At 36.8% G+C, this 243,793-nt stretch overlaps 2 protein-coding genes and 1 long non-coding RNA gene across 9 annotated transcripts; 2 read left to right on the forward strand and 1 right to left on the reverse strand.

Annotated features, from left to right (window-relative positions):
- Window positions 1-10,384: 10,384 nt before the first annotated feature.
- On the forward strand, window positions 10,385-177,020 carry RNF17 (ring finger protein 17). The gene is made up of 36 exons (XM_082701632.1): window positions 10,385-10,517; window positions 12,689-12,783; window positions 25,112-25,203; window positions 29,235-29,346; window positions 30,271-30,351; window positions 31,843-31,943; window positions 57,616-57,787; window positions 59,422-59,498; window positions 59,841-59,915; window positions 63,898-64,205; window positions 66,548-66,706; window positions 69,882-70,071; window positions 70,940-71,108; window positions 73,564-73,754; window positions 75,230-75,371; window positions 88,704-88,857; window positions 92,105-92,220; window positions 93,183-93,303; window positions 96,265-96,385; window positions 106,411-106,638; window positions 107,308-107,458; window positions 107,611-107,729; window positions 117,160-117,250; window positions 118,226-118,341; window positions 120,331-120,620; window positions 122,186-122,349; window positions 139,224-139,343; window positions 140,421-140,501; window positions 143,501-143,626; window positions 145,116-145,172; window positions 148,868-148,984; window positions 166,363-166,531; window positions 169,411-169,546; window positions 171,952-172,141; window positions 176,276-176,375; window positions 176,849-177,020. The coding sequence occupies exons 1-35, from the start codon at window positions 10,388-10,390 to the stop codon at window positions 176,372-176,374; spliced, it is 4,860 nt and encodes a 1,619-aa protein (XP_082557758.1). The 5' UTR covers window positions 10,385-10,387; the 3' UTR covers window position 176,375; window positions 176,849-177,020.
- A 1,745-nt stretch (window positions 177,021-178,765) lies between these two features.
- On the reverse strand, window positions 178,766-242,664 carry CPAP (centrosome assembly and centriole elongation protein). 7 transcript variants are annotated; one of them, XM_082701647.1, is made up of 18 exons: window positions 241,162-241,243; window positions 239,192-239,265; window positions 235,330-235,839; window positions 234,661-234,784; window positions 224,582-224,881; window positions 221,968-222,079; window positions 221,036-221,138; window positions 219,278-220,907; window positions 215,844-215,976; window positions 211,808-211,973; window positions 205,114-205,356; window positions 201,078-201,159; window positions 186,438-186,502; window positions 185,853-185,972; window positions 182,095-182,235; window positions 181,931-182,015; window positions 181,688-181,808; window positions 178,766-179,129 (listed from the first exon to the last, which is right to left on the reverse strand). In XM_082701647.1, exons 3-18 carry the CDS (start codon window positions 235,771-235,773, stop codon window positions 178,937-178,939), a joined length of 4,062 nt encoding a protein of 1,353 aa, XP_082557773.1. In that variant the 5' UTR covers window positions 235,774-235,839; window positions 239,192-239,265; window positions 241,162-241,243; the 3' UTR covers window positions 178,766-178,936. The 7 variants fall into 7 exon arrangements, with proteins under 7 accessions (XP_082557773.1, XP_082557774.1, XP_082557771.1 ...); XM_082701648.1 differs by lacking the exons at window positions 239,192-239,265; window positions 241,162-241,243 and adding an exon at window positions 242,506-242,664; XM_082701645.1 differs by lacking the exon at window positions 239,192-239,265 and having other exon boundaries at window positions 241,162-241,265.
- On the forward strand, window positions 241,309-242,458 carry LOC309849279. Its single transcript, XR_014303633.1, has 2 exons — window positions 241,309-241,579; window positions 242,191-242,458. It is a non-coding gene; the product is annotated as an uncharacterized lncRNA (long non-coding RNA).
- Window positions 242,665-243,793: the final 1,129 nt, after the last annotated feature.

Genomic DNA, 243,793 nt, shown 5'->3' on the forward strand with positions numbered 1-243,793 from the left:
TGCTTCAGGGGTACAACTCTGTGAATCGTCAGTCTTACACAATTCACAGCACTCACCATAGCACATACCCTCCCCAATGTCCATAACCCAGCCACCCTATTCCTCCCTCCTACCCCCAGAAACCCTCAGTTTGTTTTCTGAGATTAAGAGTCTCTTATGGTTTGTCTCTCTCCCAATCCCATCTTGAAACAAGATGAAACAAAATGAAACATTTTTTCCCTCCCTTCCCCTCATGACCCCCTGCCCTGCCTCTCAAATTTCTCATATCAGAGAGATCATATGATAATTGTCTTTTCTCTGATTGACTTACTTCACCTAGCATAATACCCTCTAGTTCCATCCACGTCATTTCATAGCAGCATTGTTTATGATAGCTGAATTACGGAAGCAGCCAAAGTGTCTATTGACTGATGAATGCAGAAAGAAGATGTGATATACATGTATGCAATGGGATTGCATATTATTCATATTATATTATTAATATTAATATTATTTTTGCATATTATTCAGCCATAAAAAAGAATGAAATCTTGCCATCTGCAACAACATGGATGGAGCTAGAGAGTATAATGCTAAACAAAATAAATGAGTCAACTAGAGAAAGACAAATAGCATACAGTATCACTCATATGTAGAATTCAGGAAAGAAAACAAATGAGCAAAAGAAAAAAAAGAGAGAGACAAGGTAGGAGACTCTTAATTATAGAGAACAAACTGACGGTTACCAGAGAGGAGGTGGGTGAGGGGATGGGTTAAATACACAATGGGGATTAAGGAGTACACTTGTGATGAGCACCAGGTGATGTATGGAAGTGTTGAATCATATTGTACACCTGAAACTAATATAATAACACTGTACAGAGAACTTGGTGATGGTGGGAATCCATCACCTGGATTCAGCCTTGGTGGGGAATGTCTAAAGGAGGCATTGAGGATTTGAGTGCAGCTTTATGTAAAAACACAATGATGAACTGTGACATTAAATAAACTGTTTTCACTAAAATGAGTTAATCCAGTGACCTGGCCTGTAAAAATGGTTTCCAAAAACTTTTTTCAATTCTAATGTTTTATTTGCCCTTAAGATAAAAGATGAGGGGGATAGAGGAAGTAAAAGGAGGACCTCTGAGAGGAAACCGGAGAATTAAATTTCCTGGCAAGAAAAGACTGATAAATGTGACCATATTGTCTCAGGCTACACCACCACAACTCCTGCCACCATTCCTCGTAATTCTCAAATCCTCCCTTACTACAGTGAGCTTAAACACACCTTCATTTATTCCTTTATCTCTTCTCTGAAGCCATCATTGAAACTGACAGAAGGTATTAGAATCGTACCTAGTGCTGTGAACCACATTAAAGACATATCTAACTTGCATACGGAGAATAAGGATGACATTTAGAACACAAAATGGCAGCCATAAAATACCACAACGAGACCACATGAAGGAGTATCTCTCTTTCTCAAGCTTTGCATGAAATGTTTTTATTCTTTTACAGTATCTGAGAGGAGAGATGGAGAGCCTTCTGTCCATGAGAAATGGACAGGTGAGGGTTTGGAAAGGTGGAGATATGTGCCTACAGATAGGTGCCTACCCACTCCTCTGGCCAGGGTTCCTGAGGAAAGGCTCAAGGGGCAAGACTGACTTAAAGCTAACAGCATAGCATACACAATCAGCAACTATTAAGATTAAGATTCTGAAACAACAGGTCATATTTCTCTACTGAAAGCTATTTGCAAACTCAGTTCCTTTCATCTGCTTCACCACGGAGTAGACACAGAGTCTGAGCTTGGAGTGACTGTCCCTTGGAGATTTTCTAATTTTCTAATTTCTAATTTCTAACTTGCATCAATGTAAACAAACAAAATCTCTGTGAACATGGGTTTTGCTTACCCCTCAGTGTCTATAGCTTTATGTTTCCAAGATGAAAAAAAATAGATGTAGACAGCAAGGAATGGAAGTCTTGGAATGGAAAAAACAAGGGACATGTACACACACTGAGAAGTCAGAAGAAACTTCAGCTTTGTAAGGCAGTCTATCTCTCAGTGAGCTTCACCTATACCTCCTAAATCAGAACCTCTAGGGCTTGAGCTCTACATTCCCATAAGCTCTCCAAGGGATTCTCAAGCACACAAAGGTCTGAGAATTACCAGATAGCTTCTGCTGGCTAAGTTTGGATTAGTGGTGTCTATCCCACACCCAACTCAGTCAGAAAAGCAATCACTTGCTCTGGAAAATGCATTTGGAGAATTCTCCTAATTAATGAGTCTTGAATAGAGCATAGGAGGAACAGTGGCAGATGCTAACACCCTGCTGCCCTATAAGAAGGTTCACAAAGGTCACAAGCTTTCCTCATGCCCTTCAGGTTACTCTCCCAACTTTCAGGACACCAGAATGGGGTTATTTCTGCAATCCCCATCTTGTCCACTAACAGCCAAGTTGAAGTTTGCTGATCCCTACAAAAGATCCTCAAATCTGATCTGGAGCAACAACTGTTATCTCTCCATTAATTCAAAATTTCCTATCCATAAGTCCATCTCTGTCACAATTCCCCAAAGTCTTCTGGAAGTGGTTGTGGAAATGGGTATAGCAAAATATAGGCACATAGTCCAGAAATCAGAACACCAAGACTCTAATACTACCCAAGAAACCCTGAGAGGCTTGGCTTCCCATCCCAAATGAGGAGGGGTCTGCAGCAATTTCTAAAAATCCTTCCAGCTCCACTGCCCTAAAATTTCTAAGAAAAAAGCCAGAGTCACCTCCTGGGAAACCTGGGTATTCTGCCTCCTCCAGACAACATATAGAAGACAACTTATGGGGTGCCTGAGTGGCTCAGTCATTAAGTGTCTGGCTCCGGCTCAGGCCATGATCTCGAGGTTCTGGGATCAAGCCCCACATTGCTCTCCTTGCTCAGCAGGGAGACTGCTCCTCCCTTTCCACCCTGCTTGTGCTCTCTCTATCTCTGTCACTATCTCTGTCTTTTCTCTCTCAAATAAGTAAATAAAGATCTTTAAAAAAAAAAAAGAAGAAGAAGAAGGCAACCATACCTTTTCACTGCACACCTCTGCTAGCAGTGATTTAGGACAGAAAAGTCAGAGGCAACATAGCAGACAACCTGAAAACTACCTCCAAAAAGGAAGGAACCAAATTGCGAATACTGTTTGTTATGGGCCTGGCTCCATCTAGTGCATTTTGAGATTATGTCAAGCTGGTTATTGCTATGTTGGTGTGTTCTACTTACAGCCATCTTGTGTTCTGACACCACAGGAGCATTTACTGCTACTACATTTCTACTGAGCACATACTGTGTATGAGGCTCTGTGAATGTTGTATAATAAATTACTATTTTTTAAAGACTTTATTTATTTGAGAGAGCACGAGCAGGGGGAGACATGGAGGAAAGGGAGAAGTGACTCCCCACTGAACAGGGAACCCAATGCAAGACTTGATCCCAGCACCCTGGGATCATGACCTGAGCTAAAGGTGGATGCCACCCAGGGCCCCCCCACTTTTTTTCCTTGGTGGGCAGCAAAACAAAGTTTCTTGGGCAACAGTAAAGTGATAGGACAAAGCTCCCAAAGAGGGAGGGGGACCTGAGAGTATTGCCTGAATATTTCATAATAAATTATTTTAATGACAACCTGATACTTTCAGAGAGTCTAGAAGAAAAATATTAAATCCAATATTTTATTGAAACAAAAGTAGAATCAAAGTTAAAATATACTTGATAATTTTATAAGTCATAATAAGATGTGGAATATCTATCTCCATATCTGTGTTCTGAGATGGCACTCTATCAATGGTGTATACCTAGAGATACACATGTAAAGAGTTAATCAAGGTTCATGACCCTGTCCATTCAAATTACTGGGATCTCATACTTCCTTTGCACCTCACTTTCTCCCACTCCTGCAAATACCAACAACAACAGAGCTGAATTTTAAAATAGAAGAGAAGGTAATAAAGTTTATGGAAGATAATGAATAAAACAAATGTTTAGTTTGAGGAAAGATTTTTAAAATAATACTCCAAAATTGCATATCTTAATGAACATTTCATAGTAAAACAAAATGTTTTTGGACAATACGTGATATCATAAACAAAGTAAAAACAAAACAAAACAACAACAACAACAAAAACAAGTCATAAACTAGAAAAGGATATTTGTAATGGAATCTAGAATAAAGAATTGCTATAAATCAATTAAGAGACAACCCAAAAGGCAAAAAGAGCATATAAAAGTCTAAATGACCAGTACACATGAAAACTCATTAGTCATTAAAGAAATGTAAATTAAGACCACAAAAATATATGGTACAGCTATTGAATTAGCAAACAAAACAAAACACTGCTAATCCAAGCATTTGCATAGTAGGTTCATACTTTGATGGCCGGAGTGAACAGGTAGGTTAAAAGACAAAGAATTTTGTTTATCTTGTATACCTCTGTGTGGAGAAACTATCTCCCCAGGTTACATAGAATACATATGTGCTTTCAGGTAGGCAAGGGATTAGAAGTATGCTATCAGAAGTATGCTATTAGAAGTATGCTATCAGTAGTCTAGGAAGCCAACACATTAAAGTGGTCTTAAATTCGTCATGCCTTGGGGTGCCTAAAGGAAGCAAAAATTAAATCTGAAGAAATGTATCCTTAATACAGACCTCACAAGAGTCCCACAGATAATAACTTTCAAACATGAACTTAAAATTCAAAATTATAAAACACAGGAGGAAACACAACACCATGAATAAGAACCAGTAAAAATAATAAACTGCATATTTATACCCCTCAAGAATATCAGAGAAAGAATTTTGGGGTTATATAACTCAATAATTGTGCTTAAAATGTTAAAGTAATAAAAGATGGACTAAAAAAAATTAGAAAGGAACACAGTACTATCCAAAAAGATCAGGCATATTTTGAAATTAAAAAAAAAAAGAATAACTAGGATTGAATAAAATAGTGAAAATTTAAAACTTGGCAGTCATGTTAAAATAGCAGATTAGATCCAGATGAAGAGAGAATTGCTTAGCTGAGAGAGATATATGAAAACCATTCCCAGAATGCAGCACAGAGAGATAAAGAAGTGGAAAATAGGAAAGAGAAGTTAAGAAAGGTATAGAATGAAAAGACCCTATTTACTATGTAATAGGAGTTCCAGAAAAAAATAACAAGGAAGAACTAATATACAAAGAGACAAATGGCCAAAAATTTTCCAGACCTGCAAGATAATAATACTCAAACTGAGGAACTGTGATCAATCCCCAGAGTAAATATGTATCTACTTTGATATTATAATAAATATATAAAATATAAATATAAATATATAAATATATTTATAAAATATAAATATATAAAATGCCAGAGGCACCTTGGGAGCTCAGTCAGTTGAGAAGCGAACTCTTGATTTTGACACAGGTCATGATCTCAGGGTTGTGGGATTGAGCCCAGTGTCTGGCTCCATGCTTGGTAGGAGTCAGCATGAAGTTCTCTACCTCAGCACCACACACCCCCATTCCCCTGGCTCGCATGCTGCCTCTTTCTCTCGCTAAAATAAGTGAATAGGTCTTTACTAAAAATAAATAAAAATAAAAATAAATATAGAATGCCAAAGAAAAACAACTTACCCATAAAAAATGAGAGATTTACAGAAAATTCTCAATAGCAACAAGAGAGGTCAGAAATCAGTATGTTATCTCCAAAGTCTGAGAAAAAATAACTGTCAACTTAAGATTTTATGTTACTAAATGATTATTCAAGAATAAAGATGAAATAAAAATACATTTTCATCCAAATAAAAGCTGAAAGCATTTGCCACTAAATATCCCCACTAAAGACATTTCTTCAGGGTGTCCCTGAAGAAGAAAAATTATCCTAGAAGGAAGGTATGAAGAGCAATAATTAATGAATTGATCAACATGAGAATAAATGGCCAAAATAACATAATAAAACTAGATTATCTGGATAAAATTATATTGTTAAAGTGGTTGGAGGATACATGGACATTCATAATTTTCTTCTATATTCCTTTCATGGTACCAAAATATTTTGCAGCAATTTTTTTAATAGTTCCAGGTAAAGGTCCTGTGAGTGGAAAGAGTTTGACCTACTTATAGAAGTGAAAAATGCCAATGTATCTGGGACACAGTGAGGAGAAGTGATAAAAAATGAAGCTAGAGAGGTAAGCAGAAGTCAAATCACAAAGGCCTCAGATACCATGTTAAGGATTTGTCATAGCCAATAGGAAGCCATTAAAAGAATCCAAACAAATGATTTAAACAATATAAATTAAATGTTAAAAAGATAATTCTGCCTGCTGTATTTAAGAGGTCATGGTAAGTATCAAGACCCAAACATATACCATTGTATATCTCACTGGTCCTGATTTGTCCACTGGTCCTGATTTATTCAACTTCTGAGATAATCAAAGGCAAAATTCTCTCCAGCACATCTGGTAACATTCAGAGATAACTACTCTGTATTGTACCATATTAGATTCATTGTATGACCCAATAAGAACCCCTATGCAATGATATCATTTTTCCCATTTCCCCCCATTCAATGAGATCATTTTTATTCAAATTACAGCACAGAATCCTTAGTGGTGTTGGGTCCGTTATCAAAGGAACGAGACTGAGACCAAGTTATGCAAAGCCTTAATCTATGTCAAGCATTAGAAGTTAGACTGACCCGCCAGGGAAATGAGGCTGAGACAAAGTGAAAGTTATGTAAAGCTTTATTCTATGTCAAGCATTAGAAGTCAGACTGACGGGCCAGGGCTGCCTCCGGAGAGAGCGATGCCCCTTGGTCTTACAAACTAGTTTTTATAGGGCACAATCGCAGACATCTGCATATGTGGCTTTGGCTGATTGGATGTCTCCTACCTGTGTGTTTTAGTAACGGCTACCTGGAACCGATGCTAGTAACTGTTGAGGCGTTTATTAAACAACAAAATGGCCTTATTTTAGGTATGTGTTTTAGTAATAGTTACCTGGAACCAATATAAACAAAATGGCCTTGTTTTAGGTGTGTGTTTTAGTAACAGTTCCCTGGAACTGATATCAATAACTGTTGAGGCATTTATTAAACAACAAAATGTCTACCTAGGCAACATGGAGTCACTATGGCTAAGTAGGCCCAGGCGGGCCCTAGGGGGTTAACATGTTTTAATGTGGAATCGACCCCAACAGTGGAAAAGAAGATTGTTGCTACATGCTGGAGTATTATTGAATGCAGGGAGAAATGCAAAGGTTTCAAGAAGAAGCAGGTAGTTCTAAAGATGACTCATGGAGGATAAGGAGACTATAAGACAACAAAAAGGCAGGACTGGGTATTCCAGATGAGGGGGATATGGAATATTTTTCACAAAATTGCATAAGAATCAGCATGTTCTGGGGAACCTGGGTGGCTTAGCACATTGAACGCCTGACTCTTGATTTCCATTCCAGTCATAATCTCAGAATGATCCAGCACCCCCCCCCATTCTCAGTGGGGAGTCTGTTTGAGATTCTCTCCATCTACTTCTGCCCCTCCCTTTGTCTCAGGTGCACATACTCAATCTCTCTCTCAAATAAAATCTTAAAAAAAAAGAATCAGCATGTTTCATGGGAATATTGGGGGGTTTTTTCATTTATTTATTTTCAGCATAACAGTATCATTATTTTTTTCACCACACCCAGTGCTCCATGCAATCCATGCCCTCTATAATACCCACCACTTGGTACCCCAACCTCCCACCCCCCCACCACTTCAAACCCCTCAGATTGTTTTTCAGAGTCCATAGTCTCTCATGATTCACCTCCCCTTCCAATTTACCCCAACCCCTTTCTCTCTAACTCCCCATGTCCTCCATGCTTTCTGTTATGCTCCACAAATAAGTGAAACCATATGATAATTGACTCTCTCTGCTTGACTTATTTCACTCAGCAGAATCTCTTCCAGTCCCGTCCATGTTGCTACAAAAGTTGGGTATTCGTCCTTTCTGATGGAGGCATAATACTCCATAGTGTATATGGACCACATCTTCCTTATCCATTCATCCGTTGAAGGGCATCTTGGTTCTTTCCACAGTTTGGTGACCGTGGCTATTGCTGCTATAAACATTGGGGTACAGATGGCCCTTCTTTTCACTACATCTGTATCTGTGGGGTAAATACCCAGGAGTGCAATGGCAGGGTCATAGGGAAGTTCTATTTTTAATTTCTTGAGGAATCTCCACACTGTTCTCCAAAGAGGCTTCACCAACTTGCATTCCTACCAACAGTGGAAGAGGGTTCCCCTTTCTCCACATCCCCTCCAACACATGTTGTTTCCTGTCTTGTTAATTTTGGCAATTCTAACTGGTGTAAGGTGATATCTCAATGTAGTTTTAATTTGAATCTCCCTGATGGCTAGTGATGACGAACATTTTTTCATGTGTCTGATAGACATTTGTATGTCTTTATTGGAGAAGTGTCCGTCCATATCTTCTGCCCATTTTTTGATATGATTGTCTGTTTTGTGTGTGTTGAGTTTGAGGAGTTCATTATAGATCCTGGACATCAACAAAAATAAAACTGGGGGCATCACGTTACCTGATTTCAAGCTTTACTACAAAGCTGTGATCACCAAGACAGCATGATACTGGCACAAAAACAGACACATAGACCAGTGGAACAGAGTAGAGAGCCCAGATATGTACCCTCAACTCTATGTTCAAATAATCTTTGACAAAACAGGAAAAATATACAGTGGAAAAAAGACAGTCTCTTCAATAAATGGTGCTGGGAAAACTGGGCAGCTATATGTAGAAGAATGAAACTCAACCATCCTCTTACACTGTACACAAAGATAAACTCAAAATGGATAAAAGACCTCAATGTGGACAGAAATCCATCAGAATCCTAGAGGAGAACATAGGCAGCAATCTCTTCAGCCACAGCAACTTCTTTCAAGATATGTCTCCAAAGGCAAAGGAAACAAAAGTGAAGATGAACTTTTGGGACTGCATCAAAATCAAAAGCTTCTGCACAGCAAAGGAAACAGTCAAGAAAACAAAGAGGCAACCCACGGAATGGGTGAAGATATTTGCAAATGGGAATATTGGTTTGATCAGTACTTTAAATTCCGTTATAGAATAGTAGTAGAAACCATTGGATGAATAGCATGTGGAAAGATTAAGAAATTAATATGTTCTCCTGAGGTATAAACATTTTAAGCAGGGATGAGCTTTTGAACATATTTTTATTTTTTTTAATGTAGAGGGAAAATAAGGAATATATTGCAGACTTTTATTCTTAACCTCTTCAAGCATCCTGCCATCCTTAGGTGCTTCCTTCACAACATACCTGCCACATTCCTACCAGATTACAGCAGCCCTTGCCCATACTACTTCACCAGCATTCTACTGCTTAAAGCGTAAAGTCCAAACTCCTTAGTACAACGTTTAGGACTCTCCAAAATTCGACCTCAACATACCTCTCCAAAAAATTTACTTTAAGGAAATTAATGCTCCCACCAAATGGCCGAAAAATAAGTCCTGAAGAGGCCACTGTATCCCACCTACTTTCCTTTGTTTATGCCATTCTTTCTCTCCAGAATGCTGGATTTTCTGTTTACTAGTTAGTCCTATCCAGGTTTTAAGGTCTAAAGCAAACCCCTATGTCCTCTAGGAAGGCTTTTTATACCACTGTAGGATCACACTGACATCATCTCTCGGAATTCTGTAATTGTTTTTGTCTCTAACCCTCCTCTGGTACTGAACACAAGCTACCCTACCAGAAGTTACCGTTTTAGATAGAGGGTTACATACCTCTTAAGCAGGAACAAGTTAGTTTATAAAATTCTTACCATCCCCAACTGCTCCCAGCAGTGCCTTGTACACCATTATGCTCAACAACTGTTAAACATGACCAGGCCTTGATTTGAAATCATAAACGGACTCTCCCCACTGGTAGCTTTTGATAAGTTCTCCAGGAAGGTTACTATTAACCACACCCTCCAACGCCTAGCACACCGGTTTAGGCTTCTGGCCCTGACACACTAAGGGAAGATGGATTACTTCAGTATAAAAGACTCAACAACAGTCAACAACAACGTAAGTAATGATATGAGAAATCTGGATTTCAATGCAGTAAGAGTGCTAAAGTGGTGGGCTTTTAGTAAAGATTTTTAAGTAAAAAGGTTTCCAACTTGTGGTGTCCTTTCTCAGAACAAAGCCGCCCAAAGCAAAACCACAAACAGCCATCCCAGCACCTGGAAAGACGCCCCAGCAAAGCAAGCTGAGGAGGCGGGGTTTCATCACTTTGATTGGCTATCTGGAGACGCCTGCCTCTGGTGATTGGTAGCTGCCGCGAAGGACGCCGGGACTGGCACGTGGTACCGGTCTTCGGTGCCAAAAGGGGGCAGAGATGGCGGCGGAAGCTTCTACAGCTCAATTCACGTTGTCTTCTTATCAACAGATGGGGAGGAAGAGTCGGCCCTGGGGTACTGCTGAGATTCAGTGTACTCAGTGTGGAAGAAGGGTGTCCAGAGTTTCTGGTGAGGACATTGGGGTGGTCCCCTTATGGCCCTGCTCTGCCTTGGCCACGGGCCCTTCCAGGGCTCCATCCCAATCAGGCCGCTGGGTGCGGAGACCTGAAAGCGAGGCCCACCCGGAAGTCTGAAAGCCAAGTGAGCTGCCAATGTAGTGGGGGGCGGGGGGAGGCGGGGCGGTGGGGAATGAGGGGCGACTGTTCAGTTGCCGCAGCAATATGGACCAGGAAAACTGTCTCCGGGCCCACCCTCAGGGCAGCTAAGAAATCCTCTGTGGTCGGTTGTTAGTGGTTCCATTCCTCTCCAGAGCTTCCCCACCCTGCATCTCCGTCTCCCCTTTTTTCACTGATTCTGTTAGGGGATAGTGTGTGAGCTCTCTTAAGCACTATTTCGAAAACTTCCCCAGGTTCACAAGTTCATGGAAGAGTAGATGTAAAAATTTAGCCCATGGTCTCGTGATCTAGAAGTAATGAAATTTAATTTTCCTGTGTAGTTTTTTTTGTAGGAGTAACAGGTAGACCACTTTAAAATTCTCCTGGATTAAAAAAACAGGTGTTTGGGATTGGGAGGGAGGCATTATTGCTCAGTTTGGCTTAAGGCATTGTTTGGGAGAAGATTTGTTCCTGTTGTGAAAAATATACTGTACTCCTATTGATCTGATTTAGAATCTACTCAAGTGAAGACACATTCAATTACTTTAATTTAAAATGCCTTAGAGTGCGGTCTCTGACGGAGAGGAGTTGTTGAATTTCGAACTGCGGCTGCTGAAAATGAAGTCTTATTACCAACCCCATGATTGTTTATACTTTCAAAGTGAAAGTCGTTAATTTTCTCAGTCCTCCAAGATGGACTCTGTTTAAGGGACATGGACCTTTGTAGAGAAAGTTGGTTTTATTTTAGGGTGGAGAGGCAAACTTCTTCAACTCTGTTTTGTTTTTAATCACTGCTGTTACATAGAAAACCTCCAGTGTTTGAAAGAAATAAGTTGTTTGCAACAGGACCTTTTAAAATCACTCGTTCTTCCATATGTTTGTATTGCAATGCCCAGAAATACTCCAGATGGTGTTTACTGCATATAAAATTGTGAATGTGCTTTGTAAGCTGTGATGCAAAACAAATTAGACTTGAACAATATCAGAAAATTTATAAAGATAGAACAGTTAAACAAATTTTATTTCTTTGGTAGTATCTCTGGAATTTAAATAGAACTTTAAATTTAGCTTGGTCATAAGCAAGTTTCATATATTTCACTTGGCTTGAAAACTAAAGAGTTTTTTAGTCAAAAGAATATAATTCTTATAAATCAGCAAGAACACTAATTTTTTTGCCAATAAAAGATGACTGATTTAATCTAATAGTTTTCCTTTTTTCTTGCAAAGTGTTTTTAAAATGACAACTTTTCCAGTTACATAGCTAAAACAAATATGTTTATTATGATAAAGGTCAAATTCTGTTTAGAGCATTAAAATCTTGATATTGGGTTTTCACTCAAGATTATGGTATTTCCCCTCATAAACTCTGGGTTTGTGAGAATGATCTTTATGTGGGTCATGTGGGTGTAACAATAGTAGCATCTGGTTTCTGTCCTTGCCATTATCTTAGATCATTGTAAGAGATGGGTATTTCCAGTGTCTCATCTGCCCTCCTTACTCCCTTCACAGGGTTGGAAATATAAGTTAGTAGAGGCAATAGTATCAAGTAGAAAGAATATTGGACTTGGAAACAGAACTAGGCTGGAGTCTAGATTATACCACTTACTTAGCCAGATCACCAAAATATTTACCGTATTCTAAGTTGAATATAACCTTTCCAAGTCTGCTTAGCTGTGATATTTACAACGATCAAATAAAGTATGTCAGAATATTTTGTATCATTATAAGATATGGCAAATTCAAAGATTATAGGTACCAAAAACTATCTAAATTAGTGCAAACTATATTACATAATACTGCCTGGTTTTTGATCTGGAGGTTTTTTTTTTTTTTTCCCTGACTTAATGTAGTTTCTCCTGAATTTTGTTTAGTAATTCCTACATTTTGAATGAAGTTTGGTATCTTTTCTTGTAAATGAGCATCCTCTTTAACTTTCCCCTCTCATTAATGCATCATTCAATCCATTCAATTCAGTTCATTCAATGCTAACAAATTGCTAAAAGTTTAACAGAATTTCATCAATAGGTCACCACCATGAACTACAATGTGGACATGCTTTTTGTGAACTGTGCTTGTTAATAACTGAAGAATACAGCACAATTATATGCCCTGATTGTGAGGTAAGTTTTATCATCTTTCATCTTTAATACATTACAACCTAATGTTAAAGGTTAAGATGTTACAGAAAACATACTTCTAGTTGGAACCTAAAAACTTGCATTTTTGCTGCTGACTCTTAAAGAAGCTTAACAAAAGATAAAGCCTTTTTGAGTCATTTTATAATTGTTCAGAGTGATCAAAAAGAATACAGAGTTAAAGTTCTGTATTAATCAGCCTACATATTTTTTGACTCTTTGGAGACTTCTGTGGAAAATTGCCTTTTTCTTTATTTTTATTTAAGTGTATTCCTTTCAAATTCCTGCCCTTCTTTACCACACCAATACCACACAATCAAATTTTGCACTCCCCTGGCCCTCAATCTTTGTGTGTCCTCAAATCTACATTTGTAGAGATGCCATAGTTTAAAAAAGAGGAGCAAAATAGTGGCCTCAAGTTAACTTCAGAGACATTAAAAAAAATAGTCACACTATAGACCCATGATAATGAGAACAAATCAGGATTTCAAGTAAAATTTAATGAACATCTTTGCATTTGCTACAAATACAAATGTATTCAATTTATATAGTATGTCCCTAGAAAATTGTCTTAATCTCTAAATTGTTAACGTTCCCCTTGAGATAACCAGATACTAAGGGTTTGTTTGTATCCACTGGGTCAATGAGGAAAAACAATACAGAGACAGGAGACCTGGAATGCAGTTCTAGTTCTATCACACTAAGCCTGAATTTCCTTATTTGTGAGATGGAAATAATACAGGCTTTTCTTTGGATTATAAGAGTCAAATTTGATTATATAGAAGTTTTCTATAGGCTTCAAAACCATTAAAATAACTGTTATAATCGACCCGTGATTATTTAAGTGTGGATTAATTGGCTTGTGGGTTAAACATGGTGAAAATACATACATTTATATAAATTTGTGAAGGTTTTAATTAGAGCAAAAACATTTACATATTAAAAATGTCTATTTAGGAATTACATACTTTACAAATATTGATCTTTATTTTTTTAAGCTATCCTTCTACTGTTTGTTTTTTTTTTGTTTGTTTGGTTGGTTGGTTTTGGTTTTGGTTTTTTTTGGTCAGTGGGCTCCTCACATGTCGTTTGACTACATAGTTAAAGCAAAGGGGAGCCTTGGTTGTAATGGAGGATCCCTGACTAATTCATTCTTGTGATGGGTAAAGAATAAGGAAAGGGGAATAAGCAGGCAGATGGAACTGTCTCTGCTTCTACTCATCCTGTTCTAATATTCAAAAAAACAGGCAAATTTATTAGAACAGTAACTTTTCCCTTTTTTGGCAAATGATTTCATGTTCAATGGCCTTAAATCATTATACTTCTATTAATTTTTCTATTAATTTGTAAACATATATAAATGTTTATGGTATGTTTACAAATATTGGTTTTGGTTTTAGGTTTGTGATAAATCTATTTTATATCATTTTGACTAGGTCTGACTTTGGAAGATCTGTGATTTTTCTTATCCTTCCCTCCTGTCTCCCATTTTCCTTGTGCTGTTAGCCCAGGGAATTGACAAAGGACTATAATTGGATTCTTCAGATGGAATAAAGCTGGTCACTACTTTTTAAAAAAATTGTATTTATTTGCAAGCGAGAGATGGAGAAAGCACGAGTGGATGTGGGGAGGAAGAAGCATCCTCCCTGCTGATCAGGGAGCTCCACTGATGCAGGGCTTGATACCAGGACCCCTGGGATCATGACTTGAGCCCAAAGCAGATGGTTAACCAACTGAACCACCCATGTGCCCCGGCTGATCACTTAAGGGAGTCCCTTCAAGAAACCTTTCTGAAATTGTTACCACTCTTTTATTAGTTTTCAAAATTTGGGATTTTTGCTGATATCTAATACTTACTTGGAAAAAGAAGGAAGAATCTAAATTAGTAAGAATGAATTTATAGAATATTTAAGTACTGTAGATTATTATTTTTGTATTATGTGCACTTTTCTAAAAAGTAAGATTTAGGGGCTCCTGGGTGGCTCAGTATGTTAAGCCTCTACCTTTGGTACAGGTTATGATCCCAGGGCCTTGGGATTAAGACCTGCATCAGGCTACCTGCTCAATCGGGAGCCTGCTTCATCCTCTCTTTCTCCCTGCTGCTCCCCTGTTTGTGCTCTCTCGAATAAATAAACTCTTTAAAAAAAAAAAAAAAGAAAGTAAGATATAAATACCTATATTCACATTAGGCTTGTATTTATAATTTATCTTTAATTTTGAAGACCTACATAATGCTGTCCGTTTCAAATTTAAAACTAAATTGATTCCACTCAGGATAATGGATATACTTTTGTTCTTACTTCTGAGTTTGGGTGAATATGGATTTATCTTTTTATTTCTCATAGTTGAATAGCTTTTGATAACATCTGTTCTGTGCTTTTGATTGATATTAATTGTTAATAATAACCATTCTACATTTTGCACAGCAAGATGGCCGATTTTGTTCAGAGGATCATACTTAGGTATCATCCCAGAAATACTGTATTAATTTCTTGGACCTGAGTCCAAAAATATACTATATGAAGAGATAAGGATAAGTTATCTAATCAAGGCTTTGGCTTGAGGTCTCAGGTCATGAGACCTTCGGCTCAGGTCATGATCTTGGGGTCCTGGGATCGAGTCCTGCATCAGGCTCTCTGCTCAGCAGGGGGCCTGCTTCCCTTCCTCTCTCTGCCTACTTGTGATCTCTCTCTGTCAAATAAATAAATAAAATCTTAAAAAAAAAATCCCATGTGGATTGGAAATGTTAATAATATGCAAATTAAAAATGTAAACTAGAAGAAATATAATTGTATTTTCTTGGGTGGGGAAGCCTTGTTAAACATATCACTGAAATGAGGAACCATAAAATACTGGCTAAATTTACCATACCTTTTCATTTATAGTTAACAAAAACAAACCAAAAAACCGACCAGAAATAAAACTTAGATGACAAGCTGTGGGGGTGGGAAGAGAACCTCTATTTTGTAAATTACATGTTAATCTTTATACAACTTTAACTGAAATATTTTAAGTCAATTGTATTTAATACTTTCTTAAATTATCTGAAAGAGGTTTTCTGTATTAAATCTGTTCATAGTAACATTCATCTCTTACTATGAAATATGAAACCAAAGGGGGATAAATGAGTCGGCATATAGAAATTAAGGATTTAGCTCCCAATTTTGGGGGGTAGCATTCTTTTTTTGGGGGGGTAGCATTCTTAAAAATAGCATTTTGGTTAGTGTGATGGTCAAAAGGAACACTTTACCCCTAAATATCTAATAAAACTTGGATATCTTTAGTATGTTATACCTAAAACCTCGACAGAATATCCTCCCCCTCAACCAAAAAAGTATATGTAAGTGGGAGGCTGTAACATTTAGACGTCTGCTTTATTTTTCTTAGCAACATTAATGTTAACTTATTTTCATGAGAGTCTCCTACAGTTACTTTTTAAAAAGTTTTATGTGTGCAAATTTAAATTAAATCAATAGGAAGTACTATGTAGAAGGAAAGATGCATTTTAACTCAAAATTGAGTTCACATTTAATAATAGCTAATGGATATGCCTAATGTATAGATCTTAGCTTAGTTTTTAAATATTGGCTAATATCCTACAATTACTTTTAATGGCTTCATAATAAACCCTTATACATTAATTTTTTCTTTTTATTAAGATTTTGTTTGAGCGAGAGGGAGTACAAGCTAAGGGGAGAGGGAGAAGCAGCTTCCCACTGAGCAGGGAACCTGACGCAGGGCTATATCCCAGCACTCCAGGATCATAACCTGAGCCCAAGGCAGATGCTTAACCAACTGAACCACCCAGGCACCACTTTAAGCGCTATAATTTTTTTTTAAGATTTTATTTATTTATTTGACAGAGAGAGACAGGGAGAGAGGCAACACAAGCAGGAGCAGTGGGACAGGGAGAAACAGGCTTCCCTCTGAGCAGGGAACCTGACACCCTGGGCTCTATCCCAGGATTCTGGGATAATGATCTGAGCTGAAGGCAGATGCTTAATGACTGAGCCACCAAGGTGCCCCAAAGTGCTATAATTCTTTTTTTTTTTTTAACTTTTTATTTTTTATCAAAGTGCTATAATTCTTAACCAATCCCATTATTATAAACATATAGTTGGTTTTCAAAATTTCTCACTTTGTCTTTATATAATCTCAAAACCACTCCTACAAAAAAAATTCTATGAGAAAATTCTGTGAATTTCTAACTCCCAAACAAATCCATGTCCAAATTTGTCAGATTTATGCTTAATGTTTTGCAATTTGATGGGCAAGAAATAGATCTATCCTTTTTTATCATTATTATGTTAGTCACCACACAGTACATCATTAGTTTTTGATGTAGTGTTCCATGATTCATTGTTTTCATATAACACCCAGTGCTCCATGCAATCCGTGCCCTCCTTAACACCCACCACCAGGCTCACTCATTCCCTAAACCCCCTCTCCTCTAAAACCCTCAGTTTGTTTCTCAGAGTCCATAGTCTGTCATGGTTCACCTCCTACTCTGATTTCTCCCCCTTCATTTTTCCCTTCCTTCTCCTAATGTCCTCCATGCTATTCCTTATGTTCCACAAATAAGTGAAACCATATGATATTTTATGTTCTGTGTTGTCTTATTTCACTCAGCATAATATCCTTCAGTCCCATCCATGTTGATGCAAAAGTTGGGTATTCATCCTTTCTGATGGCTGAGTAATATTCCTTTGTGTATATGGACCACATCTTCTTTATCCATTCTTCTTTTGAAGGGTATCTTGACTCTTTCCACAGTTTGGCTATTGTGAACATTGCTGCTGTGAACACGAGTGCATATGCCCTTCTTTTCACTACATTTGTATCTTTGGGGTAAATACCCAGTAGTTCAGTTGCTAGATCATAGGGTAGTTCTACTTTTAATTTTTTGAGGAACCTCCACACTGTTTTCCAAAGTGGCTTCACCAACTTGCCACCCACTAGGATTCCCACTGACCGTGTAAGAGGATTCCGCTTTCTCCACATCTTTCCAACATATGTTGTTTCTTGCCATGTTGATTTTTGCCATTCTGACTGGTGTAAGGTAGTATCTCAATGAGGTTTTGATTTGAATTTCCCTGATGGCTAATGATGATGAATACTTTTCATGTCTACCAGCCATTGGTATGTCTTCTTTGGAGAAGTGTCTGTTCATGTCCTCTGCCCATTTTTTGATATGATTATCTGTTTTTCAGGTGTTGAGTTTGAGAAGTTCTTTATAGATCTTGAATATCACCCCTTTGTCTGTAGTGTCATTTGGAAATATCTTTTCCCATTCCTTGGGTTTCAACAGTTTTGTTGACTGTTTCTATTGCTCTGCAGAAGATTTTGATCTTGATGAAGTTCCCAAAAGTTCATTTTTGCTTTTGTTTCCTTTGCCTTTGGAGATGTGTCTTGAAAGAAGTTGCTGTGGCCATGTTGAGGAGGTTACTGCCTATGTTCTCTAGGATTTTGATGGATTTGTGTCTCACATCAAGGTCTTTCACCCATTTTGAGTTTATCTTTGTGTATTGTATGAGAATGGTCAACTTTCATTCTTCTATACATAGCTGTTCAATTTTCCCAGCACCATTTATTGAAGAGACTGTCTTTTTCCATTGGATATTTTCCCCTGCTTTGTCAAAGATAAGTTGATCATGGAGTTGAGAGTCCATATCTGGGCTCTCTGTTCTGTTCCATTGGTCTCTTTATCTGTCTTTGTGCCAGTATCATGCTGTCTTGGTGATCACAGCTTTGTAATAAAGCTTGAAGTCAGCAGCGTGATGTCCCAGCTTTGTTTTTCTTTTTCAACATTTCCTTGGAGTTTCAGGTTTTCTGGTTCCATACAAATTTTAGGATTGTTTGTTTCAGCATTTTGAAAAATGCTGGTCAAATTTTGATCCGGATGGCGTTGAACATCTAGATTGCTCTGGGCAATGTAGATATTTTAACAATGTTTATTCTTCCAATTCATGAGCATAGAATGTTTTTCCATCTTTTTGTGTCTTCTTCAGTTTCTTTCACGAGTGTTTTATAGTTCATGGAGTATAGATACTTTATCTCTTTGGTTAGGTTTATTCCCAGGTATCTTATGGTTTTTGGTGCTATTGTGAATGGAATCAATTATCTAATTTCTCTTTCTGCAGTTACTTTGCTAGTGTATAAGAAAGCAACTGATTTCTGTGCATTGATTTTGTAACCTGCCACATTACTGAATTGATGTATGAGTTCTAATAGTTTGGGGGTAGAGTCTTTTGGCTTTTCCACATTTGAGTATCATGTCATCTGGGAAGAGAGTGAGTTTGACTACTTCTTTGCCAATTTGAATACCTTTTCATTTATTTTTGTTGTCTGATTGCTGTTACTAGGGCTTCTAGTACTATGCTGAAAAGTAGTGGTGAGAGTGTGCATCCTTGTGTTCCTGGTCTCAGTGCAAAGGCTTTCAGCTTTTCCCCATTGAGAATGATATTTGTTGTGGATTTTTCATAGATTGATTTTATGAAGTTGAGACATGTTTCCTCTATCCCTGTTCTCTGAGGAGCTTTAATTAAGAAAGGGTGCTGTATTTTGTCAAATGCTTTTTCTGTATCAATTAAGAGGACCATGTGGTTTTTGTCTCTTCTTATTTATGTGTTCTGTCACATTGACTGATTTGCAAAACGTTGAACTACCTTGCTTCCCAGGGATAAATCCTACCTGGTTGTGATGGATAATCCTTTTAATTACTCTTGGATCCTATTAGCTAGGATCTTGCTGAGAATTTTGGCATCCATATTCATCAGGGATATTGGTCTGAAATTCTTTGTGATGGGTTCTTTGCCTGGTTTGGGGATCAGGGTAATGCTGATACTCATAGGAGTCTGGAAATTTTCCTTCTGTTTCTATTTTTTGAAACAGCTTCAGGAGAATAGGTATAATTTCTTCTTTGAATGTTTGGTAGAATTCCCCAGGGAATCCGTCAGGTCCTGGGCTCTTGTTTTGGGGGAGGTTTTTGATGACTGCTTCACTCTTGTTACTGATTATAGGTCTATTCAGGTTATCAATTTCTTCCTGTTTCAGTCTCAGTAGTTTATAGGTTTCCAAGAACGCATCCATTTCTTCCAGGTTGCTTAATTTATTTTCATAGAGATGTCAATAATACTTTCTGATAATTATATTTATTTCCTTGGTGTTAATTGTGATCTCTCCCCTTTCATTCATAATTTTATTAATTTGGATCCTGTCCCTTTTCTTTTGGTAAATCTGGCCAATGGTTTATCGATCTTATTAATTCTTCACAGAACTGGCTTTGAGTTTCATTAATGTGTTCTACTGTATTTTTGGTTTCTAATTCATTGATCTCTGCTCTAATCTTAATTATTTCCATCCTCATGCTGGGTTAGGTTTAATTTGTTGTTCATTCTCCAAATCTTTAAGGTGTAAAGATAGTTTGTGTATTTGGAATTTTTCTGGTTTTTTTTGAGTGAGGCTTGGATAGCTATGTATTTCCCCCTTAGGACCTCCTTTGCCATATCCCATAGGTTTTGGACCGATGTGTCTTTGTTCTCATTGGTGTCCATGAATTGATTAAATTCTTCTTTGATTTCCTGATTGGCCCAAACTTTCTTTTTTTTTTTTTAAAGATTTTATTTATTTATTTGACAGAGGGAGAGAGATCACAAGCAGGCAGAGAGGCAGGCAGGGTGGGGGGCGGGAAGCAGGCTCCCCGCGGAGCAGAGAGCCCAACGTGGGGCTTGATCCCAGGACCCTGAGATCATGACCTGAGCAGAAGGCAGAGGCTTTAACCTACTGAGCCACCCAGGTGTCCTGGCCCAAACTTTCTTAAGCAGGATGGTCTTTAGCTTTCAAGTGTTTGAATTTTTTCCAAACTTTTTCTTGTGATCAAGTTCCAGTTTCAAAGCATTGTAGTCTGAGAATACGCAGGGAATAATCTCAGTCTTTTGGTATTGGTTGAGACCTGATTTGTGACCCAGTATGTGGACTATTCTGGAGAAAGTTCCATTTATGCTTGAGAAGAATGAGTATTCTGCTATTTTAGGGTGAAATGTTCTGTGTATATATATATGAGGTCCATCTGGTCCAGTGAGCTTTTGTTGCTTTGTTGATTTTCTGCTTACTTGATCTGTCTGTTGCTGAGAGTGGAGTGTCAAGGTCTCCTACAATTAATATATTATTATCAATATGTCTATTTTGGTTAACAGTTGGCTTATGTAGTTGGCTGCTCCCATGTTAGGGGCACAGATATTTTACAATTGTTAGATCTTCTTGTTGGATAGAAACTTTAAGAATGATACAGTGTCGTTCTGTATCTCTAACTACAGTCTTTAGCTTAAATCTAATTTTCTGATAATAAGAATTGCTACCCCAGTTTTCTTTTAAGATCCATTGGCATGAAAGATAGTTCTCCATCCCTTCACTTTGTCTGGATGTATTTTAAGGTTCAAAATTAGTCTCTTGTAGACAACGTGTGGATGGGTCCTGTCTTTTTATCCAATCTGCAACCCTGTGCTGTTTTATGGGAACATTTAGGCTGTTCACATTGAGAGTGATTATTGACAGGTAAGATTTGATTGTCATCATGTTGCCTGTGAATTCCTTGTTTCTGTGGATTGTCTCTGTATATTTCTGTTCTATATCACCCTTGGGGTCTTTCTCCTTTTATGGACCCCCTCTTAATATTTATTGCAGGGTTGGCTTAGTGGTCACATATTCTTTCAGTCTCTGATGGTCCTCTAAGCTTCTTATCTTTCCATCCATTCTGAATGACAGCCTTGCCAAGTAAAGAATTCCTGGCTGCATATTCTTCTCATTTAGTACTCTGAGTATGTCTTGGCAGCCCTTTCTGGCTTGCCAGGTCTCTGTGGGTAGGTCTGACATTATTCTGATGTTCCTCCCTCTGTACATAAGGAATCTCTTCCTCCTAACTACCCTTAAAATGGTTTCCTTGGTTCTAAGATTTGCGAGTTTTACTACTACATGCCTGGGTGTTGGTCTGCCCTCACTGATCTTGTGTGTCCTCTTTGCCGCTAGGACACAATTATTTGTTTCATTCCCCAGATTAGGGAAGTTCTCTGCTATGATTTGGTCAGATAAATCTTCAAGTTCTCTGTCTCTGTCTCTGTCTGTCTCTCTCTCTCTCCACCCCACCCCCTCAGGGATCCCAGTAATTATGACATTGGAACATTTCATGGCATCATTTATTTCTCTAATTCTGTTTCCATGGATTTTAAGCTCTTTGTTCCAGACCTCCTCCTGCTCCTTCTTTTCTGTCAGTTTGTCTTCGAGATCACTAATTTGTTTTTCTGATTTATTTACTCTGTTAGAGTACCTAGATTAGAATGTACCTCACTGATAGCATTTTTAAGTTCTACCAATCTGCTCTCACTGCTGCCCTTAATGAATCTATGTGCATTGTCTTCTGCTACCTTGGGGTCTATTTTCTGACAAATGGAGATGCCACTGTCTCTGGGTTTTTTCTTTGTTGAGAGTTCCTCCTCCTAGTCATTCTGTTGTGGTTGGGCAGTGTACAGCCAAATATATCAACCATTATCCAGGCAATGTGTACCCTGGGAAGGTTCAGAGCAATCAGAATCACCAAAAATAAAAATTAAAAAAGCCAAAATGAGCCCCAAGAATAAGATTTATCAAGTATAAAAACAAAAACAAAGAGATCCGGGGGGAAAAAGCAAAATTTTAAAAAGGGGAAAGGTGAGAGGAGGGTGGTTATAATCCCTCAATGTGGGGTGAGTTCTTACTGGGTGTATTTTACCCAGTCCTTACTGGGTGGATTTTATCTTTGTTAGAGAATTCAACTTCCCAGAGATACAGGGAAATGAAAACTGGTGTGTATATATGTCTCTCTCTCTCTCTATATATATATAGAGAGAGAGAGAGAGAATTGAATAGGGAAAGAAGGACTACATTGAAGCTTATATCTATGTATATGTAAGAAAAGAGGAAAAAAATATAGGTATGAAAAAGTTCAAATTAAAAAGTTACTATTGAATATGTTGTATTAAACATCTAGTTGAGGGGCGCCTGGGTGGCTCAGTGGGTTAAACATCTAGTTGAAATGATAAGTAGGTTAAAAAAAAATCATGAGAAAGAATTTAAAAAGAGAGAAATTGTATCTAAGCAATATATAGGCTGTGAGGCACTACACCGTTTTCTCCCTCGTGTTGGGTTTTACGGTTTTATGGGGCCTCTGTGGTGTTTGTCCTCTTGTTCTTTCAGCTTTTCTTTTGGGGGCAGAGCCTGCTGCGTTGTTTTTCAGTCAGTGCTGCTTGGGCGGAGTTGCCCTGTCCCCTATCAGGGATGGGCTCTATGGAAACGGGTTTTTCAGGCTTTTGTTCTCTGGCAACTTTTTGCACCTTTTCTGAGTACCAGAGCAAAGTAAACTGTCCGCACCCAATCTTCACCTCAGAGAGAAGCCACAGTCTGCTTCTCTCTGAATCCTCCAGAACACACAGACTCCACCTCTGCTAGCACAGTTGAATACCACAGCATCCCATAGATGGTACACTCCCCAGGTGACACTCACACTCCCAGTGGTCAATGGAGGCCCCCAATTGTTTCTGCACCCCTGTGCCACCAAAACTGCAAGCAGTACTGGTCTGGATGAGCCTAGCCCCAGCGCCTCAGTGCCTGCATTTCCTGGGACCATGGCCTCCAGTCCAAACCAAGTCCTCTCAGTGAGGTTGGTGGCAGAGGTGGCAGCCAGCCCCAGGGACCAGAGACTCAAGTCCACACCGAGCCCTATTAGGTGCAGGCAGGGGAACAGCTATGGCTGGTCCAGGGACCGTAGGCTTAGATCCTTGCTTACGGATGCCTGACAATTGTCTCTGAAGCCCCTTTGTTCTGTTTGAGCGCTGTTATCAGTCCCTGTCTTGCAGCCACTGGTCTCCAAGCTATTGCTGGTTCCCAAGCACAGGACACATTTGTGCTGGGGTATTACTTTCCAGTGGCTACCTTTGGTGGCTCCCTCCCTCTTCTGTTTATTTTCACGTATCTGTCTTTGCAATCCCAACTCCATCCTGTATGATGATCCTCTGCCCCCATAGAGAGCCAGATGTATATAATCTTATATCTCAGGCTGATTTCATGGATTTTCAAAGTGGCTTTGTAGGTTTCTAGCTAAATTTAGGGAACCAGTTGAGATGGAGTCCCCCACTTCTCCCGAAGTAGGTATATCCTGACTTTACACTTCAATTCCTTGATTATTAGTGAAATTGAGCACTTTTATATGCTGATTTATCAGCTTCTCTCTCTTTAATAGATCCCTTCAAATCCTTTGTACATTTTCCTTTTGAATTGTCTTTTTCCCAACTTGTAAGAATACTTCATATGATGGGATATTCATACTTTGTCCAGTATATCCTATTTTCTCCCAGTCTTTCACTTTTAATTTTATTACATTTAGCCATTCAGAAATGTTTCTTTTAGTCATTTTTCCCCCTCCTTCATGGTTTCTAGGTTTTCTTTGGTTAGGCAGACCTTCCCATCCTAGAGTTATATATGTGTTTTCTGTACTTCTACTGTGTTTAATATATATATACACACAAACACACATATGTAATCTAATTTATATGGTATAACATAGGCATATAACTTTTTTCTTTAGAATGAAGAAATACTGTTTGTTGAATAATCCTATTTCATTGAAATGCCCCCTTGTATTCTGTATTAAGTTTGCATATAAATGTGGCTGTATTAATAAATTCATTTATTATGCTGGTACCCTAGCATTTTAATTACATTAGCTTTATGCTCTGGTGGGATAAATCTCTACTGAATGGTATGTTAAAATTTTTATAATTCTTGGATAGTATATTTTCCATATGAACTGTAGAATTGTGTTAATTTTTTGTGTTTTACATTAGTTATATTTAGGATATTAAATTTTTGTCTAAGAGTTTGAAATGATTTTCCATTTAATCTGTTTTTGTTGTATGATCCCAGTAAATTACTTGGTTTTCTTTTCTTAGAACTTACATTTTTCTTACTAAATTTATTCCTAAGTATTATTTTAGGTTTTGAACATAACTGGAAATGTCATTGTGAAATTTTACAGTAGATTTTTAAAGTCTTTTTACAAGTATATTCTGTAGAATATGGTAGAATGAAGTGTTTTAATGTTCTATTTAAGTAATAACTGCTAGAGTAGATTTCTTAAAAAATTAAAATAGGGTAAAAACATCATACATATATAATTTTTTTCTTTGAATGAGAAGTTTACTATGAATGGCACACTAGTTTGAATTCTGGATAAACAGAATTTATGAATGACTAGTTTTTGTTTTTATTATTATTTTGTCCTAAGATTGCTACAACTATAAATATGAGACAAGGATACTATCCAACAGATGGATGTATCAAAGAAGATTCTTTTATGGAAAAACTGCAGCCTAAAAAGTATGTTTTATGTGTACTTATTTCAGTATTTGAAGTTCAGTGTATTTCTGAAAGGATAATTGTAGCATCACTGATAAAATATCATTTTTAGATAAGTGTTGATAGAGTACGCTTTATAATTTTTTAAAAATATAGTTGACATATTACATTATTTTCAGGTATACAACATAGTGATTCAACTTCTCTATATGTTTTACTATGCTCACCACAAGTGTAGCTACCATCTGTCACCTACACTATTACAGTATCATTGATTACATTCCCTGTGTTGTACTTTTATTCCAGCGACTTTTTCATTCCATCTGGAAGCCTATATCTCCCATTATAGAGTGCTCTTTTATAATTTGTCTTAACTATTAGTGAAATGGAGACTCCAGCTCCTAAAAAAGCATTAGTTTGTCCTTATTTAGTGTGGGGTGGGGGGAGAGTGCAAGAAAAGCTGAGAATGTCATTCTAGCAAAAGTTAGTGGTGCTTGCTGAGAGTTGTGGCTTTCAAAAGGTGTTAATTCTTAAGAGTATCATGAGCATGATATAGTAGAGGACTTTAGAAAGGTGGTTTGAGAGATGATTGATAAAAGAAAGAGTAATAATTTGGGGGTTCTTTTACTCATTTTCCTTTCTTCAATAGGATTTTGTATACATATATATATTAATAAAGTTCTTTATTTTTTATTGCACTTACTTATTTTTTTTAAGATTTTATTTATTTATTTGACAGACAGAGATCACAAGTAGGCAGAGAGGCAGGCAGAGAGAGAGGGGGAAGCAGGATCCCTGCTGAGCAGAGAGCCTGATGCAGGGCTCCATCCTAGGACCCTGCGACCATGACCTGAGCCGAAGGCAGAGGCTTAGCCCACTGAGCCACCCAGGCGCCCCTACACTTACTTATTTATGTCTCTCTCTGCTAGTCTATAAGCCCCTGTAAGGGCATGGACCACATTTTTACTGCTTTCTACATTCCTGCTGCTAGATACAGTAAACATGTAATAAATGTTTGTTAGATGAAATGCCATGATGTTTTGACATTTTTATGGTTTTTCTGAAATCATGTTTCAGTACTAGATAAATTTATATTTAGGGTTGACTATGGGATGGGATGGGATGGATTACAGTGAAAAAATAGTAAAAAGTTTTACTTTATAACTTCATAAGAGTTAAGAGACTTCCAGTTAATTCATGGAGACCCTACTCAGAAGGCAATTATATTTTTGTATAATTTTGACTCTTTAGAGCATATTTAACATAGTAATAAATTACATGGGAAATAAAAGAAACACAGGAAACTTTCAAGGAACAACCTCATTTGAAACCTTTCAATTTTGTTAATGACACCAAGCATCAGTAAATCACCCCATTTCCTCATAACTTCTTCATTTTGCCCCCTGCAGACTGTAATTTTCACAATATCTTTCATATCCATCATTTGTATTTCATTTTTACTATCCTATTTAATTCTTACTCTTTTTGACTACCTCCTTAACACTTCCTTACTCTTCCCTGCTCCATGCTTCTTTATTGCCTACCTAAATAAAACCAAAAATTTTTAGACTACCATTCAGTGGCTTTTCACATTACTGATGCAACTTCTCTGTCTGGACATACATGGGTGCTTAGACAGAAACCAAAATAGTTACAGCTATCTCTTTAGGTAGTAAGCCACTTAGTCTGGCAACTGGTTATTGACAGGACCAGTGGAGTTCAGCCTTACTGAATGCCCAAACCCTATATTTGTATTCCACTGGCCATTTCCTCCATGCATTCTGAATGAAATGATTAGAGTAAATCATTAGGAATCTTTATGGCTCCATGTGAGTCATGGGCCACAACAAATTTGAGTACATACGGCAGTCCAGCAAAGGTAGATTTTAAACAATGAGTGGTATGAATTGTGGGGACAAAGGTTTACCCTCTCCAAAGGAGGTGGCCCCTTTTTAGCTCTAGCTAGTTATCTTTTTTATTTTTTTAATTTTTTTAAAATTAAATTTATTTATTTTCAGCGTAACAGTATTCATTATTTTTTCACCACACCCAGTGCTCCATGCAATCCGTGCCCTCTATAATACCCACCACCTGGTACCCCAACCTCCCACCCCCCTGCCACTTCAAACCCCTCAGATTATTTTTCAGAGTCCATAGTCTCTCATGATTCACCTCCCCTCTAACTCCCCATGTCCTCCATGCTATTTGTTATGCTCCACAAATAAGTGAAACCATATGATAATTGACTCTCTATGCTTGACTTATTTCACTAGCTAGTTATTGCTGTGTGCTAAGACTAAACCAGTGTTGCCAATCTTCCTTTTTATTTCCTCAAGAGAAGGTAGAGATCTGGACTTCTTTGTGAAATTTTCTAATTTTTTAAACCTATACAAGTTAAATCTGATTATATTCCTGTCTAAATATATATAATATCCAGGGTGGTTATAAAGTAAAATTTCACTTTCAGAAATAAATGAATCCATTTTTAAAAACTCAAATTTTTTCCAAATTATGGTTTTTTTTAATTCTCCATGTCAAGTATACTTACATTAGAAACTCCTATTCCCTAATTTCAGTAGAGTTTTATTTAAAATAGTTGTTTATGTGTTGAGGAAGAAGTCTGTTTAAAAATAATGTATTTCCTTCCTGATTTATATTTTAATTTATATTTAATATTTTGAAACAGGGGGATGCCTGAGTGGCTCAGTGGGTTAAGCCCTGCCTTCTGCTTAGGTCATGGTCTCAGGGTCCTGGGACCAAGCCCCGCATCGGGCTCTCTGCTCAGCGGGGATCCTGCTTCCCCCTCTCTCTGCCTGCCTCTCTGCCTACTTGTGATCTCTCTCTCTCTGTGTCAAATAAATAAATAAAATCTTAAAAAAATTTGAAACAGGAATTGAAAAATGTACTCCTAAGGGCTTATGCATTCACATGTTTTCAAGAACATGAATATTCACTTTTCAAAGTAATGAATGTTTAAAAATTAAAGTCTGTTTTTTTCCTCTATAAGGGTAATGGTTAAACGTACTTTCTTCTATAAACTATTACAGGCTTATGATTAAGTTATTTAGCAAACATTTATCAAAAGCTTACTGTGTGTTAGCCAATATGGGAATATAAAGATTAAAAAAAGGCAAAAACTCAGAATGCCTGGGTGGTTCAGTCATTTAAGCATCCACGTTTAGCTCAGGTCATGATCCCAGGGTCCTGGGATCGAGTTCCACACCAGGTTCTTTGCTCAGTGGGGAGTCTGCTTCTCCCTCTGCCTGCTGCTCTCCCTGCTTGTGTACTTAAGCTCTCTCTCTCTGACAAATAAATAAAACCTTAAAATAAGCAAAAACTGTAGCATGTTTAGATAAGAAATGAAACTAATTTTTTCTTTGCAAATTACCTAGTAAATTTATTACCTTTTTGCAAATTATCTAGACCCATAAGCATATTATATTAATAGCAGGCATTGGTGTATAAGTAATTGAGCTTAAAGACAGTTGAATGACTGTAAACTTCTCTACCAAAAAACATCAGCTAAGGAGAGGTAATTAGGAGATGAGGAGAGGTAAATTGCACAGTTTATACTATAGAATTTTATTTTATTTTTTTTAGGGATTTGCTAAGAAGCTGAATTCTTGGTAAAATTAAGTTTTGTTTTTAAAGATAATATTTATTTGACAGAGAGAGAACACAATAAGAGAGGGAACACAAGGAGGGGTAGTGGGAGAGGAAGAAGCAGGCTTCCCACTGAGCAGGGAGCCCAGTGCGGGGTTTCATTCCAGGACCCTGAGTTGGGATCATGACCTGAGCCAAAGGCAGATGCTTAACGACTGAGCCACACAGATGCCCCTTAGTAAAATTAAGTTTTATATGGAAGCATATTTAGCCATGGTTTCCCTCTCTTTGGATGATGACTGAGACATCATGGCTGATGACAGTTCTCAATGACTGAGAACTCATTGTAATTGTTATTAAAAGTTGTCATGTGAATTATTTATGATAGTAACAATCAGAATAGAAGTTTAAAATGTGGTATTTAAAATAATGTACTTGACATTTTTCAGGATAAAGATTTGTTCTCAGGACTTTAAAAAGACTTCTGATCAGCTAACTATTGGTTTAGAACATTCAACACCCACACACAGGACTATTTTGAACTCCTCATCTCTAATAGCGGTATGAAAAAATGTTACTCATGAAGTAAGATTTGGCTTCCAAACATTTTTACTTTGTGTCTGGTAGTTTTACTCTTCTCTCCTCTCAAGGTTGCTATAATTACAGGGGTTTTTTTAGAAGCATAAAGGTGAGGTAAACCTACATTTTTTACTTGAATCTCTTATTCTAAGTATGCTTGAATAATTCTCATTTTTCCTGAGGCAAGCTGTTCTCCCTTTGACCAGTTCTATTAGTGTTCCTAATATTTAACCATATGTAGCTTCTTCCCTTTGAACCTAGTTATTGAATCTAGATAATATGAAACTTGTGTAAAGTACAGGTTTCTAAATTCTCAATGTAATTTTTCCAGTCATTTTAATGGCAGCCAAAACGCCTAGTTAATTCACCGTGTTGATGATGATGTTATTGTTGGAAGACTGAATTTCAACTTTTTCTATAACTTTAAATAATGTATTTAGTTTAAGATCAGAAATAGAACAAATTCCAAAATGCTATTATTAAAGATATCTTTAATGAACTAGGGAAAGGGAGAAATCACTTGATCTTGATATCTTTTAAGTTTTAACATAGCCAAATTATAATCTTCTTTAAGAACATTTTTTAGTGCGTACATTAATTACCATGATACATTTTCCAAGATAGTTTTAAGTTGAAAAAAGATTACACAAAATATACCATTTTCTCAAAAAGTTATCTAAAAAAAAGTCTGAAATACTATAATCTCTAATCAAAATGCTAGTAGTTTTTAAATTTCTGGATATAAGATTAAGTGTCATTTTTGTTACTTGGTTTCTCTCATGGTCTGTGTTACATTTGTATTCAAAATTGTAGCTTGGTATGTTTGCAACTAATATAATGTATATAAGCATCTATTTTTATATTTTTTATTTTATATTTGTATGTGGACCCTCTTCCCCTTCTTAGGAAACTAAAACTGCAGAAGAAATTGATGAAGCATTGAAGATAGCAGGCTATAGTTTTGAGCAATTAAGTGTTGCTGTAAAAGTAAGCATTTTAAATGATTAAATTCTGTAGTGAATTAAGGCATATTCTCTTTAAATGTATATATTTGGGTGTATATTACTGAAGTTAGAGCTTAGCACTAAGTTACCGAGCATGATAATCCAGTAACAGAGAAACATACAAAAGAATAGAAAACTTCCATGGCCTGCTAGGATTGGTCTTTTGGCATTGTTATGTTAGTGGACTGAAATTGGAGCACTATTAAGGAACCATGATTTTTTTTTTTTTTTTTGCTGAATTTTGAGCTGAATTTTGTCTCAGAAGTATTACAGACCATCTTTCCAACATTGCTCATTAGTTGGCTGTATACCCTTACAGAAAGAATCTTATTTTCTTTCCTCCTTTACCCCATCTCCTCCCAAAAGAGACTCACTTGGTGACAAAGAACAAGCTCCTAAGCACCCAGCAACAACAAATTTGCAACAAAGAATATAGCTGAGGGATGCCTGGGTGGCTCAGTCATTAAACATCTGCCTTTGGCTCAGGTCATGATCTCGGGGTCCTGGGATCGAGCCCCACATTGGGTCCCCTGCTTAGTGGGGAGTCTGCTTCTCTCTCTCCCTCCTCCCCTGCTTGTGTTTCCTTTCTCACTGTCTTTGTCAAATAAATAAACAAAATCTTTAAAAAAAATATATATATATATATAATATATATATATATATACATATATCTGATACAGGAGTTAAGACTTCAACATGAGTTGGTGGGGTGGCAAAAAGTAACAGTCTGCTCTCTAACCACCCCCCCAGGTTTGTGTCCTCTAAATGCAAAATATATTCACCTATCTAATCTTAGATCCATCCCAACGTAGTCTTAAATCTATTCTAGCATCAAGTCCAAAATCTCACCTAAATATCTTCTAAATCAGGTATGGCTGAGACTCAGGATATGATTCATTTGGGGGTAAAATTCCTCTCCAACCGTGATCCTGTGAAACTAGATAATTAATCTGCTTCTAATATTTTGGTTGGACAGGTATAGTATACACAGACATTCCTGTTTTAAAAGGGGGGAAATGGAAGGGAAAAAAAAGGATCAGAGATCTCAAGTAACAATTCTTTGTTCAAAAAATGCAAACATGTGGAATATTTAACATTTTATTTCAAGTATGTTTAGTATTATGTATTAAGTTTTTATCATTTAAGGAATCCTACCAGAGAGAAATTCAGCTATCCAGAATGACTCTTCCTATAATGATAAAAAGGATTAAGAAGTTTAGAAAACTTAGTGGATTTTCTAAGTCTTTTTACCAGTTTATCAGTGCACAGTGCCAACAAAGATGTGATCTTGATGACAAGTACAAGGATTTAAAGTCGAACCTTGTAACTTATTCCATTTTTATCACCTAATCTTGTCTTGTATGGCTACTTTGAAAAGTTCAAAAAGTACCTTTTAATTTTAAAATTATTTGAACAGTACAATTTCTATAAAATAAAAATACCAAATTAGATCTTTGTATTATGTTCTTCCCAGATGCTGGAACATATACACAATCAAACAAAAGAGGAAACAGTCAGTCTTATAGAGGTCCTAGAGAAACAGTTTGATCAACTTTTTACTTCTCTTGATTCCAGGTAATAAGTTAAAAATACAGACTCAGTGAAACTGAAGTTTTTAACATGAACTTGTCACTTTGGTTCTTTGTATAGATTGAAGTACTGAGTAACTTTTAAGCAAGTTTGGAAGGTTTGGGCAATCCCTACAGACTGATGTCTACAGCTTGAAAATGAGGAAAAATTAGTACATTTTAAAAAATGTTTGGCCATTTACCATCTGGTCCTATAGCTAACTTTTAAATAAATAAGCCTCTTTCTTAAAGAAGCACAGAAAATTACTTTCAAAATCTGCAAGAATTTCACTTGGGAAAATGCAGTGCTTTTTCTCATTCATCACTCCATTTTCTCATACGTTTATTTGCATCAAAGCAAGTAATACTCTATTACTTTCTGACATTCATTTCTTTTTTTTCTGACATTCATTTCTAAACAAATACCACATAGTTGCATATCTATTACTTTAAAAATTCTTTGATATATATGATCTTTAATAATTTTTAATCTCATTTTTCATTTCAAGAAATAAGAACATAAAAGTTTTGATGTGACAAAAAAAAAAGTATCTTTAATAATGGTGCCTGTCCATTTGACCCTTAGTTCTTTTTCTTTTTCTTTTTAATCCCATCAAGATGCAAAGGACATAGGCTCAATATACTGTCAGTGAATTGGTTAATATTCTTCCCTATTGATGCTATCTCACATATGGTCTTTAATTGTAACATTTAAGTTATAAGTCATGTGCATGTATTTTAAACATTCTTATAGTGGTAAAATGTACATTAAAAGATTACCTTTTTAATCATTTTTTAAGTGTCCAGTTTAGTGGCATATGATAATTTTATGTTTAATTTTTTGAGGCAACATCAGGGTTTTCTAGTGTAGCTATACATTTTACATGCAGTTTCTCATATTCTCACCAACAATGTTTTCTGGAGTTTTGTAGTAATCATATCCTAATGGGTATGAAATAGTATCTTGTGATTTTGATTTGCATTTTATGTTGAGTATTTTTTCATATGCTTATTTATTGCTTATTTACCTATCCTCTTTGAAGAAAAGCCCTTCAAGTCTTTTCTTTTGGGTTGGAATATTTTGTTGCGGGGTTGGAGTTCTACATACACTAGGGATACAGTCCTTTATCAGATATGTCATTTTCAGATATTTTCTCCCATTCTGTGGGTTCTCTTCTCACTCTTTTTTTTTTAATTTTTTATTTTTTATAAACATATATTTTTATCCCCAGGGGTACAGGTCTGTGAATCGCCAGGTTTACACACTTCACAGCACTCACCAAAGCACATACCCTCCCAATGTCCATAATCCCACCCCCTTCTCCCAAACCCCCTCCCACCAGCAACCCTCAGTTTGTTTTGTGAGATTAAGAGTCACTTATGGTTTGTCTCCCTCCCAATCCATCTTGTTTCATTTATTCTTCTCCTACCCCCTTAACCCCCCATGTTGCATCTCCACTTCCTCATATCAGGGAGATCATATGATAGTTGTCTTTCTCCGCTTGACTTATTTCACTAAGCATGATACGCTCTAGTTCCATCCATGTTGTCGCAAATGGCAAGATTTCATTTCTTTTGATGGCTGCATAGTATTCCATTGTGTATATATACCACTTCTTCTTTATTCATTTATCTGTTGATGGACATCTAGGTTCTTTCCATAGTTTGGCTATTGTGGACATTGCTGCTATAAACATTCGGGTGCACGTGCCCCTTTGGATCACTATGTTTGTATCTTTAGGTTAAATACCGAGTAGTGCAATTGCTGGGTCATAGGGCAGTTCTATTTTCAACATTTTGAGGAACCTCCATGCTGTTTTCCAGAGTGGCTGCACCAGCTTGCATTCCCACCAACAGTGGAGGAGAGTTCCCCTTTCTCCGCATCCTCGCCAGCATCTGTCATTTCCTGACTTGTTGATTTTAGCCATTCTGACTGGTGTGAGGTGATATCTCATTGTGGTTTTGATTTATATTTCCCTGATGCCGAGTGATATGGAGCACTTTTTCATGTGTCTGTTGGCCATCTGGATGTCTTCTTTGCAGATATGTCTGTTCATGTCCTCTGCCCATCTCTTGTTTGGATTACTTGTTCTTTGGGTGTTGAGTTTGCTAAGTTCTTTATAGATTCTGGACACTAGTCCTTTACTGATATGTCATTTTCAAATATCTTCTCCCATTCTGTCAGTTGTCTTTTGATTTTGTTAACTGTTTCCTTTGCTGTGCAAAAGCTTTTGATTTTGATGAAATCCCAATAGTTCATTTTTGACCTTTCTTCCCTTGCCTTTGGCAATGTTCCTAGGAAGATGTTGCTGCGGCTGAGGTCGAAAAGGTTGCTGCCTGTGTTCTCCTCAAGGATTTTGATGGATTCCTTTCACACATTGAGGTCCTTCATCCATTTTGAGTCTATTTTCGTGTGTGGTGTAAGGAAATGGTCCAATTTCATTTTTCTGCATGTGGCTGTCCAATTTTCCCAGCACCATTTATTGAAGAGGTTATCTTTTTTCCATTCTACATTCTTTCCTGCTTTGTTGAAGATTAGCTGACCATAGAGTTGAGGGTCTATTTCTGGGCTCTCTATTCTGTTCCATTGATCTATGTGTCTGTTTTTGTGCCAGTACCATGCTGTCTTGATGATGACAGCTTTGTAATAGAGCTTGAAGTCCGGAATTGTGATGCCACCAACTTTAGCTTTCTTTTTCAATCCCTTTGGCTATTCGAGGTCTTTTCTGGTTCCATATAAATTTTAGAATTATTTGTTCCATTTCTTTGAAAAAGATGGATGGTACTTTGATAGGAATTGCATTAAATGTGTAGATTGCTTTAGGTAGCATAGACATTTTCACAATATTTATTCTTCCAATCCAGGAGCATGGAACATTTTTCCATTTCTTTGTGTCTTCCTCAATTTCTTTCATGAGTACTTTATAGTTTTCTGAGTATAGATTCTGTGCCTCTTTGGTTAGGTTTATTCCTACGTATCTTATGGTTTTGGGTGCAATTGTAAATGGGATTGCCTCCTTAATTTCTCTTTCTTCTGTCTTGTTGTTGGTGTAGAGAAATGCAACTGATTTCTGTGCATTGATTTTATATCCTGACACTTTACTGAATTCCTGTACATGTTCTAGCAGTTTTGGAGTGGAGTCTTTTGGGTTTTCCACATATAATAGTACCATCTCATCTGGAAGAGTGATAATTTGACTTCTTCTTTGCCGATTTGGATGCCTTTAATTTCCTTTTGTTGTCTGATTGCTGAGGCTAGGACCTCTAGAACTATGTTGAATCGCAGTGGTGATAATGGACATCCCTGCCGTGTTCCTGACCTTAGCGGAAAAGCTTTCAGTTTTTCTCCATTGAGAATGATATTTGCGGTGGGTTTTTCATAGATGGCTTTGATGATATTGAGGTATGTGCCCTCTGTCCCTACACTTCGAAGAGTTTTGATCAGGAAGGGATGCTGTACTTTGTCAAATGATTTTTCAGCATCTATTGAGAGTATCATATGGTTCTTGTTCTTTCTTTTATTGATGTGTTGTATCACATTGACTGATTTGCGGATGTTGAACCAACCTTGCAGCCCTGGAATAAATCCCACTTGGTCGTGGTGAATAATCCTTTTAATGTACTGTTGAATCCTATTGGCTAGTATTTTGGTGAGAATTTTTGCATCTGTGTTCATCAAGGATATTGGTCTATAGCTCTCTTTTTTGATGGGATCCTTGTCTGGTTTTGGGATCAAGGTGATGCTGGCCTCATAAAATGAGTTTGGAAGTTTTCCTTCCATTTCTATTTTTTGGAACAGTTTCAGGAGAATAGGAATTAGTTCTTCTTTAAATGTTTGGTAGAATTCCCCCGGGAAGCCATCTGGCCCTGGGCTTTTGTTTGTTTGGAGATTTTTAATGACTGTTTCAATCTCCTTACTGGTTATGGGTCTCTTCAGGCTTTCTATTTCTTCCTGGTTCAGTTGTGGTAGTTTATATGTTTCTAGGAATGCATCCATTTCTTCCAGATTGTCAAATCTGTTGGCGTAGAGTTGCTTATAGTATGTTCTTATAATAGTTTGTATTTCTTTGGTGTTAGTTGTGATCTCTCCTCTTTCATTCATGATTTTATTTATTTGGGTCCTTTCTCTTTTCTTTTTGATAAGTCAGGCCAGGGGTTTATCAATTTTATTAATTCTTTCAAAGAACCAGCTCCTAGTTTCGTTGATTTGTTCTATTGTTTTTTTTTTTTTGTTTCTATTTCATTGATTTCTGCTCTGATCTTTATGATTTCTCTTCTCCTGCTGGGCTTAGGGTTTCTTTCTTGTTCTTTCTCCAGCTCCTTTAGGTGTAGGGTTAGGTTGTGTACCTGAGACCTTTCTTGTTTCTTGAGAAAGGCTTGTACCACTATATATTTTCCTCTCAGGACTGCCTTTGTTGTGTCCCACAGATTTTGAACCGTTGTATTTTCATTATCATTTGTTTCCATGATTTTTTTCAATTCTTCTTTAATTTCCCGGTTGACCCATTTATTCTTTAGAAGGATGCTGTTTAGTCTCCATGTATTTGGGTTCTTTCCAAACTTCCTCTTGTGGTTGAGTTCTAGCTTTAGAGCATTGTGGTCTGAAAATATGCAGGGAATGATCCCAATCTTTTGATACCGGTTGAGTCCTGATTTAGGACCGAGAATGTGATCTATTCTGGAGAATGTTCCATGTGCACTAGAGAAGAATGTGTATTCTGTTGCCTTGGGATGAAATGTTCTGGATATATCTGTGATGTCTATCTCATCCAGTGTGTCGTTTAAGGCCTTTATTTCCTTGTTGATCTTTTGCTTGGATGATCTGTCCATTTCAGAGAGGGGAGTGTTAAAGTCCCCTACTATTATTGTATTATTGTTGATGTGTTTCTTGGATTTTGTTATTAATTGGTTTATATAGTTGGCTGCTCCCACGTTGGGGGCATAAATATTTAAAATTGTTAGATCTTCTTGTTGGACAGACCCTTTGAGTATGATATAGTGTCCTTCCTCATCTCTTATTATAGTCTTTGGCTTAAAATCTAATTGATCTGATATAAGGATTGCCACTCCTGCTTTCTTCTGATGTCCATTAGCATGGTAAATTCTTTTCCACCCCCTCTCTTTAAATCTGGAGGTGTCTTCGGGCTTAAAATGAGTTTCTTGGAGGCAACATATAGATGGGTTTTGTTTTTTATCCATTCTGATACCCTGTGTCTTTTGACAGGGGCATTTAGCCCATTAACATTCAGGGTAACTATTGAGAGATATGAATTTAGGGCCATTGTATTGCCTGTAAGGTGACTGTTACTGTATATGGTCTCTGTTCCTTTCTGATCTATCACTTGTAGGCTCTCTTTTTGCTTAGAGGACCCCTTTCAATATTTCCTGTAGAGCTGGTTTGGTGTTTGCAAATTCTTTCAGTTTTTGTTTGTCCTGGAAGCTTTTAATCTCTCCTATTTTCAACGATAGCCTAGTTGGATATAGTATTCTTGGCTGCATGTTTTTCTCGTTTAGTGCTCTGAAAAATATCATGCCAGCTCTTTCTGGCCTGCCAGGTCTCTGTGGATAAGTCAGCTGCCAATCTAATATTTTTACCATTGTATGTTACAGACTTCTTTTCCCGGGCTGCTTTCAGGATTTTCTCTTTGTCACTGAGACTTGTAAATTTTACTATTAGGTGACGGGGTGTGGGCCTATTCCTATTGATTTTGAGGGGCGTTCTCTGAACCTCCTGAATTTTGATGCTCGTTCCCTTTGCCATATTGGGGAAATTCTCCCCAATAATTCTCTCCAGTATACCTTCTGCTACCCTCTCTCTTTCTTCTTCTTCTGGAATCCCAATTATTCTAATGTTCTTTCGTCTTATGGTGTCACTTATCTCTCGACTTCTCCCCTCGTGGTCCAGTAGCAGTTTGTCCCTCTTTTGCTCAGCTTCTTTATTCTCTGTCATTTGGTCTTCTGTATCACTAATTCTTTCTTCTGCCTCATTTATCCTAGCAGTGAGAGCCTCCATTTTTGATTGCACCTCATTAATAGCTTTTTTGATTTCAACTTGGTTAGATTTTAGTTCTTTTATTTCTCCAGAAAGGGCTTTTATATCTCCCGAGAGGTTTTCTCTAATATCTTCCATGCCTTTTTCGAGCCCGGCTAGAACCTTGAGATTGTCATTCTGAACTCTAGATCTGACTTATTACCAATGTCTGTATTGATTAGGTCCCTAGCCTTCAGTACTGCCTCTTGTTGTTTTTTTTTTTTTTTGTGGTGAATTTTTCCGTCTTGTCATTTTGTCCAGATAAGAGTTATGAAGGAGCAAGTAAAATACTAAAAGGGTGGCAACAACCCCAGGAAAATATGCTTTAACCAAATCAGAAGAGATCCCAATTTGTGAGGCGGGAGAAAGGGGATAAAAAGAGGTTCAAAAAGGAGGAAAGAAAAAGAAAAGAAAAAAAAAAGAAAGAAAAGAAGAATTTAAAAAAAAGAAAATGAATAAAGAAAAATATAAAAAAGAAAAAATATCTATATTAGATAAACTAGTTAAAAAACGTTAAAAAAGAAAAGGGTAAAAGTTAAAAAGAAAATTTACCAGAAGTCGAGGAAAAAAAAAAAAGAAAAAAATTAAATTAACTGCAAGACTAAAAAAAATCACAGGGAGAAAGCCATGAGTTCCGTGCTTTGCGTTCTCCTCCTCTGGAATTCTGCTGCTCTCCTTGGTATTGAAACTGCACTCCTTGGTAGGTGAACTTGCTCTTGGCTGGATTTCTTATTGATCTTCTGGAGGTGGGGCCTGGTGTAGTGATTCTCAAGTGTCTTTGCCCCAGGCGGAATTGCACCGCCCTTACCAGGAGCTGGGCTGAGTAATCCGCTGGGGTTTGCTTTCAGGAGCTTTTGTTCCCTGAGCGCTTTCCGTAGAGTTCCGGAGGACGGGAATACAAATGGCGGCCTCCTGGTCTCCAGCCCGGAGGAGCCGAGAGCCCAGGGCCCCACTCCTCAGTGCGCCCTCAGAGAACAGCGCCCACTTACTCCCGTCTGCCTGACCTCTGGCTGCGCTCTGAGGTCACCGAGCCTGTGGCTGGTTCAAGGTAACACCGAGCTGTGAGCTTACTGTCGGCTCTGTCTCTGTAGCCAGTTTTCCCGTTCCAATACCCGCAAGCTCTGCGACACTCAGATACCCCCGATCCTTCTGTGACCCTGCGGGACCTGAGGCCACACTGACCCCACGTGGGCTTCACCCCGGTTTAGCCTCTGGAGCGATGTCCCTCAGTGGAACAGACTTTTAAAAGTCCTGATTTTGTGCTCCATTGCTCCGCCTCTTGCCGGGAGCCGGCCCCTCCCCCCGGCGTCTATCTGCCCATTGCTTTGGATTCACTTCTCCGCCGGTCCTACCTTTCAGAACGTGGTTGTTTTTCTCTTCCAGAATTGCTGCTGTTCTTCTCTTCGAACTGCCGATGGATTTTCAGGTGTTTGCAATCTTTAGATAAGCTATGTAGCTGATCTCCTGCTAGCTGAAGTAGTCTCAGCCTGCTACTTCTCCGCCATCTTGACTCCTCCCCGCCCTTTACACTCTTTTGATAGCATTCTTTGACCCACAAAAGTTACTGATAGTCTGTTTATTTTTGTTGGTGTTGTTGCCTGTGCTTTTGTATCATAGCCAAGAAATCATGCTGAATCTAGCATTATAAAGCTTTTCCCCTGTGTTTTCTTCTAAGAGTTCTACAGTTTTAGCTCTTACATTTAGATCTTTGATTCATTTAGAGTTAATTTTTATATATGGTATAAGAGAAAGGTCCAGTTTCATTCTTTTCCATGTGAATGTCCACTTTTTCTGCACCATTCATTGAAAAGATGGTCTTTTTCTCCATTGAATGGTCTGGGCATGCATGTTAATACTGTTAACCATAATACTGTTAACCATGCAAAGGTTTATATCTGAGATGTCTTATTTTATTCCACCGGTCTATCTGTCCTTATGTGAGTAGCATCCTTTTTTAACAATTTTTTATTTTTCATAAACATATATTTTTATCCCCAGGGGTACAGGTTTACACACTTCACAGCAACTTTCGATTATAGCTAGCTTTGTAGCAACTTTGGAAATCAGGTTGTTTGAGCCCTCCAACTTTGTTCTTTTTCAAGTTTGTTTTGGCAGTTTGGGGTCCCCTGAGATTTCATATGACTTTGAGAATGGGTTTTTCTATTCTGCCTGAAACATCACTAAAATTTTAATAGAGATTGCATTGAATTGTAGATTGTTTTGGGTAGCATTGTCAACAATATTAGGTCTTCCAGTCCATGAATGTGGGATGTCTTTCCTCTTATTTGTGTCTTCTTTCATTTCTTTCAGCCGTCTGGTATGGTGCATAAACATACAAGTCTATTACCTCCTTGTTTAAGTTTATCCCTAAGTATATTCTTTTGTATTCTATTTTAAAAGAATTATTTTCTTAATTTCCTTTTTAGACTGTCAGAATATAGAAATGCATGGGGGTTTTGTGTATCGATTTTGTTCCTACATTTTTTCTGAATTCATTTATTAGCCCTGCAAGTATTTTTTGGCCTACTTAGGGTTTTGTACATATAAGATCACGTTATCTGCAAAAATGGATAATATTACTTCTTTTCAATTTGGATGTCTTTTACTTACTTTTTCTTGCCTAATTACTCAAGCTAGAACTTAATAGTGATTTGTTAAATAGTGGCAAAAGCGTACATCCTGATCTCGTTTCCAATTTTAGTGAAGAAATAACAGCTTTTCCTCAGCTTGCTTAGCTGTGGGTTTTCATATATGGCCTTTATGTTGATGTGTTTTCCCTAAATTCCTAGTACATTGAGGGTTTTTATAATTAAAGGGTGCTAAAATATGTCAGATCCTTTTTCTACATTGATTGAAGGGATCATATATGGAATTTTTACTACTTCTTGCTGTGGTATATAACATTAATTGATTTTCATGTGTCAAATCATCCTTATATTCTAGGAATAAATCCTACTAGGTCATGATGCAGTATCCTTTTAATATGCTGCTGAATTTGATTTGTGCTAATACTTTTTTGAGGATTTTACACTGATTGATGCTCATAAGAGATAGTTGTCTGTAGTGTTCTTGTAGTGTCTTCATATGGCTTTGATAATGTTTACCTCATAGAATGAGTTAGGGATTGTTCCTACCTGTTCGATTTTTTTGAAAGGGTTTCAGGAACATTGGTGTTAATTCATCATTAAATTTTTGGTAGAATTCATAAGTGAAGCCATCTGGCCCAGGGATTTTCTTTTTGGAAGGTTTTTGATTGCTGATTCAATTTCCTTATTTGTTATTGATCTGTTCAGAGTTTCTATTTCTCCCTTAGTCCGTATTATAGTGTGTTTTAGGAATTTGTCCATTTCATCTAGATTATCCAATTTCTAGGCATGCAGTTGTCTTTAGTACTTTCTTGTAATCCTTTTGACTCATAAAATTGGTCATCATGTTCCCACTTCCTTTTTGATTTTACTAAGTTGATTCTTTTTTTCTTTGTGTAAAGAGTTGTCAATTTCAATTGAAAAGAACCAACCTTTCTAGAAATCAACTACAAGAAAAAAATTGGAAAGACTCGAAATACATAAAGGTTAGAAATATGTTACTAAACAAATCGAAGAGGAAATAAAACAATTTAGGGAAACAAATGAAAATTAAACACAGTGGTCTAAAATATTTGGGATATAGCAAAAATAGTACTAACAGGGAAGAATATAACAATTCAAGCCTCAAGAAGCAAGAAAAATCTTAGGGTGCCTGGCTGGCTCAGTCACTGAAGCATGTGACTCTTGAACTTGGAGTTCTAAGTTTGATCCTCACATTGGGTATAGAGATTACATAAAAATAAAATCTTAAAAAAAAAATGAACTTAGGGGCACATGGGTGCCTAAGTATCTGCCTTTGGTTCAGGTCATGATCCCAGGGTCCTGGGATCAAGCCCCCCATCAGGCTCCCTGCTCAGCGAAGAGCCTGCTTCTCTCTCTCCCTCTGCTGTTTCCCCTGTTCATGTGCGCACGGGCTCTCTCTCTCTTTCTCTCTCTCTCTCTCCCTCTCAAATAAATAAATAAAATCTTTAAAAAAAGAATTTAGAATTGACAAAAATCCCAAACAACCTAACCTTACAGTTAAAGGACCTGGAAAAATAACAAATGAAGCCTAAAGACAGCAGAAAGAAGGAAATAATAAAGATTAGAGCAGAAATAAATGATATAGGAACTTAAAAAAACAATTGTACATCATTGAAATGGTTCTTTCAAAGAACCAACTTTTGCTTTCATTAATTTTTTTTCTCCTTTTTTTAAAATTTTCTAGTTCCTTTATCACCACTCTAATCTTTATTAGTCCTTCCTTGCACTAGAGTTTGGTTTAGTTTTTATTTTTCTAGTTCCTAGAGCATAAAGTTAGATTGTTGATTTGCCATTTCTTTTTTAATGTGTTTACAAATGTGAATTTCCATTTAACACTGCTATCACTATCTTGTTAATTTTTGGCCATTCTAAGGTGTAAGGTGGTATCTCAGTGTGGTTTTGATTTGAATCTCCCTGGTGGCTAATGATGATGAACATTTTTTCATGTGTCTGTTAGCCATTTGTATGTCTTCTTTGGAGAAGTATCTGTTCATATCTTCTACCCATTTTTTGACATGATTATCTGTTTTTTGAGTGTTGAGTTTGAGGAGTTCTTTATAGATCTTGGATATTAGCCCTTTGTTGTAGATCTTGGATATTAGCCCTTTGTCTGTAGTGTCATTTGCAATATCTTCTTCCATTGAGTGGGTTGCCACTTTGTTTTGTTGACTGTTTCCTTTGCTGTGCAGAAGCTTTTGATCTTGATGAAGTTGCAAAAGTTCATTTTTGCTTTTGTTTCCTTTGCCTTTAGAGACATGTCTTGAAAGAAGTTGTTGTAGCTGAAGATGAAGAGATTACTGCCCATGTTCTCTAGGATTTTGACAGATTCCTGCCTCACGTTGAGGTCTTTTATCCATTTTGAGTTTGTTTATGGTGTAAGACAATGGTCAAACTTCATTCTTCTATACATAAGCTGTCCAATTTTCCCAGCACCATTTATTGAAGAGACTGTCTTTTTTCCACTATATATTTTTTCCTGCTTTGTCGAAGATTAGTGAACCAAAGAGTTGTGGGTCCGCATCTGGGCTCTCTACTCTCTCCCCCTGGTCTGTGTGTCTGTTTTTGTGCCAGGTCATGCTGTCTTGGTGATTACAGCTTTGTAGTAAAGCTTGAAATCAGGCAACATGATGCCCCCAGTTTTGTTTCTCTTTTTCAATGTTTCCTTAACAATTTGGGGTCTCTTCTGGTTCAATACAAATTTTAGGATTGTTTGTTCCAGCATTTTGAAAAATGCTAGTGGAATTTTGATCCAGATGGCATTGAAAGTATAGATTGCTGCAGGCAGTATAGATATTTTAACAACGTTTATTCTTCCAATCCATGAGCATGGAATGCTTTTCCATCTTTTTCTGTCTTCTTCAGTTTCTTTTGTGAGTGTTTGTAGTTCCTTGAGTACAGGTCCTTTACCTCTTTTATTCCCAGGATCTTATGGTTCTTGGTGCTATAGTAAATGGAATCAATTCTCTAATTTCGCTTTCTACAGTTACTTTGCTAGTGTATAAGAAAGCAACCAATTTCTGTTACACTGATTTTGTGACCTGCCACATTACTGAATTGCTGTATGAGTTCTAGTAGTTTGGGGGTGGAGTCTTTCAGCTTTTCCACATAGAGTGTCATGTCATCTGCGAAGAGGGTGAGTTTGACTTCTTCTTTGCTCATTTGAATACTTCTTAATTTCTTTTTGTTGTCTGATTGCTGTTGCTAGGACTTCTTGTACTATGTTGAACAACAGTGGCAAGAGTGAGCATCCTTGTCTTGTTCCTGATCTCAAAGGCTATCAGCTTTTCCCCATTGAGAATGATATTCGCTGTGGGTTTCTCATAGATAAATTATGAAGCTAAGGAATGTTCCCTCTATCCCTATACTTTGAAATATTTTAATTAGGAATGGATCCTGGATTTTGTCAAATGCTTTTTCTGCATCAGTTAAGAGGACCATGTGGTTCTTGTCTCTTCTCTTATTGATGTGTTCTATCACATTGATTGATTTGCGAAATGTTGAACCACTCCTCCAACCCAGGGATGAATCCCACCTGGCCATGGTGGATAATCTTTTTAATGTACTATTAGATCCTATTAGCTAGGACCTTGTTAAGAATCTTGCCATCCATATTCATCAGGGATATTGGTCTGAATTTCTCTTTTTTGATGGGGTCTTTGCCTGGTTTGGGGATCAGGGTAATGCTGGCTTCATAGAAAGAGTCTGGGAGTTTTCCTTCTGTTCTATTTTTTGAAATAGCTTCAGGCGAATAGGTATTATTTCTTCTTTGAATGTTTGGTAGAATTCCCCCAAAAATTCATCAGGTCCTGGGCTCTTGTTTGGGGGGAGTTTTTTTATTTTTTAAGATTTATTTTTGTATTTGACAGAGATCACAAGTAGGCAGAGGCAGGCAGAGAGAGAGGAAGGGAAGCAGGCTCCCTGCCGAGCAGAGAGCTGGATGCGGGGCTCAATCCCAGGACCCTGGGATCATGACCTGAGCTGAAGGCAGAGGCTTTAACGCACTGAGCCACCCAAGCACCCCTTCGGAGATTTTTGATCACTGTTTCAAACTTGTTACTAGGTATTATTCTATTCAGGTTGTCAATTTCTTCCTGATAAATCAGTCTTGGAAGTTTATAGGTTTCTAGGAATGCATCCATTTCTTCTAGGTTGCTTAACTTATTGGCATATAACTGTGGACAGTAATATCTGGTGATTGTTTCTATTTCCTTGGTGTTAGTCATGATCTCTCCCCTTTCTTCCATAATTTTATTAATTTTGGGTCCTCTCTTTTCTTTTGGGTTAGTTTGGCCAGTGGATTATTGATCTTATTGATCCTTTCAAAGAACCAACTTGTAGTTTCATTGATGTGTTCTGCTGTATCTCAGACACTTCTCCAAAGAAGACGCATAAATGGCTAACAGACATGTGAAAAAATGTTCGTCATCATTAGCCACCAGGGATATTCAAATCAAAACCACATTGAGCTACCACCTTACACCAGTTAGAATGGCCAAAATTAACAAGACAGTAAACAAGTGTTGGAGAGGATGTGGAGAAAGGGGAACACTTTTACACTGTTAGTGGGCATGCAAGTTGGTGCAGCCACTTTGGAAAACAGTGTGGAGGTTCCTTAAGAAATTAAAAATAGACATATATTTTTATCCCCAGGGGTACAGGTCTGTGAATCACCAGGTTTACACACTTCACAGCACTCACCAAAGCACATACCCTCCCCAATGTCCATAATCCCACCCCCTTCTCCCAAACCCCCTCCCCCCAGCAACCCTCAGTTTGTTTTGTGAGATTAAGAGTCACTTATGGTTTGTCTCCCTCCCAATCCCATCTTGTTTCATTTATTCTTCTCCTACCCACTTAAGCCTCCATGTTGCATCACCACTTCCTCATATCAGGGAGATCATATGATAGTTGTCTTTCTCTGCTTGTAAAAAAAAAAAAAAAAGAAAGAAAGGACAAATACCCAACTTTTGTAGCAGCATGGACGGGACTGGAAGAGATTATTATGCTGAGTGAAATAAGTCAAGCAGAGAGAGTCAATTATCATATGGTTTCACTTATTTGTGGAGCATAACAAATAGCATGGAGGACATGGGGAGTTAGAGAGGAGAAGGGAGTTGGGGGAAATTGGAAGGGGAGGTGAACCATGAGAGACTATGGACTCTGAAAAACAATCTGAGGATTTTGAAGGGGTGGGGGGTGGGAGTTTGGGGTACTAGGTGGTGGGTATTATAAAGGGCACGAATTGCATGGAGCACTGGGTGTGGTGAAAAATAATGAATACTGTTATGCTGAAAATAAAAAATAAATTAAAATAAATAAATAAATAAATAAAAAGTTAAAATCAAAAAAAAAAAAAAAATTAAAAATAGAGCTACCCTATGACCCTGCAATTGCACTGCTGGGTATTTACCCCAAAGATACAGATGTAGTGAAAAGAAGGGCCATCTGTACCCCAATATTCATAGTAGCAATGGCCACAGTCACCAAACTGTGGAAAGAGCCAAGATGTCCTTCAGCAGATAAATGGATAAAGAAGATATGGTTTATATATACAATGGAATATTATGCCTTCATCAGAAAGGATGAATACCCAACTTTTGTAACAACATGAACAGGACTAGAGGAGATTATGCTGAGTGAATTAAGTCAAGAAGAGAGAATCAGTTATCATATGGTTTCACTTACTTGTGGAGCATAAGAAATAACTCGGAGGACATTGGGAGAAGGAGAGGAGAAGGGTATTGGGAGAAATCAGAGGTGGGGACAAACCATGGGGGAATCTGTGGCAGGATATAAAATTGATGCACAGAAGTCAGTTGCATTTCTACGTACTAACAAGGAGACAGAAGAAAGAGAAATCAAGGAATTGATCCTATTTACAGTTGGACTAAAAACCATAAAATACCTAGGAATAAACCCAACCAAGAGATAAAGGATCTGTACTCTAAAAACTTCAGAACACTGGTTGCTGGAGGGGAAGGGGGTAGGGGGGCTGGGGGGGGGGGGCTGGGTGATAGATATTGGGTAAGTTACATGCTATGGTGAGTGCTGTGAATTGTGTAAGACTGATGATTCACAGACCTGTACCACTGAAACAAATAATAATACATGTTAATAAAAAAAATTAAAACTACAGAACACTTGTGGAAAAAATTGAGAAAGACACAAAGAAGTGAAAAAACATTCTAAGCTCATGAATGGGAAGAACAAATATTGTTGAAATATCTATGCTACCCAGAGAAATCTACACATTCAATGCAATCCCTGTCAAACTACTGTCAACATTTTTTATAGAGCTGAAACAAATAATTCTAAAATTTGTACAGTACCAGAAAAGACCCCAAAGAGCCAATGGAATGCTGAAAAAGAAAACTAAAATTGGAGGCATCACAATTCCAGACTTCAAGCTGTATTACAAAGCTGTAATCAAGACGTATGGTACTGGCACAAAAACAGGCACGTGAATCAGTGGATCAAAATAAAGAACCCAGAAATGGACCCTCAACTCTGTGGTCAACTAGTTTTCAACAAAACAGGAAAGAATATCCAATGGAAAATAGACTGTCTCTTTTTTTGTTTGTTTAAGATTTTATTTATTTGAGAGAGAAAGAGAGACAATGAGAGAGAGAGCATGAGAGGAGAGAGGACAGTGGGAGAAACAGACTCTCTGGCAATCAGAGAGCCTCATGTGGGACTCGAACCCAGACTCCAGATCATGACCTGAGCAGAAGGCAGCTGCTTAACCAACTGAGCCACCCAGGAGCCCCAAAAGTGGACTGTCTCTTAAATTGTGTTGGAAATACTGGACAGCCACATGGAGAAGAACGTAACTTGACTATTCTCTTACATCATATACAAAGATAAACTCAAAATGGATGTAAGATGTAAATGTAAGACAAGAATCCATCAGAATCTTAGAAGAGAACATAAGCAGCAACCTCTTCAGCCTCAGCTGCAGCAACTTCTTACTAAACACATCTCCAAAGGAAAGAGAAAAGCAAGAATGAACTACTGGACTTCATCAAGATAAAAAGCTTTTACACAGCAAAGGAAACAGTCGACAAAACTAAAAAGTAACCTATGAAATGACAGAAGATATTTGCAAATGTTTTAGCAAATAAAGGGCTAGTATCCAAAATCTACAAAGAACTTACCAAATTCAACAGCCTAGAAACAAAAAAATCCAGTCAAGAAATGGGAAGACAGGAGTAGGCCTTTCTCCAAAAAAGACACAAATGGCCAAAAGACACATCAAAAAATTTCAGCATCCCTCATCATCAGGGAAATAAAAATCAAACCACAATGAGATACCACCTTGCACCAGTGAGAATGGCTAATATTAACAAGTCAGCAAACAACATGTTGGCAAGGATGTGGAAAAAGGGGAACCCTCGAGCTACTCTGTGACCCAGCAATTGCACTACTAGGTATTTATCCAAAGGATATAAAAATGATGATTCAAGAAGCACATGCATGCCAATGTTTACAGCAGCAATGTCTACAATAGCCAAAATGTGGAAAGAACCCAGATGTGCATTTTTTTTATTGTGTAAATGTTTCCTTTATTAAAATTGTTAATTTTCATATAAACTAGATCTTTTCTGAAATATATAGTTTTCTTCCACTGTATTATTTTTCAATCTTTGCCCCATTTCCATATTGCTTAAATTATTGTATGAGCTGAATACCTACAAAGACAAGCAACTTCTTCTTAAATACTTTTCTGAATATTCATGTCAATGTTTAACAAAATTCCTTCCACAAACCCCTCATCTCGTGGAAATGCTGCTGGGGTTTGAGCTGGCCTACAATTTTTATATGACATACATATATGAGACATATATATATATATATATATATATATATATGTCTTATGTAAGTTTGCATTTTAAAAAGTATGAATATCTGTGAAAAAGCTGGTAACACATGAGTTTTAAACATGTTTTCCTATACAAAGTGATTATAATTTCTTTTCAACTCCTTTCAATACCAGATGTGCATTTTTAATTTCAGCATGATTATATTTTAGTTCTTTTAGTTCTACAGTGAGGGATTCTCTAGGTCTTCTGTGCTTTTTTCAAGCCTACCTAGTATCTATAAAATTGTTGCTTTAAACTCTAGTTCAGATATCTTACTTATATCCATGTTAAATCTCTGGCAGTGAATATTACATCCTGCTCTGTCTTTTGGAGTGAATGTCTCCATGTCATCATTTTGTCCAGAAAAAGAACAGAAGAAAGAGAAAAGACAATAACAATGACAATAGAAAAGAAAAAAAACCACAGAACAAGAAAAAAGCAAGAACCAACCCTCTGCCCCCCAAAAAACTAGATCTTCAGTGTGTTTTGGTCTGCATGTTTAAAGAAACTTGAGCCCAAAATAAGAAAGAGAAATTTTTCTATTTTTTTTAACTTTTGTATATACATACAATACTATACAATGAAAAGAAACAAAAAATTATATATAATGTATATATAAACATTTTTTAAAAATAGAATTGAAAAATAAGAAAATAACTGAAAAAAATAAAGACTTAAAAAAAAAAAAAGCCCATGGATGTTATATAGTAATGTTTTCCTCAAGAACTTTGCAGCCCTCTATGGTCAGTAAACTTGGTGCAGGCCAGTTGTCCCATCTGGTCTTCTGTAAGAGAGGCCCATTGCATGGATTCTCTGATGCCCTTGCCCTAGTGGAAATGCTCCTGACTTGTCAAGGGGCCAGGCACAGTGTAAGTGGCTCCAGATTCCACTATGTGGTGCTATTTTGCTCCCTGAAGGCTTTCAGTACTGAGTGGTAGTATGAAAATGGCAGCACTCCAGTCTCTAGCCCTGGTGTTGAAAGTTCATGTTCTTCACTCTTAACTGAGCTCTCACAGAAAAGCAGTCAATTACTCTTGTCCCCCTTACTTTCATCAGAGCTCTGTGTTCATCTGGCCTATGAACATTTTTATCTCGGGCATGTAACTGAGTTTCAAAATTCAAATTTTGTGGACACCTGTGTTGTGAACCCACACTGTTCCTGCTGTGTGTTGGGGGGGTGTCTCGCCATGCTTCTGCTTTTTGCTAGAACCTTGCCAGGAAAGCGGTAGCAGGACTGTGCAGTGGGTTAGAGTTTATGGCAAAACAGAGCAGAAAACTGGTATCTCAACTGTTTTCAGCTGGCTTCCCTGTTCCTACACTTGGGATCTCTGCCATGCTCAAGCACCCCCATTCTTCTTGCGACACCAGGGATCCTGAGACAATGCTGTTCCACCTGGGATTCTGCCCCACTTTGTTACCTGAGCATCTTTGAGCCAGGGATGTACATAGCAGACTTATAAAAGTTCTAATTTTGTACTCCACTTCTTATAATACTTTGGAATAGCCTCCTTAAGTAGTCTCCCTCCCCTCCACCATATCCTCTAGTATATCACCCTGTATCCAAGTCTCTGCACCTTCAAGAAAGTGGTCGCTTTTCTATTTATAGAATTGTAGCATTTCTTTTCTCAGATCTCTGATTAATTTCACAGGTGTTCAGAGTGATTTGATAGTTGTTAGCTATATTTGAGGAAATAGACAAACTAAGTGTCCCCTACTCCTCTGCCATCTTAACTCCTCTCCCATTTCAATTTTTTTTTAAGATTTTGTTTATTTATTTGACAGACAGAGATCACAAGTAGGCAGAGAGGCAGGCAGAGAGAGAGTGTGAAGCAGGCTCCCTGCCAAGCAGAGAGCCCGATGTGGGACTCAATCCCAGGACTCTGGGATCATGACCTGAGCCGAAGGCAGAGGCTTTAACCGACTGAACCACCCAGGCATCCCTCCCATTTCAATATTTTAAATTTCTGTTTTTCATTTGTCTCAAGATACTTTCTTTTTTTAGAGTCTGACTCTTTTTTTTTTTTTAGATTTTATTTATTTATTTTGACAGAGATCACAAGTAGGCAGAGAGGCAAGCAGAGAGAAAGAGGAGGAAGCAGGCTCCCTGCTGAGCAGAGAGCCCGATGCGGGGCTGGATCCCAGGACCCTGAGATCATGACCCAAGCTGAACACAGAGGCTTTAACCCACTGAGCCACCCAGGCGCCCCTCAAGATATTTTCCTAGTGTTATTTTTTGTTTAACTTATTTGTGTTTAGGAGTACGTTATTTAATTTCCAAATATTTTTCATTTTCTTCTGTTAATGTTTTCTAATTTCTTTCCATTGTGACCAGAAAATATGCTTTGTATGCTTTGGGTTTTTTTTTAAGTTGGGTTTTTAAAAGACTTGATTTTTTTTTAATTTTTTATTTTTTATAAACATATATTTTTATCCCCAGGGGTACAGGTCTATGAATCACCAGGTTTACACACTTCACAGCACTCACCAAAGCACATGCCCTCCCAGTGTCCATAACCCCCCCCCTTCTCCCAATCCCCCTCCCCCCAGCAACCCTCAGTTTGTTTTGTGAGAATAAGAGTCACTTATGGTTTGTCTCCCTCCCAATCCCATCTTGTTTCATTGATTCTTCTTCTACCCACTTAAGCCCCCATGTTGCATCACCACTTCCTCATATCAGGCAGATCATATGATAGTTGTCTTTCTCTGCTTGACTTATTTTGCTAAGCATGATACGCTCTAGTTCCATCCATGTTGTCGCAAATGGCAAGATTTCATTTCTTTTGATGGCTGCATAGTATTCCATTGTGTATATATACCACATCTCCTTTATCCATTAAAAGACTTGATTTTTGTCGTAACATATGATCTAATATTCCATGTATGGTTGAGAGAAGTGTGTATTCTTCATTGTTGGGTGGATTTTTCTCTTTATGTCAGTTAGGTGCAGTTGATCTGTGCTGTTAAGTAGTCTACTTTTTATTAATATTCTATAAGGTTTTCCCATTTGTTTTCAGAAGTAGGAAGTAGGATATTGAGGTCTCCACCTATTATTGTAGTATTATTTCTCCCTTAGATATTGTCAGTGTTTGTGTCATGTATTTTAGAGCTCTTGAGTTTTGTGCATACATGTGTTATAATTGTATATTCTTGATGTTCTGTTAATATATAATGTCCTTTTTCTCTTGTAACAGTTTTTTTTTAAGATTTTTTAATTTATTTGATGGAGAGAGAGATCACAAGTAGTCAGAGAGAGAGGGGGAAGAAGACTCCCCAGCGAGCAGGGAGCCCCATGTGGTGCTCAATCCCAGTACCCTGAGACCATGACCTGAGCTGAAGGCAGAGGCTTAACCCACTGAGCCACCCAGGTGCTCCATCTTGTAACAGTTTTTGACTTAGTTTATTTTGTCTAATATTAGCATAGTTCTCCTTTGATTACTCTTTATACAGAGTGCCTTTTTTCATCCTTTCACCTTTATTCTATGTATATCTAGATCTAAAATGAGTATCTTGTAGACCTGAATATGGTGTCATTTTTTGAAGTCTAGTCCTCCACTCTGTGCTTTTTGATTCTGAAGTGTTATCCATTTACTTTTAAATTATCAATAAAGAAGGACTTTTATCATGTTTTAAATACATCTTAGAGCCTTTTATCATTCACCACTTCTATTACTACCTTCTTCTGTTTACTTGACTTTTGTAGTGACATATTTTGATTCCCTTCTCATTTTTTTGGCACATTCTATAGTTACCATGGGGATTACATATAACATATTAAAGTTATAACAATCTATTTTGAATTGATATCAGCTTAACTGAATCTTTTAAATCCTGTAAAAAATAAATGTGGAGTTATAAGCCAAAACTAGATTTTATACTCAGGTCATGATCTCAGGGTCCTGGGATCGAGTCCCACATCGGGCTCTCTGCTCAGCAGGGAGCCTGCTTCCTTCTCTCTCTCTCTGCCTGCCTCTCTGCCTACTTGTGATCTCTGTCTGTCAAATAAATAAATAAAATCTTTAAATATATATATATATATATATATATATATATATATAAATAATACTAGATTTTATATTTGCCTGTGTATTTACCTTTACCAAGTACAAGTTGATGTCTTTCCTCATTTTATTTTAACCTGAAGAACTTTGTTTACCATTTCTTAGAGGACAAGTATATCAATCCTGAACTCCCTCAGCTTTTCTTTATCTGGGAATATTTTAACTTTTCCCTTATCTTTTAAAGGACAGTTTTGCTAGTTATAGAAGTCTCAATTGGCAGGCTTTTCCTTTCAACACTTTATTTTTTTAGAGTTCAGGGAAGGGACAGCAAGGTGGGAGAGGGACAATTCTAAGCAGGCTCCACACCCAGTGCAGAGCCCAGAATGGGGCTCAATCTCATGACCCTGAGATCATGATCTGAACTGAAATCAAGAGTTGGGTGCTGAACCAGCTGAGCCATCCAGGCACCCCTCCACACTTTCCATATGTCATCCCATCACCTCCTGGCCTCTAAGGTTTCTGCTGAGAAATTGGCTGATAATCTTACTGAGGATTCCTTGTGTGTGACAAATTGCATTTCTCTTAATGCTTTCAGGATTCTCAATTTGTCTTCCAACAGTTTGATTATATTGTGTCTCTTCTACATTTATATCTTTGGTTTCTTGGACTTGTCAGCTTATGTATTTTATCTAATTTTGGAAGTCTTTAATCTTTAGTCTTTAGTCTCCGAATAATTTCTCTGCACCTTTTTCTTCCTCTCCTGCTTTTGGGACTCATGTAATGCATATGTTGCTTTTCTTGAGAGAATCCTTTAAGTCTCTTAGATTCTCTTCACTTCTCTTCATTATTTTTTTCTTTCTGTTCCTCAAACTCTGTAATTTCAGTTGTCCTATCTTCAGGTTTGCTAATTCTTTCTTATTCCTGCCCAGATGTGCAGATGAATCCCTCTAGTGAATTTTTTACTTTAGTTATTGTACTTTTGAGCACCAGAATTTGTTTCCTTTATGTAATTTCTGCCTCTTTATTGATATTCACATTTTGGTCTTTCATTTTTTCCTGATTTCCTCTAGGTTCTTTGTGCATGTTTTCCTTTAACTCTGAGCATATTTAAAACTATTGTTTTAAAGTCTTTAATAAGTCCTATGTCTCTACTTCTTCAGGAATGATTTCTGCCATTCTATTTTTTCCCTATGAATGGATCATATTTTCCAATGTCTTTCTATACACCCTTGGTGTTTTATTGAAAATTGGGGATCTAAAAACACAGCCACCTCTTCTAGTCATTGCAAACTGGTTCTCTGCAGGGGCAGTCCTTCACTGAGTGAGCATGCTCTGAGCCTTAGAATCAGCCTCAGGTAGAGGCTTAATGTGTTCTCAGGTCTTTTCTGAGCATGCATCTTGCTTGGGCCCGAGTATGATTTTTTAAATTCCTTTATATACACAGCTGCTTTTAAATGTATTCATATCTCAAAGAGTGTCACCCCAGAATTTGCAAGCCCCAGATGGCATAGTGTATATATTTACCTATAATTTCTTGCTCAGGAATCTATAGCTCTTAGTCTTCCTACCACTTTCCCAAGTACTGCCTGTTGCTCTTTACTGCCTCAGCTCCACGTTTGGTGAAACAGATTAGTTCCTCAGGCATTCCGTAAACAAGTTAGAACATTACAGATGAAGTCTACTATGCTCCCTTGGGTTTGATTGAAGGAATTGGGAACTGTGCTGTTACCACTAGACCAAGACTGCACCATGCTGAGGAAAGGGCTGGGTAAGAACAAGTAAAAACACCATGGAATTTCCTACTGTTTTGAATATGGCTTTTTCTTGATTGGGCATTTGCTTGGTTGCTGTATACCTTTTGTTTATTTTCCAGAGTTTCTATAAGACTATTTTAACCAGTTTTTGCTTGGGGTTTTTTTGTTTGTTTATTTTTTTTTAATTTATTTTTTATTTTTATTATTATTTTTTTTAATATAATTTTTATTTTTTATAAACATATATTTTTATCCCCAGTGGTACAGGTCTGTGAATCACCAGGTTTACACACTTCACAGCACTCACCAAAACACATACCCTCCCCAATGTCCATAATACCACCCCCTTCTCCCAAACCCACTCCCCCCAGCAACCCTCAGTTTGTTTTGTGAGATTAAGAGTCCCTTATGGTTTGCCTCCCTCCCAATCCCAGATTCTTTCATTTATTCTTCTCGTACCCACTTAAGCCCCCATGTTGCATCACCACTTCCTCATATCAGGGAGATCATATGATAGTTGTCTTTCTCCGCTTGACTTATTTCGCTAAGCATGATACGCTCTAGTTCCATCCATGTTGTCGCAAATGGCAAGATTTCATTTCTTTTGATGGCTGCATAGTATTCCATTGTGTATATATACCACATCTTCTTGATCCATTCATCTGTTGATGGACATCTAGGTTCTTTCCATAGTTTGGCTATTGTGGACATTGCTGCTATAAACATTCGAGTACACGTGCCCCTTTGGATCACTACGTTTGTATCTTTAGGGTAAATACCCAATAGTGCAATTGCTGGGTCATAGGGCAGTTCTATTTTCAACATTTTGAGGAACCTCCATGCTGTTTTCCAGAGAGGTTGCACCAGCTTGCATTCCCACCAACAGTGTAGGAGGGTTCCCCTTTCTCCGCATCCTCGCCAGCATCTGTCATTTCCTGACTTGTTGATTTTAGCCATTCTGACTGGTGTGAGGTGATATCTCATTGTGGTTTTGATTTGTATTTCCCTGATGCCGAGTGATATGGAGCACTTTTTCATGTGTCTGTTGGCCATCTGGATGTCTTCTTTGCAGAAATGTCTGTTCATGTCCTCTGCCCATTTCTTGATTGGATTATTTGTTCTTTGGGTGTTGAGTTTGCTAAGTTCTTTATAGATTCTGGACACTAGTCCTTTATCTGATATGTCGTTTGCAAATATCTTCTCCCATTCTGTCAGTTGTCTTTTGATTTTGTTAACTGTTTCCTTTGCTGTGCAAAAGCTTTTGATCTTGATGAAATCCCAATAGTTCATTTTTGCCCTTGCTTCCCTTGCCTTTGGCGTTGTTCCTAGGAAGATGTTGCTGCGGCTGAGGTCGAAGAGGTTGCTGCCTGTGTTCTCCTCAAGGATTTTGATGGATTCCTTTCGCACATTGAGGTCCTTCATCCATTTTGAGTCTATTTTCGTGTGTGGTGTAAGGAAATGGTCCAATTTCATTTTTCTGCATGTGGCTGTCCAGTTTTCCCAGCACCATTTATTGAAGAGGCTGTCTTTTTTCCATTGGACATTCTTTCCTGCTTTGTCGAAGATTAGTGGACCATAGATTTGAGGGTCTATTTCTGGGCTCTCTATTCTGTTCCATTGATCTATGGGTCTGTTTTTGTGCCAGTACCATGCTGTCTTGATGATGACAGCTTTGTAATAGAGCTTGAAGTCCGGGATTGTGATGCCACCAACGTTGGCTTTCTTTTTCAATATCCCTTTAGCTATTCGAGGTCTTTTCTGGTTCCATATAAATTTTAGCATTATTTGTTCCATTTCTTTGAAAAAGATGGATGGTACTTTGATAGGAATTGCATTAAATGTGTAGATTGCTTTAGGTAACATAGACATTTTCACAATATTTATTCTTCCAATCCAGGAGCATGGAACATTTTTCCATTTCTTTGTGTCTTCCTCAATTTCTTTCATGAGTACTTTATAGTTTTCTGAGTATAGATTCTGTGTCTCTTTGGTTAGGTTTATTCCTAGGTATCTTATGGTTTTGGGTGCAATTGTAAATGGGATTGACTCCTTAATTTCCCTTTCTTCTGTCTTGCTGTTGGTGTAGAGAAATGCAACTGATTTCTGTGCATTGATTTTATATCCTGACACTTTACTGAATTCCTGTATAAGTTCTAGCAGTTTTGGAGTGGAGTCTTTTGGGTTTTCCACATATAGTATCATATCATCTGCAAAGAGTGATAGTTTGATTTCTTCTTTGCCGATTTGGATGCCTTTAATTTCCTTTTGTTGTCTGATTGCTGAGGCTAGGACCTCTAGTACTATGTTGAATAGCAGTGGTGATAATGGACATCCCTGCCGTGTTCCTGACCTTAGCGGAAAAGCTTTCAGTTTTTCTCCATTGAGAATGATATTTGCGGTGGGTTTTTCATAGATGGCTTTGATGACCTTAGCGGAAAAGCTTTCAGTTTTTCTCCATTGAGAATGATATTTGTGGTGGGTTTTTCATAGATGGCTTTGATGACCTCAATATCATCAAAGCCATCTATGTTTGTTTATTTTTTGACATCTCCACTGGGTAATAAGGGCTAAGAGTTACCTTGTCTGCTGTTTTGCTGATATCAATCCTAGGCATGAGTTTTTAGAAACTATACTAGAACTTACCAAAATAACTGTTTTTCTTCCCTAAAGAAATGACTTTAAGATTATTTATACAATTAGCAAAATGTTTTTTTGAATATCTCTTCACCTTCAGAGCCTATATCACATTCTTGCTACTCTTCAGGGTGGCAAATACTCCTTTTTTGGGGGCCAGATTTGATTTTGAGGAAATAATAGTCATTTTTTTAGTAATAAAAGGAGAAAGTTACACACTGCGATTTTGGGTACAAAATTTTTTAATTGCCATAATAATGTAATTCCATCATAGGTCCAGAGAAGATTTTGAGTAATGAGGTACAAATAATGGAGGAATAATTAATTGCCATTCTTAGTGATTACTTTGAAGATTATAGTTAATTGACACTTGTGTTTTGGTTTGGTGAAGTCTTATTTTAAAATCTCATTTTATATTTATGTAATTTGTGTCAACTGATGGAAATTTTAAAGTTTACAGTTGTATCTTTGTGGGAAATGAATAAAAATTGTTTTTGAAATGGCACAAGTAATTACAAGATAGGATTTCTCTTTTAGGAGGGATCATCTAGGGTATGTCTTCTATAGTTCTGTGGCAGCTGTATCTGTGACATAATATCCTACTTTTTCTCTAGTTATGCATACATAGTTTTCAATTATAATGTTTCAGTTGAATTGAATGCCCCTTTAGCCATGTTCATAAACTAGTGAGATTTATCCTTTTTATATCACTCAGTTCCTATAAACTCACTTTCATATGAACATTTATGAAATAAGTATAATCCCAAAATATAATTTTGGGATCTTATATGAAGGAAGAAGAACCTGTGTGAAGAAGTAGTAAGAAATACAGATGATTATCTTTCAAATGTAATAATGGCTAAAAGCTACATTGAAGACAAAAAAAATGATTTGGCTGCAGCTATGAAGATAGCAAGAGAGTTAAAATCAGCACCTTCTTTAAGGACTTACTGTGACCTCAATCAGGTATTTTTGACCATAATATGAATTTATTTCTGATGTATATTACTTTACATCTTTGGAATATGATATTTAAGACTTAATAAGCATTTATTTTTAGATTATCCTAACTTCTCTTGGCCTCAATTTAGAATTCTTAGTGTTTGAATTCTAAGATAAATATTAATTTGTTTAGCCGTTTATTGTTATTTACCAGTTAGAGAAATGGTACAGTAATCAGGTCTTTATAACATATGATCTGAAAGCAAGTAGGGTGACATTGAGTTGAAAATTAATGTTCCTAGAACATTTGAATAAAAAATGAGAACATGTAAGGGCAGAAAACTAAATGGGATTCTCTTTTTTCATAAGCAATTTAGATATGACTGCCAATTCTTGACTTAAAAACTTAATTCAAGTTCTCATTCAGGGTTTTTTTTTCCTTTTCTTCCTGCCTCCCTAAATGTGCAGGTCAAGAGACAGGGTGCTTCCACTATGTTCTATCATGTAATAATGTGCCGAGGGAGCACAGTTGGGCAAAAACAAAAACATGTTTTTTCTGATGAGATTGTTTGGCAAGACAGGATTAAACATTTTTTTTTTTCTGATTTCTACCTTGCTCCTTTGGGATATAGATCCTGTTCTAGAATCTTTGATTCCTCATGGCCTTTTCCCATAGATAATCAGGTGTTTGGACTGAATTGAGGTATAAAATAGAAGGCATTTGTTTACCTGCCTCCAAAATCTCTAAGTGAAGGGAGAGGAATTTGCCATCGTTTTAACATGGTCAGACCTCTCTCTAGCCATGGTTCTGAAAACAGTCATTTCCTGTGTTTTACAAATGGGCCATTAGGAGGTGTAAAAAACTGTAAGATTTGGTATTCATCTGGGATACCTGGGTGGCTCAGTCAGTTCAGTGTCTCCCTTTGGCTTAGGTCATGTTCCCACAGTCCTAGGATTGAGCCCACATTGGCCTCCTTGCTCAGCAGGGAGCCTGCTTCTCCCTCTGCCTGCTGCTCTCCCTGCTTGTGTGTGTGCACATGTGCAATCTCTCTAACAAATAAATAAAATCTTAAGAAAAAATGATTTGGTATTCACCCTAGTTAGATTTTTCAAGGAGATAAGGCAAAAAGACATTGGAGGATAGCAATGCAGATGCAAAGTGAGTATGATCAGAATTTTCTCTGCTTACATAGCTATATCCCATTTGTTAACTAGTATCTTTTGTTATCTATTAATTTTTATCTCTAAAAGATTTTAAATTTCTTTTTTTTTTTTTTTTAGATTTTATTTATTTATTTGACAGAGAGAAATCACAAGTAGGCAGAGAGGGAGAGAGAGAGAGAGGAGGAAGCAGGCTCCCTGCTGAGCAGAGAGCCTGATGCGGGACTCGATCCCAGGACCCTGAGATCATGACCTGAGCCGAAGGCAGTGGCTTAACCCACTGAGCCACCCAGGCGCCCAAAGATTTTAAATTTCTTTAGGGGATAAATCTTAAACACTTGCTTGCATCTATTCCTTTGGGTGCCTAAAATTAAATCTTAAACACATTAATTAGTGAGATGCTTAAAGGCTGTAGTTTTCCTTGTAAAATCTTTGTGTCAGTAATATTTATTTTTAAAATTCACCTCTGAGTAACACTTCTTCTCTTTTGATTCTAGATTATCCGTACTTTGAAATTAACATTTGAGAGTGAATTGTTACAAGTTAGTTCTCTAAAACTGAGGAACTCTCCCAAGTAAGTAAGTTATAATTCAGGAGAACCTAAAGATTAAGTATAAAAATGTGTTAGAGCCTAAATGTATTAAATAACAAGAAATTATAAATTGAAAATTTGTGTCACAGATGTTTCCCAAATTAGCAAACATGTAAAATAAGAGTAATTTATGATAAATTAAAAAAATAAGTTGTCTTGAGGTTTTTTAATGTCAGCAACTGACTTTCAAAGAAAATAATGAAGTTATATTAGAGCACTTAAAATGTTCTTTACGAATTTTTAATGTTAGCAACTGACTTTTATTTAGAGAAAGTAATACACTGGTATTAGAACATTTACTTGTATGCTAATGTTTTATTTTAGGTTGAATATGAATTGCAATGAGATCATCTGTATGTTCAACAATATGGGAAAGATTGAATTTGAGGACTTAACAAAGTAAGTATAAGAATGGCGACATGGGGGTGCCTACGTGACACAGTAAATTAAGCATCCAACTCTTGGTTTTGTCTCAGTTCCTGATCTCGAGATTGCAGAATCAAGCCCCAAACTGGGCTCTACACTCAGGGCAGAGTCTGCTTAAGATTCTCTTTGCCTCTCCTCTCTGCACACATGCTCCCTCCCTCTCAAATAAATAAATAAATCCCTAAAAAAAATGACAACATGCCATTAATTTCTGAGAAGGTATAAGAGAAAAATTACCCAAGAGACAGGAGAATTGATGTGTAGTGTATAGTATGTGTGATTTCAAATACTATAAAATAATATAAAAGGCAAAGGTTTCTATCAGTTAAATTCTAATTAATTTAAGAGTGAAAAGACCTAGAAGGGGTCAGTATTAAATGATATATGTGCAAAAGTTATCTTTGAGATTCATTCATTCAGCCAGCATTGAACACTGATTTTTGTGCTAGGAACCATTATCATAAACACAGATATATGTCAGAGAAGTTACAATAAGTAGAAGATGACACATAAACAATAAAGTGAATAATTGCTATGATGGTAATATATGCAGAATTTAGTGGAGATGCAAAAGAAGTGAGCAGTCAATTCTTTTGGGGATAACAGGACACTTGGAAAAAGGAGAATTTTATTTTATCTATGAAAAATGAGTAGCAATTATGAAGGGGGCTAAAAGAGAGGCAGTGAGATAATGTGCTACATTCAGGGAATTGCTTATATAATTCTACTTGGCAAAGGATACATATAGGCTAAATCCTAAAGACTTTGTATGCTGTGTAGCAGCATTTGAACTTTATTTTTTAGATGCATATTATCCATTGTGGTAGCTACTAACCACATGTGTCCATTTAAATTTAAGCATAATTAATAAAAACAAAATTAAAGGGAAAATTGGAAGGGTTCCTGGCTGGCTCAGTCAGTAAAAAGCAGGTGACTCTTGATCTCAGGGTCATGAGTTTGAGCCCCACATTGGGTATAGAGATTACTTTTTAAAAAAGGAAAAATTGGATTTTTCAATTGTACTAGCCACATTCAAAGTGTTCAGTATCTACATATGGTTTTTAGCTACCATATTAGACAGTGGCCCACATTTTCACTATTGCAGAAAGTTGTATTAGACAGCACAGCTGTAGACAGTAGAAACCACTAAAAGATTTTCAACATGAAAATAAAAATAATTAGGTTACATTTTAAAAAGATAACTTTGGTGGCCATTTAGAGGATTATTTGTAAGAGTATGAGGCTAGAGGCTGAAAGATTAGTTGGGCTGTTGTATCAATAGTCTCAGCAAATGATGAGAAACCAAACATAGGTAATAGCACAGGATAGCAGTAGATAGAACAAATGCTAAATAGGGAAAATTGATAAAGCTTATTAATTGAACATTATGAATGAGGAGAAAGGAAGCATCCTCAATGATTTACAGGTCTGGCTCTGGTGGTTAAGTTGATTAATTATGGTATTATTTACCAAGATTGGGAATGCAAAGAGAAAATTTAGGAGTGGAGAAATAGTGTTGAGTTATTGTTTACCAGATATCTGGGGAGAAATGTACAGAGAGCAATTAGCTGTATGGACTAAAACTAAAGAAGAGGTCTTAGACTTGATTCTGGGTTTAGAAGTAGTCAGAATATAGATGGTTTAGAAACCCCCCAAAAAGAAAGTAAGTTCATTCACTTTGTAGGTGGTATGTCTCCAGGGAAAATCATCCCCCAGGAAGCATCCACAGTCGTTATCAGAGTTTGGTCCACAGTCTTAAAAGTCAGAAACAGGCATGAAGAGATGTGCTGCAACCCAGGTAAACTCCTATAAGCCAGGTTTACAAAATTGAACACCAGGATTCCAGTTTAGATAAAATGCCAGACTATTAACTTACAGACAAATATAATTGCCACATGGACTGGAATACTTGTGTTGGCATTCTTTTCCAGCATCTGAACAGGCCTAAGAAATCAAATTATGAGAAATTACTTTGTTTGCAGTGTTGTTTACAATAAAGGAAATAAGGTTAATCAAATAGCTTAATAGCATTAGGCCTAGATAGTACATTCCTAGTATGTCTTTTACTACCAGGGGAAAGTCCCTTGTCAGAGCACTAGAGTACCAGTCCTTTGGCTCAAGTCATTTTTCCCCAGATATGGAGCCCTGTGCCATTATTTGTCTTTGTGACTTGACTTTTGCACTTCCATGGATAATCCTCAGCCTTCCCAATGAATACATTCTTTTAGATATTTTAATGACATGAATATGATTACTATTGAATATTTTTAATGTCAAAAACTATTCTTTCCCTTTGAGACTCTGCATTGATCTTGTCTTGATTTAAAGTTAATTCAGAGTAGTCTTAAATTTTTTCCTAGTTCTAAGGGAATGTATCATTACAATCTGCTTCTACTTATTACAGGTGGCAATTAAACAAACAACAGATTTGCCTATTAAGAACAGGTATTGATGTAAATCAATGACAGTACCCTAGAAAAATATTAAATTCTAAGACCAAGAAAGAGTGACCTGCAAAACAAAACAAAACTGAGAAGGAATAGGCGGAGTTTGAAAAACAAACAAGAGAAAGTAGTGTTCTAGAAGTCAGTGGAGTTTATGAGACTAGAGTCAGTTGACAGTGTTAAATGTCCCAGGTCAAATGAAAATTGTTATTAAAAAAAAAAACATCTAGTTTGCAAAGTCAGGTACATATATGTATCCTCACAAGGTGTTTGAATTCAACATGTATTTTATTTTTGTTCAAAGCATACCTTTTTTTTGGAAGAGACCAATAATATGTGTCATTGCTGAATCTAATTGGCTTTGTTGGTTCTTACTTCTAAAATGCTTCTTAAATGATGATCTGCGATGAAGTTAAATCCATAATGGGTTAATGAAAAGACAAGCTTTTTGAGACTTAGTCTCATTTCTTTGATAGAATTTCTGTACTTGTAGATGGATAGCCTAAATCTATGTGGATATGTGAAGAAATTTTTTAAAAAATGAAGTAAACCACATAAATTAACTGTGGGTTAATGGCTATTGAATAATACCCAAAGGATTCAGACTAATGGTGATTTTTAGGCCAGGTGATTGCTCAGGATTATACCCTTTACTATTTCCTATACTTTATTTTTAGGCCAGTGCATTTAAAAAGAAATAATCATAACAATTTAAAATCAAACAGCTAAGCCAAATCAAAATTATTTCTTTTGAAAATCCGTATCCACTGTTCTTTAGGACTAGAAGATTGTGTCATGACTATATCATGTTTCTTCAGCTTCTCATTGATGATACCTCTTGTTGACCTTTTAAAACCCTTAGGCTTGCTTAGGGCTGGAAATGAGCAAAAGTTTCTTTCTGGGTAATGGAAATGTTCTAAAATTAGATTATAGTGATGGCTGCACAACTGCAATTTAGTAAAAATTATTGAATTTTATGCTGTGTAAATTACACATCAGTAAAACTATTTGGAACACCTGAGTGGCACAGTCCCAGATGAGTGTCCAATGCTTGGTTTTGGCTCAGGTCATGATCTCAGGGTTCTGAGATCAAGCCACATGTTGGGCTCCACATTCAGCATGAAGTCTGCTTGAGAGTCTCTCTCCTTCTCCCTCTGTCCCTCCCACTCATTCTCTCTCTCTCTTTCTTTCAAATAAATCTTTAAAAAATATAAAGCTATTTAAAAAATGCTTCTGAGACACCTATATAAAACCTTAGCTCTTTATATGTCTCACAATATTAACTGTCATGTAGGAAGGAAATCGTTTGAAGGTAGATATAAAAAATTTATGAAACAGCTTAAAGTAGCCATATGCCTATCTATTTTTTTTCTCCAAATTTTTATTTAAATTCCAGTTAAATGGCAGTGTGCTATCGGGTTCTGGTGTAGAATTTAGTGATTCGTCACTCATATACAGTATCAAATGCTCATCAAAAGTGCCCTCCTTAATACCTTCTATTTTTTAAACAGATGTGATCCCCAAGAAAATGAAATGGGACAGACTGTTCAAAAGAAATACAGTCATAAAAAGGAATTTTCTTGTTATGATACATACGCATTTCAAGAAAAGAAAAAGGTTGACATGTCTATTCTAAGTAATGAAACCTCATCACCTTTTTTCCATCGGGAAGCCAGTGATGTGCATTTAGAAGCAAAAGACTTCCAGCCAGAGAAAGAGGTTGTTGCAGCACCATTCCCTAAAACCATTGCAGTTCTGCCTCAAATAGGATCTAGCCCTGATGTGATAATTGAAGAAATTATTGAAGAAAACCTGGAAAGTGAGTGAAAATTCAAAAGCAAGGAAACAATATGTCTGTAATTAGAAATAAATTGGTCCCTGTACTCAACAAGAACACTGTTTTCTTATACCTCATTATGAGTTAACACCTGTTGGTTCCTCACCCCTACTTTCACATTTTCTAAAGTTAGGAAATTTTTTTTTATTTTTAATGCAATAATCTAACCTCTGAGATGTAAATTTGATATTTGGTTAATTGAGGTATTTGACTTTCTGGTGTTCCACACATAAACTGTATAAAAGACAAAAATACAAATAGGAGAAAAAATACAAATAAGAGAAGTATTTGTAGAGCAGTCTCATGGCTTTGTCCTTAAATTTAAGAGCAAATTTTTTATTAAAAAAAATAATGGATTTTCTTAAATCTTCATTCTGAGAGATAGTCTGTTATAAAATAAGTTGACATGAATATAATAGCATCTGCTTTGTAACATTTTAATGTATCATAATAGTTTGATTAGATTTACATGCTGGTATTCTCCCCATGAACTACTATTGTGAAGTTAGCATACTACCAGTCTTTAGGACCATTTTCAAGTTCAGTTTTTGCTCTCTTCTGCCCTCCACTTCCCAATCTGTTTCATTGGCTGATTCTCCAGAACTTTTGAATGCAAAAAAAAAAAAAAACACATTTTTGTTTGTTTCCATTGTATTATTATTGCTGATATCTCAGTGATTAAGAAACCTATCATGACTATATCTACTGATAAAAAGTAGTCTTATCATTCCAGTATTTTGCCAATTTAAGTACAGCTTTTTTATTTTTTTTTAAGATTTTATTCATTTATTTGACAGAGATCACAAGTAGGCAGAGAGGCAGGTAGGGGGTGGAGGGGAGAGGTGAAGCAGGCTCCCTGCTGAGCAGAGAGCCTGATTTGGGGCTGGATCTCAGGACCCTGGGATCATGACCTGAGCCCTAGGCAGAGGCTTGAACCCACTGAGCTGTACTTGAGGAGTGCCTCAAGTACAGCTTTTTAAGCAATAGTGTGCCATTGTCAACCTAATAAAACTAGTACAATTGCCTTTATTTCCTATTTTGATGAAACATGCTTCACAGATTATCTTGTGGGAACACCTAGAGATCCAAAAAAACCTTTTCAGAAAAAAATCATCTTTCCCTTTCGGATCAAAAGCAAGTACTTTAACAACTCTGAACTTGATGTTGTGGAGTTTGCTTTATGTAAAGTAATCTAATGTAGTGTGAAGGTAGTGAGTTAAATGAATTTTACTGTTAACTAAAGCTTCTTCCTTTTAATGTTAAAAATTTTAGCTGTTACTGGCAAAAATATTTCTGAAATCTGTAACACTTCTCTCAGCTGCCTCCGTACTTACACATACTAATTTCTTTACTCCATCCTCAATATAGGTATTCTTTTTGATCTGTATCAGACAGTTAAAATGATCCATTTGTTCAGTTTTTATCATCTGTATTTACTGTCTCCAATTCCACACTTCCCTATTCTTTGTGTTTTAAACATTTTTACTAAATAAAACATCTACATTGTTAAAAAATCATATATTAAAATACTGTGAAAATTTCCCCTAACCTGTCCATTTCATTCAGTCTCTCCCTCCCTTCTAGAGTTTCTTTGCTTATACATATATATAATTCATCTGTTTTTGTACATGAAACATAGCATACCATGTACACTGTCCTGTTCTTTTAATTCCTTTTTTAACATTTATTCTGGACATCTTTTCATTAGCTGCATTTGGCTTCATTGCTGCTATATACAAATATTTTTCTCTTTTATTCTACCCTCACCACCCCTGCAAACTCCACCAAAACACACACATCTTCCCCTAAATGATGCTCAGTACATTCGCTTTGCACATTTTTTTCACTTCTCTAGCCAGATAAGATTGGTATTTAGAGTGTCTATGGGCTTATTCTTGGTTTTTTGGGTATAGTAGAAACAGGAGTTTTTGTGATATGCAAGAGACCTACTTATTATGAATAGAGTTCTGGGTTCTAAAATGTTCATAAATAAATTCTGATGTTTTGTTATAATGCAGTACAGTTACAGCATATCTTGACTTTAGAATCTAATTATCACATGAACTGAAATTCCACTTAACATACTTGGCAAGTAAAATAAAATATTTGCAGTTCAGGTTGCTAAAGAATTTAATGTTGAAGGTGGGATATCTATTTGTTTTAGTGGTCTGGTTACTATTTTGGGTGTGGACTCTTATGGGGCCTAAGTATTCTAGAGTTTTCAGTGCCACAAGACACTTAATATTCTTTTAGAGGATATTGCATTCAGTTTTTATGAATTCTTTCCTATGATTTATTAATGTGGTTTTAATATTCTTATGTAGGTTCTCCAGAGCTAGTTTTTGTAAGTCATGTAATACATCCTTGCCACTTTTATATCCGGAAATATTCACAAATTAAAGATGCAACAGTATTGGAAAAGAAGGTGAATCAGTTTTGCAATAAGAGTTTACACCTTGATCCTTCAGACATTTTGGAACTAGGTAATCAAATCTTATTCCAAGCTAAAGTATTAAGTTCATTTAAATATTATAATATTAAATATTATAGTATTTGGCCAACCCACATAGACCTTTTATAATACGGATTTGTGCTCCAAGCATAAAAGTTTTATAATTATATAATGTAATTTTATTTAGGTAAGTTAGGTAAATATTGACTGCTGATAAGGTATATACAAAAACTATCTTTATGGAGTAAAAGTAGTTATTTTTTATTTTTTTATTTTTATTTTTTAAAGATTTTATTTATTTATTTGAGAGAGAGACCGTGAGAGAGAACATGAGCAAGGAGAAGGTCAGAGAGAGAAACAGACTCCCCGTGGAACTGGGAGCCCGATGCGGGACTCGATCCCGGGACTCCCGGATCATGACCTGAGCCGAAGGCAGTTGTCCAACCAACTGAGCCACCCAGGCGTCCCAAAAGTAGTTATTTTTTAAATTACAAAACCCTTCACAGGTTCCTTGTCTCCAGGGAAAACTGGCCCATAAGATGATTCCTTATAGTATAACTACAGTCCCTTGCTGTCCCACATGTGAATATTGAGGATGTCATTAAGCACTTAAATGAGGTGCTCATTTAACTCACAACAGTGTTATCTATTTCCTAGGGCCACTCAGAGAGTAGTTGGTAAACTTAATCAGTCTATCTTAATTCTAAGCGTATGTGTAATTTGCCATAATTTAGGCTTTTTTTTTTACAAATATTTTCTTTATAACTCATTGACTAAATTTGATTATACTCTGTAATAAGGTAAATGATTTGTAATGTAATGTAAATGATAATGTAATGATTTGATTTATTAACATGGTGAGAAAACTGTTTTCTCTTTTTTTTTATAAATTAATTTATTTATTTTCAGAAATACAGTATTCATTATTTTTTCACCACACCCAGTACTCCATGCAATCCGTGCTCTCCATAATACCCACCACCCGGTACCCCAACCTCCCACCCCCCCGCCACTTCAGACCCCTCAGATTGTTTTTCAGAGTCCATAGTCTCTCATGGTTCACCTCCCGAAAACTGTTCTCTTAATAGCAATCAATGCCTGTACATAATACCAAAAATTATTATGTGTTTAAGGTTATGTAGGCGTTCTTTAAGAATGTGATTAACTCATCAGAAAGGATGAATACCCAACTTTTGTAGCAATGTGGACGGGACTGGAAGAGATTATGCTGAGTGAAATAAGTCAAGCAGAGAGAGTCAGTTATCATATGGTTTCACTTATTTGTGGAGCATAACAAATAGCACGGAGGACATGGGGAATTAGAGAGGAGAAGGGAGTTGGGGAAAATTGGAAGAGGAGGTGAATCATGAGAGACTATGGACTCTGAAAAACAATCTGAGGGGTTTGAAATGGCAGGGGGGTGGGAGGTTGGGGTACTAGGTGGTAGGTATTATAGAAGGCACGGATTGCATGGAGCACTGGGTGTGGTAAAAAAAAATAATGAGTACTGTTATGGTGAAAATTAAAAAAAAAATACCCATAAAAAAATGTGATTAACTCTTAGCTCATTTGTGTGGCTTATCAGAATATCCAAAATCTAGGTTTATCATACACTTCTGACAAAAACTGATGGTAATTTTAAACTTTAGAGAACATTAAATTATGAGTATCTAAGAAAAGAGAAGTATAGTACTAAACATTTATGGCTACAGATATTTCTCTTAAAATTTAATACATGCCCAAAAGAGTTCAACTTAGATTGAGAAAATGTTCTAAAAAAGTCACAGTCATCCTTTGTTTTAAATTAAGGATAATTATTGTTTCAGGTAAATAAATTTACATGACTTGAATACTCATTTATATTTTAAGAAAGTGACAAGGAAAGAACTTTAAGATGCTTTAAGAGGATGTCCTCTTGTTCCCTTTTCCTACCTGTGCTCTTCATTATAAAGAACAAATGTCTTCAATAGGCTTTTATCTTACCTATTGTGAAAAAGAATGGTTTCATAGCATATAGTTTAAAACTCGGAATATTGGTTATGTGGTATATCAACACAAGAGAAAGGTTGATGACAATCTTTAGGCCAGATAAACATTTTCATAGAAATAAAAGTTAAAAGGTTACCCTAATGTGCCTCTCAGCTATCCTGTTTTAATTAGCATATACAGAGGGGATTTATACAGCAGCCCTCTGTGTATAATGAGTGGTGAGTTCTATCAATTTATCTCTGATAGGTAGCTTAGTTTTGAAGAGGATGGGCTCTAAGACTGCCTTTGCTTACCTGTGTGATGGAAGCCCTATCTCTCTAGGGTTGTTGTGGGAGTAAGTAAATTCAAACACAAAATACTGAGAACATCACTGAGCTCATAGGAAGCATTCAAATTCGGGCTTCTTTCTTCCTTGACCTTTTTTTCCCGAATTAATTTGTAATTCATCTGATCTCTCTGCTGCTAGGTCCTTGGTTCATCTTCCCCTTCTCTGAACCCCATTGTTTATTAATTTAATTTTGGCATGTCAAATATTGCCTTTCATTGTTTCTTTACTTTGATTCCTCTTTATCAAGAGGAGGTAATTGTTTCTTCCTTTATGCTACCAAAGGATTTTATAAATTTCAGGATGTATATGTCTATATATGTATGTGTATGTATACATGGGGTAGAATGTCTTTATTGTTGTAAGTACATTTAATTGCCTATCTCTTTTCCTTTCTTGAGCTTTATTTATTTTTTTTTTTATTTGACAGAAAGAGCAAGATTTCAAGTAGGCAGAGAGGCAGGCAGAGAGAGTGGGGGAAGCAGGCTCCCTGCTGAGCAGAGAGCCCGATACAGGACTTGATCCCAGGACCCTGAGATCATGACCTGAGCCAAAGGCAGAGGCTTAACCCACTGTGTCACCCAGGTGCCCCCTTTCTTGAGCTTCTTTATTGCAGGATAGTCTCATTCATCTTTGTTATAGTTCATAAAATATAGGTCCTCAATAAGAGACTGGCAACTTTGCATTTACCTCCCAGCTACCTATGTAATAGGAGCTATCACAATATACCACCTTAATATTTTTCATAGCACTCGACATGTACTAAGTCATCAGGAAATAAATTAATTAAAATTTCTTAGTGGTGGAACTAATATACATGTTCATAAATTAGAGCTAATTAGGTATTTTTCTCCATAAACACTGATAATGATTTGTCTTCCTTATTATTTAGGTGCAAGAATATTTGTCAACAGTATTGAAAATGGAATGTGGTGTCGAGGAACTATCACTGAATTAATTCCAATAGAAAGTGAACATGTTAGAAAACTTTGTAGTCCAACCAAATTCTCAGTCCATGAAGTTGCACTAATACAAATATTCATGGTAGATTTTGGAAATTCTGAAGTCCTAATTGTTTCAGGGTATGGTATTACATGTTCCTGGCCTGTCTGGAAACTTTGGTTATCTGGCGGGGTGGGGGGGGGGGTGAAATACTGAAGAATAAAGGAAGTTGGGAAAGACTAGAAAGTGGTAATTTATCATTTTTTACTTCTAAGGCATATACTTTTTATTTTGTTCTCTTATTTGTTTTACTGACTACTAAATTAGTAAAGTATTATCATTTATCAGTGTTACTACATGAGGAGCTTGAAAAGGACTAGGTTTTTTTCTGTTATTTAGGAAAAGGAGCTTTTTGATGTATCCAAACTGAAGTACTTTTCTGTGTTTATTCGAAAGAGGGAATGATGCACAAAAATATTTCTTTTAAATAAAGTATTACAGTTAGCTGCAGGATGATTGAGTAGAATTTTAAATCAGATTTCTATAATTATTAAAGCTAACACTAGGTACTCAAAAATATTTCCCTCAGCCTTCTAGGAAAATAAAACAACAATAATAATAAATTTAAAAAATAAAACTGAAATGTTTCTGTAGTAAGGACCAGTGTTAACTATATAGAAAGGTTATTATTTAATGGTCCTAGCTTTATAAATAAATAGTTTTCTGTTTGGAGGCATCATTATCATTATCCCCTTTAAGTCTAAACTTGAACAAATGAAGACAAAGTCAGATAAAGTCAGCTGAGATTTTATTTTATAGATAAAAGTACTGTCTGTGCTTATAAAATATGGATTAAATCTATGTAGTAGGAAAGTATGAATTAGAATACAACTTTCTATAAGATTTAGCTTAAATAAAGTATCCTTAGAAATGCATATCTTTTATAGAGGGAAAGCAAGTTTGGGTTTCAAGTATTATTTTCAATAAATATTACCTGAATTCTTTCAGGGTTGGTGATACCCATGCAAGATCAGAACACATTGCTGAGCAGCATATAGTACTAAATGACTTATGCCTAGTTCTAAGGAAGTCTGAACCATATATTGAAGGGCTGCTGAAAGACATCCACCCACTAGCACTGCCATGCTCATTGAAGGACATTGTTCCACAGAATTCAGTAAGTGAAACTTAAATTATTTCTTCTTTTGGGGGCTAAATGTCTCAATTTTAGCTATGTATTGCCAGTTAGATTGCAAAGTGTAAGTTCAAGGCACCAATTCTTTTGGTAAGTGCATTTTGTATAATAAATTATCAGTGCCAGTAAAAAAGGAAATGAACTTCAGTTTCCATAATTAGAAACATTCTTAATGGGAATTTGAGTTGAATAAACATAGACAAATGAATAAACATATACTTGAGAGAGCGCCGAATCCTAACCACTAGACTACCAGGGAGCGTCTAAACATATACTTGAAATGAATCCAAATAAACCACTAAATTTGAGTCACATATGGAGAGAAAAATAAATTTTAAAATGGTCTGGCATGTGTTTCTATAAATTTCTTCACTATTTTCATGACACTTTGTTCATTAGTTGTGTTCTGCTTTGTATTGTTTATGAATATCTATTCCCCAGCAAGCCTTAAATACTCTTACAAGACAGGAAATGTGTGTAAGAATATATGTTAAATGGTTATTTTATGAAGGCTTTGAAAGTAGGATCTGTGTCTCTACCTATCATTCCCAGTATTCCCAGTGCTTAGCAGATTACATAGCACATAAAAGGCATTTGTCAGATATTTGAAAGAATGAGTAAATGAAAAAAAATGTAAAAGGAAACATAAGTATTAGCTGTTTTCCCCAAAATGGTAAAACTGATTTAAATTATGCTGAAATTTAATAAAAAAAAATAATAATAATAAAAAAATGTTAAAAAAAAAAATAAAGAAAGATCTCATAACATGTAAAAAAATAAAAAAATAAAAAAATAAAAAAAAAAATAAAAATGAGATCCTACATTAAAAAAAAAAAAAATTTGGCTTTTATACTTCTTTGCATTTTCTGAATAAACTTTATAATCTTTAGAAAGAGGTTTTATTTTTTGTTTTTAAGCAACCTGTAGCTTTTAAAAAGTTTGAGTATAGTTGACACACACTGTTACATTAGTCTCAGGTATACAGCATAGTGACTAACCAACTCTGCTGGAGATATCACAATTCCAGATTTCAAAATATACTACAAAACCAAAGTAAAAACAAAAACAAAAACAGTATGGTACTGGTACAAAAATAGACTTACAGATCAATGGAACAGAATAGAGAGCCCAGAAATAAAACCATGCTTATATAATCAATTAATCTATGACAGTGGAGGCAAGGATATACAACGGGAAAAGACCATCTCTTCAATAAATGGTGCTGGGAAATTTGGACAGCTACATTGCAGAAGAATATAACTGGAACACTTGATTATACCATGTGCAAAAAGAAACACAAAAGAAATGTGAGACCTGAAACCATGAAAGTCCTAGATAAAACATAGATAGTAATCTCTCTGACATCAGCCTTAGCAATATTTTTCTAGATATGTCTCCTCAGGCAAAGGAAATAAAAGCAAAAATAAAATATTTGGGAATACACCAAAATAAAAAACTTTTGCTCAATGAAGGAAATCCTCAACAAAACAAAAGGCAACCTACGGAATGAGAGAAGATAATTACAAAAGGTATATCTGATAAGGGGTTAATATTCAAAATATATAAAGAGCTTAACACCAGGAATGTGTAGTTTTAACCCTTGATATTTTCTTTAGGTATGGAAACTTAAAGGTTCAAAGATCAACTTAAAAAAATTTTTTTTAATGGGTGAATATTTTTCATTATTTAAGTACCATATACTTCATATATTCCCAGTTAAATGATGATTATAAACACCTTGATTACATTACATGGCTTCCAGTATACTTTCAAATTTACCTTTTCTTTTTCGTTATTTGTGAGAGAGAGAGAGAGAAAGCACAAGCAGTGGGGAGAGGGAGAAGCAGACTTCCCGCCAAGCAGGGGCCCCAATGTGGTGCTCAATCCGAGGACCCTGGGATCATGTCTTAAGCTGACGCAGACATTTAACCAACTGAGCCACCTAAGCACCCCAAAATTACTTTCTGAATTTGTGTTACTTAAGTGGAAAAATCACATGTTTTATTTTAGAATATTGATATAATGTTATATAATATGTTATATATATATATATATATTCAGAAGTGAAACTAAATTCTAAAATACAACAGCTTAATGGACACCTTGAGACTGTTCATAAACATCAAAGATCTAGGGGCACCTGGCTGGCTCATTTGGTAGAGCATGTGACTCTTGATCTCGGGACATGAATTCAAACCACTGGGCACAGAACTCACTAAAAAATAAATTCATATATTGTACATACATAAACACTGACCTTGGATCTGGCTCTAGGTATTGTTTAGTATCTGTGGTTGAGTCCCTGTGCTCAAGTTTGCAGACTTTGATTGTATTTTGTATTTACAATGAAAAATAAAATAAAAGCTAAATCCAGAGCATGGTACCATTAGAGCTCATTGTAGTTATTAAGTACATTGGAATTCTACTTTTTTCACAGGATGAAGGCTGGGGAGAAGAAGCCAAAGTAGAGTTTTTGAAAATGGTAAATAACAAGGCTGTTTTAATGAAAGTTTTTAGAGAAGAAGATGGTGTGCTAATTGTAGATCTGCAGAAACCACCAACAAATAAAATAAGCAGTGATATGCCTGTGTCTCTTAGAGATGCATTAGTTTTTATGGAGTTAGCAAGGTAGGTAACTTATTAAAACAAATACTTTGAGGTATAAATTGTAATAACAGAGTTTACCTTTAAAAACTATGGACTGACTCTAAAGCATAATCTAAGAAGTTAATCCTCAAGAAATTAAAAATAGAACTTCCCTATGACCCTGCCATTGCACTCCTGGGTATTTACTCCAAAGATACAAATGTCGTGAAAAGAAGGGCCATCTGTACCCCTGTGTTTATAGCAGCAATGGCCATCGTCACCAAACTATGGAAAGAACCAAGATGCCCTTCAATGGACAAATGGATAAGGAAAATGTAGTCCATATACACTATGGAGTATTATGCCTCCATCAGAAAGGATGAATACCCAACTTTTGTAGCAACATGGACGGGACTGGAAGAGATTTTGCTGAGTGAAATAAGTCAAGCAGAGAAAGTCAACTATCATATGGTTTCACTTATTTGTGGAGCATAACAAATATCATGGAGGACAAGGGGTGTTAGAGAGGAGAAGGGAGTTGGGGGAAATTGGAAGGGGAGGTGAATCATGAGAGACTATGGACTCTGAAAAACAATCTGAGGGGTTTGAAGTGGCGGAGGGGGGTGGGAGGTTGGGGTACCAGGTGGTGGGTATTATAGAGGGCACGGATTGCATGGAGCACTGGGTGTGGTGAAAAAATAATGAATACTGTTATGCTGAAAATAAATAAATTAATTTTAAAAATATTGCTATCAGGGCTCTCTAAGTATGGTTATCTGAAAACTGCATTCAAATAATTTAAGTAAATAGAAAAATTAAGGTAACTCAAAGGAAACTATTTGTAGATACTGAACATTTTTTTTTAGATTCTTGATAATTTCACAAACAGTTCTACTAGGGTTTTAAGAATCATAGTTTAAAGTTCCTGGCTTAAATTTTCCAACCACTGGAATAAGTTCATGATCACCATTCTGTATTTAATGTAGGAATTTAGAATAGATACTTAAAGTTACTTCCTCCACCCCCATCACTGATGAACAAAGTAAGATGACTAACGATAGGGATAGTGAAAGATACTGACTTTTTGTCTTGAGTGATGAGATGACTCTGGAAGTGACCCAAGTAGAGCTCATTGTGGAAATATAAAAGTTGCATTAGATCTGGATGGGGTCACAGACACCCCTCAGGTGGCCTTACTGAGTGCTACCACAGTCCATGGTTGTCAGTTCCTCAAAGAGGAGAGACTTTGAGTTGAAGGCACAGATCTGGCTCAAAAATGTCCCAACACAAATTCGAAGGTCAATTATTAATTTTTGAGACTTGACATCTCAAGTTTGACATCTCACTTGGTTTGATAATTGAAGACAATACTAAGAAATGTATTAGAAAAGAAATTGGAAAGAGAATATTCTAGGTAGATTAATTAGTATATGTACAAGGCCTTCAGACCAAGTTGCTAAGAGAAGAGAGACTTTAAGGAAATGGCAGCTTATGCTTTTGATTATGTTTTTTAACAGGTTTAGGTCACAATCGCCAAGAAGCCACTCTGAAAAAAATATGACTTTACACTATCACCCACCTATTTTGCCTAAAGAAATGACAGATGTTTCAGTTATGGTTTGTCATATAAATAGTCCTGCCAATTTCTATCTTCAATTGGTAAGTATTTAGTATTCCTTTGAGACAAAGTAAATTTTTTCAAATTTTAAGTAGAAATGTATAATGGAAATGAGCACCCAAAATGAATTTTAGAGAAAACAAACCACTGTCAAGCTTCTGTAAGTTTAAGTTTCTTAGCTGCAATTATAAATAAGAAATTCACATGATTCATAGTAAGTTGAAGGAACTCTTCATGCAAATTATGAAATATGGAAGGAAAGGACAGTGAAGGATACCTTAATATATGTGTTTTTTTGCCACCTTAACGATATCTATAGTATAGGAAAGCACATAGACCTGACATCAGAATACTAGGCAAAGGTATCTCAGTGTGGTTTTGATTTGTATTTCCCTGATGCCGAGTGGTGTAGAGCATTTTTTCATGCATCTGTTGGCCATTTGGATGTCTTTGGAGAATTGTCTCTTCATGTCTTCTGTCCATTTCTTGATTGGATTATTCTTTGGGTGGTGAGTTTGATAAGGTCTTTATAGATTTTGGATGCTAGCTCTTTATCTGATGTCATTTGAAAATATCTTCTCCCATTCTGTCAGTTGTCTTTTGGTCTTGTTGACTTTTCCCTTTGCTGTGCAAAAGCTTTTTATTTTGATGGAGTCCCGCTAGTTAATTTTTGCCTTTGTTTCCCTTGCTTTTGGAGATGTATCTAGCAAGAGTTGTACAGCCAGGGTCAAAGAGGTTGCTGCCTGTGTTCTCCTCTAGGATTTTCATGGATTTCTGTCTCACATTTAGGTCTTACATCCATTTTGAGTCTATTTTTGTGTGCAATGTAAGGAAATGGTCCAGTTTCCTTCTTTTGCATGTTGCTATCCAATTTTCCCAACATCATTTGTTCAAGAGACTGTCTTTTTCCCATTAGATATTGTTCACTGCTTTGTCAAAGATTAGTTGACCACAGAGCTGAGAGTCCATTTCTGGGTTTTCTATTCTGTTCCATTGATCTATGTGTCTGTTTTTGTGCTACTACCATACTGTCTTGATGATTACAGCTTTGTAATAGACCATCTCACACCAGTCAGAATGGCTAAAATTTAACAAGTCAGGAAACAACAGATGGTGGCGAGGATGTGGAGGAAGGGTAACCCTCCTACACAGTTGATGGGAATGCTCATGGGGAAGCTGGTGCAGCCACTCTGGAAAACAGTGTTGAGGTTCCTTAAAAAGTTGAAAATAGAGCCGCCCTATGACCCAGCAATTGCACTACTGGGTATTTACCCCAAGGATACAAATGTAGTGACCTGAAGGGGCACCTGCACCCCAATGTTTATGGCAGCAGTGTTCACAATAACCAAACTATGGAGAGAACGCAAATGTCCATCAACAGATGAATGGATAAAGAAGATAAAGAAGATGGAATATATTCAGACATCAAATAAAATCTTGCCATTTGCAATGATACTAGAGGGTATTTTGCTAAGTGAAATAAATCAAATAAAGACAGGTATCATATGATTTCACTGATATATGGAATTTAAGAACAAAACAGAGAAGCCTAAGAGGAGCATAGGAGGAGAGAGGGAAAAATAAAACGAGATGAAATCAAGGAGACAAATCACAAGAGACTCTTAATCATAGGAAGGAAACTAAGGATTGCTGGAGGGGATGGCTGTGGGTGGATGGTGTAACTGGGTGATGGACATTAAAGAAGATATGTAATGTAATGAGCACTGGGTATAATAGGCTGATGAATCACAGGCCTGTACCTCTGAAACCAATAACATATGTTAATTAATTGAATTTAAATTTTAAAATGATAAAAAATACTGTGAGAAAACCTATTTCTGACAATGGATATCTGAGAATTTACATGTTTATAATGGGCAATTTTCTGAATTTGAACACCAAAATTCAGATCAGAGGAATTTCATATTAAATTTTGGATGTGGACTGAGGGGTTTGTTTAGATAGCTACTAACAGGGGCGCCTGAGTGGCTCAGTGGGTGAAAGCCTCTGCCTTCGGCTCAGGTCATGATCCCAAGGAATAGAGCCCCATATCAGGCTCCCAACTCAGTGAGGAGCCTGCTTCACCCGCTCCCCGCCTGCTTCTTTGCCTACTTGTGATCTCTGTGTCAAGTAAATAAAATCTTAAAAAAAAAAAATAGCTACTAACAGTGAGTTCACCCTTATCGATCTCTTTGTGTCTGTACTTTGTATGAATTAACTCTTTCTAAAGCCCATAATGAGTGAATAATTCATTAATCTTCACAACAATCCTATGAGAAAGATACTAGTAATTTCACTTAGATTTGGAGACTCTAACCAAAGGGATAAAGCAACTTGCCTGAGGTCACACAGCTACAGAAGGGAAGAGCCAAGATTGAACTGGGCAATATAACCAACCTCATTCAGAGGCGGTCATCTTAACCATTGCACCACTCTATAAGTGATCCACTAAGTTGTGGAAGTCTGCTTATTTAGCACTAAGTAAAGACATGCATATTTCTTTCAGTGATTTTTTTTTTTACTTTTATTTTAAGTGTAGTAAAAAATATATAAATATACCATTTTAGCCATTAAATGTACACTTCAGTACCATTAAGTACACTCAGTGTTGAATATCCACGGCTGCTATTCATCTCTAGAACTGTTTCATCATCCCAAACATCTCTGTAACCATTAAAGAACTCCCCATTTTTTCTTCCCCTGTTCCCCAGCCTCTCATAATCTGCCCTACTTTCTTTTTCTGTTAATTTATTCTAGGTACCTCTTAAGTAGAATCAGAGAATATTTTTCCTTTTGTGTCTGTCTTATTTCACTTAGTGTAATAGTTGTATGTCACAGCGTGTATCAGAATTTCATTCTTCTTCATGACTAGTATTTCCTTGTATGTGTATACTGTATTTTATTTACCATTCATTTGCTGATGGATACTTGGATTGTTTCAACATTTTGGCTATTGTGAATAATGCTTCTATAAGTATGAGGGTACAACTATCCATTTGGGTCTCTGCTTTCAATTTCTTTATATATCTAGCTCTGGATAATATTATAATTCTGTTTAACTTTTTGAAGAGCTACCAAACTGTTTTCCACAGTGCCACACCATTTTGTATTTCCATTAGTATTGTTGAATACATTTTTTCTTATATGTATTTATTAGTCATTTATAAAATTCCTTTGGAGAAAGACCTATTCCAGTCCTTTCACCAATTTTAAATTGGATTATTTTATTGTAGGCATTCTTTATACATTAGGAATATCAATTCTTTATCAGATATATAATTTTCAGATATTTTCTCCCATTCTGTGGGTTGCCTTTTCACTCTCTTGATAGCATTCTTTGATCCACAGAAGTTTTTAACTTGATAAAGTCTAGTTTATTTTTTTCTTTTGTTGCCTGTGCTTTTGAGTCATACCCAAGAAATTATTATTGAATCTAACATTGCGAAAGTTTTCCCCTGTGTTTTCTTTTAAGAGTTTTACAGTTTTAGCTCTTACACCTAGGTCTTTGATTCATTTAGAGTTAATTTTTATATATGGTATAAAAGAAGAATCCAGTTTCATTCTTTATCATGTGAATGTCCACTTTTCTCTGCACAATTTGTTGAAAAGATGGTCTTTTCCCCATTGAATGGTCTGGGCATGTTTGTCAATATTCAGTTAACCATATATGTAGAGGTTTATATCTGGGATATCTATTTATTCCATTGGTCTGTCTGTCCTTATATCAGTGGCACACTGTTTTGATTACTGTAGCTTTGTAGCAAGTTTTGAAATCAGGATTTGTGATCCCTCCAACTTTGTTCTTTTTCAAGTTTGTTTTGGCAGTTTGGGGTGCCCTGAGATTTCATATGACTTTGAGAATGGGTTTTTCCTTTTCTTTTTTTTTTTAAAGATTTTATTTATTTATTTGACAGACAGGGATCACAAGTAGGCAGAGAAGCAGGCAGAGAGAGGGGGAAGCAGGCTCTCCGTGGAGCTGAGAGCCCGACGGGCTTGATCATGACTTGAGCCGAAGGCAGAGGCTTTAACCCACTGAGCCACCCAGGCGCCCCTATTTTGTATTTTATATCAATATTTTACTCTTTATTATTTTCTTCCTTATGCTAATTTGGGTTCATTTTGCTTATTTTGCTTTTTTATTTCCTTAAGTCTTATAGCTACTTATGATCATTCTTTTTTTTTCACTGTATGCATTTACAAGCTATAAAGTTCCCTTTTAACACTACTTTTGTTTCATCCCATGAGTTTCTTGTGAATTTTTCAGTTTTGTCTTAATTTCTAGTCTCCTTCCATTGTGATTAGGAAAGATACTTTGTATGTTTTCGGTGTTTTAAAATTTATCGAGGATTGTTTTGTAGCCTAACATATTGTCTATCCTGAGAATGTTCCATGTGCACTTGAGAAAAAAATGTGTATTCTGCTCTTGGTTTGAATGTTCTATTTCTGTAACTTGTAACTGGTTTGTACTATTGCTCAAGTAATCTTTTTTCTTCCTGACGTTCCTCGTAGTTCTGTTTTTGAAAATGGAGCACTGAAGTCTCCTTTTATTGAAGAACTATGTCCCTTTGATTCTGTCAATGCTTGCCTGATATATTTTGGGGTGCTGATGTTTGGTGCATATGTATTTGTAATTGTTATGTCTTACTGGTGAATTGGCTCTCTTACCAATGTATAATGTCATTCTTTGTTTCTTGTAATATTATCTGACTTAAAGTCTTTTTATCCTAAGTCTAATAAGTCTAATTTAAAGTATAATTTAGCCATTCCAGCTCTCTGTTGGTTGCTGTTTGCTTGGAATACATTTTTCACTTTCAACCTGTGTATGTTTTGAGATCTAAAGTGAGTATCTTATACATAGCATATTGTTGGGCCATTTTAAAAAATCCATTCTTCCAATTGTACCTTTCTTTTTTTTTAATTTTTTATTTTTTATAAACATACATTTTTATCCAATTGTACCTTTTAATTGGAGCTTTTAATCCATTTAAAGTACTATGAGGGCTGCCTGGGTAGCTCAGTCAGTTAGGCAACTGCTCAGGTCATGATACCTGGACCCTGGGATTGGCCTTACATCAGGCTGCTCCTTGCTCAGCAGGGAGCCTCTTTCTCCTTACTCTGCCTGATGCTCCCCCTGCTTGTACTCTGTATCTCTCTCAAATGAATAAATCTTTTTAAAAAGTAAAATAAAAATAAAGTAGCTATTAATCATCAGGGCTTCCACCATTTTATTATTTTCTATGTATCTTATAGCTTTTTGGTCTCATTTCCTCTATTAATTCCCTCTTTTGTGTTTGTGTTTTTTTGTAATGTCATGTTTTAATATTTTTGAAAGACGTCATAAAAAATAACAAAATTTACCATCTAACAGTTTAAATTTTTGAATGTACAGTTCAGTAGTGTTAACTATATTCACATTGTTTTGCAGCAGATCTGTAGAACTTTTCATCTTGTAGAACTGAAACTTTACAGCTCTTGAACAGTCACTCTCCATTTTGCCCACCCCTAACTACTGACAACCATAATTCTATGAATTTCACTATTTTGATACTTCTTATAAATGGAATCATACAGTGTTTGTCTTTGTGTGGCTGGCTTACTTCATTAGCATAATGCCCTCAAGGTTCATTCATATTGTGCAAGAAGATTTCCTTCTTTAAGGTTATTATCCCATTGTATGTATATTTCAAATTTTATTAGTCCATTCATCCATCAGTGGACATTTGGTTTGCTTCTACCTCTTGACTGTTGTGAATAATGCTGCAGGGAACATGGGTGTGCAAATATTGTAGTTTCATCTTTTGATTACCTTATTTCCTTTTGTGTATATATAAATCTTTTTGTCATTACCATAGGGATTACATATATCCTAAAGTTGTCACAATTAATATAAATTTATATCAACTTTTAATTACACAAAAAAATCCTGTGAAACTTCATTCCCCTCTTACATTATTGATGTCACAAATTAATCTTTATACATTGTATGCTCAGTAACATAGATTTATAATTTTCTGCATTTATCTTTTAAATCCTGTAGGATTTATCTTTTAAATCCTGTAGGATTTATTTTTTAAATCCTATAGCTATTATCCTATAAAAATAAATAGAAATAGAAGTGGAATTGGGGAGACTGGGTAGCTCAGTGGGTTAAAGCCTCTGCCTTTGGCTCAGGTCATGATCCCAGGGTCCTGGGATCAAGCTGCATTAGACTCTCTGCTCAGCAGGAAGCCTGCTTCTCCCTTCTCTCTCTGCCTGCCTCTCTGCCTACTTATGATCTCTGTCAAATAAATAAGTAAAATCTTAAAAAATTTTAAAAAAAGATAAAGAAATAAAAGTAGAGTTACAAACCAAAATTAAAATAATACTGGCTTTCATATTTGTCCTTGTGTTTACCAGATCTTCATATCTTCATGTGACTATAAAGTTACACTCTATGATCCTTTTAGTTCTACTTTAAGGACTCCTTTTAGGGACAATGAACTCCCTCACCTCTTGTTTCTCTGTGAATGGCTTAATTTCTCCCTCATCTTTGAAAGATAGTTTTGATGGATCTGTAATTCTCAGTTGATATGTTTTTTTTTTCAGCACTTTAAATATATTTCCCTGTTGTCTTCTGTCCTCAAATTTTCTTAGGAGAAATCAGCAAGTAATCTTGATAATCCCTCATACAGGACAAGTTGCTTCTCTTTTGCTGCTTTCAAGATTCTTCCTTTGTCTTTATTGTTTGATTATAATGTATTTGAATGTGTCTCTTTAGGTTTATCCTACTTAGGGTTTTGTTGAGTGTATTAGCTTCGTAGGGCCATTGTAACAAGGTACCCTAAATTAGATAGCTTAAACAACAAAACTTTATGGTCTGACAGTGATGCCTAGTCTAGAAGTCTAAAATCAAGATTTTGGCAGGGTTCATTCCTTCTGAGATCTTAGAGGTAAAACATATTCCATGTGTGTCCTCTAGATTTTGGTGGTATACGGTATGCTGGTAATCTTTACCATTTGTTGATGTCTGTTTCATCACCACAGTCTCTTCTGCTTTCCTCACCTGGCATTTTATCTACTTGTTTATCTCATTTTTTAAATAAGGACACCAGTTTTATTGAATAAAGTCAGTCCTGCCCAAGACTTTCTTTTACCTTAGTAACATCTGTAAACCCTAATTTCAAATAAGGTTATACTCTGAGATACTTTGTGGTTAGAACTCCAACATATGTTTTGGGAAGGACACAGTTTGCAAAGCAATCTATTCCTACTCTGTCAGAAATTCATGTACTGATGTAATGAAAAGAAGGGCCATCTGTACCCCCATGTTTATAGCAGCAATGACCACGGTTGCCAAACTGTGGAAAGAACCAAGATGCCCTTCAATGGACAGGAAGATGTGGTCCATATACACTATGGAGTATTATGCCTCCAACAGAAGGGATGATACTCAACTTTTGTAGCAACATGGATGGGACTGGAAGAGATTATGCTGAGTGAAATAAGTCAAGCAGAGAGAGTCAATTATCATATGGTTTCACTTATTTGTGGAGCATAACAAATAACATGGAGGACAAGGGGAGATGGAGAGGAGAAGGGAGTTGAGGGAAATTGGATGGGGAGATTAACCATGAGAGACTATGGACTCTGAAAAACAATATGAGGGTTTTGAAGGGGCAGGGGATGGGAGGTTGGGGAACCAGGTGGTGGGTATTATAGAGGGCACGGATTGCATGGAGCACTGGGTGTGGTGCAAAAACAATGAATACTGTTACGCTGAAAAGAAATATAAAAATTAAAAAAAATAAATAAAGCAATAGCAGCCAAAACTTCCTCATATTTCAATAAGGATATGATCCACGAATCAAGAAATTCAGTGAACTCCAAGTAATATAAAGCCAAGAAAATATACACAAAGACACATCTAACTAAACTACTGCAAGTCAAAAAGAAAATCCTGAAAGCATCAACAAAAACCAAATTCATCATGTACAAATGAATCTAAAAAATATTAATTTCTTAGAAGAAATTAACATCCCAAAAGATAATATAAGACTGTATTCAACGTACTAAGAGAAAAAACTGTCATGTTTGAATTCTGTATATAACAAAATGTTCTTTCAAAATAAGAGATAAATTTAGACATTCACAGATAAACAAAGGCAGAGGGAGCCCACTACCATAGACATGCCTTCTAATAAAAGGGTGCTAGATGATATTTCAAAGACGTACACAAATAAGTTCTTTAGTAATGATGTCTCTAATATCAACAGACATATTCATTATGCTAAATTCACTTGTACTTTAATTATGCTAAATTCACTGAAATTTAGAAAAAAAAAAGAAATTCATGTACTTCCCACATTCAAAATATATCCACCCCATTCCAATCATTACAGTATCACTTCTGAGTCCAAAATCTAATATATAAATATCATCAAATAAAAGTCTCACATCTCATAGTCTAATTCAAGTACAGGTTAAGACTTAGGTATCACTTAAGCTGGAGCAAAATTCTTCTCTATCTCTGAATATGTGAGACCAGACAAATCTAAAGCCTAGAAAATTCTATTAGATTCTTATGACTTGAGAATCTACTTCATTGGCTGGATGCTTCACCCTCCAATCCTACAAGGGTGGTAGTTTTGCCCCCACCACCTCACTTACTGGAACCCAGAAGGCTGAACCTCCTGGAACAGAGGATGAGACTGTCCTTCCTCTCAGGCCTGTGCCCTCTGGGCTTCTAGTGGCATTGGCAGACAAGACAGCCCCTGAATCACCTTTGGGGTCATTATTCCTTTTTCTTGAAAGATAACACATGTACAGGACTGATAGCCTGGTCAACTCACTTGCTGCCTATAACATCACACAAATCCCAACAGCCTTCCTTCTTCCTTCTCTGTCCCCTTAAGTTCAAGCTGGTAGTGTTTCTACTGAATTGACTGATTGGATCCACAAGTCACTTGCCCGTGATCTCTTTAGCAGTGTCTAGCCACATCCTTGCTGTCCTCTCTTAAGTATACATTCTCATTGTTTACAATATGGATAGCCTGAGAATTTTTTAAATATTTCAAGTTCTGGTTTCTTTATGTTTAGCAATTAATTTTTTATTTTTTATAAACATCTATTTTTATCCCCAGGGGTACAGGTGTGTGAATCACCAGGTTTACACACTTCACAGCACTCACCAAAGCACATACCCTCCCCAATGTCCATAATCCCACCCCCTTCTCCCAAATCCCCTCCCCCCAGCAACCCTCAGTTTGTTTTGTGAGATTAAGAGTCACTTATGGTTTGTCTCCCTCCCAATCCCATCTTGTTTCATTTATTCTTCTCCTACCCACTTAAGCCTCCATGTTGCATCACCACTTTGGAACTAGAACGTATCATGCTTAGCGAAATAAGTCAAGCAGAGAAAGACAACTATCATATGATCTCCCTGATATGAGGAAGCAATTATTTCTTTATGTCTCTTCTCATGTTTTTTCATAAACAACAAGGAGAAACCAAACTGCACATTCAACATTTTGCTTAGAGATCTCTTCAGCTAAATATTAATGTTCTACTTTCTGTCCACCAGAACACAATTCAACCAAGTTCTCTACCACTTTATATCAAGGATTTCCTTTCTTCCAGTTTCCAATAGCATGTTCCTCATTTCTGCCTGAGATCTCACCAGAAGCACCTTTAACATTCATATTTCTACCAGAATTCTTTTCAAGACAATCTGGACTTTTTCATTCACGCACTTCATAACCATTACCTAATTCCAAAGTCACACCCATATTTTAGGTATTTGTTACAGCAACACCCTACTTCTCAAAACCAAAATCTGTATTCATTTCCTAGGGCTGCAATAACAAAGTTACACAGATAAGGTGGCTTAAAGAACATAAATTTATAGTCCCATAGTTCTGGAATTTAGAAGTGTGAGATCAAGATGTCAGTAGGGTATGTTCCTTCTTAGGGTTGTGAGTGATAAATTATTCCATTCTTTTATCCTACTTTCTGATGCTTATTTGGAAATTTTGGTGGTCTGTGACTTCTGCTGCATCACCTTAATCTCTGTCTTGATCTTCTCATGGATTCTCCTCTGTTTGCCTCTGTACCAAATCTTTCCCTTTTAATAACATCAGTCATATTGTATTAAGGCCTGTCCTGGGGCACCTGGGTGGCTCAGTGTGTTAAAGCCTCTGCCTTCTGCTAAGGTCATGATCCCAGGGTCCTGGGATCAAACCCCACATTGGGCTCTCTACTCGGCAGGGAGCCTGCTTCCTCCCACCCCCTGCCTGCCTCTCTGCCTATTTGTGATCTCTGTCAGATAAATATATAAAATCTTTAAAAAAAAAAAAAAGCCCTATCCTAATAACCTCATTTTAACTTGATTATCTGTTAATACTCTGTCTCCAAATAAGGTTGCATTCTCATGTTGTGACTCCAACATATCCTGGAGGTACAAGTCAACCCATAACATTGATTCATGTCCGTCATCAAATTTGGGACGTTTTCAGCCATTATGTCTTCAGATAATCTTTCTGCTCCTTTTTCCTTCTGGAATTCCCATAATGTATATATTAATATGTATAATGGTGCCCTTGGCCTCTGTTCAAGTCCCTTAGCCTCACTTCCCTTTACACTTTCCTTTCTCATGCTTGTTTCAGATATGCTGTTGAATCCCTCTGGTGTATTTTTCACTTCAGTTATTATACTTTTCAGCTCCAGAATTTGTTTGATTCCTTTTTATAATTTCTCTTGTTGGTATTTTCATCTTGGTTCTTTATTATTTTCCTGGTTTCCTCTAGTTCTTTATCCATGTGTTCTTTTCTTCTTTGAACATATTTAAGACAGTTGTTCTGAAGTTTTTGTTTAGTATGTCCTTTAGCTGGTCTTCTTTGAGGGTGGTTTCTGTTTTGTTTTCATGAATGAGCCATGTTATCTTTTTTTTTTTTTTTTGTCTTAAGAGCCATGTTATCTTTTTTCTTTGTATTTCTTCTGATTTTTTGTTGAAAATTGGACATTTGACTATTAGAATGTGATAACTCTGAAAATAAGATTCCCCACTTCCCTGGGATTTGCTGGATTTTCTTATTGTTGAAGATTACAGTGGTTGGTTAGTTTTGAGACTATTTCAGACTATTTTTTCAAAGACTATTCTTTGCATGTGATCACTGAAGTCTCTATTCCTTTAGCATGTGACAGAGATTTATTTGAATGCCAGAAGCTTGATTGGGTGTTTGCTTGGTTGCTATAAACCTTTGACTTTTTCATAGTTCTGACAAAGTTCATAAGACTTTTCTCCCCTCCCCCTCCTTTTCCCCCATTGTTTCTATGGGGGAACCAGAGCTTAGAGCATCTTAGTCTACAATTTTGCTGATGTCACTCCTCTGTGCAAATTTTCACTGTTCATTTTGGATTGAAGAATATGAATAAAACCTACTTAGAAATAAAAGTTAAAAAAATTGAAGGTTTTTGAAGTAATTTAAATGAAATAAGAAAAGACAGATTCACAGAATTTCCATTTGCATTATAATATTTAGAAAAAAGGAAATCTTCATTTTTTGCTATTTGATATAGATTTTAAAATATTTTTTAACCTTAAGAACTGGTATTTGAAGAGATAACAGACATTTATCCTTGGTGTTTTGAGATGATTTTTTTTTTTAGGGGGGGAACTATGTTTTAGATATTATAGGAACTTTAAGAACTTAAATAATGAAGTAACCTTATTAATAAGAGAAATCTCTAGTTTACTCAATGTAGTCATTTTATAAACCCTACTGAAATTACTGATTTAAAGAATGATCAATTCACTTTAAAATCACGAGATGGAAGGTTGATGGGAAACTGAACATTCATATAATGCCAAAGTATTATTAAATTAATTACATAACTGTACAATAGAGGGATCAGAATCATCACCCTACTCTGTAGGTGAACCTTAGCATATTATTACTGAATCAGTAATGTTATATCTTTTGGTATATTGCAACCTACATATACTTAAGATGTATTCTGGCATAAAAAGGCTTGAATCCACCAAACCTATAGATAGAACTTCTGGCTTTGGGGAAATTTCAGGAGACAGACCTCACTTAATGGAGGAACAAGCTAAATAATAGTATGAGGATGTAACCACATAAATCCAAAAGATGGACCATTCTACAGAAAAATAGCAGGCTTTCTTCAGCAAGACCTACTCATTAAAAGAAAAAAAAAGGACTACACTAGATTCTAAAATATTTATTGAGATAACTAAATATAATATGTAGTCTTGAATTTGATACTGGTTTGGGTCATTTAAGGATATCTAAACATGGCCAAAAAGTACTAATGGGAATACTCAAACAGAAAAGTGAGAATTGACAGAAAATGCAAATTATCACACTGTAATCAAATTGCATGTAAGATATCTTCTCACTTTTGTTTTTAAAAATATGGAAAGTTTGTGTGTGCATAAGAAAGGATTCTGGAACAACAAATGTTGGCAAAGATGTAGAGGAAGGGGAACCCTCTTACACTGTTGATGGGAATGCAAACTGGTGCAGCCACTCTGGAAAACAGTATGGAGGTTCCTCAAGAAGTTGAAAATAGAGCTACCCTATGACCCAGCAATTGCCCTACTGGGTATTTACTCCGATTTACTTATAGCTATAGTGAAAAAAAGGGGCACATGCACCCCAATGTTCATAGCAGCAATCCACAGTAGCCAAACTGTAGAAGGAGATGAGGTATTCTTCAACAGACGAATAGATAAAGATGATGTGGCTCATATATATATAAAATGGAGTATTACTCAGCCTTTAGAAAGGATGAATACCTACCATTTGCATCAACATGGATGGAAGTGGGGGATACTGTGCTAAGTGAAATAAGTCAAGCAGAGAAAGACCATTATCATATGATTTCACTCGTGACATAAGAAGTAGCATATACATTATATATATAAGAGGATCATGGGGAGGGAAAACGGAGTGGGAAGAAATCAGGGAGACAAACTGAGAGACTCTTAACTATAGGATACAAACTGAGGGATGCGAAAAGGTAGGAGGGTAGCGAGGTGGGATAACTGGGTAATGGACATTAAGGAGGGCATGTGATGGGATGAGCACTAATGATATACTATATGTTGGCTAATGGAATTTAAATTTTTAAAAAGGGATCTAGAAAGATATACCCTTAAGATATCTGAAGAAATGTGATTTTTTTAAAAAGTTTTGTTATGTCCATATTTGCTAATTTTATATATTGTTTCTATAATAAAATATTACAAATATAAATTACATAACGATTGATTTGTCTGATCCCAGTAATTTTATAAGCAGTACTTATAATACATGCAACATTTAAATTTTGTTTCTTTGAAACTATAGTGTTTTAATCCTTTTATTTCTTAGATAGAGAGCCTGGATTTTTTATTTTTACTAAAAACAATTGAGGAATTTTATAAAAGTGAAGATGGAGAAAATCTGGAAATCCTTTGTCCAGTTCAAGGTCAAGCCTGTGTAGCTAAATTTGAAGATGGAGTTTGGTACCGAGCAAAAGTTACTGGTAGGAAATTGCACACTATTTCTACAGGGAAATGTTATGCTTAAAAACTGAAACCATTTGAGTTGGTACAAATTAAATCATAGAAGTGATATTATTTGATCTTACCCATTTTGCTCAGTTATCTTTAAAAAGCTAGTGTTACCTCTGGGGCTAATAATACATTATATGTTAATTTTTTTAAAAAGAAATAAAATAAAATAAAATGGGGAAAAAAAAACTAGTGATAATGTTGGGAGGTGACTCTCTAAGTCCTTAGATTTTTATTTGACTAGCCCTTAACCTGTTTTTTTGTTGTTGTTTCCTAATGTCTGCCTTATTTAAAAAGTTAAATGGTGCTAAACAACTTAGACTGTACTCCTTAAAGGCAAATATTTTAGGGTTGCTTGGCTGGCTCAGTTGGAAGAGCATGGAACTCTTAATCTCAGGATTGTGAGTTTGAGCCTCATGTGGGATGTAGAGATTACTTTAAAAATACTTTAAATTCTTTCAACTGTTTCTTTTGGTATTTGTGATATTACTTCTAAATATGTAATACTTTGTTGATATTTTACTCTCAGAAAGTGTCTATTCTTATTAAGGCAGGTAGCAGTTTTAGATTTCTTTTAGCTCTTTTATCCCCTCCCCATCCCGTCACCATAGTTTATCACAATTTTAATTAATCTATATTCTGCATAAATATCTTCACTAAGTCATAAAAAATAATTTATTTCTATTTCAAGCTAATGCATCAATTTTTCACTTTATTTTCTTAAAATTTATGGCTACATTTTCCTAATTATTAAAAACAATTTTCCACATGTTTGACTTTGCAGGTAATGTTAGTTGGTTTTTGTTTTTTGTTTTTTCCAGTGGTGAAAACATCTTTTTTTTTTTTTTGAAGATTTTATTTATCTGACAGAGTGAGATCACAGGTAGACAGAGAGGCAGGCAGAGAGAGAAGAGGGAAGCCGGCTCCCTGCTGAGCAGAGAGGCTGATGTGAGGCTGGATCCCAGGACTCTGAGCCACCCAGGCGCCCCATGAAAATATCTTTCTATCATCTCCAGTTGGACTGCTAGTCCTCTAAGCTTATTACACTTTTGTTATTCAGAGAATTTATTTCATTTTGCAATATACTTTTTTTTCTCCCTGTATTGGATCCCTTGTTTTATGGATCCCATGTTTACTTCTTCAGTTTATTCCCGTTTTGGGGGAGCATCATCTAATTGTTTCCTCAGAATAAATGGAAGTAAGTTTTGAGACCTCTCAGGGATGCTTGGGTGGCTTAGTGGATTAGGCAGCTGCCTTATGCTAAGGTCATGATCCTCAGGGTCTTGGGATCCAGTTACACACTGGATCCAACTTCTCCCTCTCCCTCTGCCTCCACCTCCAGCTCCCCCTGCTTGTGCTCTCTCTCTCTCTCAAATAAATAAATAAAATTTAAAAAAAAATTTTTTTTTGAGGCCTTTCATGTCTCTTGACTGTCTCTCATACTGATTCATAATTTGGGGGAAAAAAATGTTCTTTAAATTTTTTTCTCCTGTGTTCTTTTTATCTTTTGTCTTTAAATTTTATCTCCTGTCTTATCTCCTGTTCTTTCAATTTTATCTCCTGTTTTGTCTAAAACTATATCTCCATTCAGAGACTTGAGGAATAATAAGAATCCAATGGCACTAGTCAGTTAAGAATATCCTTCTAGCATGAGAATTCCGGAAGTGTGGAGGGATTCCCTCATCTTATTATTATACTTATAATAACATGTGTCTTCTCAATTACTCCAGATACCAGTTACCATAGGGCCTAAGTTGTTTGAAGTGTCCTCTTGAATACCAGTGTTGTTCCATATGCTTCCATTTCTGCTAAGGAGCAGAGAATGCCTGTATTTTTTCCATTTTTGAAATTATGTATATGGTACTACTCTTTAAATTTGAAAATGGTGGCAACCAGTTTAGTAGAATTATACATAGGTATGATAAGAGAGGCTAAAGTCAGCCATATATTTTGAGTGTTTTCAAAAAGGTCATTGTGATAGGTTTTCATTCAGACTTCTGTATGTTTAAACATTTTAGGGGATTCATTGGTATTCTGTAAAATATAGAGACTAGATTGACATGGAGGTCTGTCTTTGCTTATTGTTCACAATATTCCCCGAAATAATTTTTTTTAAATTTCAGTTAGGTACCATCATATGAATGAATCTTTAGTTTGATTATTAAATCTTTTGCTTTAGTCACCTGTGTTGGCTAACAGTAAACATTTATTAAGTTCATGCTTACTATGGTGCTTTGCAAATTATTTTAAATAGGTGAATCCTCAAAAAAAATAAATCTTACAAGATTGGATTCTACTGGTATGCCCATTTTACGAATGAGATAGTGAGGCTTGGAGAGAAAAAGGAACTTGCTCGGACTAATATTTTAGAAAGAGTAATTAGCTTGACAGAGATCACAAGTAGGCAGAGAGGCAGGCAGAGAGAGAGGAGGAAGCAGGCTCCCTGCTGAGCAGAGAGCCCCGATGTGGGGCTCCATCCCAAAACCCTGAGATCATGACCTGAGCAGAAGGCAGAGGCTTAATCCTCCGAGCCACCCTGGCGCCCCTAATCTAGTCAGTCTTAATGCCTAGGGGTTTTTGTTTTTGTTTTTTTTATTTTTTATTTTTTATAAACATATAATATATTTTTATCCCCCCAGGGTACAAGTATGTGAATCGCCAGGTTTACACACTTCACAGCACTCACCATAGCACATACCCTCCCCAATGTCCATAACCCCACCCCCCTTCTCCCAGCCCTCCTCCCTCCAGCAACCTCAGTTTGTTTTGTGAGATTAAGAGTCACTTATGGTTTGTCTCCCTCCCAATCCCATCTTGTTTCATTTATTCTTCTCCTACCTCCTTAACCCCCCATGTTGCATCTCCACTTCCTCATATCAAGGAGATCATATGATAGTTGTCTTTCTCTGCTTGACTTAATGCCTAGTTTTAACTTTTAGGCCACAACACCTAGCATTTGATAGCTGTGTTGTTATCCTGGTTTTGATTGTCCTCTGGATATCTTAAAATTGTTACTTTCTCAAGTCTGAACGACTGCATTATGGTTGATTCTTTTTTTAGGTCCACATATTAGAATTTTTTTTATATTTAAAAAAGTATTAGGTTTATATGTTGATCATAAAAGTATTCTAACGTAATTGACTGTCCCGTCTAAATTTTGCTAGATAATTCTCTGTTTTCTTTCCAAGTTTATGATTTCTAATTTAATAACTTTTAAAGGATTGCCTGGACATCGTGAAGTTGAAGTTAAATATGTGGACTTTGGTAATACTGCAAAAATAACACTTAAAGAAATGCGTAAAATAAAAGATGAGTTTCTAAATCCCCCAGAGAAGGTAATCTACTTATTATGAGTCATAGGGTCAGAATATTAACACAATTGTGACAGTATATTTAGAAATCATTTTTATCATAGAAGTGCTCTGTTAACTAACATTTTTGTCTGAAAATAATTTGATACATGGAATATAGAAAAGAGTTGCTGTCATTACTGTAATTTCCTATATAGCAGCCATAAGTTGTTAAGATGTATGTATATCGTAACAAATAAGCATTAATTGTAAATGTATATCTGTTTGTATGTTTGTGTCTTCATAACTTTTTACTGGTCTCCAGATCTCAAATGTTATTTTGAAAACCTGTATAATGTGGTAGGAAGGTGATAGATTTTGTGTGAAAATCTCATCATAGAAGTATTTTTACTGCAATTCCATTTATGTTTAAGTATATATAACATGTCCAAGAGAAAGAGAAGTCTGGAAAAATAAGTAAAAATTATCTTTCTCTTGGAATCTTATTCCTCAGAGATAAAGAAAGTTAATGGGGCTTATTTTCTAACTCACTTTACACTTAGGCATTTGAATTATTGTTAAACAATATTTTTTATTTTAAAAATGGGTAAACTAGGAAAAACTTGAAAATATAAATAAAAAGGACTCATTCAGAACTATTCAATGTTTTTATAAATACAATTCTAATTCAAAGATGTGTCTTCTATTTAACAATTATAGGATTAGAAAAATAGTCCTGTAACCTGCTTTTCTCATTTAACAGTATATAATGAGTATCTGTAATTTTTTCAGTAGATGCTTGTTATATTGGTGTCTGAATGTGCAATAATTCTACCAAATGATTTGTTGACTCCAGTTATTGCCATTTATAAAATATTTTATAGATACCTTTTGCACATTTATTTTCAGATTATATATTCAGTGTTTTTTGTACACATATAAAACTTTAATTCTAAAATAACTAGAAATTTCACCTTTTCTTAATGGTGCAATTTTGTTTGACACAGGCAATTAAATGTAAGCTGGCCTATATTGAACCATGTGTAAAGACAATGCAGTGGTCCAAAAAAGCTAAGGAAAAATTTGAAGAAAAAACTCAAGATAAATTTATGACATGTTCAGTCATCAGTAAGCTATTCCGTTTTTATTTGTTGCTATGTAATTATATGTAATTTTAAATAAGGATAACATAATACATTTGCTTGATATAAGCTAAATTCAGTGTGTCATCAATGAGACTAGTAAGAGAGAACATTTATTGAGAATTGTGTATAGTGGATATAGTTGCAGGCTGTAGAGTATAAAATCAGTACAAGGCAAAAATTGCCATTAAAGATCAAGTTATGCTAGGGGTGCCTGGATGGCTCACTTGGTGGAGTGTGGGACTCTTGATCTTTGAGTTGTAGGTTCAAGCCCCACATTGGGTGTAGAGATTACTTAAAAATAAAATCTTAAAAAAAAAAAAATCAGTCATCCTAGATATGGCCTCTTGAACGCCCTAAAGCCAGGAATTAACTTCTCTTATTTTGTTTACATTTCTGCAGTGGTTCTTTCCTCATTTTGGCATGATGAATGTTAAAGTTTAATGTGCAGGAAAGTGAGAGGAGGTGGGACACAATTGTTAAATAGTTTTCTTTTTTTTTTTCATTTTACTTAAGTGAATTCAACTGTAGCCTCTCTCCATATTTTTAAAAAAGTCATTTCTTTTTTTTCTTTATTTTTTTTAATCTGTTTTTTTTTAATTTTTTATAAACGTATATTTCTTTTTTGGACTAGTTTGGGCCTAAGAAATAGGCTGACCACTAGCTCACAATTTCGTAACCCAGCACGTTCTGAAAATGAAAAGTTGACTAGCAAAACCTGATTTGAAGTGACATGAAGATATATATAGTCTTTATCTCCTTTATAGTGAATATTCATATATTCCATTTCAGGATAGTAATGTATGTTTGTAGGCTGCTGCCTTGGAATCTTGCTGGGGGTATTATAAAATAGGCAGTATATATTTTATGTAGCTTTTCTCAATTTGAAGTTCTAAAACCTGTCTGACCCCAAGGGGTTTGGATGCAGGGGTTGGGGGGTGGTGGAAGTCTGTTATTTTTCTGGCTTAGTTGGTCTTAATAAGTGCTAGTGCAGGACACACAAGATTACTATATCTATTTATTCACTTTTGTCATACTACCATTAAATGAACCCAATCACCAGAAGAGGGTTAGCCTCTGTTACAATAAGGAGACTAAAGCTTAGCGATCAGCAGTTCAAAGTTACATAACTGGGAACTGATGATATATCAGTGATAATTTATCCACATTGTTGATATGAGAAATTGTTCTGAAGAAATGGTTTGTTTAAATAAGAATGTGGCTACAGATATTGCATCCTTAGCCAATAACATTTTTATATCTGGCTTCTCTGATGCGAGCAGTAAATTAAGGGCTTCTTAGTCCTTGAGTAATCTCCACTGATTTTTGATTCCTTCTTTTTCTTACTCATTTAATTACCTGTTATACCAATAACATCCAAACACTAGTCATAACATAGTTATTACGCTAGATAATTATATTTGAACAGGGCCTTCTGGCACTCCTTAAATCTAAAATATCTTACCCCATTAACCTGCACAATGATGAGATTGACAGTTAAAGACATTAATAATAGATGATAAGGGGAGCATTGTTACCTTATAAAGCAAGGGATATTTAAATTTTTTTTAAAGATTTTATTTATTTATTTATTTGACAGAGAGAGAAAGAGCACACAAGCAGGGGGCGCAGCAGGCAGAGGGAGAAGGAGAAGCAGGCTCCCTGCAGAGCAAGGGGAGCCTGATGTAGGACTCGAACCCAGGACCCTGGGATCATGACCTGAGCCGAAGGCAGCTGCTCAACCAACTGAGTCACCCAGGCACCCTGGGATATTTAAATTTTAATTAGCAGAGCAGGGAAGTTGGTAAAGGTACAGAACATATGGAAAGTTGGCCCTGTTGCAATAAAGAACTCTATGTATGGGAAATATGAAGACAAAGAACTAATGGGACCACAAGACATGGAAAGTAAGAAGATGAAAATTAATTGAGGCTTGGCATTGCTTAGCCTTTTATTTTAGATGATATATCAGATCTTTTGAAAAGTAGTCAGGAATCATTTTTAGGCTCTTGAGAAAGGTTACCTAATATGTATTTTTATGACTAGATAATAAAGTATGTTGTGGTAATACTTTGTGTTATTTGGAATCATCTTTTTTTTTTTTTTTTAATCATCATTCTGACCGGCAGCTACCAGCTGCTGTTGTGTAGAAGGTGTAAGCATAACCTGTATTGAAGTGTGTGTTCAGTGTATACTTTAGTACACTGAAGTATGTGTTTCCTAAAGAAATTACTCTATTGTTTATACAAATACATATTAGGCAGGTTCTCTGTGCTAAGTACCATAGGTAAGTAAACAGGCATACGAGATGTAAACTTTATCCATAGTTAAACTCCCAGTTTAGTTTAAGAAATAGATCTAAATAGATCTATGTGTTTAAGTAACCATTATGTATTCTAAAATTAAAAATTAGATTGTCCTAAAAATACGGGAAAATATCCCGATTTCAGTCTCTAATTGAGGATTCTAGATTTTTTTTTCTCGTTGTAAACTTTGTGCCATTCTTTTAAAAGCTGTAAACCTTTGCGGACAATCTCTAGCCTGAATTTCATTCTTTTGTACTCTGGAACTTGGGCGAACACAGTAAAGCAGTTTAAAAATTAAAAAAAAAAAAAAAAAAAAAACACCAGAACATTTCTTCAATGAATATATATCAATTTATATTTTTCTGAATTTAAAAGCTTTAAACTGTTTTTGATCTGTTATAGAATGGTACACAATCTAAAATGAAAATTTTATTAATTTGCATATGCTGCAGATAACATGGACGATTGTTTTGTTGGTCAAATGCTGCTTATCCCCCTGTAGAGACACTTTGGTATTATTCAGCAAAAAACCCACATCTATGCAAAATGTAATTGTTTATAGCTTTTTAAAAAATTGCTTCATTTAGTATGTTTTGCAACATATTTATTTCTTTCCCCAAACTCATCTTAATGTTTTACAGAAATCCTGGAAGATAATGTGCTCTTGGTTGAGCTTTTCGATTCTCTTGGTGCTCCTGGAATGACTCCTACTAGTATAAATGACCAGCTAGTCAAAGAGGGCCTAGCATCTTACGAAGTAGGGTAAGTAGACCTGTAAATGTTTGTTAGTTCATACATAACATTTTATTCTCAAGAAGGAAAACTGGCATATCTTTCCCTTTAGGATATCTGCTTAGGCTGTAGCTTTGGGAGGTTTCCCCCATTCTTGAAAAATAGTAGGAAAAATAACTGGAGTCATTAGCCTAATGGGGAGTAGCGTGGCTTTTCCCTAAGGGACTCTGAAACCAAGAGAATGGCTTATAGGGATTGAAGATACTTCTAAGAAAAGGAAAATGCATCTTATTTCTAGGTGGAACATCTGCTTTGCAGCCATTTGTGGCTATTTGAAAAGATAATTAGGAAGAGAAATGGCAGGATAGGGTAGTTAGTGGTAGGGTTAGCCCACATTCCCACTTGGAGAAATGTACATTCTTCCTAGGTTCAAGGGGATACTTTGAACAAGATCCAGATTTGAGCCATTGTGCCTAGTACAGACCAGTGGTTGAGCAGCCCTGAAGCAAAAGGACAGGGGTTAGTGAGGAGGGGTGGTAGGGTTAGGAGTTAGGAGGGTTAGGAGTCAAGACAAAACAATTATTTCACAATACTGACTTATGCAGTAGGGTGGCCCCTGAAAGGTGTTTTGAAGAATTCCCACATATCACTCTCAAGAAAGCAAATATTTGATAACACTCACACATAATGTCTGTTGGGGTAAGCCAGAGAAGCAGAAACCTGCGGTAATGTGCTCAGTATGTAGTCTTGCCTTCCTTCCCTGCCCTAACACTGGGAGATTGGAAGCTGGAGTGGGCCTGTCCTTTTTCCACTGTAAGCCCTAAGTAAGGGGAGAGAAAGAAATGAGAGGAAGTTTTTAAATGTATTGGACTGAGCAGCATCTGGGTGGCTCAGTTGGTTAAGCGTATGACTTGATTTCAGCTGTTTGTGATCTCAGGATTGTGAGATAGAGCCCCACTTGGGCTCTGTGATGGGCATGGAGCCTGCTTAAGATACTCTCTCCTACTTCCCCCACCCTGCCCTCTCTCGCTTCCCCTCAAAAAATATTATTTCTCTTTTATAAAAAAAAGTTAGGGTTATTGAGGTGAAACATACAATAATTCACCTTTTGCATATACAGTCATATAACCATTATCACACTCAAAATACAGAATATTTCTATCATAATAAAAAGTTCCTTGTGCACCTTTGTAGTTCTTTCTCTTCCTCCACACCCAAACCTTGGCAATTACTAATCTAATTTGTTTCTATAATTTTTACTTTTCCATAACTTCTTATAAATGGAGTCATAGTGTATTTGCCTTCTGTGTCTAGCATCTTTCATTTAGCTTAATGCTTCTGAGACTCATCCATGTTGTTGCATGTGTCAGTTTTTATTGCTCACTATTATTCCGTTTTCTGGATGTCTGACAATATTGAGCATTTCCTAATTGATGAACATTTGAGCTGTTTCCAGTTTGAGAGATTTTATGAAAAAGGTGTTTTAAACATTTGCATACATGTCTTTGTATGTAGACATATTTATGTATTTTCTCGTGAGTAAATACCCAGGAGTGAGATTGCTGCTTATAAGGTAAGTGAGTTTTGGATCTTTATTTAATCTAATGTCCTGGCCACATTATTGCCTTGATAATTTTGGCATAAATCTCAGACATCACATAACTTCATCCATCTAATATTTTGGTATGTATATCTAAAAGAAAAAGATTTTTTTTAAGCTGTAGTTTTTTTTAACTTTATAAGAAACTGCCACACATTTTCTAAATTGGCTCTACCATTTTGAATTTCCACCAACAATTTGTGAGTTCTACTATTCTCTGTCCTTGCTAGTGCTTGATTTTGTCACTTTGTCTTCACATTAGCCCTTCTAATAGAAATATAGTGGTTTTTCATAGTGGTGTTAATTTTAGCTTAATGATATTAAAGATCTTTTCATATTCTTATTTACCATCTGTGTCTCTTCTTTGGTGAAGTTTTCAAAAGTTTTGTGCTTTGTGCTTTTTGCTTACTGTTCTTGAAATGTGAAAGTAGTTTAATATATTCCAGATAGAAGTTCTTCGTCAAGATTATGTGCTTTGCTTTGCAAATATGGCAAATTTTTTTTCCAATCTGTGACTTCTTACCAGTGTCTTTCAACAAGTAGAAGTTTCTGGTTTTAAAGTCCACTTTGACAGTTTTTTTCTTTCATAAGTCAGGCACTTTGTGCTGTAATTAAGAAATCTTTACCTAACTCAAGGTCATAAAGATTTTCTGCTATGTTTTCTTCCAAAGTTTTATAGTTTTAGATTTCATATTTTTTTTAATTTTGTTAAGTAGAATTTATGTTTTGGGTTCTCAACACTGAGCAGAAAGCACAGTGATTTCCCACATATTCCTGGCTCCCCCCAGCAGGCACAGCCTCCCCCACTGTCAACCACCAAAATGGTACATTTGTTAACATCAGTGAAACTACATTGACATATCATAATCATCCAAAGTCCATAATTTACATTCTGTGGGTTTTGACTAAATGTATGATGACACAAATCTACCATTATGATATCAGAGTATTTTCAGTGTCCTAAAAATCTCTTGTGTTTAGTCTATTCATCCTTCCCTCCCTTGAATCCCTAGGAACTACTGATCTTTTTTACTGTCTCCATAATTTTGCCTTTTCCGGAATATCGTATAATTGGAGTCATCCAGCATATATAGCCTTTTCAGATTGGCTTATTTCACTTAATAGTGTGAATTTAAACTTCCCCCTTATTTTGTCATGTCTTAATAACTTGTTTCCTTCTAGCACGGAATAATAGCTCATTGTCTGGATGTACAACAGTTTGTCTGTCCATTCACCTACTAAAGGGCATCTTGGTTGAGATCAGGTTTGATAATTATGAATAAAGCTGCTATAAACATTGACATTCAGGTTCTTGTGTAGACATGTTTTCACCTCCTTTGGGCAAATACCAAGGAGTGTGATTGCTGGGTTGTATGGTAAGATGTGTTTAGTTGTGAAAGAAAATGCCAAACTGTCTTCTAAAGCAGCTGTACCATTTTGCATTCACACAAGCAATGAATGAGGGATTCCTGTTGCCCCACATCCTCATTAGCACTTGGTGGTGTCAGCATACCAGATTTTGGTCTTTCAATTGTATGTGTAGTGTTAGAATCTTTTTTTGTTTTTATTTGTGATTTCATGATGACATGTGATATGGAGCATCTTTTCACTTGCTTATTTGCTATCTTTATATTTTCTTTGGGGAGGTTCCTCTTAATGTTCTGGAGCCATTTTTTAGGTGATTTGCTTTCTTATTGTTGAATTTTAAGTGTTCTTTTTTTTTTAATTTTTTATTTTTTATAAACATATATTTTTATCCCCAGGGGTACAGGTCTGTGAATCACCAGGTTTACACACTTCACAGCACTCACCAAAGCACATACCCTCCCCAATGTCCATAATCCCACCCCCTTCTCCCAAACCCCCTCCCCCCAGCAACCCTCAGTTTGTTTTGTGAGATTAAGAGTCACTTATGGTTTGTCTCCCTCCCAATCCCATCTTGTTTCATTTATTCTTCTTCTACCCACTTAAGCCTCCATGTTGCATCACCACTTCCTCATATCAGGGAGATCATATGATAGTTGTCTTTCTCTGCTTGACTTATTTCGCTAAGCATGATACGCTCTAGTTCCATCCATGTTGTTGCAAATGGCAAGATTTCATTTCTTTTGATGGCTGCATAGTATTCCATTGTGTATATTAATAGTACTTTATGTATAATATGTGCCTTTTGCAAATATTTTCTCCAAGTATGTGGCTTTTTTTCATCCTCTTGCATCGTGTCTTTGACAGAACAGATGTTTATAATTTCAGTGAAATTCAACTTCTAAATACTTTGTCCCATGATTCATGGAATAAAGCTATTTTTAAACTTTAAAATTTTTTCCCTTTGCTTAAGCAGCTTTGGAGAATAAGGCATTTATTAGATAAATATTCCAAAATATCACTACTATCAAGAGCATCAGAGGAGAACAGCAAGCACCCATCTGCTCACTTTGATATGCCACTGTTGTAGGGGAGAACTAAAGCTAAAACAAAACTCAATTCCACAGTAAGCAAAATAGATTCTAGAAAGAAGAACTCTTTATGACGGTGTATCAGCTTTCTGCAAGAGCAGTGTTCTATAAAATACACAGGGAGCTTTACTAGCTTTTAAAATAAAATTTCCCTGTCTTTTGCACCTCTCCATATATATAAATTTAAATATTAGGGGAGAATTTTCTAGTTACAAATCATAAATTTAGGCAATATTGAAGTCATGTATAATATAATATAATATAAGTCATGCCTTAAGCCCCCCAAAAAAGCGTGATAGTTAACTAGAAGAGAAGAAGCATTTCATGATGTGTACTTATATCAAATTACCACAGTGTACGCTTTAAATATCTTACAATTTTATATGTCAGTTATACCCCAGCAAAGCTGTAATTCTTTTTTAATTAGCCATCTAGTGGTCAATATGGTCAACATGCAGTAGAAGATAACATTCATGTGTTAAACTGTGAGCATGCCCTGAATTTTTTATCAGTATTAATATCTTTCCATGGATATATAACCCATATAATCCACCTGCTAGCCAAAAGTTAAAGGTACAGTTCTTGGCCATAGAAACTTGTGTTTCTTTTGAATGACTCTTGGCCAATCTGGATCACTAAAGCTGGCCATGGTAATGTTGACTAAATTCAGAAGTTTTCCATTGCTGCAGTTGTGTTTTAATTAAAATCATAAAGTATTCTCTTACCTCTCATTTAACCAAATCTTTTTTTAAAAAAAAACAGGGTCATATAGTTTTAACTACGTTTTTTCCAGTTAACATTAATTTTATAAGACATCAGATTTGGGCATATAATCAATGATGGTTGTTTAGTTTTTTAACAAAAAAGACTAAATACATGTATATGTACTGTTTCTCTGGAAAGAGTCATAAAATTCAAATTTTAAATTTTGAACCATGTACATGTATTACTTTCTCAAAAATTAGTAATATTTATTTTTTAAAAGTCTATTAATGTACCACTTCACACAGACCACGATGGCTGTAATAAAAAAAAATGTGTTGGTGAAAATGTGGAGAGAGGAATATAAACAGTGAAGCACTGTGGAAAACAGCTTGAAGATTCCTTAAAAACTTAAAACATGACCCATAAATTTCATCTTGGATATATTCCCAAAAGAATTGAGAACAGGTACTCAAATGTGTGTACATATATATTCATAAGTGGAACCACCCTGTTTGTCTATCAACAGTTGGATAAACAAATTGTGGTAAATAGACATACAATGGAATATTATTCAGCCTTTAAAAAGTAATTAAATTTAGGGGTTCCTGGGTAGCTCAGTCTTAGGTGTCTAACTCTTGATTTTGGCTCAAGTCATGATCTCAGGGTTTTGAGACTGAGCCTTGAGTTGGGCTCTACCCGGGCATGGCGCCTGCTTAAGATTCTCTCCTTCTCCCTTTGTCCCTCCCCCGCCAAAAATAAAAGAATTAAATTTTGATATAATATTGATACATCTTGAAAACTTTATGCTAAGTGAAATAAGCCAGACACAAAAGGTGAGAGAATGATTCCATTTATATGAAATATTCAGAATAGTTAAATCCACAGAGATGGAACACTGATTGGTGGTCAATAGGAGTTGAGAAAAGAAGATTATGGGTAGCAACTGCTTTAGGGGAATTTTATTTTGGAGTGATAAAAATGTTTTGGAACTATATAGAGGTGTAATGGTTGTGCAACACTGTGAATGTACTAATTGCTACTGGATTGTTCACTTTAAAATACTTTTATGTTATGTGAATCTCACCTCATTTTTTAAAATTTTAAGTTTGATAGCTATAGATTCAACTCAAGCCATGTGAAAGTTCCAGCAGACTTTTCTGTAGAAATTGATGGGGTCTCAAATTTCATATAAAAATGCAAAATGCATAAAATAGAACAATTTTGAAGACAAAGACAAAGTTGGAGGACTTCCACTTCCTAGAATCAGAATTTAATATAAAACTACAACTACCGGGGCGCCTGGGTGGCTCAGTGGGTTAAAGCCTCTGCTTTCAGCTCAGGTCATGATCCCAGGGTCCTGGGATTGAGCCCCACATTGGGCTCTCTGCTCAGCAGGGAGCCTGCTTCCCCCCCACCCCACCTGCCTCTCTGCCTACTTGTGATCTGTCAAATAAATAAATCTTAAAAACAAAACAAAACTACGAAGACAGTGTGGTACTAATATAAAGATAGACATATAGAAGAATAAATAGAATTGACAGTTGAGAAATAAATCCTTATACTTATAATTAATTGACTTTTTAAACAAAGGCACAAAGGCAGTTCATTGAAAAAAAGATAGTCTGTTCAACAAATGGTGCTATGACAATTGGATATCCACTAGCAAAAAAAGATGAACATAGCCCTTATCTCACACCATACACAAAGCTCACTCAAAAGGGATTATACTCTTAAGAGCTAAAACAAAACTTCTAGGAGAAAACAGGAGGAAATCTTTAGGACTGTAGACTGGGCAAAGATTTCTTAGATTTGACACCAGAAGCACAATTCATAAAAGAAAATTAGTAATTGATCTTCACCAAAATTCAAAACTAGTGTACGTTGAAAGATACTGTTAAGACAAATAACAGAGTGAGATAAAATATTTACCAGACATGCCCCATAAAGAATTTGTATCTGGAGTTCATAGAACTTCTACAACTTAAGAAAACAAGTAATTCAGCAGCCCAAAAGATGGGCACAAGATAAAAGCAGACATTTACCAAAGAAAGTGTATAATTGGCTAATAAGTGCATGAAAATATGCTTAACATTATTAGTCATTAGGGAAATGCAAATTAAAACCACGATGAGATACCATTTCTCACCCACTAGAATAGCTGTTACATAAGAGACAGTTACAGGTGTTTGTGAGGATGTGGAGTAACCTTTATTGCTGTCATAGAGGTAAGTGATACAGCCTGTTTGGAAAAGGGTTTGTAAGTTTCTCAAGGGGCGCCTGGGTGGCTCAGTGGGTTAAGCCTCTGCCTTTGGCTCAGGTCATGATCCCAGGTTTCTGGGATCGAGCCCCGCATCGGGCTCTCTGCTCAGCAGGGAGACTGCTTCCTCATCTCTCTCTGCCTGCCTCTCTGCCTACTTGTGATATCTCTCTCTGTCAAATAAATAAATAAAATCTTTAAAAAAAAAGTTACACATCAAATTTTCACACAACCCAACAATTCCACTCCTATCTAGGAGAAATGACAACATATGTTCATACACAATTTTATGAGCAAATATTCATAGTATTATTCAGAATATCCCAAAATTGGAAATTCTGTAAATATCCAGTGAGTGGTGAATAGAGAAAGTACTATATGTTCATATAATGGAAAACTATTCAGCCATAAAAAATAACAAAGTACTGACACATCTACATCATGGAAAAATCTCACATTTTAAGCTATATAAAGGAAGTCAGACACAAGAGATTGTATATTATATGATTCCATCTATATGGTATGCCCAGAAAAGGCAAGTCTGTAGTACAAAAAATTTATTAGGAGGTTCCTGGGGCTATGGGTGAGGAGGATTCATGGTAAATGGACAAAGGGGATCTTTTTGGGGAGCAGTGAGAATGTTGTAAAATTGACTTATGGTTACATCATTTGATAAAGTTAACTATCATTGAACTATATACTTGAAATGGGTGAACTTTTTTGGTAGAAAATATGCCTCAATAAAGTTTTTTTTTAAGATTTTATTTATTTATTCGACAGATAGAGATCACAAGTAGGCAGAGAGGCAAGCAGAGAGAGGAGGAAACAGGCTTCCCACTGAGCAGAGAGCCTGATGCAGGGCTCGATCCCAGGACCCCGGGATCATGACCTGAACCAAAGGCACCCACCTGCCACCCAGGTGCCCCAATAAAGTTGTTTTAAAAAATCCATGGGATGCCTGGATGGCTCAGTCGGTTAAGCTACTGCCTTCAGCTCAGGTCATGATCCTAGGATCCTGAGATCGAGTCCCATGTGGGGCTCCTTGCTCAGCAGGGAGCCTGCTTCTCTCTCTGCCTCTGCTTGCTTATGCTTTCTCTCTCTGTCTCTGACAAATAAATAAATACATAAAATCTTTTAAAAAAAATAAAATAAAATAATAAAAAATAAAAAGTCCATTAGCAGGCACCTGGGTGGCTCAGTTGGTTAAGGATCGAGTCCCACATTGGGCTGCCTGCTCTGCAGAGAGCCTGCTTTTCTCTCTCCCTCTGCCTGCTGCTCTGCCTACTTGTGTTCTTTTTCTCTATGTCAAATAAATAAATAAAATCTTTACAAAAAATTTTTTAGAAGTCCATTAGCTAGTTTTCTCTTCCCATTGTTTGGTTATATAAGCAAGAGGTATTTATAGGCCTACATGTTAAATTGTAGCAAATGGTATATCCAGTGATGAATAAGGATGGTTTGTGCCTTCAAGGAGCTTAGAGTATGTAGTAGAGATGGTCAAGCTTACCTTTCAGTGTGATAAGGACTCTGTTAAGTGTAGTCACAGTATTGTGGGATTGTTAGAGGGTTTACCACTGGAGATTTCACCTAAACTGAATTCTCTAGTACAACTGGGAGTGAAAGCCTATACACAGGGAAAATGTAATGTGTTTAGGCATTGTTAGTACAGTTAGTACAGTCTCACAGCTGGTAGACAGGAAAAAAGGTAATAGTGGCAGGTAAGACAAGAGGTCAAACTGGAGAGAAATGCACAGACCAGATAATTACAGAACCTTGATCACTAAGAAGGAAAAGTACTTTTCAAACACTTCTGTGTGTTTGAACTTTATCACTTCAGGAAGGAGGATTAGCAGCTATTGACTGATTTTAAGCAGAGGACTGGGAGGAGATTTGGGTTTTAGAAATCTCTCTCTGACTGCAAGTCTTAAAAATAAAGTGTTGGGCTGTAAGTGAGTACTGTAGGCTATTGAAGTAATAGTTACTTGGTGATAGAAAAATGGGTAGATTATGAAACATTATGGAAGTGACTATTACAAGACCTTGCTACTGATTGTAGGTAAGGAAGAGGAGGGGTCAAGATTGACTTTCAGAACTAATAACTATAACCACCTAATATCTGGGGATACTGTTCCTGGAGAACAAGAACAGTAGAGTGGGGAGCAGGTCTGGGGGAGGAAATGGGTGTGATGGCTTTGGACATTTACTTGAGGTGTTTTTGGTATGTTAAAGCAGAGGCATGTTAAAGCAAAGGGGGATAACTTCAATTGGCAAACAACTGTGCAGTGGCCAGAGGACTGTCAGTCACACACTGTAGTGGTTTATTTGCATAGTAGCGGAAGCACATGATAAAGAGTGGGAAGCAGATACAGCAGTAGCTAAGGAAATGGATGAGGCTGCACAAGGGGTAAGAAAAGTCCAGGCATGTATACTCACTTCCGAATGGTGCCACTTTTGTGCTCAGCAAAGGCAAATCCAGGTTTCATGGGCGAGCCTAAAGAGCCCCCCTTAAAGAAAAGGAATACAGAGTTTTAACTATAGAACTAAATAAGCAAAAGTAATATTTACATAGACTGATAAAAGAAATCCCAACAAATAACAGATTTTCAAAAGTTGACAAATACTACAAACGTTACAAAATTCAGAGTTATCACAAAATACTTTATTACACTTTTTATCTATATATAAACCACCATTTGAAATGCCAGATTTTGTGAAAAATTATGAATAATTCCTGTATTCTTTTTTTCTGTTTTTTTTTATTCTTTGTGAGTATAAAATGTCAATGGGAAATGATGAAATTATAAGCAAACTTGGTATTTTAAACTGTTTTTAAAATAGAAAATTTGGCTTTTGGGGGATTTAGTCTTACATTGGTAGTATTTAACCCCTTTAAATAAAAGACTTAAACTGCTGTTAATATCAAAACTGGGAAGCAATGAATAATAGCTAAAATTTGTTCATCACTAGATCTAAACAAATACAAATATAAATATTTTCTTAGCTGCTCTTTTTGCTAATGGGTTTTGTTATTTTCTAGATATACCCTCAAGGATAATTGCAAAAAGCATATTGAAGTATGGGATCCTTCTCCAGAAGAAATTATTTCAAATGAAGTAAACAGCTTAAATCCCGTGTCTGTAAGATCTCTACCTAATGAGAATCTCCAATCACTTTATAATAAGGAACTGCCTGTACATATCTGTAATGTGATATCTCCTGAGAAGATTTATGTTCAGTGGTTATTAACAGAAAACTTACTTAATAGGTATATAAGGAAAACATATTACCTATGGGATTTTCCCTATATTTTGTTTCAAAGATCTAGAAATCATAAAGGTGGACTTTTAAAAACAAAATTATTTCAGCTAAAGTTATTTTAAAACTAGTTAAACGTATACAAGTAGTATCTTTACTAGTTATTTTCACTGTATTAGAATTAGTCATTCTACAAATACCTAATTGGGCATAACCAGTATTTTAGGTGTGGGGAATATGGTGGTAAAAATATTTACATGTCTTTGCTGTCTTGGAGCTTAAATTCTGGTAGAGGGAGAGACAGTGGACAAATAAAATAGTTAATGTAACAGATGATGATAAAGACAATAGAGAAAAAGCAGTTGGGAAGGAAGGCAATTTTGGATAATCAGGAAGGACCTCAAGAAGACAGTTGCCATTGTAATGGATCCTGAATAAAGGGAGTAAGTAAACCATGAGGCTATCTGGGGGGAAATAATCTCAGGCAGAGGGAAGAGCTAGTTCAGAGATCCTGCAGTGGAAATATACTTGGGTATTCAAGGAAGAACAAAATATCCAGTTTGGGCAAAGAGGGATAATAGAAGATATGTAGTTGGAGCATTATATTATTGTAAGAAATATTATAGCATTATATGTTGTAAGAAAAGTTTTAAAAGTTAAATTTTTTTTCTTTATATAGTTTAGAAGAAAAGATGATAGCTGCTTATGAAAACTCAAAGTGGGAACCTATTAAATGGGAAAACGATATGCACTGTGCTGTTAGGATCCCTGATAAAAATCAGTGGCGAAGAGGCCAGATCATCAGAATGGTTACAGACACACTGGTAGAGGTAATTGAAGAGTTAAAAATAGTAACTGAAGGTGAATGCATTCAATATTTTTATCCTGAAATTTTTTAGTCTCATTTTTATTATGTTATTCAGTGGCAAAATATATTTTGAAATATTGTCTTTCCACAGACTAAAAGTTATTGCTTTCATAGGTCTTGCTGTATGATGTGGGTGTTGAACTAGTCGTGAATATTACGTGTTTACGAGAACTTCAAGAAAACCTAAGGACAATGGGAAGATTATCTTTAGAATGTTCTCTTGTTGACATAAGGTAGTTACTCACTGAATAAATTTTCTCACTATTGAATAATTGTATATCTTTTTGGTTTTGGATGGGTTCTTGTCAGTTTTCATATTACTAACATTCTGAAATTTCATAAATCTAGTTAATTTTGAGGTTTTAAGAAAAGGGAAAGAAAAATTTGGAGCACATAAATTTTAGTGGTACTAAGGAATGGAGATAGGTCAGTATGATTGGTATCTAAATAGAATTCAAAGTGTTAAATATTAAAAAACTTGGGGGACATAGGCAGATAGAAATAATGTGTATTTCATAAGCTTAGCATTGCATGGAAAGCCAAAAATATGTAAATTACAAAAAAATGAATTAAGATTCTGGGAAAGTAGGGCACCTGGGTGGCTCAGTTGTTAAGCATCTGCCTTTGGCTCAGGTCATGATCCCAGGGTCCTGGGATCCAGGCCTGCATCAGATCAGGCTCCCTGCTTGGCAGGAAGCCTCCCTCTCACATTCCCCCTGCTTGTGTTCCTTCTCTCACTGTGTCTCTCTCTGTCAAATAAATAAATAAAAATCTTAAAAAAAAAATTCTGGGAAAGTGGCATTAATTAGTTTTTGAGTCTAGTAGAATTCTACCATAAACATAGAGCAACTTGAATAGCAAAACTGAAGACTGCACAGTCTTTACAATAAAAGTGAGCAACTAGGTTTCCCTCTCTAAGCCTCCAGATACAAACAGGTGTGGCATACCATGCCCTTATGTGCCCTTTTGGTTACCAGTATTTGTATGGAAGGAAGGAAGGAAGGCTGACTGAAAGTAGTATTTCCCTGGAGCATGCAAGCCAGTCTGAGAACAGCAACCAAGACTGTTGCTGTTCAACCAAGATGCAAAATGCTCTTCAGAGCTGGATGCTAAAACATAATGTGCCAGAATTTCATGGTACTGGAGCTGTAGCCATATAACCTTTGGAAGTATTCCATGACCTCACACCGAGTAGAAACTCTTAGGAATAGAGCCTGATTTTAGCAATTGCTTTCCTAGGAAAGCAATTGTGATCCACCTCTTCCTTCTAAAAACACAGGAGATTTTTTAAAAAGATTTTATTTATTTATTTGAGAGAGAGAATATGAGAGGAGAGAGGGTCAGAGGGGGAAGCAGACTCCCCACTGAGAAGGGAGCCCTTTGTGGGACTTGATCCTGGGACTCCAGGACATGACTTGAGCTGAAGCCAGTTGGTTAACCAACCGAGCCACCCAGGCACCCAAGCGCAGGAAATTTTATTTCACTTAAAACGTGAGCAAAAGAAAGAATTACAGTCAAATTCTATACAAACTATTAGAAGTAAAAAGAATAAAAAGCCAGATAATAACCCTACAGGCAATAGAACCCCACCAAAAAGGCATGCTCACAAAATAATAAAACTGTAAATTTCAAAATGAGCTTAAAAATTTAGAAAATTATAGACACTGAAGAACAACATAAAACAAAATTATAAAAACTCAGAAATAAGATTGATTACAGAAGAAGTAAATTTGAAATGAGAAATGACAACACTCAAAAAAGAGAAATAAAATTTAAAAATCATATCAGAAATACAGACCAAACTAGAAAAAAGCACAAAAGCAAATACACAATAGATAATGCCTTAAGAGAAATAGAAGATAGAGGGGTACCTGGGTGTTTCAGCTGGTTAAACATCTACCTTCTGCTCAGGTCATGATCCCAAGGTCCTGGGATGGAACCCCAAGCCAGGCTCCCTGCTCAGCAGGAAGCCTGCTTCTCCTTTTCCCTCTGCCTGTCCCTCCCTCTCCTTGTGCGTATGTGCGCTCTCTCTCTCTTTCTTTCTCTCTCTCTGTCTGTCAAATAAAGAAATAGAAAGGAGGACAAAGTTTTAAAATTAAAAAGAACAAAAATCCAAAAGATTTAAAACAAAAGATCTCTAAAATTTTAAAAAGCCTCAACATATGTGTAATAGGAATCTCAAAGAAGAAAATAAAAAGAAATAGAACAAAATAAATACTAAAAACTACGATTCAAGAAAGTGTTCCCAAAATAAAAGATTACTTAGAACTATGTATAAAAGAGCACCCTGCATGTCTTGGAAAATTAATTCAGGAAAGCTGACACTCAGAGATTAGTAAAATTATTAATTTATAAGAAGAAGAAGATCAAACCTTAATGTCAGATGGCATTCCACTGGAAAAACATTTTTTAAATACTAAAAGAAAATGGCAAGGTATGGGTTTTATATTCACACAAACTGACCTTTAGGTATAAAGATTACAGACAAACTAGGAACCACTCCTGAGGAATCTATAAGAGAACAAACTTTATTTAATCAACAGTAAGCGAGAGAGTTTGACATAAGAACTGGTGGTGTTACATTTATTTTTACTTAAAGAACAGAGACTAAAATGGTCATTGTTAGGGAAGCAGCATTGAATGGAAAGTAGATATGGCACAGTTTCAAAAATAATGTAGGGAGATACAAAGTAAAGTATTCATGGAAAGTTGAATAAGTTTGCCTTTTGCCTTATTAACTAGGAGTGAGGATTTCCAATAAGATACTGGGGGAAAGTTGTCAATAGTATTGATTTAACATGGGAACTATGTTAATATTTTATATAAATATTATATATGTTAAATATTTCATAAAATATTTCATATAAACACATATTAGTAAAACCAGTAAGGAAAATGTAATTCTAGTCTCAGAGAAATTTCTTCAAATGACTTTTTTTTTTTTTAAGGGAGGGGTTGGGGAAAGTGGATTGCGGCAGGGAAGAGGGACAGAGAGAGGTTCTCAGGCAGGTTCCACACCCAGCTCAGAGCATGACACACCAACATTTCACAATCCTGAGATCATGACCTAAGTTGAAATTGAGAGTTGGACTCTTAACTGGCTGAGCCAACTAGGAGCCCTTTTTTCAAATGACTTTAAAACATAAAATGCTGTCTGTACATCCCTACCAGAATATATCCTAAGGACAAAAAAAAACCTCCCCTCAAAAAATTAACTGTTTTTTTCATTCTCCCAAAGTTGGTTGTAGTGTTACTGAAACTACTCTGTGTGTATTGTGGGATAAGTCAAAATTACAATTATGCATGTAATATTGAGACCTGGTATGATTGATACATAATAAAGATGTTAAGATTAAGGTTAATTTACCTTTTACTTCTGATTTTGAATCAGAATTATATCTAGAAACTCATTTGATATTTTAATTATCAAAAATACATATCTGAAGGACCTAGTAGCAATGGCCTGTGCTGGTTTGTAAATTGTGGTCTCCAAATCCCATTTCCCAATAAAAGAAATTAGAGCTCTTTGGGACACTGTCTGATTCCAGATCTTGGACAGGAAATTTCATACAGTATGAACCTAGAATATCTTGTCATAGCAAAAAACAAAGCTATAAAAAAATTGAGGTTATGACAAAAAGACTCAGTAGCCTATCTGAATAAACTTCCATTGACCAAATAAGGGACTTTAGCATTAGTAGGATAATTGTAATGCGGTAAAGCAATTGACATATTTTAAATCCCTAAGTTCATAAAGTGACTTTAAAAATCTTAAACAGGATTTTTTTTTCACAGGATTCTAGGGAACTATCTCACTATTCCAAAACAGGTGAATAAGGAAAATGAAAATTTGTCTTGCTTTTCCTATACTATCTGTACCTCAGTATAATCAAATAGTTGGCAAGGGGAAGTTGTTCTTTTTAAGTATTTCAAATAACAAAAGAAGAATGATTTCACTAGAATTGTATCATTTTACAACCCTAATAAGGAGTCTAGGCAATGATTGTCAGTGGCTATTAAGATAACAAAATGAGAATTGGGCATTATGTGCTTCTTGATGGAAAGACACAGCATAGACTATAAATACTATTGCTGAAAAAGTAGAAACCTGAATCTGATCAATACTGTATACCTAACTATGATTTTAAAGGAAACTCAAGGGACAGAGGAACATATTAAACACCATGGGAATGCCATCAGCTAAATCCAGGCATGGAAACTATAGAAAAATGACTCTTATTTCTTTAACAGAAAATCGTAGGGAAAAAATTCAAAATAATGATTTGAAACCTCACAAAAACATAAATGCTATCTGAATGGTTGATATTAAGAAATTTTTTTAGGTGTATTAATGTACTGTGGTTAGGTTTGTTTAAATAGACTTTTATTGAAGCGTAATTGTTATACAATACAATATTCATTTCAGGTGTACCATATAGTGATTTGATATTTATATACATTACAAAATGGTCACCACAATAAGTCATTTGTTATTGGTACCATTTGTTACCATACAAAGTTGTTACAGTCTCTGTCTTATTTATTTTATAACTGGAGAATTATACCTCTTCATCCCCTTCACCTACTTCATACATTTCCCCTCTGGCAGCTACCAGTTTGTATCTGAGTCTGTTTGTTTATCCATTTGTTGTTTAGACTCCACATATAAATGAAATCATATGATGTATGTCTTTCTCTGTCTGACTTATTTTACTTAGCATAGTATCATCTAGGTCTACCCTTGTTGTTACAGGTGGCAAGATCTCATTCTTTTTATGGCTTAGTAATATTCCATAGTGTGTGTATGCCAAATCTTCATCCATTCAGCTGTCAGTGGATATTTGGGTTACTTTCATGTTTTGGATATTGTAAATAATGCTGCAATAAACATAGGGGTGCATATATCTTTTTGAATTAGTGTTTTTGGGATTCTTCAAGTAAATACCTAGTAGTGGAATTATTGCATCTTACGGTAGTTCTATTTTTAATTTATTAAGGAGCCTCCATACTGTTTTCCACAGTAGCTGTGCCAGTTTGCATTCCCACCAACCATGCACAAAAGTTCCTTTTTCTCCACATTCTCACCAACATGCTATTCTTACGGGGGTTTTTATATGTTATTTGTGCATTTATTTTTTAAAAGTTTTTTTTCCAAGTTTTAGGTAGTTAACAGTGTAATATTAGTTTCAGGTGTACAAAATGGTGATTTCAACACCTGGTGCTCATCAAAAGTGCTTGTGTTTTTTATTATAGCCATTCTGACAGGTGTGAAGTGATAGCTCATTGTGCTTTTGATTTACATTTCTCTGATGATTAGTAATGCTGCCCATCTTTTCATGTTTGTTGACCATCTGGATGTCTTCTTTGGAGAAATGTCTTTCATGTCTTCTGCCCACTTTTAACTGGATTATTTGTTTTTTGGATGTTGAGTTTTATACGTTCTTTATGTATTTTGGATGCTAACCCTTTATTAGCTATATCATTTGCAAATACCTTCTCCCATTCAGTAGATTGTCTTTTTGTTTTGCTGGTTGTTTCCTTTGCCACACAAAAGCTTTTCATTTTGATGTAATTCCCAGTAGTTTATTTTTGTTTTTGCTTCTGTTGCCTCACGAGGTGTACCTAGAAAAATGTTGCTATGGCCAATGTCAGAGAAATTACTGCCTGTGTTCTCTTTTAGGATTTTTATGGTTCACATCTCATTTAGTTCATTTTTTCCAAAAAGACCTACAGATGGGCAAACCACAATAGGATATCACCTCACACATGTTACAATAGCTCTTCTCAAATAGACAAGAAATAACAAATGTTGGTGAGGATGTAGGAAAAAGGGAAACCTAGTGCACTGTTGGTTGGAATATAAAGTGGTGCAGTCCCTGTGGAAAACACTACAGAGGTTCCTCAGAAATTTAAAACAAAACCACTATATGGTGCAGCAGTTCCACCTCTAGGTATTTATCAAAAACAAAACAAAACAAAAAACAGAAACACTGGTTCAAAAAGACATATACATCCCTGTGTTCATTTCAGCATTATTTACAATAGCCAAGATGTGAAAGCAAGCTCACTGTCAACCAACAGATCAATGCATAAAGATGTGTGAGGTGATACCCCATTGTACCAGGGTAATTCTGGCCTTGTAGAATGAGTTTGGAAACATTCCTTCCTTTTTAACTTTTAAAATAGTTCAAGGGTAAGTATTACCTTTTCCTTAAATGTTTGGTTTAATTCACCTGTGAGACCATCTGGTCCTGGACTTTTGTTTGTTGGGAGGTTTTTTTTTATCATTATTATGACTATTATTGCTTCACTTTCATTACTACCATTTATCTGGTCTGTTCAGATTATCTGTTTTTCCTGATTATGTCTTAGAAGTTTCTGTGTTTTTAAGAACTTATCCATTTGTCCCATTTGTTGATGTATAATTGTTCATAATAGATCTTCGGAGACTCAGTATGAGTTTTTATTATAATCGGATTTCTCTTTGAAAAATACAAAAGTGACAATTTCCTGCTTCTAGGGGACCTTTTTTCATTGAGAAATCCATGGAAATATAATTTTTTGTACCCTGGTGAACACTGAGTAATGTATGGAATTATTGAATCAATATGTTGTACAATTGAAACTAATATAACATTGTATGTTAATTATACTTTATAAAAATAGAAGAATTTATAGACTCTTAGACTTGGAACTCAAAGATATTAGAGGTATCATGACAGTAGTTCTTTGTATACCACCCCTAATAGATGAACATTCAAAACCTGACTTCAGTGCTGTTAAATTAAGCATCTCTCTCAAAGGAGGTTGTTTCTTTTTTTTTATTAAGATTTTATTTATTTATTTGACAGAGAAAGAGATCATGACTAGGCAGAGAGGCGGGCAGAGGGGGAGGGGGAAGCAGGCTCCCTGCTGAGCAGGGTGCCTGATGTGGGACTCAATCCCTGGACTGCAGGATCATGACCTGAGCTGAAGGCAGTCGCTTAACTAACTGAGCCACCAGGCGCCCAAGGAGGTTGTTTCTTTATGAGGCATGTTCAGCCACTATATTTCCTTACATGACATTAAAATTGATCTCCCCAGTAGGATACCTTGTTCTAATGACCCCTTTCTGTTCTAATTGCTGGTAAACCATTTATTTAATGTCCTTGAAGAACTTATATTAGGAGTTACCATAATCCACCTGTTTGTACAGAACATTTCTCTAATTTTACAGGTACCTCTCCCACTGTTCATGATTACTAATAGTGACTGTGGGACCATATCTACTGATAGAACAATCAGTTGAAAGAATTTATTGCCCTGGAATGGAAATCTCAGGCTGACATACTATAAAAATCTTAACCTAGTTTTCACTTCTACCTGGAATTGTTCAGTCAGAACAATTGAACAGAATTCTATCAGTCCTTTAATTGTATCCAATAATGTAGAGAATGTGTTCCTGTACACACCTTGGATAATAGCTTTTGAACTCCAGTGGAGTACCATTATTTCAAGAGTGTGGTAATAGTTAACCTTTACTACTTCCAGGCCTTGTACTAATTACCTTATTGGCATTACTTTAGTTAATCTTCATAATAAACCTTAAAACTATAGATAAGGTGTTATTTATTGGTAAAGAAATTGAGTCTTCAATAGGTTAAGTAATTATCCAGAGTAATGCATCTATTAACTTTTGAGCTAGGATTATAAACGAGGTCTGAATTGAAAATTGGAGCTCTAGGGGTGCCTGGGTGGCTCAGTGGATTAAGCTGCTGTCTTCGTCTCAGGTCATGATCTCGGTGTCCTGGGATCGAGCCCCGCATCGGGCTCTTTGCTCAGCGGGGAGCCTGCTTCTCTCTCTCTCTCTGCCTGACTCTCTGCCTACTTGTGATCTCTCTCTCTGTCAAATAAATAAATAAAATCTTTAAAAAAGAAAAAAAAATGGAGCTCTAATCACTGTTTTACCGCCTCTCTGAGAAATCTCTCATTTTAGGAAAATATATATAACATACAATTTGTCATTTTTAGTGTATATTTTAGTGGTATTAAATACATTAAGAATATTGTGTAACCTTGGGACGCCTGGGTGGTTCAGTTGGTTAGGCGGCTGCCTTTGGCTCAGATCATGATCCCGGCGTCCTGGGATCGAGTCCCACATTGGGCTCCTTGCTCGGTGGGGAACCTGCTTCTCCCTCTGCCTTTGCCTGCCATTCTGTCTGCCTGTGCTCGCTCTCTCTCCCTCTCTCTCTGATGAATAAATAAAATCTTTAAAAAAAAAAAAAAGAATATTGTGTAACCTTTACCACTATCCATTTCCATTTTCATTTTTCCCAACTGAAACGTACAGTTTTATGAATACAGATCAATGGTATTTTTTAAATGATGTAAGTCGTTTCAGACATTTAGAAAAGTTAGGGACATCTGGGTGGCTCAGTTGGTTAGGTGTCTGCCTTTGGCTCAGGTCGTGATCTCAGGGTCCTGGGATCAAGTCACACATTGGGTTCCCTGCTCAGTGGGGGTCTACTTCTCCCTCTGCCTACTACTCCCCGTGATTGTGCTCTAGCTCTCTCTCTCTGACAAATAAATAAATAAAATCTTTTTAAAAATATATATATATTTTAAAGTTAATATTTATACAACATTAATTCATAACAGATCATAGGAAAATCCTAATATTGACACTGATTTTTATCTGAATACCATCATCATAATAAAAAAAATTTAGGAGTCACTGACAATTTAAGCTTAACTCATAAGAACACAGGGCTTCTTAATAAATAATGTAGCACATTTACTAAATCCTAGTTGGTCAGACTACATGCACGGTTGATTTTGTTAGCTCATTCATATAAACTGTTTACACGTGAGAAGATTGACCAGATTGGTTATTTACTCAATGGGTCAGCCTGCATTTCTGATACTTTTAATCTCTTTAGTGGTATTAGTTCTTATTCTTTGGAGGTGGTTTTGATGGTTAGAAAGTCGTTCAGTTTCAATTCTGTAAACTAAAATAGAATATGAAGCTGAATACTCTGCTTTTCGTTGATCTGTCCATATTTACTTAGCACTTTTACTATGAATATTAAAAAATACATTTTCTATAATTAAGGAGTCTGCTGTTCATAGATGGCAATTCATATTAGATTTAAATTCCAGAAAAAATTGCAAAATGTACAGTGAAATCATTATTGCAAAGGGACTGTTCTTTTTAAATTTATGTTAAATAATTTTGAAGTTCCTCCTGTGGGCCAGGCACTATCCTAGGCATTAGAGATCTGATGGTAGACATAACACATAATACATTATCTCTGCTCTCTGAATTTATAATCTAGTCAGCATGTATAAAATGTATATAATATGTTAAAAAATACTTAAAATGTACCTTTTTAAGTGTTCTTAGCATAGCTGCATATATATATAATTGCATATAACAGTTATACATATGTTAACGTATGATATGGTCCATTAAGTAGAATAGAGGAATGAACAAAAGGATATGAAAATAGGGAAGAAAATTGTGAAAACAGCATAAAGACATGTTAACACAAAGTTAAATTGATTTCTCACTATGTATGTAGTTTTTTCATATATATATATGAATATATACATATAGTGGGGTTTTTTTATATTTCTATATGTTATGCTCTTTATTACAAAACAAGTCTTTTATTGTTGTTTTAGACCAACTGGTGGGAGTGACAAATGGACAGCTACAGCCTGTGACTGTCTTTCATTGTACCTAACTGGAGCTGTAGCAACTATAATCTTGCAGGTGTGTAGTGGGGTAAGCAATTATAATAGACATGTAATGACTATTTCATTGATGTTTTCTAGATTTCGTTATTGAGAAGATAACAGCAAACTATTTAGATTTTTTTGGCAGCCCTCTTTTTTTGTCTTATTTTGTTATAACACCTGTTTGATAATGGATGCCCCATAATGATTGTATGAGTTAATCAAAAAATTTCCAAAGTAATAATCTTGAGTCGATAATTTGCATGTTAAAAAGCAGAATGTATGAAAAAAAACACAATGTATGTATGCTAGAGTGCATTGTGGAAGCCTTCTACTATTCTTTACAAACTGAGAAGTTAGGCTTCTAGTGAAATCATATTGATTGTATGTCATTTAAAAAAATGTGTTTATAGGAATAAGGGTTTGAGAAGAGAATATATTTTTTCAGAACACCTAGACATATTATTTCTTTTATTTTAACTTGATACTTTTCATTGCATTAATGATTAGAATTTTCTTGAATAAGTAATTTGTCCATGTTACTTTTTCTATGTATACCTTTTCTATTTTCATAATTCCATTCAAAGCAGAATATAGGTCTTGCAGTTTCTTCCTTTCTATTCATACACACACACAAGACACAGCTGGGAGAATACATTTCAGTTCTGTAATTTTCCAAGAGTTTAGGAGAATAGAGAAATTTGTAACTGATACTTCCCTAGCCCACTGTGGGCTGAAAATGTTTTTAGTTGGGCTCCCCCTACACACACCCACCCTTAGGTAAGTTACTCCTTGGCAGGGAGGCCTTCCTGACATATTTCACAAACCAACTGTCTGTCCCCCTTGACTCTCTCCCATGTTTTTTCTCTCTGACAAAATATCAAAATAAATTTACTTGACTGAAATTTATTTTTCTGGCTTGGGTAAATGTGGAGGAAATGCCTGTAAGAAGTATGTTGTTGAAGTTTTCCTTTTATTGTTTCATATTTACTCTGCTCTTAAATCACTGCAGGAAAACAATACAACATGGCCATTACCTGTGAAAATTTTCTGCAGAGATGAAAAAGGAGAGCGTGTCGATGTTTCTAAATATTTGATTAAAAAGGGTTTGGCTTTGAGAGAAAGGAGGTATAGACTTGTTTTTTTAACATCAGTTTGTAATGAAGGCTTCTTATTTGCCTATGTACATCTTCATATCTGTGTGCTTTCAAGCCTGAATTTCATCTTGCATGCTCTTAATGATTTATAAACTAACCTTTAGGAGATAGTTCAGAAATAAATTCATTCAAGATCACTAATTTCTATATTCAGGCCCATTAGTTCTTGCATATTTAAATCCCTACTGATATTTTTGCTTTTATATATATATATTTTTTTAAGATTTTATTTATTTATTTGATGGAGAAAGAGAGATCACAAGTGGGCAGAGGTGGAAGCAGGCTCTCTGCTGAGCAGAGAGCCTGATGCGAGGCTCAATCCCAGGACCCTGAGATCATGACCTGAGCCAAAGGCAGAGGCTTAACCCATTGAGCCACCCAGGTGCCCTTGCTTTTATATTTTGCCTTTTGCTTCGGCATTTATACTCTAAACCAGAGGAAAAGAGAATTACATAGCTGTTACCAGATCTGACCCTCTGACACCATTTGCTTAGACATAAATCTTTAAGCTTTATTTTGGAAATTGTGGTAGGTATATACCAAAATGTGTTTATGTGAAACAGAGATGGATAGCACCAATGTAATTGAATATTTACTTAAAGTCTTTTCAGGTACTAAATTTGTGGTTTAAGGTACCATTTGTCCAAAGGGGCAAAGGATTAAGATATTGCTATAGCCCTAGCTTCCTCTTCTTATTTCTTTCCTTCTGGACGTAAGGTATATTGGAATTGCAAACACATGTTCCAAGTAGCCACTTCATACCATACATGGCCAGATTTCTTTTTTTTTAATCTTGCATTACTATATATTACCTTATATGGACAAGGACTCTAATCCTGATGGAAGGGAAGGAGAATAAGAAACCCAAAATAAAATGGGACATGAAGTAGTTGCCTAGGCATGGTAAATGCTGACTTAACTAGTTCTTAACGGCGAGGCTCTGTGTATTTGATGTCCTGCATGTGTCTCTTTTCGGGTTCACTGGCTTTAGGCTAAAGCAGTTCCTTGATAAATGTTAAAGTGAAAAATACTAGGCAAGTTAATACTGCTAACATCTGCCACTGTGGTATCCCCTAAACTACTAGCTATCTCAAGGCTAGGGGACCAAGTGAGAACGATCTTAATTGAAATATTATGTGGCTGTTTCATAAATGTTTATCTCCTTTTGAAAGAAAATACAAGAAGAATACAAAATCCTATATCCTAGGATTTTTTTAATAGTAGACGTAACTTTTTTTTTTAAAAAACTGGAAGGGAATGATAGGAAGTAAAAAGAAAATTATGAATGAATATAGCATATTACCATTCTCTCCCTAGTACTGTATTATTTTTTAAAGGACTTATATTTGTATTATTTTGATAGAACATGTGCATGTTCTGTCTGTGGACTACATTAGAATCAACCTGAAGGGGATGGCTGGATGGCTCAGTGGGTTAGGCCTCTGCCTTCAGCTCAGATCATGATCTCAGGGTCTTGGGATCGAGCAGAGCATCAGGCTCTCTGCTCGGCAGGGAGCCTGCTTCTCCCTCCCTCTTTGCCTGCCTCTCTGCCTACTTGTGATCTCTCTCTCTCTCAAATAATATTAAATTTTTTTAAAAAGAGAGAGAATCAACCTAAAGTTGTTGTATTTACCTTTAACATCTAGTTAATTGTATAATACTGGTGATATACTTAATACGAAATTTGAAGACAGAGTAACATGTAAATATTACATAGTATTTTAAAACATTTAACTGCAATTTATTAATTTTCTTCTCATCAGGCTCACAGTTTAAAATAATTTTTACTATTACCTAAATTATGCTCATTTTATGTAAAAAATTAGACTAATGTATCCTAGACTAGAGCAAATATATTTTTTAAATTCCCAGTATATCTGAAGGACTCTTTTTATATTGCTTTCCACAGAATGTTTTTATTTGCTCATGTTTAGATATAATATTTTTTTGAATGTTACAGAATTACAAAATTAAATAATAGCTATTCATCATCTGAGAAGTCTCTGGAAATCCCCTTGGAACAAGAAGACTCAATGGTTACTAAGTGTATTAAGATTAACTTTGAACCTGACAAAAAAGCTGCTGATGTTATTAGTGAGTACAGGGTATCTGAATTTCAGCAGAAAATTCCAGAACCAAGAACCACTGGATGCTACAGACCACCAGCTATTCCTAACATGAAAGTATTTGAGGCAATTGTCAGCTGTATTGGCGATGATGGAACTATGTTTGTAGTACCTAAATTGTCAGGTAATATATTTTATGTTATGTGGAATTAATCAGTACAAGGAGTAACTAGCAGCTCCAATTCTCTAGTAAGTTATAAGCTGAAATACCTTGGGCAAGATTTAACCTCATTTTCACAGGTTTGTTGTGATGTTAAATGAAATAACTCAAAGTGCTTTCCACATAAAAATCATTTATTGAAACACTTGGGAATAGACACTGGACCTAAGTTAAGCATGGGGGTGGTTCCAGATTTGTAAGACCTGGCACTTACACAAGTTTGGAGGCTCTCTAAGAAAAAAGATATAGAAGTTTATATTCATTCAGAATAAGGACAGAAATCACAGTGGATGCCTGGAGTTTGGGGGCCCTTTGAGAATATTTAAAGATTTCCTGAGATTTATGTACAAGTATTTACTTACTACAACCTAGGTGTGTCCAGAATAATTTATAACTGATAATAACTCTAACACTCATGGGTCTTAAAGTTCCATGAAATCCATAGTAAGTCCACCTATGGATAGGTGGCTGTAAATTTGTTGAAATTTTTGTTTCATTTGTTGACCTCCTAAATACTGTTTTTTAACTCAAAAATAAATAAATCTGTGCAATTGGCTATACCAGAAGAGAACAGAGTTTGAGACTTTCAGCAGTAGTACTTAATCCAGAAACTTTTCTTAAACTTTATATAGTCATAGCTAAAACTGGTTGACTACTATGTTTCAGGAAGTGTTCTGGATGTTTTACATTTAATCCTACACAGTATTAATAATGGAGATAAGTTCTATTATACCAAGTTTATAGAATAAACTGAAGCTTATGGAGGTAAAGGAACAACCCCAAAATCACACAACTAAAGTGGTAGAACTCTTATGGGAATTGACCCCACACTTTGCTTTCAGTGCTATATGGGGTTATGTATTTACTATGGAATTGATGATCCAATTAGCAGTGAGTAGCAACATCAGAATTTTAATTTTATATCCCAGCATTATGCTGTATCTACGTATTAACTAACACCTGACTTGTGTTCTATTTTACTTAGGTATATTGGCAAAATGACTTATCTTAAAGTGGTAGTTTCTTTATGGTTCCTTTATGTGTTCCTAGTATGTGTTTAGAGCTTTTAATGATGCTTTACTCCCAAAATGATGCTTGCATTCATAACCAGAGAACAGAATAGTTATTTACATGTTAGTAGTATGTTTTGAAACATATAGAAGCTATGAATGAATCAGATTTTTTTTTAAAGATTTATTTATTTTAGGGAGGGAGAGAGAAGGCACATGCACGCACATGGTGGGAGGGGCAAAGCTGTAGGGAGAGAGAATCTCAGGGATTTCCATGCTGATAGTGGCAGGGCTCAATCTCAGGATCCATGAGACCATGACCTGAGCTTACACTCAGATTCAGATGCTTAACTGATTGAGCCAGCCAGGTGCCCTGACTGAATTAATCTTTATTAAAACTCTATTGATTCCTTATGCTATTGTCAAGGTGGTGAAATTATTAAAGGTTATTGATGATTTCATATTGAAAATGGTAGTAAATTCTTCCTAAATGCTTTCTATTTTTAATAATTTCTTCAGAACTCGAGCTAATAAAAATGATGAATGAAATTCAAAATAATTTAAAATGCCTTGGTCTTTTGGAGCCTTATTTCTGGAAAAAGGGAGAAGCCTGTGCAGTAAGAGGATCAGATACTATGTGGTATCGAGGCAAGGTAATGGAAGTTGTTGGCGGCACAATCAAGGTGAGTTTGATACTCTTGTGACTAATTTAAAATTAATGCTATAATGTTAAGTCGTCTTAATACATGAAAACTTAATACATGAAAGTTTGATTAAAACCTGTATTAATGAGATCAGTTTTATAGGAAGACCAATCAGATACATTACACACTTATTTATAACAAGAATTTTTATTTTGGGGGCACCTGTCTGGCTCAGTAGTGTGTACAACTTTTAATCTTGTTGTTGTAGATTTGAGCCCCACATTGGTACAGAGCTTATTTATAAATAAATAAGAATTTTGGGGATGCCCTGGGTGGCTGAGTCGGTTAAGCATCTGCCTTCCGTTTAGGTCATGATCCCAAGGACCAGCATCGGGCTCCTTGTTCAATAGGGAGTCTGCTTCTCCTTTTCCCTCTGCCCCTTGCACCCCCACCCCATGTTGGCTCTCTCTCTCTCAGATAAGTTAAATCTTTTAAAAAATGTAATGTTTTGAAGAATAAAGAATTTTTATCTTCAAGTTTCTTTTTATTATTAGTATTTATTAACTTGAACAACCAAAAGCCATTTTCAGGTAGGGACCTGGCCTCTGGTACTTTAATGGTACCACTTATTTGTAATTGCAGCCCTATTTGTACATATAGTATGAAGTAAAACAACATATTTTTCAATATGTTGTATATTTCCTTAGTAAATTTGTTTACAGCTCAGCTAGTTAACCCTTTCACAATAACAGTTAATTTACCTTTCCAGAATAGTGAGATAGTACTTACTTGAGTTTCATGCAAAATCATCAGAAATAATTGTGTTTTTTTTAAACTCTGTATATAAAAATATAGATGAAAATACCTCCATTTACAGTGAATTAAGTAAAGCAATTAAATTGATAAAGTACTTCATAAGACATTTAGCACTTGAGACTTTTTGTTTTAGGAGAGGAGGAAAAATTAAGAAAAGTGCTTTGTTTCTACTTGAACAAGACTTTTATTATCTACTTTGTGATGACACCTAACAATTACATAGCATGTTAGGTTGTTAAGCTTCTTGCACATGTGTGCGTTCATATTTTTATGATTTGCTTCCAACTATCACAGAAGTAGATAATTCCCATTTTACCAATTAGAAAATTAACATTTAGATTCAGTGGCATGCCCAGGGTCACCATATCAGTGGGTATTGATGCTGGAATTCATATCCATGCATCTGATTGCTAAATTTCCAATCTAAGTGACATGCTGCTTCTGCTGGATTATAAGATTTAACTGATTTTAATAAAAGTAAAATGGTTTCAAATTTTCAGTATTTAGGCATAAGGATAAAGATTCATGATATGCAAATGAGTCCCATTTTACATACATTTGAATTTTTCAAGTAATCTCTTTTCTTTTTAATATAAAAGTAAACTAAAATCCAATTTTGATTAAGTTATCATAATTCATGAACTTTCCATATAGGGGATCCAAGTAAATAAGATAATGGTGAACCTTATTTTTTCTCACACTAACATCTCTGTTTTAAAATTTTATTTAAAAGTAGTTTGAGGGCGCCTGGGTGGCTCAGTGGGCTAAAGCCTCTGCCTTCAGCTCAGGTCATGATCCCAGGGTTCTGGGATCGAGCCCCACATCGGGCTCTCTGCTCAGCAGAGAGCCTGCTTCCTCCTCTCTGACTGCCTCTCTGCCTACTTGTAATCTCTGTCTGTCAAATAAATAAATAAAATATTTTTTTAAAAAAATAAATAAATAAAAGTAGTTTGATATTTTTGGGGTAAATACCCAGTAGTGCAATTGCTGGGTCATAGGGTAGTTCTATTTTCAACATTTTGGGGAACCTCCAAGTTGTTTTCCAGAGAGGTTGCACCAGCTTGCATTCCCACCAACAGTGTAGGAGGGTTCCCCTTTCTCCGCATCCTCGTCAGCATCTGTCATTTCCTGACTTGTTAATATTTTTTTAAGATTTTTTAAATTTTTTTTGTCAGGCAGAGGGAGAAGCAGGCTCCCCCTCTGAGCAAGTAGCCCAATGCAGGACTTGATCTCCAGACCCTACCTAGGATTGTGACCTGAGCCAAAGGCAGAAACTTAACCAACTGAGCCACCCAAGTATCCCTAAAAGTACTTTGATATTTTAATCAGTACTTTTTTCCCTAAGGTCATTTTACATTTCAAGTATATACAATAAATTTTTCATTCCTTAACATGATAATCTTTCAAAATTTATTCTATGATCTGCATTAAGAAATAGTACATTAGAGGCAGCTGGCTCAGTCAGTGGAACACGCAACTCTTGATCTCAGGTTCGTGAGTTTGAGCCCCATGTTGGGTGTAGAGATTACTTAAAAATAAAATCTTAAAAAATATATTGCCTTAAAATCTATTCACCCTAATTACCTGTGATGTACTTCAGATACCGTGTTTTTTTTTTTAATTTTCAGGATAACAGTATTCATTATTTTTGTACCACACCCAGTGGTCCATGCAATCCGTGCTCTCTATAATACCCACCACCTGGTACCCCAACCTCCCACCCCCAACCCCTTCAAAACCCTCAGATTGTTTTTCAGAGTCCATAGTCTCTCATGGCTCACCTCCCCTTCCAATTTAGCCCAACTCCCTTCTCCTCTCTAACTCCCCATGTCCTCCATGCTATTTCTTATGCTCGACAAATAAGTGAAACCATATGATAATTGACTCTCTCTGCTTGACTTGTTTCACTCAGCATAATCTCTTCCAGTCCCATCTATGTTGCTACAAAAGTTGGGTATTCATTCTTTCTGATGGAGGCATAATATTCCATAGTGTATATGGACCACATCTTCCTTATCCATTCATCCGTTGAAGGGCACCTTGGTTCTTTCCACAGTTTTGCGACCGTGGCCATTGCTGCTATAAACATTGGGGTACAGATGACCCTTCTTTTCACTACATCTGTATCTTTGGGGTAAATACCCAGTAGTGCAATTGCAGGGTTATAGGGAAGTTCTATTTTTAGTTTCTTGAGGAATCTCCACACTGTTCTCCAAAGAGGCTACACCACCTTGCATTCCCACCAACAGTGTAAGAGGGTTCCCCTTTCTCCACATCCCCTCCAACACATGTTTCCTGTCTTGCTAATTTTGGCCATTCTAACTGGTGTAAGGTGATATCTCAATGTGGTTTTAATTTGAATCTCCTGATGGCTAGTGATGATGAACATTTTTTCATGTGTCTGAATGCCATTTCTATGTCTTGATTGGAGAAGTGTCTGTCTATATCTTCTGCCCATTTTTTTTTAACTTTTTATTTTTTATAAACATATATTTTTATCCCCAGGGGTACAGGTCTGTGAATCACCAGGTTTACACACTTCACAGCACTCACCAAAGCACATACCCTCCCCAATGTCCATAATCCCACCCCCTTCTCCCAAACCCCCTCCCCCCAGCAACCCTCAGTTTGTTTTGTGAGATTAAGAGTCACTTATGGTTTGTCTCCCTCCCAATCCCATCTTGTTTCATTTATTCTTCTCCTACCCACTTAAGCCTCCATTTTTTGATATGATTCTCTGTTTTGTGTGTGTTGAGTTTGAGGAGTTCATTATAGATCCTGGATATCAACCTTTTGTCTGTACTGGCATTTGCAAATATCTTCTCCCATTCCGTGGGTTGCCTCTTTGTTTTCTTGACTGTTTCCTTGGCTGTGCAGAAGCTTTTGATTTTGATGAAGTTCCAAAAGTTTATTTTCGCTTTTGTTTCCTTTGCCTTTGGAGACATATCTTGAAAGAAGTTGCTGTGGCTGATATCAAAGAGATTACTGCCTATGTTCTCCTCTAGGATTCTGATGGATTCCTGTCTCACGTTGAGGTCTTTTATCCATTTTGAGTTTATCTTTGTGTACAGTGTAAGAGAATGGTCGAGTTTCATTCTTCTACATATAGCTGCCCAGTTTTCCCAGCACCATTTATTGAAGAGACTGTCTTTTCCACTGTATATTTTTTCCTGTTTTGTTGAAGATTATTTTCCCATAGAGTTGAGGGTCCATATCTGGGCTCTCTACTTTGTTCCACTGGTCTATGTGTCTGTTTTTATGCCACTACCATGCTGTCTTGGTGATCACAGCTTTGTAGTAAAGCTTGAAATCAGGTAATGTGATGCCCCCAGTTTTATTTTTGTTTTTCAGCATTTCCTTAGCAATTTGGGGTCTCTTCTGATTCCATACAAATTTTTGGATTATGTGCTCCCACTCTTTGAAGAATACCAGTGGAATTTTGATTGGAATGGCATTAAAAGTATAGATTGCTCTAGGCAGTATAGACATTTTAACAATGTTTATTCTTCTGATCCAAAAGCATGGAATGGTCTTCCATCTTTTTGTGTCTTCTTCAATTTCTTTCATAAGTGTTCTGTAGTTCCTCAAGTACAGATCCTTTACCTCTTTGGTTAGGTTTATTCCCAGGTATCTTATGGTTCTTGGTGCTATAGTAAATGGAATCGATTCTCTAATTTCTCTTTCTGTATTTTCATTGTTAGTGTATAAGAAAGCCACTGATTTCTGTACATTGACTTTGTATCCTGCCACGTTGCTGAATTGCTGTATGAGTTCTAGTCGTTTGGGGGTGGAGTCTTTTGGCTTTTCCATATAAAGAATCATGTCATCTGCAAAGAGAGAGAGTTTGACTTCTTCATTACCAATTTGGATACCTTTTATTTCCCTTTGTTGTCTGATTGCTGTTGCTAGGACTTCTAATACTATGTTGAACAAGAGTGGTGAGAGTGGGCATCCTTGTCGTGTTCCTGATCTCAACGGGAAGGCTGCAAGCTTTTTCCCATTGATGATGATATTTGCTGTGGGTCTTTCATAGATAGATTTGATGAAGTTCAGGAATGTTCCCTCTATCCCTATACTTTGAAGCGTTTTAATCAGGAACGGATGCTGAATTTTGTCAAGTGCTTTTTCTGCATCGATTGAGAGGACCATGTGGTCCTTCTCTCTTCTCGTATTAATTTGTTCTATCACATTGATTGATTTGCAAATGTTGAGCCATCCTTGTAGCCCAGGAATGAATCCTACCTGGTCATGGTGGATAATCATTTCAATGTGCTGTTGGATCCTGTTTGCTAGGATCTTGTTGAGAATCTTAGCATCCATATTCATCAGTGATATTGGTCTGAAATTCTCCTTTTTGGTAGGGTCTTTGCCTGGTTTGGGGATCAGGGTAATGCTGGCTTCATAGAAAGAGTCTGGAAGTTTTCCTTCTGCTTCGATTTTTTTGAAACAGCTTCAGGAGAATAGGTGTTATTTCTTCTTTTAAAGTTTGGTAGAATTCCCCAGAGAATCCGTCAGGTCCTGGGCTCTTGTTTTTTGGGAGGTTTTTGATCACTGCTTCAATCTCGCTACTAGATATCGGTCTATTCAGGTTGTCAATTTCTTCCTTGTTCAATTTTGGGAGTTTATAGTTTTCCAGGAATGCATCCATTTCATCTAGGTTGCTTATTAGCTTATTGGCATATAACTGTTGATAATAACTTCTGATGATTGTTTCTACTTCCTTTGTGTTAGTTGTGATCTCTCCCTTTTCATTCATTGGCCACACTAATCCAAAATAAAAGAGAGAAAGCCCAACCTCAGATACCTTTAGTTCAACTGTTTCATTTTTTTAAATGGTGATTGCCAAACCAACCCAACTATATAGTGATAGGTTAATTTCATTACATCGGGGAAAAATAAATAACTTATTGATATTCCTTATTACTAAATTTAGAAGTTGAATTATCATAAATAAAGCATTTCAAAGACTGGTGTTCTGGGTTCTGGTTGCATTTGTAAGGAGCTTGAAAGTTGCCACATCATTCTAACAAGTAAAAAGCTCAACAAACTGAAAAATCAACAACTCTTCTTAAATTTATAACAGAGGGAGTATACAAGGTATACCACTGCTCCAAAGATGAGAATCGGGCAAACATAGGGAGTCACAGCTTTTAAGAGCAGAAACTTAAAACTGTAAATGGAATTACGTTTTGCTGGAGACTCCATGTGGACAGCTCTGAAAATTAAAAACTTCAGAGAGACCCAGTCCTAAGAAGGCCCTCCACAATTCTGTGTCATTTATCTTTAGGTACTCAACCTGATTCTTACAATAAATATAAAGAAAAAAAATCCCCTCATATGTGTGTCATCAGGAGCTTTTAAAATATGCCAGAGCATTCTGTCTTTTTGTAATAAAGCCTGCTTTCAGGAAAACTAGTTAATCAGAGCCTAACCATATAGATTACCACCTAACTGACCTAGGAGAACAGAAAGTACCCAATTCCAGTCAACTCTGGCCTTCCACATGGAAAAAAGGAAATACCCAACTCCAGCCCACTTTATCCATCCTCTTATACCTAACAGAGAAGATCAAAACTGATGTACACTTGAGAAATTTACAATCTAGATTCATAGTGTCACTAAAAGACTAAGACCTAATCACTTCCCCTCCCTTCACACTTTACTACCACATTACTAAAGTCCTGTTTATAGCAGTTTCTTTTACATAGTACATCATATCCAGCTATCAAGAAAAATAAATTACAGACAAAACAGTATGGTACTAGCATAAAAATAGACATGTAGATCAGTGGAACAGAATAGAAAGCCGGGAAATAAACCTATGCATATATGGTCAGTTAATTTATGACAGAGGAGCCAATAATATATACTGGGGGAAAGACAGTCTCTTCAATAAATGGTGTTGGAAAAACTGGGCAGCCACATGCCAAAGAATGAAACTGGATTCTATCTTACACCATATACAAAACTTAACTCAAAATGGATCAACGATTTGAATTTAAGACCTGAAAACATAAAACTCCTGGAAGAAAACACAAGCAATAACTCTTTGACATGGGTCTTGGTGATTTTTTGTACACACCAAAAAGGTAGCCAAAGCAAAAATATACAATTAGGACTACATCAAACTAAAAAGAGTCTTCACAGCAAAGAAAACCATCAATAAAATGAAAAGGCAAATTATCAAATGAGAGAAAATATTTACAAATTGTATACCTGAATAAGCTACAATATTCAAAATATATAAAGAATCCATACAAAGCAATAGCAAAGAATCTGATTTAAAAATCTGAATAGACATTTTTCCAAATCCTTAGGGAAATGCAAACCAAAACCACAATATCACCTCACACCTGTTTTGAAAAACATAAGTTTTGACTTATCAAAAAGGTAAGAAATAAGTGTTGGTGAGAATGTGGAGAAAGGAGAACTCTTGTGTACTGTAGTTGAGAATATAAATTTGTACAGCCACTATGGAAAACACTATGAAGTTTCCTCAGAAAATTAAAATACAACTATCATATCCAGAAATTCCACTTCTGGGTATTTATCTGAAGGAAATGAAAACACTAAATAAAAAAGATATATGCATCCTTATGTTCATTGCAGCATTATTTACAATAGCCAAGATATTGAAAGGACCTAAGTGTCTTTTGATAGATGAATGGATACGGAAAATGGGATATGTATACATATATATATACACACACACACACACACACACACACACACACACACACACACACATATACATGAAGTGGGAGATTATTCAGTCATTAAAAAAAAAGGAAATCTTGCTGTTCACTACAACATGAATGGACCTTGAGGTCATTATGCTAAGTGAAAAAAGTTTGAGAAAGACAAATACCATAAGTATCACTTATTTGTGAAATATTTAAAAAATCATCAATATAAAAAAAGTTCAGGGATACAGAGATCCTATCTGTGGTTGCCAGAGGTGGAGAGCTGGGGGCATGCAAAATGGGTGAAGGGATCAACAAGTATAAACTTCAAGCTATAAAATAAATCATGGGGATATAATGTACAGCATAGTGCCCATAGTTAATGATGTATATTTGAAAGTTGCTAAGAGTAAATCCTAAAGTTTTCATCACACACAAAAATATTTATGTAATTTCCTTACACCACACATGAAAATAGACTCAAAATGGATGAAGGACCTCAATGTGAGAAAGGAATCCATCAAAATCCTTGAGGAGAACACAGGCAGCAACCTCTTCGACCTCAGCCTCAGCAACTTCTTCTTAGGAAGATTGCCAAAGGCAAGGGAAGAAAGAGCAAAAATGAACTATTGGGACTTCATCAAGATCAAAAGTTTTTGCACAGCAAAGGAGACAGTTAACAAAACCGTAAGGCAACTGACAGAATGGGAGAAGATATTTGCAAATGACATATCAGATAAAGGGCTAGTATCCAAAATCTATGAAGAGCTTACCAAACTCAACACCCAAAGAACAAATAATCCAATCAAGAGATGGGCAGAGGACATGAACAGACATTTCTGCAAAGAAGACATCCAGATGGCCAACAGACACATGAAAAAGTGCTCCATATCACTCGGCATCAGGGAAATACAAATCAAAACCACAATGAGATACCACCTCCCACCAGTTAGAATGACTAAATTTAACAAGTCAGGAAATGACAGATGCTGGCAAGGATGAGGAGAAAGGGGAACCCTCCTACACTGTTGGTAGGAATGCAAGCTGGTTGCAGCCACTCTGGAAAACAGCATGGAGGTTCCTCAAAAAGTTGAAAATAGAGCTACCCTATGACCCACCAATCACACCACTGGGTATTTACCCTAAAGATACAAATGCAGTGATCCACAGGGGCACGTGGACCCGAATATTTATAGCAGCAGTGTGTACAATAGTCAAACTATGGAAAGAACTTAAATGTCCACCAACAGATGAATGGATAAAGAAGATGTGGTATATATATCTACAATGGAATACTATGCAGCCATCAAAAGAAATGAAGTCTTGCCATTTGCAATGACATGGATGGAACTAGAGGGTGTTATGCTTAGCGAAATAAGTCAATTGGAGAAAGACAACTATCCTACGATCTCCCTGTTATGAGGAAGTAGAGATGCAACGTGAGGGGTTTGGGGGGTAGGAAAAGAATAAACGAAACAAGATGGGATTGGGAGGGAGACAAACCATAAGAGACTCTTAATGTCACAAAACAAACTGAGGGGGGTCGGGAGAGGGGAGTGGTGTTATGGACACTGGGAAGGGTATGTGCTATCGTGAGTGCTGTAAACCTGGCGATTCACAGACCTGTACCCCTGGGGCTAATAATACATTACATGTTTATAAAAAAAATTTATGTAAGGCAGTGGATATTAACTAGATTTATTGTGGTGATCATATCACAGTGTATATAAAAAGTCATTGTGCTGTGTCCCTGAAACTAATATAATGTTATATGTCAATTAAACATAAATAAATTTTAAGTTTTAAAAAAGGAAAAAATCACAAGGCATACTAAAAAGGCAGAAAAGACTACTGGAATAGACAGAGACATATCAGAACAAGACCTGACAGGGATGATGGGAATATTAGAATGAGAATTTAAAACATCTATGATTAATACGCTAAGGCCTCTCATGGATATAATAGGATGTGCAAGAACAATGCACAGTGTAAGCAGAGAGATTAAAAATACTTAAAGAGAAAAAAGAAAGTAGAGATTGAAATTATACAAAGAAAAATGAAGGGGCGCCTGGGTGGCTCAGTGGGTTAAAGCCTCTGCTTTCGGCTCAGGTCATGATCCCAGGGTCCTGGGATCGAGCCCCGCATCGGGCTCCCTGCTCCACAGAGGAGCCTGCTTTCCTTCCTCTCTCTCTCTGCCTGCCTCTCTGCCTACTTGTGATCTTTGTCTGTCAAATAAATTAAAAAAAAAAATTAAAAAAAAAAAGAAAGAAAAATGAAGATTGCATTTGATGGGCTTATTGTAGACTGGACATAGATGATATGTATATCAACAGAGACCTCTAAAATTGAAAAGTGAAGAAAACAGAACCAAATACCCAAGGACTGTGGGAGAATAAAGAAATAAAGAAGTATTTGAAACAATTATGACGGAGAATTTCCCCCAAATTAATGTCATTCAACCACAGATCCAGGAGCTAAAAGAATACCAACTAAGATAAATGCAATAACAAAAACAAAACAAACAAACAAAAAAATACACCTAGGCATATCACTTCAAACTATAGAAAATCAAAGGAAAAAACTCCTGAACAAAGATAAGAATTACATCCAACTTCTCCTCAGAAACCATATAAAGAAGAAAGTGGATTGAAATATTTAAAATCTTGAGATAAACACCCCACCAACCTATAATTCTGTACCCTATGAAATTACACTTCAAACTGAATGAGAAACAAAAATTGAGCTTGTAGTAGACCTGCCTTGCAAGAAATATTTTTAAAAATTCTTTAAAAAGAAAATAATAAAGGTCAGAAACTCAGATCTACATAAAGAGAACTGAAGAAAGAATAGTGAAGATAAAATAAAACTTGTAGTGGGGTGCCTGGGTGGCTCATTCAGTTAAGTGTCTGATTTTAAATTTCAGCTCAGGTCAAGATCTCAGAGTCATGATATTGAGCTTCACGTCAGGCTCCATACTAAGTGCACAGCGTACTTAAGATTTTCTCTCTCCACCTTCCTTTACTCTTCTCTGCTTGTGCTTTCTCTCTAAAATATAAATAAATAAATAATAAAACTTGTAGCTTTCTTATTCTTAATTGATGTAGCATAATAGTTCAAAGTAATAGGAGCAACGTATTCAACTACATATGTATATACTATATACATATACCATATGCATAGATACATGCATGCTTAAATATAAATATAATCAATGACAATGGTACAATGAATGGAAGAGAGTAATTAAGATTATTATTATATGGTACTCATAATACCTGTAAAATGACATAATGTTATTTGAAAGTATCCTTGGGTTCATGAAAATGTTTAATAATAATAATAATTCATTATAATAGCAAACTGAATGGAAACCACTAAAAAATGCTTTTTCCCCCTTGTGGAAAAAAGGGGGGTATGCAACTTTCTTTTTTGTAAATATAAGTTTAGTTAGCAAGCATATAACACGTCATTAGTTTTTGATTTAATGCTTTTTAAAAACTATAATTGATACTTTTTAAACAAACACAAACAGAAAATGCAATCATATAAAATGCTCAGTTTAAACCACAAGAGACAGAAGGATGGTGGAAAACAAAAGCAACAAATAGAAAACAGTAACAAATATGCTGGATATTAATCCAGCCATATCAGTAATCAATTTGAAGATCAATGGCTTAAATGCACCAAATTACTATATGTTGTCCATAAGAAACTCACTTTAAGTGTAAGACACATATCAATTAAAAATAAGTAGAGAAAAATAATCTATGTCAACACTAATCAAAAGAATGTAGGAGTAGTTATAATAATTGTAGAGTAGATTTCAAAGCAGGAAAATTATCAGTGATAAGGAAGGGTGTTACATAATGACAAAGAGGTCAGTTCTCCAAGAAGACATTATAATCCTTAATGTGTATGTGCCTAACAACAGAGAGTGAACCTACACCAGGAAAAAACTGATAGAATTACAAAGAAAAATAGGTGTACCTACTATCATAGTTGTGGACTTCAACACTCCTCTATCAGAAATAGGTCCAAAAAGCAGAAAATCAGCAAGGACGTAGTTGAACTCAAAAAAACCATCAATTGACTGAATGTAATTGGCATCCTTAGACTAATTCATCAAACGAGCAGAATACACATTCTTCTCAAGCTCACGTTGAACATTTACCAAGATATACCACATTTTGAGCCATAAAACAAACCTTAAATTTAAAAGGGTAGAAATCAAACAGTGTCTGCTCTCAGACCAGAATGGAATTAAACAGGAAATCAGTAATAGAAGGATACCTGGAAAATCCCAAAATACATAGAGATTTAACAACAAACTTCTAAATAACACATGGGTCAAGGAGGACATCTCAAGAGAAATTTAGAGATATTTTGAAGTAAATGAAAATGAAAGCACTTATCAGATTTATGAGGGGCACCTGGGTTGCTCAGACAGTTAAGTGTCCATCTCTTGATTTCAGCTCAGGCCATGATCTCAGGGTCATGAGATCAAGCCCTGCATCAGGCTCTGCACTCAGTATGGAACCTGCTTAAAATTCTCTCTCTGCCCTTCACCACCTCAAATGAAATGTCAAAATTTATGAGATGCACTGAAACCAGTGATAAGAGGAAAATTCATAGCATTGAATGAATAGATTAGAAAAGAACAAAGATTAAATCCAGAGCAATCTATATTTTCAGTGCCATCCTGATCAAAATACCATCATCATTTTTCAAAGTGCTGGAACAAACAATCCTAAAATTTGTATAGAACCAGAAAAAAGACCCTGAATCACCAAGGAAATATTGAAAAAGAAAGAGCTGGAGGCATCACGTTGCCTGACTTTTAAGCTTTATTACAAAGCTGTGATCACAAAGACAGCATGGTACTGGCACAAAAACAGACACATAGACCAGTGGAACAGAGTAGAGAGCCCGATATGGACTCTCAACTCTGTGGTCAAATAATCTTCAACAAAGCAGGAAAAAAATACCCAGGAGAAAAAAGACAGTCTCTTCAATAAATGGTGCTGGGAAAGTTGGACAGCTAGGTACAGAAGAATGAAACTCGACCATTCTCTTAAACCATGCACAAAGATAAACTCAAAATGGATGAAAGACCTCAATATGAGATAAGAATCCATCAAAATCCTAGAGGAGGAGGGGCACCTGAGTGGCTCAGTAGGTTAAAACCTCTGCCTTCTGCTCAGGTCATGATCTCCGGGTCCTGGGAACGAGCCCTGCATAGGGCTCTCTGCTCAGCAGGGAGCCTGCCTCCTCCTCCTCCTCTCTCTCTCTCTGCCTGCCTCTCTGCCTACTTGTGACCTCTGTTTGTCAAATAAATAAAATCTTAAAAACAAAATCCTAGAGGAGAATATAAGCAGTAACCACTTCAACATTAGCCACAGCAATTTCTTTCAAGATACATCTCCAAAGACAAGGGAAACAGAAGTGAAAACTTTTGGGACTTCATCAAGATAAGCTTCTGCACAGCAAAGGAAGCAGTCAACAAAACAAAGCGGCAACACAAGGAATGGGAGAAGATATTTGCAAATGACACTACAAAGGGCTGATATCCAAGATACATAAAGAACTCAAACTCAACACCCAAAAAACATAACTCAAAAAATGGGCAGAAGATATGAACAGATAACTTCTCCAGTGAAGACATACAAATGGCTAGCAGACACGTGAAAATTGTTCCATCATTAGCCATCAGGGAAATTCAAATCAAAACCACATTGAGAAGGGCGCCTGGGTGGCTCAGTGGGTTAAAGACTCTGCCTTCAACTCAGGTCATGATCCCAGGGTCCTGGGATCGAGCCCCACATCGGGCTCTCTGCTGAGCAGGGAACCTGCTTCCCCCCTCTCTCTGCCTGTCTCTCTGCCTACTTGTGATCTCTGTCAAATAAATAAAACCTTTAAAAAAACACATTGAGATATCACCTTACACCAGTTAGAATGGCAAAAATTAACAAGGCAAGAAACAAAAATGTTGGAGAGGATGTGGAGAAAGGGGAACCCTCTTACACAGTTGGTGGGAAAGCAAGTTGGTGAGCCACTTTAGAAAACAGTGTGGAGATTCCTCAAAAAATTAAAAATAGAGGTACCCTATAACCCTGAAAATGCACTACTGGGTATTTACCCCAAAGATACAGATATAGTAAAGAGAAGGGCCATAGATACCTCAATAATATTCATAGCAGCAGTGTCCACAATAGCTAAACTATGGAAAGAGCCAAGATGCCCTTCAATAGACAAATGGATAAAGAAGATGTGGTCTATATATACAATGGAATATTACTCAGCCATCAGAAAGGATGACTACCCAGCTTTTGCATCAACATGGATGGGACTGGAGGAGATTATGCTGAGTGAAATAACTCAAGCAGAGAACGTCAATTATCATATGGTTTCACTTGTAGAACATAAGGAATAACATGGAAGACATTAGGAGAAGGAAAAGAAAAGTGAATTGGGAGATATCTGAGGGGGAGATGAACCATGAGAGACTGTGGACCCCGAGAAACAAACTGAGGGAAGGAAGGTGGGTAATGGATAATCCTGGTGGGAGATATTAAAGAAGGCAAGTATTGCGTGGAGCACTGAGTTTTATATGTAAACAATGAATCTTGGAACAGTACATCCAAAACTAATGATGTATGGTGACTTACATAATACAGTAAAAAAGGAAAATCAATTTTCCAAGTTTCTACCTTAGAAAAATTAAATCCATAGTAAACTGGAAAAAAAATAACTTGAGTGGGAATCAATAAAATTGAAAACAGGAAATCAAAAAAGAAAAGCTATGAAATTGAAAGTCATTTCATTGAAAAGATGAATAAGCTTCCAGGTAGGCTAAGAAAAAGGGGACACAAATTATTAATATCAGAAATGAAAGGAGATATCAACAAATTGTAAGCACATCAAAAGATAAGGAATACTATGAATAGCTCTGTGCCTACAGATTTGATAACCTAGATGAACTGGACAAATTCCTTAAATGATACAATCTACCAAAACTCACACAAAAAGAAATAGAAAATCTGAATAGGCCTATATCTGATGAAGAAACTGAGTCAGTAATTAATAACCTTCTAAAACAAGAACACATGGCCCATATGGTTTCATTGGTGAATTCAACCAAATATTTAGGGAAGATACTTTACATCTTCTTTACAGTCTCTTTCAGGGGATAGAAGACTAGGAAAGACTTCCTTATTCATTCTATGAGGCCAGCATTACTGTAATACCAAAACCAGGCAATGACATTATAAGAAAAGAAGGTTACACACCAGTATCTCAGGAATATACATGCAAAAATCCTCAACAAAATATTAGTAAATCAAATCCACAATGCATAAAAATAATTATATATATGTCATGACCAGATGGAAGTTATCCCAGGTATTCAAGGCTGATTCAACATTTGAAAATCAGTTAATGTAATCTACACATTAACAGGCTAAAATCGAAAAATCATATGATCATATCAGTAGATGTAGCTGCTTTTGAGAGGATCCAATACCCACTGATGCTAAAAAAAAAAAAAAAAAAAAAAAAAAAAAACCACACAACTGTAATAGGAGCAGAGGGGAACTTTCTTCTTGATAAAAACTGACAACGAAAACCTATAGCTAACATCATACTTAATGGTGAGAACCTCAAGACTTTCCCCCTGAGGTCAGGAGCAAGACAAGAATGTTCCCTCTTACAACTCCTTTTCAACATTATATGAGGAATACTAGGTAATGCAATAAGATAAAAGAAAATAAAAGATAAACAGATTGGGTAGGGAGAAATAAAACTTGGTTCACAGATGACATGTTTATCTAAAAAAGGCAAAAGAATCAACAAAATTCCTGAACTTTAAGCAATTATAGCAAGGTTGCTATAATATATATAAGGATATAAGGTTAACATACAAAAGTATCAATTTCCTGTAGTTCAGCAGTGAACACATAGAAACTGAAATTAATACAACACTATTTACATTAGCAATCCTAAAAACAAAATACTTATGTATAACTGTAACAGAATATGTAGAAAATCTGTATGAGGAAAACTACAAAACTGATGAATAAAATCAAAATGAGCAGAGGGATATTCCATGTTCATGAATTGGAAGACTCACTATTGCCAAAATGTCAGTTCTTCCCAACATGATTTGTAGATTCAATACAATCCCAATCAAAATCATAGCAGGTTATTTTGTGGATATCAACAAATTGATTTTAAAGCTTATATAAAGGGGCAAAAGACCCAGAAGAGTCAACAAAATATTAAAGGAAAATAACAAAGTCAGAGGACTGATGCCACCTGACTGCAAGACTTAATATAAAATTATAGTAATGGAGACAATCTGGTATTAGAAAAACAACAAATAGATCAATGGAATGGAATAGAGAGCCTGGAAATAGACCCATGTAAATGTAGTCAACTCATCTTTGATAAAGAAGTAAAGGCAATACAACTAGGCAAAGATGGTCTTATCAACAAATGCTGGTGGAACAAGTGGACATCCACATGGATCTAGACTTTTACACTCTTACACCCTTCACAAAAATGAACTCAAAATGGATCACACACCTAAATGTAAAACACGAAACTATAAAACTCCTAGAAGATAGCAGAGGAACTCTCAGTGACCTTGGGTATGGTAATGACTTTTTAGATATAGCACCAAAGACATGTCCCACAAAAGAAATAAGAAATAAGCTGGACTTCATTTAAATTAAAAACTTCCCCTCTGTTACAGCCAGCCTCAAAAGAATGAGAAGACAAGCCACACACTCGGGGAAAATATTTGCAAAAGATACATCTGGTAAAGGACTATTCTCCAAAGTGTACAAAAGACTCTTAAAATTCAACAAGAAAATAAACCAATTTATTCCTTTATTTTTTTAAAGATTTTATTCATTTATTTGACAGACAGAGATCACAAGTAGGCAGCGAGGCAGGCTGAAAGAGAGAAAGGAAGAAGCAGGCTGTCTGCCGAGCAGAGAGCCCGATGCGGGACTCGATCCCAGGACCCTGGGATCATGACCCGAGCCGAAGGCAGAGGCTTAACCCACTGAGCCACCCAGGCGCCCCCAATTTATTCCTTTATTAAATGTAAATCAGTGCTTCTAAAATACTTGGAGAAACAAAATTAAATTGTCTTCAAAAAGCAATTCTTAAGGAATGTATAAATCTAATAAGACTCTCTTTAAAAGAAAACTTCGGTTTATGCATAAAGAAACTTCTGACGATGAAATTTAATACATACATTATGGGATGAGGGAGTTCTGTGGGGTTTTTTTGCTGGAGATTATTCAAATCCAGATTTAGATATTTTTCTAGAATGTCTGGTATTTCAGACCTTTCTGGCCCCTAGTTTTTAATAGTAAATTTAAATTATAAATTTTATTTATCCTGTTTCAGGTACAATATTTGGATCATGGATTTACTGAGAAAATTCCACAATGTCATCTTTACCCTATTTTACTATACCCTGATACACCCCAGTTTTGTATTCCATGTCAGCTCTATAATACCAAACCTGTGAGTAAATTGTAATTTGTGGGATGATTAATCTTAAATACTGTCTTTTTTATTAACAATAATTTTCTGGAAATTAGAATGTAAGATGATATCCCTTTCAGTTGCAGCAAAAAAATAAAATACTTAGAAATAAGTTTAATAAGACAACTAAAGCCTTTATGAAGAGCACTACAAAATCGTACTTAAGGATATAAAAAATCATATAGTAAGAGAGGAAACCTAATCTCTTCATAGATGGGAAAGTGTAAGATTGTTAAAATATAGCTATTTCTTCATCAAATAAAATCGTAACAAATGGGAAGCTGAAAATCAGATAAAAGGAATGGCATTTTAATTATCTCTTGCTTCATAACAAATTGAGATAAAATTTAGTGGACTAAATTAACAATAAACTTACCTTCCCTCATAAAATTTCTGTGGCTCAGGATCCCTAGTGATGCTGCAATGAATACCCACTAGAGGTTCAGGCATCTAAGGGTTCACTGGAATAGAGGAGCCACCTCCAGATAGCTTTCATGGCATTGGCAGGTTGAGGCTCCTCAGTGGCTTCTGGCAGGAGGCCCCAATTCTTTGCTATGTAAACCTCTTAACATAAAAACACAACAGTCCCTGCCCCTTAGTAAATACATATCATAGGCATTAGGAAAGCACCATGTTGACATATTGGTGTTTTAAAAAAAAAGTTTTGTGATGCTTTGGTTTTTTTTGTTTGTTTTTGTTTTTTTTTTAATTTTTTATTTTTTATAAACATATATTTTTATCCCCAGGGGTACAGGTCTGTGAATCACCAGGTTTACACACTTCACAGCACTCACCAAAGCACATACCAGTAGGTTTACATTTTTAAAGCATTAAATGCTTCAGGAGAAAACTATTGTGGAACCCCAGGCAAATTATTAGTTTCTTCAGATCATTTTTATCATATACCCATGATATTCTCTTAAAACTACTTGTATATTTTATACTATTAATTACTGTTAACCTGGGTATGGCTACTTTTGTATTTCTTTATCTGCCTTCTGCTCTGTCCTATTTTTTGAAAGTGTGAAAGAATCTGAGTTTATTAATCCCAAATAGGTTGGGAATGTGTGGCAACCAGATGCAATAGAACTCCTTCAGGAACTGCTTTCAAAGAGAGAGGTGGAAATTCACATTATGGTAATGTATATTTACAGCATATATTGTGGATTTAAATTATTTGCTATAAAGTGTTATCAGTAACATAATTTGAGGGATATTTTTATGACAAGCCATGTTCCTGTGTGAATATAATTTATTCATTAATATGAAAAGTTACTAGTTGGGTTTCTAGGCTTGTTTTAAATAAACCTAATTTTGAGCAAGTTCCTGAGAACTTCCATAAATACTAAAGTCAGTAATCTGAAAGATTCTTTATCAGCAACAGGGAGCAGCATCAACGAACTGGAATTGCTTATAAGCACATATAGTTTTCAGGATGTTACCGTGTATGTAGCACTGTGTTAGGTGCAGCTAATTCCTGCTCTCAAAGAACTTATCTAGTTAGTGAAACAACCAGATATGGGACAAAAATCTTAAAATTACACACTACAAAGTAACATGCCAAGAGCCAAGTGATAAAAAGAGTTAAGTGTGTGGAAACAGCCAAGATTCCCTTCAACAGACAAATGGACAAAGATGTGGTCCATATATACAATGGAATATTATGCCTCCATGAGAAAGGATGAATACCCAACTTTTATATTAGCATGGACGGGACTGGAGGACATTATGCTGATTGAAATAAGTCAAGCAGAGAGTCAGTTATATGGTTTCACTTACTTGTGGAGCATAAGGAATAACACGGAGGACATTAGGAGAAGGAAAGGAAAAGTGAATTGGGGGAAATTGGAGGGGGAGACAAACCATGAGAGACTGTGGACTCTGAGAAACAAAACTGAGGGTTTTGGAGGGGAGGGGGTTAGTGGGATAGGTGGTGGGTATTAAGGAGGGCACGTATTGCATGGAGCACTGGGTGTGATGCATAAACAATGAATCTTGGAACACTGAAAAAGTAAAATTAAGTTTTAAAAAAAAAGATTAAGTGTGATAGGAATTCAGAGATGGTAAGAAAAGATGGAAAATTCTCCTGACCAAGGAAACGGAATGCACAAGTAAACACAGAGAGACAGAACTGGGCATGGCACATTGAGGAAGTAGTTGCTATAATAATAGAATATAACAATAGTAGAATTATAACGGCTAGATTAATAGGGGTTTTATGAAGGAAAAGTTTTTATGAAGGTGAATAGGATTTAAGAGAGGTAAAAGTCAACCATTGGCACACTACATCAAGAACTAGTGATGTATTGTATGGTGACTAACATAACACAATAAAAAATAAATAAACACCAAAAAAGTCAATCATTGGAGCCCTATTGGCATTTTCTGAGTAGTGAGGTGATAAGTTTAATCTGCAGCTGTGTTTGAGGATTCCAGTAGTAAGGTACAAAACTGTAAGGAAAGTATTTCTGTATGAAAGGTGTAATTATGATAAGGACTTACCAAGAACCACAGACCCACTTACATAAAACAGTAGAGCAGCTTTATTGTTGCTGATATTAGTACCACGAGCCCCTATCTGGTTACCTATAGCCTCTGTGGAAAGTCATGGCAGTTGAAATTTTTTAGTTTATCAAGGTAGCTTTCTTTGCTGCTTAGCTTAACACAGGAGAGCAATTTGTAGTATCCGCAAGGCTGCTTAAAATGTCAGAAAGCGTGAACATGCATGCCCTGCAGCCCTTACTGCCATACTTGAACTTACCCAGACTTGCTCCTGTGTCTCTTATATACTACTAAGAAATACTGAGTACTTCTTATCAGCTGAGCTCTGTTCTTAGCCTGGAGGTACAACAATGAACTGAAGAGCCAAATTTCTGCCTTTAAGGAGTTTCTGTTTTAGTGGTGGGAAACAAAATTAAAAACAACATATAAGGTATATTAGATCGTGGTAAGTGCTAGGAAGAAAATAAAGAAGGAAAGGCTGTTGGGGAGGGTGGGCCCGGGAGAAGGTAACATTTTAAATACAGTGGTCAGGGAAGACCTCACTGCAAAAAATGAGAGATAAGTAAAGACTTTAAAATGGTGAGAGGACAAACCATGCAGCTCTCCAGAGAACAGTGTGGAGAGCTCCAGGCACTAGGGCTGGAGCAGAAGGAGCAAGACAGAGAAGAGTTGGAGATGGGGGAGATTTGTGAAAGTTTTAGCTCTCAAGCTGACCCAGGCAGCCACTTGAGGATTTGATCAAAGGAGTGACATGACCTACCCTTGCATTCTAGTATTTCCAGTCTGCTACACTAAGTGTAGTAGTGGAGCTACTGGAGAGTGAAAAAGATAGGGAGCAGGAAGATCTGCTGAAGGCAATTACAGTAACTCAGTAGAGACAGTAGGCCTAAGGTGGTACCAAGTGTATGGTACCTAAGTTATGTACATGTTCAGTACCTAGTAAATGTTAAGTGGACTTAAGAATTTTAAAACTATTCTCATAACTCCTTCTAAACAGTCATGAATTTTTTCTGATTCCTGCCATTTCTGGATTTTTAACAGAACTTCATTTCTTTACCTCTGGACTATCTTTTCTTTCTCCTTCTACTTAGTATAAATTATTAGTATCATCTAAAGGTGATGCAATTTTTTTTCTGTTCCAATATCACTTTATTTATGAATGCAATAGAATATTATTTTTTTATTTTGTCCTCAAACCATTTAAAAATGTAAAGATCCTTTTTAGCTCACACACCATACAAAAACATGTGGCAGGCCAGATTTGGTCCACAGACTATGGCTTGTCAACTTGTGTTCAACACTGTGAGTTTTGTAAAGTGAGGCATCTCTTAAATTCATCTATACCTTCCTTCTAGTACGTAATTCATTGCCTTACTGTAATTTTTTTATAAATAACTAGAAAACTCTCTACCTTATGGACATGTAAGCATATTTCAAAGAAACCATGGTAGTAGAATTGCTGTTTTATAACCTGCCAAAATACTAGGAAGAAAATTTTAAGAAATGAGCAGCTAGCCAAACTGGTAATACTGTGGTCATTAGAAATCTAATTTCATATTTGTCTACCCTAAAATTTTAATCTTCAAACAGACTTTATTTTTATAGTAATAATCTTGTTTGTTGAACTTAAATAGGAATTACCTGAAAACCCATGGGAGAAATTATCTATTCATCTCTATTTTGATGGAATGTCACTTTCTTATTTTATGGCATACCATAAGTATTGTACTTTTGAGCATTCTGAAGAGATATTGAAAGAAGTAAGTGAGCTATTTTTCTATAAAAATCTAAATTATAGAAAAACAAGTTCTGGATAAAATGTCATATAGTGCCTTATACTTCAAGTCTTTAGTACAGTTCTATGTGTCTGATACGTTAAGAAAGTATAGAGAATTATCAATTATTTGTTGAGAAAGCAATATATCATGCTTTATAAACATCCTAAAAAAGACATCAGTTGCACTAAGATTCAATTAATGTTTCATATCTTTAAACTTAGTGAAAAGGCCATATGTTATATGGCCTTTTATAACATTAGATATAATGTTGTTTGAATACAGAAATGTAAATTATAAAGTGCTAATAGAATTCACTGCCAGAAAAGGATTCTCTCAGCAGATAATTTTTTTCCTTTTATTTGACATTATAACATTTCCTCCATTTTGCCTTTTTACAGGAAACTCAGAGCTGGATTTTAAGCTTAATTTCAATAAATAGCCCTCTCCAGTTTTCCAGTGCTACTGTTTCTTAATATTTTTAAAAACATAACTAGCCTACTATAGATATGTTTTCACATTGCAATATGCCATAAATACTTAATGTAAATGGGGAATTCATCATAAATAATAACATTAACATTTTATAATGCAAGGTATTTTTATTTCTAGACTTACAGTTTACTTGTTAGGTTTTTAAATATTCCTGTATGCAACCAAACATTGAATGTTCAGTTCAATATAGAAAACTTTCTTCTTCACATAGAAACTGTGATATTACTTTATACACGTAATTCTTGTCAGTTTTTTTCTTATGAGCAGAAGGGTGTGTGTGGTATGTGTGTTGATGTGCATGCATGTGTATTTGTAAAAAGGTATACCATCTGTTAAACTGGATTTATAAAGATTACTAAGTCCCTCCTTTCTAGTTGTACTCTTTACTGTGAACATTTTTTAAAAATATGTAAGAATTTCTTCTCTCTCATAATAAACTGCAGCTGGTCCTTGAGCAACACAGGTTTAAACTGCTTAGGTCCACTTACATGTGGATTTTTTACAGGACTGTAAATTTTTCTCTTCCTTACGATTTTCTTAATAACACTTTTTTTCCTCTAACTTACTTTATTCTAAGAATACATATATAATACACATAACTTATGAAATATGTGTTAATCAACTTTTTGTTATTGGTAAGCCCTCCAGTACGCCACTAGTAATTAAGTTTTCAGGAAGTCAAAAGTTATATGTGGATTTTCACCCCAAACCCTCATGGTGTTCAGAGGTTAACTGTAATTACTATTGACATGCATTTAACATAATTTGAGGATTCTTACTATTGCACTATTAAGTTTACTCCAGAACAGTAGATTTTCCCATAGTTAACACAAAATAACTATGCCAACAAGATAACAACAAAATAACTATGCCAACAAGAACATGCACCCAGTTTTTGTGGGGATGAAATATGAAAGTGCCTTAAAAATACTATATAGTTGAAGATGGTTTATTTATTAACAATACTATATTATTTCAGAAGCTAGCAGATTACAATAAAAAGTATGAGGATGAAAGATGGGAAATAAGATTTGAGGTAAGTTTCAACCCAAATATTTTGGAAACTTTGGACACTTCATCAGTACAAAGGATCTAATATAAGATCAGGAAGTAAGCATTTTCTTTTATTATGGCTTTATTGAGATATAATTTACATACTATAAAATTTACCTTTTTAAACTGTACAATACAGTGGTTTTTTTGTATCGTCAGAGTTGTGCAGTCATCACAGCTATTTAATTCCACAACATTTCATCATCCCAAAAAGAAGTTCCGTACCAATAGGAGTCAACTTCCCATTTTTCCCTTTCCCAGTGTCCTGGAAACCACTAATCTTCTGTCTCTCTGGATTTGCCAATTTTGGAAATTTTATAAAATAAAGAGAATCATAGAATACATAGCCCTTTGTAACTGGCTTCTTTAGCTGGAATAACATTTTCAAGTTTCATTCACGTTGTAGTGTAGTACATATCCTTCTTATTGCTGAATAATACTCCACTGTATGGATATACCACATTTTATTTATGCATTACTCTGTTGATGGACAATCTGTTGGGTTTCTATCTTTTTGCAGTTGTGAATAAAGCTGTAAACATTTGCATACAAGTTTTTATGTAGACATCTATTTTTCCTTCTCTTTTGGTATGGACCTAATTCCTACTAGTGGAATTGCTGAGTCACATGGTGACTCTATTTACCATTTTAAGGAACTACAAGACTGTTTTCCAAAAATGATGCCCCATTTTACTTTTATACTAGGAATGTACAAGGTTCCATTTTTTCCCCATATCCTTATCAACACTTGTTATCTGACTTGTTTCTCACCCATAGTTATAAAGTGGTATCTCATTGTGGTTTTGATGTGCTTTTCTCTCATGACTGATGATGGCGAGCATCTTATCATACGCTCTTTGGCCATTTATATATTTTCTTTGGAGAAATCTCTATTCAAGTACTTTGCCCAGGATTTGACACCAAAAGCAAAGCCAACAGAAACAAAATTTTAACCAAGAAGCTTTTGCACAACAAAATAAAAAGGTGGCCTACAGATAGGGAGGAAATATTTGCAAATCATATATCTGATAAGGCATTACTATCCAAAATATATAAAGAATATATATATATAACTTATACAACTCAATAGTAAAAAATAAACAATCTGATTAAAAAGTGGGCAGAAGAACTAAATAGACATTTTTTCAAAGAAGACATACAGATAGCCAACAGGTACATGAAAAGGTGCTCAGCATCATCAGTCATCAGGGAAATGAAATTTAAAACCACATTGTGGTATCACTTTACATATATTAGAATGACCATCATCAAAAAGACAAGAGATAAGAAGTGCTGGCAAGAACATGGAGAAAAGGGAACCTTTGTGTACCAGTAGAGGGAATATAAACTGGTACAACCATTATGGAAAACAATATGGAGGTTCCTCAAAGAATTAAAATTAGAATTACCCTTCTCAATTTCACTTCTAGGTATATATCCAAAGGAAACAAAATCACTATCTTAAAGAAGTAACTGCACCCGTATGTCCATTGCAGCATTATTTACAATAGCAAGACATGGAAACAGCCTGTGTCCTTCAGTGGGTGAATGGATAAAGATTTGGGGTGTGGGTGTATGTTATACACATTCTTTACACAATGAAATAGTGTTCTTTTCAGCCATAAAAAGGAAGTCCTGCCTTTTGTGACAACATGGATGGACCTTGAAAGTATTACGCAAAGTGAAGTCAGTCAGATACTATATGATCTCACTAATATGTAGAATCTTAAAAACTGAACTCAAATACAGAGAAAATATTGGTGGTTGCCAGGGATGAGGGTATGGGGGAAATGGGTGAAGGCAATCATAAGATATAAACTTCCAAAGTCCTGGGGATGTAATATACAACATTATGACTATAGTTAACACTGTATTGTATATTTGAAAGTTGCTAAGAGAGTAAATCTTTAATGTTTTCATCAGAAAATGTTTTCACCAGAAAATGATTGATGTTAGCTGAACTTGTGGTGTTCATTTTACAGTTGTATACATATACTAAAATCGTTATGTTGTATACCTTGCACTAATACAATGTTATGTGTGAATTATATCTCAATAAAACCAGAAAAAATGGAAAATAAAAGTAGAAAATAATGAAAAGAATTCCTCTGCCCATTTTTAGTTGGGTTGATTTTGTGGAACTGTAAGAGTTCTTTACATATTCTATACGTAAGTCCCTTATCAGATACATGATTTGCAGATATTTCCTTTCATTCTATGAGTTATCTTTATACTTTGTTATTAGTATCCTTTAAAACACCAAAGTTCTAGGGGTTTTTTTTAAGATTTTATTTATTTACGAGAGAAAGAGAAAGAGTGAGCACAAATGGGGCAGAGAGGCAAAGAGAGAGGGAGAAGTGGACTCCTGGCTGAATAGGACCCTGAGGTCATGACCTGAGCTAAAGGCAGACACTTAAAACCAACTGAGCCACCCAGATGCCCCTAAAACACCAGTTTTTAATCTTGGTGAAGTCTAGTATATATGCTTTCTTTTTTCCACTTGTGCTTTTTGATGCAGGAAGTAAGAGTTTTAATGAAAGTTCCAATTATTTATAAGTAGAGTTTTATTCCTGTGATTATAAAAATAACAGATATTTATATATAATATATATTATATTTTTATATAAAAATAACAAATATATTATATAAAAATATTTCTGTGTATAAAGTGCTTTGTAACAAATCAGTAATATAGCAGTCAGTAATCAGTGTTCACTGAATGCTACTAAGTGGTTCAGATAGGTTTTGTTCTGTTTTGTCACCAGTTTGGAAATATAAATAGTAATAAATTAATTTAGTTTGAATGTGATCATTTTACTTTTTCTGCTAATTACCATATTTAAAACTCTTTAAACTTTCTTAAACACCACCTACATTTTTATATTTTTGTTTTTAACAACTGCTGACTGCCAGGTTCCTCTTGGGAATCATCTAACTTTTTATTTTTTTTTTTTTTCAGAGTTTAAAGAGAGCACACTTTTTTGATGATTTTAACCTAAATCTTCTTTTGGCATTTCATATATTATTTTAGGGTTTTTTTTTTTAACTTTATTTATTTATTTATTTATTTACTTTGACAGAGCACAAGCAGGGGTAGTGGCAGTCAGAGGGAAAAGGAGACACAGACTGAGGGAGAGGAGGAAGCAGGCTCTTGTGGGAGCAAGGAATCCAGTGTGGCACTTGGTCCCATGGGATCATAACCCAAGCTGAAGATGTTTGCCTAACCAGCTGAGCCACCGAGATGCCCCATACTACTTTAGTCTTTACTGTAAAATATGTACTTACTCTAAAAATAAATGGAATACTATAGAAATGTGAATAAAAAAATGTACCCCTTTCTATACCTCAAATAATTGAGTGGCAATTACTGTTAGCTGTTTGTTAACCATTCTTCTGGAGTTTTATGTGTATAGGTAAATATGTATACATAAACATATATTTATATGAGTGTTTTAACACAAATTTTTTTTAATTGAGGAAACAAAAGGGTGTTAAAGGTCTTTACTCACATTTTGGTCCTACTAAAACAATCATTTTGTGGTATCCATTATCTAAGAGAGTTTGCTTTCTGCTAATTGAAAATACATTGGCAATGTAATGAATTTTATCAAATTTTAATAATGTACTAGATTTCTATAATAGTCATTCTGAAATTTGAATTTATTTGTGGTGCTTTAGGAATTGCTTCTGTCTGAAACAGAGACTCCTATTTTACCACCATATTTGCTTTCATCTCTGCCTCCCCCAGAAGAACTCTATGCTGTTCAAGTTAAGCACGTTGTCTCACCTAATGAAGTATGTAATCTAAATGATTAGTTGCTGATTGAAAATATAACAGGAAATCTTAGTCTTAAACTCTAGGTTTGACTCTTTATACTTACATCCTCCTTTTTTTCAAATTTCATTTAAATTCTAATTAATTAATATATAGTGTAATATTGGTTTGGGGAGTAGAATTTAGAATTTAGTGATTCATCACTTAGATATAACAACACCCAGTGGTCATCATAACAAGTACCCTCCTTAATACTTATCATCACGCATTTATCCTATCTCCTGCCATCAACTGTCAGTTTGTTCTCTATAGTTAAGGGTCTCTTATAGTTTGCTTGCCTCACTCAATTTTTTCCCTTCCCCTATATTCATATGTTTGGTTTCTTAAATTCCACATATGACTGAAATTGTATATTTGTCTTTCTCTAACTGACATATTTCACTTAGCATAATACACTCTAGCTCCATCCATGTTGTTGCAAATGGCAAGATTTCATTCTTTTTTATGGCTGAGTAATATTCCATTATAAATATATACCATATCTTATTATCCATTCATCAGTCAGTGGAAATTTGGGCACTGTCCATAGTTTGACTGTTGTTGATAATGCTGCTGTAAACATCAGAGTGCATGTACTCAAATCTGTATTTTTTTTAATCCTTTGGGTAAATAACAGTGCAATTGCTGGATCCTAAGGTAGTTCTACTTTTAGCTTTGTGAGGAACATCCATACTGTTTTCCAGAGTGGCTGCAGCAGTTTGCATTACCACCAGCAGAGTAAGAGGTTTCCCCCTTCTCTGCATCCTCACCAAAATCTTTTGTTTCCTGTGTTGTTAATTTTACCCATTCTAACAGGCATGAGGTTATATCTCATCACGGTTTTGATTTGTATTTTCCTGATGATGAGTGATATTGAGCCTCTTTTCATGCTCCTGTTAGCCATCTGGATGTCTTCTTTGGAAAAATACTTGTTAATGTTTCTGCCCATTTCTTAACTGGATTATTTATTTTTGGAGTGTTGAGTTTGATAAGTTCTTTATAGATTTTAGATACTAACCCTTTATCAGATGTCATTTACAAATATCTTCTCCCATTCTGTAGGCTGCCTTTTAGGTTTGTTGATCATTTCCTTCACTGTGAAGCTTTTATCTTGATGAAGTCCCAGTAGTTTGTTTTTGCTTTTGTTCCCTTGCCATAAGAGATGTGTCTAGTTAAGAATTTGCTGTGGCTAAGGTCATAGGGATTGATGCCTTTGTAGTGCTCTAGGATTTTGATGGTTTCCTGTCTAACATTTAGGCCTTTCATCCATTTTGAATTTATTCTTGTGTATGGTGTAAGAAAGTGGGCCTCTTTCATTCTTCAGCATATGGGTGTCCAGTTTTCCCAACACCATTTGTTGAAGAGACTGTCTTTTTACCATTGGATATACTTTCCTGCTTTGTCAAAGATTAGTTGGACATAAATATGTGGGTCCATTTCTGGGTTTTCTGTTCTCTTATATTGACCTACCTGTCTGTTTTTGTGCCAGTACCATACTGTCTTGATGACTACAGCTTTATAATAAAGTTTGAAGTTTGGACTCGTGATACCTCAGGCTTTGGTTTTGTTTTTCAGGATTGCTTTGGCTATTGGGGGTCTCTTGTGGTTCCATACAAATTTTAGGACTGTTTGTTCTAGCTCTGAAAATCTCTGGTGGTATTCTGTGTTGAATGTGTAGAATGCTTTGGATAGCATAGACATTTTAACTATATTTACTCTTTCAATCCATGAGCATGGAATATTTTTCCTATTTCTTTGTGTCAGCTTCAGTTTCTTCCATAAGTGTTCTATAGTTTTCAAAGTACAGATCTTTTACTTCTTTGGTTAGGGTTATTCCTAGGTATCTTATGGGTTGGTGCAATTGTAAATGGGATCGATTCATTGATTTCTTTTTCTGCTGCTTCATTATTGGTGTATGGAAATGAAACAGATTTCTGTACAGTGATTTTATATCCTGTTACTTTGCTGAATTCATATATTAGTTTTAGCAATTTTTTTGGTGGAGTCTTTCAAGGTTTTCTACATAGAGGATCATGTCTGCAAATTGTGAAAGTTTGACTACTTCTTTGCCAATTTGGATGCCTTTTTTTTACAGTGTTCCAGGATTCATTGTTTATGTACTATACCCAGTGCTCCATGCAATATGTGCCCTCTTTAATTTTTCTTTTTTTAATAAATTTTTATTTATTAGAGAGAGCAGAATTAGAAAGGAAACACAAGAGGAGGGGATGGGCAGAGGGAGAGGGAGAAAGAGGCTCCCCAATGAGCAGGTAACAGGACATGGGGCTCAATCCCAGGACCCTGGGATCATGACCTGAGTCAAAGACAGATGCTTAATGGACATATCTGGGTGGCAAGCCTGGATGCATTTTATTTGTTTTTGTTGTCTTATTCCTGAGGCTGAGACTTCCAGTACTATGTTAAGTAGTAATGGTGAGAGTGGACATCCCTGTCTTTTTCCTGACAGTAGAGGAAAAGCTCTCAGTTTTTTCCCATTGAGGGTGACATTAGCTGTGGTTCCTTTGTATATGGCCTTTATGATGTTGAGGTATGTTCCACCTATCCTTTGTTGAGAGTTTTCATCAAGAAAATATGCTATATTTTGTCAAACGCTTTTGCTGCCTCTATTAAAAGAATCATGTGGTTCTTATCCTTTCTTTTATGTGGTGTATCACATTGATTTACAAATATTGAACCACGCCTGTAGCCCAGGAATAAATACCACTTGATTGTGGTGAATAATTATTTTAATGTAATGTTGGATTCAGTTTGCTGGTATCTTGTTGAGAATTACTGCATCCCTGTTCATCAGGGATATTGGCCTGAATTCTCCTGTTTAATGGTATCTTTGGTTTTAGAATCAAGGTAATGCTGGATTCGTGGAAGAAGATTGGAAGATTTCCTTCCATTTCTGTGTTTTGGAACACTTTGAGAAGAATAGGTATCAACTCTCCTTTAAATGTCTGATAGAATTCCCCTGTGAAACCATCTGGTCCTGGGCTTGGCTTTGTTAGGAGAATTTTTATTACTGATTTAATTTCTTTTCTGGTATGGGTCTATTCAAATTTTTAATTTCTTCCTGTTTTAGTATTGGTCATTTATATGTTTAGACGAATTTATCCATTTCTTTCAGAATTCCCAGTTTTTTGGCATATGATTTTATATAATATTCTTATATTGTTTTTATTATATTAACACATAATGTATTATTAGCCCCAGGGGTAAAGGTCAGTGAATCGCCAGGTTTACGCACTTTACAGCACTCACTATAGCACATACTTTCCCCAGTGTCTATAACCCAACCACCTTCTCCCTATCCCCCTCCCCCCAGCAACCCTCAGTTTGTTTTGTGCCCTTAAGAGTCTCTTATGGCTTGTCTCCCTCCTGATCCCATCTTGTTTCATTTTTTCCTTCCCTATCCCCCAAACCCCCCACATGGCCTCTCAAATTCCTCATATTAGGGAGATCATATGATAATTGTCTTTCTCTGATTGACTTATTTCAATCAGCATAATACCCTCTAGTTCCATCCACATCATCGCAAAAGGCAAGATTTCATTTCTTTTGATGGCTGCATAGTATTCCATTGTATATATACACCCTATCTTCTTTATCTGTTCATCTGTTGATGGACATCTAGGTTCATTCCATAGTTTGGCTATTGTGGACTTTGCTGCTATAAACATTTGGGTACACGTGCCCCTTTGGATCACTGCTTTTGTTTCTTTAGGTAAATACCCAGTGGTGCGATTCCTGGGTCATAGAGTAGCTCTATTTTCAACTTTTTGAGGAACCTCCATGCTGTCTTCCAAAGTGGTTGCACCAGCTTGCATTCCCACCAACTGCCTTTCTCTGTATCCTTGCCAGCATCTGGTATTTCCTGACTTGTTCATTTTAACCATTCTGACTGGTGTGAGGTGATATCTCATTGTGGTTTTGATTTGTATTTCCCTGATGCCAAGTGATGTGGAGCACTTTTCATGTGTCTCTTGGCCATCTGGATGTCTTCTTTGCAGAAATATCTGTTCCTGTCTTCTGCCCATTTCTTGATTGGATTATTTGTTCTTTGGGTGTTGAGTTTGATAAGTTCTTCATAGATTTTTGATACTAGCCCTTTATCTGATATGTTGTTTGCAAATATCTTCTCCCATTCTGTCAGTTGTCTTTTTTTTTTAATTTTTATTTCTTTGTTTATTTTTATTTTCAGCATAACAGTATTCCTTGTTTTTGCACCACACCCAGTGCTTCATGAAATCCATGACCTCTCTAATACCCACGACCTGGTTCCCCCAACCTCCCACCCCCGTCACTTCAAACCCCTCAGATTCTTTTTCAGAGTCCATAGTCTCTCATGGTTCACCTCCCCTTCCAATTTCCCCCAACTCCCTTCTCCTCTCTAACTCCCCTTGTCCTCCATGCTATTTGTTATGCTCCACAAATAAGTGAAAACATATGATAATTGACTCTCTCTGCTTGATTTATTTCACTCAGCATAATCTCTTCCAGTCCCGTCCATGTTGCAACAAAAGTTGGGTATTCATCCTTTCTGATGGAGGCATAATACTCCATAGTGTACATGGACCACATCTTCCTTATCCATTCGTCCGTTAAGGGCATCTTGGTTCTTTCCACAGTTTGGCGACTGTGGCCATTGCTGATATAAACATTGGGGTACAACTGTCAGTTGTCTTTTGGTTTTGTGAACTGTCTCCTTGCTGTGCAAAAGCTTTTGATCTTGATGAAGTCCCAATAGTTCATTTTTGCCCTTGCTTCCCTTGCCTTTGGCGATGTTCCTAGGAAGATGTTGCTGCGGCTAATGTCAAGGAGGTTGCTGCCTGTGTTCTCCTCAAGGATTTTGATGGATTCCTTTCTCACATTGAGGTCCTTCATCCATTTTGAGTCTATTTTTGTGTGTGGTGTAAGGAAATGGTCCAGTTTCGTTTTTCTGCATGTGGTTGTTCAATTTTCCCAACACCATTTATTGAAGAGGCTGTCTTTTTTCCATTGGACATTCTTTCCTGCTTTGTCAAAGATTAGTTGACCATAGAGTTGAGGGTCTATTTCTGGGCTTTATATTCTGTTCCATTGATCTATATGTCTGTTTTGTGCCAGTACCATACTGTCTTGAGGATGACAGCTTTGTCATGGAGCTTGAAGTCTGGAATTGTGATACCACCAACTTTGGCTTTCTTTTTCAACTTTCCTCTGGCTATTTGAGGCCTTTTATGGTTCCATATAAATTATAGGATTATTTGTTCCATTTCTTTGAAAAAAAATGGATGGCATTTTGATAGGGATTGCATTAAACATGTGGATTGCTTTAGGTAGCCCAGACATTTTCACATTGTTCTTCCAATCCATGAGCATGGAACATTTTTCCATTTCTTTGTGTCTTCCTCAGTCTCTTTCATGAGTACTCTTAGTTTTCTGAGTACAGATTCTTAGCCTCTTTGGTTGGGTTTATTCCTAGGTATCTTATGGTTTTAGGTGCAATTGTAAATGTGATTGACTACTTAATTTCTCTTTCTTCTGTCTTGTTGTTGGTGTAGAGAAATGCAACTGATATATTCCCATTGATTTTATAACTGACATTTTTTTATTTTTTATTTTTTATAAACATATATTTTTTTAATTTTTTATTTTTTATAAACATATATTTTTATCCCCAGGGGTACAGGTCTGTGAATCGCCAGGTTTACACACTTCACAGCACTCACCAAAGCACCTACCTTCCCAGTGTCCATAACCCCACTCCCCTTCTCCCAACCCCCCTCCCCCCAGCAACCCTCAGTTTGTTTTGTGAGATTAAGAGTCACTTATGGTTTGTCTTCCTCCCAATCCCATCTTGTTTCATTTATTCTTCTCCTACACACTTAAGTTCCATGTTGCATCACCACTTCCTCATATCAGGGAGGTCATATGATAGTTGTCTTTCTCTGCTTGACTTATTTCGCTAAGCATGATACGCTCTAGTTCCATCCACGTTGTCACAAATGGTAAGATTTCATTTCTTTTGATGGCTGCATAGTATTCCATTGTGTATATATACCACATCTTCTTGATCCATTCATCTGTTGATGGACATCTAGGTTCTTTCCATAGTTTGGCTATTGTGGACATTGCTGCTATAAACATTCGGGTGCACGTGCCCCTTTGGATCACTATGTTTGTATCTTTGGGTTAAATACCCAGTAGTGCAATTGCTGGGTCATAGGGCAGTTCTATTTTCAACATTTTGAGGAACCTCCACGCTGTTTTCCAGAGTGGTTGCACCAGCTTGCATTCCCACCAACAGTGTAGGAGGGTTCCCCTTTCTCCGCATCCTCGCCAGCATCTGTCATTTCCTGACTTGTTGATTTTAGCCATTCTGACTGGTGTGAGGTGATATCTCATTGTGGTTTTGATTTGTATTTCCCTGATGCCGAGTGATATGGAGCACTTTTTCATGTGTCTGTTGGCCATCTGGATGTCTTCTTTGCAGAAATGTCTGTTCATGTCCTCTGCCCATTTCTTGATTGGAGTATTTGTTCTTTGGGTGTTGAGTTTGCTAAGTTCTTTATAGATTTTGGATACTAGTCCTTTATCTGATATGTCATTTGCAAATATCTTCTCCCATACTGTCAGTTGTCTTTTGGTTTTGTTAACTGTTTCCTTTGCTGTGCAAAAGCTTTTGATCTTGATAAAATCCCAATAGTTCATTTTTGCCCTTGCTTCCCTTGCCTTTGGCGATGTTCCTAGGAAGATGTTGCTGCGGCTAATGTCAAGGAGGTTGCTGCCTGTGTTCTCCTCAAGGATTTTGATGGATTCCTTTCTCACATTGAGGTCCTTCATCCATTTTGAGTCTATTTTTGTGTGTGGTGTAAGGAAATGGTCCAGTTTCGTTTTTCTGCATGTGGTTGTTCAATTTTCCCAACACCATTTATTGAAGAGGCTGTCTTTTTTCCATTGGACATTCTTTCCTGCTTTGTCAAAGATTAGTTGACCATAGAGTTGAGGGTCTATTTCTGGACTCTCTATTCTGTTCCATTGATCTATGTGTCTGTTTTTGTGCCAGTACCATGCTGTCTTGAGGATGATAGCTTTGTAATAGAGCTTGAAGTCGGGAATTATATCCTTACATTTTACTGATTTCCTATACAAGTTCTAGTATATTTGGAGTGGAGTCTTTTGGGTTTTCCACAAAAAGTATCATATCATCTGCAAAGAGTGAGAGTTTGACTTCTTTGCCGATTTGGATATCTTTAATTTCTTTTGTTGTCTGATTACTGAGACTAGGACTTCTAGTACTGTGTTGAATAGCAGTGGTGATAATGGACTTCCCTGCTGTGTTCCTGACTTCAGCAGAAAAGCTCTCAGTTTTTCTCCATTGAGAATGGTATTTGCAGTGGGTTTTTCATAAATGGCTTTGATGATATTGAGGTACATACCCTTTATCTCTACACTTTGAAGAGTTTTGATGAAGAAAGGATGGTGTACTTTGTGAAATGGTTTTTCAGCATGTATTGAGAGTATCATATGGTTCTTGTTCTTTCTTTTATTAATGTGTTGTATCACATTGATTGATTTGTGGATGTTGAACCAACCTTGCAGCCCTGGAAAAAATCCCAGTTGGTCGTGGTGAATAGTTCTTTTAATGTACTGTTGAATCCTATTGGCTAGCATTTTGGTGAGACTTTTCGCATCTGTCTTCATCAAGGATATTCTTCTGTAATTCTCTTTTTTTATGGGATCCTTTTCTGGTTTTCGGGTCAAGGTGATGCTGGCCTCATAAAATGAGTCTGGCAGTTTTCCTTCCATTTCTTTTTTTTTTGGAACAGTTTCAGGAGAATAGCTGTTAATTCTTTAAATGTTTGGTAGAATTCCCCTGAGAAGCCGCCTGGCCCTGGGCTCTTGTTTATTGGGAGATTTTTGATGACTGCTTCAATCTCCTTACTGGTTATGGGTCTGTTCAAGTTTTGTTTCTTCCTGGTTCGGTTTTGGTAGTTTACATGTCTCTAGGAATGCATCCATTTCTTCCAGATTGTCAAATTTGCTAGCGTATAGTTGCTGATAATGTGTTCTTATAACTGTTTGTATTTCTGTGGTGTTGGTTGTGATCTCTCCTCTTTCATTCATGGTTTTATTTATTTGGGTCCTTTCTCTCTTCTTTTTGAGAAGTCTGGCCAGGGGTTTATCAGTCTTATTAATCCATTCAAAGAACAAGCTCCTAGTTTTGTTGATTTGTTCTATTGTTTTTTTTTGGTTTCTATTTCATTGATTTCTGCTCTGATCTTTATTATTTCTCTTCTCCTGCTGGGTTTAGGCTTTCTTTGCAGTTCTTTCTCCAACTCCTTTAGATGTAGGGTTAGGTTGTGTATTTGAGAACTTTCTTGTTTCTTGAGAAAGGCTTGTATCCCTATATATTTTCCTCTCAGGACTGCCTTTGCTGTGTCCCACAGATTTTGAACCATTGTGTTTTCATTATCACTTGTGTCCATGAATTTTTTCAGTTTCTCTTTAATTTCCTGGTTGACCCATTCATTTTTTAGAAGGATGCTGTTTAGTCTCCATGTATTTGGGTTCTTTCCAAATTTCCTCTTGTGATTGAGTTCTAGCTTCAGAGCATTGTGGTCTGAAAATATGCAGGGAATGATCCCAGTCTTTTGGTCCTGGTTGAGACTCGATTTGTGACCCAGGATGTGATCTATTCTGGAGAATGTTCCATGTGCACTGGAGAAGAATGTGTATGCTGTTGCTTTGGGATGGAATGTTCTGAATATGTCTGTGATGCCCATCTGGTCCAGTGTGTCATTTAAGCCTTTATTTCCTTGTTGATCTTTTGTTTGGATGGTCTGTCCATTTCAGTGAGGGGGGGTGTTAATGTCCCCTACTATTATTGTATTATTGTTGATGTGTTTCTTTGATTTTGTTATTAATTGGTCTATATAGTTGGCTGCTCCCATGTTAGGAGCATAGATATTTAAAATTGTTAGCTCTTCTTGTTGGGCAGACCCTTTGAGTATGATACAGTGTCCTTCCTTATCTCTTATTATAGTCTTTGGCCTAAAATCTACTTTATATGTTTCCACTCCAGCTTTCTTTTGATGTCCATTAGCATGGTAAATTGTTTTCCACCCCCTCACTTTAAATCTGGAGCTGTCATTGGGTCTAAAATGAGTGTCTTGTAGACAGCATATCGATAGGTTTTGGTTTTTTATCCATTCTGATATCCTTTGTGTTTTGATTGGGGCATTTAGCCCATTTACGTTCAAGATAACTCCTGAAAGATATGAATTTAGTGCCGTTGTATTGCCTGTAAGGTGACTGTTACTGTATATTTTCTCTGTTCCTTTCTGCTCTACTGCTTTTAGACTCTCTCTTCGCTTAGAGGATCCCTTTCAATATTTCCTGTATGGCTGGTTTGATGTTGGCAAATTCTTTTAGTTTTTGTTTGTCCTGGAAGCTTTCAATCTCTCCTTCTATTTTCAATGCCATCCTACTGGATATAGTATTCTTGGCTGCATATTTTTCTCATTTAGTGCTCTGAATATATCATGCCAGTTCTTTCAGGCCTGCCAGATCTCTGTGGATAAGTCTGCTGCCAGTGTAATATTTCTACCATTGTATGTTACAGACTTCTTGTCCCAAGCTGCTTTCAGGATTTTCTCTTTGTCACTAAGACTTGTAAGTTTTACTCTAAGATGATGGGGTGTGGACCTATTTTTATTGATCTTCATGGGGGATCTCTGTGCCTCCTGGATTTTGATGCTTGTTCCCTTTGCCATATGAGGGAAATTCTCTACAATAATTATCTCCAATATACTTTCAGCCCCCTCTTTCTTCTTCCTCTGGGATCTTTATTATTCTAATATGGTTTCATCTTATGCTATCATTTATCTCTTGAATTTGCCCCTCGTGGTCCAGTAGTTGTTTGTCTCTCTTTTGCTCAGCTTCTTTATTCTCTGTCATTTGGTCTTCTATATCACTAATTCTCTCTTCTGCCTCCATTTTTGATTGCACCTCATTAATAGCTATTTTTATTTCAAGTTGGTTAGATCTAAGTTCTTTTATTTCTTCAGAAAGGTCTTTTATTTCTCCAGACAGGGTTTCTCTAATATCTTCCATGCCTTTTTTGAGCCCAGCTAGCACCTTGAGAATCATCATTCTGAACTCTAGATCTGACATATTACCAGTGTCCATATTGATTAGGTCCATAGTCTTTGTTACTGCCTCTTGTCCTTTCTTTTGTGTTTTTTCTGGCTTGTCATTTTATCCAGATAAGAATATATGAAGGAGAGAATAAAATAGTTAGAGGGTGGCAAGAACCTCAGGAAAATATGCATTAACCAAATCAGAAGAGACCTCAAATCGTGGGGGGAAAACAGGGGGTAACAAGTAGTTTAAAAATTTTTAAAAAGAAAATATATATATTTTCTAATATATATTAGATATATATGTATATATATCTAATATATATATTAGAACAGAGACACCCACTTAATTTTGGGAGTATTTTGGTGTCTTAGACGAAACTACCTCCCAAAATTTTATAGAAGAAAAAAAAATACACACTCACTCACACACACACACACGCACACACACACGTACACACACACAAATAAGGGTAAACATGATCAAGGGATGGAATATGAGTATAAAGATGAAAAATTTTTTAAAATTCTTTAAAAAGGAGTTGATAAGATAAGTTGGTTGGGAAAAGAAAGCTAAGGAAAGTGTAGAGAATTTGCTGAGGCTGGAGCCTAGAACAAAGCCCTGTGCTAGATTTAGGGTATATTTTGATCTATTAGAAGAAGTTGTATCCCAAAATTTTTTAGATGGAAAAAACCCTATGTGTATACAAAAAATAAAGTTAGATACAATGAGGGATAAAATATTACTATAATAATGAAGATTCAAAAAGATTTTTTTTAATGAAAGGCATTGTTAAGATAAACTAGTTAAAAAAATGTTAAAGGAGGAAAGAGTAAAAGTTAAAAAAATTAGAATAAGAAAAAAATTTTTTTTTAATTAATTAACTTTGCAAGACTAGAGAATCATGGGGAGAAAGCCATGCATTCAATGCTTTGCTTTCTCCTCCTCTGGAATTCTGCTGTTCTCCATGATAAGTGAACTTGGTCTTGGCTGGATTTCTTTCTCATCTGGGGTTGGGGCCTTTTGTAGTTCTCAAGTGTCTCTGCCCAAGGCAGAATTGCATCGCCCTTGCCAGGGCCAGGCTAAGTAATCTGCTCCAGTTTGCAATCAGAGATTTTGTTCCTTGAACGCTTTCAATAGAGTTCTGGAGGATGGGAATGAAAATGGTTGCCTCCCAATCTCCAGTGAAGAGGAGCCGAGAGTTCAGGGCCCCACTCCTCAGAGTGCCCTTGGAGAAAAGTGCTCAATCACTCCCGTCCCCCTGGTCTCCAGCCATACTCTGAGCTCACCCAGCCTGTGATCAAACGCCTCTGTCTCTGGCACACAGTCCCACCTGGAATCTCCAAAGCAGATCCTGGCTGCTGTTCCCAGGGGGTCTCCTGGGATCTGCCACTTTTCGGGTCCCTGCTCAAAGAGCAGTGGCCTAACTGTGCCACAGATCACAGTTTAAGGTAACCCGGAGTTGAGAGCTCACTCCTCAGCTCTGTCTCTGTAGCCGGCTTCCCTGCTCTAATACCTGCAAGCTCTGAGACACTGACACCCCCGATCCTTCTGTGACCCCATGGGACCTGACACCATGCTGTCTCTGGCCTCACCCCGGCTTAGCCTCTGGAGTGATTCCCTCAGTGGAGCAGACCTTTAAAAGTTCTGATTTTGTGCTCCGTTGCTCTGCTGATTGTCAGGAGCTGGCCCTTCTCCCCACGGTCTATCTTCTTTTCGCTTTGGATTCACTTCTCCACAGGTCCTACTTTTCAGAAGGTGGTCGATTTTCTGTTCCTAGAATTGGTGCTCTTCTCTTTGATCTCCTGTTGGATTTGTAGGTCTTCGGAATGGTTTGATAAACTATCTAGCTGATCTCCTGCTACCTGATGTCATCTCAGCCTGCTACTCCTCTGCTATCTGACTCCTCTTCCTCATAATATTCTTATATTCTTATAATTATTCTTCTTGTAATTATTTGTAGTTCTGTAGTTGTGATGTGTCCTCTTTCATTAATTATTTATTTAGGTCTTTTCTCTTTTCTTTTTAATAAGTTTGGCTAGGGGTTTATAAATTTTAATTCTTTCAGTGAACCAGCTCTTAGTTTTGTTGATCTGTTCTACTGGGTTTTTGTTTCTATATCGTTTTTTTCTGTTCTGATCTTAATTATTTCCCTTCTTTTACTGGCCTTAGTTTTGCTGTTCCTTTTCTCCCTCCTTGAGGCATAAAGTTAGGTTGTTCATTTGAGACTTTTCTTGCTTCTTGATGTAGATTTTTATTGCAGTATACTTCCTTTCAAACCACTTTTGCTGCATCCCAGAGGTTTTAGACTACCATGTGTTCATTTTCGTTTGCTTCCATTTTTTTTTCTTAATTTCCTGTTTAACCAGTCTATTCTTCATGGTTCTTTAATCTCCATGTATTTATGATCTTTCCATAGTTTTCTTTTTTTTATTATGTTAGGCACCATACAGTACATCATTAGTTTTTGATGTAGTGTTCCATGAGTCATTGTTTGCGTAAACACCCATATTTTTTTCTTGTGGTTAACTTCAAGTTTCATATTGTTGTGGCCTGAAAATATGCATGGTATGACCTCGATCTTTTTGTATTTGTTGAAGGCTGATTTATGACCCAGTGGGTGATCTATTCTGGAGAATGTTCCATGTGCACTCAAAAAGAATGTGTATTCTGCTGGTGTATTCTGAATATGTCTGTTAAGTCCACCTGGTCCAGTGTGTCATTCAAAGCCTTGTTTCCTTGTTGATTTTCTGCTTAGATAACCTGTCCATTGCAGTAAGTGGGGGTATTAAAGCCTTCTACTATTATTGTATTATCATCAATGAGTTTCTTTGCTTGTTGTTAATTGATCTATATGTTTGGGTGCTCCCAAGGTGGGGGCATAAATATTTGTAATTGTTAGGTCTTCTTGTTGGATACACCACTTAAATATGACAATAGTGCCCCTTTACATCTCTTGTTAGAATTTGTGGTTCAAAATCTAGTTTGACTAATATAAGTATGGCTACTCCAGCTTTCTTTTGGCATGTATTAGTAGATGGTTAGATGATTAGATAGATGTTTCTTCATCCTCTTGTTTTCCATCTACAGGTATCTTTAGGTCTAAAAGGAGTCTGTTGTAGGCAGCATATCGATGGGTCTTGTTTTTTAATCCATTCCGATGCCCTTTATCTTTTGATTGGAACATTAAGTCTCTTTACATTTGGAGTAATTATTGATAGGAATTTAGTGCCATTGTGTTAACTGTAAAGTTGGTGTTTGTGATGATGTTTTCTTTCCTTTCTAGTCTTTGTTGCTTTGGGTCCTTTTTGTCCCCACTCAAAGAGTCCCCTTCAGTATTCTTGCAGGACTGGTTTAGTGGTCATGAACTCCTAGGTTTCTCTGGGAAACTTTTATCTCTCCTGTTCTGAATGACAGCCTTGCTGGAGTTGGCTGCATATTTCTCCCATTTGGCATGTTAAATATATTTGTCATTGTTTTCTGGCCTGCCAAGTTTCTGTAGATTGATATGCTACAACCCTCATCCATCTTCCCTCATAGGTTAAGAATTTTTTCCCTTGCTGCCTAAAGATTCTTCCTTGTCTGTTTATTTTGTGAATTTGACTATGATATGTCTTGGTGGTGGTGGTCACCACCATTGCTGAATTTAATGGGAGTTCTCTGTGCTTCTTGGATTTTATTGTCTGTTTCCTTCCCAGATTAGGGAAATTTTCAGCTATACTTTGCTCAAATACACCTTCTGCCTCCTTTTCCCTCTCTTCTGGGACTGCTATGATATGAATGTTATTAAGCTTTAAGGAGTTGCTGAGTTCCTTAAGTTTGTATTTGTGATCCAATACCTTTCTTTATCTCTTTTTTCAGCTTGATTATTTTCCATAATTTTATCTTATGTATCACTGATTCGTTCATCTGCTTTATCCATCCTCATTGTCAAGGCATCCAGTCAGTAACAGCATTTTAAATTTTGGCCTGATTGGTTTTTAGTTCTTTTATTTCTGCAGTAAGGAATTTTCTAATGTCTTCTATTCATTTTCAAGCCCAGCTACTATCCTTATAAATTTTTTAAATTCTTTTTCATACAGATTACTTACATCTGTATTGATTAAATCCCTGGCTGTTAGTTCTTCCCATTCTTTATTTTGGGGTGAATCCCTCCATCTTGTCATTTTGTCTAGGTTCCTGTTTTATTGTATGATAGCTAGCTTGTCATATTCCTGCTTCTGAGAATAATGACTATATTAAGAAGAGGTCCAAAAAAAGTGGAGGGATCCTATATTACTCTGTTGTTGTGTTTTGATGTTCCTACTCTCAGGTCAGTCCTCTGCAGATTTTTCCTTGCCTGCAGTGGTGGAGACATGTTTAGACCCTGTCCACTGTGTGGCAAGTTTTAACTAGGTGTGTCTTGGTCTGCTTATTAAAAGAAACTAGGGACACCTGGGTGGCTCAGTTGGTTAAGCAGCTGCCTTAGGCTCAGGTCATGATCCCAGCATCCTGGGATCCAGTCCCACATCGGACTCCTTGCTCAGCAGGGAGCCTGCTTCTCCCTCTGCCTCTGCCTGCCATTCTGTCTGCCTGTGCTTGCTCTCTCCCCTTCTCTCTCTGATAAATAAATAAAATCTTTTAAAAAATAAATAAATAAATAAGAAACTAGAAGGGGAGGTGAACCATGAGAGACTATGGACTCTGAAAAACAATCTGAGGGTTTGAAGGGGCGGGGGGTGGGAGGTTGGGGTACCAGGTGGTGGGTATTATAGAGGGCACGGATTGCATGGAGCACTGGGTGTGGTGCAAAAATAATGAATACTGTTATGCTGAAAATAAAAAATAAAAAAAAGAAACTAGATCCAAAAAAATTTTTAAATAAAAAATAAAGGAGAAGCAACAGCTAGATCCTACTTCCCCTAGAACTGAAGCTTTGCAGCACTCTATGGTCAGTAGATTTGGTGCATGTGAGAGGTTTGTGCTGATTTTCTACGGAAAAATCTGCTGCACTGATTCTCAGGCTGACTTGTCCTAGTGGAGTTGCACTTGCAAGGCACAGCGGGGTGGAGCTTGGTGGTCTCCACTGGGGGGTGCTTTGTTGCTCCCTGAGGTCAGTCAGTGCTGATGGAAGGGGAAGGGGGGAAATGGCATCACCCTGCTCTCTCATCCCCAGAGTGGGGAGTTCAAGCCTGCCACTCTTCTGGAAGTCCTCACAGAAGAACAAACAGTCACGCCTCTTATGCCCCCAGCTTCTGTTAGATTCCTATCTTCACCCTGTCTTTGTCCAAGTTGTCTGTCTGCTTAGGTGGCACAGTTTTATGGACCCACTGGGCATAGATCCACACTGATCCTCTTGGGGAGGGTCTTGCCATGCTTTTGCCATTTGCCAATTTGTCCCATAAAAGTAGTTGCATGACAAGTAGTTGTTTGGAGCCTATAGTTAAGTGTAGCAAAAAGCCAACACCAAGGCTTATTGCTCTCAGCTGGTGTCTGTTCCTGTGTTAAGGAATGGGGCAGTACATTGGCACCACCAGTTCTTCTGTCCCTGGAAAAGCTGTGCTACCACTCCCAGATGCACAGATGAAGGGAAACTTTCTCACCTTACTACCTAGAGGATTCTTAGACCATACTGCCTATTCCAGGGTCTCAGCCCTCCTTCCCAGTAGGTGTACCCCTAAGCCCACCAGGCATGACCTCAGTAATAGCACGGACTTCTAAAACTTCAGACTATGCACTCTGATGCTTATAGTAATATGTGGGAATCCACACTTCTCTTTTTCCCAGTCAGTAGTTTTGGCAAACAGTTTTTCTTGTGTCATCCCCTGCGTGCTGCTTCATCATTTCTTTCCCTCCCTCTCTTTTTCTCTCTCTCCTCAATCAGGGCTCCCTTCCCTCCATGGCACTCACTGTTCTTTTCTCCCCCAATCCATTCTATGCAGCCCCTATCTTCCACCTGGCGGTCATTTTTCTACTTAGAGAAATGCAGTTTTCTTCTCTCAGTCCTCAGATCAATTTCTCATGTTTATTTAGCTGTGTTCAAGGGACAAGGCAAGCCCAGGGTCCCCCTAATCCTCTGCCATCTTAACTCCTCTTCTCATCTTTCTGATTTTAAATAGTTGACCTCCAGTGTGCCAACTGTATAATTTCCTCTTCAGACATTTGTTAATAAAACAAGTGTTTCTTAAGGACTTGCTGGGTTTCAAGTGTTGTGTTGCTTTAGTCTATTTATGTCAATATTAAAATTTTAAGGCAGAACTGTTTCCATCTTTGAAATCTTAAACATCTCATTTCCTTGTCCTCTTCCTACACTGAACTCTAGATACTCTTTATTCTGCTCTGTTTTTCCATGTCATTTATCACCTTCTAATACATTTTCTTACTATGTTTATCTGCTTCTCCCTATTAGAATGTAACTACATGAAGACTGGGAGTTTTGCCCCTTATGGTCACAGATGTGTCCCCAGGATCCAGAATATTGCCTAATATATAGTAGTAAATCAATAAATATTGATTGAATAAATAAGTGCCCTAAAGAAAATTCAATTATATGTCCTTACCTAACAAGAAAGAAGAAAAAAGTGGCAAATTAAGTAGAACAGGTAGTTCCTTTAGCTGTTTTACATATTAGACCATTCTTTCACAGGAAAATTTGCTAATTCCATTAAGGAAGATAGCAGTGTACAACTGTGTTGGGTTTTATAATGAGTTCTTTTCATATTAGTTATTTATTGCTGCACAAGAAATTATCCCAAACTTAGCAGCTTAAAACACATATGAGAGTCAGAAATCCAGGAGCTAGTTAATTAAGTGCTGGCTTAGGATCTCTCATTGACAAGTGCTCAGCCAAGATAGTGGGGGGCAGGGGGGGCACGCTGCAAGACCCACTTCCAAAAAGACTCCCATGGATATTACCTGGAAGGCTCAGTTCTTGGTCCTGTGGGCCTCCCGATTGGTCTGCTAAGAACATGGCTGCGTGCTTCCCTGAGAGAGAACAGTTGTAGAAAGAGCGTACCACCAAGACAGAGGCCACATGTCTTTGACGATCTGGTCTCAGCAGTCATATATCATCACTTATGTCATTATCTTTTGGTCATAAAGATCTATTTTGGTATCTTGTGGGAGGGGAACTGTACAAGGTATCATCAGGATCCATTGTTAGAGACTACCACAGTAATTTTGTCCATATAAATGAATATTAAACATTACAAAATTTGAAAGGTTTTTTTCCTTCCCTTTCTCCACTTAGGTGTATATTTGCCTTGATTCTGTAGAAAGTTGTAATCTGTTTAACCAGCATAGTGATACAGATGACAGTGGAATCAGCTGGGAATCTGAGTCTGAGAGCCTTAATGAAGCACTGCGGAGGTTTAATAAGAATGTGGAGACATTTCCTCCTCTGACAGATTTTAGAACAGGTACACTAAATCTTCTGAGTAAAATGGGATTCTTAATAAACCATTGTTTTGTTTTAAGGGCTTTTGAGTTTCAGCTATTTCTAATGTTAACTGATATATTTTTAAATTTTTTACTTAAATTCAATTTAATTAACATATAGTGTATTGTAAGTTTCAGAAGTAGAACTTAGTGATTCTTCAGTTGCATGCACCCAGTGCTTATTACATACATCAAATGCCCTCCATAATGTCCATCACCCAGTTACCCATCCCCTGCACCTGCCTCCCCTCCAGCAGCCGTTTATTTCCTAGAGTTGAAAGTGTCTTATATTTTGTCTCCCTTTCTGTTTTCATCATATTTTTCCTTCCCTTCCCCTATATATATGTTTTATTTCTTAAATTCCACATGAATGAAATCATATGATATTTTTATATACTTTATATGCATGATCTCTTTGATTCCTCAAGACACTCTATAGATGATCTTTCTCATTTTCTAGATGAGTAAAGTAAGAGAAGGGAAATAACTGCCTTGGGTCACTTCCATTTTCTAAAACTCAGGCTGCATTGAAAAATTGCATAAAGATGATTTTTCTAAGCTTGAGGTTTTGCCATTAGCTCAAATTGTTAGAGTTGTCATTCACACCTGAGTGGCAGTAATTTTAATTACAAACTATCTACACTGATAATTTGAAGTAGGGTAGGGGAGCTCAGATTGTCCTGTCCTGTCAGGATAGGTCAAATCGTGTTTTTTTCCTTCTAATCCATTTCTACCCATATTTAGTAAATATATGTGATTCTTCTATGAATAAAATGCATCTTATTACTGGTGTTGACAATTTCTGAAAAGCAAGAGTGTTGTCTACATTTTGTGTGTGTGTATCTTTTTGTATTTGTGTGTCTATACATTTTTATCAGTATGCGATATATAGATTTATTCATAGCATTTTGTACATATCAAAAGATATGCTAAAGCAAAGGAAAACATCAGCCTAAAGTCTTACCTGGTTTTACTCAATGAGATTTTAATTAGTTGTGACTCATGTTTTGGTGATAAATAGCACTGGCTATTCCCTCTGCCTGGAATGTTCTTCCCCCAAACTGTAAGCACTTTAGATCTCTGCTTAACTGTCTCCATATTGCAGGTCTTCCCTGTCCTCCCCATATAAGTAGCACTGCCTGCCACCCTCTCCTATGCCATTTTTCTCCATGGCTTCTGTTCCTTTTTTAAATAGCACTCTGAACAGGGATTCTTTGTACTGCTGTGTCACTAGCAGTTAGAAGGATACCTTGCACAAGTTAGGTGCTCATAAACATTTGTTGAATGAGTGGAAGAATAAGTTCATGATTTTTACTTTTTAAACTCAGATTTATAGTCTGGAAGAAGCAGTTCCTTCCTCATTGTCTTCTTGTCTCAAGGGAAGTCACAGAAGCATTCTGTGTGTAATGTGATCATTCATGGAGTTATATATAGCTCCATTTTCTGTGGGCATTTTATTTTTTCTGTGAGTATTTTATTTTTTTCTGTAGGTATTTTTTTATTCTTCAATAAGTTTTTTTAAGTATTCATATGTACAAGTTGATTCATAACCAAGTGCCTATTAAAAAGTTGTGTAGGTTAAAATAACACAACTAGGTTGGCTGGGTTTTTTGGTTTTTTATTTTTTTAGTTCTATTTTGAGATGAACTTTCAGTCATGTTTTTAAGGATGGAAATGGTAAAAGCTGAGATTGTTAACAGTGATTCAGTCAATTGCTTACTGTGCAGACAGCTCAATTAGAAGACATTCTTTACTATTCTATTGATAATCTTTTCAATAAACAAGAAATTATTTAAAACTCTTTGATAAAAATCTTTGTACATTAGAATCATGTAGTGTTTAAATATTACTTGCTCAGAGCTACACTTCTGTGGAGATTATGTAGAAAAGAATATGATAATATAAAGAGAGGGATGGAAGTAGGGCAAGACAAGAGCTCAAAGTGTGTTCCATCTACTCAAATCTGAAAGTGTCTGTAGAGAAGAGAATACACATTATACCAATTTTTCCACAGTTTTACTCAAGCCTGGCATTCATTTATTAGCACATTTTCTATTGGGCAATTGCTTGTAACAGGTACTATATTAGCAATACAAATACAGTTCTGCACATAAGAACTAATGGGACAAGAAAACCAGGTTCAATATGAAAATAACAGCTCATATCAAAGGTGTATGCACAGTACCATCAGGTCACAGAGAAATTATGACTAGGAGTAGTTAGGGCTTTTTATAAAAATCATGTTGGAGCTGATCTTTGAAAAGAGATGATTATCCAGAAAAGGGTTTAGGAGAACATTTTAATTACAGGGAACTGCCATGAACTAAAGTAGTAGTTTAGGTAATTTTCATTAGGTAACCCTTGGAAATATGTGATAGGTGTTGGTTGGGAATAATTGTGAAGAACTCTATTATTGCAGTACTAAGCACTTGATATTGCAGATGGTTATAATACCCCTGAAGAATTTTAAAGGACAATTGAAGTTTTTAAATTCAAAACTGAAAGGAATAGCAGAAACTATTATCTTCTGCAGAAGATGATGGCTTAAATGAAAAATTTTGGGAGTCTAACAAGTGCGGGCATTGAAGGATAATTGAAGCCATGGGCAGAACTAGAAAACTATGAGAATGGGAGAAGTGCCTTTCTTAAGAGCTTAATTCTTAGGAATTAGGAAAAACAAGGTGTATAAATTATAAACAGAAAAAAGCAGAATCCAACATATGACAGACTATTGTTTGTTTAAATTTGAATGATGGGTTTATGGTGATTACATTTTCTTTGTAATTTTCTGTATTTAAAAAATTGTTTTTTAAAGAAAATACAAGGTAATGTGATTTTTTCCCTTTTTCTTTCTTTCCAGAAATGCCCTGCCTTGCAGAATATGATGATGGCTTATGGTATAGAGCAAAGATTGTGTCTGTTAAAGAATTTAATCCTCTAGCTGTCCTGGTGCAATTTGTTGATTATGGATCAACTGAAAAACTGACAATAAACAGGTTGTTTTATTTTTGTCAACTTAGTTGAACTAGAATTCTTAGAGGTTTTTTAAATAGTAATTATTGGGAAAGTTTTGGGTTTTCTTTTAAGAGAAAAGCTATTTTAAAGCTATTTATTAGGATTTTTTGAAAGTCTGTGTCTTTTTATTATGGTAAAATATAGAATTTACCATTTTAACCATTTTTAAGTATACATTTAATTGTCATTAAGTATATTCAGGATATTGTGCAGCTATTGCCACTGTCTATTTTCAGGATGCTTTCCTAATCCCAAACAGAAATTCTGTATAAATATATATATATACACATATATATATATGTGTATATATATAAATATACATATATATATGCATATGTATGTATTTGTATATAAAATATATATGTATGTATATATATATGGCTAAATAATACTAAATAATACTCCTAAACACTACATTTATTTATTCACATGTTGATGGACACTTGGGTTGTATCCATCCTCCAGCTATTATGAATAATGCTGCTATGAACATTAATTGTGCAAGTAGCTGTCTGAGTCACTGCTTTCAGTTGTTTGGTATGTATAGCTAGAAGTGAAGTTGCTGGAGCATATGGTAATTTTGTTAAACTTTTTGAAGAACTGCTAAACTTTTCTGCAGTGTCTCTACCATTTTACATTCCCAACAGCAATACACAAGCATTCCAGTTTCTCCACATCCTTGCCAACACGAGTTATTTTCCATTTTTTGTTTGTAATATTGTGGTAAAATACATGTATCATAAAATTTGTCATCTTAACCATTTGAAATTAGTTAACATTAACTTTTCAACTAATTTAACTATTTAATTAATAATTAAATTAGTTAACTATACTTACATTGTTATGTAGCCAACATTGTTATGTAGCCAACCTCCAGAACTCTTCATTTTTTTTTAAAAGATTTTATTTACTTATTTGACAGAGAGAAATCACAAGTAGACGGAGAGGCAGGCAGAGAGAGAGAGAGGGAAGCAGGCTCCCTGCTGAGCAGAGAGCCCGATGCGGGACTCGATCCCAGGACCCTGAGACCATGACCCGAGCCGAAGGCAGTGGCTCAACCCACTGAGCCACCCAGGCGCCCCCAGAACTCTTCATTTTGCAAAACTGCAACTCTGTACTCTTTAAACAACATTCCTCATTCATTTCCCCCTCATCCCGCCCATCCGGCAACCACCATTCTACTTTCTTTCCCTATGAACTTAACTATTATAAGTAAACCATATAAGTGGAATCATATAGTATTTGTCCTTTTGTAACTGGCTTATTTTACTTAACATAGTTTCCTTAAGGTTTGCCATGCTGTAGCATGTGTCAGAATTTCCTTCCTGTTTAAGGCTGAATAATATTCCATCATATGTGTACCCTACCTTCTTTTCTCCATTCATCCATGGATAAATGTTTATTTGGGTATCTGTGTTGATTCCACCTTGTAGCTATTGTGAATAATGCTGGTATGAACAGGAGTGTACATATATTTCTTCAAGACCCTGCTTTCAATTCTTTAGGGGTTGCTGGATCATACTCATTCTATTTTTAGTATTTGGAGAAACCAGCAAACTGCTTTCCATAGCAGCTGTACCACTGTACCATTAGTAGACAGTCAAATGATAAGTGAATGAGTGGGCCTCGAAGTGACATTAAACTTCATTCCCAGAATGGGAATTCTGGTCAAAGCCATGGAAAGGACTGCATTAATTTTGAATTAATGCAATAGAACCTGCATCAAAAGGTTCAAATAAACACATACAACACTCATGTTCTAAGTGTCCAAGAATTCCAGTCTCTATCTACATCCTCATAAACACTTCATATTTTCTGGTGTTTTGATAGTAGCCACCTTTTTAAAAACTTTTATTTGAGAAACAGAGAGAGCGTGAGAAGCAGGAGGGACAGAGGGAGAAGCAGACTTCTTTGCTGTGCAGAGAGCCTGATGCAGGACTTGGTCCTGGGACTTCAGGATCATGACGTGAGCCAAAGGCAGTTATTTAACCAACTGATCCACCCAGGCACTTTAAAGTAGCCACTTTAATGGATGTGAAGTTGTATTTCACAGTAGCTTTGATTTGCTTTTCCCTGGTGATTAATGATATTGAGCACCATGTCATGTGGTTGTTGACCATTTATATATCTTCTTTGGAGAAATGTCTACTTTCTAGTGTATATTTTCTCTCATCCTGTAGGTTGCTTTCTCACTGTTGATTATTTCCTTTGCAGAGTTTTTAATTTTGCTGTAGTCAGATTTTTTTTCTTCTGCTGTTTATGCTTTTGATATCACAGCTAATTCATTGCCAAATCCAATGTCATAAATTTTTCCCATTGCAGTTTTAGCTATTAGAGAATTTTAATTGTGACATTCTGAACATTTTAAGAATTTCTTTTGTGACAGATTGCGTCAAATTCCTCTTCACCTTATGCAGTATCCAGCCCGTGCCATAAAGGTTCTTTTGGCAGGGTTTAAACCTCCCTTAAGAGATCCAGGAAAGACAAGAATACCATATTGTCCCAAATGGAGCATGGAAGCACTGTGGGCTATGATAGACTGTCTTCAAGGAAAACAACTTTATGCTTCTTCCATGGTAACTATCTATCTTAATTATCCAAAATCTTATTGAAGATATTTCTAGGGTCCCTAGCCACTTTCTAAAGTGCTTTCTATCTATGCAACCCTAGATGCAAAAAGAAAAAAAAAAGCTTTAAAACATATAAATCTTTAAATACTATAAGATTAATTTTAAGGCTTATTAAAATTATGCTTCAGTTTATATTTAGCAAATTTTTATTAGCTCTACAATGACATAAAATATAACTGATGTAATGAATAAGAAAAATGATCAAGATGAGTATCCTATAATCAAAGAACTCATAAATCAGTGAGAGAAATGAAACATTTGTAAACCATTTGTAAATATGAGGTAGAATGAAATATGTTCTATAAAATAAGTATAGGTACAAGGACACTTCCCTCTGTACAGATCAGGAGAGGATATGGTATTTGAGCTCCTCCTTAGTAGACAGTCAAATGATAAGTGAATGAGTGGGTCTCGAAGTGACATTAAACTTCATTCCCAGATTGGGAATTCTGGTCAAAGCCGTGGAAAGGACTGAACTGTAGTAATTTTGAATTGTTTAATGCAATAGAACCTGCATCAAAAGGTTCAAATAAACACATACAACACTCATGTTCCACACATACCACCCACAAAGAAATATACAATGCACAGTACACTTACAGAATATAACCCATAAAATATATAGCACACAGGCACCCATACACCACATACCACACATACTGTATGCCACACAAAAAAACATAACACACACATACCGAAAACCTTTCCACACACTACACACATACCACAAACACACCACACACATCATAAAACTACACTCAGAGCACACATATACCACACATAATACACACACTACACACTCTGAACACACAAAACAAGTATTAAACAAGACATACAAACACTACATATAGCACGGACACCATACAAACCCCACAAAACCACAAAAGTACCATTCATATACCACATATTCACTGCAGACACCACATATAACCAACACCACATGAACAGCTCAAAAATACACACCACTGGGGCACCTGGGTGGCTCAGTGGGTTAAAGCCTCTGCCTTCGGCTCAGGTCATGATCCCAGGGTTCTGGGATCGAGCCCCACATCGGGCTCTCTGCTCAGCGGGGAGCCTGCTTCCTCCTCTCTCTCTACCTGCCTCTCTGCCTGCTTGTGATCTCTGTCTGTCAAATAAATAAATAAAATGTTTAAAAAAAAATACACACCACTGAAAAACACCACACATACAGCACTCACACCATGCACATAATAGAGAAACATATAACACACTACACACATAGAACATACAAAATAAATTGCAACCACAATACCCAAACACCATATACTCACCATTCAACACATACCAAACATAACATACACACATCACTCAAAAAATATTCAGACCTCATACACACACCTACATCACATCTCTACTATAAACTGCACACACAACACATACTCATCACATATATCACATCACTCAGTACTTACACACCCCACATGTAACATACCATAGTCACAGATACCACATGCCACACATAATCTGACACACAGTACACACAAACCATGCACACACATATACTGCACGTTTTACACACACCATACATATACCTCAGACACACCATACACCACATAAAAACCACACTCAGTACACATATAGCATACACACAACACATAGCATACATATTCCAAATACACAACACTAACTAAACATAAAACATAGAGTACATAGAGTACACACATACCACACATACCACAAAAACACCACACACACACACACACATAAAATAGACAATGCACAGTGTAGAAATTTCATTCACACACCACCACACATAACCACCACCACATAAACACACAACACTGGGACATACATACCACTCACAATAGACACCAGCACACACTATACACTAAGGAAAATAGCACACACACAAACAATACACAAAACACATGGAACATAAACACACCAAACACATCAATACTAGTGTATTTATTTCATGTGTGCACAGTATGTGTTTGGTATGTTTATGTGAATAAATAGTTTTATTCACCACACATACTACACATATATCAAATACATCAGACAACACTTAAACATCATGCACACCACTCATAAACCAAATACAACACACTTATGCTATACACACAAGTATATACAAACATATATGCATACATGCTTGACATACCATGCCCCCTCATCTCATGCATACACATAATGCACACATACTAAACACACACAACACCTACACCACAGATACACCATGCACCAGTCAAAACCACACTCACACTGTTCATACACCACAGGCACTACATACATACAGCACACATCATACACTCCATACAGCACACACAAACTATACATAACACAAACCACACATAACACTACACAAAACCACACACCAAAATATACCACACACTACAGAAATACCAAACACCACAAATACACCACATACATACTAACACTACACATATACCTCACAAACCTACAATACCAAAACAAAACACACATCACACATATATTACTCAACACCACCCATAACACACAGAAAAAGACAAAATGCATAACACATATAGAATATACATACACAGAGGGCCTGGGTGGCTCACTTGGTTAAGTGCCCAACTTGTGATTTTGATACAGGCCTTGTGTAGGGCTCTGAACTCAGCAGGGAATCTACTTGAGATTTTTTCTCCTTCTCCCCCTCCCCCTGCTCAAGCACATGTACTCTCTCTCCCTAACTGATAAATCATTAAAAAAAAAATACAACATAGTGCACACACATACCCATGTACACACTACACATACAACACACACACCAAACATACCACAGACACACCACACAATCAACACACACACACTCCTATATCACATACATACATTATTTATAAAATAAATGTTCAAATGTTCATATTGTGTTTATATAAATATGCTTGCTTTAGAGCTTTAGCATGTCACAAAGGGGAAGTCCATAGGCAGAATCTGGCCTGAACGTGTTTTAAAATTGGAAAAATTAACCCCCAAAAAAGTCTCTATTTTGGGGGCACCTGGGTGGCTCAGTCGTTAAGCATCTGCCTTCAGCTCAGATCATGATCCCAGCATACTAGGATCGAGTCCCACACTGGGCTCCCTGCTTGGTGGGAAGCCCACTTTTCCCTCTGACCCTCCCCCCTCATGCTTTCTCTCTCTCTCAAATAAAATCTTTAAAAAATATTTTTAAAAAATTTTAAAAGTCTATGTATTTCTGATTTCTGATTAAATATTATAAATTCTAGGAATCCTGACTGCTATATGAGCAGTGAGCTCATATAACAACTCCTTTGAATGGACTAATTCAACAACTCCTTTGAGGACTAATTCACCTTAGTCCTCAATACTATTGTTTTCAGCCCAACCTACCCTGATTTTGAGACCCAGGATTTGCAGATTCCTGATGTACTGGCTCTGACAAGAGTGAACTCTTAATATAACAGTGCTTTTACTAGAAAGTGCTTTTTGAAAACCTCCATACGTACCATGCTTTTGTGTGTCAAAGTAGTGTAAATAGCCATAAACAGTTTCTCTCAAGGAGCCAATAAAAATACAGACAGGGCTAGTAAGTATTCTTACAGACATGTAATTATTCATCTCTAAGAATAACTCATAATTTGGCCAGTTTATGCATAAAAGCATAAGGCCTTCTAGATAGAATATAAATGAATCTTAACAGGGATGGTAGTGTTAAAGCCCACTGGCTTAATCTAGGAAAACTTTGGGTTGGAGTTACTTTTTTTTTTTTAAGATTTTATTTATTTGAAAGAGAGCATGAGAGCTAGGAGTGTCAGAGGGAGAAGCAGACTCCCCACAGAGCAGGAAGCCCGATGTGGGACACGATCCTGGGACTCCAGGATCATGACCCAAGCCAAAAGCAGTTGCTTAACCAACTGAGCCACACTGGCACCCTGGAGTTACATTTTAAATAAAGTATAAGAATGGAAAGGAATGGATTTAATAGGAAATCACCACAAAGACCTTTTAAAATACAAATTATTAATAAATTTGGAGAGTGCATTTTCCTTCCTATGTGATATAGGCCAGATGTAGGAGGGGAAAACCAGCAAAGACCTTACTGTATTTTTTTTGACAACTGTCTTTTAATTTTAGGCTCAGGCACCAGAACAAATAGTGACATTATATGAAGATGAACAATATCCAGTTCATATGTCATTAGTAGAAATGGGGCTGGCGGACCAAGATGAATGATGTAAGTATCATGGCTTCTTGTTCCTGCATGTGATTAATACAGTGGAGATTAATGCTAAATTACCCATAAAAGCACCTTCAGACTTTCCTTGATTTCTCGAAGAATGACAACAAAGCTCAACAAGAATCTTTCTTCTAAACTTCTTCAGAGGCCCTTTTCACCTATCGAATACCAGAATCAAAGAGGATCTCCCATCTGTAAGAATGCTTGAAGTGACTATCATAGTAACAGATAGTTGCTGGGGATGGGCTGAAGAGCAGAAGGAAGTGGACACTTTAAGTAATTTAAGCATATTAGTATATGGTATGCACAGAACACCATTGAACAATCCATGACCTAATAACAAAGCTATTAAAATACTTGGGTAACCAGCTATTTATTCATCCACATAAATGTAACAAGTGATTCAGTAACTAGTCTGAACATTTACTTAAGCAAATGTTTTAAAGTAACATGCATTTTGTTTTTTTCAGGTATACAGTGCAGAGCATCTATACAGCAGCCTAGAAGAAAGTTTTCTGTTATGCATAAGCCATTTCAGGCTTATTTATCTTGACTTGTTCTGCAATAGTAATGGCCTTTTTTTCCTTACATGTTAAACTGTCAGTAGTTGTTTGAAAGAGTTAATAAATACTTACTTTCAAATATTTTCTGGATTTACTTTATAATAATTTCATATTTTAGGCACATGAAAAAAATGTAGTTCATTTTATTATGAATGTATATTAAGTTTCAGACAGCAGACCTCTCAGTACATTTGAAGACTCCTGTAGTGCCCTTCCCCAGTTATTCTCTTCCCTGCAGAGATGAACACTGTTGTGACTTCGGTGTTTATTATCCTTACATTCTTATTTTTACTGCATATGAATGCATCCATAAAGCAAAGTATACTGCTGCTATATATATTTTTAATGAGTGTGCTATTGCACCTTTAATTTTCCCACTATTTGTGCTGTTTATCCATGTTGGTATGCTGAACTTTTTTTTAATTCACTTTCACTCTCCTATCCATCTCTGCACATAATTCTGCTGATATTTAGGTTGTTACCAGTTTTTTTCTCAATTACAAATATTCTTCTGTAGGGCCCCTGTGTACACATTATGGGTTTTCTAGTATATATACTTAGTAGTGAAACTTACTGGGTCATGAGGTAATTGCTTTCCAAAAAGTGGATTTACTCAATTTATTACCATCAGTAGTCTGAGTTCCTTGGCAATGTGTGGTGTGGCCACACTGTTATTTGCCAGTATTGATTCTAATATAAAAAAAGTATCTCATTATTTCAGTATGTATTCACTGGTTTAATAGTTACTTGTTTGTTCATATCGTTTGTCCATTTTTCTATTGAGTTGTTTATAATTATCTTGTTTATTTGTAGAAATTCTTTATATATTCTGGATATTAATCCTCTAGTCTGTGGGTCTTCTAGTCTGTAATCTTCTAGTCTGTGGGTCATCTTTTCTTTTTTGTGGTATCTTTGGACACATTTTGTGGTATCTTTGGACACATTTCATTCATTTGTTAACCTTTCAAGTTTGCAATGTATCTCATTTAAAAATCCTTCTTTATCGTGAAATAATATATATAAGTCCTTATTTGATAAGCTTGTAACTTTTTTCATATTCATTTCTAAAATCACCTGGAATTGATACATTTAGCTATTTTTAAAAGTGGGAGTCATTGCCAATATTACTGTATATTGCACTTTAAGGGACTATACAACCTGTAATTATTATGTAAATTTATATGTAGATAATCTATCCTTCCTTCAAGGACATCTTGCTTCTGTCAACCTATACAGCTTTATAGATTTTAACATCAAGGTACCTGTCGTTGATCTTTAACACGAGCTCTAGTGATTTTTCCCACCCCCTCCATTCTCAAGTCTCCCATTTTAACCATTACATACCACCACAGTAAATGTTTTCCCTGTGCTTATCTGTACTCACAGAATGAATTCTTCTACCTCTTTTGGTGTTTGATCTGTCTGTATTCATTCAGTGTTTTAACCTCCTATTCTATTACAACTAAAGAACCTCTTCAGTAGATAAAATGCTTTAATTTTAGAACTAATTGAACACAGTATATTCTGACTAGAGACATTCTCTTACTCCTCAAGTAAACTTTTTCTGCAAGTCCTTGTTTTATGGCTGATGTGCTCGTGGAATATCTGTGCTGTTGTATTTCTTGTACTTCTTGGTTTTTATAACCATCTTCAAAAGAAACGCCTCATTATTTTTGCCCATTCATTTTTGCCCATTTATAACAAATAATGCTTTCCTTAGTCATGCATTTAACTGTAGAAAGACAGGTGAATTAAAAATGAAAGCTGTAAAAAAAAAAAAAAGAAAAAAAGAAAAGAAAGAAAGCTGTTCTTGTACATTTCAAAGAATGTAAAAAGCTATGGTATTTTTATTTTATAATCCAAAGTCTTTTCCATTTATATATATATACACACACACACACCATATATAAATTAAACCACAGTAACCACAAGAAATGTATTTTTTAACAAGAAAATCAGTTAGTGTTATTTCATGATTAGTCAGGCACAGGATCATTACAATTTTGTATCCATTAGAACATTACCATCCTTGTCTTTAACCCTTATTCGACCAGATGTATATTTTGTTTCTTGATGACCATTTGTATATACAGTTTTAACAGTGCCATCTGGATATTCCCGTCTCTTGAACTGGGCAGTGTGTAGTTCTCTTTGGCCATTATTAAACTCTATGATTTTGTTGCCATCTCTGTAAATTTAAAATAAAATTTAATTTCTTTAAATTATTAAATATACAATAGGAAAATGCTCTAAAAGTGGCTTTTTGATTCTGGCAGTTCTCTCCTCTCTTAGAACCTCCACTGGTCCTCTCCCTGCACAGTACCTTCTTTAAAAATTCTTTCCACCCTGTTTCTGCTTCAAGCTGATAGTTCCATTGACCAGATTAGCACTTAAATGTGCCCATGAAAAGTTAATGAATTTATGTTTTCACTACAAAATGCTTAGGTTTTTTAACTTTATATGTATTCTGCCTCTAAGAAAAATTGGACATTATATTAAAATATGGCTTTCAGGGGTGCCTGGATGGCTCAGTCAGTTAGGCGGCTGCCTTAGGGCTTAGGTCATGATCCCAGGGTCCTGGGATTGAGCCCTTCGTCAGGCTCCTTGCTCAGTGGGGAGACTGCTTCTCCCTCTGTCTGCCACTTCCCCTGCTTGTGTGTTCTCACTCTCTCAAATAAATAAAATCTTTTTAAAAATATAGATGGGGATGCTTAGGTGGCTCAGTCATTAAACGTCTGGCTTTGGCTCAGGTCATGCTCCCAGAGTCCTGGGATCAAACCCCAGGTCAGGCCCCCTGCTTGACAGGAAGCCTACTTCTCCCTTTCCATTCTCCTTGCTTATGTTCCCTTTCTCATTGTGTCTCTGTCAAATAAATAAATCTTATAAATAAATGGTTTTCAGTTTTGACCTTTATCCTTTTCACTAAGTTATAAGCAGTCTGAGTGCTTGCTCTTTATCAGGTTGGAGAAGAGCATTTATATCCCTGGGAAGGGCCATAAATCAGACCTATTCTGAAGCAGTGCATCAAGTGGACTGCTTGATGTGTGTGCAGGACATTCAAACTGAATCTAAATCTTTATGTGCCGTTAAAAACACAAAGCTAGGCTACAGACTGTGAATCACCATTTCTCAACTCAGTAGTTTTTTGCTATTTTGGTTATTTCTCAAATTGTATGTGAATGTAATGCCTTTATGCCACATATAAGTGTTAGACCAAAAAGCCGTTTTGAGAGCCACTCTTTTATCCAGTGCAGCCCCAGGACCAGGGATGACAGACAGCATCACCTGAGACATTATTAGTAATGCAAATTATTGGGGTGGGGTCCAGCAATCTGCAACTGAACAATTCTTCCAGGTGGTTTTAATGCACAGTAAAGTTGAAGAACCACTATAAATAAAAAATGCCAAAATAATCCTGAATGATCTGATATCTGGGATTTGCTTGAATATAGATGAAAAAAGACCGGAGACAAGATAATATTTGTTGAAGATGAATGGATTGGGTACATGGGGTTTTTCATATTATTTTCTCTACTTTTTATTATAAAAAATTTCAAACATAAGAGTTAAAAAAAAGACGGAAAAGTTTCTGAAATTGCTCAAAGTATAACTTACACGTAAGATTTTCCTCAAGTTTTAGGAGAGATTGGTATTTATTTAGTTGAGCACCAAAGAAAGTTTCAAACCATGTTAAAGAAAAACACTACCATGAACATCAAAGTTCCTACATTATTTGAATTATTTTATTGTTGAATTATTATTATTTATAATTATTATAATTACTATTGAATTATTATAATATTGAATTATTTTATTGTTTTTACCATTTACTTTTTTTTTTTTTTTTTTTGCTAACTTTCAATTACTGAACTCAAGTAGTTAAATGCATGCACACTCTAGGAGAGGAAGGTACAGACTTAAGTAGGACAGTAGATTTGACAGACCTTCACTATGGTTTCAATTAAAATGGTGACTATGAAAAGCTCTGTATTGTGGACTTAAGAAGTCTCTAATTTCAAGAAATTTAACACTCAGAAGGATAAAGAAGTTGCTATTTTAAAGAATTGAGTCAGGGAGGCCAGAGGACTAAAATACTAATCAGGCAGGGACAGGGATATCCAGAAAATCAAAATATAAGACAGAAGAGATACAGTCTAATTCAAATACTGCCATCATTGTTCGATTGTTCTTAAAAACTGATAGGGTAGCTTTCCTTCTTTGTGTCTTAATTATTTAGTTTTCATATTTCATCAAATTAATTTCTTTTTTAAAGATTTTATTTATTCGAGAGAGAAAGCATGAGCAGTGGTGAGGGGCAGAGGGAAAGGAAGAAGGAGACTCCCCGCTGAGCCTGGAGCTCCATGTGGGGCTCTGTCCCAGGACCCTGGGATCATGACCTGAGCCAAAGGCAGATACTTAACCACATGAGCCACCCAGGCACGCCACCAAATTCATTTCTGTACAAATACTTGCCATTCCCCTTTTGTGAAGTGCTATACAGATTTCCTTTAAGTTTCTAGGTTATAGACTATATATTAGAACCTATATGTCTCAGTTCTAAACTCCAAAATGCTGAACAGAAAATTCGCTATAGTATGAGTATGCTCTCAAAGTGTGTTTCTGTATTCACTGCTAAACTTTCTGAAATTCTGAATGACATATAAATGTTTTAAGATTTTAAAAATTCACTTGGAAATAGAAATTGAAATTTGGCAAATCTAGAAGCAAATTTAACAGAAATCATACCTTTGTACTCTTACAATTGTACCATCTGGAAAAATGCTTTCTTCTTCTCCATCAGGAAATAGGTTTTTGATAGTCTGGTCAGGAAATGTGATTTCTTTTCTCCCATCTGGGAAATGTTTTTCTGTTTTAAAAAGTATTTACTGTAAGTATTTACTTGTAAGTAATTAATACTTATTTACTATACGTATTTAATTTTAAAGAAAGGAAAGTAGTTAACTAGGAGAGGGCAGAGCAAGTTTTTACCTATTTGTCCACTTGAGAAATGTAAGATTTCTAGTCCTTCTGGATAAGTAGTGTGAGTGGTCTGGGCAGATGCATAGTAATAGATCTGTAAAGACACAAAGTCAGTATGTGTTTTCTCTAGAGAGGTTTAAGCCATGGAGAAAAACGTTCCTAGGGAAACTTACCACTCTCTCATCTGGCATGACCTGTTTCACATCACCATTAAAGAAAGTGACAATGACAGTCTTTCCATCTGCACTCACTTCTTTTCGAGTTCCATTTGGAAACAATATAACATGACACCCATTCTTGTAAACCTTTTCTACCTACCAAAAAAAAACCACCAGATTATCATTAGATTCCTCTGGACACAAGACAAAAATATCCCTAATTCTCTTCCAAACTGCCTAATTTGAAATCTTTCATAATAAAAGGCAAAAACATCATCTCAAAACCATTGTCTCTGAGTATCAACAATTCACCATTCTTCTGTTACCTATTCCCCCAAAACAAACTCATTTTTTGCTGAGTTTTCTTTTTTTATTAAATATAGTTGATACACATTAGTTTCAGGTGTACAACATAGTGATTTTACAAGTCTGTATGTTGTGCTGTGCTCATCGCAAGTGTAGCTTTCCCATCTGTTACCAGATAATGCTATTATGGTATCATCGACCATATTCCCTATGCTGTTCCTTTCACCCCCATGACTTACTCATTCCGTAACTAGAAACCTATATCTCCCACTCACTTTGACCCATTTAGTCCATACCCCCACCCTACTCCCACTGGTAACCATCAGTTTGTTCTCTATATGTATAGGTCTGATTCTGCTTTTGGTTTACTCATTTGATTTTTCAGATTCCACATGTGAGTGAAATCATATGGTACTTAGTTGGACTTATTTCCCTTAGCATAATACCATCTAGGTACATCATGTTGTAGCAAACAGCAAGATCTCATCTTTTCTTATGGCTATGTAATATTCCACTGTATGTGTGTATCTGTGTGTGTATACACACCTTATCTTCCTTATCCATTTGTCTATCAATGTACACTTAGGTTGCTTCCATACCTTGACTATTGTAAATAATGTTGCAATAAACATAAGGGCACATATATCTTTCTGAATTATTGTTTTTGCTTCCTTTGGCAAATACTCAGTAGTAGAATAATTGAATCATGGTATTTCTATTTTACTTTTTTTTTTTCTATTTTAACTTTCTGAGGAACCTCTGTACTGTCTTCCACAGTGGCTGCACCAGTTTGCATTCCCATCAACAGTATTCAAGGGTTCCTTTTCTCCCCCATTCTAACACTTGTTCTCTTTTCGACTATTAGCCATTCTGACAGGTGTGACATGATAGCTTATTGTGGCTTTGATTTGCATTTTCCTGATTAGGGATGTTGAAATTTTCATGTGTCTGTTGGTCATTTGTATATCTTCTTTGGAAAAATGTCTGTTCAGATCCTCTGCCCATTTCTTAACTGGATTATTTTGGGGGGGGGGGTTGTATAGTTCTTCATATATTTTGGATACTGACACCTTATCATATATGTCATTTGCAAATATCTTCTCCCATTCAGAGTTGCCTTTTTGTTTTATTGATGGTTTCCTTTGCTATGTGCAAAAGCTTTTTATTTGGGTGTAGTCCCAATAGTTTTACTTTTGTTTCTCTTGTCTTAGGACACCTATCTTGAAAAATGTTGCTATAGCTAATGTCAAAGGGGTTATTGCTTGTGCTCTCTTGTAGTATTTTTATAGTTTCAGGTCTCAAATTTAGGTTTTTAATCCCTTTTGACTTTGTTTTTGTGTATAGTATAAGAAAGTGATCCAGTTTCATCTTTTGCATGTAACCGTCCAGTTTTCCTAACACCATTTATTAAAGAGACTGTCTTTTTCCCGTTGTATTTCTTGCTTCCTTTGTCATAGATTAACTGACCATAAGAGCATGGGTTCAGGGATACCTGGATGGCTCAGTTGGTTAGGTGTCTACCTTTGGCTCAGATCATGATCCCAGGGTGCTGGGATCAAGCCCTACATCAGGCTCCCTACTTGGTAGGAAGCCGACTTTCCCTCTATTCTCCCCTGCTTGGACTCTCTCTCTCTCTCTCTGTCAAATAAATAAATAAAATCTTTAAAATAAAACAACAACAAAAACCTGTCCTCTTTAAAAAAAAAAAAAAAAAAAAAAACGTAAAACAGGCCTCTCTGTTCTGTCCCATTGATCTGTGTGTCTATTTTTGTATCAGTACCATACTGTTCCATTACTATAGCTTTGTAATACAACTAGAAGTCTGGGATTCTTTCTTTCTTAATTGCTTTTGGTATTCAGGGTTTTTTTTTTATACATGCGTATTTTAGTATTATTCTAGTTTTGTGAAAAACGCTGTTGCTATTTTGATAGGGATTGCACTGAATCTGTAGATAGTTTTGGGTAGTGGACATTGTAACAATATTCATTCTTCCAATCCATGAGCAAGGAGTATCTTTCGATTTGATTCTATCACCTTCAATTTCTTTTCTGCTGAGTTTTTTTTTTTTTTTTTAAGCAAACCACAGATATCACGTCACATGTAAAACACTTCAATTGATTTAAGAACAGGTTTTAATATAACCAAATCATTACTGTCCCTAACAAACTGTTATTCGTTCACCATATTTTAACTTCCATGTTGTTTCCCCTATATTCACAAAATAGACTTTTTACAGTTTTTTTGAATCAGGATCAAAATATGGTCCACACACAACACTTGATAACATATCTCTTAAATCTCAACCTTTAACATTCCCCTCCCTGCCCCTTTTTTAATGATGATTACTTATTGAAAGAACTGGGTCACTGAACATGTAAAATTTCCCAGATTCTGGAGTTGGTTGACTGCTTTCCAATCATGGTGTCATTTAATATGTTCTTGTATGCCCTATACTTCCTGAGAAAAAACTAGTAGTTACAGCTAAGAGGCATGAATAAAGTCTAGTTGAATTATTCTAATAAGAATACTTTCTGCAAACTGCTGAGAGCTTCTTACGGTTACACATTCAGAAGTGCGGTATGTGACTGTCCTCATGACTGCAAGACCAACGGGGTCACATCAGTTAGATCTGCCATGAAGACCCAACAACCTCTCATCTAGGAGTTCAGTACTTATTCATGACAGCTGCTTAGATCCCTTATTTCATCAGAGACTGCACAGTGATGATTCTCAAATTTTCTCATTCCTTTCCCATTTATCAGCAGAATTCTCAAAAAGAAAACCTTTTCCCACCAACAATCTGTTACATGAAAGCAGGATTTGTACAGGAAAAGTCTATAATTACTTCCTTCGACTACTGTTCTTTTGTCCTTCCCTCACTCCTCAAGACTAGTAGTGAGACTAGCAGTGAACTTTGGCCTTAAAATTTCAATTAAAATAGGTCAAATTAGGGTATTTGGAAAAGTAGATTTTCTATAAACCTAAGGGAAAATTACCTCATCCCCTCCCTGCTAACAAACCTGTTTATGGCCCTTCCCTTTTTAGTCTTTCTTCTAGCTGGAACACCCAGCCAGGCAGTATCCTGCTCAAAAATTTCCTAAACACAAAAATAAAACTGTGTAGCTGGAGGTGGACAGAAAGGCTGCAGGAAGGGTAAACCTTTAATGGAAGCTTTTAAAAAGTACCAAGGATGACACTTTTTAGCTATGTTTAGAGGAAGAACAGCGTTTAAACAAAACGCTTTTGCTGTATCTCTACACTAAAAATGGCAACTAAATGCATGTGTGTGTCAAGCATTTTTAGGAGTCCAGAGGCTCAAACTAAGGTCACACTCCAAGGAATTACCGTGCTTAAGTGTCCTCAACAGTGTTAAAGACCAATTAACTTAGAATCTAAGTGTTCCAACTCTACTTTAACCTGTATTTCTTACAGTATTCATTTTTTTTTTTTTTTGTAAATTTTTAACCTTTCCATCAGGATGACTGATTTCTCCCTGAATTTCTTCTTTTTCCTCTTTTTTGTTGTCCTTTTTACATGCAGGATCTGGGAAGTCCACTGGTTCGGGAGGCTCCCTGGGTGAGGCAGTCTGTAAGGACAAGATGTTCTCTTTTCATCTGTCCTAAAGGACATGTTAATCACATTTCAAGCAGCTAAAACTCACATTTATTTCTAAATGCCAGGTTCTACTATTACAGGATTCAATGGCTAGCATTTGGTGTTCTATAAAAAACATTCACAATGTTAAGTAAAAAATATCCTTTATAGGCACACCTCGGTAGGTCAGTTAAGCGTCTGACTCTTGGTTCCAGCTGAGGTCATGATCTCTGGATCGTGAGATCAAGCCCCAAGTCAGGCTCCACATGACGCACAGAGTCAGCCTGAGATTCAATCTCTCCTTCTCCTTATGCCCTCCCCCTCACACCTCTCAAATAAATGAATAAAATCTTTTTTAAAATCCTCCTTTATAAATGGTTTAGAAACTTAAATAACTAACTAATAACTAAGCCTGAGTGATGTATGCTTAAATATATAAAAATATAAAGATATTTACTTGTCCCTTATCCGAACTGCCTAAATCACGAGGAGGCACAGGCTTGGATCTTCGAGATAGATTGCCTGTTAGAATATAATTGTCAAGAGTTAATTTTAAGATTTAATTAAAAGTTTTAAATTTACTTAGTATTATGGTCAAACATTTCCTTAGTTCATATCCCCTTAAGAACTACTGTCCTTTACCCATTAAGAAATTCTTAATATTTTTGTTACCAATTTATAGGAGTTTATTAATGAGTTTCAGATATTTACTAGGCACTTAAATCTGTGTGACAAAGAAAGACAAAGACAAAGACAATATCTATTTTTGAGAGTTTACAATCTAGAGGAAGAGATAGTTGTTCAACTAACCTAACAGATGAACCCAAAGTTATTTTGGAAATAATCACAAGGACTTTAATTAGAGGCTTAACAAAATAACTGGGTATTTCATTAAAATCTAGACCTAACTGCTGTGTTCTAAACTTTTTAAATTGACTAGCACACCAATAATATACTGTATTAGTAATACATTATTATAAAATAAGCATACACACAAATCAACAACAAATTGTTAAATGTATGTTAAAAAATACATTGAAGTTCTAATATTTTCTTCCTATATACCAATAGTCATATTATGAACATTCCTGATTTGAAAGTTTTCAAGCACGTGCTACATGGAGAACACGTAGAGAAGAAGAAGAAAAGCAGAGTCCATTCAGGAGGTTGGCGGCATCTGAAGCGGCTTGTTTGGCACCCAGCGAGAAAGAAAGTTTTAAGTGCACTTTGTTAGACCACTGATAGGTCTGATAGGTCCCAAAGAGCCAAGTTATCAGCAGTTTCATACGGTTCAACCTACTTAAAAGACTCAGAAAATATCAACACCAGGAGGTTCAGTTTAGAAATCCTTTGGAGTGTTTTGGCTTGGCCAATTAGGTGGACAGGAGACAGGTTCTGGGCATGAAAGGAGTGTTCTGTTTTGATATGATAAAGGACGAACTGCCTCCACCTCCAAGGTGCAAAGTAAGCTCTAAAAGGGACTAATATCCCCATTTTACAGGTGAGGAATCCAAGGCTAAGGTTAAATAACATGCCAGAGTAGTCAACTAATAAAGAGAAACCAGGAGTCAATCCCATCAAGCTTAATTCTCTCAAGCTGTTCATGAGCAGTAACTTGAAGCCTCTAAGTTAAACACCCGCTGGGAGGTCCAGGAAAAGTGAGCAGCATGGAGCTCTGACTCCTACGGCTGTATTTACCATTGTGAGCACTGTACAAACATACCTTATAAATTACATATAATATAAATTTAAGAAAGATTAAATAGCTATAGATATTAGGAATAGCTATAGATAATAAAGCTATAGATAATATAGCTTTAGGAATAGCTATAGATAATATAAAAGGATATGTTTATGACTTCAAGATAGGGAAGACTTAAGAGGCACCACCTATAAAGGAAAAAAACTAAAATCCAGCAGTGACTAAGAATTTGAGGAATTTGGGGGAACTTTAAGGTACTATCAAGCATCATAGCAGCGTAAGTCATTCCTTTTTTCTCCCCATTTTATTTTTTTTTTTAAGATTTTATTTATTTATTTGACAGAGAGAGATCACAAGTAGGCAGAGAGGCAGGCAGAGAGAGAGGAAGGGAAGCAGGCTCCCCGCTGAGCAGAGAGCCCAATGTGGGACTCGATCCCAGGACCCTGAGATCATGACTTGAGCCGAAGGCAGCGGCTTAACCCACTGAGCCACCCAGGCGCCCCTTTCTCCCCATTTTAAACTACTTATTAGACCTCCATAACTGAATAAAAGTGCCTCAGCACCTTACACCAACAAATCTAGGAGGATTCTTGCCTACCTGTGCATCCAAAAATAAGACCACAGTTAGGGATGTAGCTCCAGGAGTTGGTGAACCTACCTCACTCCCACTCACCACAATTGGAAAAGAAACCCAGAGAGCTATAAACATTGGCAGATACCCAAAGGCAAGAGAGAAAATGTAGAAGTCTAGTCTGCCTGAAGGGAGATTCTAGCATACCACTGGAACAGGCCAGAGATGAGTTTAGACACAGAGAAAAGAACTTGCCAGAGCTGCTCCCCTCCCCAGGGTGACACTGCACAGCTAGGTCGTTTGGCAGTGGCAGTCACAACCTTCCCAAAGGAAGCAGTAGAAAGCAAAAGCAATGAGTGACTGCCCAGCTAGCTCAGTTATGTAGGTTGTGGCTACAGAAAACTCTATCTCTTGCAGTACCCAGATTTCTGAGGAAGAACCCCCATGACTTGGGGAAGGAATGAGAAAGGGAAGGAAGCATACTAGAATATCAAAGAGCATTAAAGGAACGTGGTCCCTGCTGTCTGCTTCAGCACTTCAACAGAAGTCCACCCACAGGACTCTGGTAGGATCCCACTCGAGGATCTTCCCTCAGGCCCAAGGGTACCCTCAAAGTGCAGGTGCTAAACCCACACCTCTCCAACTCTGCTGCCAGCTCCTTGTGTGTCCTCCCAACTACATCCAAGAAAGCAAGATCTGGTAGGCAGGGAGCATGCTCAGAAAAGAGGCCACAGTTGGTGGGAAGGGTTACAAATTTGAGCTATCATACCACCTTTCTGGAATACAGAAGAAAGATTTCCAATAGCCAGCCTGGTGAACTGTAAAAACCAAAGAAATCATAAAAACTAAGGAGGATCTGCTATTTCAAATGTGATAGCAGAAGTCCATAGCTATAAACAGTATTAAAAAATCAAGGAAGGGGGCGCCTGGGTGGCTCAGTGGGTTAAAGCCTCTACCTTTGATTCAGGTCATGATTCCAGGGTCCTGGGATCGAGCCCTGCATTGGACTCATTGCTCGGCAGGGAGCCTGCTTCCCCCTCTCTCTCTGCCTGCCTCTCTGCCTGCTTGTGATCTCTGTCTGTCAAATAAATGGATAAAACCTTAAAAAAAAAAAATCAAGGAAAAATGACATCACAAAAAGAAAATAATAATTCTCTAGCAACCAAACTCAAAGGCATGAAATACTGCAATCTAACTGATAAAGAACTCAAAATTGTTTATGAAAAAATCCACCAAGTTACAAGAAAACCCAAGACAATTCCATGAAATCAGGAATAAATTAATAAATAGGAGTTCTTTATAAAATACTAAAATTATAAAAAAGAGCCAAATTCTGAAGGGGAAGAATTCAGTGAATGAGATGAAGAATGCAACAGAGAGCATCATTAGCAGACCAGACCACATGGAAGAAAAAAGTGACTTGGAGAACTGGAATACAGAAATAATATAGTTAGAAGAGAAGCAGGAAAGGAGATTTTAAAAGAGTGAAGAATACCAACAAGAGGTATGAGATTCCATCAGAAAGGCAAATACTTGAAAAACTGGGGTTCCAGAAGAGAAGGAGAAGGGAGCAGAGAGTTTATTTAAAGAAATTACAGCTGAGAACTCCCAAACATGAGGAAGGATTTGAACAAACAAGTCCATGAAACTAATGGGATACCCTATTATCTCCATGTGAGAAGATCTTCTCTAAGATCAAAAATTAATCATAAAGAATCTTAAAGGGGTACCTGGTGGCTCAGTCAGTTAAGTGTCTGCCTTTGGCTCAGGTCCCTCAGGTCATGATCCCAGAGTTGTGGGATCAGGCCCTGTGTTGGGCTCCCTGCTCAGAGGGGAGTCTGCTTCTCCCTCTTCCCCTGCCCCTCCCCCTGCTCATGCATACTCTTGCTAATACATAAAATCTTAAAAAAAAGGAGAGGGGACCAGGAAGGCAGCCAGAAAAAAAAAGTAACCTACAAAAAGAAAATGAAACAAAAAGCCAAAAACCCATAGGACTAGCTGGATTTCTCAGCAGAAACTCTACAGGCCAGGAGACAGTGGAATGACATATTCAAAGTGATAAAATACAAAAATTGCCAGCCAAGAAATATTTTTATCTAGTAATCCTTCAGATATGAAGAAGAAATAAAGGCTTTCTCAGATAAACAAAAGCAGAGGGAGTTTGATCACCTGCCTTGCAAGAAATGCTGAAACAAAAAGAGGCTAATCAGCAACATGAAAACGCACAAAAGCACACAACACAATGGTAAAGACGAAAAATTTATAAACGAATATAGAAAACTCCATTCTACAATAGGATGCTGTATTAAACACAACTATAGTATAAAGGTTAAAGGAAAAGAATATTAAAATAACTATCACTCAATGGTAAAAAGCTGAAAGCTTTTCCTCTGGGATTAGAACAAGGCAAAAAGGCCCACTCTTGCCATTTTTATTCGACATAAAATTGGAAGTCCTAGCCACAGCCATTAGGCAAGAAAAAGAAATAAAAGGAATCAAATTGGATAGGAAAGTGTCACTATTTGCAAATGACATGACACTAAATTTAAGACACCCTTAAAGACACCCTCAACCAAAACAAAAACAAAAACAAAAAACTAAGAATAAATGAATTCAGTAAATATATATGATAGAAAATTAACATAAAGGGACAACTTGAGGGGCAACTGGGTAGCTCAGTTGGTTGCGTCCAACTATTGATTTCAGCTCAGGTCATGATCTCAGGGTTGTGGGATGATGCCCCAAATTGGGCTCCTCACTGAGCATGGAGTCTGCTTAACAGTCTTTCTCCCGCTTCCTTACCCCTTGCCACGCCCCTGCTTGTGCTCTCTCTCTAAAAAACAAAACTAGCTGAGTTTCTATACACTAATAACAAGCTAACAGAAAGAGAAATTAAGAAAAAAAATGCCATTTATAATTACATCAACAAGAAAGAAATATCTGGAAATAAATTTAACCAAGGAGGTGAAAGACCTGTACCTGAAAACTATAAGACAGTGATAAAAGAAACTAAAAATGACACAAATATGTGTGTGCTGATGGGAAAAATTAAATACACACTGTGCACATGGGAAGAATTAAAATGTCCATAATACCCAAAGCAATCTACAGATTTAGTGCAATCCCCATCAAAATACCAATGACAGTGTTCACTCAATTAAAACAAAGAATCCTAAAATCTGTATGGAACCACAAAGAACCCCCAAAAGCCAAAGCAATCCTGAGAAAAAAGAACAAAGCTAGAGGCATTATAATTCCTGATTTCAAACTATATTGTAATATAGTGATTAAAACAGTATGGAAGTGGCATAAAAATAGTACTGGCACAGACCCATGGAACAGAACAGAAAGCCCAGAATTAAATCCTCACATGTACAATCAATTAATATTCAACAAAGGAGCCAAGAATATTCAACAAGGAAAGGATAGTCTCTCCAATAAATGATGCTGTGAAAACTGAACACATGCAGAAAAACGAAATTGGATCTCTATTTTTGACTAAAGACTTTCATAAAAAACCTGATACCATAGAAATTCTAGAAGAAAACAGAGGGAAGGAGCTCCTAGACACTGGTCTTGCCAATACTTTCTTTTTTTTTTTTATTTTATTTATTTGACAGACAGAGATCACAAGTAGGCAGAGAGGCAGGCAGAGGGAGAGAGGAGGAAGCAGGCTCCCTGTCGAGCAGAGAGCCTGATGCGGGGCTCAATCCCAACACCCTGGGATCATGATCTGAGCCAAAGGCTGAGGCTTTAACCCACTGAGCCACCCAGGCGCCCTGGCAATACTTTCTTTATTCCAAAAGCACTAGCAACAAAAGCAAAAATCAACAAATCAAAAATCAAAAACGTCTATAAAACAAAAGCAACAATTAACAAAATGAAAAGGCAACCTAAAAGGGAAAATTCTTGCAGACTATTTATCAGATAAGGAATTAACGTCCAACATACAGAAAGAACTCTTATAACTCAGTAACAAAAACAAAACAAAACAAAACAAAAACTATGATTGAAAAATGGGCAAAGAGACTTAATAAACATTTTTCCAAAGAAGACATCCAAATGGCCAACAGTACATGAAAAGATGCTCAACATCACTAAGCATCCAGGAAATTCAAATCAAAACCACAGATATCACTTCACACTGTCAGAAAGGCTATCGTCAAGAAAACCTGAGACATGGGAGGAAGCAAGGTGGCTGAGGAGTAACAGACTAAAATATCATTAGGTCTCAGGAGTTCAGCTAAATGGTTATCAAACCATTCTGAACATCTACAAACTCAATAGGAGATAGAAGAGAAGAGCAGCAATTCTAGGAACATAAAATTGACCACTTTCTGGAAGGTAGCCTGTGTGGAGAAGTGAATCCGAAGCAATGGGAAGATAGACTACGGGGGGAGGGGCTGGCTCCTGGCAAGCAGTGGAGCAGTGGAGCACAAAAGCAGAACTTTTAGAAACCTGCTCCAATGAGGGACATCGCTCCAGAGGCACAGTGCGGTCCCAGGACCCGCGGGGTCAAAGACAGACCGGGGGTGTCTGAGCACAGCAGAGCTGCCAGGTATCAGAGAAGGGAAGCTGTCTACAGAGACAGAGCCAAGGAGTGAGTTCTCAGCTCAGGGTTACCTTAAACCATGATCCAAGGCACAGTCGGGCCACTGCTCATGGAGTTGCAGATCGGGAGAGACCCCCTCCTTCCTCCTCCGGGAGGAGCGGTGAGGGAGTACATGGCAGGAATCTGCTGGATTTGGAGACTCCAAACGGGGCCGTGGTCACAGATAGAAACAATCGGTCACAGTCCAGGTGAGCCTGGAGTACAACCGGAGACCAGGGAGATGGGAGGGATTGAATGCTTTTCTCTGAGGGTGCACTGAGGAGTGGGGGCCCAAGCTCTCCTCCCCTCGGGAGGAGATTGGGAAGCCGCCATTTTCATTCCCATCCTCCAAAGCTCTACAGAAAGCGTTCAGGGAACAAAAGCTACCAAGAGCGAACTGGAGCAGACTACTTAGCCTGACCCCTGGCAAGGGCGCTGCAATTCCACCTTGGGCAAAGACATTTAAGAATCACTGAAACAGGCCCTTCCCCCATAATATCAGCAAGAACATCCAGCCAAGACCAAGTTCACCAATCAATGAGAATTGAGGAAATTCAGAGCTAGGGGAAAGCAATACTTAGAATTCATTGCTCTCTTCCCATGATCCTTTAGTCTTGCAGAGTTAAATTTTTTAAAATTTTTTTCTTATTCTGTTTTTTTAACTGTTCCTCTATCCTCTAGTATCGATTTTAAACTCTTTTATCATAACAAAAACTTTTTAAAAAAAATCTTCTTAAATTTTCATTGTTATAGTCATATTTTATCCCTTCGTGTATTTAACCTTATTTTTTGAATGCATATAGGCCTTTTTTCTTTAAAATTTTGGGATGCAATTCTTCAAATATATCAAAATATACCCTAAATATAGCACATGGCTTTCTAGTCCCCAGCCTGATCACATTCTCTCCTCTTTTTTTCTTTTTCCAACAAACTTACCAGTTCCTTTTTTACAATCTTTTTTTTAAAAGATTTTATTTATTTGACAGAGAAATATCACAAGTAGGCAGAGAGGCAAGCAGAAAGAGAGAAGGAAGCAGGCTCCCTGCTGAGCAGAGAGCCCGATGCAGGTCTCGATCCCAAAACCCTGACATCATGACCTGAGCTGAAGGCAGAGACTTAACCTACTGGGCCAACTAGGTGCCCCTAGAATCATTTTTAATTTCCATCTTTACAGTCATATTCCATTCCTTAATCATGTTTGCCCTTATTTTTGTATATATATGTTTTTCTTTCTATATAATTTTGGTAGGTAGTTTCTTGTAAGATACCAGAATACACCCAAAATCAAGTGGGTGGCTCTGTTCTATTCACCAGTCTAATACATAGATATTTTTTATTTTTTATTTTTTAATTATTATTTTCCCCCTTCCTTCTCCCCTCGGTTTTGGGCCTCTTTTGATTTGATTAGCTTTTATTTTTCTGGGGTCTTTGCCATCCTTTTAGTATTTGATTCTCTCATTTATATATTCTTATCTAGATAAAATGACAAGTCAGAAAAACTCACCACGAAAAAAAGAACAAGAGGCAGTACCGACGGCTAGCGACTTAATCAATATGGACATTGGTAATATGTCAGAATTAAGAGTTCAGAATGACAATTATTAAGGTACTAACTGTACTCGAAAAAGGTATGAAAGATGTTAGAGAATTCCTTTCTGGAGAAATAAAAGAACTTAGATCTAACCAACTTGAAATAAAAATAGCTATTAATGAGGTGCAATCAAAAATGGAGGCAGAAGAGAGAATTAGTGATATAGAAGACCAAATGACAGAGAATAAAGAAGCTGAGCAAAAGAGAGACAAACAACTACTGGACCACGAGGGGCAAATTCAAGAGATAAATGATAGCATAAGATGAAACCATATTAGAATAATAAAGATCCCAGAGGAAGAAGAAAGAGGGGGCTGAAAGTATATTGGAGATAATTATTGTAGAGAATTTCCCTCATATGGCAAAGGGAACAAGCATCAAAATCCAGGAGGCACAGAGATCCCCCATGAAGATCAATAAAAATAGGTCCACACCCCATCATCTTAGAGTAAAACTTACAAGTCTTAGTGACAAAGAGAAAATCCTGAAAGCAGCTTGGGACAAGAAGTCTGTAACATACAATGGTAGAAATATTACACTGGCAGCAGACTTATCCACAGAGACCTGGCAGGCCTGAAAGAACTGGCATGATATATTCAGAGCACTAAATGAGAAAAATATGCAGCCAAGAATACTATATCCAGTAGGATGGCATTGAAAATAGAAGGAGAGATTGAAAGCTTCCAGGACAAACAAAAACTAAAAGAATTTGCCAACATCAAACCAGCCATACAGGAAATATTGAAAGGGATCCTCTAAGCGAAGAGAGAGTCTAAAAGCAGTAGAGCAGAAAAGAACAGAGAAAATATACAGTAACAGTCACCTTACAGGCAATACAACGGCACTAAATTCATATCTTTCAGGAGTTAATTCATATCTTTTAGGCTAAATGCCCCAATCAAAACACAAAGGATATCAGAATGGATAAAAAACCAAAACCTATCGATGTGCTGTCTACAAGACACTCATTTTAGACCCAATGACAGCTCCAGATTTAAAGTGAGGGGGTGGAAAACAATTTACCATGCTAATGGACATCAAAAGAAAGCTGGAGTGGAAACATATAAAGTAGATTTTAGGCCAAAGACTATAATAAGAGATGAGGAAGGACACTGTATCATACTCAAAGGGTCTGCCCAACAAGAAGAGCTAACAATTTTAAATATCTATGCTCCTAACATGGGAGCAGCCAACTATATAGACCAATTAATAACAAAATCAAAGAAACACGTCAACAATAATACAATAATAGTAGGGGACATTAACACCCCCCCCTCACTGAAATGGACAGACTAACCAAGCAAAAGATCAAGAAGGAAATAAAGGCCTTAAATGACACACTGGACCAGATGGGCATCACAGACATATTCAGAACATTCCATCCCAAAGCAACAGCATACACATTCTTCTCCAGTGCACATGGAACATTCTCCAGAATAGATCACATCCTGGGTCACAAATCGAGTCTCAACCAGGACCAAAAGACTGGGATCATTCCCTGCATATTTTCAGACCACAATGCTCTGAAGCTAGAACTCAATCACAAGAGGAAATTTGGAAAGAACCCAAATACATGGAGACTAAACAGCATCCTTCTAAAAAATGAATGGGTCAACCAGGAAATTAAAGAGAAACTGAAAAAATTCATGGACACAAATGATAATGAAAACACAATGGTTCAAAACCTGTGGGACACAGCAAAGGCAGTCCTGAGAGGAAAATATATAGGGATACAAGCCTTTCTCAAGAAACAAGAAAGTTCTCAAATACACAACCTAACCCTACTCCTAAAGGATTTGGAGAAAGAACTGCAAAGAAAGCCTAAACCCAGCAGGAGAAGAGAAATAATAAAGATCAGAGCAGAAATCAATGAAATAGAAACCAAAAAAACAATAGAACAAATCAACAAAACTAGGAGCTTGTTCTTTGAATGGATTAATAAGACTGATAAACCCCTGGCCAGACTTCTCAAAAAGAAGAGAGAAAGGACCCAAATAAATAAAACCATGAATGAAAGAGGAGAGATCACAACCAACACCACAGAAATACAAACAGTTATAAGAACATATTATCAGCAACTATACGCTAGCAAATTTGACAATCTGGAAGAAATGGATGCATTCCTAGAGACATGTAAACTACCAAAACCGAACCAGGAAGAAACAAAACTTGAACAGACCCATAACCAGTAAGGAGATTGAAGCAGTCATCAAAAATCTCCCAATAAACAAGAGCCCAGGGCCAGGCGGCTTCTCAGGGGAATTCTACCAAACATTTAAAGAATTAACAGCTATTCTCCTGAAACTGTTCCAAAAAAATAGAAATGGAAGGAAAACTGCCAGACTCATTTTATGAGGCCAGTATCACCTTGACCCGAAAACCAGAAAAGGATCCCATCAAAAAAGAGAATTACAGAAGAATATCCTTGATGAAGACAGATGCGAAAAGTCTCACCAAAATGCTAGCCAATAGGATCCAACAGTACATTAAAAGAACTATTCACCACGACCAACTGGGATTTTTTCCAGGGCTGCAAGGTTGGTTCAACATCCACAAATCAATCAATGTGATACAACACATTAATAAAAGAAAGAACAAGAACCATATGATACTCTCAATAGATGCTGAAAAATCATTTGACAAAGTACAGCATACATTCTCGATCAAAACTCTTCAAAGTGTAGGGATAGAGAGTACGAACCTCAATATCATCAAAGCTGTCTATGAAAAACCCGAAGCAAATATCATTCTCAATGGAGAAAAATTGAGAGCTTTTCCTCTAAGGTCAGGAACACGGCAGGGATGTCCATTATCACCACTGCTATTCAACATAGTACTAGAAGTCCTGGCCTCAGCAATCAGACAACAAAAAGAAATCAAAGGTATCCAAATCGGCAAAGAAGTCAAACTCTCACTCTTTGCAGATGATATGATATTTTTGTGGAAAACCCAAAAGATTCCACTCCAAATCTGCTAGAACTTGTACAGAAATTCAGTAAAGTGTCAGGATATAAAATCAATGCACAGAAATCAGTTGCATTTCTCTACACCAACAGCAAGACAGAAGAAAGAGAAATTAAGGAGTCAATCCCATTTACAATTGCACCCAAAACTATAAGATACCTAGGAATAAACCTAACCAAAGAGGCAAAGAATCTGTACTCAGAAAACTAAAAGTACTCATGAAAGAGACTGAGGAAGACACAAAGAAATGGAAAAATGTTCCATGCTCATGGATTGGAAGAACAAATTTTGTGAAAATGTCTATGCTACCTAAAGCAATCTACACATTTAAAGCAATCCCTATCAAAATCCCACCCTTTTTTTTTTTTTTTTTCAAAGAAATGGAACAGATAATCCTAAAATTCATATGGAACTAGTAAAGACCTCAAATAGCCAGCGGAATGTTTAAAAAGAATGCCAAAGTTGGTGGCATCACAATTCTGGACTTCAAGCTCTATTACAAAGCTGTCATCCTCAAGACAGTAGACAGTATGGTACTGGCACAAAAACAGACATATAGATCGATGGAACAGAATAGAGAACCCAGAAATAGACCCTCAACTCTATGGTCAACTAATCTTTGACAAAGCAGGAAAGAATGTCCAATGGAAAAAAGCCTCTTCAATAAATGGGGCTGGAAAAATTGGACCTTTGCCTTATACCACACATGAAAATAGACTCAAAATGGATGAAGGACCTCAATGTGAGAAAGGAATCCATCAAAATCCTTGAGAAGTACCTAGGCAGCAACCTCTTCAACCTCAGCCGCAGCAACATCTTCCTAGAAACATTGCCAAAGGCAAGGGAAGCAAGGGCAAAAATGAACTATTGGGATTTCATCAAGATCAAAAGCTTTTGCACAGCAAAGGAGAGAGTCAACAAAACCAAAAGACAACTGACAGAATGGGAGAAGATATTTGCAAACAATATATCAGATAAAGGGCTAATGTCCAAAATCTATAAAGAACTTAGCAAACTCAACACCCAAAGAACAAATAATCCAATCAAGAAATGGGCAGAGGACATGAACAGACATTTCTGCAAAGAAGACATCCAGATGGCCAACAGACACATGAAAAAATGCTCCATATCACTCAGCATCAGGGAAATACAAATCAAAACCACAACGAGATACCACCTCACACCAGTCAGAATGGCTAAAATTAGTAAGTCAGGAAATGACAGATGCTGGCAAGGATGAGGAGAAAGGGGAACCCTCCTACACTGTTGGTGGGAATGCAAGCTGGTGCAACCACCCTGGAAAAAAGCATGGAGGTTCCTCAAAAAGTCTGAAATAGAATTGCCCTATGACCCAGCAATTGCACTACTGGGTATTTACCCTAAAGATACAAACGCAGTGATCCGAAGGGGCATGTGCACCCGAACGTTTATAGCAGCAATGTCCACAATAGCCAAACTATGGAAAGAACCTAGATGTCTATCAACAGATGAATGGATAAATAAGATGTGGTATATATACACAATGGAATACTATGCAGCCATCAAAAGAAATGAAATCTTGCCATTTGCAATGACTTGGATGGAACTAGAAGGTATCATGCTTAGTGAAATAAGTCAATCGGAGAAATACAACTATCATATGATCTCCCTGATATGAGGAAGTGGAGATGCAATGTGGGGGGTTTTGAGGGGGGTAGGAAAAGAATAAATGAAACAAGGTGGGATTGGGAGGAACACAAACCATAAGTGACTCTTAATCTCACAAAACAAACTGAGGGTTGCTGGGGAGAGAGGGGTCAGGAGAGGGTGGTGGGGTTATGGACATTGGTGGGGGGCTATGTGTTATGGTGAGTGCTGTGAAGTGTGCAAACCTGATGATTTACAGACCTATACCCCTGGGGAAAAAAATACATTATATGTTTATAAAATAATAAAAATTTTAAAAAAAAATTAAAAAATAAAAAAAAAAACAGTCAAAAAAAAAACCATTCAAACTACCTTGCAGGTTTGAAAATTAGTGAACTAGAGTTGCAGATCAACATAACTCTCAAAAGCAATGTACAGTAAAAAATAAAAGGCAATGGAATACATACAGTATAACTACTCAGAAAGTTCAAAAACAAAACTTATTTTAGGGCTGCACCTATGAGAGTAGTCAAGGGGGGGGAACAGCCCTGGGGTGTTGCTACTCTATGTCTTTATCTAGTTGGTAGTTATCTAAGTATGTCCTTTGTAATTATCAAACTGCATATGTTATATCCAATTTTCTAAATTTAATTCATGAAAATAATTTCTAAAAATTCCAGGTAGATTAAAGATGTTCATAAGAGAAAATAGTATATTTGTGACCTAGGGCTGGAGAAAGATTTCTTACAGTCATGAAAAAAGATTGATAAATTCAATAATAAAAGGGAAAACAGAGGCATCTGGGTGGCTTAGTCCGGTAAGCCTCTGACTCTTGTTTTCTGCTCAGGTCGTCAACTCAAGGTCTTGAGATGGAGCCTCACATCGGGTTCCCTACTCAGCAAGGAGTCTGCTTCCCCTCTCCCTCTCCTTCTGCCCCCCTGGGATCCTTGTGGACTCTCCCTAAAACAAATAAATCTTAAAAAAAAAAAAGTCAAAAATGGGGAAAAATGCACATAAAAAACACAAACAGAAAAGCTAAACCCAGAACTGGGAGAAAATATTGGCAGTGCTTCTAAATGAGAAAGGATGAGCACGAAGAATAACCTCAATAAGGAGAAACTTCGCCCTCCCCGCTAGAAAGTTTTAAGATTGTTTATTTATTTGAGAGAGAAAGAGCATGATAGAGAGCATGGGCAGGGAGAAGGTCAGAAGAAGAAGCAGACTTCCCATGGAGCCGGGAGCCCGATGTGGGACTCCATCCCAGGACTCCGGGATCATGACCTGAGCAGAAGGCGGTCGGTCGGTTAATCAACTGAAACACCCAGGCACCCCCCACTAAAAAGTTTTAAACAGGCAAAAGAAATGAACAGTCAATTCACAAAAGAGGAAACCCAAATGCCCACTAAATATACAAAAAGATGCTCACATGATCTTACCATTAATCAGGGAAACACATATTAAAGTTACACTAACCCACCATTTCACACCCATCTGACTAGACACAATTTCAGTCCGACCAGGTCAAGAAAAAGCACAAAGAGGATATTCTGCTGATCGTAAGAAAGAAAAAAAATGGCAAAACCACCTTGCAGAACAAAGAGAAAACCTCCTACACCACAAGCATCCTCACTCTTGATATGTTTTAGAGAAACTCACAGGATAGCTATGTTCTGCAGCCCTATTCATTCTACTGACAAACTAGGGGAAAAAACATGAAGTCCATCAACAGGAAAACTCAACTGTAACAAATACACATGGAATCTGTATAGCTATTAAAATCAGTAAACTAGAGTTTATATGTATTAATGTGAATATCAAAATATTGAGAGAAACAAACTGTAGAGGGATACATAGAAACAATACTATATTGATTTATGGATACAATGTAGTAAAAGAATGAAAAACAAAGGAATGTTGTCAGGGTGGAAATAAGTAGGGGAGTACACAAGGGCTACAATGATATTTACAAAGCTTTACTTCTTAAATTGGGTGTAAATTCTCTATTCTTTAAATTCCTGAAGTATTTTATAAAAAGATCATACAACTTCTTACCTTGTGTCGGCAAATGATTTTTCTTACATTTTTCTACCTGGGTTCCTGAAGAAATTTGACTCTTTTGTAACCGAAATGAATTCTATAGTATGAGATAATTTTGAATATAAAATTAGTGTTAGTCTACACATTAGTACAATGAATGAAAGTAAAACTCAGCTTGCAATGAAAATGGCTTAAGTTTGTTCATTTATGTTTTCATTTTATTTTTCACTACAGGTCAGAGGGAACAAACTATTATTTAGGAAAATGAACTACACACACACCCCACCTTCAGATATACAGTGGATCCTGAAAAACACTGGGGGTAGGGGGGCTAAGGGCAATGACCACCCCACACACCTGAAAATCCATGTGTAACTTTTGACTCCCCCAAAATGTGACTACCAACAGCCTACTGTCGTCTGGAAGCCATCCTGATGACATAAGCAGCATATTAACACATATCCGGTATGGCATATGTATTGCATACTGTATTATTACAATAAAGTCCACTAGAGCAAAAAAAAAAGTTATTAAAATCTTAAGGAAGGCAAAATATATTTACAGTGTTATGCTCTATTTATTGAAAAAAATCTGCATAGAAGTGGACCTGCACAGTTCAAACACATGTGGTTCAAAGGTCAACTGTGTATTCATTCTTCAAGTGAGGGGATAACAGACAACATAAAATAAAAGAGTCTTCTGTGATTGTTATCAGATTAGCCAGGAACTCAGTATCAGCAAAACCCCTTTATCTCAACCTCTCCTGTGAGCATCTTGGAGAGCAACCTCTCCTTACCATCTTGCTCTCACTTTGAGCCCTAGCTCCCTACTGAGATGAAGACTCCCCGTAGCCCCCTTCCAGGGACAGAAGTTTCTCACCCTCCGAACTCCACTCCCTAGGTTTGGGGTAGGGTAGAGGTCTTCCTTGCTCCCTGTCACCACTTCCAACAAATCTCTCTCCTCCCTAACCACCCCTGCCCCAGCTCTGCTTCTCACGTCCATGATTCAGCCACAGGTATCCCTTGCCAGGAGATAACTCCACTGCCTTAGCTTCTGTTTCCTGACCTACTCTATCCTACCTCAGCCATGCAGTCATTATCAGTAACTGCAAAGATCTCAATTTCTAAGCCCTCAAAGCCAGAAAGTGCAGTATTCTACAAAATAATTAGCCTAATTAGACATTCAAATTAGACATTCAAAAAGCCAATGTCATTTAATAAAATGCTAAAGTATTTACAGTAAGATGCCATGATTTCTGCACTTAGCTTCAAATGGTCCAGCAAAACACACATACACAAGTGGTAAAATGTCAACAGTGGTCATATCTAGGTGATTATTCAGGTCACCTGATCATCATACTATTCTTTCAAATTTCTGTTTAGGGAAGCTGTTTTAATAAAATGGGAAGAGGCAAGAATTCCACTCTCTTCTGACTGCCATATCCTACCCTTCTAGCTTATTCATCTAACACCCTAACTCCACCAATGTGTACAATCTACAAGGTCCTTGCTTATGTCCCCAGCTTACATGGTTCACTGCTGTCATTCTGGCTGCATATACTGTCAACTTCCCTACCCCTCACTCACTCTGTGGTGTTCACCTGGATGACGACACCTCTTATAAAATATAACTCTCCACCACCCTACAACCAAAAATCAAGAAAATGATACAAACATTCTCACTTGAAATATATGACTCTAACCTACACTCGTCCCCAAAGCAGCCCAGGAATCAGGCTACACTTCCTCAGTCCCTTTGCTTTCCACTCCCTTAGACAACGAAGTCACACTTTCTCCCATCTACTTGAACATCCTACACTTTTCTATCCTCACTCTCAGCATATGCCCACGCTTCCTACTTCACTGACAATGCGAAGGCATTAAAAGGGAACTTCCCACCAGCAGGCACCACACATCAAGCCCAGAGTCCATACCTTCAACATTCTGCCACAGGGCACGTACTGTCCAGCCAAGTCCAGCCCCTCCCTTCATTCCCTAAATCCCCTCTTCTCTCATTTATAAACATTGCTTCAACAATTCCCCCACATTCTCCTGCATCAGTATTTTCCTCTTTACTAAATCAATCCTACCAATACATAAACACTTAATTTTTCCACTTAAAAAAAAAAAAAAAACCTTTCCTTAAAGCCAACACCTCATCTCTTTACATTTACTGCCAAACCTCTCCACAAGGTTCTTAAACTCTGAAACTTCTCATTCTCTTTCATCCAATCAGGCTTTTATCTTCTATACATCCCTACCTGGTAAATCTAATGACTCATTTTCAGCCCTCATCTAATTTAGCAGCAGCTTTTGAAACTGCTGGCTAGTCTCTTCTCCTAGAAGTCCTTTCTTTTCTTGGCTCTCAGGACACCACTCTGGCCTCCTTTACTCCATCCTCTCTGGTTAACCATTCTCCTCATCCCCTGTCTTCTCACACTCTGGCTCAGTGTGTGGATCTCTTCACTACCCACACTTTCAGCACTGGTGATCTCTGCCAGCCTAAAACTTTTATCACACATCCTGATGAACCCCAAACTTCTAGCTCCAACCTAACCTTCTCCTGATATGTGCATAGCTGCCCAGGTAACGTCTCCACGTTTTCAAACTTCTCCGCAGGCATTTCAAACTTACCCTGTCTAAACCTGAGATCCTAATATCCATGCCCCCAAGAAAAACATTTTCTCTTCTTGTCTTACGATAAATGTAAACTCTAGTATGCCAAAACACTATACTACACTTGGAAACTGTACTCTTGACTCCTTCCTTGCTGTCATACCCCATATCCGGCTCATCAATAAATCCTGTCCATTTCTCAGCCATCCACTGCTTCTCCCCTAGTCTTAAGCCACTGTTCTCTCTGGTGTGAATTACTCCAATGGTCTCCTAACCAGTGTTCCCAATTGTGTTTATGACCCTGACTCCCTGTTCAGTCTACAGTAGACAGTAGACAAGGTATACTTACTAAAACAAAAGATTAAGTCAACTCCAATCTCAGCCCTTCAGGGCTGGGGGAGGAGGGGCCTTCTCAGAGGAAACACCCAAGGGCTTACAGGAACTGACTAAGGCCTAATGAACCTTGCACCCAACTCCCTCTGTCCCATCTCTGATCGCATCCCCTACCATTCTCCCCATTACTGCCCTGTAGCTCCATCAGCCTCCGCCATACTCATGCTCAGGCCCACAAGGCAGACAGCCTCTGGGCCTCAGGCTCCTCTATGGGCTCTACTCTCACCCAGGTACCCCTTTATTATATTTATATTTAAAACATAATAATTATATATATTTAAGTTAATATATTCAATATATTTAATACTGTGGGCCATTACTCAAATGTCACTTTCTCAGTAAGACTTTCCTTGGCCATCCTGTCTAAAACAGCAACACCCCCCACCCCATCCCCTTTCCTGCTTTTTTCTCCTTGGTTCTTGTCACTATATAACACACCATATATTTTATTATCTATCTTCTTTATAGACCTCCCACCACTAGAATAAAAATTCCAAGAGGGCAAGGAAGTTCCCCTATTTTGTTAATTGCTTTATTCCCAGTGCCCAAAATCAGTGTCTGGCACATGATAATTGTGAAAATAGATGAATGAAAGACTAATTATCTGATTTGAAAAGTTCATATGCATGTAACTCACTGCAAGAAAAACTTCACTTGGCCTGTTTTAACTAAGATTATCTGCCTATTGTGCTATAATTCTTTTAAAAGAATTCTAAAAATGAATTTGAAAACTCTGCAAAGCAATTGCCCAAAAGAATTGGTCAACTGTGGTAAAATATACATAACATTCACCGTCTTAACTACTGTTAAGTGTACAGGTCAGCAGCACAAGGCACATACACACTACTGTGCACCCTCACATCCACCCAGCTCCAGTACTCTTTTCCTCTTGCAAAACTGAAACTCTGTTCCCATTAAACAGCAACTCCCCATTCCCACCCCCCACCCCCAGCCCTGGCAAACACCCTCTAGGTTCCAGGTCTATAAATTGGAGCACTCAGATATTTAACATCCTGACTTGATGAAACTAGCTTCAAACCTACCATGGACCCGTCTCTTTTCGTGGCAGCCACACAAGGACCCATCCTGATGCTGTTCTCAGTAGCTTCTGCTTTCTTCCAGGCATCAAGTCGGAACCTTTCCATCACTTTTATTTCTTCTCTGAGGTCTGTGTTCTCTCTGACCAACATTTCTATCTGGCTTCTAAGACGGCCTTGTGTACTTGACCATTTTGCTTCCTTTCTTTTCAAATCTTCCTGTAAATCTGCTACCTGCTGTTTCAAAGCCTCTCAAAAAAAAAGGAAATAAATAAAAACAAAAAACCTAGGATTAGAACAATGCAATAGAAGAAAAGAGACACACCAACAATATAGAAGTGCTGCCCTAGCACAGAGAGTAAAAAAGGGAAAGCTTGGTCAATCATATTTCAAAAATAATAAGTTTTTCATGAAAGGGACTTGGGTTCAGGTTAGAGCCTCACCTTATACCATCAACAAGACTGATTCCAGAAGGAGGCAGGCACCACTTAGGAGTCATTGCAATAACACTGCCATGAGGTAATAAAGGTCTATACTAAGCTATTAACTGAAGAAGAGAGATAAATAGGGGATTATCTGGTAAAGAAAAAATTAAGAATTTATGACTAATTAAAAGAAGAGTTAGGTAAACAGATGAATAAGATTCAAAGTCAAAACTATCAGTCCTGAAAACAGATTCTACTTGGAATTCATGAGAAGAAACTGGTTTTAAGAAAATGATCTGTTTTGGGGAGCCTGGATGGCTCAGTGGGTTGAGCCTCTGCCTTTGGCTCAGGTCATGATCTCAGGGTCCTGGGATAGAGCTCTGCGCCAGGCTCTCTGCTTGGCAGGGAGTCTGCTTCCCCCATTTCCTCTGCCCGCCTCTCTGCCTATTTGTGATCTCTCTCTCTCTTTGTCAAATAAATAAATAAATCTTTTAAAAAAAGAAAGAAAGAAAATTATCTGTTTCAGACACACTAAATGACCCATGTGAAGAAAGAAATCACTGGAAATGTCTAGAAGCAATGTACAATTACACAAAAATTGAGATTAATGTCAGCACTAAGGAAAAATTAGTCACCTACATGGCTCATGTGGGTGCAAAATATGGGGAGTGCCTGGGAGCAGAGGCAAGGGGCATGGGCGAAAGCAAGACCTCATTGCTCACCAACTGAGAACTGACCTGATGTGAGCCTAAAGGCAGTGAGAAGCCCTAAGCAGCTCACTAATAGATATGTAAAACTTGACAACCATCCATTCTCATGTAAGCCCCATGACTGCCAAAAAGCAACCAGGTGACAGAAAGAGACTAGGGCTTGAAGGACCTCCCTTGGAGGGTGGTCACATCACAGGGAGCATGAACTCTGGGTTTGGGTGAGAGATCAGGGCTCAAATCCCAGTTCTGTGTCTTAAAAGCTTTTGAAACAAGGTATTAACCTCCCTGAACACCAGCCTCCCTATTTATAAAATTGTGGAGTATAACCAATAAATGAGCAATTTCTAACTGGTAAACATTATCATCATGTGGGCAAAGAGACTTATATATACCAAAATGGTAACACAGAACTCTAAATAGGCTAAGAATTCAAAGGCAAATAAGCCAAACAGAGAAAGACAAATACTGTATGGTATCCCATGTGAAATCATAGAGAAAAAAAGAAAAAAGCCAATTTCATAGAAACAACAGAATGGTGGTTGCCATGGGCTGGGGGAAAGGGAATGGGGAGATGAAGATCAAAGGATAGAAGCCCTCAGTTATAAGACGAATAAGTTCTGAGGAGCAGCATATGACATGGTAACTACAGTAATAATACAGTGGTATACATTGACAGCAAATGTTGCTGAGAGCAATTCTTAAGCATTCTCAGCACACACACCCACAAAAAGTTAACTATGTCAGGTGATAACATGCTACCATCTTGATCTTGCTATGTATATATATAAAATCATCACACTGTACATTTTAAGTATATATTTTATGTTTTTCAATTATTCATCAATAAGGTTAAAAAAATTATTTAACAGCAACTAATATTTATAAAACACCTACCATCAGGTACTGTTCTGGGTCCCTGGAATATGAAGAACAAAAAGACTGCAGGGAGAGTTGTGTGGAAGGTGCCAGGCGCTAGGGAAGAAAAGGCAAGGTAGGCAGAAGAAAGCAATGCTGTGGGGAAGGGAGGCTACAGTTGCGGGGAAGGGAGGCTGCAGCACACACTACAGCAGATCTCATAGAACAGAGACCGAAGGAGGCTCAAAATGAGCCATGTGGCTCTTCTGGGAAAGAGCATTGCTAAAAGCACCAGCAGAGGAGATACACCAGAGAGGAGAGTGCCTGGGCACAGGCTAGTGAGCTGGGGCAGAATGAATGACACAGAGGAGATGGCATGAAAAAGGTGAAAGAACACCAGTTCATACAGGAACTTGAGGCTGTAAGGACTGTGGCTCTAACTATAAGAAAAAAGTGGAGCCATTAAAGGGCAGAGAGGGAGCAGACCTGGCGTCTTTCAGAAGAATTACTGGCTGCTACATGGTAAACAACCCATGGAAAAGACAGGGCAGGAGCAGAGCTGTGGCCAGCCAGTCCTTGAACTCAGAGATGGCAGCTCAAGTCTGGGTACATTTCTGACAGACGAGCATGCAGTGTGAGAGAAAGAGAAGTGAACAATCCTAGGTTTTCTGGCAGAGCATGTGGGAAGTCAGGGATACGGCCACCTGAGATGGAGAAGGCTGGAGAAGGGAAGTTCAGAAGTTCATTTGGAGACACATGGAGGTGAAATATCCAGTAGCTGGTCAGACCAGATCAGCACATCCAGCGGGTCCAGGCCAGGATTTAAGTATGTAAGTCTTTAGCATGTAAATCCCAACTGAAGGCATGAAACTAGAGAAGATCATCAAAGAAGGACAGGACCTCCTCCCAGCTGGGTGGCCTCCACCATTAAGTTAAAGAGGAGGAAAAAGACAAAGAGGACAAGGCAAGGCATCAATCAGGTGAGGGGAAAACCCAGAGCATCAGGTATCCATCCTGTGAGTCAAATGGAGTCAAACGAACGAAAGCGCTGGTGAGGAGTCCCGCGCTGCTGACAGCCAAGTCACATGAGGACCACAAGCTGCCCCATCAGGGAGAGACTGGAAACTGCAACAGGGGCAGTTTCAAAGAGGTGGTGCGGACGGAAACATGTTGTAGACAAAACAGGAGTTGAGATGAAAGACAGTGAAACAGACAACACTTTCAAGGAATTTTGCTACAAAGAAACATGGCTGTGACTGAAGGAGTATGGGGGCAAGAGAGATTTTAAGAAGTAACAGCAAGTGGGTACACTGATGGCAAGATTCAGTAGAGTGGAAATGGATGGTTTTAGAGAAACAAGAAATGCTGGAGCAGGGCTGTAGGTGGTGAAGGGGTGAGATCTGGTACATAAGCAGGGCTTCCCCATAAGCATGGACCTTCTCCCCATTAAATTTTTCATCCAGCTAAACCAAGTGTTATGGGCACAAAGATGAAGGAGGTAGGAAATGCCAGGCCTATAGTTTTGCCAACAAAATTTGATGGCTTGAGAAAAAGGTAATAAAGAATACACTTATAGAAATGACTAGAGTAACTGTCTCTGGGGTTTAAGGACAAAGGAAGGTGAGGGAAACCAATGAACTGGAAGGTCCTAAAGGGGTCAAAAGAATAGAATCATAGAGGGAGTGACAAATATTAATATATTTGGTCAAAAGGAATAGAAAATAGGATTTAAAGTAACAGCTAGAAGGAATATGTGTGAAGAAGAGAAAGAGAAGGGGTCAGGATAAAAAAAGATATGCAGAAGATAAAGTCAAAAGAAACTATTATTGATGGAATTTGAAGGTGGAAAAAGTTTAGACCTCTTTTTATCGCAGGTGTGAATGGGTAAAAAGTCAGAAGAAAAGGCAGATTTAGTAGGAATAAGGTAAGTTAAATTTGAAACATCCAAAAAGAGCTAACCAGCTCACTACAATAGCACTTCATAGATCGTAGACTCTCAAATACCTCTGAATGAACAAACAGATACACATGTTGGAAACTCAGCAGAGATCTGACTGAAAATCAATGTGTAAATGGTCAATGAAAACTCACTGCATAAAAATTGGAATAATGTTACATGATTAAGATAAAAGAATCAGTGTGAACTCATGACTTCAGAAAGTCATCACCCTTCCCCAGCTAGGCACTGTGACAGGAACCAACAGCAAGGATACCACTGCCATTGACCACCAATCCTCATAGGGCTCCCTAGACAGTGGCTGATTCCAGATCTGGGGTAGGCTGAAGAAAAACAAAAGCAAAAACCAGGTTATCTGAAATAACCAGTTGTTAGAGAAAGCAGGGATAATTTCAACCATCTAAGGGCAAGCGCAAAGCTGAAGGACAAGGAAGCTGATGTACATATAGGGCTCCCTCTGGCCAAATTGGGGGCACTTGATCATCAAAAAGGAGATTTTTGTAATAAATTAGAGTAACTTGAGTCTGTAAAAGGCCATAAATCAATAATGATGAATATAAATTCCAGGAAGACAGAAATGTCTTCTTCATCAATAATTCCCCAATGCTCATCATAAAGGGTTCTCAAATCAATGTGCTGAAAGAATGAACACCCAAAAGAAAAGAGTTAGTATTTTCAAAAACTATAATATAAAAGAAGGTTGAATATACCATCTCTATTCTTTTAATGATTTAGTAAGTAGAAGAGTAGCAATAAATATAGGCTTGTTTTTATTACATATATATTTCTTAAATCATACTTGCATAGTGTAAGAAAAAGAGGAAGTGTAACAAAAACAGAAAGAAATAATGAATACCCATGGCCACACACAATAATCAAGTCTGGAAAGGGTCTAATGCTTAAGTCAACATTATCAAAGTACAAAGAGTGTTCAGGAATGATTTCCAAAACTATGAAATAGATTGTTAATGTCTAACATACTAGATTCAATAAACTGAGCATTAAACAAAAACGTAACAGCACTTGTTTCTTCCCACAAAAATAAATAAATAGATTTAAAGACCCTAGTTGACATGGCATGTTATACCTTAAGTTTGGGTTTACAGATGGGCTTTCTCAAGGAAGGTATACTACATGAGAGGGGAGAAAGCAGAGACTGCAACTAAAAAATTCTAGTATTTATTTTTATTTATTTATTTATTTTTAAGTAGGCTCCACACCCAGTATGGAGCCCAATGCAGGGCTTTGAAGTCACAACCCTGAGATCAAGACCCGAGCTGAGATCAACAGCTGGATGCTTAACCAACTGAGCCACCCGGGCACCCCAAAAATACTAGTATCTAAAATATGGAAGAGTTTGTACTTTATACCATGAGCAATGGAGAGACTTTTAAAATTTTTTCTTTGGTAAACTGAAGTTTTACTTGTTTGTTTGTTACGATTTTACTTATTTATTTGAGAGAGAGAGAATAAGCAAGAGCAAGCAGAGCAAGGGGAAGGGGCAGAGGGAGAAGCAGACTCCCTGCGGAGCAGGGAAGCCTGACGAGGGCTCGATCCCAGGACTCCAGGATCATGACATGAGCCGAAGGCAGATGCTTAACTGACTGAACCACCCAGGCACCACTGAAGTATTACTTGTAATGAAATTCAGTATGTCCATGTTTTCTTTGTACTTAGTCCTTTGTGCCCTCTTAGAAATCTCTGCATATGTCAATGTCACAAATATATTTACCTATTTTTTTTCTAGAAAGTTGACTTTTAGCTAGAAATTAGTCATTTTTATTTATTTTAAAGATTTATTTACTTTTATTTTAGAGAGAGAGTGAAAGAGAACAGGGGGGGAGGGACAGGGAAATAAAGAGAGAAACTAGAATGTACTCCATGCAAAGTATGGAACCTGATGTGGAGCTCAATCTCAGGACCTGAGCCAAAACCAAGAGTCCGGATGCTTAAATGACTGAGCCACCCAGGTGCCCCTGCAGTAGTTATTTTTAACTACTACATTCCTCTGATTATGTCCATTCTAACTTTGAAATGAAGAGGACTGATTACTTGGTCTATCAGTTGATAAGTTTTAAAATTAAACACCCAGTTAGTATAGGGGCCTTAAATTTGTATAAATGACTGGAAGTAACAGTATTTGGTGTAAGGGGTGCCAATCAGATCAACACAACATGATGCTGGTGAATTTCCAACTCTTGGTTTCTTAATTCATCCATGGAATTACTGTAGTCTGTTTTGTTTTGGTTTTGTTTTTTTTTTTGGAAGCCTCTACTAAGAAAAGAACTGATATACCTTGATCTTTAAAAGTCAGACTACAAAAAATGTTCCTCATGCCGTCTCATACTGATAACTTACTGAGTCAATGGATGATTAATAAATTGATACCCAGGGGCCCCTGGGTGGCTCAGCTAGTTAAGCATCTGACTCTGGATTTCAGATCAGATCACGTTCTCAGGATCCTGAAATCAAGCCCCACGTTGGGCTCCACACTCAGCAGGGAGTCTGCTTAAGGAATTGCTTCCTATCCCTCTGCCCCTCTCCCTGCTCTCAAATAAATAAATAAATCTTTTTTTTTAAATGTTTTAAAAAATTGACACCCCATTTCTCTTTGACACATCACTCTGATATTCCTACAAACTCTGATATTCCAGGGCCCGAGGGAGGAGAGCCAAGGGACAGCCCTCCTACTCTGTGCCCCACAGCACTGGAACAAACATATCACGTAAGTCTAACATAAAGAACTGGCATACCTGTATTTCTTCACGTTCTTTTTTATCTGGAAAAGTTCTTGCAACTGTAGTATACTTTTCAAAAACTTTGCGTTCCTTTTGTAGCTTCCTCATTTCCTCCTTTTTAAACTCTTCTATTCGAGCCAATTCTTTTGCTTTCTGTTGTTCAAAGTCAGTAATTTCTTTCCTAAAATGACCAAACCACGTTATCATTTAAAGGGACCATCTTAATGGAGTAATCCACATGTCATATGAAATGGAACATCAGTGACAGCCTGGAATGCAGGAGCTGCTGGTCTTCGTGAATCCATCTTCAATCCATAGTACTGAAATAACTGTCAGTTAACTCCATAAGGCATTCCTCCAACAAATATTCAGTGAGTACCTACTATGAATCAAGCACTATCCCGGATACTGGAGAAACCAGTGAAAAAATAAATACCCTTAGTCCCATGGAGCTTTTCATTCTAATGGAAGAGGCAGACAATAACAAGATAAATAAAATATATGGCATATTAGAAGGAGAAAAATAATGCAAAGAATAAGGGTAGGAAGTATCAAGGAGATTGAAATTATGGATGAGGTCATCTTGCTGAGATAATATTTTACGTAAAACCTGAAGGAATTGAGAAAACAGCCATAAGGATATCTGAACAAAACAGTTCAGAAAGAGGGAACATCACATGCAAAAGCCCTGAGGTAGGAATATGCCTGATGTGGTCAAAGATTACAGGAGGCCAGGGTGGATAAAACTAAGTTGAAACAGAAAAGTAGGAAAAGGTATCAAAAAATAAAACAGAGAGCCAAATGAATTAGGGTCTAATAGACCAGTGTGAGGACTTGGTGTCTTAGCTTAGGAGAATACTGATCAGAGGAACTATCATAACCCAGGTGTATTTTGATGTTCTATTAAGAGCATAGGGAAAGGGACATATCAAGATGGTAGAACAGGAGGTCCCAGCTCACATCTCTTTACACAAAAAACAAGCTGACAACCATACACAGATAAAAGTACTTTTGTGGGAGCTCTACCATCCAGATAAGAGGTTGAGAAACCCCAAGCCCATCTGCCAAACCCATCTGTTTCCCTAGTAACAGGCCCACAGACCTCAGTCAAGACTATAAAATGTGAAACAGTTCTGTAACATGGCTCTAGCCTGGCTGTATCGTGGTACTGGAGGCAGTCCTGCTCACCCAGGGGCCCAGCAGGAGGATGCTCAAAAACCTGGCAGGAGTCACACCCATTCTCATCCCTGGTAACAGACCCACTGTCTGCACACTAACAGCAGACCTGGAAGCAGCCCCATGACTAGCTTCAGCACTGCTGGACTGTAGTCCTACAAGCAATCCTGTCCAACTGGGGATCTAGCAGGAACTACATCTACCATGCCCCTGTTAAGAGACCCACCAATATGCCTGGGTGGCTCAGTTGGTTAAGCGACTCAGGTCATGATCCTGGAATCCCAGAATTGAGTTCCCTGCTCAGTAGGGAGTCTGCTTCTCCTTCCGACCCTCCCCTGTCTTGTGCTCTCTCTCTCATTCTCTCAAATAAACAAATTAAATCTTGAAGAAAAAAAAAAGAGAGAGAGAGAGAGACCCACCAATTATGGACTCCAGTATGGACCCAGCAAGAGCCACACTACAATCCCATTCAACTGTGATCCTAGAATCTGGCCACCAGTCCAGGGATCCAGTTGGAATAGGTCTTTACCTGCCAAAACTGGTCTTTAAAGAAAGAGTTTTCTGCCCTTTCAAATGCAAAAATGTCAACACAAGGCTACAGTAGAATCAGGCAAATGTGACACCACCAAAGGAAACTAATAAAGTTTCAGCAATCAATCCCAAAGAAATGCAGATCTAAGAAATGCCTGACAAAGAATTCAAAATAACTATTTTAAAGCAGCTCAGCAAACTACAAGAGAACACAGATAACTCAACAAAATCAGCAATACACGAAAGAAAACAAGATGCTCAACAAAGAGATAGAAATCATTTTTTAAAAACCACAGTTATTAAAAACTAAATAAATAAATAAAACTTTAAAAAGAGGGGGCACCTGGCTGGCTCAGTCAGGGGACCATGTGACTCTTGATCTCAGGTTTCATGAGTGTGAGCACCATGTGGGGTGTAGAGATTACTTAAAAATAAATAAATAAAACTTAAAAAACCAGAAATTCTGGAGCTGAAGAATACAATCAATAAAGTGAAAAAAATACAATAGAGAGCTTCAACAACAGACTTAGTCAAGCAGAAAAAAGAATCTGACTCAAAGACACGTAATTTGAGGTCAGTTAGAGGAAAAAAAAAAGAAACAGAATGAACAAGAATGAAGAAAGCCCATGAGATCCAATACATTCATTGTGGAAGTCTCAGAAGGAAAAAACACAAAATCAACAAACCCCTACTAGACCTAAGAAAGAGAAAAAAACTCAAATAAAATCATAAAGAGGACACTTTACTATAGATGCCCCCAGAAATAAAAAAGATCATATTGTGAGCAATAATATTCCCCAAACTGGATAATCTAGAAGAAACAGATAAATTCCTAGAAATACACAACCTACCAAAACTGAATCGAGAAGAACCAGAAAGCCTGAACAGAACAATAATGAGGAAATTGAATCAGTAATCAAAAACCTCCCAAGAAAGAATAGTTCAGGACCAGATAGCTTCACAAGTAAATTCCAGCAAATATTCAAAAAATAATTAATACCCATTCTGCCTAAACTCTTCCAAAAAAGGGAAGAAATACTTTCAAACGCATTTCATGAGGGCAGTCACTTGGACACCAAAGCCAGACAATGACACCACAAGAAAACTATGGGACAATCCCTGATGCAAACATATATAAAAATCCTCAATAAATACTAGCAAACCAAATCCAACAGCACTTTAAAAGGATTTACACCATGACCTAGTGGGATTCATCCCTGGAAGTGAAGGCTGGCTCAATATATCAAATCAGTTAATGTGATGTAAACTGGTGTAACCACTCAGTATCGTGGTTCCTCAAAAAATTAAGTATAAAATTACCATATGACCCAGCAATTCCACCCCTGGGTATATACCCAAAAGAACTAACAACCTGAACAGGTATTTACTCACCAACGTTAATAGCATTATTCACGATAATCAAAAGGTAGAAACAACCCAAATGTCCAACGATAAGCCAAGTAAACCCAAGGACTGACAGAGTAAATTCCTGTTGTTTTAAGCCACTTAGTTTGTGTAGACAGTTGATCCTTGAACAACATGGGTTTGAACTACATGGATCCATTTACATACAAATTTTTACAGTACAGTACTGTAAGTGTATTTTCTATTCCTTACAAGTTTATTAACATTTTCTTTACCTTACTTTATTACAAGTATATGTATATAACACATGTAACAAACCATGTGTTAATCAACTGTACACTATCGGTAAGACTTCCAGGCAGCAGTATGTTATTAGTAGCAAAGTTTTTAGGGAGTCAAAAATTTTATGTGGCTTTTTGGCTGTACAGGGGGATGGAGCCCCTAACATCCACATTGTTCAGAATCAACTATACGTTGTTACAGTAGCCCTAGAAAACTTATGCAATGGCCAAGGTAGCACTTGAATTAACAGCTTCAAAATGCTTTTCAAGGTGCGCCTGGGTGGCTCAGTGGGTTAAAGCTTCTGCCTTCAGCTCAGGTCATGATCTCAGGGTCCTTGGTTCCAGCCCTGCATCAGGGCTGAGTCTCTGCTCAGCAGGGAGCCTGCTTCCCCCTTTCTCTCTGCCTGCCTATTTGCCTACTTATGATCTCTCTCTATCAAATAAATATTTTTTTTAAAAATCCTTTTCAAAATTCAATTTGTAATGTCCTCAACTAAGAGAATTCCCCTTTTAACACATTTCTGACTACAATGGGTCATTTTAATTAAAAAATTTTTATGCAGTTAAGATTTCAAAGAAAAATATTTCACTTTTTTATTTTATTTTGTTGGATTGACAAAAATTATTTCAAATACTTTACATATCATCTTGAAAACTCAATCATTATATTTTTTCCCAACTTATAGATGCAAACTTACCTAAGTTTTTCCAAGGCACTTTCCCGTTCAATGCGAAGTTTAGCTAAAGATGTGTTCTCAGCTTTAAATTTTTCTATTTCTGTTTCCAATTCAATAACTTTCTCTCTCAAAACTTGAGATCGAACACTGTCACCTATAACATAGGCCATATATATTGAATTTCACAAAAGGCCTTCAGCAGCAAGAACAATAGTTAGCTTTTAACACTAAGAGGCAAAAATACTGTCAACATTGGTACTATTAAAATGCATAAGAAACAATGCTTCTAATAACAACAACAAAAATTATATTGGCCTGACTATCCAGATGAAACCAATCTAAATTTAAGAAAAACATTATTCAACCTCAAGAGTATCAATCGGACAATGAATTAACATTACATATAAAAAGAAATTCAAATAATGTTTTTAACTTCTAATACATATATATATATATATTTTTTTTAAGATTTTTATTTATTTGATAGAGATCACAAGTAGGCAGAGAGGCAGGCAGAGAGAGAGAGAGAAGCAGGCTCCCTGCTGAGCAGAGAGCCCCATGTGGGGCTCAATTCCAGGACCCTGAGATCATGACCTGAGCCGAAGGCAGAGGCTTAATCCACTGAGCCACCCAGGCGCCCCAATACATATATTTTTTGTTAACAGTCAATATTGAAAGACATTTGTAGGGTAACAGATGGTAAATAAACTTATCATGGGATCATTTTATAATGTATAAAAATATTAAATCACTATAATGTACACCTGAAACTAACAGGATGTTGTACATCAATTATACTTCAATTTTAAATATGTACATTTAGGACTCTTTTTATAGAGCCAGTTAAATGACTGACTCTCAGTTTTGGATCAGGTCATGACCTTGGGTTCATGAGAGCCCATGTGTTGGGCTCCATGCTCAGTGGGGAGTACCCTTCTTTCCCTCTCCCCTCTCCAGGCCCCACCCCCTGCTCAAATGCTCCCTCTCTCAAATAATTAAATACGGACACCTGGGTGGCTCAGTTGGTTGAGTGTCTAACTCTTGGTTTCTGCTAATGTCATGATCTCATGGTCCTAGGATCAAACCCTACATCAGGCTCCCCCGCTCAGCAAGGAGTCTGTTCAAGAAGTCTCCCTCTTCCTTTGCCCCTCCCCCCATTTACACATGCTTGCATGTGTTCTCTCTCTAAAATAAATAAATCTTTAAAAATAAATAAATCTTTTAAAAATTAATAAATATATGCACATATACAAATAGCTTAAGAACATTAATAAGTGATTCACAAGACATCTAAAGCATTAATCAACACCAAAATCAAAGTTTACCTCCACTATGCATAGAAATATAAATTAAGAATTTTTCCATACCAAATTTGCTATTTAAAAGAGTAAAATAGGGGCGCCTGGGTGGCTCAGTGGGTTAAGGCCTCTGCTTTCGGCTCAGGTCATGATCCCAGGGTCCTGGGATCGAGCCCCGCGTCGGGCTCTCTGCTCCATGGGGAGCCTGCTTCCTCCTCTCTCTCTGTCTGCCTACTTGTGATCTCTGTCTGTCAAATAAATAAATAAATCTTTAAAAAAAAAAAAAAAAAAAAAAAAAAAAAAATAAAAGAGTAAAATAGTCGATGCTTCTGTCCTTCTATTACCCCTTTGAAAAACTGATTTTTGCACAAAAATATACATTACAGTGTTATTTCTAATAGTGAAAAATAATTTAAGTATTCAACAATAAGGAATAAGGAAATTATTGAATAAAACAATGTTGCATTCATACAGTGTTCTGCAACCATTTTTAAAATACATGAAAAAGGGCACCTGGGTGGCTCAATTGTAAGCATCTGCCTCTGGCTTAGGTTATGATCCCAGGGTCCTGGGATTAAGCCCCGCATGGGGCTCCCTGCTCAACAGGGAGTGCTCAACTGGTGTGCTCTCTCTCTCAAATAAATAAATAAATCTTTTTAAAAAATACACAGAGTTTAGGGGCGCCTGGGTGGCTCAGTGGGTTAAGCCGCTGCCTTCGGCTCAGGTCATGATCTCAGAGTCCTGGGATCGAGTCCCGCATCGGGCTCTCTGCTCGGCAGAGAGCCTGCTTCCTCCTCTCTCTCTCTGGCTGCCTCTCCGTCTACTTGTGATTTCTCTCTGTCAAATTAATAAATAAAATCTTTAAAAAAAAAAAAAAAAAAAAAAAAAAAATACACAGAGTTTAAAAAATATAGCCAATATGTATTATACACTTGGTCAAAAAAAATAAGGTAACTTAAAAGTACAAATAACTGTACCATATTAAAAATACATAGGAAAAATGACCGGAAGGAAATACCCCAAAATGACACCACACCTACCTTTGGATAGTTTAGTTATAAACATTTTTCATTCTATATTTTTTAAGCTTCCAAACTTTCTGCAAAAAGTACTACTTTTAAAATCAGAGTACTTTTTAAATAGTTTAAGTTATAATTTATATTTTAAAGCACCTATGCTTTGCTAGTCATTCAGAATTTATAATATAATAGAAAGGAGTTTTTCAATATTTCACTATTTCAATAATTTTAAAAGCCCATCACATTAACAGAGTACTACAAAGCCATTAAATGCAATAAGCAGATGTATATGTGGAAAAGAACAATCTTCAAAATTTATTATAAATCAGGTGAAGGCGTCTGAGTGGCTCAGTTGATTAAGCATCTGCCTTTGGCTCAAGTCATGATCTCAGGGTCCTGAGGTCCTTGAGCATGGGCAGAGGGCTCTGTCCTCAGTGGGGAATCTGCTTCTCCCTCTCCCTCTGTCCCTTCTCCTTCTTTCCCCCCTTCTACACGCTCATGGGCACTCTCTCTCCTAAAATCTCTAAAAAAAAAAAAAAAGTTGAAAAATTGTATATATAAAAAAAGTCATTTGTGTAGAAAGGCTATATACCCACTCACCCATATGCTTTCACACACACAGAATCTTTTTAGAATACAAAGGAAATGGTTCCTCTAGGAACCTACAAAACTAGGAAAGGGAACTAGGAGGGCAGGTCCAGGAAAGAAAGGAAACTTCAATTTTACTGTATTTCTTCTTGGTCCTATTTAGCAAGGTAGTGCATGAGGGAGTAAAAAAACTAAGTAAAAACATAATCATTTTTAAAAGAGCACAAAGGTTCATCTTACAGCGACACAAACCATAAACTGGGTACTCTCTGGCTACAAAAGTGTTATCTCACTTTACAACAAATTAATTTTAAAGCCTTGAGAATAAGGCATAGGCTTAAACTTAAAAAATCTGAAATCACAATCCATCTGAGTCTTATACTAGTGGTTATTATTTAGGCCCACAAAATAAATAAAATTTTAACAAATTTCCTAATTAGACTTATACTGAGCAACTAGAAAGGAAAGGATTTTAAGCATTCCAATAGCAGACTAATAAGGTAAATGTGAAACTTAGAACATTCTGATACATTTTATAATGCTGACTTACCAAGTGGTTGGTCTTGACTTGGGTTTAACTTGGGTTCATTTCCCAAGTGTGAATCTGATTTTGGTTTTGGTTTCAAAGCAGGGAAGAATTTCATCATGAGATCCGATGTAGGAGGAGGGCTTATGCTCCTACTGGGTTTGCTCAAGTCCTTTCCCTTCTTGACCGGTGCAACTTTCCTCTTTATTGTTTTGTCCGACACACATATTTCACTCTTAGGGTAGGCTGTTTGAGGAGTCCCATAAATGGAGTCATTCCCCAGAAAAGCATCATGCTTAAATGAATTCTCTTCAAGGTCTGTCCAAGTTCTTTCATCGTCAAAGTCAATTTTACTCATACTTATGGATGAGGGTCTTCTTGAGGACTCAGAAACTTTGTTTTTCAAGATTTCTATAGTGACAGACTCATCACTACTATAATCCTTATCAGACAGATCTAAATCAACATCTCTCCTTTTATCTTCTTCTTGAATCCCAGTGTCCCTAAAAGGGTCCTTACCATCACAAACTTGTGGACTGTCTTCTCTGCTGCTGAAACCTCTCTCTTTATCCTCAGTTGATGGTTTTATAGTAACATCAAGTTGCTCCTCAGAGTCAGTGCTACTGTCACTGTTGGTGACACCTTCATCATCACTTACATTCCACTGAGTCTGATTTTCAGAAGTGCTCATTTGGAGTGCTTTCCTACTGACTTTACATGACTGTTCCCTACACCCTTCAGGTGAGGAGACTGAATCAGATTGGTTGGGTGTGACCTCACACTCACCCTCATGTTCAGATTCAGTACAGCCTGAAGCCTCATTGTGGTTACATTGAGTAACAGGATCCAGTGTCACCATCTGCGGCTGCACAGCTTTGACAGGGGTGGAAGACAGCCGGTGGCCTTTGCAGATCTGCTGGTCTCTCTCTAAGATCTTCAGTACAAATGAGGAATTACTGGAAAATGATATTTCATCAGCAGCTTGTTCCAAAAACAAAAATTCATCTAACTCTAAATTTTCCTTTTCCTTTTCTCGTTCCCAATTCTCTAATTTTTTCTGAAGAGAAATGTCAAGAGAAGATTCTGACTTTTCCAAGGTCTCGTGTTTTGGGCTATTCGAACACATGTAGCTGACCAGTCCTGCTGAAAAAGGAAGTTTGTCTTTACCCTGTGTCTTATTCCAGACTTTGCAACTAGTATCACAAAGTTTTGCACACTCAGGTACATTTTCTCTATTATTAGACTCAACTTTTTTTTCTAATTTGATCTGATCTCTAAATTGCCCATCATATTTCTTCCCTCCAGGTATTTTCACTCCTGTTGGAGGAAGACTTTTCCTGTTACTACTCTTAAGCACCTTAGGCTTCTGGCTGACTGTGACGAAATCACTCTTGGCTCTACCTTTATTGTTCTTTTTAACAAGCGGGTTCTCTGTACACAGTTCTTTATTTATAAGAGCAGTTTTCCGCTGGAATTGTTGTCTATCCATTTTAAACACAGGTTGGTCCTCTGGAGTGCTCTGATTAGTCACTAGTTTATTTTCTCTTCCTTTCTGAGACTTAGATTTAGCATTAGTAAATCTAGCTAAACCTTCTCCTCGTTTCAAGAATGGTTGTTTTGGTTTTGCTTTGATTAGGAACGATCCTTCGGCTTCCTTAAATAGAGAACAATATTTGAATTAATTCTGGTATATCCAAGTTATCTCAAAGTTATTTTAAAAAAAAATTACAAACAAATCTCTAAAGCCTTAATGAACTTAATCAAAATAGTGGCAATGCCTACCCCTAGTTGCCTTCGTTTCAGTTCTTGTTCTTCCAGCCGAATTTGTTCTTCTAAGTAGTCTTCAAATGTCTGTTTCCTTTCTCTGATAGCAGCTTTAATAGGTCTAATCATAAAAATAATTATTTAACATGCAAATTAAGATGTGGTATTTGACACTTAGTGTGCCTGACACAGATACCCCTGACTACACTAAGAACTAACCTTTCTCAAAGTCACCGATCCCCTGTGAAAATCCAATGAAAGCTATAATCCCACCCCATCTCCCGAAATACAGAGAAGGCAACACTCCACATGACTTAAAAAAAACCCTTCTATACCCATCTATTGCCTGTAGATTAACTTTTGAAATATCATATTCACTGCATCACTTTAAAATACATTTTAAAAATTTCAAATATATATCTTTAAGATAAAGAGCATTGACAATGTAGATAAAGCAATAATCAGACGTAATTTTCCTTTCCATAACATACACTAAAATATTTCAAATATTTAAGAAAATAATAAACTTCAATATTGATATTTTATCTTTGTCATAAATTTTTAAATTCTGTTACCAGACTTACCCAATTATAGTTTAGAGGTAACACCAAATGTGAGACTCAATATTAATTTGTTTCTCTTTGCCAAAATGGGATTTATTTAACTATTTGAGAGAAGTTTAATTTTATCCAGATTTTTTTCTCTTTGGTGAAAAACTTTGCTCAGTTTTTCCAAAACTATGTCAAATCTACTTGAACTGATATATTTCCCTAAGCACTATCAGTGAAAATATGTGATAAGTTTTATCTTTGACATCATACTTAAAAGCATATTCAAGCAAAAACAAGAAAACCATGCATCTTTCAAAGAAAAGAGAAAGTGCTCTATCTTAATAGCTGACTATTAAATTAAACTGTCATTCTTCTTATTCCTTTCAACATGGAGGATACCTTTCTTCAGTATTAGCCACTTCTGAAGAATCACCAACTTTTTTTACATTCACATCATTCCCTTCCTCAATCGGTTCAGTCACCTTTTCCCAACATGGTAAAACACCTTCTCCTAGGATAAAAATTAGGAAAATTTAGTTGCAAAAAATAAAGTCCTAAAACTTGATAATTTTACAAGTTACTATGCTAAAAAAATATTTATCAAAAGTAACATATGCTAGGGGTACCTGGGTGGCTCAGCCAGTAGGGCATCCAACTCTTAACTTCAGCTCATGTCATGGTCTTAGAGTTGTGAGATGGAGCCCTGCAATGGGTTCTGTGCTCAGCAGGGAATCTGCTTCTCTCCCCCTTCTGCCCCTTCCACCCACCCTTTGAATGCATGCTCTCTGAGATAAATAAACCTTAAAAAAAAAAAAAAGTAACATATGCTAAAGATTTTAGAGCTCTCAAGGATTTCTTTACTATCACAGACATAAACTATAAAATCCTAATTGAATAAGTTACATTCTTCAAAAGGTTAATGTTATGAAAAAAAGTGTAGGCTTTTCTTTTTCTTTTTTTTTTTTTTTAAGATTTTATTTATTTACTTGACAGACAGAAATCACAAGTAGGCAGAGAGGCAGAGAGAGAGGAGGAAGCAGGCTCCCCGCCAAGCAGAGAGCTCGATGCAGGGCTCAATCCCAGGACCCTGGGACCATGACCCGAGCCGAAAGCAGAGGTTTCAACCCACTGAGCCACCCAGGCACCCCAAGTGTGGGCTTTTCTAAATTAAAAATTACTAAAGAGCTATAACAACAAAATATAATAGATGAACTTGACTGGATCCTGTTTTAAAAAAAAAAATTGGGGGGAAACCTGGGTGGCTCAGTCGTTAAGCATCTGCCTTTGGCTCATATCATGATCCCAGGGTCCTGGGATTGAGCCCCACATCAGGCTCCCTGTTCGGTGGGAAGCCTGCTTCTCCCTCTCCCACTCCCCTTGCTTGTATTCCCTCTTTTACTGTGTCTCTCTCTGTCAAATAATTTAATTAAATCAAATTAAATTAAATCAAATTTTAAAACTTCAAAGGACATTTTTGGGACAATAGCAGGAATTCTAAAATGGATTTGAATATTACAGAATATTACTGGGATTATACAGAAGAATGTCCTAGTTTTTCACTTGATGTATGCTGACATTTTTAAAATGATGTAACATAATATCTGCATATTACTTGCAATGAAATGACTGAACAAATTATACATAAATATAGACAGAGATATAGATATAGGTATAAATATATATAACACATACAAATATATAAAGACAAAGTAAACATGGCAAATTTAACTGCTGAATTGAGATCTACTGCTAATCACTGCAGTGGACTTTCAAGTTTTCTGGATGTTTGAAATTTCCCAAAATAAAAGGTTAAGAGAGTATAATGTTTAAAAAAATGTTTAAAGGCATTAGACCTTTCCATACAAAGGAATTATTCTAAATTAGAAATAAAATATTATGCACAAAAGTGCCTAACCCTAAGTAGTATTATCTGTATTTTTTATAACTTACCCCAAAGAACATATTCATGAAAACACCATTAAAATTGAGAATTAAATTTAAATTTAAAATATTGGAAACAAGTCAGCCCTACTTCAAAGAACATTAAATACTGATATATTATTTGATGACTAGCATAATGATGAGAACCATTAAAATTATGGTTATGGAGACTATGGAATGTACCATAAGCATTTTCCACGTTGAGAGGGCAAGGAACACAATTATACAATATTCTATGGTTACAAAATGTTTAAAAAAAAAAAAAAAAAAGTGGAGGGAGGAGTGGGGCACAGAAATAGGAGTTAAGAAAAAAAGACCAGAAGAAAATGCCATGAGAGCTCCATAAGTTTAGACCATCAGACACTGCTGGTTCTCTGGCAGAAATGTGCTAGATACTGGGAATAAAGAGATGCACTGAGGACAAATGGAATGTTTGGGGTTGCAGGAGATTTCTTTTCTGAAAAATAACTGCCATCACCAACCTATTTCTCACATTTTCCATCTTCTGTCATGCTTCCCCACCACAACCACCATGTATGTTTTAAATCAACCTCAAGCTATTTCTAAGCTCTTCGAGTGCCTGAGTGGCTCAGTCATTAAGCATCTGCCTTCAGCTCAGGTCAAGATCCCAGGGTCCTGGGATCAAGCTCCGCATCGGGCTCCCTGCTCTGTGTGGAGCCTGCTTCTCCCTCTCCCATTCCTTCTGCTGTGTTCCCTCTCTTACTGTGTCTCTGTCAAATAAACAAATAAAATATTTAAAAAAAAAAAAAAAAACTATTTCTAAGCTCTCAAAGAGAAATGGTATACAAGGAACTCATTGCCTCCCTTTTTGAAGACCCCATGTGACCAGGGAGGTCTAAAGTCAGCATGAGTACTGCAATTTTTCTTGGAAAGTCACAAACTCTATGTCCAGTTCTATATCCAATCCAGGCTCAGTGGCTGTGCAATATGTAGGGGCTCATAATAAAAGCCACAAAGGACAAGAAAAAATGCAGAAAGGACTTTTCTTATCTTAGCACAGCTTGGTAACACTCCTAATTAGGTACAGAAGTGAAAAATATAAGTAACTTACCTAAAGAATGGTTATGGTTTTCTTCCTTCAAATCACTTTTTTTCAGAAGTGTTTCTTGATATTGTGCCTCACCAAACAAATTGAGAGAAGCACCACTTTTTGAAGTTAAGACTAAATCTGGATGAGTAGTTCTACAAAAGTTGTTTTGTTCATCAAATAAAACGCTGGAAGTGTGCGTTTTCTCTAGGGTTTGATTCTGGTAGATATATGATGGTAAGAAGGGTGTGGTTTTCTCTATGGTGGCTGAATTTCCTGGAGATCTATACTTCTCACTCTGATCATCAGGCAGTGGGGTTAAACCTGGCAATTAAAAACATCACCAAAACTAATGACTTCTTAGAACATTTTCTCTCCTTTATTAATCCCTACCCACCAGGTTTTCTCTAAAGTGATGAAAGTATTTGTTTCTTCCATATTAGGAAATTCTGTTTAAAATCATAAAATTTTAAGTCTAAAAATGACTCTTGCATAATTTATTTATACTGCAATTCCTGTGCAGACAGTGTACACCTTGCAGAGCTGCAACACTGCCTGATTCTGGAAGGCACTGCCTGATTCATGTTCCATGAGAAGAGAAGCACTGCTGGAATTGTCAACTCTGCAGCCCCGTGACAAACACGGAGAGTGCCAAGGCAGATGGCTACAAAATGATTGGAATAATTCCCCAATGACAAATAACTGCCCTGTGTCATGGCCTATAAAAGCACCTTTCCTCTAGATTACTGTTAACATTTTGGTATCTTCAGGCAGTAGAATTATAGGTGACTTTTGTACTTCTCTGTAGTTTCTAAATTTCCTGTATTACCGTTTCACTGTTTTCTTGAGTCTCTGGTTGGGAAATAAACACAGAGATTCCCCTGCTATATATCTCTAATTTGTAATTCTGGAAGGGTAGATGTCAAAACTCCATCCTAGTTGTTGTACCATCTCCTTGAAATCCTCCTACTATTCTTCTCTTCTCCCAGAATGTCTCAACTAAATTTAGAAGTGAAGGGTCATCAGGCTGGCTCAGTCAGTAAAGCGTATGACTTCTGGTCTTGGGGTTATGAATTCAAGCCCCACACTGGTTGCAGAGATTAAAAAATCTTTAGGGGCATCTGGGTGGCTCAGTCAGTTGAGGGTTCAACTCCTGGTTTCAGCTCAGGTCATGATCTCATGGATCATAGAATGAAACCCTGCATCGGGCTCTGTGCTCAATGATGAGTCTGCTTGAAGATTCTCTCCCTCTGCCCTCCCTATCCTTGCCCTGCTTCTTGTACATATGCATGTGCTCTCTCTAAAATAAATAAATCTTTTTCTTAAATCTTAAAAAGGGGGGGGCGCACCTGGTTGGCTCAGTGGTTAAGCATCTGCCTTTGGCACAGGTCATGATCCCAGAGCCCTGGGATCAAGCTCCCTGCTCAGCAAGAAGCCTGCTTCACCCTCTCCCACTTCCCCCTGCTTATGTTTCCTCTCTAGCTGTTTCTCTTTGTGAAATTAATAAAAAAAATTTTAAAAAGCAATTTATCTTTAAAAAAAAAAAGATGAAGAAGAAACACAATGGGAAATGTTTAATAAAACATAAAAAGAGCCAGGCTACCTATCTCTCATACCCATCGGCCTCACCTCCAGCCCACAAATAAAACTGGAAAATAGGTAGGTCCTCTCTGATTATCAGGTTCTACATCCTTTCTTTTATAACAATACTCTCCCCATTCACATTTTTGACTGACAGTCCTCCCACTTCAGACTGAAGATGTCTTTGATAAAAGTCCAAAAGCTCAATGTGGCAACTCACAAAGTGTGGTCTGCAAACCCCTGAAGGTCTCTAAAATCCTTTCAGGGCATCCCCCAGGCCAAATCTATTTTCATAAAATATTAAGACAATATTTGCCTTTTTCACCTTGCTGACACCTGCACTGATGATGCAAGAGAGAAATGGAAACTGCTGGTTTCACTCGAAAGCAGGACAGGAGCACCCAACTGTGCTAGCAGTCACTGTATGAGTTACTACCAAGCACTTGCAGTTTAAAAAAAAAAAAAAAGAAAGAAAAAACCTGTTTTACTTAAGAATGTCCTAAAGTTACAAAAATTATTAATTTGTTAATTGAATTTTAACTGTTGAGTACATGTCTTTTGAATATTCTATTGGACAAAACAGAAAGTATGCATAAATCATTTCTGCTGCAAACCAAGACATGGCTGTGCCTTTTTTTTTTTTTTTTTTTTTTTGCAGTTGTAAGCTCAACTAGCCACTTCTCTCAAAGAACATTACCTTTATCTTAAAAAAAAAAGAGAGAGACAAACTATCATTATTTAAACTTGGTACTTGGCAGGTATTTTCTCAAAAATGAAACGAGTGAACCAGTCACTTCAAGGAAAATAACTGACAGTATTTGCTAAGAATGGTAAAATTCAAACCTTCAAGTAAAAATGAGGACTCATTAAACATGTCTACCACCATGATCTTTGACAGTTTCATAATACTTGAGGACTTTCATGATGAAATCTGTAGTGGTATTAATGGATATAATTTTTTTATATTACATATTGAAATGTTAGTATTTTAAAGACCCACATAAGTCCATGAACCACTATTTCCCAAATAATCAATGCACAATTTCACCAGATCATGCAAAATAAAAGAGCCATTCAAAATGTCAAGATATTCCAATATAATTTATGTAATAGAGTATAAAAAAGTGCATGAATATGGTTTCAGACTCCATACTGTGAATCACTACTAACTTAGGTTTGGATACAATATCAAAGAAAGAACCACAATTACTTCAAAAGGCTATTATAGTATTCCTCTTTCCTTCTTCCAATTAAACACCATATGAAGCTGAATTTTTTTTCACATGCTTCAACCAAAACAATATAACTTAGGAAACTGAATGCAGAAGCAAATAGGAGAATCAGCTGAACTTTTAACTCAGAGATTTTCAAAAATATAAAACTATGCCATTTTTCTCATTTTTTAGAAAAGCCTTTTCATTTAAAAAAATGTTAGTTATGATAACATGTAACTGGTTATTATTTTAAGTGAATTAATTTTTAAAAAGCTCTGGCTGGGAGACAAAATGGCGGAGAAGTAGGAGGAGACGCCGTTTCCACCTCTCCCCTAAACTGAGCTGATTACCTACCAAAGAATTCTGATCACCCATGAAATCAGCCTGAGATTAGAATTATACACTTCTGGATCTCTATGGGGGCAGAAGACGCCAGCAGGCAGAAGCGTTCCAGGGTGCACCTTGCCTGCATGATGGTTGATACATTGAGCTACACATCTGTTCAGCCATCTCTCACCAAAATGACTAGGAGGAGGAATGCCCAACAAAATAAAAATTCAGAGACTGGGCCCTCTCCATGAGAGCTATTGGATATGGACATAGACAGTATGTCAGAAAGGGAATTCAGGCTAACAATTATTCAGGCAATAGCTAGGTTGGAGAAAGTCTTTGATGACAAAATAGAATTGATTAGGGCAGAAGTAAAAGCCACCAGGGATGATGTTAACAATGTTCTCAATGAGTTCCAATCCAATCTAAATTCTCTAAAAGCTAGGGTAACTGAGGCAGAAGATAGAATTAGTGATCTGGAGGACAAACAGATAGAGAAAAAGGATCAGGAGGAAGCCTGGAACAAAGAGCTTAGAAGCCATGAAAACAGAATTAGGGAAATAAATGATGCCATGAAACGTTCCAACGTCAGAATTATTGGAATCCTTGAGGGGGAGGAGAAAGAAAGAAGACTATAAGATATAGTTGAATAAATTCTCCATGAAAATTTTCTCAATCTCACGAATGCAACCAGCATTCGTGTACTAGAAGAAAGGTCTCCCCCAAGATCCCAAGATCATAAAATCTAGAAAGACCTCGAGACACCTGACTGTGAAAATGATGAATCATAATTGTAGACAGGACTTCCTGAAAGCAGCTAGGGTGAAGAAATTGCTTACGAACAGAGGAAAGCCCATCAGAATAATGTCAGACCTGTCCCCAGGAACCTGGCAAGCCAGAAAAGGCTCACAAGATGCATTCAGGGCACTAAATGAGAAGAACATGCAGCCAAGAATACATTATCCAGCAAGACTGACATTCAAAATGGATGGAGAGATAAAGAGCTTCCAAGACTGGCAAGGTTTAAAAGAGTATGTGACCACCAAGCCGACAATGCAGGAAATATAAAGGAGGGGTTCTATAAAAGAAGAAAAAACCTAAGAATATCATTGAACAGAAATTTATGGAGACAATCTACAGAAAGAAAGACTTCACAGGTAACATGATGTCAATAAAAACATATCTCTCAATAACCATACTCATCGTGAATGGCCTCAATGCACCCATAAAACAACACAGGGTTGCAGATTGGATAAAATGACAGGAGAGACCCATTTGGAACCTAAAGATACATCCAGACTGAAAGTGAAGGGATTGAGAAGCATCTTTCATGCCAATGGGCCTCAAAAGAAGGCTGGGGTAGCGATTCTCATATCAGATAAATTAGATTATAAACTAAAGGCTGTAGTCAAAGATACAGAAGGGCACTACATAATTCTTTTTTCTTTTTTTTTTTTTTTAAGATTTTATTTATTTGACAGAGAGAGAGAAATCACAAATAGGCAGAGAGGCAGGCAGAGAGAGAGAGCAGAGGAAGCAGGCTCCCTGCGGAGCAGAGAGCCCGACGCGGGACTTGATCCCAGGGCCCTGGGATCATGACCCGAGCCAAAGGCAGAGGCTTTAACCCACTGAGCCACCCGGGCGCCCCAGGCACTACATAATTATTAAAGGGACTATTCAACGAGAAGATCTAACAATTGTAAATATTTATGCCCCCAATATGGGAGCAGCCAATTACATAAGAAAACTATTAATCAAGATAAAGAGTCATATTGATATGAAAACATTAATAAGAGGAGAACTTAACATGCCACTCTCAGTAATAGACAGATCATCCAGTAGAAAACCAATAATGAAACAAGAGCATTGAATGACACATTGGACCAGTGGGACCTCATAGATATATACAAACATTCCACCCTAAAACAACAGAATACCCATTCTTCTTGAGTGCACATGAACCTTCTCCAGAATAGACCACATACTGGATCATAAATCAGGGCTCAACCGATACCAAAAGACTGAGATTATTCCCTGCATATTCTCAGATCACAATGCTTTGAAACTGGAGCTCAACCACAAGGAAAAGTTTGGAAGGAATTCAAACACCTGGAAGCTAAAGACCACCTTGCTTAAGAATGCTTGGTTCCGGGCGCCTGGGTGGCTTTCAGCTAGAGTCATGATCCCAGGGTCCTGGGATGGAGCTCTGCGTCGGGCTCTCTGCTCAGCAGGGAGTCTGCTTCCCCCTCTCTCTCTGCTTGCCTCACTGCCTACTTGTGATCTCTGTCTGTCAAATAAATAAAATCTTTAAAAAAAAAAAAATTGAAAAATCCAGAATACACCAGTTGTCTCTACACCTTAAAGAACTAAAGAATCAACAACAAATTAAGCCAACTCCACACACAAGAAGGGAAACAATCAAGATTAGAGCAGAGATCAATGAGATAGAAATTAGAGATATAGTAGAATGCATTGAAGAAACTAGAAGCTGTTTTTTTTTTAAAGAATCAGTAAGACCGATAAACCATTGGCCAAACTAATTCAAAAGAAAAGAGAGAAGGCCCAAATTAATAAAATTATGAATGAAAAGGGAGAGATCACAACTAACACCAAGGAAATAGAAACAATCATCAGAAATTATCGGATGCCTGGCAGGCTCAATTGGTTAAACCACTGCCTTCAGCTCAGGTCATGATCCTGGAGTCTCAGGATAGAGTCCCACATGGGGCTCCTTGCTAAGCAGGGAGTCTGCTTCTCCCACTGACCTCTCTCCTCTCATGCTCTCTCTCTCTCTCTGTCGTTCTCTCTCTCTCTCTCTCAAATAAATAAAGAAAAGAAAAGAAAAAAGAAGAAAGAAATTATTATCAACAGTTATATGCCAATTAAGTTAAGCAACCTAGACGAAATGGATACATTCCTGGAAAACTATAAACTTCCAAAATTGAACCAGGAAGAAACTGACAGCCTGAATAGACCAATATCTAAAAACGAGATTGAAGCAGTGATGAAAAAACAAGAGCCCAGGACCTGACGGATTCCCTGGGGAATTCTACCAAACATTCAAAGAAGAAATAACACCTATTCTTCTGAAGCTGTTTCAAAAAATTGAAGCAGAAGGCAAACTTCCAGACTCTTTTTATGAAGCCAGCATTACCCTGATCCCCAAACCAGGCAAAGACCCCATCAAAAAGGAGAATTTCAGACCAATATCCCTGATGAATATGGATGCTAAGATTCTCAACAAGATCCTTGCCAATAGGACACAACAGTGCATTAAAAAGATTATCCACCATGACCAGGTGGGATTCATCCCTCGGTTTCAAGGGTGGTTCAACATTCGCAAATCAATCAATGTGATAGAACAAATCAATAAGAGAAAAGAGAATAACCACAGGTCTCTCAATTAATGCAGAAAAAGCATTTGACAAAATTCAGCATCCATTCCTGATTAAAACGCTTCAAAGTATAAGGATAGAGGGAACATTCCTCAACTTCATCAAATCTATCTATGAATGATCCACAGCAAATATCATCCTCAATGGGAAAAAGCTGACAGCTTTCCCTTTAAGATCAGGAACACGACAAGGATGCCCACTCTCACCACTCTTGTTCAATATAGTATTAGAAGTCCTAGCAACAGCAATCAGACAACAAAGAGAAAAAAAAGGTATTCAAATTATCAAAGAAGTCAAACTCTCTCTCTTTACAGATGACATGATACTTTAAATGGAAAACCCAAAAGACTCCACCCCAAACTACTAGAACTCATACAGCAATTCAGTAACGTGGGGCAGGATACAAAGTCAATGTACAGAAATCCATTGCTTTCTTATACACTAACAATGAAAATACAGAAAGGGAAATTAGAGAATCGATTCCATTTACTATAGCACCAAGAACCGTAAGATACCTGGGAATAAACCTAACCAAAGAGGTAAAGGATCTCTACTTGAGGAACTACAAAACACTCATGAAAGAAATCAAAGAAGACACAAAACGATGGAAGACAATTCCATGCTCGTGGATCAGAAGAATAAACATTGTTAAAATGTCTATACTGCCTAGAACAATCTACACTTTCAATGCCATTCCAATCAAAATTCCACCAGCATTTTTCAAAGAGCTAGAGCAAACAATCCTAAAATTTGTATAGAATCAGAAGAGACCCCAAATTGCTAAGGAAATGTTGAAAAAGAAAAACAAAACTGGTGGCATCACATTGCCTGATTTCAAGCTTTAGTACAAAGCTATGATCAACAAGACAGCATGGTACTGGCATAAAAACAGACACATAGACCAGTGGAACAGAGTAGAGAGCCCAGATATGGACCCAAAATTCTACGGTCAAATAATTTCAACAAAGCAGGAAAAAATACACAGTGGAAAAAAAGACAGTCTCTTCAATAAATGGTGCTGGGAGAATTGGACAGCTATACATAGAGAATGGTCGAATTTCATTCTTTTACACCATACACAAAGATAAACTCGAAATGGATAAAAGACCTCAATGTGAGGCAGGAATCCATCAGAATCCTAGAGGAGAACATGGGCAATAACCTCTTTGATATCAGCCACAGCAACTTCTTTCAAGATATGTCTCCAAAGGCAAAGGAAACAAAAGCGAAAATGAATTTTGAGAACTTCAACAAGATCAAAATATTCTGCACAGCAAAGGAAACAGTCAACAAAACAAAGAGGCAACCCACGGAATGGGAGAAGATATTTGCAAATGACAGTACAGACAAAAGGCTGATATCCAGGATCTATAAAGAACTTCTCAAACTCAACACACACAAAACAGATAATCATATCAAAAAATGGGCAGAAGACATGGACAGAGACTTCTCCAGTGAAGACATACAAATGGCTATCAGACACATGAAAAAATGTTCATCATCACTAGCCATCAGGGAGATTCAAATCAAAACTACATTGAGATACAACCTTACACCAGTTAGAATGGCCAAAATTAACAACAGTTAACAATGTGTGTTGGAGAGGATGTGGAGAAAAAGGAACCCTCTTACACTATTGTGGGAATGCAAGTTGGTGCAGCCACTTTGGAAAACAGTGTGGAGATTCCTTAAGAAATTAAAAATAGAGCTTCCCTATGACCCTGCAATTGCACTACTGGGTATTTACCCCAAAGATACAGATGTAGTGAAAAGAAGGGCCATCTGTACCCCAATGTTCATAGCAGCAATGGCCACGGTTGACAAACTGTGGAAAGAACCAAGACGCTCTTCAACAGACAAATGGATAAGGAAGATGTGGTCCATATACACTGTGGAGTATTATGCCTCCATCAGAAAGGATGAATACCCAACTTTTGTATCAGCAAGGACGGGACTGGAAGAGATTATGCTGAGTGAAATAAGTCAGGCAGAGAGTCAATTATCATATGGTTTCACTTATTTGTGGAGCATAAGAAATAACACGGAGGACATGGGGAGATGGAGAGGAGAAAGGAGTTGAGGGAAATTGGAGGGGGAGATGAACCATGAGAGACTATGGACTCTGAAAAACAATCTGAGGGTTTTGAAGGGGCAGGAGGTGGGAAGCTGGGTGAGCCTGGTGGTGGGTATTATGGAGGGCATGTATTGCATGGAGTACTTGGTGTGGTGCATAAACAATGAATTCTGGAACACTGAAAAGAAATTTAAAAAATTAAAAATTAAAAATTGTTTTTTAAATATCTCCATTTTCATTTCTGATACAGTAAATTCATCAGTAAATGCCCATGTAACAAATGCTCTCTGGGGTCCTCAATATTTTAAGAGTGTTAAGGGGTCCTAAGACCAAACAGTGAAAACCACTGCCCTAAAAGCAATGTTCCATAAATAAATGGGGCTAGTTCTTAAATATTAAGAACTGTGAAGAATCTGCTTCCCTATTGTTCTACCATAGCGCTATTTCTACCTTAAGAAGTATCACAGGCTGTTAGTTAAATGCTCTTGATTATCCTCTTTATGTATTTCATAAAGGAACCCTGAACCATTCAACTATTTCAAGACACACACTATGTTCTCTATATTTGCTAAGATAAGCACCCTATTCCTTAAACCAGTTTTCATATGGTACATTTCTCATCACTACCACTCCCCAAATCCCATCTGGCTACACCCTGCATAGTTATCTGCCAATGTCTTTTCTTCTCTGTATTCTCAATGCCCAGTGCAACCTCTGAACAGAACAGGCACCTTCCTGAATCAGTAGTGTCTCTTAAAAGAGAGCATCGAAAAGCAACTGCACATCACTATTTTACAAACTGTGGGACACAATCCATTAGTAATTTTATCATCAGAATCATGACTGGCACTTTTTTTAGTGACCAAGAATAGGATTAGATAAATAGGATATATCCTTGCTACATGTCAGGTGCACCAGTAAGATCTGATTTATGAAATCTCTTTGAAATTATGAGTTTAAATGTTTTCGTTATAATGCAGTATGGTCAAACAACTTTCAAAACCACTGCTCCAGATCACATTTTAACAGGTTTAGTTTCTCCTGATAAGTACATCATTCTTTCTTTTAATTGATCTAGCCTACAACAAAGAATTTTGTCATCTCCCACCAGAGAAAACATTTCTGGTATGGTCCTTTTGCTGAACAGAATGGCTTCTACACATAGTTACATTTATGACCCTGAGGCAAAGACTGTAAGCCAGTAGCTCCAGGCCAAACTTGGCTCTAGATATTTTATTCTGCTACATCTTTTTAAAATTTTATTATAAATAAATATGAATGCCATTAAGCAGGGCACACATGCTCCAGAATGGCACAGCTCCCACTTGCCCCAATTACATAACCACTAGCATCATTTCACAGTTCTCTGCAAGGCCCCTAAGGAAACTGGAGTTTACAACAAATGATAGAGAAATGGTAGAAATAACCTGTCAGACAACTGAAGGTGAGAAATGTATGTAACTGTCCACTGTTGTACTAACTGAAGGTTCTATGTAAGCAAAAAATTACCTGGCAGTGTGTGTTGTCCAGACACCATAGTAAGCAGCTTCTCTTGTTCTTCCATGAGTCTTTGTAGTTGCTCTAACTGCTGCCTCTTCAGCTGTTCCTGCTTCTTCTGTTGTACTTCTTTCAACTTTTTAAACATAAAATTTATTTGATTAAATTAACTTTACATTTCTTTATGGATCTTTGCTCCTTATACTTATCTTAATGCCTTTCATCTCCCTTTCCATATCACCTCTAAAAAAGAGTTCCAAATGGAGATTCCTAAGTAACTACACCTACCACCAATACTCCAAAATCCCATCTTTTTATGAAGGGTACCATACCGACTGTCCCAACTAAGAAACATTAAAAGTCATATGAATCCATGGGTTCTTAAAATAGGATAGTTGTCAGTACATTTATGATCAACATTTTCTCCCTAATATTTGATCAACCATTTCTAATTTAGTTTTTACCAAGTAAAACAGAAAATTAAAGACATTTTTACCTCAAGTGGTATATCTTACATACCAAACCTCTGTTAATGTTTCACATTAGACAAAAGGCAAAATTTGGTGTTTTGAGGATTTCATAATAAAGGGGAAGAAACAAGAGACCCTGAGCAGGTGACTTTTCATCATCAACAGAAACTTGCAATAACATAAATACATATTGGGCCAAATACTTTTGTACCTGTTCAAGCTTTTTAAAAAGTGGGTCTTTATAAGCTACTTCTTTGCATTCACTGGAAAGATCTGAGATAAAGTCATTTTTGTTGTCTTCCCGGTATCCAGGAGCATCTTGACATACCACTATTTGTGGTCCTTCTTTAGTTAAAGGAAACACTATATGTGTTTCAGATTTATCTGATTGTAGTTTATAAGGGCTGTTAGACTCCAACTTCTGTACTTCACGAAGTGAATCTTCTTCACTTATAAGGCTGAAGCTATTTGAAAAATGTGTGGCTTTAACAGGAAAACTGGTAGAAATGTTTACATTTGCTTGCTTCTCTTCATCTCCTTCCAAAAGAGGAAACCCACGATTTAATATGACCCCAGCCCGAGAAGGATTGGTCATCCATTGGGTTAAGAAGTTCTGTCCATTGTTCAATTCAGAAGAGGTTGGCATCAGGAACATTTTAGTCCAATGATAAAATTATATTTAAATAATATAAAGGTTAGAAGAGCTACTAATTTCCAAAACCTGTAGAAAGAAGATGCCAACAAAAAGCATTGGTTAAAGCTATTCTACCCAAAACTCGAATCAGCGAAAAATCTACTGAATATTTCAAATACAAAAGACTTCAACCAGCAAAGCAGTTGGGCATTAAACTATGTGGTTTCTTTTCAGTCTTAAAAAAATCCAAATTGACTCAATCAAAAACCTAAGTTCCCTTCTGATTTAATCATTTGATTACTGAGGATTTTATACAAGTGCTAAATAAAACAAAATAAAAACAAAATAAAATAAAAACAGCTCACATAAAACTCTAGGAACTAGAGCATCTTCTAAGTTATTTGATTACTCTAACTATCAAATATTACCCATATTACACTTTCATGCTTCTGGCCCTAGTCCCACATGGCTTCTCTGCCCAACTGGGGAGCCCATGTTCTCCCTACTTACAGAACAAGAGTCACCACCATGGTTTCACTGGCATTTCTCTAATTCCTTCAACCCCCTTCCAGCCCCTCACGCACCAAGCAGACCCTCATCTGTATTCTTAGAGGTCTTCGATATCACTATTTTGGCATGCATCTCAATATTAGTGGTACTCTGCCTTTGTGTTCATAATCTACCAAGCTGGGAGTTCCTTGAAGATATAGTCACCCATGCCTAGCACCATCCATTCCTGCTAGGAAGGAATGGAGAAACTTGACAAATGTTTGCTAAAATTAAGTAAAATTAAATCAGAACTAAGATTCTATTATTTAAAATAAATTCAGTATTATAAAATATTATTTGTGTTCATTCGATACTCAACAACAAAATTACATTAGTTCATATAATAGGACAGCTACTTTGTATGAATCATACTCTAATATAACCAAATTCCTAGTGTAATTCAGTCACCATGCAATAAATTTAAATGGCACATCACAGAGAAGATAAGCTTGTCCTCCTCTGTATGACTGATTTCACTCACCTAGTATTTATTGAGTCCTTTCTCTGTGCCAGATACTATTTTAGTCACTGGGCATACGGTATACAGCAGTTAATAAATCAGAGTCTTAGTGAAGAAAATACATGCATATAAAAAAAAGCTATAGTTTTAAGAGTATTACTGTATGCTATATAGTAATAAATGCTGAGGAGAAAAATAAAAGCAATATGGGAGAAGTAGATTTGCAAGTTTAGAGAGGGTAGACAGGAGTCCTCCTTAGGAGATAAACTCAAGGACCGGGTGGAGGTCAAGGAACAAGTGGCGCAGATATGAGGGATGGAATAAGACCCCAGCCTTCATATTGAAAACCTTCACTTGCAGAATGACCTCCACTAATTCTTAGAGTCCCATCACCACTATCTATCTCAAATTCTCTCAAATTAATTTCGGTATGTGTTTAGACTTATTACATCAGCCACTTGGCTCCTAAGCAACTCTTTATCTTCAATGCTCTGATATCCATGCACATGCTTTATTCCATGTCCAATGTCCACGCAGCCCCAAAGTCCATCACTAGCAAAATCTATTATCCTCAACCTCATTTCTCACCTTCCTGAAAACACCTCTTCCTACACAGCCCATACTCTGAACCACTGGGCCTGGGAGTAGAATATGTGTTTTTTGTATTGTCCTTTTTCGCTTCCAGATGATTCTCCCTTCCTCCACCATAAAAACCACTAAATTCTGAATCTCATATGATTTTCTTATTTACGACTCCCTCCTTTATTGTCTACCAAACCTCCCAAGGTCACCAGGGTCCTCCCCTTCATTCCTTAAAATTTTCTGACTAAGCAACTGGAAGAACAGTGTTGCCATTAACTGAAATGGGGAAAACTGGGAATGAAACAGGTTTGAGGGAAATGAGAAATCAAGAGCTGAATTTTTTTTTTCAAGATTTTATTATTTGGGGGGCTGCACGAGCAATGGGCGGGACAGAGGAAGAGGCCAACTCCCCACGGAGCAGGGAGTCCCATGCAGGGCTCCATCCCAGGATCCTGAGATCATGACCTGAGCCGAAGGCAGACACTTGACTAAGCCACCCAGGTGCCCCTGGCACATTTGAAGATGCCTAGTAGACATTCCAGTCATCATCATATAAGCAGCAGGACACACAAGAATGGGATTCACAGAAGAATGGGATTCATGGATGTAGCCAAGGCTGTGAAGCATAAATGTGAGTATCCCTAGCATATAGATGATATTTGAAGCCTTGACCCTGTTGAGATCACAAAGTGACTAACAGTAGACAAAAAAGAGATGTAGAAAGTATAGTGTCCTTTACGCCAAGTGAAGAAAGTGGTTTTTTATTGTTTTGTTTTGTTTTTAATGAAGAAAGTATTTCAAGAAAGAAAGATATGTGTTAAAAGCTGTTAACACATGAAGGGTGAGGAGAACTGAGAACTGACCTTGGAATTGAGCAAAGTAAAGGTCATGATAACTTTGATAAGAGCAACTTGGGGAAGAGGAAGGCTGAAAAAGTTTGAATGGAGGGAATACACAAAAGAACAAGAAACTGAGGATAGCTAACTCTTTCTAGGAGTTTTGCTATTAAGTGAAGGAAATAAATAGGACAGTAGCTGCCCAGGGAGGCAGAGTAAAGAAAGATTTTTTAAGACGGGAGAAATAAAAGTGTGTCTGTAGGCTGATGAGAATGAAGAAAGTAGAGAATTACTATAGCATTGACCTTGAGGGGAGAAATGAGAAAATTTAGTACCAAAGTGAAATAACATGTCACACTATTTTTCAGATACAATTCTAGACTTTAAGATAGATAGACAGCCAAACTGATGGATATCTCCAAAGAAAATGAAAAATGGCAATTTGAAGGCAAACATGTATTTAGCTTTGTAACCAGTGTCTGAAAAAAAAAAAAAAAGATATAAACAGAAAAAGAAATATAGATGCCCAAACATCAAAAAAGTTCATCATCACTCAACTGAATAGTAATTAAAACAATAACGACATAATATTTTTCACATACCAGGTTGGAAAAGCTAAAAACTGCTAAACCCCATTGTGGGAAAAGAACTCTTTCATAAAGTGTTACTTGGGAATGTAAACTGGTAAAAACCTTTTGAAGGGCAATTTGACAATATCCATCCAAACTGTAAATGTACAGAAACTTTGACTCATCAATTTCACATCTAGGCATTTTGTGCTATACTGGCACAAGTTCACAACATTTGTAATAAACTGAGATTAATGTCTTAAATGTCTATTAAGGGAGGACCAACTAATTACATCATTCACATTATGCAGTGGTTACAGAGAACCAAGTAAGCTTATTAAGTACCAATATGAGAGTCCTAAATATATCCAAGATATAGTTAAACTGACAAAGGCAAAATGCAAAACACTTTATAAGAAATAAAGACAAAAAAGCACAATTACCTAGAACTGTGCTGTCCATTATGATAGCCACTGATCACATATGGCTATTTAGCACTTAAAAGTAGCTAATGTGACTGGAGAACTGAAAGACAGATGGGGTCATTTTACTAAAACCGGATTTAATGGAATTTTAAAACAAGAGACTGCTGTTTCCCTTGTTGCTTTACTGAGTGTAACAACATACACTGAAAATACTTATGCTCAATTTTCTGAAGCAGAATCCTGAAATAATGTCATCGGTACAGCTGTTAAAACATATATACAAATACTATGAATCATCAGTTTGTAATACTGTTCAAAGAAAATATAGGACAAAAGGAATGCTTGCAAGCTATTCAATAAGCAAAGACCAAAGCGACAGTGTGATTTTTCTCAGATATCAGTTGGAAAACAGCTATTCACACATTTTTTAAAAACTGCTGCAACAAACAGCAACATAATGCTGAGTCCAAGTCTCAACAGATTTATACTGTTTCCATGTAATAGGAAGTTCAAAAACAGGCAAAATAAATTGATAAGTAGAGAAGTCAGACTCATGGTTATAGGGGCTTCTGCCTTCAGAGCTGATAGGGAATCTTATTATCTTCACCTGGTGTTAATTACACCGGTGTATACATTTGGGTAGTACACTTAAGATTAGGGCAGTTTATTGAACATCTGCTATTCCTGAATAATTTTTAAAAATCTGTTCCAAGTAAACTAATTCTAATTATTTTTGAGTTGAAAACCTATCTAAAACGTAACAGCTTTTCATCAAACTCAACCAAGTAATCTATGTTAAATTTCAAAGACTAGCAGGAAAATTTGAAATCCAAATTTAGAAAGGAGACAAGTTACAAGGTTATTTTGTAACATCAAAAAACTAAAAAAAGTTCCCTACTACACTGACGAGTGCGGGTGGTGCTGCAGCACTCAAGACATATGCATCTTAAAACAAACACCTTAAAACAAACCACACTTGGGCGCCTGGGTGGCTCAGTGGGTTAAGCCGCTGCCTTCGGCTCAGGTCATGGATCTGAGGGGTCCTTGGATCGAGTCCCGCATCGGGCTCTCTGCTCAGCAGGGAGCCTGCTTCCTCCTCTCTCTCTCTCTCTCTGCCTCTCTGCCTACTTGTGATTTCTCTCTGTCAAATAAATAAATAAAATCTTAAAAAAAAAAAAAAAAACCACACTTAAAGACCTCTATTCCGTCATTTTAATTTCATGAATATTAAAAGTGTATTTACTGTCAGCATAAGAATAAAAATATTGTTTACTGTCAGCATAAGATAAAAATATTGTTTCACCTTAATCTGCTATTTATTATTAATATTCAGGCAAACTATAAAGAACCTATATATATATAGCAAAATGTCTAGAAAGGATTAGCATGTGGACTAGGATTTTTTTGGATATCAAAATCGGTTTGAAACAAATTCACGGCCTCGAAACCTCCAGAGAGTGCTATATAAACATACTTGAAGCGGTTTGGAGGAATAAATTCTCTGCGTGGACACTAACAGTTAGCCCAAAGTCACCCTCCGACCGTATAACTAGTTGATTTGGGAGATGATTTATCAGTCTCCCAAAACATGTTCATGAAAACCACGAATCCACAGCAAAGCTTTAAAGGACAGCTCCTGACTGATGGATCATCGATGATGATCCGCCTTAAGGAGAGAAAGCAACCCCACTTTACACTTTCTTTTCGAACCGTGTCCCCTGCGCTTCTAAACAGCAGCCTGAAGTACAGCCAAAACCACAGGCGGTGAGCGTCCCTGAAAGGCAGGCTCCCCACAGAACAGCGTTAAGCTGGGACGTCCACAGAATTAATGTTGGCCGCCGCCGCAGAGTCGCCCGGCCGCGGCTCCCTCCGCGCCCCGCTGAGCCAGCTCAGAGGCCCGGAGCAGGTCCCTCCCGCGCCCCGCCAACACTCTTTGATGGAGGGCGACAAACACACCAGCTCCCCCGTTCCTTTCACCCACAAATTACCGCTCCGCAGTACCCTGGCCTCTCAGTCCACTCAAACTACATCATGAATCGCCGCTGCATTTATGAATGAGGCGCCACAATCACCGGTTTGAGCCCCGCCCCCAAAGTCGGCTCCGCCCCCCTTATCCGAGGGCTCCTGGGAAATGTAGTCTCCGCCAGCCCCCTCTGTACTTCCGTGAGGGCACTGGGAGACCCAGGCAAACTACCATACCCAGCGGGGATCGCAGGGGCGGACGTTACCTCAGGAATTCACTGCTGGAAGTCTTCCTCCTAGGTCGCCGGCTAGTGGGCGGGCGGCTGAGCGGGAGGGAAGAACCGTTCCTAGTGAACTTCCGTGACCGCCTCCCCCGCCCCCGCCCTCCCCGCCTTGAAAACTAAGGAAGGCGCCTTTGGGAGAAGTCTCCGTGTTCAGAGAAAAGTAGGGGACTCAGAGCTAACAGTGTACAAATGGACGCTTTTAGGGGTGATGGAGGCAGGGCAGGGGCTTTTTGCTTTATGTCGGTCTGCCTCGTTTTCGCATCTGGCTGGGTGTGACCCTGCTCACATGGACTCATCAGACAAAAGTAACGCTGTTGGGGGCGGAGGGGATTCACTCCCAAATTAGTCATCGCTCATCGCTTCTCGTATAGCCAATAAACAAATGGTTTGGCTGTGCGTGTCCATTAGATGTTAAAAGTCTATAGGCACTGAAAGTGCAAAATTCAGCAAATATTTTCTTAATTGCCACCACAAAGGGCTGTGTAGCTGGAGAACACTGAGGGGCAACTTACCATAGTGTACATACCCGGGTTTCGTGTCTGTTTAATTACCAGTATGCCAAGTGAAATTCGTTTAAAAATAAATTAATTAATTAAATAGTGCCATTTATAACCAGTGTAATCGCTGAAATATACTACCACTGATTAAAGATAATTAAAAAACACTTTCACAGAGATTTGGCCTCCCCCGCAAAATTGTTTTGCTAACTACCTCAAAAATAGACTATCTCTAAGCAAGATTTGGATTTGCCTTTTTTTTTTTTTATTCTAGATGAGGAAACCAAAGCCCAAGACTTCCAACATCACACAACAATTTAAGATGCCATTTGAGGATGTAAATGCTCTTCTTCGTTTATAATGGCCCTTTGGCTTGAAAAAACATGCCTAAAAGTTTCATCATTTCTCTTAAAATGTTTTATCTTTTCAGACAGTCACAATATCCTCAAATTTTGTGCCGTATTTCATTACTGTATTTTTATTCTAATGTAGTATGTACTACCATACTGCTTGTTGATTGAATAAATGGGTCTTTTGCCACACTCAAGTCTTAACCAGTTGTTAAAGGTTCTAATATATAAGGGTTCACCTGTAGCCCAGGGAATTCTCAAAACTGCCCCCTAAGTTTGAAGGGTCCTCAAAATCCATCACAAGGTGGAAGGGGTAGAAGGAAGGAGCTTCCAGCTTCTACTCTGCCAGACAATGAAAGATTGAACTTCATCAGCTGCTCCTATCATGTTGCATCTTGAAATATTACTGTAGAGAAAAATTAGACTATGAATTCCCATCCAGGATTTCAACCACAAATTATCCATGCTGATACAATCCTTTATGCCATCATAGGAGGCAAGACAGTACTATATTATAATGGTTAAGAACCCCTGCTTTGGAGTCAGGCATTTCTGAGATCAAATCCTACCTTGTTGACTTACAAAGCATTTTGTAGTCTTTAGCACTCAACTTCTCAGAAACTCAGTCTTCTCATCTGCAAAATGGGGATAACAATACCTACCCATAGAATTGTCAAGAAGATTAAAGAAGATATATAAAAACTTAGCATAAAAGCTGCCTTGTAGTAAAAATTTAATGAATAGGAGGTGTTTTCACTTTTTTAAAAAACCACTTTATTGAGGTATGACTGACATGCAAAAAGCAATATATAGTTAATGTATATAATTTGATGAGGCTTGGAGATAAGTATAAATCCATGAAACCCTCAACATAATCTATACCATAAGTGTATCTATCAAGATGTGTTCATTTTTGCCATGACTTCAACTGTTGATGAACTCACTTTGCCTGCCACAGCCCAGCTCCACAGGTCATGTCAAATGGTTTTGTAAGATACAAAATAAAACCATATTATTATCAAGTTATTTGGTAATAATACTGTTTTAACATAGTTGATCTGGCTATGAAAGATGTTTAGAGTTGAAAACTTTTCACTGTTGGGTTGGTAGTAATACTGACTACTCTGTCAAGGGAAGACAGAGTTGTAGGCCTGGTCAAGGAATGATTCCCATGCCGGTATCATCTAGGCTAGAAGGATGACTGTAGCAGGATAAGGAGATAATACTGAGAGATTCAAGTACCCAGCCTCTCTGCAAAGGCAAGAAAACCAATAGCCCACTTAACCTTTGGGGAAGAGAGAGGGTTCCTCACCAAGACCACAAACTCAGATTTCTAGAATTCTATCACAGTAGTTTCTATCAACCATGTAGGTGCAGAAAGACAGCTTTTTCAAAAATCTTATTTTAATAAAGAAAAAAACTATTCCTGGTGCATTGGACTTGCAGCAAAATATCTCAAAAACCTGTTAGTCTAAATAACAAAGGGGTTCTCACATCTACTACATTCTAGAATGAGCAATAATGCTG

This window comes from Mustela nivalis, assembly GCF_964662115.1.
Source record: "Mustela nivalis genome assembly, chromosome: 15".
Lineage (NCBI taxonomy): Eukaryota > Metazoa > Chordata > Mammalia > Carnivora > Mustelidae > Mustela > Mustela nivalis.

Coding starts and splice junctions, on each gene's coding strand:
- RNF17 (XM_082701632.1), top strand. CDS start 10,388: ATGGCGGCGGAAGCTTCTACAGCTCAATTCACGTTGTCTTCTTATCAA. Junction 64,206..66,547: donor TATTGAAGAAAACCTGGAAA/GTGAGTGAAAAT, acceptor ATTCTTATGTAG/GTTCTCCAGAGCTAGTTTTT. Junction 120,621..122,185: donor TGTAGTACCTAAATTGTCAG/GTAATATATTTT, acceptor TAATTTCTTCAG/AACTCGAGCTAATAAAAATG.
- CPAP (XM_082701648.1), bottom strand. CDS start 235,773: ATGTTCCTGATGCCAACCTCTTCTGAATTGAACAATGGACAGAACTTC. Junction 221,139..221,967: donor GTGGCTAATACTGAAGAAAG/GTATCCTCCATG, acceptor TTTTATGATTAG/ACCTATTAAAGCTGCTATCA. Junction 185,973..186,437: donor GCAGTTCGGATAAGGGACAA/GTAAATATCTTT, acceptor TTGTCCTTACAG/ACTGCCTCACCCAGGGAGCC.